The sequence below is a fragment of the Drosophila navojoa genome, chromosome 3 (assembly GCF_054131105.1).
Source record: "Drosophila navojoa isolate 15081-1374.11 chromosome 3, UAZ_NAV_1.0, whole genome shotgun sequence".
NCBI classification, from domain to species: Eukaryota; Metazoa; Arthropoda; class Insecta; order Diptera; family Drosophilidae; genus Drosophila; species Drosophila navojoa.
In genome coordinates, this window is record NC_142891.1 from 18,238,776 (window position 1) to 18,483,318 (window position 244,543).

At 40.0% G+C, this 244,543-nt stretch overlaps 11 protein-coding genes and 1 long non-coding RNA gene across 13 annotated transcripts; 8 read left to right on the forward strand and 4 right to left on the reverse strand.

Moving 5' to 3' along the window:
* The first annotated feature begins 2,006 nt into the window (after positions 1–2,006).
* LOC115563506 (uncharacterized) lies at positions 2,007–11,018 on the forward strand. The gene is made up of 3 exons (XR_003980388.2): positions 2,007–2,103; positions 2,155–2,260; positions 10,763–11,018. It is a non-coding gene; the product is annotated as an uncharacterized LOC115563506 (long non-coding RNA).
* A 1,172-nt stretch (positions 11,019–12,190) lies between these two features.
* Positions 12,191–14,517, reverse strand: LOC115563512 (V-type proton ATPase catalytic subunit A). The gene is made up of 2 exons (XM_030386594.2): positions 13,383–14,517; positions 12,191–13,322 (listed from the first exon to the last, which is right to left on the reverse strand). The coding sequence occupies exons 1-2, from the start codon at positions 14,328–14,330 to the stop codon at positions 12,237–12,239; spliced, it is 2,034 nt and encodes a 677-aa protein (XP_030242454.1). The 5' UTR covers positions 14,331–14,517; the 3' UTR covers positions 12,191–12,236.
* Positions 14,518–15,489: 972 nt separating this feature from the next.
* Vha68-2 (Vacuolar H[+] ATPase 68 kDa subunit 2) lies at positions 15,490–19,536 on the reverse strand. Its single transcript, XM_030386573.2, has 5 exons — positions 19,377–19,536; positions 18,032–18,131; positions 17,255–17,952; positions 16,215–17,192; positions 15,490–16,146 (listed from the first exon to the last, which is right to left on the reverse strand). The coding sequence occupies exons 2-5, from the start codon at positions 18,105–18,107 to the stop codon at positions 16,054–16,056; spliced, it is 1,845 nt and encodes a 614-aa protein (XP_030242433.1). The 5' UTR covers positions 18,108–18,131; positions 19,377–19,536; the 3' UTR covers positions 15,490–16,053.
* A 7,566-nt stretch (positions 19,537–27,102) lies between these two features.
* LOC115563513 (uncharacterized) lies at positions 27,103–28,246 on the forward strand. Its single transcript, XM_030386596.2, has one exon. The coding sequence runs from the start codon at positions 27,319–27,321 to the stop codon at positions 28,171–28,173; it is 855 nt and encodes a 284-aa protein (XP_030242456.2). The 5' UTR covers positions 27,103–27,318; the 3' UTR covers positions 28,174–28,246.
* Positions 28,247–44,321: 16,075 nt separating this feature from the next.
* LOC108658340 (granzyme D) lies at positions 44,322–45,771 on the forward strand. The gene is made up of 4 exons (XM_030386578.2): positions 44,322–44,496; positions 44,637–44,817; positions 44,872–45,133; positions 45,356–45,771. Exons 1-4 carry the CDS (start codon positions 44,433–44,435, stop codon positions 45,704–45,706), a joined length of 858 nt encoding a protein of 285 aa, XP_030242438.1. The 5' UTR covers positions 44,322–44,432; the 3' UTR covers positions 45,707–45,771.
* An 89,796-nt stretch (positions 45,772–135,567) lies between these two features.
* LOC108658547 (uncharacterized) lies at positions 135,568–217,319 on the forward strand. 2 transcript variants are annotated; one of them, XM_089258621.1, is made up of 7 exons: positions 135,568–135,790; positions 137,908–138,059; positions 215,364–215,548; positions 215,609–215,816; positions 215,870–216,056; positions 216,119–216,235; positions 216,349–217,319. In XM_089258621.1, exons 3-7 carry the CDS (start codon positions 215,417–215,419, stop codon positions 217,310–217,312), a joined length of 1,608 nt encoding a protein of 535 aa, XP_089114747.1. In that variant the 5' UTR covers positions 135,568–135,790; positions 137,908–138,059; positions 215,364–215,416; the 3' UTR covers positions 217,313–217,319. The 2 variants fall into 2 exon arrangements, with proteins under 2 accessions (XP_089114747.1, XP_089114748.1); XM_089258622.1 differs by having other exon boundaries at positions 135,568–135,745.
* Positions 150,262–151,572, reverse strand: LOC149091801 (chymotrypsin-2-like). The gene is made up of 4 exons (XM_089258624.1): positions 151,418–151,572; positions 151,119–151,269; positions 150,799–151,060; positions 150,262–150,713 (listed from the first exon to the last, which is right to left on the reverse strand). Exons 1-4 carry the CDS (start codon positions 151,482–151,484, stop codon positions 150,345–150,347), a joined length of 849 nt encoding a protein of 282 aa, XP_089114750.1. The 5' UTR covers positions 151,485–151,572; the 3' UTR covers positions 150,262–150,344.
* Positions 152,825–154,171, reverse strand: LOC115564246 (chymotrypsin-1-like). The gene is made up of 4 exons (XM_089258556.1): positions 154,007–154,171; positions 153,728–153,887; positions 153,412–153,673; positions 152,825–153,327 (listed from the first exon to the last, which is right to left on the reverse strand). Exons 1-4 carry the CDS (start codon positions 154,071–154,073, stop codon positions 152,956–152,958), a joined length of 861 nt encoding a protein of 286 aa, XP_089114682.1. The 5' UTR covers positions 154,074–154,171; the 3' UTR covers positions 152,825–152,955.
* Positions 180,469–185,000, forward strand: kek1 (leucine-rich repeat, immunoglobulin-like domain-containing kekkon 1 protein). Its single transcript, XM_030388353.2, has one exon. It carries the CDS (start codon positions 181,747–181,749, stop codon positions 184,459–184,461), a length of 2,715 nt encoding a protein of 904 aa, XP_030244213.1. The 5' UTR covers positions 180,469–181,746; the 3' UTR covers positions 184,462–185,000.
* Positions 217,320–218,026: 707 nt separating the features above from the next.
* Positions 218,027–220,050, forward strand: LOC115565606 (uncharacterized). Its single transcript, XM_089258620.1, has 5 exons — positions 218,027–218,235; positions 218,307–218,514; positions 218,574–218,760; positions 218,818–218,934; positions 219,054–220,050. Exons 1-5 carry the CDS (start codon positions 218,104–218,106, stop codon positions 220,018–220,020), a joined length of 1,611 nt encoding a protein of 536 aa, XP_089114746.1. The 5' UTR covers positions 218,027–218,103; the 3' UTR covers positions 220,021–220,050.
* An 860-nt stretch (positions 220,051–220,910) lies between these two features.
* On the forward strand, positions 220,911–222,877 carry LOC115565508 (uncharacterized). Its single transcript, XM_089258623.1, has 5 exons — positions 220,911–221,095; positions 221,157–221,364; positions 221,422–221,608; positions 221,671–221,787; positions 221,887–222,877. The coding sequence occupies exons 1-5, from the start codon at positions 220,964–220,966 to the stop codon at positions 222,848–222,850; spliced, it is 1,608 nt and encodes a 535-aa protein (XP_089114749.1). The 5' UTR covers positions 220,911–220,963; the 3' UTR covers positions 222,851–222,877.
* A 1,478-nt stretch (positions 222,878–224,355) lies between these two features.
* On the forward strand, positions 224,356–226,267 carry LOC115562582 (uncharacterized). The gene is made up of 5 exons (XM_089257568.1): positions 224,356–224,512; positions 224,575–224,782; positions 224,838–225,024; positions 225,091–225,207; positions 225,279–226,267. Exons 1-5 carry the CDS (start codon positions 224,381–224,383, stop codon positions 226,240–226,242), a joined length of 1,608 nt encoding a protein of 535 aa, XP_089113694.1. The 5' UTR covers positions 224,356–224,380; the 3' UTR covers positions 226,243–226,267.
* Positions 226,268–244,543: the final 18,276 nt, after the last annotated feature.

Consider the following 244,543-nt stretch of genomic DNA (forward strand, 5'->3'; position numbering starts at 1 on the left):
CCGTCTGTCCCAGCCCGGCTCAGCCCACTTGCCGCCTATGCAAATTGTTGTAATTACTACAATTCGGTTGAGCATTTTTATGGTCGCTTGGCAAAAAAATGAAAATGTGGGAGAATGTATATATATGTATGTAAATATAAGTGTGTCTGTGTGTGTGTGTGTATGCGGAAATATTTGTGCGCTAATTGCGTGGCGCGCATTTTGAAAGCGACGCCGGGTCGGGCCAGTGTAAAGGACATGACCAGAATTGGAGTGTGCTTAAGCGGCGTTCATCAAAGGCGCAGCTCGCCATTAGCGCCATTAATAAACACTCGTTAGCATCCGCTGCAGCGACGGCAGCAACAACGGCAGCAGCAGCAGCAGCAGCAGCAGCAGCGCGCAAAGCTCACCTCTCGAATGTGTTGCTGATAATTAGAATTAGCGCACAATTAGCACATCCATCAGGTGGGGGGATTGGGTTTTTGGGCGCTGTATAAGTGGGGCGGCTTGCTTTGCTTTAAGCTTATTAGCTGCGCTCAATTTTGAATTAATAAGCAGCTCGGACTTGCTCGCTCGCTGGATATCCTTGACTACAAAAAAAAAAAAAAAAAAAGAACCTGCGCCACAATAGCGCGCGCGCCGGAACGTTCATTCTGAAGCGTTAAGCCAACAATAGCAACACCTGCGTTCAAAAGCAGCTTAACAAATGCGCAGCCAGCAGAGCCAGAGAGGAGATGAGATGAGCCGAAGAGGGGAAGAGGCGAGGGCGGAAGCAACACAAAGCGTAGCATCAACGGATTGGGCGTGGCCACAACAAGAGTTATTACATTTTAGCTCTTGACGCAGCAGCTTCTCCTAGAGCTGCATTTTAATAAATATGCAATATAAGAAAGAGAATGCAAAAAAGATAAGAAGCAGAGGCAAGTATAAGTCTAAATATAAGTAAAGCGAATAACAAAAAAAAAAGGAAAAAGAAAAAAGCTCAACAACTCAAGCACAGTCAACGACAAAGCCACCAAGCGTAAGTAAAAGAGTGTGCGAGACACAGAGAGCGTGAGCGTGAGCGTTAGAGCGGGAGGCGAGAAGTGGAATCCGTTAGGGCCTTGCCAGCTGCGTCTAAGTTGCAGCCAATGCCAAAAGTGATGGCGTTAATTACGCTGCCTCAACGCAGCGCAATAGAAAACGTGATGGCAACGCTATTATGGATAAATGGCATGCAATGAGTGGGAGGCGACAGCAGAGAGTAACAGAGAGTGTGAAAGTGAGAGAGATGATGTCGGTGTGAGAGGACGTGTTGGTTAGTCTGGCAGCGTTCTTTCATCTTGCAAGGCAAACCAAAGGCACATCGTGTGCAGTTGCCACATTTTTAATTAGCGCGCTTAAAAGCGCATTGACTATGCTAAAGGCTGTCAGCATGCCACACTCTATATGTGTGTGTGTGTGTGCGGGTGTGTGTGTCTGTGTCAAGGTGTATTTTAACTACAAACTAACCAAACCACAACAGTTTCAAAGGCGAAAGTACAGACTCATTCAGTTGGCTGTTAATTGAAATCAAATATAGGCGTCTTTAAGGCTACGTATATGTGATTTTAAGATGTGTTGAGTAAGGATTTACATATGTAAATGTAAAATAAACAAATACAGGGCTGTGTGAATAATAGTTTGATAAGAGGATTTCTTATATCTTAGCAAGCTGGAAGCCTAACTATTTGAATAACGTTAACAGATAGTAACTATAAATAAGTTTAATTATTTTTTAGTAATTCGAGCAGAAATAGCGAGCTGACTAAATGGTTTACCTACTGGTTAAAAATATGTTTGAGTTACTTTATAATGTAAACATTAACTATATATACTATAAACATTATATTTATTCCATTAGTAGTTAAATTTGTATATACCCAAATGCTAAGCATAGATAAAACGTGTTAAACAAAAAGAGGTGAATTCTTAAGTATTTATTGAAAGCTTTTATTATGCCATCCACAAAAGCATGATACCATTGCCCAACAATACTTTGGCCTTTGGCATTTTCACAGCTTTGCCATACTTTTCCTAATGATTATTATTTTTGGTTACAGGGTGTAGAAGAACACGCTTGCATTTGCTCGCCCACGTATGTGTGTGTGTGTGTGGGGGGGTGGGTGGTTGAGTGCGGTTGGCGAGGTGGGCGAGGCACACGGCTTGCCATAAGTCGGCTGCGTAATCCCCACGGCGTTGACTTTTAGAAAAGCCAAACCAAATTGTTCGGTTCACCTCATCCAAGGCAACCCAAAAACAGGTAGCCAGCCAGCCACCCAAGCACCCCGTTACCCACATGCATCCGACGTTCGCTAAAAGCCAAATGTAACATTTATGGCTATGCTTCAAAATGGGCAGCCCACGAGGGGCAAAGCGTAGAGCAAGCGGGATGGAGGCAGGGTAGGGTGTGTGCGAGGGGGCGTGGACAGCACGTTGATTGCTGCGGACACCGCTTATTGCATGCTTCCGGGCGCCGAGCCAAAGCCACAGCAATAAGCGTATGCGAGAGAGAGAGAGAGAGAGGCGAGAGGCGAGAGGCTAGGCGGGTGGGTAGGAGCAGCATTTGGTAGCAGGTAGCACTTGGGGGCCAGGCCAGGTGAATTGGCTGTAACGTTACTTGGGCCATGCAGAAACCAATTAGTCAGCTACGGCTGCTTAAGAGACGCAGTCGACGCAGCCAACGCAGCGACAAGCAACTGACTTGGGATAGCAAAAACAAAGCTCTTGAATTGAAGGCCCAGCAGGAGGAAAAATGTGTGCTAAGCATGTTTATTGTTTTTCACTTTTCATGCACTTCATTGAACTTGGTCTGCCGGCTCCGGCCGACGTCGGCATCGACTTCAGCGTGTGCGGCGCACTGATAGCTCTCTGATAGCCCGACCAGCAGCAGATGCTGTGAGGGAAGCAAGTCGATTTCAACTGAACTGTAGATAATCCCCTGACAACAGCAGTTAACAGGCAACGATTACTTGGCAACAAGTCAATTACGGACTCGCCGAGTCGACTCGAATCCTGTGCCTGGCTGCAGCGATAAGCGTCTAACACTAACACAACTCGGCCGGCTAACACAATAAATTCCTTGGCCCGCTGCAGAGATCCCCAGTTTAATGCGCTAACTAATTGGGCAAGGGGCATGTTGCTCTAGTTGGAGCTGTAGCTGTTGCTGTTGTTGTTGCTTGTGCTTCTATCGAAGCTGAAGCTGAAGCTGAATGCGGGTTACGGATTCCTTGCTCAACGCACCAACCTGCGCTGGCGACCTGACTTCAGCCCTCTGCCCTCTTATCGCCAGCTGGCAATCGCTTGTAATCTCCTGCTCCTGCTCACTCACAAACTACTAGTTGCCCACTCTCTGTGTCTCTCTATAGAGCATGATAACTTTCTCATGCGGCTTGCAACACACAAAGAACAACGGACAGCGGACAGTGGGCAGCGGGCAGTGGACTCTAGGCTATAGACGCATCTAGCCTAATCCGCTTAAGGCTCCTTCTATACGCTGGCCTTTCATTCATGTGCGAATCTGTTTGCCAGAGTTTGCAGTTATTAATTGAATATTCATATACCTTGAGCTTAATGAGTTCTATCCATAAATATGTATATGTAATTACCCCTACAGGCGGAACGTGGCTGGAAAATATCTAGATGAATATAAATATTTAAGTTAAGCAAATCCGTTTCCATCTATTATTATCTATATAAAAACTTTTGACATATTTACTTAAATTGGGCACTTTTCTTTTAATTTTTGTTATATTTATTAATACTAAAATTTTTTTACAAATTTCAATACTTCTTTTAAGCATTTAATAATATTTTTGGAAATGTTTTCAGATTTAATCGGAATTATTTTATATTTCGGTAGTTATTAGCTGCGTTATAGTAGAGCTATAGCTGTTTTGGTATATAAATATACCTATACATAGTTATATGATCTATTGATTATTCGATTAGAAGCTCTAGGGAGTAATAAAGGAATGTATTTATTCCTTAGAGATCTAAGTATTTAATGTCTTCAATGAATTTAAACTCTAGGCAATAATTATCAACTTTAGAAGTTTTTCTATTAGAAAAGTCCTAGCTATTGACTTCTTAGACTCTATTAACGCAATACAAAATTATAGAGTATTTAAGTTTTGGCTAGTCAGCAACGAATGGTTGGAAACTCGTTCAAATTACATTTCGGCGATTTTTACAACATTTTTATTGGCTGTCGAATGGCAAATGGCAAATGGCGATTGTCTGCGGTCTGGATCTGAGTTTTGGTCAAGATTTGGCTGGCTTTGCGATTTCAGTTATGCGGTCTCCAGAATTCAATTAAAAGACAACATAACATTTCTCTTGTTAGTTGAGTGGAATGGGTGCAAAAACTTGGCACACACTTGGACATTCACTTGGATGCTGAAAGTTAGTTGGCCGGACTGAGCCAGGCGAGATAAGGATGAAGCCAAGGATAAGGGTGAAACGAGTTTAGTCTAAAAAACCAAAAAAAAAAAAAAAAAGGGAGAAAAAAAACTTTTAAGCACGTGCTGCAAATTTGGCTGGCAAATGCTCAGCTACGAATCATTCAGGCGGCAACAACAAACAGACAGAAAAACAATGCGGCAAATGGAAAGAGAGCTGACACACGCTCTCTGTGAGTGTGTGTGAGAGAGAGATAGATAAAGAGAGAGGGAGAGCAGAGTTTGGGTCTATAGCTCATACGCTTGGCTGCATTTGCATATTTTGTTGCGAATTGTTGCTCGACTGGCTGCTAATAGGAAAATGCGACACAGACAACGAGCAGACATTGCCAAAGCGAGACAGAGACAGAGAGAGAGAGAAAGGGAGCGAGCTGGTGTTGGCACGAGTTGTTTTTGCATGTCTAATACGCTTTGAACTCGCAGGCGCTGCTAGGAAATATGTATGTCAAATGCTTAATCAGCCGCACACACTCAAACACACACACACACACACACACACACACTGCATACGCTCGCAACTGTGCGAGGCAAACAAAGCAAACGAGTGAACGAGCGATGCATAAATATTTCAATAGCATACTTTTCGGCTACGTGCACAGAGCGCACTTGCCACCGCTCCCTCCGCCCGGCGTTGCACGGCTCTGCCTTTCTTTCTTTTTTGTGCATCGAAATACTCTGCTGCATTTTTATTTAATGTAAATAATTGAAACAATTTTGCAGGACACATAGGCCGTTTTATTGGACTTGAAATGCAAAATCTGTCGGCAAGCCGAGTTGGCTCCATAACAGAGCAGTTGAGTGCATGAGTGCATCGCTTAGTCTCAGATATATCTATTAACTGGGTGTCTGCAAGGAATTTAAGATATCTATATACATATATGAGCTTAGCTAACCAAGCGAATGTGATTTGAAAAGCTAAAGTCTTAAGCTGAAACAATTCCTAGACCATTTCATTTATTGTGTGCATTCATTCACTTTGAACTTTCATTGTTCTATTTTAATTTTAAATGGAGTTTAGCATTTCAATATTTCATCTATTTTACTACCCAACTCTTCTTTCCGATTCAAACTTTGCTCGTTGGCGTCTTTGGAGAGTGCAAATGAGCTGCTAGATAAACGATTAGCTCGCAGTTCGATTTTGGTGCCATTCCTAATCGAGATAAAAGTTTTACAGCAATTCAGTCAGATAATCAAAACTAATTACAAGTAGATGTTTATATTGACTTTCTTTCTCATTCCTAGCTTACATTAATAATATGTATGTATGTATATAATATGTGAGAGCTTACATATAATTTGCATTGGCCACTGACTTTTTCTACGTTTCTCTGTTTTATAATTTGAGCTAGTCTATCAAAAGTTTCTTTTCCTCCTTACTTCCGTTAGTCAATCGTTTACGTTGCTCTCAACTCTAACAAGCTAATGTTAAATGTTGTCCTTTGTCCTGCGATTTTCTTAGTTTTAATAGAAGTTTCTCGCTGATATAATTAGTTTAAGCTTATCATAAGATTCTCTCTTAAGTAATAGAAGCATATCATACTAAAGTTTCTCTCTTTTGTGCCAGATTATCATAAGTTTCTCTCTGCTGTAACTAGTTTGACATAAGTTTCTTCCTTCTGTGATTTGCTTATGTTTCTTACAACTTCCTCTCGGATATAATTTGCTCGTGCTTATCATGAGATTCTTTCTTTCGTAGTAGAAACATGTCTTTCGGAACTTTCTCTCTTCTCTCATCCACGCCTACTTATTGTACATTTCCCCTACTTTATCATATGAATTTTTTGTACATTTTTTCTTGATGCTCCTCTCCCTCTATACAACTAAATTTAACTTGATGTCTTACGAAATGTTTTCAAATTTAAATGACATATATATATACATATACATATATATGTATATATATATATTTTTTTTGCTAATTGCTATCTTAACGAATTGTATCTGCTTCTCACAAGTTTCTCTCCTCTGCTCTTGGCAATTAAGTCGCCTGTGGGCGTATTTCAAAGTAGGTTACTTATACATTAAAAATAGCTAGCATGAATTGAAATTTTTCTTTGCGCATTTGCATATGTTTATATACAGCAAGTACATATATATGTATATACTCGCTATGTATAAATATGTCATTTATGTATGTATTTGCTCTTATATATTGTGTTGATGTGCGTTCTCGAAACAACTTTTGCTTGTCTCAAAGTATTTCAAACTCATTTAGCTGGCAAGTCGCGTGGGTCGCCATTGTTGTTGTTGTTGTTGTTGTTGTTGCTGCTGATACTGGCTGGCGTGGCGTGGCTTTTGCTGTAATTTCGTTGTCATTAAGTTGGCATTATAACAAAATGCCTTTTCAATCACTTTTGACTAAATGCAATGGCTGCTGCTGCTGCTGCTGCCGCCGCTTCGAGTTGCCACTGCCACCCAGCAAAATCCGAGCCCCAAGTTTCGGCAATTTTTCGACTGGGATAAGTAAACACAATAATGTGGGAGGAGGCAGCAAACCACAAAGTAAAAATACTACAACAAGCGACACAATGAAGCTCGAATACACTAGGGAATCGCCAAAAATAGAACTTCAAAGAGTTTTGTGAGATCTCTGCACTTTATGGGCATTCTGAGTGGAGCAGACGGAGAGCTTAGAGAAAAATCAAATTTATAATATTTAAGAGTAAGTAGTAACTACATAGTAATAGAGTATTGGAAAGAAAGAGATTAGCTGATGATAATAGTAGTTATATTGTATTTAATAACTATATGAGCAAGATGAGATTATATATGACAACATACAGAATCCTATTGTATAGTAGCTAAATGATATAGTAGTATATGTACATATGGAGTGGAGATATAAAAAGAAACACAACAAAGGATCTTTATAATATAATAGAAGTAGTGGATAAGCAAATAATTGTAATATGGGAGTATAGCCATAGCAGAAGTGTTAGTCATATAAGAAATGAATAGTAGTTTTAGTATAAGGGATCATATGACACTTATATGATGGTGGAGAAATAAAAAATATATGTGAACTATTCGGTTAGAATATTATAGAACCATATGAAGGAGTTGTATAATATAATGGCTAGATATATGATAGAGAAGTACTAATAGTTAACCAAAAAGAAAAACAGTATTATTATATTATTGCATTGATAGCCCTTTTCCATAAGAAGAGCATATCATTATAAATAGATTGGGCGAAGGGACAAACTTTGATTTGCCTAAAGTCTATTGAAAACCTAAGTTGGTCAATATTCATATACGAATTTTTATATTTGAATTAGTCAGTCTGTAATTCTTTTAAAAAAGAAAATATATGTGGAGCTTTCTTAAAAGTAAAATATAGAATGTTCGTCATATCATACAAGAACCATAAATTAATTTAATAGACGAGCTGTACTATGCATTAAAACTTACTTCATTCTGTGAATATTTTCAGCTAATATTGATAAGGATTTTTTATATTCAACAAAATATTACACACTTTAAATTTATATTTTCACTGGAAATCTTTTAAGTGCACTTAAATCGATCAGAGATTAAAATTACAGCCGTCACACCGCCACATACTTCATAAAAAAGTCATTATACTCTCCTTAAGGATGTTAAAAATTTAAGAAAAAACGTGAAGCATGGGCCAGGAGTCTCCCTTTGTCCTGGGTGAAGCGAAAATGGAACGCAGTAAATTTCAAGCATTTCGTCAATGTCACTGCGGCTGGCGTAGACCAAGGATCGAGCGAGCCGTGGCAACGCTGGGTGGAGGATATGCCGTCTGCCCACGCATATCCTTTTGTATTTAAAATGTTTGCCTTGCCTGATGAACAGAGCGAAACTTTCCGCTCTTCCGCTACGTGGCTGTTGTTGTTGTTGCGGCTTTTCTTTTCTTTTTTTCTTTTTTTTTGTGATTTTTTTTATGCGCTTCGCACAACAATTTCATTATCTACGTGGCAAGGACTTTGTCAGCGAGAACTTCAGTGAATGAAGGAGCGATAGGCCAATTGTCTACGGCTGCTGCGAGCTGCCAGTTGGCAAATTCTTTATGGTTAAACTTTTGCATGGCATGTATGGAGGGGGCGTGGCAAGTTTTTGGGCAATGCAACAGCAGCAGGGAAGAAGAAGGAAGGGGGGAAGGTGTGAGTGTGTGTGTGGCAAGTACTCGAAATAGGATACACGCGCTGCAACAACAATACCAAAGGACAGCAGCTGAAAAACCGCCAGCGGCGCATTTGCATAGGCTTAATTTAAATTCCCTTAATCAGAAGCATATCAAACAACAACAGCAACAACAGTCGCAGCAGCAGCAGCAACAGCAACGGCCAAAAAGGACAATGAGCGACAGGACCCTTTTGGCATGCAGAACTAAGCGGCCAAAGCAAAGCCCAAAACAAAACGAGAAAGAACACCGACAAGAAAAAAAGAAACACACAAAAAAACAAAAACAAAAACAAAAAAGGTTCGCTTAACTTTGGCAAATAACTGCAGGCGTTGTAAATCTGCGCAAAAGGACATATCGTCATCAAGCATAACAAAAGCAAAGGCAGCAGGCACAACAACAACAACAACAACAACAGCAGCAACAACAACAAACATCACATGGGTCTCTCGCCAGTTTCAAAAAATAACAGAATCAAAAGGATTTTGCGTATAAGTTGCAAATTAAGTTGCCTTCACCAAAAACCCAGTCGCTAAAGACGCTAACACCCCAGTTAAAGGACTTGGCATCTGCTTATGATATTCTCCTTTTTGGCCATTTGACGACAACAACAACAACAACAACAACAACAACAGCGGCTAGCTGAAGCCAAAGAGCGAATCGTTCAGGGCAGGCAGTATAAAACATTTCATTTATATCATGCGTAAACTATGAATAACGGTAATAGTTATTGTCGTTTTTTTTATCTAGATTATATCTTTTATGTGCATGTGCATGTGTATGTGTGTGTGTGTGTGTATATGTGCGGGTATATAAAAAGCCCAAGTTTACATAGGAAAAGAGTAAAGTACTTTGCGCGTGTGTTTATGAAAGCGTTTTGATTGTATTTGAACCGCAGTTTATTTAACTTTTTTTATTTATTTGACGTGAATTGTGTTGTATAAGAATTTCTAGTAATTTTTATTAAATTTGCCTTTGGTTTTTACTGCTAGCACATGAGAATTTTGAGTGAGCAAATATTTAAGAGACTTACTACTCTTATAAGAATCAGATAAGCTTGGTTATTGAAATGCATTTCAGTAGTTAACATAACTATGGTAACTTACATAAGGTTAACAGTACTATGTTAGCTCACTGCCCACTAGCATTTTTCACTCTGCTGCTTATTTCAGTTAACTTCTCTCTCTGCTCTCTCTTAGATATCTTCGCAGTCCTACGCTCTAATTGCTTAGTCAATACATTTAAAATTAAAATCACATATCATGTGGATCCTCCACTCAGCAGACATCAGCTAGACTAAAGCATTCAACTTGATTTTGATTTGGTTTGTTTACTTTTTCATATTATGATGTAATTTCTTTACTTATTTTTCCCTATTTTTGGCTTTGCTATTCGCTTGTGTGGGTGTGTGTGTGTGTGTGTAAGGAAATTGCCGGGGGCTTGCCCAGCTTTAGGTTTATCTAACAGCTAGCATCAACGGCCGTTAGCCTGCGCCCGAAAAATCCCTTAATTGAGTGCACACACACACACACACACACACACACACACACATAGCCATTTGCACACACTCACACATACAAATGCAGCACTAGGGTGCGCATCAGGTCCTTGGGACGGCAATGTCTGAAGCTGGCTCGGCGCCTTTTTATGCGCTTTTAGCGCCATTATCCTTTTACGATTATCGACGCTAAAGCGAATTGACTGTTTGACGTTCAATTGAAATTTTGCATTAAAGCTCAATGGCTTAACCCCTTCAAATTATGCAATAACGTTCCAGCAGCCGAGTGACGCAGCCTCCCAGCTGGAGTTGAGCGCGTGTTGAATTTGCTTGGGATAAATCCTAATAATTTCTTTGTTTGCTTAAATATTTATATAATACATATTTTTTATTTACGAGAAATATTTTGTATATTATTAAAAACTATATTAAAAAAATAAATAATTAAAATATACAAAAAATGTTCAATAATTTTATTAAATATTACTTAATTTGAAAAAAGAAAAAAAAAAAAAAAAAAATATATATTTTTCACTTTTAGTATAATAATATTTCTTAAAAATTATTTTAAATAAAAATATTTATTTTTATTACTTTCCTTTATACAGTTTGGTCGACAAAGAAACTTTTAATTTCGCATTTTCAAATATATTGTTTAAGGCCGTGCGTGATTCGTGTCACGCGTCCAGCTCTATGCTGCAGCTGCGTCCATTAAGGCTCAACTCAAGCGTGCAGCTTAAACTCGAAATGGCAACGACGACGACGACTACGACGTAGAAGAAGAAGAAGATGGGGGCAGGCAAAGAGGAGCAGCGGACTCACTCGTTGCTTGGCGGGAGGCGGACTAGTGTGCCACAGACTGTGGCAACGAACGGCGGCCAATTAGTGAGCATTGCTCATACGCCACGTTTGTCATGGCAGCATGCTAGCAGGCTCTCTCTCTCTCTCTCTCACTCTGTCGCTCGCCCGCTCTCAGTGCTCGCCTAGCGGAAACGGAAGTTGTAAGGGGATTTTCAATTTGCAATTGAACTGATTTTTGGCTTGCTTCGACGTTTTTTCTCTCTCTCTCTCTGTCTCACTCTCTTCATCTTCTTCAGCTCTCTGCTGCGCTCATTTTATGGCTGACTTGGTTACTTGGCTGCGGTGCCGAGCGTCGAATGCGGAAATGTAATCATCGCAATGCCTGCCACGCCTAACCGCCCAGCGCCCCATACCCACGCCTCCATCCAGCACAGAGGGCGCTTATCGGCAAAGTCAAACGTGCAAGCACACACACACACCCATACACACACCCACATGCAGTTGCATATGTGTGAGCGCACACACATACATACACATATACATACACATATACATATATATATACTTACATTTAATTTTCACTAATTGAATCGAAATCGATCTCTCTTTGCAATTTTTGTGTGCTGACTTTTTGGGTGACTGACAGAGGGCGGCAGTGGAGGGTAGGCGTGGCGTGGCGTGGCGCGCATAGCTGCCATCGTTCGCTCTTGCAGCGCATTAATAAACTTTTCGTATAAATCAACGAATTTTGTCGACATTTGGATGCCGTTGCGCAAATTATCGAGCATTTCCAGCAAAAACGCCAAACAGGAACATGGCAAACGGGTAAAAGGATTAACTCTGATTCCGACTCTGAGGCTGACTTTTATGCGCCAGAAAGAAGAAGAAAGCAGAAAAGCGAGAGAAAAAACAACAAATACAGGAAGCAAAAAGCCAAAGTGTGGTTTAAGCTGAAATTAGCTAAAGTGGAGTTTGGCGAATGTTTTGCGGCGCGCCAAGTGAAAATTGTATAAACCGTTAGCTCTCTGGATGTTAAGTGTACTCTATAAATACTAAAAATATAAATATATTTAAAAAGAAATATGAAAAAAATAAACTTGGTGTAGGTGAAGTTATGTGAATATTATATCGTATATTATTCATATATTACAAATTGTAATATAATATTTGCAATAAAAGATATAATATAATAATATAATATAATGTTTCCTCTTAGTTAATCACATACGAAATTCATTTTTCAATTTAATTCATAAAATACATACATAATAAATTCCATTGCCTTAAAAGAATTCCTTCCTCTATTCATGTTATTCAATTTTGGGAATTAACACTAGTCGAGCGACGCCACATTGGACTCCAAATCTTGCAAAGTCTTGATGGTGTTCTCATAGATCTTCTCCATCTGCTGCTCGACAGCTTGCTGGCCTTCCTTGGGATCTATGAACTTCATGGTGCCCAGCTCGTAGAGCAAGTCGCTGCACTGCTCCCGTATGTGACCCCAGGTGACATGTTTCTCTTGTCCGGCCGTATTCTTGACCACCTGGATGGCCTGATGGTAGAAGGTGATCATATTCTTGAGCATGCCCACCGTCTTGTAGAAGGGGCAGTAGCAGTCGTACGGGCTGTACGAGTTCTGCTGCAGGAAGTCGTCCTTCAGCATCTTGGCCACCTCCAGCGTTATCTTGTCGGACTCGTTCAGCGATGTTTTGCCCACCAGCTGCACGATTTCGGACAGGTCGTCCTCCTCCTGCAGTATTTGCTTGGCCGTGTCGCGCAATTCCACAAACTCCGGACTCTGCTCCTCATAGTAGTGGTCGAGCGCTCGCGTGTACTTCGAATACGACTGCAGCCAATTGACGGAGGGGAAGTGCTTGCGCTGGGCCAGCTTCTTGTCGAGGCCCCAGAACACCTGCACAATGCTCAATGTTGCCGAGGTAACGGGATCGGAGAAGTCACCACCAGGAGGGGAGACAGCGCCCACTATGGACACGGAACCCTCACGCTCCGGACTGCCCAGGCACGTGGCGCGGCCCGCTCGCTCGTAGAAGGAGGCCAAACGTGCGCCCAAATAGGCGGGGTAGCCCGCATCGGCAGGCATCTCAGCCAGGCGACCAGAGATCTCACGCAGCGCCTCGGCCCAACGGGAGGTGGAGTCGGCCATCATGGCCACATTGTAGCCCATGTCACGGAAGTACTCGGATATAGTGATGCCAGTGTAAATGGACGCTTCGCGGGCGGCCACGGGCATGTTGGAGGTGTTGGCCACCAGGGCTGTGCGCTTCATTATGGATTCGTTGACACCATTCACTTCGATCTTGAGCTCGGGAAAGTCTCGCAGCACCTCGGACATTTCATTGCCGCGCTCGCCGCAGCCAACATAGATGATGACATCGGAGTTGGAGTACTTGGACAGAGCCTGTCATTGAATGCTGTGTGAGGGCAATGATTCCATTGGCTGGATAATCTCTGCACCTACCTGTGAGATGACAGTCTTGCCGCAGCCAAAGGCGCCCGGTATGGCTGTGGTGCCGCCCTGGACGCAGGGGAAGAAGGCGTCGAGGACACGCTGGCCAGTCAGCAGGGGATGGTTGCCCGGCAGCTTCTCGATGACCGGCCGACTGTTGCGCACTGGCCACACCTGGAGCATCGAGTGCTCGGTCTTCTGGCCATCGAACTCCGTCTCGATGACCGTCTCCTCGATATTATAGTTGCCAGCGGGAGCGATGTAGGTGACATTGCCCAGTTGGCGTGGTGAGATCATCAAGCGGTGCTCCACCATGCTGTTCTCCTGGACGGTGCCGTAGATGTCGCCGCTAACGATCGGCTCGCCAATGCGTATATTGCTCGACGGAATGAACTCGAATTCAGCGGAGCGCGAGAGGCAGTTGACATCGACCCCTTTTGGCACATAAATGGATTGCATCAGCTCGCTGATGTCGCGCAGCGGCCGCTGAATGCCATCGAATATCGCGCCCATTATGCCGGGGCCCAGCTCGACAGAGAGCGGCTTGCCGGTCTGATAGACGGGATCGCCGACGCTGACGCCCGAGGTATCCTCGTACACCTGTATGGTGGCCATGTCGCCCTCCAGTCGAATGATCTCGCCCACCAGGCGATAGTGGCCCACGCGGACCAGCTCGTACATGGCCGAGCCGGCCATCTGCTCGGCGTTGACCACCGGGCCGGAGACCCCGAATACGCGTCCCTTTTTTGTGGCATGCTCATCATGCTTAGTCGCGGGTGTAGCATCATCGTCATCAGAGTCTGCCGTGTGATACGACTTGAGCTCTTGCTCTGATAAGTCCTTTTCGACTGGCAAAATCGGCGAAGAATTCCTTTCACTGATGAACGAGGTATTTGTCGCCTCCTCTAGTGTCTTAACAATGGGAAATATCTTTTTACACTGACATTTACGAGCATGCATTTTGGTAGAGTATTCAGAAATCGACTGACCAAACGAAAACGAACTGAGAATTTTACGCAAAAGACTGAAATTACAGGAATTTATACTATTTCTGCATGTAATTGATTAGGGAAGGAATAAATGCTCAACAATTTTCAAATTGAATTGAACACAACAAAAATATTTGACTGCTGGGTTGAATTACTAAAAAATAAATAAAATTGAAATTGAAATTGATTGCATCATTTTGCTTAACTTGAAACGCTCTGTCTGTTCTACTCTTTCTTTCATCATATTTTCTCTGCCTTGCAATTCTCTCTAATTCAAGCATAATTTCAAAAAGCAATTATAATAATAATCGAATTTGGTTTGGTTTATTTGTATCTGTACAACGAAACATGGATCAGGTCAAAATTTGCATCAAGTTACGAACTGTACGAACTATTTGCCTTGTCAATAAGATAAATTTTCTTTTATTTTTATATTTTTGATCCTGAATAAATAAATAATAAATATGTAAAAAGAATTTACCGATTGTAAAAATAAATTGATTTGAATTTGTATATTATTTCTACATTGAATATTGTTTGCTGGGTTTCTTAGATCTCAGTAAATAAATTTGTATATATTTAATACTCGTATGCCGAAATTAGATCCATCAAATGCCTCCATTTAGAATCATTTACTACTTAACCGTATACAAAACTTTGAATATGCTCAATAAACCTAATTTAGGTCTACCAATATCGAAGTCGAGGAGGCCTACAAAATCATAAAGAAATTGGAAACAAATATCTCCTATTTGTTATTTTGTTATTGTTATTGTTTCTATATTGTTAAGATACCCCATTTTAATGGCATGCAAGAAAATTCAAGCACAAATTTGGATTAAGTTTATGATTAGTCTACAAGCCCTAATCAGTTACAAGCCTTCGCCTAAAACCTATATACCCCACATAAATGTCTAAAGGGTATAATATGCTGCTTAATTTAAGCTGAGCCTTATTTAGCTAATACTCAATATTAACTATTCACTGAGTGCCACACACACAGTTGCTTTGGTCGACATCGTTACGCAATCAGCGCGTCGAGCGAGAGTGAGAGAAAGCAACAGCCGAACAGACAGATTAAGAGCGAGAGAGCGAGAGAGAAAGAGAGAGAGAGATAGGTCTGCTTTCAATTACATTAAATGTATTTGTTGTTTGCACTTTATTCGTACATTTAATATTTCATACTTTTAATATTTACATAAGTTTAACAAACAAACAAAGAGAAAACATGACTTTTTCACAAATAAACAAAAGAATTTCCATTCATTAAACAATAATACTATGCATGCATTTGTATCTGCGTGTGTGTGTGCGCGTATGTGTGTGTGTATGGACTTGTGTGTATGCGTGTTTACGTGTATTGGTAATGGAAGTACATAGAAGGACGTTAGTTTGTTGTTGTTGTTGCTGGGGGCCGAGAGTCGGGGTAAGAAGAAGCAACCGCAGGCCGGAATGTTTTCATCTCGCTGGCTATATTTGTTTTGTTGTTGTTCTTGGTTTTTTTTTTTTTTAACAAAAAGGAATGTTAACAATAGTTTTTTTTTTTTGTTTTTTGGACGCTTGGAATCTTTTGTTGTTGCACGGAATAGTTGTTTTTTGACGGTACTTCGGTACGGACTGTACGCAAATTGTTTTTTAAAAGTTAACTACATAACAATATTAGATTAGATTTGTAAAGGTATGGACAACACGCTTTAATCCTCCAGATTCCTGAAGGCTTGCTGCAAGTCCTCATGCAGCTGATCGAAGTCAGCCTTGATCTTGGCCTCACCATCCTTGACGGGATCCTGCAAAGCAAACAATTGATTCGCATATTAGTTTAGAGTCGAACAAGTGGAGCTCTAATCGTACGTACCTTGAATTTCATCGATGACAATTGGTACATAATGTTGCCCATAGCCTCGCGAATGACGTTCCAGGTGATCTTGTTCTCAGACTGGGCTGTCGACTCCACAGAGTGACGAGCCATATCGTAGAAGTCGATGATGTTCTTCAGCATGCCAACGGTCTTGTAGAAGGGGCAGAAGCGATCGTACGACGAGTAGGAGTTCTGTTGCAAGAAATCGTCCTTCAGCAGCTTGGCCACTTCCAGGGTGATCTTGTCGGTCTCGGCCAGCGATGCTTTGCCGACCAGCTGCACGATTTCAGAGAGATCTTCTTCCTCCTGCAGAATCTCCTTGACCTTGGTACGCAGTGGCACAAACTCGGGGAAGTTCTTGTCATAGAAGTCATCCAGAGCACGCATGTACTTGGAGTACGAAATGAGCCAGTTGATGGAGGGGAAATGTTTGCGCTGGGCCAGCTTCTTGTCGAGACCCCAGAACACCTGTACGATACCCAGAGTGGCGGAGGTAACGGGATCGGAGAAATCACCACCAGGTGGCGAGACGGCGCCGACAATGGACACGGAACCCTCACGCTCGGGATTACCCAAGCACTTGACACGACCGGCACGCTCGTAGAAGGAGGCGAGACGGGCACCCAAATAGGCGGGGTAGCCGGAATCGGCAGGCATTTCAGCCAGACGACCAGAGATCTCACGCAGAGCCTCGGCCCAACGAGAGGTGGAGTCAGCCATCATGGACACGTTGTAACCCATATCACGGAAGTATTCGGATAGAGTGATGCCAGTATAGATGGAAGCTTCACGAGCAGCGACAGGCATGTTGGAGGTGTTGGCCACAAGAGCGGTACGCTTCATGATAGACTCGGTGACGCCGTCGATTTCAACAGACAGCTCGGGGAAATCACGCAATACCTCAGACATTTCGTTACCACGCTCACCGCAACCGACGTAGATGATGACATCGGAGTTGGAGTACTTGGACAGAGCCTGTAAAGTGTATAAGAGTGCGTGAGTAATGATTACAAGAGTTTGGCAATGTTTGCATTTACCTGTGAGATCACAGTCTTGCCGCAACCGAAAGCACCGGGAATGGCTGTGGTGCCGCCTTGGACGCAGGGGAAGAGCGAGTCGAGCACACGCTGGCCGGTCAACAGGGGATGGTTGGCGGGCAGCTTCTCGGTGACGGGACGGGGCTGACGCACGGGCCACACTTGCAACATAGTGTGCTTGGTGATCTCACCATCGAATTCGGTTTCCAGAACAACATCATCGACTTTGTAGTTGCCGGATGGGGCAATGTAGCGGACGGTACCCTTGGCGCGTGGGTTGACAATCATCTTATGCTTGACCAGTGTGTTCTCGTGAACCAGACCATAAAGATCACCTCCGGTGATGTGGGAGCCGACCTTCACGTTCAAGGGGTTGAATTCCCAGCTAGCCACGCGGGACAAGCTAGGCACGTTCACACCCTTGGGGATATAGATGGATTCGGTGAGCTCGTTGATGTCCTTCAATGGACGCTGGATACCGTCAAAAATGCTGCCCATAATACCGGGACCCAATTCAACGGAAAGGGGTTTGCCAGTGCGGAGCACGGGATCACCGACTGTGACGCCCGATGTTTCTTCGTACACCTGAATGGTGGCCATGTCACCCTCCAGACGAATGATCTCACCCACCAGCTCATAGTAGCCTACACGCACCAGCTCGTACATAGCAGAGCCAGACATGCACTCCGCCGTGACGACTGAAGGCCGGAGAAGAAAATTGTTTTAAAATTATTTTATTTTATTTATTTATTTTTTAATTTTCATTGCAATACTTACCAGGTCCAGAGACAGCGAATACGCGTCCATATTTGGACTCTTGCTCCTCGTCATCGAAACGCTTCAAGTTGGACATTTTGGTTTATTTTCGACTCTACAACTGAAACGGAAAAAAATATAAAAAATGAAAAAAAAATTACTATTATTTTTCTGCATAAGATATAAGATAAGGTGAATTGAAAATTTTCTTATCGCTGTCAGCTGACATATAGAGCGCATGTGAGGCGCACAACCATTAACATGCATAATGCCAACTTAAAAATAAATCATTAAATATCTCACATTTATGTTTTAAAGGGATTATTCGAGTAAAAAATAGTTATCTTTTTTTAAAGGTCTTTTAAGTATAACTTTTAGTAATGAAAAAAATGCCCAATGAATAAAAGTTCGCAGAGCTTTCGTTTCACGTGACAAAGCTTTGCAGCAGTTCGAAAAACGACTTCCACGATATTGATAACTTTTTAACTTTCGAACAGCGCGAGTAACTGCTGAGACGACAAACCAATTAAGAGTTAATTCGAAAAATGAACAACACAGCTGTGGCTGTATTTCTCAGCTGCGATTACGATATACGAGAAAAGTAAAACTGTATGCGGGTCAGATGTGTTATCTAGCAGTTAGAGTTAGAGTTAGAGTTACACTGAGAGAGGGAGAGAGAGCGGAAGAGAGCGAGCGCTCGCGCTCGCACCGCCGACTCTCTCATTCGAGTTCGAATTTTTGACAATTGCCTTTTGACGTTGATCACAAGACTACTGTCATGCTGTCAGCTGACAGCACAACTGGAAAAATGCAGACCGAGCTCTACAAGTGCGCTACAGTCGAGCCACCATATTGAATTTTGCCGTCTGCTTTTATTCGTTTTCTTTTTATGGGAGTTGCGTGCGTTCTTTGCGAAGAAGCGAAGCAACGCCGCGGCTGCAGCACAACTCCACTTGGAAGCCGCTTAGATCACAAGACCACCGGGGCCGTTCTAGCACGGGTGTAAGGTCAGCTGACTTGACAAATATTTTTCCATTCCGCAAATAGAAATATTTTGCATTCAATTATCTTGTGCGCACTTTGGGTGTTGCATTGTTTTCTATGCAGTTTTGTTTTGAGTGTTTTTTGATTGGGTTGCATGGCTGTATTTATTATCTAATACGCATGCTAATTGCATTGGCTATCTCAATTTTTTATCACTTTTTTTTACCGCCTCCAATCATTAATTGAGTTAAATGTTATTGTACAGCCTTATTTCATTGATTTAATAATTGCTCAAAAATACTGAACTGAATTTAAATTAGTTTTTTTTGTTTTCTTTTTTTCTCTCAATTTTTTTTTTTTTACTTGTTTGCTTTGTGCTTACTTTTCTGTATCGACGTTCAACTTGCGAACGTTGCTGCTTCACTCCAACAGAACTAAAACCGACTGAGCAGCTGCGCCAGCAAAGTTGTCGCTCGAAGTTCGAAAAGTTCCAATGTGTCGTTTGGAAGTCGATCCAATGATCAAGCACACGCGCTTGAGCTTTCGCTGAAAGCTTTCAAGCGTTGGCAGCTTTGCGAGCGAGTTGTGAGCTGCTGCTATCGATATTGTATGGGGAGAGCTTTTGGAACGATCTTCAGCGCTGGTTTGGCAGAGTAAGAGTTGCCAGACAACGAGGCGGCGTTGCCATGCTGCTTGATATGGTTTAATGAGAGAGGGAGAGAGTCAGAGAGAGAGAAATGACACACATGCGGAGATAATGAATAAAGTACTTATTGGTAAAATTATGTACATATGCATACATATAATAACAAATTTTAATTAACAAATATTTATAATACAAAATTTAAAGAAATGAAATAAACCAATAAAATGAAATAAAAACCATAATAAAAGAAAAAAATAAATTCAATAAATAGTAATATATTTAAACATACCGAGTACTAAATATATGATTATTATTATACTTTTAGGTAAATACATATTTTTTCATATTATATTTTTTGTAATTTTTTTTTATATTTTAGATAAGTTTATAAAATACATGCCAATTTAATTTTCGAGCTTCTTTAAAACAAATTTTATATAACAAATTTATATTTAATTTTGTCATACATTAAAACTAGTCAACAAATTTTCTTTTATATAGAACAATAATAAAGAAATTGAAAATATTTTTAAATTTTATATGGTGCAGAGTATCTCAAAGTCAAATACGCTTCAATTTTTATTTTCTTTCCGTTTTCTTTTGAATTTGTTGTTAGTTTTTTATCTAACTGCGGCTGGCGCGATAGCAAAAACTTTGATTAAAAATCGCATTGCAAAAAGATATGTACGTATATACATTCATGTATATGTACGGCTATTGTGCAACAATGTTGTTATTCTTTTTGCCGTTTTATTATTGTTTTTGTTATATGCTTTTCGTTTGTTATAGTTTTGGCTCTTTTTGTTTGCGTGCAACCAATCAGCAGCAGCTGCAAGGGGCAACAAAAACAACAACGCAACACAGCACAAACCTGCATTCTAATTGGAAGCTGGGGCCGAGCCGGGGCCAAGAGATTGATTTTTGCTGGAAAAGAAAAAAAAACCAAAAGAGAAGAGGATATAAAAAAAAAAGCAAATTGCTGATTGCGGTGGGCGATGAGCTAAGGGCGGTAGGTGTGCCAAGGGGATCCCAGTAACCCACAACAGCAACTACAACAGTAAACCATTGCTTACAAAGTAGTCAACAGACAGATTCTTAGAGCGTGATTGTGGGTTCGGGCTCGGCGCTTGCATAACTTATAAATCGATGACGTTCGCATGCAGCTATACGTATGTATGTGTATATAGCATTCATATATATATAGATAGATAGTGGATAGATAGATAGATAGAGCTGGCTGCTCAGTCGAGGCATTTGCATAATAAGGCAAGCTGAAAAGTTGGCTGCACTTGGCTGCCCCAGCACTGAGTTCCTGTCTCCCTCTCTCTGTCTCTCTCTCTCTCTCTCTCTCTCTCTCTCTCTCTCTCTCTCTCTATCTGTCTCGCTCACTCTGTATGAGTGCGCTGCGCCAATGAACACCAAGCACTTGTCCACATCCTTGTCCGCTCTCTGCTCATCCTGACTTGAGTGTCGGATTCTGTGTCAAAACGGCGCAGAGAAATTTTCTAGAGTGGCAACTGTTGGTAAAAGTTTCGAGTGTTCGAGTGCTGCAACTGACAGATAGACAAACAGACATTGCCCAGATATATGTACATACATACATACATATATATGGGGCCGACATATCAGGTATCTATGCATCTGCTCTGTCAAGTCCTCACTGTCCTTGGACGTTAAGTGTGACTTCAACTTCAACTTCTGCTGCTGCTTCTACGTCTTCTTCTATTTACTGCTCTATTTTAAGTAGAGATTATAAACAGCATAGCAAGTTTTTTATGCATGAAGTATAAAACTCTCATATTTATTTAATATATTTAGTTTTTGGGTAGTAGAACATTTTCAAACTGCTCTCATGGATCTCAAATTGCGCTAAATGTTATGAATTCTAAACTCTACTTCATAAATTCTAATTTATATATTCCCCCACAAAATGTTCTTTGGCCTCTGCAGCAGGATAGAATCGCCATTGAAACTCAAAATAATATTCAAAATATTAAAAACTTATATTCTGTTGGTAATTCAATTGAATATATTAAAATATTTAACATTTATTTTAGCAGTTTTTTATTTAACATTTATTTGCACAGCTTAAATAAATATTAGAGAAAGAAATGTATATTTTATGTATACAAGTATTTTAATTAACTTCTGCATTCTATTATGTTTTATTTAAATTGCGAAATTTGCACATAAATTTAAAGACATTTGAAATTAAATTAATTCACTCACATTTTATCAAGCTCTTGCATATGCTTATGAGGCGGAGTGCTTATGTGCGCTCATCTAGTTAAGAATTTTGGTATATGCACATGCATATGTATGTTCATACGTCACTCGTAGCACCCTCTCGTGCCCAGAGTTATGTCAGTGCCATATCTTGTGCTGTCCATAACTGAATACATTAAGTCATAACTTTGGGTGTGCGGGGTGCGGGGTGCGGGGTGCGGGGTGCGGTCACTCGTTCATTCAGTTTACGCAGCGAGTGCTTCGCGAGGGCAAGCGTCAATAAATTCATTTTGGATATGTGTGCACAGATGCTGGAAATTTGGGCAGGGCGGGTATGAGCGGGTGAATGGGGAGGGGGGGATTTGTACTCTGTCTGGGCTAATCTTGTTGCGCATTGCCATAATTTTCAATTTACATGCGCCGAGCGGTGCCCCGAGGAGCAGCGGTAGCGGCAGCGGCAGCACTGTCTCTGTGCTCCTTGCACGGATATTGGGGCGTTATATTGGTCACAATAAATTAACTGCAATGGGCCAGTTCTCTCTCTCTCCCTCTCTCTCTCCCTCTCTCTGTGTCTCTCTGTGTGTGTCCATTGGCAGTCATTCGGCTGATTATAGCACAACAGGACTTCAGCTTAACCTCCGCCTCCCTTTGTTGGCCACACATTGCAGTTGCATTAGCTTGTTATTGCTGGCCCGTTGGGGGGCTGATGCAGCAGCAGCAGCAGCAGCAGGTCGCCTGCCTAAGTGCAATATTTACATTTGCGCTATCATTGGCCATTGTATATATGTATGTGTGTGTGTATGTGTCCTGTGTGTGCGTCCACTATGCTAATCATTGACACATTCATTGATTCATTGAGGCGAGCGTATTGGCATATTTACGACCCCTCGACAATTTCCTATCACGTTTCCTGCCATTTGCCGCACAAGCTTGAAGCATTCATTATGCCAGCTAATTGCAAAAAATGCTTCACATATTCAAAATTCAACTTTTGTGCAGAGAAGTGGCTGTGCCTTTTATGCTGGCAATCTACTAAAATGCACACACATAAATGGGCTTAAGCCTGGCCAAATGCTCTCAAGCCACAGCAAACAACAAACAACAACGAGCAACAGCAACAGCAACAGACAACAGCATCAGCATCAGCATCAACTGAAGCTGCAGCAACTTTTGCTACTGAAAACAATAAACTTTTTCACACACACACACACACATTTATATATATTTATATATGTATACTCTCTCACACACGCACAGTGGATTAAACTAATTTGCAAGAACATTGAAAATCCTTTAAAACTGCTGCAGCAACAGCAAAGCCACAACAGGGTACAGTTCACCGCCGGCAGAGCCGACCCTGTCCAGAGAGCAGGGTAATGAAGTAAAGCCCCCTGGACTAACAGCAGGCTCCAGCTGCATGGCCAGACACCTGCCAAAATGAACTATTTTCTATTCTCTACTCTCTATTTTTTCTGCTGTCTCTTTGCTGGAACTAGCTTTGAGACTAGTTCATTTATTTATTTTTATTTTCTTTTTAGAAAAAAAAAAAAACTGAATAAAATTAAAGTTTAGTTAGCAACCAATTAGAAGAAAATAAATTAAATTAGTGTTTTTTTTTTACACATAAAATTTTACTAATGTGTATAAAGCTAATAGCAATTAACTATTAATTTGTGCATACCATATTTTATACAAGCTTAATTTGATTAAATTTTAGTTATTATATTTATTAATTTTTAGCTGAAATATTTTATGTTTAATCAAATTTCAGTTACAAAATTATTTCGTTTCACATTTTATTATTCTGTTTTACAAAATTTGCATGATTTGTAATATTTTGATAATATAATAAAATAAATATTATTATTTATAAATAATATTATTTTTTATTTAAGCATAAATTGTCTTAAAATTTATACAGTAGAGAAAACTATTACAGAAATAAAATAAAAATTCGATGATAAATCAGATTTTTAATTATAAAAGTTACAGTAAATTCTATATATTTAAAATTTTTTAAGCTTCTATTTAAATTATAATCATAATTAGTTTTTTTTTTTTTTGAGCTATGTTTTAGTAGTTAAAGACAATATTATTTAAGTACATATTATTATTTTATAGAATAATATATTTTTATACCCTGAAGCCATTCTTTATTCTAGGAATTCGTTGTTGTGATACATATATTATTTATTTTATTTGTTTAACATATTTCTTTATTATTAAATTATTGATATATAATAATCTGTATTAGTTTATTATATATATTAGCTTTATATTCGGCTTGTGATTGACTAATTTGATTGGTTTCAGCAATTTGCCACTAGTTCCATCTGGTTCCAGAACGCAGTCTCAGCACAATAGCATTTAGGGGGCGGGTTATCAAATTATATGGTCGTGTGTGTTAGAGTGTGCGTGCGTGTGTGTGTGTGAATATGTGTGTGCAGGAACTGCTGCTGCATCTGTATTGCGCATTTCAACTTAACTGAATTATTAGCCCAGCTATATGAATTATGATCTCTTAATGCTGATACCAGGCCACCAGGCAAACTCCATGCCAAGGCACGACTCCTGCTGCTGCTGCTGTTGCTTTTGCTGCTGCTGCACTTAGCCATCACCTTTGTCTCTACGTCGTCGTTGCTTCCCCGGCTGCCCCCCAAGCACTTTCGTTAATGCATTTGCCCACTGGCCATGTGGGATTGTTCCCTGTTGTTGTTGTTGTTGTTGTTATTGTTGTTGTTGTCGAGGCAATTCCAAAACACTAACAAAAACAACCACAGCCAGAGAGAAGTTGCGAAGGGCTGTTGACTGCTCACCTGGGCTGGCACACACACACAGACACACACACACACACACACAGACACACAAATACATACATACATATGCCGTTGCCAGTTGCACGCTGAACAAAAACACTTTTCAATGCCTGACTGCAAGTTTTTGGGTCTGAAACTGAAGTTGAATCTGTTAGCTGCTGTTGCTGCTGCTGCTGCTGCTGCTGCTGCTGCTGCTGCTGCTGCTAGGTGATGGCCGTTGTCTGCTGCTGTATGCTTTTGTTATATTCATGTCCTTGTTATTGCTTTTGTTTTGGGGCAGAGGCGGCAGCATCAGCAGCAGCAGCAGCAGCAGCCACCGCAAATCCCGGCAGATTGCAACGCTGCTCAGCCGGCAATAATACAAAAGAGAAGCTTTTAGGCTGGGCAGAGCTCGTCGCCTTGATTCCTGATTGAGAAACTGTCCGCCCGTCCGTGTGTCTCTGTGTCGCATGGACAAGGATGATTTATGACGCAGCTCGAAGGATTAGCATATGAAACCAAACAAAGATGTTTGTCCTTTCAACCTGCTGTCCGGCTGTCCGGCTGTCCAGCTGCCCGCTGTTTGCCTGCCCAAGCTAGCGAGCGAGCGAACGAGCTTTGAGCAATGGGTAAAATCGAACCGGAAATGGCTTAAGCAAACACACACACACACACACGCACGCACGCAGGCATATGCGCCTGGTATACGAGTATACGAGTGTGCGTTAAGCGATTTACGGACCAGGCCCAAGGACGATGCGAGGCGAGCAACAAAGGACGAGCCGAGGCAAGGCAAGCGAGCGAGCTGCAACATGCGTAATTAACCTTTGACACGGCCCACTATGCGTGTGTATGTCTGTGTGTGTGTGTGCCTTAGCACACATTCATATTTCATTTGTCTGCCCAGCCCCTTTAGCAATTAGGACAATGCAGGTGGCAACGGCAACGGCTAGGCGACTGAGCGAGGAGGCCGCTGGAAGCGGGCCTCAGCGGCAAAGGCCGCCAATTGAGCTCTGAACTTTTGAATATGGCTTTGCTTGAGTTTTTGCCCAGCTTAGTTGAGAGGTTACAGCGGCACAGAGAATGGATAAGAAGAGATGGAAGCTGATTTAACTAAGGTCTACTGGAAGAGAGTCATAAATATAAATATTCGCACTTTATTGTTCATGAATTAATTAATTTATATATTTATTTATTTATTTTTTTTTTTAATAATATTTTATTTACTTATATAATTATGTACGTATTATTATTTTTATTGATCTATTTATTAACTTATTTAGTTATTTATATTTTTATTGATATATATATATATATTAATTTATTTTGTTATTTATTTTTTATATATCATTATTGATTAATAATATTTAATATAATTAATTTATTTTTTTATTTATTTATTTATAAATATTTTTTATTTCTTTATTTATTTACATTGTTATTTTAAATAAATTAAATTTTTTTTATTTCTTCTTTATTTGTATTTATTAATATATATTTATATATTTATATATATATTTTATTTATTTTATTTATTTTTTATTTTATATATATTTTATTTATATATATTTATATTTATCCTTTTTTACATATTTACACAAGATTTGAGGTTTAATATAATAATATTTATTTATTTTCCGTATATTCTTTAAGTACAGTCAACAAGTTACTCTTAGGACCTAAGCGCATTTCGAATAAAATTAAAATAAGAAATGAAGGGAAGTCATGATAACATAAATATTCATTTCTTTATTTATTTACATTGTTATTTTAAATAAATTAAATTTTTTTTATTTCTTCTTTATTTGTATTTATTAATATATATTTATATATTTATATATATATTTTATTTATTTTATTTATTTTTTATTTTATATATATTTTATTTATATATATTTATATTTATCCTTTTTTACATATTTACACAAGATTTGAGGTTTAATATAATAATATTTATTTATTTTCCGTATATTCTTTAAGTACAGTCAACAAGTTACTCTTAGGACCTAAGCGCATTTCGAATAAAATTAAAATAAGAAATGAAGGGAAGTCATGATAACATATTTATAAAATAATAAATTAAATATTTATTTACTTGCACGACACTCTTAAATCGAGCAAAAACTAAAGTGTTTGGGGGCATTAAGTGTCCTTGCATTGCATTTATATATTTATATATATTATATACATTTTAAATTTAAATATATTTGTACGCTATTTCTACTCTCGGATTTATCCATCTCCGACCAGTCGATCTTTTGGTCATTTGTTGAAATGCCTTTGCAATGAGCGTGCGTAACGAAAGTCGCTTGTTTTCTGGCCAAAACAAAAAGTGGCAAGAGTAAACCGCAAGAAGTTGGCCATTTGTTGTGCAAGGGTGTTTTTGTGCTGCTGCTGCTGCTGCTTTGGAAACAGCGTTATGCACTTAGGCACGACGACTAAGCTCGAGTCGAGAGTGTTCCAAAGAAAATGTTGCCAAATCAGCCGCAGAGCTGGGCAGCCGGGCAGCTGGGCAAATGAGGCGTGGCCGTTGGCTGGGTGGCCGGTCACATAAAAAGCGAGCGCTGCTGGAGAGCTGCTCACCAGACAACGACAACAAGGCGTGGCAACAACAGCAGCAGCTCAAAGCCTTCGAGGACAACTGAAACGAGGCGAAGATGGCGACAAAGCCAAGTCGAATATCCTGGCAGCTGGCGTGTCTGGCAACGCTTGCGGCTCTCGCGGCGACGACAAGCCTGCCATATCCCTACAGGCAGGACAATGCCATGGTTATAGGCGAGCCGTTGACTGGCAGCGACTTGGTCGATTTTCACGCCCACTTCGATGACCTGCAGCCGGCCGAGTCGAAGAAGCACGAGGAGTACGGCGAGGAGGGTGAATCGGAGTCGGGCGAGAAAAAGCACAGCGAGCACTACAAGGAGCATGGCGAGAAGAGCAAAAAGGGTCACAAGCATGCCGAGCACCATGAGAAGGGTGAGAAGGGCCACCACGACAAGGAGGGCAAGAAGGGCGAGCACGGCGAGGAGGAGGGCCACGAAAAGAAGCACAAGCACTCGGAGAGCCATCACAAGAAGAAGAAGAAGGGCGAAAAGGGCGAAAAGGGCAGCGAGTTCGAGGATCACGGCAGCTACAAGAAGGGGCACTCCATCAAGGGCAAGCACAACGTGCACAAATTGAACGAGGACAAAAAGGAAAAGAAATACTACGACGAGGATCATGTGGAGGGCGGCGAGGAGAAGCACGGCGGCTTCGAGGAGGGCAAAAAGCACAAAAAGGGCAGCAGCTATAAAAAGGGCGAGCACAAAAAGGGCGGCCACGACGAGCACTATGGCAAAAAGGGTCACAGCAAAAAGGGCCACAAGAAAAAGGGCCACCAGGGCCACAAGAAGAAGCACGAGGAGGCCAAGAAGTGGGGCCACAAGAAGGAGCACGGCAAAAAGGGCGGCGAGGAGCACAAAAAGAAGTGGCACAAGTCGCAAAAGAAGAGCAGCGAACACGATCACGGACACTAGCCGAGCGATGCTGCAAGCTCCCAGTCTATTCTAATTCTATTTCTATTTCCCATTAGTCGCAATAAAACATACAAACACATCCAGTTAAAAGTGCTCGAAAAGTTCTTAATTATCAACTGAAATTGGGTTTTTGTCAAGTGCCAATGCGATTCGAAGTGGACAGCAATGAGCGGAAAAACTTGAAAGTTTATATAGAGTTGAATTGAACTTCCCCATGAAGTTGAATTGAGGGATTGCGTGTGTCAATCGGTAAAGTAGTGAGTCAATCAAATAGTTAGCCATAATGTGGGTTATAGTCTTTGTCAGTCAATCAAGCAGCGCGTAATCAGCAAGTTATTAACTAAAGAATCAGTCAATCGAAGTTAGTCAGTCTTAATCAATCAATCATTTTGCAACAGAGAGGTAAGCCAGCTAGTCAATAGGCAATAGGCAATTCATATATCTGATAGTCCATTATTGTAGCTATCTAGCCAGTGAGTCAATCAGTCAGTCAATTAGCTAGTTGGTCAGTCAATCAATCATGTAGGAGTCAGTCAATCAGATTACTAATATATTCAACTATTAATTAATAAACGATCAGCCAGTTAATCAACATATAGTTGCATAGTGAGGGATTTGAGGAGCTAGTCAAACAGTCAATCAAGCAGTCAATCTATCAGCTTTTTAAAAAATTCAAACTGAACTTTATTTGTCTCTAAGTTACATGTACTCTCCAAGTAAGAAGTCTGTCAACTGTCAGTCAGTGGGCTTATTAATCAAGCAGACATAATCAATCAATTTGCACATCAATCGTCATCAATCAATCAATCATTTATAAATTTGTTGTAAATAGGTCACTCAATCAGTCACTTGGTTGTTCCACTAATCAAATATGTGTTCAGTCAATCAGGTTAAATTTTAGTCAATTGGCCAATCACAATCAAACATATAGTCATAGGGACAAGGAGTTACTCAGCCAATGAGTCAATCAATCAGTTAAAGATTTATTCCTGTCGTACGTAATACGTTAGTTAGTGAGTGAATCACTTAATCAATTAATATATCAATGCGCGAAGTAATAAATAAATTATTGAGTCAGTCAATTAGTCAATCAGTCGATCAATCATTTATTAACTAGTTAATTTGTTTGCATTTACTCAGGCATTCACTAAGTCACTTAGTCACTTTGGCTGGCAAGTTAGTTAATCAGTCACTGAGTTAAACAGTTACTCAGTGGATCAACCAGTGAAGAAGTCAGCAAGTTAGTTAATTACTCAATCAATCCATCAATCACTCAAAGCAGCTCGTGTGTATTCTAAAGGTTTTGCATCAGTCAAACATTCTGCCGCTTTGTCAGTCAGTTGGTTGATTAGTTAATTAGTCTGTGACTCACTCAGCTAATCAGAACTTACATGCTCGTCAGCAAGCCGGCTAGCCGCTGTCAGGCTTTCAGTCAATCGATTGATTGATTCAGTCAGGGACCTCAGCTCAGCATGCACAATGACAATTCTTGCTTTGTGATTGACTTTTTATACTCGAACCGGGTTTTCTCATAGTTTTTCCCAGCATGTTTAGCTCTTGCATAAGCCGGGAATAGAAATCGTTGTCAAGCAGTCGTAGATGCAGTCAATGCCGTGCCAGGCTTTGACCATAACGAGATAGATGGCGGCTCAATAGGGCCATAAGGTAAAAGCCGTGGCATGGCCTTGGTATTAGTCTAATTGCTGGCCAAGAGCAGCAGCAGAGATGTCGAATATGTAGATGGGGTCTGGAGTGGTCTCTGAACTGCCCCTCCACTCAGTTGGCTGTCAGTGGCAAAGCCAAGTTTAATCAACGTTGGCCAATTCTTTTCTTCTTGTCTTCTACTCTCTGGTCTATTTCTTATTTGGGTTTTTTATCTTTTCCGTTTTGTTGATTTTTTTTTTTTTTGTTCGTTATCTGATGATGCTGCAGTCAAATTAATTCAGCAAATTCAATAAAAACAAGCATCAAAACATGGCAAACAACTTGGCAGGATGAAGCTGCGGCTCCTGCTGCCGCTGCCGCTGTCGCTGCTCCTGCTGCTCCTGCTGCCGCTGCTGCTGCTCTCGTTGGCTCCGGCCATGCAATCAAAGAGCGCACAAATAAATCACCAAGCTAAAAACTAAAACCAAAAAGTGGGTGCTAAAGGGGGCGTGGCACATTGCAAATGGCGTATGGCGAATGGCTTAGGGGGCGATGCTGCACGGCCAAAATGTCAATGCAAATTTAATGGCTGACAATTTATATGCATGCCAAGTGACTTTTGGCCAACTACTGAACTTTTCGTGTTTGCGTTTCTCTCCCTGTGTGTGAGTGTGTGTAAGTCTTTTTATACCGCATACCCATTGAAATTGGCTATAGAACGATGTTATTCGCTTTGACAATCTCCAGCAAAATTGGAATTTAATTAGTTTCTAAATTAGGCAACTGACTGATTGTTCGACTGAGAACACAGATCTGCTTGTGAGGCATCTGTGAATAAATATAGAAAATACTTAAATATTTTTACACTAAATAATAAGTGGATTTTTGCTAGAAATCTTTGAATAATATCGGAAAATATTGTGTATAGACTCTTTTTTTTTGGATTCTCTTTAAACTTTTATTATGTAGAAAACAAACTTTTTATGTTAAGAATTTTCTTTTTTTTTTTTTAATCTGTAAACATTTCGCCAAATAAAAAATATATATGTATTTAACATTTTTCTTATATATATAGACTTAAACTTAGTTGGTCAAGGCTGAAAATAGATTTTTTTTTTATTATTCAACACTCACAACGCCCGTAAATTGCAAATTACTGTTTTTCTGGGAATCATAAAAAATCATGATTAAGGATAATATATACAGCGGAAAACTGAAATAATGATTTTCCATAGAACTGAGAATAAATTTGTGAATAAGTAAGTTTGCCTTTAACTCTCACTGGAAATAAACAACAAACAAATGCTCTTAGATTTATAGAGAGCTCTTAGATTTATAGAGAGAAAATACAAAAATATTTTATATATATACTTGGATGGAATTTTCATAGCAATCAAATATTCAAATTGAAGTCAACTTAATTATATTTAAGCAATTTACTATGAAGATAAACACATCTGAATATTTAACTTAATCCTACATAAGTGTGAAATATTATTTCTTATAATATAACTCAGAGACCAGAGCTCAAGCGCCAACTTCATAAATCTAATATACAAATCTTGTTTATAAATAAAATATATAATCAGCTTAGCTATAAAATATTGCATTACCCAAAAGTCAGAAAAGGAGATAGATATTTGCTCTGATCTAAAGCTCTATAATATTCTACCAGTTGGACACTAGCCTCGTGCACAGGTCATCTATTAGTCTGTCAGTGTTCACTCAACTCCACATCAACTTGTTGTATATGCAAAGGATATGCCGAACTAGCAGTGGCTGGCCGTGGGTGGGGCCGTGGCATGGCAAAAAAAGTTCCAAGGTGCCAAGTGGCTGTCAAACTTTTGCCTGTGCGCACTGAAAATCGAATCGAGTCGAATGAAATGAAATAGTTTTGGCCGTCGAAGCGTCCTTGTGTTGTCGCCATTGCCGTGACACATAAATTAAGGCAACGCATTGGCATGCCGCGACCCGGACCCAGACCCAGACCCGGGCCAGGACCCGTTGTCGGAGTCGTTGCTGCAATTGCAGTTGGAGCTTTGGAGCTGGTGCCGTAGACGTAGCCGTAGCCGTAGCCGTAGCCGTAGCCGTAGCCGTTGCCGTTGCCATTGCCGTGTGCATGTTAACATTAACGGGTTATTTACGCCGTGCTCGACATTTAAAATGCATTTCCTGCACTCCTGGCCTCGTCATGGGTAGCTCCTGGTTAGGCCCGAGCGTCAGCTAAATTGCTTTAAAGCGTGTATTTATAACGGCCCGCGAGAGCTTTATGGCGCTACCAGAGGGGCGCATAAATACGAAAAACCGCTGACGACAGTCAAGAGAAATGTAATGCTATATACACTATATACATGCATACATATATAGGCGTATATCTATGTGGGGAAAAAGTTTCTTGCCTTGAGGTGTTGAAAAGTTGCGCCGCAAATCTTTGGCATGCGATGATCCATCAAGTTCGAAAGATTCTTTCGGGACTGGTACTATATATAAATACGTGTGGATATTATATACTACTTATAAGTGCAATAATGTCAGTCAGTATATGCATATGTATATATACAAATTTAGATATAATATATAAAGTTTGAGAACTTAATTAAAAGTTGCGTAGTTCAGCTTTAAGCCTGAGCAGTGCATGCCGCTCTTCCTCTTTCTAGCTGAAGAATAGCTGCAGGCATGAAATTGATTATCAGTGGAATATTTCTTGTACATGATCTATTCTCTGTAATGAGCCAAGATCCAATAAGTTTGGCGTCTGCCTTCTTTACCAAGAAAAGTACAACTACTCGCTTTTTATTTTATTTTAATACATATTTTTATTCCTCAATGGATCAGCTGCAGGGGGAGATTGATCACCGGGACCACTTTTATAAAACTAACTCCTAGTAAACCAAATCTAGCCAAATAAAAAACTAATTCACAAAACAAAATATTTATGAAATATTCATGAAACCCCTATTTATCTGCTCTATGATTTATTTCTTTTGTTAATTTTTATACCTAAATATATGTTTATCTATCAATATATAGATCATTTATATGTTGATTCATCTATGTAGCAATTTATGTATTTATCTATATATACCTACCGTAAATAGGGTTTTACTTATAGATCTAATCATCTATCATATCTTATATATCCATCTATATACATATAGATTTAACTACTATATCTGCCCTTTGATCCATCCATTATATATCCATCTATCTACAAGTATTTCTAGCACATTTTTAACCATCTATCTATCTCTTTGACTCCATCTATTTACTTATTTTTCCTCCTTTCTATTTCTAAAAAATAATATTTAAATTTTTTCTATCTTTTCCACTTATTTATTTGTTTATATTTTGCTCAAAGAACTATTCAATTACAACAGAAACTGTAATTGATTCATATAAATTTACATATATATATGGCTTACACTTAGTAAAAGTTAATTTTGTAATTTTTATGTGGGGCAAATGTGTTAAATGTAACTAATATTTACACGCTCCGAGCACTGCTTGAAGCTGAGCAAACAGAGTCGGTTACATTTGTTAACGTTAACTGAAATGCTCTCCGAGCGAATACACATAAATGAAAATTGCATTTAAAATGTGTGCGAAAATGTGCTGGTGGAAATGTGCTAAGCTGCTTTAAAGGACATTCAAGGTGTTGCCGGCTGGCAGCTCCCATGGCCCGTTATGACAGTTGAAAGACGTTTTATGGTGAATGGAACTTAAGTTGGGTAGCTGTCATTACTGTTAAGTGTTATTTACCAGCACTAGCTGTTGCTGTTGTTGTTGCTGTTGTTGTTGCTGCTGTTGCTGCTGCTGCTGTAAGTGTCAGCCATTCAAGCTTGAGTCGTCATCATCGTTGTCGTCGTGGTCGACGGCGTCATTCCACATAAAGCCGGCTGGGAATCCTGTCCCCACTAGTCATTGCCTCGTTTATTTATGGCCACGTTTGACAAGCTTTAAAATGTACGCGCCAAAATCCGCTAAACTTTGATCGCACTTGCGATGTGTCTGCAGCCCCAAATCCCCCACGCAGCACAGCCACAGACAAAGCATAAGCTGCACGTGCAGCAGCTGCCTGCGCACCTGGCTAAAGGTCTCTGAACCACCTCTGCACTCCCCATTCCACTCCCTCGTTCTGTCTCCCTCTCTCTTTCACTCTCAGTGTGCTTTTGGCAGCAAATGCAGCGTGACAGTCTTGGCTTTTTCACTCAGCATACACAACATGCGGCTCACATGTGGGCGCACAGCGCAGGTGGGCGTGCCCCGTTGCAAGTAAACTTAATGCAACGCTTCAGAATTCAATAAAAAATCTTTTGTTTTCGCATTGAAAAACTTGTGCTTCGTCTCCCTCTCTCTCAATCTCTCTCTCTCTCTCTGTTGTTGTGGGCTAAGAGGGCATATGAGTTACCGGCAGCACCTTATCGACTATGCCACGCCCACCAGTCACTGTGGCAGCCGCCTGTACATGTCAGACTACTTGTGGTAAATTTACACGTACGCTGCACTTTTACGCTCTGCGTTTTTAGCAACATTTTCCTACGGGCTTTTCCACTTTTCAGCCAACTTACATGTGTGTGTGTGGCACGTATGCATTGTCTATACAATTTTAAATGATTTTGTGTGCGTGTGTGTGTGCGTGTATGTGCACGGCTTTTGATTAAGCTCATATTCGCTCGACGTCTGCTCGCAGATTTCGAGCCGAGCTTTAATATATTGCAGAAGCCATTCAAAATTATGCCACGAAATTTGTAAAATGAAAATTGAGTGAAACAGAAACAACAACAATAGCAGCAATAACTGCAAGTGAGAACAACAGAAAATAAATAAAACAAACAGCAGCTTTTGCTCTTAAAGCTAATTAATTCACAATGCGTTAAAGTCACATCGACGTGGCTTTTGGATTAAAATAAAAAAAGCAATCGACTCCGATTACATTAAAAGGGATATTAATACATACATATATGTCTGCTTGTACGTATATATCTGTAATTAAATGTAAAAGCCGTACAAAAGCGCAGCCTCACAATTAAATAATACGATATGCAAAGAATTATAGATAGATAATATTGAAATTCCTGGAATTTCATTTTTCTCTTGGTTAGTGTTTATAAACAATAAATATATATGGATATATAAATGGATACATAAATGTTCGCATTTATAGGTTAAACAAATGTAAGTAAACATGAAAATTATGAAATTTAATATTCACTATTTCATTTTTATGTAATCTAAAAGTAATATGTACTTATGTTAATATATGTGAATGTATTGCATATAAATAGTAAAATATATCTTTTTTTTTATCAAATATTTAATATTCCTTTGAGCGTTTTAAAGCAGAGCTTAATAATAATAATTTTATTTTGTTACGTTAAAAAAATTATGTTATTTGTTATTATTTTAGCATTTGAATTTATAAGTGTATATAGTATATATGTTTGTATATAAGAATAATAAAGATTTTATCTCGCCTTGATTAATTGATTGCATTGCCGTTGATTTTATGCAAAAAAAAAAAAAAAAAAAATAATAATAAAATAAAATAAAATAAAATAAATAAATAAATAAATAAATAAATAAATAAATAAAGAATTCAATAATAATAATAATATTATTATTAAAAAAATTATGTATATCTTAAAAATTTATTTAATGTAAATTAATATTATGTAAATAAAGCTAAGCAAATAATAATAAATAATTAACGTATTTAATAAAAATGGAGCTAAGCAGATAATTATGAATAATTATATAATTTAATTATTTTAAGAAATAAATAAATAAATAAATAATAAATAATAATACATATAATATAAATAAAGCAAAAAAAACAATCACGAATAATTCATTTAATATATGAACGAATACACTTCACTATGATGGTGTTTAGTTTCGTATTGATCTTTATTATTCTGAGCCTGGGTTTATATACCCAGACTCATGTATAATTTCAACCCTTAAATCTAATGTATCTATTGCTGAGTGTGTAAGGCTCAGCATTGGGCTATTACATATTCTTATCTTATCGCTGTGTGTGTAAGACTCCGCGTTGGTCTATTAGCTATTCTTATCCTATCGCTGAGTTTGTAAGGCTCAGCGCGCGTCTCCTTCGTAATCTGACTCTGGGGCTGCAAGGGTTGGTCTTCATTTATATACTTATGCAGTCCGTACATGTGGCCCTTATCGCTATCACAGCGCACTACCTGCTAGTCGCTGAGTGCGTCGGAGGCATGTATACGATCATCGTATATTCATATGTTCATGCCTGAACATATAAATCAAATATAATATAAATACAGCTAAGTAAATAATGAGGATAGATTATAATTATTTTAAGTGACATAAAAATAATATTTATAAAGCTAAGCAAATAGTGATGAATATTTTGGTCATATGAAAAGCTTTGTTTGATGATATAAAAGAAAAGGCATTGCAATGTCCAATGGACATGGTCCATACATTGTATGCACACCAAAGAAAAAACTCTCTTGACATCTCTCATATTTTCTCAACGATTTATTGTTGCTTTGCTCTTTAAGTCTTCGCTCTTAGCAGAGTATGGCGCAGTATTTACTATTCATCTATGCAAACTACTCAAGTTAGCTGCTATTTGTTGGTCTTGGCCACAGTCAACAGCTGTCGTCCGGCAGCCTCTGAGCCATTGCACAATATTTAACGAGATGAAGCGATCGACTGGCTTTAGCTCTAACAACTGCAATTGGCCCAGTTGCAGCATTGACGAGCTGCGCGAAATTGTGTTACGCGGATACACACACACACACATACACACATGTGTACACACACACCTGCACACAGTCTCAGAGTTTTGTAGCTTCATTCTTTATGTGTATTGATTTGAAATAAATCTCCTTGTAAGCTGTCCAGGCGCAGCTTTCTAGCTCCCACTCGAGCTCCACTCAACCTCCCCCCCTCCTCCAATCTTGGCTCTGCATTTCAGATTCCCCATATTTTTACCTTGTTCCGCTACAAATTGCAATGTTTGTTTGTTTGGTTTATTTTGTTCGATATTCTTTTTATTTTTGGTTTTTCGTTGTTCGTTTGCTTTTCCTTTTCCATTTCTTTGTTTGTGGGGCTTAGCATATAACTTACTGTCATATTTTCATCTAGCGTGGCTTCGCTTTTCGCAGAGCCTCCCTCGCCTCCTGCCACACCACGCCCACCTATGCTGGCTGCTATCTGCTCCACGCTTCGGCTTTTGTTATTATTGTGCATGCTTTCTATTCAATGGAGATTTTTCTCTCGTTTTTCCCCATATTTTCTTTTTGTTTTGCTAAAAGTTTTTGTTGTTGTTATTGTTGTAATTCTTTTTTTTTTGTTCTTGTTCGCTGAATGTCGGGTTCTTTGGGTACTTTTGCTTCTGGATTTTGTTAACTTTGTTATTTTTGCTTTACAGTTCTCTATCGCGCTCTCGCTCCCTCCTCTTCTCTCATTGTAATGTCGGCTGCTTTTGCTGCTATTCAATTTTCAATAAAATATGTAAATTTATACCGCATTTCGTTCTGCTGTCTGCTTTGGCTTTCGACTGACTCTGACTCTGGCTCTGGCTCGGCCTCTGCGGCTGCCTTTTATCTCGCTCAGCCGCCGCTCATCGACAACATTTGATAGCTACAAGTTATGGGCCACCCACTCGCCCCTCGCTTGCGCTGCCCTTGCGCCTGTCTCCCCGCGCCGTCTCTCGCTCTGCTTCTTCCGCCTAAGCAGCAAAGTATGTTATTAATTTCTAATTTGTTTATGGTTATTTGTGCACAAATCAAAGGGCGAAAGATTGAAACTTTGACTACGTTCGACTTCCCTGCAGTGCACAGCATTTTATGCTCCACGTTTCTTTTCCTTCTCTGCTCTTTTTAAGGTCAGGATTGTGCTGGGTTACTCGAATGTCATCCTTTGCAATTCCCAACAATTTTCTCTTGTAATTTGACCAACATTAGAGACTTCTCTTGTTGCTGTATCAAATGACTCTCTTTTAATTAAAAACTGTTTACATCTTGGGCTCAAAGCGCTTACCGAACGGGTTTATTGTGTACTGAGAGTTTATATTGAAAATGGAGCTGCTGATGTTGTCCTGTTTAGGTTTTTAACTACGGTAATAACGGACACTCTTGGAGTTGAGGTCTGGTAATTCATCATCTTAGTTTGGTAATGGAGCTTGGCTATATTTCTGGGAATTTGAATTTCTAGTTTTGCCATACTAATATAATAATATATTAATGAGGTTATTATGGAAATTGACTTAAGTTGAAATTTATTGAACTTCCTTTTAATGAGCAAATAATAAAATTCCATTGAATTGGGATTCGGTATTTGAAGTATTACCAACTTTAGGGCGTATCCAATGGATTATTCCGTCTTACTGAGAAAGGTTCGAGTTAAAAAAGTAATGCTAAAAAATCCATTGTCCGTGAATGGGTTGTCGAGGCCAATTGGGATCTAGATGCCGCAACAATTTATATTCGGCAATATAAATACGTATATCAAAATCATTTCCCAACCCAAATTTACAGCTCAGTGCCTAAGCTAAGCTGTATAAATAGCCTTACCAAAGCACTTAGAGCTGATTCACATAATTATTATTTGTTTTGAATATGAATGTTGATTAATAGGAAATGTATATATAGACAATGTCTATAGGAAGCCCTAAACTTTAACCGTAATACCAATGGATAGCGGTCTTTATTCAGTGGAATTATGTTCCATTGCTGCGTGCCTTTCCATTTCCATGAACTTCTTGAAATTCTCTGGGCAGCACAGCCTGAGCCTGGGCGTGATAATAAGTTAAGGTGAGAGAAATGTAATTGAGTTTGACTCAAGTGTGTTGGTATAGGCACGATTAATGGCACAGCGGAATGGGAAAATCAATCTGAAATTTAACCTCAGGAGAGAAGTTGTGAGTGCTTGACAAGTGAACGCCATAAAAGAGTTATAGATTAGGAATAAAGTGCTTAATGATATTGCTGATTCTTTGACTAATAATAACAACAATAATAATAATATTTACTATATATATTTTATCATTTTCTTGATACTAAAATAATGAATTAAAACTTAACTCTACAATAAATATCTATCAATGTATATTTACTTAAATTTTCTGATGAAACCAATTATTCATATTCAATGAATATTTTCAAATAAATGCCCATCTGAACTATTTTAGATTCTGTAGTAATAAAAACCTATTGTCGTCTTGGATGTCTTTTGTTTTGCAGCTAATCAAGTGAGAATGAAAATAATTAATGATTTAACTTCAATAGTCAGCGGCACAAGTCAAACAATCAAATCAAATCAAATCGAATGGAAACAGCAATGGAGATGAAGATGGAGCTGAAGTTGGAGCTGGAGATGGAGTAGGAGGAGGAGGAGGAGGAAACGGAATGTCATGACCATTTGTACGTCCGTTTGTCGGCTAGTCCGCTTTGTGTTTGGCTTGTGTACTTGTATTTGACTTTTGCATTTGCCAAACAACGCATTCAACATTCACTCATTCAGTCATTCATTCATTGTCATTCGCTTGCTGCGTATTTATTCATGCATTTGTTTGCCTTCTGACGCATGTTTCCGAAAAATTATGTGCAAACAAAGTTGAATTAAAACAAAAAAAAAGTAAGTATTTATGTACATATATATATATACATATATGTATGTATGAAAGTACGTATGAATATGAATAAGAAAATAAAGTAAAAATGTCAAATAAGCGCAAACTCAAACAAAAGCGAGAGCATCGAGGGAGTCAAAAAACCAAAACAACAAAAAACCAGTCCGCATGTGGCTATGGGGTGTAACAGACTGTGTAATACGCGCTCGGTGCAGTGTACAGTAAATGTGAGTTTTGAGCTGAGCGATAAATAAGATGTGGCATGAAATAGAGAAAATGAAAATATGGAAAAAGAAAAATAAATAAAAAATTAAAATATATGTATTTTATTTTAATTTTATTTAATATAAATTTTGTTTTCCCTAATTGTTACGTAGTTCTATGAAAGAATTCAATGGACTATATATTACATTTCTTTGAATTTAATTAACTATATTTTTATGGATTTATTATAGTGAATAGCAAATAATCTTTTTGCAAGCTAACGATTGCTTACAAGTTCTTCTTTTATGAAATTTAAATATTTATTGCCGCAGCTGCCATTTGCAGTGCTCTATACTTTAATATGCACAAAACGTGGACGTTGTAAACAGAACTTGATTTCCCACAAAGAAGCCAAAAAATTAAGTTGAGAAACAAACGAACAATTTACGCAAAGCAAAGTTTGCAGCGAACTTTGCACAAGACCTTTAATGAAATAAAATATTCCAGATGCTCCACCTCAAATTATAGTAGTCTACTATATAGATATTTACTTTAAATTCTGTATTTCAATTAAGTGTTTAGAAGATGTTCCATATAAGGCTTCATCTGTTTAAGAATTAAGAGGTCATAGAACAAATCGAATATACTTTTTTTACCTTCTGAACGGGTATGAATACTCATAAACACACACACACACACAAGCAAAGGCAATTTAATTGCGCGACCAACAACAAAGGGACTTCTTTTTGTTTAGCCAGCTAATGTTGTTGTTGTTGTTGTTGTCAATGTTAATTTTGCTGGCACAAGGCACAAGTTCATAAATAAGTATATGCATATAATTTTTCTTTTATTCTCTGCTAGACCCATTCAACAATAAATGCTGGGCGTGGCAGGCAAAAAGGCAGCAGCAGCAGCAGCAACAGCAGCAAGAACAAAAATATAAAAAAAAGCTCTGCTCAAGTTGCTTTCCACTTACTAAAACAAAAGTTAATTAAAATGCCTCATCATAATGCGAGGCCAACGGGAACACACAGAACAGACAAAAGTTGCAGGCAGTAAATTAGATTAGCAACAACAACAACAGCAGCAACAAAGACAGTCGCAACAACAATAAAGGCAACAAAAACAACGTTGACAAACAATAACAAACGCAACAAGCAATTAAAAATGTAAAATTTTTCCTCTCCTCTGCCCAGTGCTTCAAAATCCCCTTGTTCCAAGCAATTCTGTATCGGGCAGCTGGAATAAAGCATTGCATACTTTTGAGCGACGGCAAAGCAGTGCATTGCCAAGCAGTGGGGAAGCTTAGAAGATCAGCGTATGAGTATTAGTGTATAAGAGAAAAAAGTGTTGCCTACTTTTCAGAGTTATCAAATTGCTGCTAGATGATGATAAACAACAATTTAAAAAAAAGATCTTCTCGTATTATTTTAGTTGTTGGAAACCAAACAGAAAAAGGAAAATATTTTTTATTGGTAGTCCTTAACTCAATTAAAGTTAAATGATATAAGTCTTATGGAAATGTTAAACTGGTTTTAACATTGATACAAAAATATGTTAAATTTAAACTCGGTTAGAGTTATGTGTTATTATTTTTGCTTGTTGTTGCTTGATAGCTCATTTATGGATTTACGCATGGAATAAATGACTATGTAGGTAAATACTTACTTTATAGCTCATTTATAGTATAGATATGTAAATTTGTGAATATGTAGATATATGTATATATGTATGTATATCAAAAATAATATTTATATATTTCTCTGGTTTTGTTTTTTCGTGTTGTTGCCAAAAAAAAACTTGCAACTTTATACATGATTATTATTTTTTATTTATTTAAATATTTTAAATTTAAATGAAAATATATATATTTTTTTATTGAATATCAATGGGCTTAAGGATGTATATTCATGAATATAGCACATATATATGAAAATGTATTTTCAGTTTGGCAATTGCTAATTGGATACTATTTAGTATTATTCCTATACCCATATTGTAAAATGTAACGATTAGGGTATATTGATTGTCTGCAACTGAATGTGATATGAAAGATCTCTATAGCATAAATTTATATACAACTATAGAATGACGATGAATGAATACAACATTCTCCATGCAATGCAAAAATATATCTCTCTCCTCAATGATCTGTTGAATGTTCAACAAAATTTTTTAGGCCATTTGCATACCTGAAAACTGTGTGTGTCTGTATGCATGGCATACAGCTGTGAGCTATTTCAGCCATTCTTTCCAGGATATCTGCTTACTAGAGAAGACTTTTCTAGCGCAATTTTTTTTTAAGATGCTTTATCAACTTTTAACTAACCATAATTTATGATGCTACGACCAGTTTGAAGGACTTTTGTGGTTTTGGCCAAGCCAAGAGACAGTTGTGGCTGCTGCTGTTGCTATGGCTCTTGTTGTTGTGGTTGCTGTTGTTGCGGCAGAGTGTCCATGTCTTAAGCTATTTTTAAATGTGCTTGAGCGCAAAGTTTGTGACAAATTTTTGGCTAACATCGTTTGCCTGTTAACTGTAAAACTGTGAAATAGTAAAATTGCCAAATTGTAAAAGTGTAAACTGTAAGCTGAATGCGACAGTTGACAAGGCGGACTTGTAATGATAGCCAGAAAGTTGCAAGTGCCAATGGCTTTTTAATGAAGCAGCAGCAGCAGCAGCAGAAGCAGAAGCTTCTCCATCTTCTTCTTCTTCAATTTTTCTAGTGGTGCAAACAAATTTGTTGGCTGTGTTTGACTTTAAGTGGCGACGCGGCTTTAAACTAGACTCGTTTCGGTCATATTTTCAACACGGTTGCAAACATAAATAACAGGACAAACTTTTCAATAAATAAAATTAAAAACTTTTCGCTTTTTTTTCCGTCTTATTTTGGTCAAAAGTTGGTCGCCAGGCGGTGCCAGTTGTGCAAACAAACAAAGCGAGCGACAGAGACAGAGATAGATAGAGAGAAGGCGAGAGACACGAGCACAGACGGACAGCGCTAGATGATTGGGTTGGGGTTAAGGGGAGCGGCAAACAAACGTCAATTGACCGTAAAAATGTATATGTATAAAGCAGTTAAGACCTTCGAGAAGCCGATGAGACTGAGACTGAGACTGAAGCAGAGCCAGAGCCAGAGCCAGAGGCAGAGGCTGTAACTGAAGCGCTTGAGGTTGGCGAAACAATCACCTGTGCAGCAGCCGGCCGAAGTTGGTCAGTTTTTGGTACCAGGAATTTCATTTGCCGCAAATAGAAAGAAGTAGAAACAGAAGGAGAAGAGCGAAAGAAAAAAAAAAAAAAACAAACAAACTTTGCAGCCAATCAGTTGAGCAACTGCGTCAACTGAGCGCGGATCGATGGCCACTGGGACGACGCGAGGCGCGTCGCGGGGCGACTAAATCAACTGAAAGTTGGTGCGAAGAAAAACAAAATCAGATTGCTAAGTGAGCGCAGAGCTGGGGCAAAGAGCAAAGCGAGCAGACGGAAGCGGGAGAGAGCTCAGCGGCGGCGGCGGCGGAGGCGGGCTATAGCTGTGTGAAGTGCGCAAAATGAATTGGTCAAGTGGAAAAAATTGGCAACGCGTGAGGCGAAAAGGCAGAAGGAGAGAAGGGAGAGAGAGGGACAGAAAGAGAGACAAACAGGCAGCCAGAGAGACAGAGAGAGAGAGAGAGAGAGAGAGACAACTGGGGATGGGGTGTCGAAAAGTATTGAAATACATTTAATGAAAAAGTTAGACGAGGTCGCGACGATAGCAAATGTGGAGCAGGAGCTGGAGCAGGAGGCGCAGCAGGAGCAGCAGAAGAAAACGTGGACGAAGCAATTGAGCAAACACAGCAAAGTTGATGTGATTTTGCTGTAAGCAACAACAACAACAACAACAACAGCAACATCAACAACAACAAGTGAGCACTGCTAAACACTGATTGCGTTTTAATGCCAGTTATGGATGAATAGATGAGCACAAAGAACAGAAAATTGTATCTGTGTGTGTGTGTGTGTGTGAGTGAACAACTTTTTTCCCTAAGCTTAAAAAGGAAACAAAATTTTATGAACGTACATCAAGTAGAAAAGTTACTTTTATTAACAAAAATATTTTTGCTGCTAGTAAAGCGGATCGAGTCAATAGATATATGAAAAATTGCAATATCATAAAAAATGCGAAAAAAAAACATAATAAATTACCTAATCAAATGAGTGCTGAAGAGAGAGAGAGAGAGAGATAGAGAGAGAGAGAGAGAGAGAGAGAGAGAGAGAGAGAGAGAGGGAGAGAGAGAGAGAGACTGTATGGGGAGATGATTTTTGAAAAATCTTTCGTAATGAAAGTCTTATTGGACAATTGATAAATAAAAGTGTATCAGGGTATATAAATATTCAAACATGAACTACATGAAGTATTGATTTATTTAAAATGTAAAAAAAAAATAATAATAATAATAATAAAAATGATTAAAAATATAAAATATAAAAAAGAAGAAAAAGTACACAAAATTAAATAAATAAATAAAAAGTATTGTCATTGAGTTCTAGAAGCCCATCGAAAATTGGATATCTATACTCATAAGACCTAGAGATTTTTGTCGTAGATTTTTGTACAGCGAAATTCAGTTTTTAAATCCCATCCCGCGCATCTTTCGGCCTAGGTTACCAAACTTTGCATTTCGAGTCATATAAATTTGATTGTGTCAAAATTTGAAATCCCTTCTGCCAATAACTTTCGTTAGAGGTTTTTATTTTATTTTAAAGCTATTTAAATTTTCCAAATTTCTGTTTTCCTGTCTTCATAAAACAAATATCATGGCCGCACTTGTGATTTTGTTCATTCGTTTTAGCTTATGCCTGTTTTTGTTGATGAATGGAGGTAAGCCATAAGAATAGTAATGTGAGGGTTCCGCGACTAGGAAATACCCAAAACCCCGCCGATAGACGTATGCAAGCATGCTCTATAGATAGTATTCATGCATATCTATTTACACTTTTACCCTCGTTTACTTTTCAAAGTCAAAGCCGGCAGAGAACCTCGAATTTCTAGAGGGGAAGATGCCAGTATTGAGGATGTTCCCTATATGGGCTCGCTGCGTAAACTCCAAAATGAATCTGTGGCAGTTGGCAGTGGATACATTTGCGCAGCAGCTGTTATCAAGAATCGTGTGCTTATCACATCCGCTTTCTGTATATATAGGTGGGTATACCTGAGTGAACCAATTTGCTGTTATACTGAAATTATGTTCTGCAGACAAACACGAGAGGATATGGTGGCTGTAATAGGGAATACGAACACGAGAGGCTTAAGCTCAACAATGAGGGTGCTGAAAATCGCAAGTTGGCGATGGCATGGCTTATATAAGCATAACGAACTGGCTTACAATATTGGATTGGTCTTTACTTCTGAAGATATAATGCCCGTTAAAGGAGCTATTGCATATCTACCTATCACTATGGAAGTATTTCAGCCGAATACCCGATGCTCATTTTGCGGCTGGGGTGCAGATACTACTGTAAGCCAATCGATAATTGTATTCTATAAAGCCGTATATTAACTGCTAGTGTATCGATAACTTTAGCTATTTGAGTATCGATAACGAATTGTAAACTGGTTTCTTTGTTTGTCGATATCTATACATTAATCTATCTATACATTAGTTACTTGAATACCGATAACTAACATTATGTGAGTATTTCTATATCGATAACTAATCGATTACCTCTCCTCACTTTAGGTTGCTGTGTTGCGTGACGCTCCCCACGTCGCATTAAGACGGATTTCCAGCAAAATGGAGTGCTTTAAGCGCGCTCTTGTTGTGGGTGTGATGTGCACCTACGACTTGGCGCGAGCCGCTAAAACAAACAGGTTCGATCTAGGTGGCCCGTTGAAATGCAACGATACACTTGCGGGTGTCTTCCTCGGAAGTGCCAGCAACGAGTATATGCTGTTCACCGATATATATATGTTTAGAAAATGGATAAACGGGGGCATTTACATGCATTTCAATGGAGTTGAGGCCCTACGTTCCAGTTGCTTCCAGTGGCACGTGTCTGTGGCCATTGCCATTTACCTGATCACCAGCTGACAGTCAGGAGGACATATACATATTAGAGTTTGATTTTAAATTCGTATTAAAAATTACTTGCTGTAGCCCGCTGTAGCTGTAGCTTATCCCCTGGCCGTACTTGTGGGGGTACCCAGAGAAGGGCTTAAGGAAGTGCCCATAAATTCTATGCATTCCAGCCGGTGTTGTCGCCTCCTGCTTCAGCTGCTCCTCAGCTCGTCTTGTGGTTGCAATAGTTTTTGAGTTTTCAGATTTTCTTTTGGGGCACAATGCAAATGCTCGCGCGATTTATCGGCGGCGTTCAGAGCTCAGCTCGCAATCAGAAAGCGCAGCGCGAAAAAAAAAACATCTGAAGAGAAAACAAAAAAGTATAAAAAACAAAGTAAAAGTAAAGAAAAAAAATTACAATTGAAAAGTTTTGCAATACGCGACGCGGGCTGCGTTGCAGTTTCATATCAAACTTTGGCTATTGTATTTTCATGTGTCTTCGGGCCGACTCCCTCTTTGTCTTTTCGCTTTGCCGCTGATAACGCGGCCAGTGGCTCACAGCGAGAGGGGGCGTGGCTGGCAAAGAGGCGTCGACGCAGCGTCAGCCAAATGCACTTTTCGGAGTTATCAAAGAGTTTAAATTGCATTGCCAAGCACAATGTGAAGCTGAAATGGGGAAGAGCGACAGAGAGAGACAGACGGAGTGTGTGTGTGAGAGAGAGAGAGAGGCCACAATTTGAAGCGCATTATCCTATGGCTCAGACACCGGCGCGTTGCATACAAAAGACAAAAGTCAAACTTGTGCTGCTCAGACGAGCAAAAAAACAAAAAGAGAAGCGAAACGCAGCGCAGCAGCTGCGACGCGACAGCGCTGCTGCTGCTGGCAGCGTCTGTTTATCTTGTAAGGTAAATCATTCGAGACTGAAAGTCAAACAGCAGCCGAAGCAATAGCAGCCAGATTTAGGCAGCTGGGGAGGAGCAGCTCCAGCTGGGACTAGAGAGCAGCAGCAGCAGGAGTCGGGAGGCGGGAGGCACCTGGCTGCTCCTGCATGCCGGTGAAACTTTTCAAAGTAGTTGAGACGACAAAGGCGGGAATTGAATTTAAACAATAGCCGTTGTCACGGGACTCAAAACTCGAAGCTGAAATGCCGCAGCGAAAGCTTTTGCAGTTGCATGCGTCCGGCTCCTGCTCTTGCTCCGACTCCTGCTACGACTGCGGCTGCGGCTGCGGCTGCGTCCTTGCCGCAATGCGTCGAATGTCCTGTCAGGCAGCCAGCAAAGGCCTGCAAATTAGTCGCATATTAAAAATGTTTGGCCAAACAAAGATGAGCCAGGCGAATCCCATGTGCTCTGGCCAGCATCTTATCTTTGGCCACACAATCGAGAGGGCGTCAGGGATGGGGCGTGGCGTGGCGTAAAGTTTTGCTGCTGCTGCTACAGCGCTGCTGCGCTGCCAGCAAATGAGAAAAGTTTAAATGACGCGCTGCAGTTGGCAAATGGCAAGCAGTTAAAAATGAGAGTATCTACATGCCAAGAGCGCAAGGAGCTGCTGCTGGCGCCACTCCTGCCGCTCCTGCCACTCCAGCTGCAGCTGTCCCATTTATTATCAACAGAGCGCAGAGCAGAGCAGAGAGCTTAACCAAAAGTCTGGTTCGGGCGAGCGGGTCAGCCAAGCGGTTACAAGCTGATAAGTAATGATACCCTATCACATGATACTCTATCACAGATGGAGCTGGGGAATGGAAATGCAAATGCAAATGAAAATGGAAATGCGAATGCGAATGCGAATGGAAATGGAAATGGAGATTCATATGCTAACAGCTTCTTTAGCTGCATTTGTTGAAGTCTGTCGAAGGGTGAAAACAATTATTAGCAAATTATCTTGAAGGCTAAGGGTTTAACAGAGCATTTCGGTCTGTCTGTGGAACCACTGTTATATATTTATGAAATATGAGAGTGTATAATTAAGTTTATTTTGAAAGAAATAAAAAGTTCCTCAAGCGCAGTGGAGTACTGAAGCCATCTTGATTTTTACACTCAGAGCGAGGTTTTTAATGTCTTATCAAATTATGATTACATTGGTATAGAAGCCTATTTATCTATCTGTCACTGTTTGTCTTTGTCCTTACTTTTGTCCCCCCCTTTTCAATTCCTAATCAGGTTTTACTTTTCTGTTTCTCTTCCTCACTCGGTCACTATATAATTTTCGCTCTCTCGCTCTTGCTGTCTCTCTTTCTTTCCACCATCTGTGTCTTTCTTTCTTTTGGCTCCTCTGTCGCTCTTTGTCTCCCTCTCTATGGCTTCCTTTGCCTGTCCTTTGTCTCTTACACTTTCGTTTTCGATTTTTCTGTGGGTCCCTCCCATTCTCTCTATACCACGTAATCCTCCCCTCTCTATATCTTCGACTCTCCTAGAATATTTATTCTATATTTCTTGCATACTATTCATAAACTATGAATTGAACTTGTCTGTAAAATGGGTTTCAAACCGTTACTCCTCCCCACCCCCATCACCATTCCCGCCCCAGTTAACGTCCCCGTTCCATATATGATCTATGTATTATTTAGTTTTGGACACTTTTCTACCGACTCTGTCAAATGTGAGCCACATGGCTGTCAACACAAATTCCGGACCTTATTCGGCTCTCTCCGGCGTCCTTTCAAGTTCTCTTGGCTCGAGTTCTGTTTACTTAAAGCCAAAGACCGTAGAAGGAAAATTGTCGCAGTTTCAAAATATGTCACGTGCTGTGCAATGTCCGTCGCCAAGCTGCCAATAAGTGAAGGGACACATGTTCCACAATTCGTATAGCCCGCGGGTGTATTCTCCTCTACTCTCTACACTCTCTCACTCTTCCACTCTTTCTCTCTCTTTCGTTCTTTTTCTGTCTCCTTTTCGTCGTCCACAAAACTTGTCACTTTTTACGCGCAGCTGCAGTTTATTTTAAGATTGGCCGAGCACTTTGTCGCCTTGTTTTGGCATCATTGACGCTTGGCTTACTTTGCAACCTCGCCCTGGCACGCCCCCGCACCTGCCTGTGTCCTTTTTCTGGGCAGAAAGTTTTTTGTAGCGCCGCAGCGGGTCGCCCTTTGCCTTCTCCCTTGACGTTCTTAACACTTGTCGCTACTTTTTAGCTATTTTGATTTTTGAGAAACAAAAACTGAAAACTTTTGTTGCTGATTTCTTTTGCAATTTGTCGCGCGTGTGAACGAGACAGCAGGAGATGGAGTGAGAGCGAGAGAGAGACAGTGGGAAGGAGAGCAGTAGTTGGCATGGTTCCATCATGTGCGAAATAAGTTTCACACTTAACGACAGAACAAGTTTTGAAGCAGGACGCTGACATCCTTGTCCTGGGCTGTCAACGCGTTTAGTTTCTGTGTGTTTTCTTTTTCCTCTTTTTTTTTTTTAGGTCATTTCATCAAGTGTTATTAGCCAGGGCTGGCAAACTATTTGAACGAGTTTACAAATGTTGTTTCAAAATATTTGCCAACAAGCTTGTATTAATTTGATAGGAATTCAACTATTTATTTTGTATGGAGAAGAACTCGTTCAATTGTCTATTGTCTTTGGTCAGTTGCCAGCCCTGGTCATCATAACTGAAAGTGTTTTCGGTCATATTGTGGGCGCGCATTCTGTCTAATGAATATGGCCGCCATTTTGTGCATTCAACAAGGGGTTGGGCCAAGGGTCGCTCGTTCGGCCATCAACGAGCGCGCGCAATATATAATTTAATTTCATGCATTGCCTGGCTAATGCGCTTTCGCGCTTAAAAGTACGCCATAAGTAAGGAAAGTGCGCAAATGTGCTTAAAAAAAGAATATATATATATTCATATATATGTATGTATGTATGTATTTATATATAAAAGTTTGGCTGACACTGAGAGTGAGCTGGCTCTTTGCTAGTGTCGCAAGGCAGCGGCCTGGAAACAATGCGCGACATTCAGGCGACATTGTTGCCAAAGCTTTTTACAACTCACATGAGTTGCCCCTCCCTCTTGCTCCTATACAAGATCCACACTGAGCGTCCCGCTGCTGTCTCCCTCCCTCCCGCTCATTTACAAAGTCTACGCTACCCAGTCCACTGCTCTCCCGCACTCTTATACAAAATCTACGCTCTGCCCATTCCAGTGCTCTCTTATTGTCATTTGTTTGCGCCGCAGCAGTTGTAGCATATTATCTAAATGTGTTGCATGCGTGTTGGTGTGCCTGGGTGTGTGTGTGTAGCTTTCTATGATTTGTTGTTGTAATGTGCTTTAATGTGAAAAGTTTTTAATGCTTAAGCAGCGCGTCGCCGTTGCCGTCGCCGTCGCTGGCTCTCTCCAGCTTAAGCCAAAAAAGCTAAAGAGCGGGCGGGGAGAGGTGAAACAGATGAAGACGGCACTCATATAGCCACTCTCACACACACACACACAAACACACACCCATACACTCGCAGTTATTTTCTTTGCTCAGTTCGCTTCTTGCTGCGTTAGTTGGCAACTTTTATTTGTGGTTTTTTTATGTAAATGCGCCCAAGTGATAAGGCAACTTTTCGGCTACTGCAGCGAGCATTGCGGTGGGCGGGACCGGGGCAGGAGACGGTTGACAACTGGCAGCGGGGGCAAAGAGAAGGAGAGCCACTGTTGCTGTCATGTATCTAAGAGCAGCAACATGAACATGTTGCCAAATGCCATTCTTGTTGCTGTTGTATTGTCGCCCGCTGTCGTTGCTGTTGTTGTTGTTGCTGTTGTTGTGTTATTGTTGCTTGGAAATTAAATTTCAGTGACTTTGTTGTTTATTTGCAGCATGGGAGTTGGCATAGAGCCAGTGCACTCAAAGGGTATTCCGACTTTCCCATTGACTACGCATCAAAAATGATCAAAGCTGCTTTGTATAGGACTGTGGACATCAATTCGTCTGCAATTTGCACTCTTATACAGTACTCTTATACAGTAACGCACGCTTGCTATTTTATTGCACTTTTTTAATGATCATTATAATTCTAGCTTCATAGCAAAAACTTTAATGCAACGGAAGCGAATATAAAAAATAATTATTAATGCTGCACAGTAAAAAAGTTATTAAACTTAAAATTTTTAAGCTGCCATTTAATATTTACAATTTATAGGGCATTAAAACTTCGCTTGTCTCGACTCACTATCTCTTTCCTTCTTCTAGTTTTTTTCTGTTCTTTTGTGCACTCTTTCTGCTGCTCGGTCAGGCATTTAGTGTGCCAGAGAGCACTCTCTGGGTCTGGGCATGTGTAAATTAGAGAAAATTTACGTTTATTATTATTTTTAGTGGCAGTCGCTCGTCATAGTCGCCACACCCCCCACGCCTCCTCCCTCTCACGCAGTCCCTCTGTGTCTATCTCTCGCTCAGCTGGAGTCCATTGTGTCGAGCACTCCTACCAGCTCATCCGCCTGGGCATCTGTGTTATATTTATGTATGTTTTCCAGTACTCACATCTCCCCTCCTCCTTCTCTCACTCTCTTTCAGTTCTCAGTTCGCCTTTTGTGTATGCGCCTCGTGTGTAGAAGCAGATAACATGACTATGATGCGTTGTGGATGTCCCCAGGGAGTGGGGACAGTGGGACAGGCAGGCAGCGAGCGAGAGGGGGAGCAGAGACAGCTTTGAATATGAAATGCGAGTGCAAGTTAGAACTCTGCATGATAATTATGGGCGCTGCAGGCGATAATTGCCCACTAAACGCGCCATAATCTCGTATGTCTCTGTATCTGTGTGTGTGCGTGAGTGTGTGTCAGTGCGTGTGTGTGTCCGAGAGAACAGCCGCAAAACCTAAAGCATAACCGAAGCGAAAAACCGCAGTCGAAAAGTTTGGTCAGGCCTATGAAATGGCTGGATAAAAACTCTTTATGCAGCCTTTTGCGACTCTCGGACTCGGAAATTATTCATGAGTGATTTTACCGCCCAGGCACTTGAGGCGAACTTTTGCTCCATGTTTAATTGCCAAGCTCCACATTAACAAAAGCAACAACAGCACTCACAACGGGAACGGGAACGGGAACTGGAACAGATTCGGCCATAAGCTGCCGAAAACCATATAAAAGATATTACAAAAACGAACTTGGGCAACAGTTGAGTAACAACAGTTTCTCATGTGAGCTGTAAAGGAGAAGGAGAGATGCAGAAGGTAGTCGAAAGTTGAATACTCTCATGGAAGAAAATATAAGAGTGTGAGTATAAGAGTAAGAGATTAGAGCTGTGTTGCAGCGCTTGGTATAAGTTTGACTGTAGGAATAACCAAAAAAAAAGAATTATTGAACTTAATCTATTCATTGGATATAGGAACCGCTGGTGTGTATCTGCCTAACGGTTTACATATATCTCAAATATTCAACTTTTCAGTTTTCTGATATAAAAATAGCTTTAAAGACTAAAGCATTTGTTATGGAGGGCTATATCAGCCTTAAACTTTAGCTACTTGTTACGTCTGGCTCTATCTGCTTAATCAGGACTGATCAGGACTATATATAGTCGTATACATGCCTGTGTAAACTTTATTGCACACAAAAATCCGTCCGCTTCAGTCTCACACAATTCATGACGCAAACGAATTTAAATACTCCTACCGTAAAGGCATACAAAAAGTTTACTCACTTTTTTATTTTAATTCGTAAGTTTGTCCGGTGGGCGGTGGATGGTGGGCGGGCTCTTTTATGCTTCCTTATAGCTGTCATTGTTGTGGCGGCCGCTTTGTCATTTTAAAGGCAACATTATTGGCTCCGGTGGATAAGTCCGGACCGTAAACTATTTTTCTTGCATTTACGTGACGAGTGGAGCTCGAAGGACGAGGGATGAGTGCAGCACGCGGCCCTCGGCACAAATGCGAAAAATATTATGCCTTATCCTTTTTAATAGTCAATCGTTTTGCCATTTGCCTCGACGGTAGGAAAAAATACAAAAAAGGAAAGAAAATATCGTTACGAAAAGGGAATTAATTTTATTTTAATGCTCGTTGCGTTTTGTTGGGGATTTGCGAAGGGTTGCCAGAGATTGGAAATCCGCTCGACACTTTGGGCCCGGGCTCGAGCCTTATCAGCGATGCAGTAGCCGCCATGGAAGCGGGGGGCAGGGGGACGTAGGTGTTGTCAGGTGTGTCGCCTGCGCATCTATCTTTTACCTTTTTTTTGCGTTATTTATTGCAGTTTAAGTGAGTTGTCAGCCAGTGGGCAGCTCGACAGAAAGATGGAAGCAGAGAGAGAGAGAGAGAGATATAGAGAGTGGGAGAGAGAAAGGGAGGATGGTAGTGAAGAGCTGGAGGTAGAGTGAAGAGAGCTGAAACAAACACTTGACATGCGGGCAGGCTTAGAGTACATAACACACACACACAAACACACACACACACACACCTATACGCACACATGTATGCTAGATAATGTATTTTTAATTGAAAGTTAAAGCAGTTGGGTAAGCTGGGTTACTTTAGCTGAGATGGTAAAGTAGTTTACTTTTTTTCAGCACTTTCAAGATAATTGTAGCGCTGCCTCATTAACTATTTACCTTCAAATTAAATTGCCTTTACTTAAATATAAGTTATTACGCATTCATATATTCCAGCACGAAGGGAATGCCATCAGCTCTTATATGCTTCATGCTCTCTCTTTCTGCTATTTGGCTTTGATCGACGAATGCAAAAGAGTGAAGCGACAATCGTTGGAAATCTTTCCAGTTAGCCTGAGTGCATTGGCACTCTTATACTCGCTCACTCTAAAGCTCTTATACTAGCTTATTAAAAGAAGTCATCTGAGCGCCGAAGCTTTTAGTTGTTTCATCGCGGTCGGCTTCACTGTGAATGCGTCTGCACTCATATATTTAGCAAAGAATGCAATGTGCGACATAAAGAAAATAAGCTCAAAACGAAATAGTTAACAAATAGTTAAGCTTGTCTAAAAATGCTGCCACTTAATGAACTACTTTAAATAATTTTCCAACTGAAAATTATTTTCATTTACTAAACTTTGCCGTCGACCGAGTAGCTGTGTGCCCCGGCCTCGCCACTTGCTGCTCGCCGCCCTTCCCCCATCTGCTCCTATCCCATTTCAGTGGCAACTTTCGCATCGTTAACAATTTGGCAAGATTTAAAAATGTCTGCAGCAGGACGGGCAATGGAGGTTGGCAGGGCAACTGCAAGGGGAGAGGGTACGGATCCAAATAAAAATATCACTTTACTGTGTCGCCCAACGTCTCTGCCAAGGACGGGGTAATTTATCAAGACAAAAACCAGAGGCAGCAGTCGACAAAGAGCGGCTAGATGTCGGAATGAGTAGATGGAGTGCACATGGATACTGAGCAGAGAGATGGCAGCAGCAGATAAAGCAAAGCATTTCAGCAAGCTTTCGCGTATAGGTGCGTGCGAGGGGCACAGCAGCAGCTCTCTGTCGTGCTCGCACTCGCATTCACTCTCCCTCTCGCTCATTCCTCCTTCTACGGTTACTTTCTTAATTTCATTTGCGGAGCAACAGCGACGCCGACGCCAGCGTCGACAACTTTGCTGCGCTGTTGCTGCCTTTGCTGTTTTGTTTTTCAATTTCGCCCGGCGAAACTTTACCAAATACATCTCAAAAGCAGCGACAACAACAAGAAGAACAACGGTAAAAACTCAAGCAGCGGCAGCAACAAAGACGTGCAAAGTTTCTATTAAAACGGATTTAATTATGTAATGGAATCATGATAAATTTCGCGCAACGTGAAAAGTGTTGGCCAAGGCTAGCAGCCAAGTACCTGACACAAAGGCCGACGCAACCAGAACCAAAACAAGGCCCACAAACACAGCAACAACGCCAGCTCAACTGGAAGCTCAAAGCACCCGAAAAAAAGAACTTGAAGCAAGATGAATAGATAGCTGAATAGGCAGACAGCAGGTAGACAAAAACCAACAAAACATAAAGAGAAGGACAATTAAATACCCTGGAAAAGAAATTTTAAGCAGTGTACAATTAAATATAAAGTCTTGCTATATATGTATGTAGGTCAAGTTTAAATTATATTGATAATAATTAGTAGTATATATATAGAAGTATATTTATATAGAGTTTATAGTAGCCTTTCGTCTATTTTTGGCTTCAAAATCAATATACCCTATGGCGGGTGCCTGAGAAAGGGGCATGCCAGAAATTTCTTGGAGTTTTAAGCGCTTTAATTTAGAGAGCTTATTATTAGCACAAGTGTGTGCGCCTATGTGTGTGTGTGTGTGTGTGTGTGTGGTGTGTGTTCTTTCTTGTGTGTGTGTGGGCTTCTCCTGTTAAAAATGTGTTCGTGTTTGAGGGCTTATTAGCGCTGCTCTCCCCAGTTGTTTAACTGCTGAGGACAAATATTGTAATTCGTTTGTAAATAATAATTATTATATATACATATATATATATATATATATATATATATATATATATATATATATATATATATATATATATATATATATATATGTGTGTATATATTTATTTAAATAAACTTAGATATCGACATTGAAGGCTTATTTAAGCGTTTCCAAATATTTCAGATCGTTTTTTGAGGTATTGTTATATATTAAATGTAGAACCTAATCAAAAAAAAAAAAAAAAAAAAATAAATAAATAAATAAATAAAAATAATAAATAAATAAATAAATGATTAAATAAAAAAAAAAAAAATATATAATTAAAAAAAAAAAATTGTTATACTTGTATATAGGTTTATTTGAACTTTTATTGTTCTATATTTTATATTTTATTATACTAAATAATAAGCAAAAACTATCCAAAGGGATTTCCTCATAATATATCAAATTTATTTACAGAGTTTATATTTAAATTTTATTGTGTTCATTTTTGCTAAGCGCAACACATTTTAAGTTAAAAAAATCTCTGTTTATATATATTTACCGTAATTTATATAATATTTATTCTTTCTCTTTGTTTTGGCTTTTGTCATTTCTTTGTGGCAACTAAATGAGTCTAATTTGAGTGTCCAAGAAAAACAGAAATAATTCGCTATCTCCCTCCCTCTCACTCACTGTCTATTTGTTAGCCCATTGTATGTTTTAATTGTTGTGTGTGTGTGTGTGTGTTTTCTTTGGTATTATTAATCCATGCAGCAGTTGTGTGTATTTATGCATATGCTTAGTTATTTGCTCTCAGCTCTCGTTCTCTCGCCATTTTCGGCTTTCCCGTTTCCGCTGCTTTTTTTGCTGGCTGTACCGGATCTAACGTTAGTTTTTTAGCTATTGTCATTACGGGCTGGCTTTTATTGCATCCACGTATATACAACATTTGTCTGCTCCCTGGACGAGCGACTCATTCTGGCCAAAAGAGATGCTAGCTGGCATTTCTTTTTTTTCCCGTGTTTTTTTTTGTTTTTTGTTTTTGGCCAGCTCAGCAGCTTTCGCACATTGCATAATTTTGGCCGCTTAATAACATTTTAATTGTTGTTGTGGGCTTTCATGGGGTTAAAGAGGAGTGGGAATTGGAGCCAGTGTGTCGAGTGCTTAACAAAAAGAGGAAGACAGAAAAAAAAAGAAGAATTCCGTGCAGCTCTGCCCCCGCATTATTATTATCATAATGAGCGTGCGGTCGGGTTGGCTAGGCACGAATAGAAGGGCTGGGGGTGTGGCTAGTGGATAGGGCTAAGGGGGCTTCAAACTTTGTGTGTGTGTGTGTGTCTGGGTGTGTGTGTGTGCTGAAAGGAATGTTGCATAATGTGGCTCTGCCGGCTGTCCGCAAAGCATTCGAAATTATGCATGCTGCGGTATTTCGTCGTTCCGCCATTGTTTTCTGTGCCCTGTTTTTTTTTTGTTCTATATATAAATTTTTTTTACATTTTTATTTCAATTTTTGAACATTTTCATTTTTGTTTTCATTGCGAATATAAAAATTCAAGTTAGCACGGCTCGAGTCTATTTAGATTTAAAATAGCAGCACGGCTCGCTGAGTTTATTACCGTAAGCAAGTTTAAAGCTATTCCAGTGCCGGCGCTCCGCCCCGCGCTGACTATAGCGAGCTCTTCGGCTTATCAACTTCCTATTAAATCTTGTTTTATTTTTTGCCTTATTTTCAACTTTGCCTATGTCTATGTCCCGCCACGCCTCGCTGATAAGCAGCAACATTTTCAGCGCAAATTTATTTGATGTGTTTTATTGTGGTGCTAAATTTCGCGTTGCCCACCAAAAATGCCACAAAAAGTGGCAGCAGCAGCAGGAGCAGGAGCAGCAGCAGCAGGAGCAGCAGCAGGAGCAACGTGGCCTATGCGAATAACTCCTCTGAGAGTGCCTCCCTTGTCAGAGAATTCGGCTCGCTTAGCCCTATCAGCCAGGCCGTTTGTCATTTGCCAAGCTCTTGGCTTCCATTTTTCTTAGTTCTTAGATGGCTTCTGTAATTTACCTTGTTCACCTGCCCGACAACTGTCGCCAAAGTTCATTATTGCAAAATACCCAAACAAAGAACGACTCCAAGAATCTGCTCGATTAATGTCTTATCTAAGCAACAGCTTCAACAGCATTTCAGGATATGCAACACCATATTAAAGGTTATATTTAAATGTGAATCTGAGAAGTTTGGAATTATATCATGAGAATGAACATGTTAATTATGAAAGTTTCCGTAGATACATCCAGAATTGATCAAATATATAGATTATTTTTATTTATATTCATTTTATTATATATTTAATAAATTATAGTAGATTGCAAAGAAAACATTAATATGTATATATACTTTATATATTTATAGTATTTATTTATTGATTATATAAAAAGAAAATTTTTTTTATGTTTTTAGATGATAAAACATTTTTATAAACTTCTTGTTTTCTTTCCATTTTCACTTTTTTAATTTAATAAAATATTCTTTTGAAAAGATTTTTAATTTGTTTTTATTTATTTATTTAATTTTTTTAATACCTAAATGTTTCCTCTTTATTTTTATAATTTAATAATAAATTTATTTTTTTTTAATATTCTATAATATGATACAATACGTATTCATTTCTGTCTTTTAGTTGAGCTCTTATTTACTGTACAGTAACTACATGAACGTTGTTTCGTAATGATATGTTCTTCTATCCATTCAACTAGAAATGATAATGAAACAACATTAAAGGATTTCAGCGTAATCTTATCAACTCAAATCCTGCCCTTGAGCAACACAGCCAATAGGAATCGTATTGTCTTTTATTTCTAAAATACACACAATAGAGTGGAAGCGAATATTGAAGCATATCGGAAACTAATTCAATTATTCATATGTAATCAATGTTGTACTAATTAGAGCATCTGCTCTTTGATATGTACACTGTCGTATATAAATAATTGAATAAGAGCTCGCATACATAGGGAATACCCTATAAGTGGACGTCAGACTCCTCGAGTTGACTGTAAAGTGCTTTGTGCTTTGTAGTCTAATTCGATTCTGCAATTAATTTGCTTTTAAGTGATTATCAGCTTCTTTTTTAGCGACGAGCCTATTCTATATGCTCTCTCGCTCTCTCAGTCTCTCTCTCTCTCTCGCTCGCGCGCTCAAGCCTCTCTCTCTGCTGAGTGACATGCATTTCGGGCTCGAAATATAATTAATGATTTGCCACGCCTACCAATTATAAGTGTCAAAAGCAGCAGCAGCAGAAGCAGCAGCAGCAGTAGCTTCATCCCTAAATACAGAAGCAAAAGGGCTGCGGACTGAGGACAGGATACCAGAAACAGGATTCATATTATCCTGCTTGCCTCTAAAATGCTTTTCACCCATTTTCCGACACAGATTTTGGCTCTTACCTTTTGGCTGTGGCGCAGGTTAATTGAATTAATCTTGGCAGCGTTTAAATTTCAACAGTTGAGCGAGGCAAATTGTCAGAGGTGGGAGGTGGCAGGTGGAAGGTGGGCGGCTGGGAGTGGTTAGAGTGCTGCCACATTTGATGCGAACCCCTTTTTTACACGTGCAATTAAAAGCCATTTTTACGAGTAACTTGCGAAATATGATGACGACGATGACAGACAAGCTAAATGATGATAATGATGAACACAAATACAATGTATACAATTTATGATGATGATGATGATGAGCATCATCATGATGTTGTTGTTGGTAATGAATATGCGTGGCATTGTTGCTTTAATTGTTAAAAGCTTGCCCTCGCGCTGACAATTGAAACATCCAAAAATAAGCGTTAAATATACATACATATTATATAAATGTATATATGTATATGCATATATATATCTGTATATATGTATATGCATATATATATCTGTGTAGCGACAGTTCAGGTAGCAGACACATAGCCAGACAGCGGTTAGGGCTGGGGGGAGCTGGAGGATGCGCTGGTTGGACGCGTAGCTGGCTGCGAAAATTCCTTTGACATGTAAAACGCCGCATGGAATAAATATCGAAAAAAAATGCAAAAAAAAAAGAAGAAAAACAAATGGAAGAAAAGTGCGGGTATGCCAGCGGAAAAAAAGTGAAACGGAAACACGAAAAATACTCAACACGTTGTCAAAAATAAAATTAAAAAAAAAGACCAGAAAATAAAACAGTAAAAATGGGAAAACAAATTGAAATGCATGTAAAATTCAAATGAGAATTAAAATACGAAACTTATTTGCACTGAAAACAGGTGCGAAAATTAAATAAAAATCATTTTTCTCCACGAGGTTTTGCCTTGCCCACCCCCTTCTGCTGCTCCGATTTTTTCCGTTTTTTTTTTTTACATCCCCTCTCAATTTTTCGGGAATATGAGCGACAAAGCAAAAGCCCAGTCCAGCGTAAAGTTGTTCATTTGTAGCTCTGGCATTTGTATATTTATTTTGTTGTTATTCAGCTAATTGAATATTTACACATGTGTCCATTCTATGGGAAAGCTACGAATGTTGGCTCTCAGCTCGCATGTTGCACAGTGCTAAGTGCTTCACGCTGAACGCTGTCAGATCGAGTCACATATGTACATGCGATTCCAATTTCCATTTCCATACAGAGCAGTCCAACAATAGAGCAGGGCAGCAGTTGGGGCAGGGGAAGTCTATTCTAAAAACTTTAGCGATTTTATAAAACATAAATCGGGAATTTTTTGTATTGAACAGTGACGTTTGAAAAGAGTCTAGATATAACTATATATATTTATATATTAGAGTATATATATATGTATGAAATATTTTACATTTAAGATGAAATATATTGAAATAAAATACATTCTTAAAATTTTCCTTAAGTAATCAAAAACTTTTTACTTTTATATAAAATTCACAAATCTTTTTTATCTAATTCAGTTATTCAAGAAAATGTTTCTTTATTTATTATGAGTTCTCACTTGAGATCATAATTAGGCATTCAAATGACAGTCTTACATTAGCATTGAGGTAAATCTTTCTTCATGAATACCCTCACAGCTCCTTTTACATATAAGAAATAAGCAGGCAAACATTTCAACTCATATCCTGACTCATCAAATCCATGAATTTCCTGATCAAATCACTCAATCTCTAAGCAACACTGATAGTAATACCAGGAACTCCAATCGAGTATAAACAGCTCGTTTGTTATTTAATATATCCCCAAAAAAAAACTTCACTCTAACAAATTCATAGGAAAAACAAAGCCTTAAGAACTTTAGCCCATACTCTCATACTTTATATATAAATATTTTTGTATAAAAATTTAATTCAACTTCAAATAGTTCCACAAAGGAGAATCTCAACTGAAATAGAACGCAAAGTTTTATGGCAAGTTCCTGGTAAACTTAATCAGCTCTGCTGATAGATTACATATCGTTTTTTGTTTCCCAGAAAGCACTTGCCTAAGCTGCTTTAAATATACGCAGTGCCTTAAAGCTGGTTATAACAACACGCATAAGGAAAATGCATGTGAGGATGAACAAAAAAAAAAAGAAAAACAACAACAACAACAACAAAAATAGAAATCGAAATCGAATTTCAACCGAATGTCCTTTGGACAACTTTGAGTGACTTGGGCCCAAGCTGAAACTAACTAATCCTTTTTTGCGCATTTCGCTCTTTTTGTGTATGTGTGTGTGTGTGAGTGTGTGAGTGTGTGTTTGTGTTCTTTTTTTTCTGTCCAATGCCAATTCATGCGGCCAGAAACGAAAATGTCATCATCAGCAGCCAGAAGCAACTACACTATTCCACAATATTTCCTTACCACTAACTATTCGATCCATTGCAGCTCCTTGAATCTGTTCACAAACACAAAAATTCACACACACACATACACACATATAAATATAGAAATAGAGAGAGAGAGAGAGAGAGAGTCGCATAGTGCCACTCAACGTAACTTTTTATGTGCAACATAGCAGAATGATTGTGTTCCGTTCCAGAAATATCAGCACAACAAGCACAACGGCAACGGCAACAATAACAACAACAGCAACAACCAGAACTATAACAACAGCAGCAGCAGCGGCAACAACAACTGCAACAACATCTTAAGCCATTTCGCATAAAATTTCACACACCATTTTAGCCAAGTGCCATATTACCTGCACACAAGACGGGACTCAACTCAACTCGACTCGACTCAAAGCGGTTTGGTTCAGCAGCGCCAGCCCTACGTAACCCCCAAGCCCTGCCGCTGCCCCCTCACTCGTTGCCAAAACCTAACTCTGCGGAAAACCATGCGAGCAAGCAAAGAAAGGAAAATAAAATGCTGAGAAAATGTTGAAAAACACGAAACTGAACATAAAAATACCTTTTGACACATGCAAGCGGCAGCGGCGGGGGCATTCAGGCAGCGGGCGTGGTCAAGGGAATTCACAGTGAAGGAATGAAGAAGGCAGAGAGAGAGAGCGAGAGAGAGAGAGTGCGAGCTAGCGGCAGCTTAAAATCAGCGTCAAAAGCAGCTACAACATCGAAGGCCGAAATGGCGCTGGGCAGAACGAGCCAACACAAACACGAACTAAAAAAGAAAATATCTTGAAAATTGCATTTTAAGAAGAAGTTCGTGTGGCTATAACGGAAAATCTATAAACACACACACACATGCACACACACATGCACACAGCTGGCAATGGAATGGATACATGGAATTGAAGCTGAAGCCGGGTAGCCGGGCCACACAATGGTCCAAACAGTCAGCAAAGCATGTTGGCCCAATCCAATACAATTTTAACGATAATGCGAGCCAAGAGCGAGCCAACCAAAAATTGATACGGCCATCAGAAGGGGCTATAATACAACTACCAGCACACACACACACACACACTCAGCTGGCCAAATGTCATTTCACTATTTGCAAACGAAAATATCACGTATACGCAGTGCATTGTTGCTGTTGACTCTTACATGCGTTAATAGCTTCAGATAAGTGGAGAGTGCTGGACGAGCTGATGCCCTGAAACTATCACAGATATATATTGATAATTTACAGGGTATTCACATAGTCAAATCATTGAAGTATTAGTGCCCTTTGGCCGGTCAAGCCAACTGAATAATTCCCGCACTGAAATGGCCGAGTACAATGGCTGAGCACAACAATGTTGCCATAACGATTTGTAGTGCACCCAAATGCGAGACAATAGCAACAGCTGCAACAGCAACAGCAACAACAACAACAACAACAACAAAGACAGCAACAAATTATGACAACAAATTGCAAACAAACAAGCAACAAACAAGTGAATCACCTTTAATGCTTCCTGTTGGGCTCTCGCTCTGTCTCTCCCCTGTCTCTCACTCTCTCTCTCTCTCTCTCCCTCGCTAGACAAGAAAGTGCAGCGTAAGCAAGTGGCAAATGACGCCTCGCCGGCAGGCGTTACGCCTGCGGGCGTGGCAGTATGCTACACGCTCCACTGTCATAACTTCAGCGAGGCGGGCGGCATTGACAAAAACTGCAGCTGGCGGCTAGGCAGACAGCTGAGAGACAGCTGAGTCTTTGGCTAAGCGGGCGGAAGGACTAAGGAGCGGGGCATGCATGTCAAAGGACAGCGAACTAGTGTGTGTGTGTGTGTGTTGCTTAACACTTAAAAGCGGAAGTAAGCGTCGTGTTGTTGCGGTTGAAAATGGAGAATCAGCTAAAGGAAAAACTGTGCAAAGACGGCAACAAAAGTTTATTTTCCTGCGGCGCTTGACTGACGTTTGTGAATGTGTGCGTGTGCTGCTGCTGTTGTTGTTGTTGTTGCTACAGCTACTGCAGTGACAGCAAAAACCAAGACAACAACAACAACAACAGCAGCTCGACAGGTGCGCAGCTCTAGCCGACACACCAGAATATCACTTTAAAGTTTTGTGCTCTGGCTGTCGCTATGTTAGTTTCTGACATGAAATTGCATTACATTTCACACAGCCAACGGCAAAAGACAGCAGCAGCGGTCGGCGGGGGCGGGCGGCATGTCAGCAGCAATGAGTTGCCTGTGCATTTGCAAGAATTGTCTTATTTTGGCAACTGTCGTTTGGTTTTTGGCCCTGCCCAAGATGAAGTGTACAAATTAGTTGGCCTTGTCACAAACAGCAGCAGCAGCAACAGCAGCAGCAATACTAACAGCAACATCATCAGCAGCAACCACTTTTAGAGTTGGAGCCCTTCACGACGGCATCTCAACATGGCTAGGAGACCTTTAAGCTACTTTTCATCGATCCGCTTGGCAATTACGTGCAACGCTCTGCGGAAACAATTTATCAGGCTGGCCAACATGACTAAACTAAGTATCTGCCCAGCACTGCAGAAGCCCCAACGATTCAACTATCATACAACAACAACAACAACAACAACAACTGCACAGCACCCACCCAACCGCCCACGCCGCATCGAATTGTATGCCCAAAGTGCATGCCAAGCAAATTTTGTTTAACAGCAGCAACAAACAAGCAAAATACCAAACAGCCCAATGCAACGGAACGAATGGCGAATGCACTTGCCATCTCTGTGGTCAGCATGGGTAAGTAGCTATAACTATGTAACTTATTATCTATACATTCAAACACTACTAAATGGATTCATTCAGAAGCTTTGATCAATAAATATCCAGAATGGGTAATCAGGCTATAATTATGTAATTATATAATAAGAATATGTAATAGAGAGTAATAGAGAGTATATAGATTCTTGATCGGGGCAACAATTAGGGTCGACAAGCACAGTTACTTCTATCAGTCTGTTCGTATGCTTGAACGCGTCGATCTCATAAGATATTAGAGCTAGAGACGTAAGATTTTGATTGCTAAGTCCTTAAATACAGCGCTTACATATAGACTTTTTTCAATCAATAACTTATGCCGTTCATTTATTAGAGTAGAGTACCCAGACTTTAAGAATAGATTTATATGTAATTTAACGAGTTTCGATTGATTTCATTGAGAGGAGTCGAGGAAGGTCAAGTAGAGTGCTCTTACTTATTTATATATTAATTTTTGTTTTAACATATAATATGTAAATAATAATTATAAATTACACTTAATAAACAATTTCATTGTGACAATTAAAAAAAAATGCCTTTGTAAATAACAAATTATTTTATGATTATTTTACAATTATGAAGGGAAAAATTTGTGCATACAATTTTATGCTTTACAACTTCATTAATTGAATTAACTTATTTCAGATTTATTTTGTATAAATAAAAACTTTAGTTATAGGTTTCCTTTTCAGTAACCACATAATGTCTTCCATCATGCCGTAGGTGATAGACTCTTCCGACTGCAAACTACTTTAAAAACAAACAAAAGAAGCCTTGAACTGGGCAACACAATCCGACACTCGGTTAGTGCAATGAACTCGGTCCACTTGCACAAGCCAAGCTATATATAGATACACACAGATATACATATAGATATATATTTAGAGAGGCAATGGCCACTGTGATGGTAGAGCTTGGCAGGGTTTGGGTTGGGTTTTTCGGAACTTTTGGGCTGGTTGGCCACGCTATGAATGTTTCGGCATAGTGTTTAGTAGCCAGTTTAGCTTGTCGCTGGCTCGTTGGCTGCCAAATCGTCACATCATTACTTATACGCTGCAAAATATAGTGTTTTGGCGCTTTTCTGGGGCTGTAGCCTAAAAACAGAGACGGGCCAAATTGAAAACGACTCTGTAAAATGCACTTAATGGATCGTCGGGGCAAGCTAACCAGAAATACCGCCAGCCGCTGGCCTGACAGCCGCTAAATTTATAGACTGTGCCGCTGAAGAAGCTAACGGGCAATTTAACCAACAGCCAGGGGGGTGAGGCTGGGGATGTTTGCTGTGGGTTTGTGCAGGAGTAGTACGACCAACTATAGTGAATTCTCTCGTCTCTCTCGCTCTCTGAAACGGACTGACTGTCAGGGGCCTGTCTAATCGTTGCGCTAAATTAACACGTATACGCCATGTGGCGGGCAAGATTTTCAGCCAGTTTGAGGAATGGCGGCTGCTTTGTTGTTCCACTTGCTGCATACTTTGTGGCGCCTCCTGCTCTCTTGTAATGCGCACGTTTTATGGCCACAATTTTACAGTTAGCCTGGCAGCAAGCACTCAGCCAGCCAACTAAGGTGCCAATATTGTTGTTAACTGCTGATAGTTGCTGCCGATTGCTGCTGCAGCGACTGTGCTACAACTCCTGCTGCTGCTGCTGCTCCTGCTTGGCGGCAAATGCGATTGCCATTTGCTCTTTCAGCTCGTTGCAACGCCCTGGCTACAGTTAGTTCGTGTAGCTGCCATTTTTATTGCAATTCGGTTTGTTCAGCAAACGGCAACAAAATGGAAAATGCGAAAAGCGAACAAAAAAAAAAGAGGAGAAGCGAAATTCGAAATACGAAATGCGAAATGCATTATTTTTAGTCTCTAATCGACGCGCGTTCATCGCATAAAAATAATACAATAAGCGATAATACTCAAAGGCAGCTGCATTTTTGGCTTGTTTATGGTGTGTGTGTGTGTGTGCTAGGAATATCTGTATGTATGTGTGTGTGTGGGCGTGCAGTTAAATTTGAACTGCTTGAATTGTGGAGTGGAATTTAAAGATGGAAGTGCAAGAATTTGCTTCTCCTCAAGTTAAATCAGAGTTTAAATTATTGAGTGGGATTATTATGAAATTTAATTTATCTAGATAAATAAAATAAAGAAAAAAATTAATAAATATAATACATAATATAATATAATATAATAATTTTATTTATTTCTATAGCCAAATTCCAAATTCAGTTATTAAATTATTTCTTACTTATTTTTAGATTGAGAGTCTTCAAAAATTGCATTGAAAGTCACACAAGTTTGTGTTTATTGTTGTAATAATTTAAATTTATAAGTTTCAAATATTGTAAATATATGTATGTAAATATGTATATACAAATCGAATGATGCTGTCTTAATATTTCAATTTTTATATGACAAAGGTTAGTCATAGCAATGCGTCTATATATATAGGGAATCAGCTTAACTATTCTTGACAAGAAAATAATAAATAATAAATAATAATAAATAAATAAATAAATAAATAAAATAAATAATAAATAATACCATCAAATAATTAAACAAGTTATCCAGCTGTGACATACACACATATCTAAAAGTCCTAGATGTATGTATATTACATGTATCTATATATACTGTATATAGTTTCTATGCAGCTCTGAAAATGTCACCACATTTTGTACATTTTATTTGGCAACCACTTTAGCTCTGGCTCTGACTCTAGCTTCAACTTTTCAATATGTCGAATAACCAAATATTGATTTGGCATATGTGTGTCGAGCACAATATACCACGAGTTCATCGTTCAACGTTCACTCCCCCGCAGCCAGCTTTTACTCACTTCATTAACGAAGCTCATGGCAGACAAATTTTGCAAAAAGCATTCGCAGCAGTTGACCAAAACAGAGCGAGTGAGAGAGAGACAGATGGGGAAAAAAGAGACACATTCAGTTTCGGAAACAACCGAAAGCCAAGTCAAAGATTCACTTGACCCTGGGTCCGCTGTTTGATGCTTTAAACCGCACGTAGCTCGTGGCTGCTATTGGCATTTGAGCTGGATCTGGAGCTGGAGCTGGAGCTGGAGCAGAGGCTGCAGCTGGAACTGTCACAGTGACTGCGGCTCTGACTGGGCGTGTGTGGGAACAAAAGTGCTGCTGGCTATGCTTTTTGTCTTCTCTAGTCCTCCGTCCAGCTCGTGCCACGAGCTGTTGCTGCTGCTGCTGCTGCTGCTGCTGTTGCTGCCATTTGCTGTGTTGTGTTTTGCGGTTTTATTGGTTTGCATTTGCACATTCCATTTGCAAAATGATTGGAATTTATGCTTACAGATTAGATTCCCCAACCCCTCACTGCTTGGCTAGTAGGGTGGCTTGGCTGAGTGTCTGCCCTGTGGCAGTTGCCCACTTTCACTGCCATTTGGCTTGGCACTCCCGGCCCTTGCGGTTATCGCTCCCTCTACTCCAATGTAGAGCACGCGTTGCTATGCTGCCGGCTGCTTCAGCTTGCTCCTATTACTGCTATTCCATGCCCCTGGCCATTTTACTATGTATGAGTCTGTCTGTGTGTGTGTGTGTTTGTGTCTGTGCTGATGCTTGGCTTGTGCTTTTGTGTCTCCTGTTTGACCAGTCGTGCCCACCTTGCTTTGCCCTCGGTTGGCTTTTTTGGCGTTTCAGCAGCCGGACATTGTGCGCTGCGGCCTACGCTGGCAACGAAATGTTGCATTTTTGATTCGACATTTGGTCAGTTTTTGCGTGCCGCTCAACCGCTTTAAGCTGCCAGCACTGCCATATGCTGAGCTGCATCGGCATCGGCTTTGGCCTGGGGAATCACAGTCAGATTCAGTATCGGCCACAGCCTTCCGTCACGGCGATTGCATGAGAGCTTGGTCACACACAACCCAAATGAAAGCCTTCGTGTTGCCATGTCAAAGTCGCGCCCTACGCCCAGATGCACAAATTAAATAATGCCAGCTGCCAGCGAGTAGCGCAGAAAAAAATGCGAGCAAAATCAGAAAGAGTGCGGATATCAACTTTATTTCACTTAAAGCCCCCAAAAGCAATGCCAACACCGATACTAACACCAACGGGGCCACAATGAAACTGTAGCCAATTGCACTGCATTCTAGTGGTTGCCATACACACACACACACACTCACACTCACATACATATTCACCTACGTAAGTGCACACATAGCCTATATGAAGTTGTGACTGGCAGTCCACACGTTTATGCGGGCTCAATCTTTGTGACATTAAGTATACGCAGCGTTTGTTTACTAATCGATATATTTGATGAAGACTAGCTCACTCAATAAAAATAATTATCTTTGATTTGGTATATTAAAAATATCAATTATATACAAAATATATTTATTTGTATGCCGACTCTATATACGTGAAATAAAGTATACGCAGCGTTGGCATTGACCGAATTATTAAATAGTACTTTGGGTAATCCAAGTTTTAGGTATATATTTGTTTAATTTATGCATACTATAGAATAATAATTTTATATCTTCAATTTTAATTCAAGTTGTATATGAATTCATTGTTTATCTTATATATAAATTGTATAAAAATTGCAAATAAAAAATAATAATAATTAATTCTTAAAAATCCAATTTAATTATTAATTTAATATATATATATATATTTTAAATGTATATGTATAAATTAAATTATATAATATATTGATTTTGTTTGCAGGAAATATGATTTATTTATAAGATTTAAAAAACGATGTTAGAAAAATATTAGTTATATAAATATACTTTGTAAGTTATAGATTATTTAATAATTTATAAAATCTATATAAAATTATGGATAGCCCATATATAAATTCGTTTGCCAAAATTCTAATTTATTCATTATTATATAAACTCATTCTGTTGCTGTAGATCATAATTACTATTTATTTATTCAGTTCTATATAGCATCCAAATTGAAAGCTCTTAAATTGCAAAGCCCTATAAAAGTGTCAGCCAAAAAGCATTTAAAATTTATTCATTACAATTCCTTATCAAATCCACAAAGTTGACTTAAAAAGCTGAAAGTCCTTTTCATATAATTTATAAGCTATTTAAGTAATCACAAAGAAATTCGCGCATGAACCAAGCACCAAGAAACAACAAAAAATAAAGTAGTGGGAGAGAGAGAGAGAGAGAGAAAGAGAGAGTTGGGCAATAGCTGGTTTTCTCGCATAAGGTTACATATTTTTTAAGCCAATTTTACAGGCCACTGCCTAACAAGGACATTAATTGGTAGCTGCACCAGCTTCTGCTTCAGCTCCTGCCTCTGTTGCCGCTGCCGCTGCCACTGCTGCTGCTGCTCACTAAAGCCTGGCTACAGCTCTGCTGGCTGCCATGGCTGTGACGCCCCGGCACGCCCAGCTCCAACATTTCAACGGCCAGTCGCCCATTTCACGCGACACGGCCAAAAGAGTAGTTAACTAAATGTGTATGTGTGTGTGTTTGTGTGTGTGTGTGTGTGTGTGTGTGTGTGTGTGTGTGTGTGTGTGTGTGTGTGTGTGTGTGTGTGTGTGTGTGTGTGTGTGTGTGTGTGTGGTGTGTGTGTGTGTGTGTGTGTGTGTGTGTGTGTGTGTGTGTGTGTGTGTGTGTGTGTGTGTGTGTGTGTGTGTGTGTGTGTGTGTGTGTGTGTGTGTGTGTGTGTGTGTGTGTGTGTGTGCGTGTCTCTGTGCCTCTATGCCTGTGTGAGTGCGCGTGTGTGCTCTGTTTTTTATGCATGCTCGCCAGATGAATGAGAGTATATTCGTAAGGTATAGGTCCTTACTTAGATGAATGTATGTATGTGTATTTATATGAATATTATTTGTATATCTTGTATATAGATATCTTTCTTCATTTCTAGACATAACGACATTACATGCGTATATCATATATATTTCTATTTTTTTTTTGTTTTTTTTAAGTATCTATTTCAAATATATCCTCTCTTTACGAGCGATCCACTGAATATTTTGACTCCTCATAGTCTTTGGCCCCTGCTGACAGAGATGATCTCTAGCTCAATTTCCGATAGAAACTCAATCTTCGTCCGGCCCATTCAAAGTCTTAGTTGAGCGAGCAGCGTGCAGTCTTCTACGCCCGTTTACAGTCACTCCACTTGTATTTTTTTTCTGCCATTTGGCTCCTTTTTCATGGTTTTTATTCACTTCAATATTTACTTAACCCTTTTTTTTGTGCGCCGTCGCTGTGAGTTTTAGTAGCAAAAGTTGCCGTTGGCCAAAGGAAGCAGCAACATCCACAGCAGCAGCAGCAGCAACAACAATTTTAGTTGTTGTTTTTGCTCTTATGATTAAACATGCCTTTCGCTTTTGTTTAAGCCCTGGCCAACCTGGCTTAAATATTGTATGACTGTGTATTGTGGGGGACGGTGGCGAGTAGAGGCACTTTGTACCTGCGGCCTGTTAATTAGTTGGGGCTGCTGACTTTTGACGCTCGGTCGACATATTTCGTTTTAGGGTTCAAGTGTTTCGTTTTAGCCAAGTCCAAACTGGAAACTGAGCTGAGTGCTCGACGGCGGCTGTTGCTGTTGTTGCCTCTGCTGCCATTGCTGCTGCTGTTGCTGGCATGTAAAAGTGCGATTATAGTCGCATAATTATCACGCTGACATGCCTGTACACACTAACACACACACACACTCACACTCGCATTATAAAAGAGGCAAAGAGACGTAGGCGGCGCTGGGTGTTTGGTTAGAGAAAATGCCAAAATGTAATTACCCAGCAAACAAACCGCAATTTCTCGACACACACACACATACACACACGGGCCCAATCTGGAAGTGAAAGTGGACACGCAACAAGCTAAACTGGGAACGTAGCCAAATGCCTGCCACCTGGCCATCTGGCCCACCTGGCTCCCCTGCTTCAGCTGCCCCTGTTTGTGTCAATGGACAGGGTTTGCGTGTTTGACATGCGGCTTGGCTTGGTTAAAGTTTCGGAGGGGGGGTGAGCCGACAGGAGTCGGTTTTTGGTTTGGCCTGGGGTCTGGGGTCCGAGGTCTGGGGCCTGGGTCCCGGGTCTGGCCATTTCGAAGGCGATATCGTTAATGTGCGCCAACATTCGCCGCACTGCTGGCAATTGTCGCCTCGACTCACTCCAAGTCCGGCTTTAGTTTTGAGGCTGTAAACTTCGTAATTTATTTGGCAATTGGCAGTCGTTTGGCGCCTCGGCAGGTGGCAACTGGCAGGTCCTTTAGACAACACACAGCACAACACACAAACAACAACAGCAACAGCAACAGCAGCAAACCAATGCAATTTTCTCGCTCACGCCTGCTAAGCGTTTATCGGGATTTTAAACATCAACATGGCTAACAACATAATTCCAGCAACAACCAAAAGCAAACAACAACAAACAACAGACAGCAGCAGCTGTCGCTGTTGCTGCTGCTACTACGACTCCTGCTGCTGCTCCTGCTGCTGCTGCTGTTGACCAGCAGTGACAACAGCAGCTGCAGCCAAGGAGCAAACGACACCAGCTTCATGCTAATTCGGGCGTAATAATTATGTGATGCGGCTTGCCGTGCATATAGAATGGGTTCATAATGAATGTAAGCCGCACATTATATTCAGCCCCCCTCAGGCTAGACAGCTCTGTCGTCGCGCATGTCTCACTCTCTTTCTCTCTCTGTTTCTCTCTCTGTGTGTGTGTGTGTATGTGTGTGTGTATCATGTGCTGCTGTGTGCACTTGCCAAATGGTGATTATCGTTTATTGCCAGCACTAAATGCGCTAAATACATCTATGCATATAAAGTTCAAATTTATTTGATTGTTTTATCAGTTAGACGTTTAGGAGTGACCTATGCTGGGCTGTTTGTGGCAGGGCAACTGAGAATACGACATACATATATTATATAAATACACAAATATTATTGAATAATTATAAATTATATTGCTAAATTATAGCAAGTATTAAGTGTGCATATTTAAAGTATCAGAAAATATGCATCTATTTCATTTATATTCATATATTTCTATTTTCTCAAAATTTGTGCTCTGAGGATTATATCAAGAGAACAAATTAGAGCTAGAGGAGTCTTCTTTCTTTTTAACGTTTTTGAAGAACAATAATTGTAAGACACTTTTTAATTAAGTTTTTAATTTTAAATGGTCAAATTCAGTTAAATATCATTAAAAATACTTGACTTTCTAAAACTACTATATAATTACAAGCATTTATCTATATAATTAAAAATATTAATAATATTTTTTGTTTATATTTTTGAACAATTTTAAAATAAAGTGCTTATTATGTTATTACATTTTTTATTTTATATCATTTAACGAATGTCCGACTAATATTAATGGCTCTTAATCTAGTTTTACATGTAAGGATAACAAAATATTAATAAAGACAATATGTATAGTAGAGCAATCTTAATTAATTTAATTATAATTATAATGAACATTATTCTTTAAAAAAATATATATATATATATTGTATAATAAATAATAATTTTGTTATTATTATTATTATTATTTTATTTGTTACTTTAAATTTTATTAATAAAATTGGCATACCACATAGACACTTTGAACCAGGTAATCAACTTAATAATTAATACTTTTCTCTGTCATTAACAATTCCAAAATATTTACTGGCGTCAAGGCCATAGCTTTAAGAGAAAAATTGAGAAACTTCTATTAAATTTCTGGCGCATTCAAAATATTTTCTGCATATATTTTGAATATATAATAAATATTTTGAATAAATTTGCAAATACATTTCGATATTCGAGCACACATTGAAGACAATTTAAACATATGGCTTTGCGCTCAATGCCTATTATTTCTAGGGTATTAACAGCTGCTGTTTTTGTGCCGCGTCCATATTCCGATCCAGTTGCTTGTTATGCGAAATTTTTTCGCCTGTCGCGCAGCATTCGCTGCAGTTATTTTCGTGCTGGCCCGTTGGCTTTTATTGGCTGCATGTAGCAAGTGACGGCTGCCTCTATCCCTCTCCCCCCTCTCTCTCTCTCTGTTCCTGTCTCTCTGTTGCCCTGCTCACTTGGCAATTTTGCAGGCGCGACTGTCACGGCTGCTATTTATGGAGTCGCCGTCACCGTGACTGAGTCGGGAGTCCATAACCGGCGCCAGAATCTGGCCCGAAGCGATGTCATCACCAGGCGCATTGGCGGCCCATTGCACGGCCTATGCCCGGACTCTGGCCGGACTGTGCCCGGCCTGTGCGCGGCCTGTGAGCTGGCCACGTAGCCAACGACAGCTTTTGGCTTCATTTCGATTGTTAACAATTTTGCGGTGCATGGCCGTTGTCCTTTATGATGTGTGGCTGTAAAAAGGATGGAGCGGGGGGCCTGCGCGCTCGCTCCATCATGATGGTCTTGCTGATGCTCCTCTGTGTGTGTGTGTGTATGTGTGCGTGTGTGTGTGTGTGTGCTGCGTGTGCTATCATTAAGTGTCGAAAATTTCATCAAACACTTCAAAGCAGCGGTGCTACCACGTGCTGCTGCCCCCAGCCACGCCCCGTTTCAGTTTATGATTCTATTATTTTCACAGCAAATAAAAGAGAAACTGCGTATCATGGCCAAGTGCTAAATGGGCGCCAGGGAAAATTGCAAAAATTTTCCTTCTTGTTTTTGTTTTGCTTTTCGTTTATTTTATTTTATTTCATTTTGTTTTTTTTTTTTTTTTTTGCAAGAGCAGCCAAATTTCAAGGTGGTTAGGGTGAGGTGGGCGTGGCAGCTGAGCACGTAAAAAGCGTTGAACCGGAACGTTGTGGGCAACAGCTGCAGGGAACTGCGTATGTGTGTGTGTGTGTGTGTGTGTGTGTGTGGGTGCTGATATGTTGTTGGTGTGCGTAAGGCCAAGGAAAACGAATTTTCAAGCGCACGGAAACTTTGCGCCATGAATCAAAGTTTAGTGTAGCATACTTTTTAGGTGCGATTTATATATTTCAAAATAAAATAAATGAAGGGCGTTCTCGTTTGGTACTTTTGCTGCTGCTGGAGCTGTTGCTGCTGGAGCTGTTGTTGGAGCTGGGCTTGGAGCTGCTTCCAGCCAGCAAGCCCAAAAGACAAAGCAGCAATGTGGTGATTGGGTTGGGCCAAATTGCTACATTAGAGCTGAAGCTGAAGCTGGAGCTGGAGCTGTTGGTGGGTGGGGGCGTGTGGGCGGAGGGGACATGCCTGTTTGATTTAACTTTGGGTCTTTGGTGCAAATTCAAATTCTCTGTTTTATTTCAGCGCGCGCAAGGAAATGCAAAAATTTACACTTGGTTAGCTGATTGATGAATGCATAAATGAAGCGTACACATGCGTTTTAAACGGAGGGAGAGAGAGATAGAGAGAGGGAGAGGGGGAGCGAGAGAGATGGGTAGAGACTGGGAGATACAGTACGGTCTTGGATATTGGATTGGTGACTGCAAGTTGAGCAATTTGGCAAAATGTCGAAGCAGCCCCATCAGCAGGTAGTCCAGAGCTCATATGTGAATTTTCCCAGCAGCCAGAGCTGGAGCCCTGGAGCAGTTGGGGCTACCTTCGCACCGATAACGTCACAATCCATTGGGTTTCTTATTGTTATGCAGGAAATATGCAAATGTGATTTTTAACTTGGTTTCGCTTTGGGTTTGCCATTCGGGGTTTTTTTTTTTTTATTCTGTTATTTAACGTCCGCTTTGGCCGATTTAACAAATTAACGTTATTTATTTGACAATGATTTGGGGAGCGACTAATGCGTCGTATGAGTAATGCGAGAGCTTTGCCCTTTTTACCAGCAGCGCTTAATTAGATGAAGGGGGGGGAGGGAGGCGAAGACCGGGTCGGAGTCGTATGATTTGCAAACACAATTTGGTTAGCCAGCCATGAACATAAAGTCAAATTTATTGCGACTGAGATTTCCAGTTGAATATGCGCCAGAAAAATGGCCAACAATAATAACAGCAACAGCAACAACAACAACGGCAACAGCATCTACATTGAATTGCTGCATAATCTGCACGGGTTATGTCCTGCCAGAGCAGACAACGAAATATGCCAAAAATGAGGCAAAATTACTTTTAATATGCGAGAAGGGCCCCAAGGCCAGCGGCCCGCCCCGTCACTGACGCTCAGAGATAAATGCGATCTATGGCCGGGCGCTGGCATGGAGAGAAACGTCTATGGGCACGGGCGGGTCCTGGCAAGTTGGGCCACATGCGTGCCCTGTACTTGGTTGGGCACCAGACGACAACATAATTTCGTAATTAATTTGCCAAAACACGAATGTAATTTAATAAAATTGCGCATACGCCGCGTAACGTGGCACGGCCGGGCAGCTCAGCTGGCTGGCTGACTGGCTGTCTACCCGTTCCATGGCACAGCTCACAGCATCTTCATTTCCTAAGAAAACATTTAAGTAATTTATGCAGGGCCTGAGACAATTTGCGGTGCTGCCAACGTTGCTCGACGACTCACTACATCTCCTCTTTCGCCTTTCGCCTTTCGCATTGTCTCTCTCACGCCCCAACACTTGCCACTCCCCCTCACTCTGCATGAAGGCGACGATTATTTATGGTCTATTTTTGAGCATGCCACTAATTATGCTGGCATTTGAGCCGGCGTCCCTGACAACGCTTCCAATTACTTGACGGAAATAAATCAGAGGCGCCAAATGGCGTTGCCCACAAATCCATTGCCCAAATCAGCTCGTGAAACCTGACCACCAATCGTAGCTGCCATAATATCGATTTCCCTCAAGGCTTACCAACAAAAGGGGGAAAAAACGGCGTACAAAAAGAAGAGGAAAAACTATTTTTGAATAATGCCCTGCAAGGGAAATTATTATATTGGGCCGAGTGGCCTTTAAGTGTGATTGAACTTTCCAAATGATTTGAATACAAATTACATTCGATTAACTTTAAGTTCTATTTCGGTGTGGGCGTAGTCTCGGGAAACTTGTTCTTAAAGGATATCTCCTACTTGCTGGGTGATTCAATTTTATTAACTGCCATGCAAAAGTCCATTAGGAGATTGAGTGTCGTCACATGGCTTGAAAGAAGTTCACGGGAGTTATGAGCTAAGCATTCGAATGAATGAAGAATTCGAATGAATGAACCAGTTCCACGATTGCTTTTCACTTTGGTGTATTTACCATGAACTGGCTCAGTATAATCTTTGCTCAACAATGAGCGTGAAAAAACTCTTATAGGCGAAACATTTGCATGAACTATAGAATGAACTACTTCCGAGCCTGGTGAACTATTTGTTGCAGCTAGAAATGAACTAGTTCAGCGTACTTCTTACTAGGTTCTTCCTTGATGATTTAAATGATCTACAGAATGTTAACTGTGTTTAGTGAACAATGCAGTTCAATTATTCAAGAACTCGTTCCTTATAATCTTTACTGAGGCATTAGCACAGCAAAAAAATAAAAGAGTAAAAGGCATATATTTGCTGAGTAGTTTTAGTGAACTGGAAACTAGTTCACAGTAATCTTTGCTAGGTTAAAGCTAAGCAGGATCTTAAACTTAAAGTTAGTTTTCTGTAGAAGAAAGGGTACGTTCTTTTTTGCTAAGATGTCAGTTTGGAGCTACTAAGTGAAGTAGTGAATTAAATGAACTAATTATAAATAAACTGCTTGATATACTAAACTTACTAAATCTCGTTCGATTACAGTTCGATTGCAGCCTAAGCTTAGACAAAGGCTAAGGTGGCTATAACTTTTTGAATAGTCATCGTGGTAACTTATCTAAAACTTATCTATATACTAAAAGGTTTCATTTAGAATAGGTATATATATTTGTATTCCGTCCGGCTTTCTTCTCTTCTAAGCTGCTTTTATCATTTCAATCCATTCGCTCTTATCATCACACTGGAATTTTCGAAAAACAAACTTTACGCTAAGCCCCAATAGCTGCCACGCCCTGTTGGCATTACGCTGTCCGCTGCCCGCTGGCGGTTAAATCAATTGCCGCAATTTGATAATATTTCAGCTGGGAATTATTATAACTGGGTCGCAATCCCAACCGGGCACCCCTAGTCTCCTATGGCCATCATCCCGCCCCTCCCCAGCACGCTTAGCCCCCCGTTCGCCGTTTTGTTGACATTTCCGTTGCCGCTTCCGCAAAAAGTTTGTTTGTGCTGGCTATCCTCCATCATTCCTCAATCTGCGCCAGCAGCAACAAATGCCGCCCCCTTTTTGCCCTATTCGCATCTATGGGCACTTCGCGGCCCATATGGCGCTCGGCGCTCGGCGCTTGGCGCTTCTCCTTGTGTCCTTGGCAGCCACGTAAAAAGGATTTGGGGCAACGCATTTCGCATGCCTAAATGCCAAAAGTCGTCGCATAAACATGCCCAGCCACGCCCCCCGCTGCGCCCAATAACGTCTTTGAATTACATTCCGGCTACACAGCTCCACGTATATATATGTATATATAGAAATATATATATTTGTATATAAGAAAACCGCGCAGGACAGCAAAAAAAAAAAAAATTAGATTTTTTTTTTTTTGTTTGCCGCTTTGCCGGTTTTCTCTGCGGTTTTCTTTTTTCGCTTCGGGTTGTGTGCGCATTTGGCGGTTTTTATGAAAAATTACCATGTTTTCTTCGCACTCATTCGCAGCCCCCCTCCCTCGCCACCCCCCAGCAGCTGCCTCGTGCCTTGACTTGGCATGGCATTTCTTCTGCTTTTTTTCTTGCTTTTGCTGCCTGGCAATTTCGGCATTTGACTTTTTTACGTCAGGCACTTGAGACGAACTGGAGGCGGGGCAGCCAGCCTGTGGACGGGGTGGGCTGCAAGGGGGTGTCTGTGTAGGCTTGGCTGGCAGTCAAGCAGTGCGCCACACACTGCCTCTAATGATGCCACTTATGTCGTGACGAAATTATTTATATATATGTGGAAATATGTGTGTATATGTGGGACCTACATACATAGATGAATACCCTGGAAGTTAAGAGAGTAAAGTATGAGATTTATATATGACTGCTAATTGGCAGCACATAATTTACGTGCTTATGCCAATTTTCATTTCCTTTTTTCAGTATTTTCTTCTTTTTCCATTTTTTTGAGTCTGCAGCCAACAGCTCGAACTCTAAACGTAACGCAGCTCGAAGCTGTGAGCTGCCATGTGTGATGCAGTAAATGCAATTACGTGTATGGAGACTGCAGGGCCACTCGATTGGCCAGCGGGCACTTACAGATTTGATTAACTGCTTCCGTGCGTCATCGAGTTAACGGGGCGGGAGGGGGAGTGGGAGGCGGAGATAGCTGCGCAGCCGGTGGTTTTTGCCAGCTAGAGGTGCACAGAGGGCCAAGGGCCAAGCAGAGCCAAGGCAAAAGGTATATGGTGTTGCGCCCTGGGCGGGTGTCAAACTGCAGCAACTACTCAATAAAACTCATTAGTGGCGTTTTGTCCACAGTACGGGTGCGAGTGCGGCTACGGGTACGTATCCTGGCCATGTCGCCTGCTCCTGCTGGTGCTCCTGCTGGTGCTCTCTATGGCCTGGCTGGCTGGCAATTATCACCGGCATGGTCCCCATTGACTTTGGCAATTGATTGCAGCCGTTGTCGCCGCGGGTCGAGTGCTGCCAGCGACAGCATCAAAAGTGCCGATAAAAATTTATAGCAAACTGATTTGAAAGTCAATTATCCTGTGCCAAGACCAAGCGGCAGCAGCACCAGCACCAGCTAGTCACCCAAGAGCCAGCCAAGAGCCAACAGCCAACTATTTGGCGCAGACAACGCTCGACGGCGTATAAATGGGTTTTCCATGCAAACCAGGCCAGCCCAAGCCAGGGCGACTCCTACCTTTTTTATGTTTTAGGTATTTACGTTTAGTTTTTGCCCGAGTCTGAAGTAACACGCAGAAACTCGAGTCGGCTGCTTACAGCATGCCGGCAGGACCTCTTCAGCGTCTCCTGCTCCTGCTCCTGCTCCGCTTCCTCTGCAGCAGTTAATGAAGACAGTTCTTCATTTGGCGATCGTTGGTTGCAGTCATTACAGGTGAATGCCTCTCACCTGACTCCTCCGCGGCAGTCTTAATGCTTATGTAGTTGTATTTTCTATTTTTTTTTTTTTTTTCTCTTTGGAGTCTGGCCATGTCGATTGCTGTTATCTAGCAGCATCTCTAATGCCTCTGCATCTGTGTGCAGTTAATGAGTTTAATGGCGGACATCAAATTTGAATTGCTAATGCAGCGCAGCTCATGAAAACGGAAATGGAAATACGATTGGCAAAAGCAATAGACATACGAGCCAGCTGAACATTTGCTGCCAGACATCTACTACTCTCACTACTACTACTACTACTACTTTTTCGAGTACTTATGACTTTTGTCATGTTACGTTGTTGTTGTTGCTGCTGTTGTTGTTTTTGCGCCCATTTAAAGAGGAAATTAACAGCACATGAAAATGCTGCACACTAATTGCTGTTGAAGTGGGAGCGAGAGTGTGGGAGGAGCACGTATTTAAGAGCTTTAGTCTGGGTGAGTGTGTGTGTGTGTGTGTCTATCAGAGTGTTAATGCCAACAGGAAACAATGGAATGGAAATTTAATGCACATCAAGAAATAAATGCAGTTTTATTAAGTCGAAAAGTATAGCGCGATGGCTTGAGTTTTATGCATTTTTATGATGAGCTGACTCTAATCTAAATTCCTTGAAAATATTATGCACCTCTCTTAATTATTAAGCATCATTGAGTAGATCACGCAAAATAATACCGAATTCATTATCATTACTATTTTATTCTGTTTATTTATCTATTTATATTTTATTTATTTATTTATTTATTTTTTTATTTATTTATTTATTCATTTAATTATTTATTTTTTTATTTATTTATTTATTTATTTATTTATTTATTTATTTATTTATTTATTTATTTATTTATTTATTTATTTATTTATTTATTTATTTATTTCTTTCTTTATTTATTTATTTATTTTTTTTATTTTTTATTTATTTATTTATTTATTTATTTATTTTTTTATTTATTTTCTTTATTTTTTTATTTATTCATACATATATTTTTTATATATTTATTTTAGTTTTTATCTATTTATTTACTTATTCATTCACTCATTTCTTTTATAAGCAGTTGAAAAAAAAAGTATTTTCTAAAAATTAGAATACATAACAATTAACAGTAATAATTATGATATACTACGATCTAAAGCTCTACACCGAATATTAAATTAAATCAATATATTAATACATATTGTTATTATTATTATTATTATTATTTTTTTTTTTTTAATAAATAACACAGAAAATAAAGTACACACTCAACAAATGTATATTTGAGACTTGTGTCTCTTCACACAATTCAACAGTTGCCTTTCGTTTGTCGGGTGATAATTATTTGCTTAGGCATAACATACTTGAGCAGCTTTTATTTCTAGCTGACTCTTGCAGGCTTCACTTAATTATGCAAGTGCTACACTTCCCTCTCATGACGCACAGGACGGAGGGCTTTGTCTGCCTCCTAGAAATGAAAGCATGGCACAGAATTCTACGGAAAAGAGCTATAAAATACATAAAGAGTTGTCTTGGTTTTACATAGAATTTTCTAATGACTTACATACATATATTTGTACATATGTATATATGTATATTTGCTCTGCGCCTCAGAGCTGTTTTAAGTTAATTAATTATAATGCTCTGCGGTATAATTTTAGCATTTCTGATTGCCTTGTTGTGATGGGGATTTATTTTAATACTTTAATTATTTACGCAGTTCAGATAGCTTCCTCATTTTATTATTTTGAATTGAATTGATAGCTCTCCTTTTTTTTAGTATATTTGTATCTTCTTCAAATCGTATTGTGTTCTTATATTATATTCCCATAATGATAAATAAATATTTACACAGAAATCAGGCCAAAATGCTAAGCGTAAAGACACTGAATTGGCACTTTTATCTTAAGCCCATTAAAGCCCTCCAGAAACATATTTGGTCACCAAAATAGAAATAATTTAGCTATAAATAGCAACCTAAGAGCATTTGCTATAATCCTGAGGTCAATGATTGTAGACGAAAATTCGATTCGAATTAACGACAGAAAGTTTTTCAAAATAACCATTAAACTAATTTCAAAGGACATAGATATATAAAAATAAAAATATACGTATACAATATGCTAAAAAGTTGAAGATTTACATATATAAAACTCTAATGCTAATATATATATAATTTAATATAATTTATATGTTAATATTCATTTTTTTTATTAAATATGTTTAAATAAAAGTCGGTGAATTTTTTTCCGTTAATTTCTGATAAATTTCGAGCGCTTCTACACCTGCAGATTTCTTTGATTTATAGTATGTGTTAATATATAATTAATTTAAAGAATTATTACATGACATTATGTTGTGAAAGAGGAATGAAATAAAATAGAATTTCAAGAGAACGATGTTATGTATAAAAACTCATGTATGTTATAAAAACTCATGTAAGCAACGAAGTTAGAGATAGACAGAAAGAGATTCGCTCCGGTCGGCTGGAGAAACTATTTGGGAGGTGGAACGAGAGGCAAGATGATTAAAGAAAAGAGAATATATTAATCTAAAAATTTTGCATATATCAATATGATATTTAGCAATACTTTGTATGTATTTTATGTATGTATTTATATATGTATTTATTCTCCTTCTTAATATTCCAGACTCTATATCACTTTCTTTGAAGCATCCGACTCAGCTACATTTTCCAATACATATGTACATTTATAAAAAAATTACATATTTAACATAAATTTGACCTCAGTCAATTATCAGCTAAAAGCTCCAACTATTTTTGCAGCAGTTTCCAACCAGTTATTTACATATTTTAACTGTCTGTCATTAGCTGAAAATTTTGTTGACCCAATACGAAAAACATGGCAATTGCATTTAACCTTGATGAGATTTGATTTTTATCTAAAGCGCGAACAGCCCATTTGCCGATGATAGAGCCTGAACCGCCCCGTCCAAACCCTGACTGCCCTGTGGCTAATGCTTTGACCACACACACACACATACACACACACACATGCACATATGTTGTTGATGTTGCTGCTGTTGTTGTTGTGGCTAATGGCGGACATTGGCCAAGCATTGTAGGTAATTTTTGTTGTTGGTTTTTTTACTCTCTTGCGATACGCATCTTACAATTGTTGTCAACGGTGGGCAGTGGTCAGGGGTGGTTGGGTTCCAGGACAAAATAATTTAAATTAAATTTGAAGTAATGTTATTGTTGGCATTACTGTTAATGTTATTGTTATTGTTATCTTTACTTATTTTTTTTTGTTATTTTATTTTATTTTTTTATTATTTCGCTCTTTTTGTGTCTTTTCCTTTTGTATTGCTTTAGTACGAAAACAAGTTGAAGAAGAAGAAGAACGACCTCGACAAGTTTGGTTTATTGTTTTTCCATTTTCTGTCATTGGCCAGCTTGCGAATCTTGAGGTTCTTGTTTGCCTAGGGCTACCATCACTCTCTCCCTCTCTATGTCCTTTACTTACCCAATTCCCTCTCACTCCCTCACCCACTCTATCTCTGTCGCCATCATTACTTGTAATTTATGCGCTTGATTTATGATCTGTTGCATAGTTTTAGGCGCATTCATCAAGCGAATGAAGCGTATTTTAAACGTTCGCCGCGAATGTTTTCATTGTTGTTGCAGTCTTTGGGGCATCATAAAATTAAATTAAACACACAAATTATTTTCATTTTAATTTTCATTAAATTTTTATGGGCTACACGCATTGTTGTTGCTGTTGTTGCTGGCGTCGCGCCGTTGTTGTCTCTTGTGGGCTTGCCTTGTTGTTGTTGTTGCCTCTCGGTCTCTCGCTCTCCCTCTCGCAACCCCCCTCTCCCTTCCCTTGTTTGTGTCGCCGCAATTACGACATACAAATAAAAAGCAACAACAGCAATAATAATGTCACAGGTAAAATGGCTGGCAAAATTTATGGGTCCATTGCTTGCGACTTGGCAAAAAAAAAAAAAACAAAAACAATAACAACAACAAAACAGCAGAAAAACAGAGCAAAAATATTGTGAAACCTGCGCAAATATTTAACGATTTGTGTAATTTTCTTGTTGCTACAAATAGCTGGACATATGTTTTAAATACCGGCAACAGCAACACCACCAACACCAATAGCAACAGCACACATAACAATTACAATTTTATGGGCTTAAACGAGTTAATCCAATGGCCCGCACTGCCAACAGCCAGCCGAGCAAATGATATGCTGGCCAAATCTCGAGCTGCATTCCGAATGTTTTATATTTATATGCAATTGTTTCTGCTTAATTAAGCTCACTATCAAGCGTCTGGGCCATGTTCATGTCCGTGTCCGTGTCCGTGTCCATTTCCATTTGCCCAGTGAACATGTGTTGGCCATAATCGGCTCGCACATACATAGCCACACGCACACAGTTGTAGGCTTTGGATTGGTTCCGTGTGCCATGTTAAGTATTATTGCATTTTGTTTATGTTGCTGCTGCTGCTGTTGCTGCTGCTGCTGCTGCTGCTGCTGCCACTTGTCATTGTGGTGCTTGTTGTTGCTGCACTTAACTGGCCGGGCTAATTGAGCGCCCAGCGGCGAATGGCAATAACCTGTGCCGTCATCAAGCCTGGCTAGATGGCCCACACACACACACACACACTTACCCACTCGCTCACTCCATATGAGACTGCTGTAATATTTGCAATATCATTTGCCAAAAGACAATTAAGTCTTAATTATAATATATACATATATACATTTCTTTTTTTCTTCAAGAAAAGGAAGAGAAAGGTCGAGAGGGCGGAAGAAGCTTTTTCTAGCATATATATCTACATCTTTTGGCATTCGAAAAGCAATGCCAAATTGCAAATGCCTTTTCATATAGACTGCTGGCAACAAGAACTAACACACACATACACACATACTATGTGAATGTGTGGCATTAGGTAGGGCATTGCATTGCCAGTGCATGTGCTTGTGCTTGTGGCAGCCATGAAGTGGCAGAAAATTTGCACTGGCACTTAAGTTATACAACATTCAAAGATGTTCTTTGTCCGCGACAGACAACGGCCATAAATTTTGCGACCTACTGCCAACTGCTATATAGAAATGCCATAGGCTTTGCCGAGCGAGGGTGGTGCGGCTGGTGGTGCGAGCTGGGGGACCTTAGATGTGGCTGAGTGCGCTGCTTCAGTTTGCTTGGCGGACGGCAACGTCTTCAGCAATATTTTTGGCACATGCTCAACTAATAATTTGCCGTGTGCCAGCTAGCTGTGGAGAGGACAAAAACATAAGTGGACGGTGCAGCAGGAGTAGCAGGAGCAGCGCCAGCAATGAAAGCAATGGAAGCTGCTGCAGTAGCACTAGAGCAATTCAACTATAACAAGCGCATTTTTATGCCCTCTTTGGCCATGTGAAATGGGTGAAATGAGCATATTAACTTGCTATAAATCTGAGATTTTTACAGGCAGCCAGAGGGAGCGAGAGAGCAAGAGAATGGATTGCCAACTCTGGAATTATAAAGTGAATATTAAGCATGCCATTGAGATGAAGATTAAACAATTACATAATATCAGGTCAGGTCATTGATATGTAAGAAGAATATTTCGAGCGCGAGATTGCATTGAGAGCAATCCATTTGAATGGGGCTATAAACTTGAAGGTAAATAGACTTAAGGCATATCTGATGGGGCATACGAATCTTTGCTAGTAATTTGTGTTGAAGTCTTGATGAACAGAAGAACAAATATATATTTATTAGATTATGTCTAGCTCTCTGAAATAAAAGCAGCAATTTGCCTATGATTATCCGCTAGCTGGCTTGTATATGATATGTCTATCATAAAAGATAATATTAAAATCTATATTTAGCTATAGCTGAATGAAAAAGGAATATTTATAATATAATAATAAATGCATTCATTTTAGCTCGGAAGGATATATAATGGTATCTGATGCATGTAATAATATGTATAATATGTGTATCAAAAAATAGCATATAATACTAAAATATTATATTATAATATAATATGCTAAGGTAAGTATTTGGAAGGGACATCTTTTAATACCAAGTTTATATGCATAAAAATAGCTAATTAATTTTGTAAAGAACGATCATACGCAATAAGCAATAAAACAGCAAATTAAAAGAGAAAAAACATGAGTATTATTCACACTTTTAGGCTTTTCCTAGTCTCATCTAAAAATTATCCTGACGTTGTCTTTATTTTCGAATAGAACATCCTTTGAATTCTTATCAAACGAGTTTAGTTGAGGCAAACAGACTGAGTCCTCTTCCAGGCCAACATTTGGTTCTTGCCTTTGCTAGTATTGAACTTGTTCAAAGTGATTGTTATCAGACAGCTCTTCACATGGTCCTTTGATGATGACTGCAGCTGGAAGTTCACGTCTGTTGACTGTGGCGCCAAATCGTTTGCATGGAATGCAGCTCAACAACTCATTCAGAGCTCTACAATTTTAAAAAATATTTTGGCACATTTGGTAGTCCTACAAATATTTGAAATCTATTTGATATTTTCAAAGTTGGCTAGTAATACTACCCTTTTTGATCAGCTTTCATAATATAATAATAGGTATATTAAATTATTTTATAGATTAGACAAAGTAAAGTCAAATCACAGCAGCCTGCTCGGCATTTTAGTAATAAGTGCTGGAGTGTATTTATGAACTCATCCAGTCCAGTCCAATTACTGTAAACCAGAGTAGAGGATATCTTCGACTCTGGTACATGCGCCAAGAGTTATGGTTAATTTTTGCGATATTATTTTTCCAAGTTTCTGTTTGGCGCTACATGTGGCCTCTGCGTGGCACTGTGAGCTAGCAAAACAACAATTGCATATTGGTTAGCGGCGACAGCTGCTGCCTTCAATGGGCATTTGGCTGACAGGCCGCAAAACATTTCACTTGCAAATGTAAAACGGCGTAGCTGGCAACAATGCCAGCCGCCCGCTGTTGCAAGTGTTGCTGCTGTTCAGTTGCGAATCAAATTCAATGAAAATGCCGGCAGCAAAAAATGGCATGTGGCAGAGGCAACCAAGGCGCAACCAGAGCAACAACAACAGCAGCAACAACGGCAACAACAGCAGCAGAAATGAAGAAAAAATGAAGGAAAAACAACGCAAACGCAATGGCCGTCAAGATTTATGGCCAGTTTTGCACGTTCCTCATGTGTGAAAATCGTTCGGCGGCTGAGCAAGCGGCAGCAGCAGCAGGAGTCGGCGGAAGGCAGCGGGAGTAGGTGTGTTAGTTGAGGCAGAGAAGTGGGGCAGCTGCCTTAGGCAGGAGCAGCAGCAGCAGCAGCAGCAGCAACAGAGAGCGTCGAGTTTATTTGAAAATAATACTGCATTATTTATGGCTGAGGCGGTACGGCTCGACTCCAGGGCCAACAAAAGGAATCTCTTTCTCTGTGTGTGTGTGTGAAGAAACTGCGAAATGGCCAGACAAAGATGCAGGCAAAATCCTGCTGGTGCTGCTGCTGCTGCTGCTGGTCCTGGGCCCGCTGCCACATTGTGGTGGCAATGGTGGCAACGGCGGCTGGATATTCAATTTTTGTTTCGTGCACTTTCACATTTTCACAGTTTTGCGGTGCGGCAGCCGCACGAAAACAATCAACTGCAACAAACTGAGCCCGACACGGCGCGAGACAGACCAGAGTGCGCCATCGCCATCGAGTCCCTCCATGAAACGTTGGATGCAATAAATGCAGGCCAGCCCAGAGCAGGCCAGGGCACCACATCGCAGCGTAGCGTAGCGAAGGCAATGTTTGCCAATGCCAATGCATTGCGCCACGCCTACGACCAACCCGCACGCCCACCATTGTTGCATGCAAATGCGGCATGTGGCGCACTTGACGCCAACAACATTGTGGCAACAAGTCAACGAGACCAGCGAAGCTTTATATGAATCGGCATTGCCCAGTCCAATGCACTGAAAGAAATCGGTCGACTGTTGGCTGACAGCTATTAGAATAAGTTAATGTATTAGATTAGTCTTAGTTATAGTTATCATAAAACTCTTCAGTTCTCTTCAGTTCAATTCATTTATTCATCGTAATATATATGAATTTTGTCAATTCAACTATGAGCAACGTCTTTTCGCTCAGTGCATAAAATTTGCATTGCAATTGAATGCGAAGTCATCTAATGAGCAAAGAGTGGGCCGAGCAAATTGTACAGTTAAATCGAAACACAAAGCAGAGGCACACGCGGCGTATGAGTAACAACAGGAGCAGCCAAAGGCCAACAGCTGACGCTTCTGGCCTCCAGCTCGAGCTCAGTGCTACGCGTCGGGCTTATTAATGCGTGCCTGCAAAGCAACAATGGCAACAACAACAACAACAGCAACAACAGCCAGATAAAGGACACAAGCAGCTGGCGCCGACTCTGGCTTGGTAAACGGAAGTCGGAACCAGTAGCTGGAGTTATATTCGTAGCCAATGCGATTTCATTTCCGCCTATTGTTTAATTCACATGCGTACATATATATGTGTGCGTGCGTGTATATAGATGACTGTATGGGAGAGAGTATTGCTGGGGCTTAGCAGAACAGCAGGTGTTTATGTTTGTGCTTTTAATTAAAAGCAATTTACAATTTTCTTTCATTTGCCTCATGCCACAGAAATCACAGCAACAACAAATAGAGCTCCAGCAACAGACAGTGCAAGAGAGAGAGAGAGAGAGAAAGAGAGAGAGAGAGAGGGATCTGGTCTCTACACACATTTGCCAAGGAGCTTCCCGAGGCCAGCTGTCGTGGTCTATCGTTTTGTCTGCCTGGGTGCGTATCTGATGAATGCGCTGCAATTAGTGGGCCTCAGATTGCACATTTAGCATGCGAAATTGCTAGACTGTGTCTGTGTGAGTGTGTGGGTGTTTGTGTAGGTGTGTGGGTGTGCGTATGCCTGGGCTTGTGCTTGGGGAGCTGTTACTGCCTGTAACTATTTCCAAGATATTGGCAAATGCGGTGGGCAGATGAGCTACCATTTGCTCTAATGACTAACGATAAAAAGATGGTGCTAGTAAGTGTCGGACTCCGGATGGCTAGCGGGCTAGCGGGCTGGCTGGCTGCTCTATCAATATCGTGGCCCGAGGAAGGCGGTAATGTGAACTCAATAAATGGCCTCGATAATGCGCAGTGGGCCATCCAAATAGCAGACTCTCGGCACAGCAATTAAATGCACTTTAATAATTAACTACGAATAAATGATGCAGATTTATGAATCAATAACCAAAGTATATTCGTAATCTATCATTGTAGGAGCGTATGCATGTGGGCTATAGGCATTGTAATTATTACTTGCAAGTCGTGCTAGTGCAAGGTACTAATTGTAATAATGTTAGTAGAAGGACTAGATATTAATGGAAATAGTAGACTAAAGACTAAAGTTGAGGAAAAGTAATTTGAGAACTTATGCTAAAAGGAGAAATAACGGAGAGTAGTGGAATGTAGTATGGGTTGTTGAAAGTAGTAAGGTAAAAATAGGAATTTGTAGTACTTAAAGTAATAAAAAGTAGTAGAAGATAGTCAAGATAGTCTTTAAAACCAATATAAATAATAAATGGTAGTTATAGTAATAGAAAGTAGAAAATATGCAAAAAGTATTGAATGTATTAGTAGAAAAGTAGTGGAAGTAGAGAGTAGTAAAAAAAATTAAGAGCATTAATGGCAATAAAAGTAATAAATTGACTAAATAAACTAACACGGTTTAATAGTACCATAAAGTCTAAATAGTATCAGTTAGTAAAAGTAGTATACAAAAGTAGTTTTTAATATATAACTGAATATACAGCTGAGATAATTTAAAAGAATACAGTAGCAATAGTAGTAGAATATTAAAATAGTAGTAGGATGCAGTAAAGGTATACAAAATTTTCGTTTTATTATTCGTATCTATTAGTACCTTTAAATATAGTTGTCGAAACTAGTAATAGTAGTAATAGAAGAGGTATTATTCATAATAGTTGAAAGTACTAAATGCTTTTAATAGTAGGTGAAAATATTAAAATTATTATAAATCATGAATAATACTTGAATGTTGTAATATTGTTCAAATGTAGTAATTGTTGCGAGAAATAGTAGTAGTAAATCGTCTATTGGCTTTTGTTGCTCTTATAGAATTAAATTAAATTAATTATTACATTTTTCTTATCAGTTCTTCGATGTAATATACGTAATGTTGTCATATCTCTTGTATTATCTATTTAATTCAGCTTTTGCTCTGCTTACATATGCTCCAAGAATTATTACTCATAATGCTTTCTATAACTGCTTCCAGCATTTCTATTCCCCTATTTACTATAATTCTTTAACTTTGTATACCTCAGATTTCTTTACTTTACTTTCGCTTCTTTTAAAAATTGAACAGTCTTCCATTTTATTTAAGATTTTGTTATTTTAATTATTTATTTCCTTGCCCTCAAGCATGCTAAGCTTCCAAAGGCACTTAAAAATACTTTTCAAAAATATTTCCTATATAGCACTTTTTGTTTTCTTTTTCTTGTTATTATTCTTATTTTTGAATTTATAATAATCAATAAAGCATGCAGATTTAGCAAATTTGATGGCTTCCGTTTATGCTTTGCATGCATAACTTGCTTCGTGTGCCACAGAATTGGCTCCCATAAATCAAAAAATATTGTTCGGCTTGCATATCAAAATGGTTGTTTTAAAGTAAAATTGCTTCCAGCTATTATATAAAATGTATAAAAACAATCAATGAAAATCAATAGCTGTCTTCAGTGTTTGGTATTTATGTGGCAATGTAAGCTCAGTTTTTGCTTGAGCAAAAACTTTAGAATTCATGGGATTTTTACTCAGTTAATGGAAATGAAAGTGATGAAAAAAAAAGAAAGAAAAAAATACATTTTTCTCTCGTCTCTCTGCTTTTTTTTTTTATTTTTTTTTTATTTTTTTTTTTATTTTATTGGCGAAATACAAATTTCACAATTGCTCGTTCCCCACTCTGAAGTGAAAACAGAATGGAATATGAACATTGGAGCCCTATTATAAATGAGCACGTATGCAATTATTGGCTGTCAATAGGGTTTCGGTTCAGTTTTCAGTTTTCAGCCATGATTAAATGTTGAAATTTTTCACACTTTCTGCAGCAGCAACAGCAGCAGCAGCAGCAGGAGCAGGAGGAGTTGTACCATCAAGTTATTCTATCTGTTCTGCACTAAAGTCTATGCAATTTTTTCCATTTGGCATTCGGCTGGAGGATGGCAGCAGAGCCTGTGATATGGCTCGGTGCTTTGTTTTACGCTCCACATCTATGGGTATTCAGATCCCAATACCTTGGCAAATCTCTAGCTGTGATTTTATGTGCTGTTTTCGGTTTTGGTATCCGCAAATTTATTTGCCTGCAGTGCGGAGCGTAGCAAAAACTTTTTCTATGTGGCCATTGAGGCTAGAGGTGTGTGTGTGTGCGAGTGTGTGTGTGTTTGCCAATCTGCCAGACTCGAGTCGAGTCGAGTCGAATCGACCCCACACCCTGACCTCGCCAGCTGTCCTTGTGCCACCCTTTAGCTGCTCGTTTGGCGCGTTCGTTTGCCTTTGCCACACACACACACAGAGAGTGGGGCACGCACACACACTCGCAGCATTTATGCGACGTGCAACAAATTTTAATGCGTTTCTCGCCAAAATGTTAAAAAATGTGCGGCACAACTTGGAATGCCAGCGGCAACAACAACAACCCAACTGACTGTCATTTGCAGTGCTGTTCAAGTGTGTGTATGTGTGTGTGTGCTAGTATATATATATGTGTATGTGTGTGTGCGTGCTTGAGTTTTTGCCCTAACTTGTGCGCTGCTTATGATGCCCTGGCATTGGCAACTGTTGCCCGAAACTCGCAGCCAACAAAAGCGTCACGTAGTTGCTAAATCGCACATTTTACGTGTGTGTGTGTGTGTGTGTGTGTGTGTGTGTGTGTATGAGTAACTGTGTATGTGCGTGTGTGCAAAAGTATTACTCACAGCCTGCCAGCCGATTCGATTTGCTGCCTCAAATCGCAATCGCAAAAATGTTGATAAGACATGTCAACAGCGTTGCACATTAGCACCCAATTGCCAATTGGCTGCTGCTGCTACTCCTGTTGCCGCTACTCCTGCTGCCGCTACTCCTGCTTCTTCTTCAACTTCTTTCCACGCTGTTGGTCAGCAATTGAGCTTTGTGGGGGCGCCCAGTGGCTCTTGATTGCAGTTTCGACTCGTTGCGCAAGACGCGCACACAGTTAGTTTATGTAATATGAATAAGCTGCCGCTGCAAACATGCATAAAACAAATACAAACAATGCGACGCAGCAGCCGACTTACACACACACATACAGTCAAGGCAGCATTTACCAACACACACACTCTTACAGAGTGAGAGAGAGAGTGAGCAGTGGCAACTACCCGACTGCAATTGCATAACAAACAGTTGGCTGTTGTAACGACAAATATGCGACGCATGCAAATGACTGACTTACGGCCGAAAAGAGACAGCAACTGCTGCTAGAGCAAGATGCAAGCTGCTGCTCTCTGCATCAGAAGCAGCTCTGCACAGTGGGCTCAGCTTTGAGCTCATAATAAATAGTTAAGCTGCCTCTAATTGCAATTTGGGAGAGAATTAGAAAGCTGGAAAGATATAAGATCCAATTAGTATGTTACTACTCAATTATTGTGTTGGGAAATATTGAACTCTATATATATGGCATATGAGATATGGGAAGCTTCTAGATTCAAGTTAAAAATACCCCAAAACTAAATGGTTATGCTTTCGATATATTGAAAGCTCGTGGAGAAATAAGTAACAAATTCATATAAAAAAAGAAATTGTTTTAAACATGGTCTGATTATATATAAATTTAGTTTTCAATATAGTCTGTAAAACTATTAAAAACAAAATTTGTATAATTTTATTTATGTGTATAGTTTAAAAGCAAATAATAAAATTTGTATGCCTTTTTTATTTTTTGTGAAAAGTTGTTAGTGTTACGGTATTTTTTGAGGGCACAAATGGGGAATTAAGGAAATTAATATAATTGTATTAAAATAAAATATCATAATTATTAACTGCCAAAAAATAGGGCAGTTATAAAAAAAATTGCATGAAAAATCGTTAAATTTATAATGTATAAATAATTTTATTCAAAATATAATTTTAATATAGTATAATATATATTTAAGGAATTAAGAGTTAGATTCCCGATTCTCAAAGGAAATTACGTTTTATAGTTATTTCACACTTACTTTTTTTTTTTTTTTTTTTTTTTGTAATTCTTACCTATCATTCGCCTCAGCATTCTTCATTCCAGCAACAACTTCAGTAAATTGAATAATAAATAATAAATAATGTTGCTGGTGCCACTGTGCCACTGTGCCACTGTGCTTGGGCTGCAGCATTCAGTCAGAAGCGCGGCCAAACGACGTCGCCACATTCCGATAAAATGCAAATCCGGGATTACTTTGTCGTTTTGCTTCGAGAGCTGCCCCCAGTTGCAGCACCAGTTGCCACAAATACCCTCCCTCCTCCCTCCTCCGCCCCATTCCACCATACAGTGCTGCCCCTTGGAGTCCTCAGCTCATGCACGGCAGCGCATTCGTATGCAATTCGTTTTGCCACAATTGATCCTTTTCATGTCGCTAGGATATAAGTACATATGCGAAATTGCATATCTTTGTCGCTGCTGCTGCTGCTGCTGCTGCTGCTGCTCGTTGCTGCTGCCTCCTCGCTGCTCCTTTGGTCGGTTAGGGCGCCTCTGGTCCCGGGGGCGTGCCCGAGGGGTAGGGCATTGCGAGCTGGGAGCTGGCCCCGAATCGCGTGCATTGTGGAGCAAAGCAGCGACAACAACAAGGACAACGCAGTTGCTTTTTTTCTTCCTCTTCTTCAGCCTCTTCTTGTTTGTAGTTTTTGTTGGTGTAGCTTCGTTTGCATTGTTTGGCCCAAATATTAAAATGCTTGACTTACAAATTTAATGGTGCAATAATGGTGCGCACGCCGCATATCCGCTGCCGTTGCCACGCCCCTATGCCGCCCACAGGCGAACCAGAGGACACGTATGTATGACATGCAAAACATGAACACGAAACGCTCGAGACGTCGCACAGTTGATTTGAGAATTTAATAAAGTACTTGGCAGCCAGGCAGGCACACGACCTTCAATCTCTCGAACTGCAAGTTTATATATCACTCGATCTCTCTCTCACTCTCTCTATCTCTCTCTCTTAGTAAATTCTCATTTGAGGCATTTGCTTTATGGCTCAATAATTTAACATATTTTTCATAAAGGCGCTCAACGACGCACGACTCATTTATAAATCGAATGTCCTGCTGTGTGTGTGTGCGCGTGTGTGTGTGCGCGTGTGTGTGTGTGTGTGTGTGTGCCCCGCAGCCAGACTTAACCGGCTGGCCTCTGTCGTAGCCAACGCCTTCGTTGAGGCTGCCATTGCCCTTGGCCATAAATTTACCAAATGCTTAGGCGCCCTTACACACACTCTCTCCCCCTCTCTCACCTCTCTCTCTCTCTTTCTGTGTGTCGCCTGGCAAAAAGCGAGGCGATTATTGTCATTAGTCTGCCATTATGTGCCGGCCATCAACTTCAGATGCTGTCAATGAGAACGACAACGACAACGACAACGATGTGGATTGTGGACTGCCGTGGAGCACAGAGCTGGATGAATAGAGCGCACCCAGATTGTATAGACATTGATTGTGCTCGAGAGTTCGGTCCAAATTATTGTTAGATTTTCGGCCCCCTTCACCATTCACACACGCACACGCACACGCACACAAATACATATACATATATATGTGCCCCCATACAATGCACTAAGAGCATCAACTTCATTGCCGTCAATGGCAAGTGGCTGGAGCGCAGTTGAAAGCCACAGACTGTGCCTGTAAGTGAGCTGCATCATCTGCAATCGGGCCACAGTAATTGTAAGTGGGCTTAAATCTGGCTGCAACACGCCCCACAAAAGCGACAAATTCCCGAATGGTTGCAATGCCTGCTTACGGCTTAGATCGGACTCTGCTCTACATAGCCAGCTCTCGCTACGAGCTGAGCTCGTTATGCGGGCATGATATGTGAACTGCTGCTGCTGCTGCTCCTGCCGCAGCTGCTTGGAATTTTCCACTCTCTGAGCCTTAAAACAAGCTGGAAAATTAGAGGGGATTTGATTAGACGTTCTTGCCACGTGAGTGCTTTAAATGACACCTTTCATAACTGAGATTTGGTATAAGTATACGTGTACTTAATGAAGGATTTCTAATATATAACAATTTTATAAAAAGCTATGTATATATTTACTATGAAATTTAATTAAATAGGAGATTTAAATATTTTAGAATACTAAAATAATAATTAATTAAATGATTTGTAATAAAACTGAAATTTTAATATTAAAATAATTAATTTAAATATAGAAAAAAATAGAACACATACGTATGTATATTTAATAAATATGTATGGAATATTAAGGAATGAAAGGTTCTATAGTTGATCCATGTTTTAGCACTAAGAGTATAACTTCAAAGAAGTACATGGCTCGTTCTTGTAACTCTTGAGGCAGGACTTATTGACTCTTTATTCTTAATCAAACTCCAGCAGTTCATTTGGTTGCAATACCTTTAGAGGTAACAGCTGTCGGATCATCTATTCACACGAGATAATTTTTTTTTCCGATTTTATTCTTGGTTTTCACGCATGGATTACATTTTTTATAATTTCTACAAAAACAAGCTTTAGCAATTGGGACATAACCTTGCTGAACTTTCACTGGCAAATGACTTTTTTAAATCTTAATTCTTTAAGCTTATATAATCAAATACTACTGTAAAATATTCTATAATAATAAAAACAAAAAAATTCAAATTAGCTTAAAGGTCGAACGTTTTGACGTCCACCCTGTTACACAGTGTCTCATTTATTATACGAACACCTCTCTTAACTATGACAGAGCTGAATAGATTTCGCACATAATAAAACAAAATAAATTGATAAATTGATATTTAATATATAACAAGAAATAAGGCAGATTTTTCGCTTATACTTATAAAATAACAATGCGAATTAGCTGAGAGCTATCAATATAGGCATATATTTATCATAATAACAACTGAAACATATACACATGTTATTAATTAATACTTGCTCCCATATTATTTATAACACTAAGCGAGACTCTTATTAAATAAAATTTAGCTGCACCTTTGCTGTTTTATTTGTTGAGCTAATATTTATGTATTACATTAAACAGGGCCCATATTTATGAAATTATTAACTGAAACTAAACCACACTTGTTCTCTGATTTTATTAATTTCGGTTTTACTGCCCATATTATTTATTATGTTAAACAAAGATGCCATCGAAACAGCTGGAGCTCACATTCCGTACGATAGCGATTTGTTGGTTAATTGAAATCGTATATTTTCGTTAATATTTCTGTTAATAATGGATCGATTATTTATACATTTCAGTTCGATTATGATTAAACAAAGGCCCATTGACAAGCAACTATTGTTGGGCCAGTTGTAATGAGAAATTTGATTAATGTGCGAAACACGCGCATACATACATGCACGTGTGTGTGTGTGTGTGTGTGTGTGAAGTTAACCGGCACTAAATCCTGGTTAAGTGCTATGCTAACTGACATCGCTTAATGCCAGCCAGCTGCAAATAATTGCGCTTTAATTCGGCTCATTGCCATTTTTACAATCAATTATGCGTGGCAGGAGGCAGGAGCGGGTCTTAGACGATGTCGGTCGGGGCTTGACAAACATTTATATGAATTAGCATATGTCAATATTTGTTGAATTGAATTAACGCCAACGCACGACTGTACGAGTGTGCGTGCGTGTGTATGTGTATCTATTTGTTTGTAACTGAAACGACATATAGAGTAGCTCCTGCTGCTCCTGCTGCTGCTCCTGCTTGGGTTGGGCTCTCGTTGCCAACTCCACCCCATTTGTTATCATTAATTAAACGACAAGGCATTGAAATTTATTACACGCGTAGTTGACTACGAGGCCACGCCTACCTACCCATGTGTGTGTGTGCGGGACAATGCCTGGCAGAAGAAGTTGTGCCAGAAAACTTTGAGACATAAATTGAGGCAATTGTTAAAACTAAAACCCACAACGAATGAAAATTTTGCGTCCTTCTGCCACTTGGCACGAGTTGAGTTTCCAGAATTTGTTGTGGAAAAACTATGAAAGTGCGTGCATGTGTGCTGCTCTCCCTCTCTCTCTATCTCTTTCGCTGTGTAGATGTGTGTGTGTATGCTGGTGTGCGTACTCATGCGTGATTCCCACAATCAAAAACTTAACTGTCTTACCATAATTGCGTGCACTTGTCTGTGAGTATGTTGGTGTATTTAATGAAATTTTATTCGAGCATTTCAACTATGCGCTGCCCCAGCTCCAGTTCCAGCCCCTGGCCTTGCCCCTCTGCACCCACGCTTTGATGCCTCTGGCCTTTGCCTATGCTGACTAGTTGTGCTATGGCTACAATCCGAGCCAGCCAGCCAGCCGCTGCTTTCATTTGCTGCGGTTACGCCCAGCCACCCGCAACGTTGCCTTTCAGGAGCAACTTTTGTGTACACGCAACACACACACACGCACACACACACACATATGCACACCCACATTTCCATACTTTGTTTCTGGTGTCGACCTGCGGCCTGAGACTGCTGCGCCTCTTCTACTCAAGTCTAGGTGTGCGAGTGTTAGAGTGTGTGTGTATGTGTGGGTGTGTGTGTGTGTGTGTGCCTAGGTTAGGGTTACGTTTATGGCAGCGCGTTCGGGCGCAACTTTTGCAGCTCAATTAATAAAGCAAGTCAAGAGGAAGCTGCTAATTGTGTGTGCCAGGGCCAAGTTTCAGAAAAACTTGCCAGCCAAAATCTCGGTGCTGTCAACAGGCGACAACTCTACAGATTTGCCATTGTTCAATGTTGTTGTTGTTGTTGTTTGGGGAAGGCGTGACTAGCAGCCCAGAAAGCTAGAGAGCATGGGTCACAGCTGTTTATTTAGCGTCGTCTATTACATGGGTCACGTTGTCTCCATTTGGTGGATTTGGGCACAGTTTATCGCGTTTACTGTCAAATAATGAAATTGTCTGCTGATTTATTTGTTGACAGCGCAGATGTTGCTTTTTATTTTCAATTTTGATGGCACTCGCTACGACCAGAACACCCACTCGACACGGCCATGCTTCAAGTTACAATTTGCCATTCAACCAACCAAGCCAACCGAGTCGTCCATCCATCCATCCATCCATCCATCTATCCATCCATCTATCCAACTGGCCGCAACAATGCGATAACAACAAATCAATTCAACGCAAGCTGCCTCAACTAATAAAAAGCCAGGCACTGCCCAAAATAGTAGCCATCTAGTGTGCACATGTATCTGTGTGTCTATCTATGTGTGTGTGTGTTTGTGTGCCACAAAAATATTGCTATTGAAAACAAATAAAGCTGTTGACGATTCCATAAAAACATTTCACAGCAACACGAAAACCAAAACAAGTTTTGCAAACATTTCATAGACCATATTGCCCAGGAATTTGATTAGATTTTCAGCTACATAAATATATATGCGTATATAGATAAATGTCTTATATTTAGATATATTGTATATGTAGTGCCACACTTTGCTAATAAACTCTCGCACTTTACCTTCTCAGGCATCGCTTTAATTAACTCCTCTGCAGCCCTGCTCTTGCAGCTGGAGGTATGTTAAATATTTCATGCCTGAATCGGGCGTGGGATCAATTTGTATTTTTGCCACCGTCTGATAAGGTAATCAGATTGTATTTTATTTTCACATTTTCCTTAAGTAAATATTTGCGCCGACTGTGCAATTAAAGCGTTTGCCGCGGCAATGCACGGCGTGCGTTTTTAAATAATAATAATTATATTTATTTTATACTGAGCAATGTCATTCACCTGTGCGCCCTGTGCGTGAGTCTATTGGGGCGGTGTGTGAGAGAGAGGCATATGACAAGTATACAGGTGACTATTTATTTGATGGTATATAAATTTATATATTTTTTAAAAATATTTTTCAAATTTTATTATTTCAGCTAATCTGAAGAGTTTCGTTTGTGAATTGGAGGGACTATGGTATATTATATATGTATATGTTATTCAACTAAATTTCGATGAATGATTTGTATTTGCTAAATTCCGTAAATAGCTAAGGTTGAGTCCTTACCTATAGATCATTTCTCAGAATTCAAACTTGTATAGGAAACCTATAAACTGGCATATATTTAGTTTAGTAAATATAGTTAATAACAACTGTAAATATAATATATATATATACGTACATACATATATGCGTATTTACATACCTACAACTTATTGTTAATAACAACATGCTATAAATAATTTATATATATAATAAACAATAATTTATATAATAAATAATAATATAATATAATATATAATATACACATAAAAAATAAAAAAAAGATAATAATATAATATAATATATAATATACATATAAAAAAAAAATATAGATAATAATATAATATAATATATAATATACATACAAATAATAATAATAAACTTTACTTCGACTCTACTTTATGTCGCGTGCGAACTTCTTTTGTTTTTTGTGTGTTGAATGCCCAAAGCCCTTTTATTATATACTCAAATATATGTATATATGTATAAAATTGCAGATTATCAGAGAGAATTTAGGTGCTGGTTGATGAAAAGACAGAAAGTCTTGCTATAAGATCTTTCCGATTTATACTCATTTGCTGAGTGAATTGAGTATATACATATATGAGAATTCTTATGCAATTTAGGGCTGGATGTTGAATAGCAAGATAAAAAACAAGACTGTTTTGATTTGTGTAGACGAAGCTTTATTAGTTTAATGAAATATCAATGAAATAAAGCGATCTGGTGAGATAAATTGATTAATCTTTTTCTGGCAAGTGAGAGTTGGAATAGTTGATTTTTTGTTTATTATATCTCTGACCAAGGGACAAGAGTATCAGACAGCTGATACGTCTGCGATTTGGTCTCCTTGGATATTTCGTTTAGCAGCAATTTGGAGACGACTGCCCCTAGTTTTACTGCATAATTGTGACCAATTTACTTTCGTATAGAAATATGAAAGCAGTTGTGGCATATAAATTACCCAGCTAAATTGCTACTCATTGTTTTCGTTAGTCCAGCTTATTTGTGATAACACCTGCTTGTTGACTTCAGTAGAAGCAGAAGCAGAAGCAGAGAATTTGAAGGGCTCTCCTAGAAGTTGAGCTCACCAATTACAGAACAATATTTTCAAGCGCAACTTTAATGGAGCTCTGAAAAGTTGTGCTGTTCGCACGCTCATAAAAGAGCTGAAAAATAAATATAAATAAATAAATATATGTATGTGTGCAGGCTTACATAAACAAATTGAGGCACAGGCATGATATAAAGATATATGTATATATATGTACATACATATACATACATATATATCTACGCTTGTTGCGAGTAAATGTTATTAAAAGCTGAAGATTTCTTCACGTAGATAATTTCGTATACAAATTTACATTTAAATGGGTATTAAATCGCACAGAAAATGCAATAAGAGATGCACACGCATACAGATAGAGGGGGAGAGAGAGAGACAGGGCAACAGACACTGCTCTGGCATATGCATGAGTCTCTGAGTGTGTGCGTGTGTGCGTGTGCAGTAAGTATGTGCGGCTGGGGCAAAAGATTAAACGCATGCTTTGCTGTGCATAATTGTTGCATAATGAAGTGAAGGATATGAAGGATATGCTGCCATGCACACACGCCTCACTGGATATTTATATGGTTTTTGAGTCTGACCTGGGTCCGACTGCGGGCAGCTGCTGAAAACTGAAAACTGGACTGCACTGCGGCGTTCCGCTGCTCCGCCTCTCGGCTGCTCGGCTGCTCGCCTGCTGGGGGTAATCCCCCAGCGACGTTAATTAAATTGCATTGCATATGCAAGTTGGTTGCATTTTAATTGAATCGGATTTAAGAATAATGCTCAAAGTCAGCAGCAGCAGCAGCAGCAGCTGAATGCTGTTCGGATCCCAGTTGTTGTTGTTGTTGTTGTTGCTCATGTGGCTGCGTGCTTGTCCCTGGGGCAGGAAGCAACTTCGGTTGCCCTGAGCTCCAGCTACAACGACCTTACGCATAATGCAGCTGAGGCAAGCTGTAGTCCGCCCGGCATTAAGTTCATGAGCAAAGTTTTATGGATCGACTCCTGCACGGAGACAATGGGCCAAGGCATTTGCTGCGTCTGCCTCACTCCCCAACCCATCTTTTACTCGCTCTGCTCACTGCTATATAAGTCCGGCAAAGTTTTTGGCTTGGTTCATCATTGCGCCGCTGAGAGTTTACCGCTGGGATCTTTGGACTAGCTGCTCCAAAAACCAATAATAATTTCCGCATTTCAGCTATATATATACATATTTTTTTTGTTGGCGGTGCTGCAAGTGCAGCTGGGGAATAGCCAAAGATTTAGTTAACCCAACACCGGGCCATCGAGCGGATAGTGGCTCTCTCTCCGATAGTGAGACAAACAAATTGAATTGGCCACGCTGCTTTGACTCCCGAGCTGGGCCCCCGGGCTCTTCGGGTCCTGTTGACCATTGGATTTGGGCCAGGCACTTGGCTAATGTGGTTATGTAAGCAGCCACTGGGCAGTCGCTCGAGACTTGATTGCAAATGTAAATACTGTTTTAGCCAAAGGATTTTGCAGCTTTAGTCGGAGCTTTGATGGCTCACATGGAGGCTGATGCTGCCACTCCTGCTGCTCCTGCCGGCTGCTGCTTTCGGCTGCTGCTGCAGAGGCTTTAATGCAATTGCAGTGCGCGCTTTTAAAGCATTCAATCGCATTATTTATTTACAATTGATGCAGCTTTTAATTTTATTATCGCCCCACAAACACACACACATGCACAAACAATGCACACACACACACACACACACATATTTGCCCGGGCGAATTAACGGTGGGTTGGTTTAAAATCGCAGTCAATTGACTGCCCCGCGGCCTAGGCACAATTTGCATTTTCAGCTTGTAAACAAATCGAAAAGCAATTAAATTATTTAAATAAAAACAACAGTCAGGTAGCCGGCCAACATAATGAGAGCTCTGAATTATTAATTGTGAATCGCCACACACACACACACACACACACACGCAAAGTCAATGCACACACAAAGTAGAGATGGACTCACGACAGGCTTAAATATCATAAAAACTAATGTAAATTTACATCAAATGTAAATTTCTGAGTAAATCCCAAATAATTTGTTGAGCTGTGGAATATTTTTAAATATTTGCATAGAAAAATACAAAAAAGAAAAGTATTTCAAACTCAAATGTATGAAATGTTTGTACATATGCAAATTATTAATTATTATTTTGTATTTGTTTATTATTATATATGGGAAACTCAGCTAATGGGAATTATAGAATATTTTTAAGGAATATTAAAAGTTAGCGTACTTAAAATTAAAATACATATTTTTTAACATCTTTTTTTATTGTTATTATAACTATAGTTTATTATTTGTGTTTTTTATTTATTTTAATAATTTTTTTATTATTTTAAATTTTATTTATTTGATTCATATTTATTTTTATTTTATCTTATTTTTTTTTTTTTTTTTTTTTTTTTTTGAATACGCGTTATAATTTTGTTTTACGAAAAGGATCCTGTTCATCCAGAATAGAGCGTATTATCATTTTTAAAAAGGAGTGTGATTATAGGGAGAGCTGTACTATAATTTACTACATACAATCTTTATGTCATTGCCAAATACACAAGGCCAATCGGCCTGAACAGTTTCTTTAATCTTAACTCGTTAAAATATCAAAAAGTAGATTTTAATAAGCTTTATGCGCTTCAACAGCTGCTAACACTGAACGCCATATCATCTCTTGCCTACCTCAATCATTTATATTTATAACTCGATTTTCTGCAGCTTTGCTATATCCGTTCCGGTTCTCGAATAATGAATATGGCAACTCTTAAGCCAACGTGAGTGCATAAATATTCATGTGCGTAATTAGCGAATAATTAGTCCATATCCAAATGCAGCTAAAGCGAGAGTGTGAGGGGTACTGCCCGCTGGCGGTTGCATTATATATTCTAATGCACATCGTATGTGTGTGTGTTTGTGTGTGTGTGTGTGCATTGGTGTGTGCTATGTGTTGTGTGGCATGTGGCATGTGGCGTGTTCATTGCCCACTCTGCAATTATCCAACGCCTTGAGCTGCTGTCCATATCACTCATACGCCCAGTTGGGCAATCAATGTCGCTGCTTTGCTCAGTAAGCACTGCACGAACGCACCCACACACACGCGCCCAGAGTGAGAGAGAGAGAGAGAGAGAGAGAGAGAAAGAGAGATCGAGAGTGAGATGGATATATATAATCCTTATCAATTGTATTACTTCCGGTCAATACTAAACACTGACATATCCTATTAATTTCATAAGCAATTGAGTGCAAAACTGTAAAGCGTAGAATGGAGCACGCAGCAGGACATCAGGCAGAGGACGCAGGACGCTTGTGGCAGCTGAGCTCGCTGGAGCTGCCTGGGCTGGCTGCGTTGCCTGGGCTGCTTGGACAGCCTTGCCGTGTACGTGACTCTTTTAGCCACGTTTGAGCGCACTTGCCAGGACATTGGCTGCCGTAGAACTCTCGGTGAAAAGGAAAGCCAAACACTGAACGGCAAATACTTGCAAACCCAATCCAGCAAAATCGAAAATGGCACATTGTTCACGTGCCTGGCAATTTGGACACACGCCCGGCACACACAGCTCAACCTACCGCCCCTCTCCCACCCGCCGCTCATTCGGCCGTATTGGTCTACTGATTGTACATTTCGCGAGATTACTGCAAACTCTCATTATTACAAACGGAAGCCCGGAAATGAAGTGGCTCACAGGATGGCAAGGATTTTGCGCTGCCCCATCCCCCTTGCGCAGCGTCGCGCCGTCCCTCTCATATCAATAACTAAGCAAATTGTTTGGCCAACGCGCGTACAGACACATACTTTAAATTCCGCTGCTCGTTTCGCCTGCCCGCCGCTCCGCTCCGCTCTGCTAATGTTGTTTTAGGAGAACTTTTTTAATCTGCCGCAGCCGCCGTTGCTGCTGCTGCTGCTGTTGCTGCCGGTGCTGCTGTTGCTGCTGCTGCTGCCGCTGACAGAACCAATTAAGCGCAACCAAATACACCCAGAAACAAGGTTGAAATTCCAACAATTTCGTTGCGCATCGCTTGGCCAAGCGTTTCATTTTGCTTTTGCACGCTGGCATTGGCCATGGCCCCCGTTTTTGGCTGTATCTCTCTCGCCAGTTATCCAGCTTCCCAGTTGCCCACTTTTCTTCTTCTTTTTTTCGCATACTTTTTTTCGGGTTGCTCCTCAGCTGTCCGCAATCAGCGATGGCATGCCCCCACTGTATTGTGTGTATATGTATGTGTGTGTGTGTGTGTGTGTTTGTCCTGGTCAGGCCATGTTGTAAAACGTCAAAAGCGTTAAACGTAATTGAGCTGCGCGCTCAAATACAAATAAATAAATACCGTCGTCGTTCTACTGCCACTGCTTCTGCTGCTGCTCCTGCTGCTGCTCCTGCTGCGCTGCTGCTGCTGCCACAATGTCTGCTCGCTAGCTTGGCTGCTGTGTAAAGTTGAAATGTTATTTGAATTGTTGCAACAGCAGCAGCAGCAATGGCAGCAACTACACAGCGCCAGCTGTGTAGCCAACAACAATAACAGAGCAGACGCGGCAGCTGGCCAAAAATTGGTATTTAATTTTCCAAGCCAAGCTGCAGTCCATGGGGAAACGAATCAGGCAAACGCAACGCAATGCCAAACAGCTCAACATTTGCCCAGCAATTTTGCCACATTCCACAAAAATACACACACGCACACACAGACATACAAATGTATATGTATATATAATATATGTGTATTCGTATTTTTTTTGCTGCCTGCTCTCATCAGCTTAGTCAAGGCAAAGCGTTGGCCAATTTTTCCCACACGCACTCACATTCTGTCAGTGCCTGTGTGTGTGTATGTGTGTCTGTGTATTTGTGGCTGGTTTAACGTGCTTTTCATTTAATTTGCCCAATTGCAACACTTTATACATGTGTATTGGGTATATGTTTATTTATTTTTTTTTATTTGTTGGCTTGATGCCTGGCCTAATCAGTTATGCAAATAACTCATGCATTTTCGATTAGACAGCACTTAATCAAGTTGCAGAACCAAACCTCTAGCGGAACATCCATTGCATATCGTTTGGGCATGGCAATGCAATTTTCTGGCTTTGCTCGAATTTTGTGGCTGACAAATAACAATAAAGCAGGCCGCAGTTGCTGCGGCAGCTGGAATCAACAGCAACAACAACAACCACAACAACAACAAAAACAACAAGAGTTGTCTCTGCTGGGCGTATTTAAGTGGAAAATAATGCATAAATTACGCCTCAAGGCACTTGAACGTCTGCAGTCTCTTCGAGTTTAGCATAACTTATCGCATATCCTATTTAGATGACAACACATTTAAGCACACACACACACACTCGCACGCACACGCACACATATCTGCTTATTTAATTAAATATAAATCGCTGAGCTGGTACACATAAATTTAAACCCAACTAAACGGAAGGAAAACTCTTAGCTGCAGTCAAGTCAAATATTAAATACACTTAGGCACATCAAGTGAATTGAATCAAACGCGGTAATTAGACAATTACACAAATGTATTGCAAGTTGGGAAAAAAATTGTAATATAAACAGAAAGGGCATGCCTGAATAAATATTATATATATATATATATATATACATATATATATATATATATATATATATATATATATATATATATATATATATATATATATATATATATATATATATATATATATATATATATATATCAAAAAAAAATCTTATTAAAGTTTTATCAAAAAAATCATAATTAAATAAAATAAATACAAGGAAATATAAATAAAATAAAATATAAAATACATGATTTTAATTTTGATTAATTTTTATTTTAAGCCTGTTATATTTGAAGTACAAAATTATATGCCAAAACCATTTTTTAAAATAATTTATCATAGTTTTATTTAAACTAAAATAAAATAAATATAAACATGTATTTATTCAAAAAAATTACATTAGATTTATTTGATAACAAATAAAAACATGTAAAATAAAAATTCAAAATTGTAATATTTTCATTAAAATATTATTATTAAAAAAATGTTTTATCAAATATTATTTTTTATTTGAAAAAAAGTCAATGCACTATTTAAATGAAAATATTTGTTTTTAAATTGAAACAAAGAAGTCAAAATACTTTTTAAATAAAAAGATATACATATACAACACGTAAGCGTGTTATATGCTATATACAGATACAAGTAATATTAACAAAAATAAAAATAACAATTACCAAAATATATTATACATATTATGCAATATAAATATTTCTATTTATATCGATAACATTAAATTTGTTCAAATTGCTGCGGATTTTCTTTCTTTCAGCGTAATATATTAAATATAAGAATATATGTATATGTATATAACACTTATTTGCTTTTCACGCGTACCTAAATTGTTCAAGCCACTCTGGATTCCGAATCAATATAAATTTCTGTCGCATGCTGAATATCAAAGTCAATAGAGCTTGTTGAGAGATCAAACAAAGGAAGCAGGCGCTGCCCTTTGTTGCGAGGCTTGTGAATTCATTGCGCTGCAAATAAATAAAAGAGACGCCATGCCACATGCCGCGCCATGCCTACCACCGATCGCACACACACACACACGTGCACACACACACAATATATTCAGCAATTAATCATTGCGTTAAGGCAGCTGGAAATCAGATTGTTTACTTGCATTACGTTCACGTGGCGTATGCGCAATGTCAAATAAATTACAATTTAGAGGCTGCCAAGTGGCACCTAATGAGCAGCAGGTTGAAGTCCTACCAATGCCGAGGCACCTGTAGCTAAGCTGCAGCCAAAAGCTAATCCTTTGTCAAATGCCTCACATATTTTGCAGCGATTGTTCAAATCTCAAGCTGTCGATGCTGCCATGCTACAATGTACATACATATATATAGCTGTATACAGATTTATATATGTATATGTGCTTTGTAGATATAAATTCATTATTTATGCTGCATAATCAATCAATATGCTGCTTGATTTTATTATTTCTTTATTTTCATTTGTTCACCATGATTGCTGACGTCTCGTTCGCATTTCGCAATTCGGTCTCTGACTGGCGCGTTGCTGTCGCAGGTCCTTTTGGTCCTTTCGCTTGCGCTCGCGCCTGCACCCGCCGCCTCCGCCTCTGCCGCCCATTGGCTCCTGCCGCATTCTTGGCCTTCGCTACTCGCGCTCTGTAATTCGCGTTAGTCGCTCCAGCAATTTATATCAATACAGATCCAATCGCGTGTCCTTCGCACACCCCACGACTATTCCGGCGTACTCGCTAAGTGTACGTGAGTGTGTGCGGGTGTGTCTGTGTGTGCTGATTTGATGTTATTTTCTTTTTTTTCTCGTTTTGTCTTTGATTGAGCTTGTTATGTACAGCCCCCACCAACAATTTACCATCCCATTGTATTTGTCTATCTAACTGCAGCGATGCCTTCGCTGTCGCCATCAGTCATGGTCGTGCCACGCCCTCCGTCCACTCCTCACTCTCTCCCTCCTCCGTCTGCCCATCATCTCCATTGAAGTCACTCAAATGGTATATATATATATACCATTTATATATATGTATGTATATGCATAGTATATATGTATAAATTGGATGGGAATTGGGATTTTAGCGTCTGATTCGCTGCGTACTTGAGGCACATGCCTAACTGGCGGGTTGCTATATTTAAATGTCACACGTTCTCTGCCCCTAGGTGGCGCTTTAAAGAGCTCACCCGACCAACCTCGAGCGCCCAACTTCACTCGACTTTGACTGTCAATATTTGTTATTGATTTAGTCATAATAACATTCCCAGTGCGTCGATAAATTTGAAATAACGCATTTACCTTCCGGCCAGTCAGCCGTCTTGGTGGGCGATGGGCCGATCGAATTGTGGGTGCGAGTGGGTGCGGTTGCTATTAAATCTCGTCAAAAAGTTACAGCCTGTGGGCGTGGCAGCCAGCACACTGATAGAGCACAAGTCAACAATACTAAGTGCACATTAGTGATATAATTATTGCAGCCATTCTAATGGCCCTTGTCAACTTGAGAGGCCTACGCGGTTTCGCGGTGAGGAGGCCATTCCAGAGGAAGTACACATGTGTGTGTGGATGTATGTGTTTGTGTGTGTGCACATGTGTCATGACAAGCCAACTTTTAATAGGCAACTGGGCTGGCAACTGTTTGCCAAGTGAACTAGCTTAGGCACGAATCCTTTCAAAACACTTTTCGTTTAACTCTCAGAACTCCCCAAGGATATCTATAGAAAGTGCTCAAAGAATTGTGAAAGTCAGCTGCCTTATTCGGCAGAACTCCGAAAACGACTTGCTTTTCTGCTTAAAAGGCACTTGCTTCAATGCAAAACTTCAGAGTGCCGGCCTTGGAACTCTGATACTTTATTGTGTAGAGTTTAGATATTTTAAAGCCTAGTTTAAGCATCAGAGTCTAGAACTGTGAGATGAATGGCTTAAAATGTGATTGGGCAAGGCGAAGAGAGAGTAGAGATGAAGAGTCGAGAGAAGGTACCTTAACTGTGGCTGCTGATTAAGGCATCGTATACATTTATATCATATCGTATTATCATTATCATAGCTGGAACTAATTTTTATGATTTTATCAAAAATTTTAAGACAAAGTAAAGATATTTTCCCTATATAGGCAATAATAACATTATCATTAATATGCAGCAGATCCGCATATCTTTACAGAACTTACATCTATAGCATACACTGTCGTAATGCCCAATCGTCCCTGAGCTAACCAAAAAGGCTTAGTTGAATGTACTTTTCCGGAGCCCTTCTTGTCTGCTATGTGCCTGAGCTGATGCGATGTGATGCGTTGTGATGTAACGATGTCGCGGTAACTTTTAATCGGCTCTGCGTCATACAGTCGCTCATCAGAGACAGCGTCAGCAACAGCTTCAGGTTGAGCTGCCAATTCCGGGCTGTAGATGGCGTTACAAACACGCACAGAGAGGGAGAGAGAGAGAGAGAGACGGCAGAGAGTGTGTGTGTGTGTTCATGTGTTAGACTCATGCCGCTGCCAAATCCTCAACTGAGCCTTCCTTTGGCTGTCATCAGACTACGTCAAAGTGAACTTAACATTTGCATACGCTCATCAGTCAGCAGAGGAGAGCGTCGTGCACATGTTTCTGCACTTGCACACACACACACACGTTACTATGGCAGGCGTTACTCTGTGCCGGCTCCTGCTCTGGCTGCCACTACTCCTGCTGGTACTGCTGCTCCTGCTGCTGCTGCTTCCTGCGCTCATTCGTCTTGTAAACATGAAGTTAAGAGCCATTAATTTACCCACCCAGCGCCCGCTGCTCACATTCTACCAGGTACATTTGCATTGCGTTAAAATCACTTTGGTCCTCGTATTAGTGACTCGCACGTAAAACAGCCGCGCTGCCTGCCCTGCCCTAAATATCTCACACACTCTCACTCTCTCGATCCATTTGTGTCTGCTTCTTGCTCTCCATTTCGCCATCTCGCCGTCTCGCCGTCTCTCGATTTTCAGTTTTACCAACACGTTCGTTGCAAATTTTTTAGCTGCCTCAACATTTACGAAAAGTTTTCTTCCCTTTGATTTCAGCCTCTTACGCAGCTCACAGCTCGAAAAATGCTTAAGTGAATTTCAACATGTGCCGCTTACGCATAAACCAACCACCCAACCACGCAACCACCCAGCCAGCCAGCCAGCCACCACCAGGGCTTCTGTAAATGGAAGTGATTTACGCAATGCTGCGCAACTTTTAATTTAATTTAACTTTGATGCGATTATTTCTCGCTTACTCAATAATTGCTGTACTACGTGGCGTATACGCAATATCTGCAGTATAATATCAATGCTTATTAGCGCTGGGCCCCAAAAGGCGAGCCTGTTGTTTACAAAGAAACTTAAGGACACACCTGGGCGATTGCTCTGCCAGTTGCCAGCTGCCTGTCATTTTATGTTGCTGCTGCTGCTGCTGCTGCTGGTGTTGGGTCCTTGGCTCTGTCTCAAGAGGCAGCCCAATGTTGATCCCTATTAGTAGCACAAACAAGTTGAGCGGCTAGCCGGCCCAATCCTTGGCGCAATCCATGGATATGTACAGATGTTATCTGCTAGCCTGTAAGTCCTGTGGCTCAGTCGGGACGCACACACACACACACACACACATACGCACAGAGGCTGGTTGTGTCGAATGCAACCAGTGCGAGACAGTGTCCTTCCAATTGTCCTTTCGGCTTAACCGCAAATCCTTTTTAACATATAAAAAGTAACGTTTTGTGGCCATCCCAGCGTCACGCCCCTTGAGAGTGTGTGTGTGCCTCTGCCTGTGCGAGTGTGTGTGTATTCCCATTGTTGTTGTCAACACCATTTTGTACTTGCCATTGCGTAGGATGTCGACGACGCTGGCCACATTGCCTTGGCTTAACTGCAATGTCCTGTGTCCTGTGTGTGTGTGCGTGTGTGTGTGTGTGTGTCCTGTGCGTTGTGTTCAATTGAATTTGCGATATGTGAATATTTAAGCACTGTGCTGGGACAGCTGCCCAGTAGACCCAGCAGCAGACCCAGCAGCAGTCCCAGCACCAGCCCACGCCTGTTTATCCTTGTTACGGCTGCTACGGCTGCTTGTAGTTTGTTGTATCCACATAACTATCATTGCTATTGTATCCCAGCCGCAACGAGGGGCCGGGCCGGTGTGGCAACGTGTGCGATTGAATTTTTATTGCAATGATAAAAGCAAACGCCACAAGTCGAGCAGGTGAGCCAAGCGGCAAGACGAATAGACCAGCCAAGCTGGCGTGCCACCTGCAAACATTGTAAACATTGCAAAATATTTGCCAGGAAGATTTTTACTAACCACTGGAAAGTTTATTGATTCCTCGACTCGCTTTACATGTGCCGCAGTCCCACAGACGTCTCCACTGATGGGGCATTTGCCAAATGGACACACGTAACGAGACAGTCACGATTGAGACAGAGATAGTGAGCACTAGACAGAGATGGATGAACTGCGACAAAGACGAGCGACTAGCACAACAGCCAGAGATTTACTCAGCTGCTGCGGCCAAAGCTGACAAAATAAATATTCGTTTATAAATATACATTGTATATACATATATATACATTGAAGGTGACACGCAGGTATTTACCCATCGTCACAGCTTGATGGGTAAAATATTTTGTATACATATATATTTTAAAAATTTTAGTAATCTCTAAAAACAACATTCGAATTAATATATGAGAAATGTTGTAAAGTGCTAAAGAGGAGTGTGGCCATGGCAGATGTAGAGAATTGATAAAGTGAGAGAGAAAACGTGACAGTAAATGTTATGTTTGTATATTATGTAATATACATATATATTTCAATGCAATTCTGAATTATAAAGATACCATAATGTAGCTTTAAAATGTGACAAGAGCTCTCTGTCTGACTCACTGACATGACCCACTAACATTACGGCTGGCCAAGAGACCGCTTAACTAATTGACAGAGTGGTTGACTGACTGACAGAATGAGCTTTTATAGTAAGTGTATATCTGGCTAATTGATTGACTTACTGTAATAATGACTGACTGAACAGCCAAAGACTCTCTGGCTGTTCAATTGATTGATTCGATAAACCGAAAATAAACGAAAAATGCACAGAAATTTATAGAAAAATAACGAGAAAATATATTATAATAATTAAAAGAAAGTTCTTCTACTGCTTGTTACCTCCAATGTATTTAAGGACTCCTAGAACCGGCTAGACAAATGTGGCTCACATAACTTAAACTTAAAAACCTTAAATTCATAAAAGAACTTAAGACAATTTAAGCGATTATTTATTTAATAAATAATCAAAATAAAACGCAAGATCTGGAACATTTGCGACCCTTGTCAAAGGCTTTCAAGATTGTCTTAAGTGGCACAGGAGAGAACTGAGAGCTTTGAAAGGGTTAAGTGCTTTGATATATGTATATGCGAATAAATATGTGTAAATAAATAAATATTTATGCTTGTAAATACATATGTATTCACCAAAATAATTTAATGATAGGCATAATATTTAAAAAATAATTTTAAACAAATTTAATGTTATTTAATTAATGATAAAAACATTTTTAAATTATACTTAAAAAATATATATATAATGATCATTTTTGTTAAAGTTTAGATTAATAAAATAATATTGCTGGCAATTGTTAATTCCTATGAATATTAAATAAACCAAATTATTTATATATTTTTTTTATTTATTTATTATTTTTTTTAATGCACGTGAGCATTTTTTTTTTTTAAATAAATATAAAATATAATAATATATATAATAAAAAAATATATATACAAATATAGAAAGAATGTATATATATATATATATATATGTGTAAAGAAATAAATAAAATCTAATAATATCAAAACTAAGTGCTTCATGAAAATAGTCTAGCGACAAAAATATATATTTACATATATGTTCGCATACGATACATAATTTAGATTCAAGAGCTTCCAAACTTTACCATATGCTGCTTAATTAAATTTGTAATATAGCCAATTAATATTACAGACATATATATCACATATTCAGTGTGAAAAATCGCACAGGCTTCTCTCTTATAGCCTACATCACAAATTATATCGGATTTCGTATTTATGATATTTTGTGTATCGGTTTTTCTCGGTTGCTCAAAAAATGAGACAGCGCACGACGCGCCGCAGCCCAGCCAAGTCGAGCCAAGCCCATGCGGAGGAAGACTTTTTAGAAAATTGAACAGAATTTACAGCACATCCGCTAAAATTGAGGAATGAGCATGAGTGGAAGGAATGGGCGAACGCCCGCATGACCAAAAAGGACATTTGCCAAGAGCCAGGCGCAGCGCTTGTTTATGTTTACGTTTATGTTTATGCGTGTATGTGTGTGTTATGTGAGCTTATGTGTGTGTGTGTGTGTGTGTGCGTGTGTATTTGGGGTTTTAGTGTCTGTGATTTGATGTTTACAAAAAGCAAAGGATGCGGCAAGGACATCAACACAAGGCACTGGCTCTTAAAGTGCAGCAGCGCGCAAGTGAGAGCAAAGGATGAAGGACGACGCGTCAAGCCAGCAGCAGAAGCAGCAGCAGGAGCAGCAGCCGCAGCAGCAGCAGCAGCAAGTGATTTCAATAAATTTGATGGCTTTCCATTTGCAACCCAAACTCAATCGTCTATTCGCAGTAAAAAATTTCGAATTACGCAGAGAGCGATAGAGAGCGCCAGATAGAGAGAGGGAGAGAGAGAGAGAGAGAGAGACAGAGACAGAGACAGTTAGAGAGAGAGAGAGAGACATTGCTGCCTTGCTCAAATGACTAATACAAGCAAAGTTATTGACATGGCAGTGGGTTTAGCTTTTTGCCTCAACGAGGGTAACACTGCGCTCTTGTAGTTGCCGCCCACACACACACGCACACACACACACACACGCACACGCACACGCATAAGAAGTATGTCCCAATTCGGGCTGCGTATAACTTCAAAATGACTGCTTTATGTAAATCCCACGGATAACGTTTTGCAAATTGAATTTTTAGCATTCTATTTTATTTATTTTTCACTTCGCCTTTTTTTGCCGGCGTTTGGCTGGTTTGCCTGTCAACCAGCCCGAAGAGAAAGAGAAAGACGCCACACTAATATGGCTTGAGTCCTATCGGACGATGGCATCCGCATCCGCATTCGCTATACGCCGTTCGCCGTTCGCCATTTGCCGTTCGCATTCGCATTTACTTCTATCGCGCTTGAGCTCTCGCTCACCATTTAACAGCCAGCTCATAGATAGACTCTGGACCCCCTTCCGTTTCTAGTTGCATGACAGTTAAGCCGGTCCCGGATAAGCAGCGACTGTGGCAGCGGCAGCGGCAGCAGCAGCAGCAGCAGCGACAGCGCAGCGATAGCGCAACTCGAACTGAAAGCCAACTGTCAGACATTGATATTAGCATTTAGGCATAGATATGCTGGGCTATATGGGCAGCGTCTCGACCGGCTTCTGCTGCTACTGCTCCTCTTGCTCCTCCCCCTTAGCCTAACATACCGCGAGCTGTCCAGAACAAAGTTGTTGAGACAGATACCTAATTGCTTTAACCCACCCGCTCCGCCCACCCGCCACACATCAGGCGAGCTGTCAGGCGCAGCACAGGTTTTCTATATATCGAAAGCAAATTGATTGAGCCGCTGATACGTGTCAAGATTTTGGCTAAAAATTCGTGGAATTTTCGTACATGGCTCAGACGCTTAAGCTGAAATAAACTCAATTAGCAAACGGCTTAAATATGCAAAAAATTTCTCTTCTTTAGCTTTTTATTGCCGTCAATTACAAAAGAAATTTTCGACACTGACATTTGAAATTTTTATTTTTAATTGGAATTTTACAAATGTGATCTATTTTAATAAACTTTAGCTTCTGGCTTTTGCCTAAATATTTTAGATTTTTTTATGTATATTCACTCTGAATAGATTTTACAGGCTGCGCAGTATGTGCTATACTTCTCAGTTAATTGCTGAACTTTCACATTCCATTTGCATCCTTTATATACCAAGTGTAACATCCATTTGCCACTGCTTAAAGTGGCTGGAAATTCACACCTCTGTAAGAAAACTTAAAACAGTTTTACCTTTACCTATGCATAGATAATCAATCAATAAGTCACGCAGTCAATCAGCTCATGCGTCACACTAAGCTCTTTTTGCTATTAAGATTGATTCTCTGCATGGAGTATTTATAGCATTTTAATTATTGAACTACTCGGAATCGAGCGCTGCAGGACTTTTTCATTTTTTCCCTACCTTTCGCTGTGCAGCTAGCTGGCTTCCTTATCTTGCACCTGTTTAATATCCGTGCACAAATTCGATTAATTAATTTATTTCTACGGCTTACTCGTTCAATTACTCAAATAATTGCTTCCGGCCATTGTCTTTGCTATTTAACAACGAGCAGCAATTAATATTATTATATTATCTCATTTTCCGTCACGCGAAATATTTATTCGCATTTAAAATTCTCTCAGTGTGCCGTAGTCGAGCAGCACAACTGAGCTAGTCGCTGATCGAGCTAAAGATACCCTGTAGTCGTCTAATAATTGACTTTCTAATTTTTAACTAAAATTTTGTGTGGGATTTATTATATTTCTAGAAGGGTTTCCTCTCTTTAGTTAGCTAATTGAGTTTCTCCAGATTTTCTTCTGTGAGCCAATCATTTCCTTCGCTCTTCTATTACGCAGCTGGGTATTTAACATTATTGATGAATGTTCGCTGCAATGTGAAACAATTGATTTTTTTCCTTCTTCTTCTTTTGATTGAAAAAATCATCTCAATAAATGCCATAGTTAATTATATAAAAACATAATTGTTATCAATTAAATTCTGTGCAAACTAATTATACTTTAATCACGGTCACAATGAAATGAAATAAATTCATGTATTCTTTTATGCGTTCAGACACATCAGCTCTTTGTTGTAGATGTCATGGCAAGAAACCCATTTTCACTGGAATGCAGTTGCATGCATTGTGCTTTATGCTCTATTCAAGTGGGGCTGCTACGATTTGAAAATAAAATGACTCTTTGTTGTTCACTCCATATGTGAATGCTTGTCATGTAGTTGCATGTTTGTCATCTTTATACACCTTTGCTAGTATTTGTGTAGCAGAAAATTCGCTTTATTACATAGACGGCATAGAATCCATATTCAATGTTCATGGCATTATTCTCATATATTTTCTGTGATTGAAATAACTTGAATCAATTTTGAATAGTAGAAGCAAGGACGATCAGTCGTATACGTAATAGTCTATTTGAATTTTTGAATGTAGTTTAATTATTAATATCAATGAAAGTATGGTTTTATTTCTATACCTATATTTATATGAGTATATAAAATTACTTATACAATAATTTGGCTTAATTAAATACTTAATAATGCATGGAGATCGATCATCGCTTCAAAAGGCCTTGAATTCAATATAGAAAATAATCTCATGTATATTTCAGAGTAAGATTCATGTGTTAATAATAATATATTAAAAATAAATTATAATTATTGTAGCTATAAATATAAATATTTTAAAGTTGTTAAGCATTTGTATAAAAGAAAAAATCATAATTCTTAAACTTAAAATTTAATACTTTTATTCAACTAATCCCATGTTTCATATATATTCTTTTTTTATTATTATTATTTACCATACTTAAATTCACATTAGGGCATTCACATTCCGTCTATTGAAACTACTTATTCAATTTCTCGTTCATTCGTATGCAATGCACTGGCCATGCATTAGCTCATAAATTTGCGTGTTAAGCTCTAAATGATATCAATTAGCTGGCATAAAAATTAATTAAATATTTTAACTGGACGCATTACACATTAGAAGATTACACAACACAAATCGAGTCAACTGATTTAAGTTAATTTTCGCACAAATATATATTTATTTTTATATATATTTAAATAGAAATATTTAAATTTGAGTGACTTTCGCTGATTCTCAAATTGGGAAATTTCTTTGGCATTCGCCTTTCGCTGTGCTGGCAAATTTATTATTAGTTGACTAATTAAATATTTTTTACTCTCTACCTAACAATTAAGTGGCCTTTTGTGCTCTTGTTGGAGGTATTTTATTATCGTTGTTGTTGCTGCTGTTGTTGTTGTTGTTGAAAGTGGTATCATTATCTTTGTTATTCTCATTGCGGGTCATTTGATTTCGTTGCTCATTATGATTGTCATTATCATTATCATTGCTGTTGTTGTTGCTGTTACTGTTGTTGTTGTTGGTGGTGTTTTTTATTGGCGTCTTGTCATTTGGCATTCGACTAATGAGTTTTGTGATTTCTCATTTATTCATTGAATTTTTTAATTAGTCTCGCATTGCTTTTTATGTGCGCCAAATTGATGTAGAGCCATCGTTGTTGTTGCTTGTTGTTGATGCTGTAGCTGTTGCTGTAGCTGTTGCTGTTGCTGCTGACGGGATAAATGTTGTAATTGAAAAATAAATGAGGCAATCAACTTTCCTGACCTGTCATGTAGCGAATATTTTAGCTATTGACCTCGCACAGCGCCAGCCCCAACGCCAGCGCCAGCATTGCAGCCGGGCTGGAGTTAGCTCCATTGTTGCCCCGCCGCCCCCTCTCGCATCACCTCTGTGGCCAACACATCAAAATTACAATGTTGTGGCAGCCGCTGTCGTTGCCGTTGCTGTTGCCGTTGCTGGTGCTGTTGCTGTTGCTGTCACTGCTCCCCTCTATTGTCGAGGCCATGGGACGCCCTGCACCCTGCCCGAAAGGTAATTATGGTCCTGGGCCGAGTGGCTGACTGGTTGGACGTTCTGGTCCTGGCCGTGTACCGGGTCGATGCCTTCATTTTGCATGTTGCTGAGCTTTTTTGATTGTAATTGTTGTCGATTGTCATTACAGTTGCCGCCGCCTGCGCGCTTTGCTGCCTGATTGTTGTGGTGGATTTTTGTTGCCTGATTTTCGCTTTGGCCACTTGCCCCCACCTAAGTCCCTTCAGTTGGCATTGTTGTGCGCTCGCCTGTTTTGTTGCGGCCTTGTTACGCGGTTTGTTTGTTGGCTGCATCGCATTGCCGCGGCTGTCAACACAATTGTTGAGCCTGGCCCGTGTCTCTCTCTCTCTCTCTCTCTCTCTCTCTCTCTCTCTCTCTCGCTCTCACTCACTCTTTTACAGCCGTCAACCGCAGCAGCAGCGGCAGCAGCTGCAGCCTGTGACTAGCATTAAAAATTGCTGCCAGATTTGCCAAAATTAACGCGAATTGAGTTGTAAGCTTTAGTTCCGGCTCAAATACATTTCATTTATGTGTATAGATGGCAGCAATAGGAGGCGTGCTCGCCGGGTTGCGTATGATAAGTGGGTTGTGTTGATGTGGAAGCTCAATGAATAAGCTTGGCTAACAAGCATATAAAGGAATTTTAGCAAATAAGAATTCCAGTCGATATGAAACTCTTAAGATATGTATGTAGATAAGAGAATAATTTCAATTCTTCTTGGCAAAGTAACTAGTATATCTAAGACCTACTGTAATTCAGGTCAACGTTCTTATATGGAACAAGAAGCGAATACGAAAACTCAAGGCCAGCCACGAGTAGCCTAAGGAAACTCTTGTAGTAATCCAAGCTAATCAGCCACTATCGGCTATAATATATCCTATAGCCTACATAAATGATACATCTGTTCCAGCATGAAACTAATAAGTTCCCATTGTAATAATGATATTCAAAATTTGTAATATTTCCGATAAAAGTATAAAGGAATACTTCACCGATGAAAGGGTATAATTTAAGCCAATTAAAACTTCTTCAACAATTAGACAATAAACTTCGAATGCCTTTCAAACCTCAAATACCTCCTTCAACACATCTTCCAATACTTATTCAAATACCTCTTCGAATACCTATTCCAATACCTCCTCCAATACCTTTTCGAATACCACTTCTAATACCTCTTCCAACTCCTCTTGCAATATCCTCTTCTATAAGCCAAACTTTATTTTTTTCTTCACTCATTCAAGTTAGGGTATCTCCCAGTCGACTACTATCGCTACCTATTCCAAATACAAACCGTAATACATAATTTCAGCATAAAACTCAGCTTTTGGATATTGGAAAAACCTTCAACTCTTTCATTATTTATTGGCAGTAGGCAGTTGGGTAAACGTTTACGTTTGTCAACTTGTTTTTAACAGATTTTCCGATAGATTTGTAGGCGTGTTTCTCAACACCAGCTCCTCGCTCGCTGCTCGCCCTTGTCGCCCGTACCCCGCCTGGTTTCTCGGGAAGTGGAAGCCCAGCTATCAGCAGCAAAGTTCGCACTTGGGCGGGCGCAAAGATTTTGAGAATTTTGAGCACGTTTGCGACGTTCAAAAGAGATTAAAAGCGTATAATTGTCGCCTTAGCAGCGGAGGCCAACAACGGGGCGAAAGCATTGTGAAGTTGTGCGAAGTTTTACGGGCGTTGTTCTTGGCCATGCCCGCTCTTTCTTACACTTCTTCCTCTTATTATTTTCCTTTATTTTCTTTTCTTTTTTTTTTCGGTTAGCTGTCGGGCATGATTTAGGCAAAGAGCGTTCATGGAGGCCTTCACTTGGGCCCGGAGCGAGCAAATTTAATTTCCGTGACAGAAATAAGTTTTGCGCTCAAATGCACAGCAGCTCGTGCCACGCCCCCGCCACCAACACCACCGCCACTGAGACTCTTATGCGTGCGCGTGTGATCAGGAGGACATGGCACAAGTTGCAGCTTGACTTTTATTAAAAGCTCATTAAGCCAGCGCCAAAGTTTGGGCCGCGCTTAGCACACAGATTGCAAATACTTGGTATCGGGCAACAGCTCCACTGCCATCGACTCTGTGCAGCTGCGTTTGTCAATCGCCGAACGTCAGATACTTAAATAAATCCATGCCATTACAATTTCTCGACCGGCAGCCCAGTTCGTCATCATTAAGCGCTGTAACTCTGCTCTGTGGTGACATCATTATTATGCTGTGCCCCCCACCCCCCCTCTCTCTCTCTCCCTCTCTCTCTCTCTAACAGAGAAGGGAAAAAGTTTTGGCTAAGAGCTCACCTTGACGCCCCGACGTGACGTGACATGACGGCAACCCGAAAAGTAGCAGCCAATTTTTCAAAACGCTTTCGGTCCGAGCAAAAGTAAGAAAAATTGTGCGGTCCAAGCAAAAAATATTTCACTTGCCCGTGTTCTGGGCCATGTCCTTGGGAGAGAACGAGACAGAGAGACATAGAGAGCGCGTACAGCAAGGGACTGTGGAACGGATGCTGCCTTTGTTAGTTACCTTTTGAGTCTTTGGCTAAATCAAAATGGCAGCGCGGCGACTGCTGCTGCGGCTCCTCCTGCTCCTCCTGCTCCTGCTGCTACTCAAGTGATTTACTTGCCGACGACTCTGTTAGCCAGCCGTCTTACTTGGCATTCAGGACCAGGCCGTGTTAGCTGCCCTGCACTTGGCACCACCTCGACACCACTTTGGCTTTGGCCCACTTTGTGGTCAGCGCTCGTGCGCAAAAATTTGCAACGCAGCGCCGCAGCACATGTGGGGCGACCCAGCGGCTCCCCAGCGGCCCGAGTGGCGTGCGCCCACAAATTAACTTGAGAAAAAACTCATAATAAAGACATGGTCAGCACAAAAGTGGGAAGAAAGAGAGACAGAAAGAGACAGAGAAAGTGTGAGCGGGGGGGCGAGAGAGTGAGTGAGCAGTTAGCCAAAAACCCTTGGGGCTCTCGCATTATCATTATGACCGAGTTATTTGTAACCTTTTTTTCTTCCTCTGTTAATTCCATTTAAAGTTTGCCAAACCCAAACATCAATCTGTGGCAGGTGGGTGGCCAAGTGGTGGGCGTGGCTGCTCGTCACTAAGCCCTGTAGGAAGTGTCAGGCAGTTTGGAGAACAAGATTGTGACTCATTAAATTACATTGCAAATGTCATTGTAAAGTAAGTCAAATGAAGCTGGTGCGGCAGCAGGAGGCGGACAGCAGGAGAGGCGCCGGCAGGAGTTGAACAGTTTTGCCAGAACTCACAGGAAGTCAGACAAGCTCTGCTCTGTTGCGTATAAGCAACGTTCATTTATTTATATATTACTTTGAATGTCAGCCGAGTCCCACACTGCTCACACCTACACCTCTGCCGCTGCTGCTACCTCTGCCGCTGCCGCTGCTGCTGCCTCTGCCAAGGCCGCTTTCTGGCAGCAATTTAAAATGATAATTTACACAAATGCGTTTAAATAAATAAAACGCACTGAAAGCGGCAAACGGACGAGGTGGGCGTGTGTGTGTGTGTGTGTGTGTGGGCGTGTCAAGCGGCTTGTGACGCGCATTTTGTCAGCGGCAAACTTCCGGCAAAGGCCACCCGCTCCCCCCTCTCTCTCCCCCTCTGCAGCTCTGCCCCCTTTCTCCGCCTGCCCGCCAACACCTACAACTCGTCGCAATTCTGGCCAAAAAGTTGGCTTCGTTAGGTGTCGGCTACAATTGTCCTTAAATCACGCGTAATGAAGTTGTCGCTGCTGTTGCGCCCGTTGCTCCTGCCTCTCCTTACTCCTTGCTCGTTGCTCCTCGCTCCTTGCGCCATGTCCTTGCTCGCCGCCAGACTGTCTGAGTGTCTGTTTGTCTTGCTGTTTCTTATTGTTTTTGCATTTTATCGCTGCGCATTTATTTTTGCATTTCAATGTTCTGGTAGAGGCAATAAGCGAGCCCATTAGACAACCAGCCCAGGCACAAAGGCCAGCCACCAGTCAGAGAATAACAGCCAGATGCCACCCAGCCCCACCCACTCGGTGCCCGGCCAGCTAGCCAGCGGTGCAGCATAAACGATTCTGCGAAATTGAAACTTGGCCAAAAAGCAATTGTAAGGTGTTTCAACTTTATGGCTGGTATCCAATTGCCTTGAATCACATTATGTGGATGAGATCGCAGATAATGGAGAGCTTGTTAAGTTAAGCATTTCATATGTATGCACATATGTGTATCACATATATTATATTAATATATGATATGTTTCGCTGAGAACCAATTATAGATCAACTTATGGATTCTTTTCTGTAATTATTATGGATCAGAGAAGCTTTTATTAAAATTTCTTTGCAATATATTTTCAGTTACGAAGGATTTCATTTGAATGAACAAGTATCTACAAAGATTCTATAAATATATGTCAACAGAGAAATGGGTCTAGTATATGTTCAACCTTACTTAAAAAAAAAAAAAAAAAAAAAAAAGGTAGGTGTACGACATTTCGTATACTGCATTTCATTGAATATAATTAATGCCAATTTTTAAAAAATAAAAAATTCTCTCAACTTTTTCGACTCCCTCAGCATTTTTCTAAATTCAATATTTGGTCGCACTTTTTCTGTCAGCTTTGTGGTGGCTTAGCTGCTCAGACATTCTGTCCAGTTAAACGCTTGCAATTCATCAGCCGCCCAGCCGGACACCGGTGGTGCAGATTGTGGCTGCTGCCACAACAGGCCACAATGGCCGAGGCGCTGCAGCTAAGCGTCTGGCAAACAAATGTCCAACGGTGTCTGTGTAGGTGCGCTTCTTCAGCTTTGCGGCGCCAATGCCTGCCCGCACACGGAGCCAGCCGAAGTGGCTTTGTTAACGCTCCACACACACGCAACCTGAGCGGGAGAGGAGCGGGTGTGTGTGTGGTGCCATGAATGCCAGCAGCAGGAGTCGCAGCACCACCACAAGCGACATACTCTCTGCCAAATGTCCATACATGAAGCGAATTCTCCGCCCACTCAGAATCTAACCTCAGCCCCATCTACATCTCTCTCTCCCTCTGTCCCCCTCTCCCTCTCGCTCAGCCCTTTGTGCAGCTGTGGAAAATTACATGTTTACAGCGCGCAAAGCCAAATGTAAACGTAAACACACATTAACTTTGGTCGCATACAATATTTTTCACTCAAGGCTGCTGCTGAATGGGTGGCCTCGGTGGGCGTGGCACCGTGTCCAACGGCAACTGGCAACGGTCGCCAGCGAGCAGCGAAAGTGCAAGGCAACAGTTGCTTGCATATCTACCAAGTGGAAGCAAATTGCATTGAGGGCGAGAGAGGGTGAGAGAGAGAGCGAGAGAGAGAGAGAGACTGTGAGCCACAGATGGAGGCTAACACGTGTTTTGCCGTGCAAAACTTAACAATAAGACAACTACCGTTAGTTTTTGGCTGACACTGCAACAAATTGTCATTTTCAGCTTTTTCTTAAATTCACGTTCAATTAGTTGAGTGGGGTATATTGGTTTTGGGCAACAGCCTTAAAGGAGAGATATGCGGAGTTATACGTAATAATAGTAGAGTCACCACCACCAGGCGCAGATCAAGCTATGATTATAGATCATAAAGAGCTTACTAAAAAGCCACTCCGAAAATTAATAATTCTTTATCAATGATATAAATAAAATAATTTAAAATTTAAAAAATTTTTCAATAAATTTTAAAAATCATTTTCTGGTACTATCAATTTTGAAATTCAATATATTAATGTTTATATATATGTAGATAAATTCAAATCAGCGATGAGTCAGTATATTGAAGAAAATTGGGCAATTAATATTTTATAAATGAATATATTTAGATAAGCATTTTGTCTTATTTAAAAAAAATAAAATTAAAAAAAAAATTAATTAAAAATAAATTTAAAAAAAAATAAAAAGTAATAAAAAATAAAATAATATAAAATAAGAATAAATAATTCCTTTTTTTAATATATAAATTTTCATAACGCCAAAAATCATAATTATTCCAAAAATAAAAGCCAACTGTAAGCGAGCATTGCTAAATCAGTCGGACTCATCTCTAAAATGCTTTTCGACGTATTATTTTCCCACGTTTATTGCAGCAACTAGATAAGTTTGGCGGCAAAGCAAGCTAAGAAGAAGCCGAGCACAAAGCAGCCGCATCTTGGCAAAATATGAAACATGCTGTTGCCAGCGCTTCCTTATGGCTGTTGCTGCTGCTGCTGCTGCTGCTGTAGCACAAGTTGCTGCGGGTTATTGCAACAAAATGTCAACTGGGGCCATAAATTGCCGCAGTCTGGCGAGCATTTTTCTATTTTTTTCTTTTTTTTCTCTCTCTTTCTTCCTGCTAGTTGGCAGCGATGTCGCTCATTGTTGACATATTTGAGCAGCTCGCTATATGCGAAGGTGCGAGACAAACTTTGATTTCGCTTTCAAAGCAACAGCAACAGCAACAACAACAACAACAGCAATAACAGCAACAACAACAACACCAGAAATGACAGGAGTGTAGCACGTGTAGCTGGTTCGAGTGTCCGGGCTGTCAGTTTATCCGGCGCTTTCAGTGCGCATCCCTGCCATGCCTGGCACGCCCCCTGCCGCAGCGTCGATTGCTTTTTCTACGCCTGTCGCATATTTTAAATCCCCAGTTGAGTGGCAATCAAACAAGCGCTCTCGCTCGCACACGCCCACCCTTTTTGCCACCCCCTTGAGCCTAGAGCTGCCCCACGGACAGGACCAGAGCCAGAGCAGACCGAGAGGCGAAGCAGTCCAGGCAACTGACTGGCTTAATTAAACAAGCGGGCGATGAGGCACCTTAACGACCAGCAAGGAGCAAAGAGTCCTGCCAGCCTTGAACTCTGGTCAACTTTTTCTCTTTATATTTCTATTTCTATTTTTTTTTTTCTCTCTTTTTTAATGATAAGCATTTCGCTTATAGCCTGCGCTCGGCTATCCGATTTGCCATGTCCTTGCCGTCTGACACTTGGTCTGCGGCTGCTCTGGGCTGGCAGCTTAGCGGCGAGTCCATTGTGCGGCCGGGGCAGCGACATCTCCATTCTGTTATGGCTATAATTATATTTGACTGCGCCGCGTCTTGGGCATTGTTCTGCATAGGCTAATCCAGGTGGCGGCGTCCCAGAGCCTGGTCTTTGTCACAGTTTTATTTAATTTCTATTTTCATTTCAATTGCCAAAGCGCGCTGACAGGATATAGCCAGGCCAATTATGTGAGTGTGTGTGTGCGTGTGAGGGTGTTGCCCTGGTTGTGCTTTGATGGCCACAGCCTACAATTGCCATTAAATGTCGTCAGGACTCCTGCTCAAGTGTCAAATTATTGCCATTGTTGTTGTGCCTTTTGATTGTTGTTATCCCTTTTGATTGTTGTTGCTGCTGTTGCTGCTGTTGTTGTCGTTGCATGCCCAATTGCGCTCTCAAGCAGCGACTCAACCTGCATAGAGATTCGTGGAATGCCCTTTACCAGCAATTGCATTTTCCGACTGCAAATCTGCCAATGCTACATTTCATCACGTCAATACAATTGTGCGAGCAGCAGGAGTCCCAGCAGCAGCAGCAGCAGCAGCAGCAGCAGCAACTGTTGCTGCAGCAGCTACGATTAGGCATGCCTGTCTAACCCAGATCAAAGGGATATTGACACGTTCGTCTCCTGGTCTCCTGAGCGACGCCAGCTATGTAATGCGTTTAGCTTCATTGATTCGCATTTCTTAAAAAGAGCGTTTCAATGTTTTCCACCAAGTCATGAATAAATGCATGCCACACATGTATGTGTGTGAGTGTGTAAGAGAGCGTAAGTCTAGAGGATGTTTGCTAAATGTTAAAGTGCAATCTTTTGCACTCACTCATTCAATGACTGTCAAACTAATTTGAGCTCTATTAGAATTTAGATGGATGTTGCATATAGTTAAGGACAGGTGTCTTTAATAATATATTAAAGTAATTATATGTGCAAAGGACGATGACTGCAAATCTGTCCATTTGCTTGCCAATATGAATGATGTGATTTTATAAAATATATATGTATGTATATGTGCATATATATACAATTTAAACATTATATTAGTGAAAGTCTTATATATGTACATTCATATTTATTTAAAGTTGATAGCTCGAGTTGATAAATATAAATATATATTTAACTCATATAAATTCAGTGTTAATAATAAGATATTATATTATAATCATAAAATTGTACAGCTTTGAAATTAGGAATGTGAAAGCCAGTGAAAAATACCCACATGATAATTATTTCAACTTTAGTTATTTATAGCGAATTATGTAAAGTACAGTACAAGAAAGAGGTTTTGGGTAAATAATAAATTTGAGCTAATCTGTTGTATGAATTTGATGTTATCTTAAATGATAAATGAATATTCTTACCATGTATTCATAGCTTAAAATGTTTATTATTTTCATAGTTTAATCATACACTTGTGATAAGCATGTGAGACTAGACTCATCTACTGTGAACTCTCGTTTATACATCCTGTTAGTATATTTGTTGACTAGCTCACGTTGAATTACTCATCTCATAAATAAATATTTTGCATAATTTTCAAAGTTCTTGTCATTTTTCTAGAATTGATAAATATCTAGTTTTTAATTTAATTCTCCAATTTAACGGGGCTCAACTTTACCTCTTTAAAATCACCCTTAACTAATTTGCGTCTCAAATGAACTTTAATTGCCCCTAGATTAATGTTATTGTTTACTTACGCCTATTTAATTATGCGTTTACCTCACGTCAATAAATTGAATGAAACTGAATATCAATTACAAATCAAAATAGCTAAATGAAATAAATCTATGTTGGTTTTTTTTTTTTTTGTAACTTGAGCCGTAGTTGTGTGCTTTTTTATATAAATGTAAACTTTTATATCCTTATATATATTTTTTATTTTATTTTATTTTTTTTATGACTTATGCATGCGTAAATTAAAATACTACTAGAGGCAGCATGAATATTTCGTTGAAAATAGCAAAATTAAATATGGATGCACTCACAATCAGACAAATGTACTCAGCTCCAGACAGGACTCTGGCCAGCAGCAGCGCCAGCGCATCCTCAGCGCTTTTTCGCTCTTTTATTTCTATTATTTTCTTTTTTTTTTCGTTCACACTACAAACGAATTTAATTTATTCGTGCAACTTTTTTTACGCCCAAAAATTTACGAGCCCTGCCCGGAAAATGGGAGCTGCTATTGCTGTTGCTGTTGCTGTTGCTGAGGCCCAATCTGAGCTCTGCTTGTGGCCAGGCATTCAGCTAGCAAAGCCGGCTCCAGTGATGACTGTGTCCTTGCAGGATGCAATGTCGTTTCGCTATTCTGTTGCGTGTTGCCTGTCCCATGTAAGCGTCATAGCCACACCAATTTATTTATTCCTGGATTTCAGTTTTTAGTTTGCCGTACGTTTTTCCAGCATTTTCCGCGCGGCAAACCCAACGCAAACCGAATAAGTGTGACGAACATAAACGAATGACAGACTATTGAATGCGCAGTAGTTATATATATTTGAGGTACATGAAAGTATATATTCATATAAGAATGTTTTTATAAAAAAAATGTTATTAATGTTTAGTTTTATCATTCAAAATTTAATTTAAATAAAGTAGGAGAAATTCAAAATAAAAGATTCTTATTTTATTTATTTTAAATACATATTTAAAGAGTTTTGTGTAAATATTCTTTGAAAAATAATATATTATCAATTTGTAGTAAAAGTAAAAGCACAGTGAATGAAATATCAATTATTCAATAATATTATCTAGCTGCTGCAAATCTTTATAAATTTATTTTGAAAACTAATTTACTCACTCAGAAGCTGGCAGTAAAAATAATTTCTATATTTTCTTTTATGCTTACCAATGGCAATTGCATTTAAGTTCTTATCACTCACATCCATTATTATATACCCCATATATTTAATTCGTTTGCTGGGTATCGAAATCACTTGATGCGTTGAAATGGCGTTGCCAGACCGTCGAGAGTCGAGTCGGTCGCTGTGCGCGTTAAAATTTCGTTATTATGTTGACAGCATTTTTGCTATTTTTACTTGAAAGCTTAACCAAGCGCACACGCACACACATGTATATATATATACGTACACACACGCACTCACACAGAGAATGAGAGAGGGAGAGGGAGAGAGAGAGACACTCATGTGTTGTCCCTTGGTGTTATTTTGGTGTTTCCCCGAGCTTGTTTTTTGGTTGGCTGGCCCTGGCCCCAGTCTCAACCGTCGTCGCTTGTCAGTGATATATGTAAAATATTTTCGCAGCATGCGGAGCAACTGCAGCCACCGACTGCAGGCAACTGAGCTATTTTGTGGCAATAAGCATGAAATTTAAATGAGTACCGGCACCGGCACCGGCCCCGGACGCACTTACCCAACCCACTCACCCATGCCCCACACCAAAGCGCCAAAGGCCCCTGCCCATTAGAGAAAGCTGCTCCTGCTGCTGCTGCTGCTGCTACTCTTGTGAATGGGATTGGAATTTTAACGCACCGATTGCAATTAGTGAGCTCGTCGCTTCCAAACAGGGATAGAAAGCTGTGAATCCAATTGATAAAGGATGTGTGTGTGTGTGTGTGTATGGAGATATATACATATAAATTTATATACTGATAGCATAGTATAGTCTATAATCTGGTCGTCTTTTTTGTACGCAACTCAATCGAAAAATTGTTCAAGTGGCAAGCGGCAAAACTAAACCAGAAATATGCACAAAAACAAATAAAGATGACGAGCAAATGCGAGTAATTCAATTATATAGAAAACCATGGCCGCATTTATGAATTGTATTCCACAAACAGGCTTTGGCTGAGAGTGAAATTGAATTGGAAATTCGCTTTAAATACAACTCAAGCTCAACACATTTTTCCAGGTCAACTGCCCACAAAACAAGAGCCAGACAAAGAATCATGTAATTGAAGCCATCAACGCTGCGAATTGCTTAAAATAAATGATTGAATTACGTTTACTTCTTAAGCAGGCTTGCATTCATAAGTATTTATTTTAATGAGCTTAGACAAACAAAAGAAAATTATTTATGAATCCAAGCTGCATAATTAATTGATTAACCTTTTAGAAATCCTAGCAGAAGTAACAGACATGATGACGATATTGGCTGGGTTAAAATGTTTATAAAATTCATGAACTAATCAATGAGAGTGCTCGACTAAGGCATACCCTACGCACTTCAGTTTTATGCAAAATGTAAGTCAAGAACTGATATTGGAATAAGTCATCTATCAAATTTTGTGCACGTTTAAATCTGGGGGCTGATGAAGTCAGCTCGTCGTTCCGATCAAGAATGAATATATGTTTTATAGGACTTTCCACGCCTTTTGCCTGTTATATAGATTTACAGTTTACTACTAAAATATATACTTAGATCAACACAATTTGTTGTCCTTATCAACAAAATAAATGACTTGTGATGTCTGCCATACATCCTCCTGTCTTTTATATAGATATGCACAAAACACTCGAAATTCCCATTATCAATAATAAATAAACAAATACATAAATAAAAAAAATTAAAACCAGTCACACTTTGATTTTATTCCTATATATATTTTTCAATATTATCAAAGAGAGATTATATTCTACAATTTTAACTTGATGTTAAATGCGCATGCACATACAAACTTTATAAATTTATTTAGCAATGCAGCCATTAGCCAATAAAATACATAAATGTTTTTTGCCAACGAACATGAACATGACCATAAATCGAATATGTATTCCGCCTAGACCGGATGCTCGTCTGCTTGTAAAGCAGCAAAAATTCAAACGACTGAAACTGAAACTGAAACAAAACCATATTTAGACAAATTGAAATATGCATTTCTCTGTGCAGTTGAAATGGCATAAAAATGAGATAAAACAAAGCCAAAATCAAACAAAAATAGAGAATAGCGAAATAGAAAAATAAGACCGGCAAATGGCAAACTACAAAATTCAGATCCAATGCCCAGCGGCTGAACAGACGAAGCGATTTTCATTAGAGTTTCGAAAGTAAATTAGGGGAAGGGGAACTGAAGGGCCAATAGAAGGGGTTGAACAAATGCTGCATAATATGCAGTTATTTTTATTTATTCATAACATTTAATGCAAATGTTTGTTAACAGTGCGAGGGCGTTTGCTTCTTCTAGCAGGATCATTGGGAAGCCCGCAAACCAGTGGCACGACCTGCGAATCCTGACAGTTGTTTGGGTTACGCCGAGTGCAAGGCAAATGCGCTTAGGGTTGTTATACGTCTACACCCAAGGGGTGCAGCAAACGAAACGTAATGGAAAGTGGAACGAACGCGGTGAAGGGGGGGACTGAGCTTACACAAATTTCTCGTATTATGTTGCATACTTTTTTGGGTAATTTATGATTTTGACGTTTATTTGTGTGTGAGGGTGTGTGTGTGTGTTTGTACGTGGGCAACACAGTTGAGAATCACAATGAAAGTACAAAAGCGGGGTGAAATAGAGCGTAACATATTCTCCCCTGTGCAGAGAAGGGGGGTTGGATTGCCAAACAGCAGCTGCCGGTAAAACAAAAACCGAGAAAGACGAAAGCCAAAAAAAAAAAAAAAGAAACAAAACAAATGATGTTAAGTGACGCGCAGCTTTTGTGGAAATGAAAGCCAAACGTTCGATTCTCAAGATGCACGATAAGATAAATAGAACAAAAGTCTCGAAGATAAATACATATACTGTGTGTGGCCAACACCCTCAAGGGGAGCGGCAGAGAGATGTGGTTTGTACTCGCTCCGACTGAGATATGAAACGGGCACGTGCAGTCAATCAAGGAGCTGAGCATTATATACGCACACATAGATACACATGTATATAAATACGCTCAATGTACTTTTTATGTTGGGTGCTGTCTCGCAAGGTGAACAGCACGGTGAAAAACTGATTTTGAACTTTTCGAGTAGTGACCCAGCAAAAGGTTGAAGTCCTACTCAGATTTGGAATGTGCATAAGCTAGATTATTTTTGTAGAAATTTCTATTTGAACCCATGTTGCTGATACTAATGTGAAGTGGTTTGCTAATGACAATGACAATGACAATGACAATGACAATGACAATGACAATGACAATGACAATGACAATGACAATGACAATGACAATGACAATGACAATGACAATGACAATGACAATGACAATGACAATGACAATGACAATGACAATGACAATGACAATGACAATGACAATGACAATGACAATGACAATGACAATGACAATGACAATGACAATGACAATGACAATGACAATGACAATGACAATGACAATGACAATGACAATGACAATGACAATGACAATGACAATGACAATGACAATGACAATGACAATGACAATGACAATGACAATGACAATGACAATGACAATGACAATGACAATGACAATGACAATGACAATGACAATGACAATGACAATGACAATGACAATGACAATGACAACTATAATATCAAGAGTCCCCTGCTGCTTAACTTTTCAATTGAGCTCAGCTGCTACATTTAAGCCAACCCCATTTTGGCTGGCTTTCAATGCTCATTGCTGTGGGGTAAGCCTAGACGCATTGAACTCTTAAGCCATGTCAAAGTAGCTTGCACTCTTTAGCACGACAGCGAGCCATCCTTTAGCCGTGTAGAAAATCCTTACGGTTTCGATTTCAATCAGTGCGGCCTTCGAATGGCTTCCAACTGTGATGAACTTGGCGATTTTCAAGCGCGCTGCTGCATTATTTATTGCCTCCGTGTAATACGAGAATAAGAAAAGAGAATTAAGAAGAAAGAGAGAGAGAGAGAGTGACAGAGAAAGAGACAGGTGGGGTGGAGAAGTGGGACTGTTGCCCATTAGTCTGAGATATAAAATACGAAGTTAGCTGGGAATCAGGGAGCAAAGCAATTAATGTGACTTCTATGGCTTCCGCAGACGACGCCGACGACTACGATAAAGCTTCATTAAAAAATCTCATCAAATCCAAATGCCACGAACTTAGTTGCTCGTTCTGTTCCTTTCTGTTTGTGCACTCTCCGTGTGCATATTTATGACGACTGGCAAATCAAAAATGCAAATAAATTTCAATTTTCTAACTGTGACTCGACACGAGCCCAGGCAACATGACAGTCACAATTACAGTTGCAAACATGCCACAGCAGCACAAATCTAGGCAACGAGACAGGCAGTGAGCGGGTGGGAGAGTGAGAGGGACAGAGGCAGAGACAGAGAGGGAGAGCGAGAGTGAGATAGACTGTCGCACTCCAATCTGATATTCATATTCATATTTATGAAAAGTGCAGTGGCATCTTGTCAAGCCTGGCTGCCTTCTGGGAGCCACTGCCTATGCGTATTATTATTAAATAATCATTTTGTTGCAATAAATTTCAATTTGTATTTGTGTCAAGTGAGAGTGGCATTTTAATTTGCAACATCTTGAGGCGAGTGCAAGAGTGTTTCTACCACTTTATTCATACATAGCACATCATTTAAATATTCACGCAATGCCAAAGTGTATTAGCTTTATTTTTACGCAAATTGCAAATTGTGAGTGGAAACTACTTCGCCAAGCCAATGAAATTGTAATTAAGTTTGCATGCCAAATGACTCGAGTGGTTTACATGCTAAATGTGAGCACCATCGATATATATGTATGCATATATATATATATTTATAACAAAAATACGACCAAAAAAGAAACGAAAATTTGTTTAAATATTGACGGAAATTTACAGAGCACAACAGCAATAGTTTTTGCTGGCTTTCCGGCGAGGGTGGAACAATCGAAGGTCACGCGCTTAGGGTTGAACGTGGCCAAATTGGCCAAGCGAAACGAAATTTCCCATTGACATCGAGCCAAAAGTTCAATTCTAAACCAATTATTGACTTGCCGAGTGCCCACTGTGCCCACCGACCCTGCTCCACTCACTGTGCCGTGAATGCGGCCGAGGCATTTGCATCTCTGGCCTGAACTCTGATTGAAATGCTCGAAACGCTGTCACATGTGCCACACAGTCGCAGCAGGCTAGGCACAGGTGGTCAGGTGGACGAGCGGGCACTCCAGGTATATTTCAGTAGCTCTAGTCACCTAGAGTTTGTGCAACACCTGTCAGTCCGGCTTCTGTCCGTGACAAAGCGAAAGCGAGAGAGAGAGAGAGAGAGAGTGAGAGAGTGGGAGAGAAACAGTTGAACATTTGAAAAGCAACGGGCATTGGACTCGCATTGTTCTTCTTTTTTGGGGACTCTGTGGCAAGCGCATAAGCTGTCGGAAGCTCATTCCCAATGGAGCACACAGACATGACTGCTCTTTGGAATATGAATTAGTGTGTATCAGACAAGAGATTACAAAATATGATTCATAGCCCAAAAACAGAAGCAAAATAGATTAAAAACGAAAAACAAAAAATAATTTGCAAATCAAACCAATTGCCAAATGCGACTGTCAAGTTGACACGTGAAAATGTTTTTAATAGCAAATTTGTAAGGGAATCAAAGAGGATACTATAAGCTGCAACTTTATGAAGGATTTGAAGTTAAATCGTTTTAGTTCGAATTTACGTAAATTTTCAATGAATGGAAAATTTACAATATATGCATATAACTCTATCAGCAAGTTTGCCTAGAAAATATTGAAAGCGTTTTGGTTTATAGTTATGTTGTTGTATGTACATACATATGTAAGTATATATATTTCGATAAGCGACAGTTCTGTGTATAAAAGTTGATGTAAAAATATAGATATTAGAAGCATCGTATGTTAGATATAAATATATAGATATAGATTTATTGATAAGCGACGCATTTATATATAGATGTAGATAAATATTTTAAATGGAGATATACATAGGTAGATTTATATATGTATTACTATATCTTAGTACTATATCTATGCAGACGTCTGTATATTACGACCCACAAGATGATACTATCTAGATATCATATACGTATTTTTAAACATCAGATAACAGACATGCTTGATGACATGTCAGCGAGAATGTCTACAAGCTGAGACTAATAAAATGGTGCCTAAATAGCGTGACGTTAAGTAGAGGACTTCGCTAATGCGCCATTCTCACACTCAGCCAAGTTTCATAAGTTCCGACCAAAACGTGCTTAAGAATCAACAATAATAATTGAAATTCTTTTTTTGGCAAATTAATTCCTAATGTATATAGTCGCATTAAAATATTAAATTATCAGCAAAAACAACGAAAATAAGGGAGATGGAAAGGGAGAGCATATGAGATGCAGGATTGCTGGATAAGCAGCTGTAGCCAAAATCCACTCAAGTCATTCGGATGGGCTGCAAATACGCTCATGTCATCGGGCCCATTGATCGCATTAGACAAAGTAAACACAATTATTTTGTTGCCTTAAACACGCATATACATATATGTTTATGTGTGTGTGTGTGTGTGTGTGTGTGCGTGGCCACAAAGTCTTCAAGACAACAATTTCCTTAACGTTCTTATCACACACACACACAGAGGCAGACAGCATTATGTTTGTTTTTATGTTGAATATTTTTCATTTTTTGTTAACGAGATACAAAAAGAACGAAAAAAAAAAATATATATATATATGTATATATAAAAAAGAAGAAGCTCAGCCTGTGGGGCTTTTTTGTGAGACTCTGTGTCTGTGTACGTGTGTGTATGTGAGCTGGGGGCGTGGCAAGCGGCTGTTGCTGTGAAAATTATGCAAATGATTGAGCAAATTATGTCCAAAAAATGTTCGTTGCCAGCTGACCTATGACAGCCCCAAGCCCAGACTCTATCCCAGCCCCAGACCCAGCCCCAGCTCCACTCACATCTCCATCAATAACATCATCATTATCATAAAAAGGAAGGTCCATCGACCCACTCCCAAACCGAGTCACTTCTAGAGCATCTTCAGTTGTTGTTAATGGCAACAAATCTCCTCAATTGGAATGTTTGTGAAACAAAATACTAAAAAAAAAAAAACATCACAAAAACAAATAAAATAAAAAATAATTTCTAGAAATGTTTTGGTTAAAAAATACAAATATTTGTCTTTTGTTTTGCAGCATTTGCTAAATTCAGTCAGGTAAGAAAGGTGGAAATTGCAAGAAGAACAGTTACCTATAACAGGTCATACATATATTAAATTAAAATATAGGACTTTTATTTCGATTTATAAGTTGGGTTGCCTTGGGCCTTTTTAATTTAGTTGCCACTGCAAAGAATTAAATTAGATGAATAAAATTATACATTTTTGTTTGTTTTAAACATTTTCAATTTAAGAAGCAATATGAATAAATAAAAAAAAAATTAATTCAAATAATAAAAGAAATTTAATTTGATATTTAAAAGAAATATATATTCCTTTTTTTGTTTAAATACTTCAGTATAATTTTAAGCACATTATAAAATATAAATACCAGCTCCTGAATACTCATTCTCTCATACTCATATGTAGAAAAAAAAAACAACATTAATTTAAGTGCTTACAAAATATGCTCCTTAAATGTAGTGGAAAATTAAATAGAAAAAAAATACCCTGCAGGGTACATATAAAAGGATTTCATACATTCCACAAATTTCGAACATTTCTTTTTGGCTTTGGCAAGAATTCAACACAAAATAAAATACAACAAATATTTATGTTTAATTAAAACTCTAATTTGTCGATTTGCAGTGCGCTAATAATGTAGCTGTCGCATATCAATTTCAATGGTAATTATCAAATAATACGCTCTAATTGAAACAGGTTGACAGACCACACACAAGCACAAGCACACGCACACACACATACACGAACACTCATACGCTGAGTGCTTCCAAAAATGTTGCTCCACATAATTCCATGTTAATCTACAAAGTGTGTCAAAACCAAATAGAAATTTTTGCCAAATTTGCAGCTAAAAAGCGAAACATGATTCTTACATAATGCAATTTCGTTTCATTAAATTTATAGCTACTTTTTGTGCCATTTTTTTTTGTTTGTTCCTTTTTTTTATGTTTGCATATTTCAATTTATTAAATGCGCAGCGCAACTTTTGTTGCAAATTAATTTGGCACGAAATTTGACTTTACGAAATATGACAGAGACTGCAGTAACAGCAACAGCAACAGCAACAGCAACAGCAGCAGCAGGAGAAGTAGCAACAGAGAGATGCAACAGCCGCTGCTGCTCCTGCTGCTGCTGCTGCTGCTCCTGCTGCTGCTGTTGCAATCGCAGCTCCATACGCACGTGTAAAACTCTCTCGTAATAACCGCAACTTAGTTAACTAAACAAGCTGACAGGCGGCTGATAGAAAGTGTGGGGCGTGTGGCGACAATTGTTGTTGCTACAGTTGCAGAGGAACTCCCCCCTGCTGTTGCCGCTGCTCCGCCTCCTCCTGTTCCCACAACTTTTGGCAAATGTGCAGTGAAGGAAATTGCAAACAAAATTGCAACTTCCTGTCAGCGACAAAAACTTTTGCTGTGGCGCCAATGTTGCCACTTCCGTTTAGAGAACATACACACACATGCACACTCTCCTTCCTCTGTGTGTTAGTATGTGTGTGTGCTAAGTGCTGTCGGTTATTCATATGCAAACGCCATGGCAGCAGCCACAGCCAGCGCCATGTTTGGCAATCAAAATATTTCACTAAATTGCTGAGCCAAAGTGAACAAAAGCCAAGCAACAACAACAGTAGCAGCAGCAGCAGCAGCACCAGCACCAGCAGCAGCAACAGAAGCAGCAGCAATGGCCGCACCACAGGAAGAATAAAATATTAAATAAATTTTTGCAAAATTTTACAAACGTGACCAGAGCGCAGAGCCCATATGTGTCAGAGCGAGATAGCTGGCGACTCAACGGCAAATCCAAACTGTACGCTCCATAGTCTCAGAGCATATGTAAAGCGTTTATGTGAAACTGCCTAGGCAGGCAGGCCTCAGGCGCGACTGCAGCGGGTGTTAGTGTGAAAGTGAGCAGGCAAAGCGAAGCAGACAGAGCGAGTGCGAGCGGGAGAGGCTAACGTGCGTGCAAGCGAAAGTGTGGAATTAAATAAGAAATAGAAGCAAACTGACCGCAGGCCAAGTATGCTTTGTCCCTTTCTTAGCGCACTTTGCACGTTTCGCCTTGCCAGTTGATGACTTTTATTTTTCGCCGTTTATTTACACTACGCAGGCGAAATGAGAGTGGGAGTGGTGGAAGGAGAGGGCGGTGGCAGAGGGGGCGACGCTCGCAAAGTATGTCATGCAGCAGCATTTTTGACTCTCATTTCGTCCGATTGGGCAGCAGATAAGAGAGGGACAAATTTGTAGTGGACGACGGAGCTGTGCCCAAAAATTAAAAATAAAACGTTAACTGTAACATTTACAGTTACAGCTACAGTTAGACTTTTGTAATTGCACTTTCGTGTTGTTCTTTTCGAGCTGCCAACAGTGAAGTCAAATAATGTGCGTAATTTATTTGCGAAAATTTCTTAGTTAGCTATTCGTGTTTTATTAAGTATTTAATAAATAAAATGCTGTAAAAATAAGAGAAAAAACAAAATTTGGTTTCTTTAATTTTATTATTTCTCGAACGAAAATTGTAAAATAAAATTCAAGTCAAGAGGTTTTACTTAGTATAAATTACCTGTACTTTGAAGTATCATTCAAAAAATCACAAGTATAAATTTAGAATTAACGGATTCTCAAAATAAAAATATTTTCAAAACATTTTCAGTTGATTTTTGGGAAACCACGCATTAAATTCCGCGGTTGAATATTTAACAAGGCAAACACCTTAAAAATGTAATATATGGAATGGGGGCCAAGGATGTTTTGGGCAACCAAGGTGAGAACAAAGCCAGCCAAAGGCTGCTTAACCCAATGTATGCATGTGTGAGTACGTGTGCGTGTGTGTGTGCGTGTGTATTTTTGTGTTAGTATTAACGGCCAAATTATGATGAAGCGCACTTGACAGACGCCATCGTCTGTGGGGCTGCTTAATGCTAAACACCTGAAACACCCTGTGTCCGTGGCAGTCTTCGTTTCAATTCGTTTCGTTTCTGTGTATAAGGCTTGCTGCTTAAAGAGCGCAAGCAAGCACGAGAGCGCGAGAGCAAGACAGAGAGAGAGAGAGAGAGAGCGCACGCACATTGTGTTGCTCACGTGCTGAATAAGCGCTCGCTGCCAGCATATGTTGCGAAACGGTTGGCAGCATGTTGCATGCTGCATGTTGCATGTTGCCCTTGTCCAGCTGAGGCAACACAAACAATGAGGCATTAATAAATAAATAAATCTGTGGCAGCAACTCCTTAGGGGCTTTCGTCTCTCCGTTTCTCGATTGTTTTCGCTACTTTGTTTTTTGTGCGTGTGCTTTTTCTTTATTTTATTTTTTTTGTTGACATGGAGTTACTTTTGCAGCTTTGCCGCTGGCTTCATTATTTAACGCTGCAAAACAAAATGCTTGATTAATTGTGCAGCAGCTGACATGGCGAACCATTTACAATCGCCACGTGCTCTTTAAATATTTATAGATACAAATACAAAAACAAATATCTATGTCTGTCTGTCTGTTTGTGTGTGTGTGTATATTAGAGTAGACGCTGCATCAATCATGCCAACAACAACAACAACAACCACGACAAGGAGAACAAGAACAGTTAGCAACAAATTGACAAAGCGCTTGATGTGCCGCTGCTGTCCGCTGGATGGCGCCACTTTCACTTTCAGCTTACGCTTATTCTCTGCTTTTTGTGTATGTGTGTGTGTGTGAGTGTTTGTGCTCGTGCCACAATGTGTGTGGCATGGCAACACGCATTAAATTTGATTTGGTCACGTTTCCAAGCTTTGTTCCACTTATGGCCAGCCCCAAACAATACAATAAGGGACACAGGGCTCGCAGCCCCCTCCGCCCCCTGCCCGCTGCAATCAGAGCCTAATAGACGAATTGCTCTCATAAAATAATCGGGGGCATTCCGCATCTACAATGCCCACGTCCAGGCAGGTGCCACAATCTGTGGCAAGCTGCAAGCAGGAGCAAAAAGAAAAAAAAAAAAATAACACAGGCAAAAATCGAAACCAGTTGAACTGCTTTACAAATTCCTGCTGATCTTACAGCTGCCCCAAGCTATCCATCTTCCTCTCCCACTCTCCCCCCTCTCTCTCGCTCTCTCACCTTGGCTATCCCTTGAGATTCTCTGCAGCTGCCGCAAACAAAAGAATTTTTAAGCAGTTCCAGTTTATCGGCAGATTGAGAGAGACACAATTTTACAGCATCTGTCCAGGACAAGACGAAAAAAATAAAAAAAAGCAAAAAAAAAAAACTTGACTTAATGCCAGCAAACACAGAAAACTTTTGACAATTTCTTTTGCTTTCGGCCTTAAATCAGAGTCGTCTCTGCCATTTGATGTCAGCGGCCTTTGATGGCTCTTTAATGATGCTTGGCCCCCATCCACCCCCTCTCCCATATCGCCCCATCTGCCTCACCCGCCCTCTCCACAACTTATTTTCCCTTAAGGACTTGCGCTTTGTTCCCACTGTACACAAAAGATTTCTTTGATGATGATTCTCTTGGCAGCATGCGAGCATTTCAAGTCAATGCCTCGAAGCTTTAGGCCGAAAAAGACCGAAAGACAGAGAGTGTGTGTGTGAGAGAGAGAGAGAGAGCAGGCAACATTTAACAAATTTCTTATCTAGAGCAATATGCGGCTAATTGTAGATATCTAATTGGAGGCACTTGAATATACATGTGTATATAAACATTGCTGGCAACATCTAATTGGAATATCTACTCAATCATTGCATATGGAACCGCTCCCTCTCTCTCTCTCTGCCTGTGTCTTATCGGTAGAATCACTAATCGGTTTTATCTAATGGGAATTATACACAACTAAACTATTGCCACATGCACACATACATACTTTCTTAGGCAATCCAATTGGAAAATCTACTTAATGTAAGCAAATGGAATGCAGCTCTCTCTATCGCCCTCTCACTCTCTTTCTTTCTAGCTGCCCCTATCTGTACAATTGATTCCTGATTACTGATTGGAGCTATGCAATGTGTAAGCATATGACATAATTGGAGCATGTATGATTGGAACTATGTAAACCCTGTCATACTTAAACGCTACTTATGCCTTATTGTGTGCTATAATTGAAGGGTAAGTACTTTTATCTTATTGGAGTCCATTTAATTGTACATAGATAATTATTTTAAGTACTTATTGAGAAAATCTATGTATAGGAAGTGGTCTTATTGGAATCGCTCGAGTAGTAGCTTGAGAGAGTTTTTATATATACAAACCGAGCTCTAATACTGGAGTCTCAAATCAGAAACAACATTATTTGACTTCCCTTTACTATACAAATCGTTGAATAGGCACATTGAACATAGCGTATTTTCACTTGGACTCATTTCCTTATTATATTTATATTTTATATTTCTAAACACTGTTTTAAAGAAATTCAACTAGTTATATGTGAGTCTAATTGAATCCATAAGCGATCATTATATATGTACACATTGTATAAATAATTAATATTGAGTATAGAAAACATATATGTGTGTATATATTGATTCATCTATAAATATGCATAATATATTCTAAATTATATACTTAATTATTATACTCTTCTGTATAGTAATACAGTTATTTTTATAAATTTGTTAAACATTTAAATTACTATTATTATTTTTGTATTCATTCTAAAATTGTTATCTATTTAAATAATGGTGAAAAATATTGAAATTGAAAATAGGAGAAAACGTATTATATTTATATATATATTTAATTTTTTTTAATTGATCTGTATTTAAAAGTTTACTCAATATGGCTTACTAAAAATATGAATATATATTTATATTATATATATTTATTATTATAATATATATCATATTTGAAATCTAATATACCCGCTTTGGTCTGCTATGCAACGCATTCAATTAGAGAAATTTCAACTAGCACGCTTGACGTCTAAAAAAACGCGCTAAATTGCAAGGGAAATTGTCTCTGTTTGTGTGTGTGTGTGCAGGAAATATCAGATATTGAATAAGTTTTGATATCGATATATGAGTGAATGAATGAATGATTCAATGAATGCAATATGAATGGCGACTAAACTGGTTATTCGAGAGCTGAGCAAACGTCAATATCAATTATAAAACGCTCCAATTTCAGCTCCACCAGAAAATATTACTACAAAAAATATGGCAAAACGAATTATGAATAACTATTTCTAAAACCCGAGAGAGAGGTAGAGTGAGTTAGAGATAGAGGGGTAGCGAGGGAGAGTGTGCGGAAGAGATATGTGAAAAGTGCGCATTCAGCTGCTGACAACTGGCAACACTTCATTTGTTTAAACAGCAGTTTGATCCTTTTTTGGGCGCACACACACACACAGACTCGCACACACACACACACACACCCATACATTTAAACACACTTTTCACACTTTCCCTCTTGGTAATTTTGCTTTTATTCCGCATCTAAATAAATAATAGACAAAAAAAAAAGTTTCAAATTCAAATTTTCGCAGATTGGCAGCGCGTCCCCAGGCGCGGCGAGTCCGGGCTCCCAGCTCTGCGGCACAGACTGAATGAGCTACTCCACTAGTTAGTCGCTTGTCAAACATAGACATGGACATACACGTGTGTGTGTGTGTGTGTATGTGTCTGACCAAAAACTATGCTGTGAGCCCTTCAGCTGCTGCTGCTGCTGCTGCCTGGACTCGGCTGCTGTTTGATTTGATTTCATCATTTGACGTCGGAACAATTTGCCGGCCGGTTGAGCTGGCCTGAACTGGACGTTGCCAAAGAGCCAAAGAGGCATGCAGCGGGACGGGGCGTGGCAGCTCAACTCCCTGCTGCATATAGCCGTGTGAAAATCCAGCGCTATGATTTTTGTAATTTGATTTGCAGATTTTGTCAGCTGTGGCGTGGTCTATGAGAGGAGAGAGAGAGAGAGAGAGAGAGAGAAGGGTGTTGGGGGGCTCTGAAAGGGACTATGCAGTGGGAGCCTGGAGTCTGGAGGCAGCTGAATATGGCGACACGTATCGACACATCAAATAAATTGCTCGAATTCCCAATGATGAGCTCACAATTTGAATTCTGGCAGCTGGCGTTGCCGACGAGTTGTCGTCCTGTTCCTACTCCTGCTCCAGCTCCTGCTCCTGCTCCTGCTGCTGTTCCTCGTCTAGTCTGACCAGGGACTAGGACTGGAGCTGGGATTCGGTTGCGTTTTGTTGAGTGCTTTTGGGCTTTGCACACAGACATACATAGATACATACATACAGCTCCTGCCCATCCATTGCCGCTCCCTGCTGCATAGTTTTATGATGATGTTGCTGCTTTTTGTGTTTGATCAATTTGTATTCTTCAGTTACATAGTTTATATTTTGCTTTCATGCATTTCAATTTGCTGCCAAGATTCGTAGCGAGTCTGTTCCTCCTGCTGCTCCTGCTCCTGCTCATCGCCCTCCCCATCTGTCTGTGCGCCTTGTCATGTGTCAATTGCAACGTTGCTTATGTGCTGAAGAATTAAAATTCAATTCTGTTTTCCATATGCACAGAGCGGAAATTGGAAAAATCGAAAAGCGCAAAAAGTCATTTTTAAAGTCATAAATTTCACATCAAAACTCGAGTTGTGATCCTTGAGATTGCGACTCAAAGGCGAAGTACTTTAAATTGTTTGAGGCAAAGCAGGTATAGAGAAAGTTAATTGAAGTACAAAATATTTCATTTCAAGGGCCGGGGCTAGATTGAAAATGTTATATACCTTTGCTTGAATATAATAATCAACGAAAAACAAATTAAAAATAAATTTAAAAATAAAAACGTAATTACATGATTTAAAAAAAAAAAAAAAAAAAAAAAAAAAAAAAAAAAAAACAATGAAATAAAAAAATATATAAAAAAATTAATTAAGAAAAATATTAAAAAATAGTAATAAATAATACCTATTTTATTTATTATTAATATTTTTATTTAAAAAAAAGAGAGAAAAACAGAAATAAATAAAATAAAAATCATAACAAAAAATAATTTTTTTTTCAAATAATTATATATATAAAAACAAAAATAAAAAATACAATTAAAATACAAAAAATTAAATATATGTACTAAAAATTATAGTTAATTTATTTTAATTGAACTAAAATTTATTTTTTGATCAAATATATAAATATATAAATATTCGAATCGAGCTAAATTTCATTTTCACCATTTTTGAATTTTTATTATAGTTTTTAAAATTTTATCTCTTTATATTTATTTATTCTTTTTTTTTTTTTCTTTGAGCTTATTATCTATGACTCAACAACCTTAGATAAAATTTATGAACATCTGTCCATTAGATATAAGCAACTTCTCTTGTCAACCGAATCCAAGTGTGATATTTAATAAGAGTTCTTCAAGTCAGCTCTTGGCATATAAGCACAGTCTTAGTCCGAGTCATTTCTGCTAACACTCTAATATTAAAAGCTGTTTTAGATTTGGCAATGCACAAACGAAATGGCCAACAGCTTGAGGCCTGATGCTTGTCTACCTGAGAAGCAATCAGTTAACAGCAAGAGCGTTAGCTCAAATCACGTTTAATCGCTACACCTGAAATAATCTGGTCACTGCTGCATATATGCATGCACTATCTTGTTTGCCAGGACAATAAAGCAACAGAATGAAAATCGAATGGAAGCTGTGGAATGAGCAGAGGGAAGAGGAAGAGGGAGCAGCAAGAAAATTTCAGAAGCAATTTTGTGTATGAATTCGTCTCGGAAGCTTTTCTGACGCAAAGTATATTCCAATGCTGGCCTAACTCTCTTGGCCTTTGCTATTAAGAACTGGCCAAAACTCTGCTTTCTTCAGGGTCCTTTGGGTCCTTTCATTTAATGATGCCGCTGTGACGTCATCAAGCCCAACTTACGCTAATTAAAATTCCCATTTAATTGGCATTGACTGTTGTTTGTCTTCCTTCGGCGTATATTCATTTCGTGTTGTTTTTTTTTTTTTTTGCTTTTAATTTTTACGTGAATGTTTATTCAATAAAAATAAGCTGCATGGATGACAGGAGAGTTGACCAATTGCACAGCAGTTACAGCAGCAGCAGGAGCCGGCAGCTGGAGCAGGCAGCAGGAGCCGGCAGCAGGAGCAGGCAGCTGGAGCAGAAGTTGCCATAGAAGAGAAAACTGTCATCGAGGCGAATGGGAATGAACCACTGAAATCAATTTAAATGGCATCATTCAACGACTTCAACCACACACACACACATATGCATGCATGCACACACTCACAGACACACACAGAGAGTGAGAGACAAAGACATGCGAACGAACACATTGACAGTTTATTAACTGTTCGAAATATTTGTAACGCAGCCCACCCACGTTTGAGGTCTGGAATATCGGCCATTACATCGACCCATTAATTAGTTGGCATTGAGTTGCAGCTGCTGACAGCCTCAATGACAACAACGACGACGACAACGGCAACGGCAACGACAACGACAACGGAATACCCTTATTCCCCAAGGGGGAGGCTGACAACTCCAGTCCCTGCTGAAGGACCACACAGCATCGCCTTCAGTCAACGTCAAGCAAAGAGAATGAGAGAGCGAGAGCGAGATAGAGTGAGAGAGTGAAGTGAAAAAAGCAAACATCTTCGTCAACTACAGTCGCTGTACTTGATTTGCCCTCAGCCTCTCCCTCCCCTTCTCTCACTCTCTTGCGCTCACTGTCTTTTTCTTATCTCCTTTTCACTTGACATTCATGCCAGCGCATCGGAATTTATGATAATCACGTTAATTAATGTTAAATTTATAATTTAACTGAATAATTTGTCAGCCGCGTTATTTTGCTCTTCTTTTTTATTTGTGTTTCTTTCTGATTAAATGATTTACGCAATTTTAATCACATCACAAATTTCAGATTAGCCCATTGATTTTAGCTGAGAGATCTCCATAAGATTAGTTAAGGGTAAGGGATTAAGAGTACCTTCTGAGAGCAAAATGTTGAGTCCGAGCTACGTGTAGCTCGCTTTCTGCCTATCTGTCTGTCTTTAATGTCTTAAGCATATACTTCTTGAGTTAAAAACAAAATATACCCAAAGGAGCTACAATAAATGTGTTAAAAACAATATTACAAATTTGTTAAGGTGTTAAAATATTTAATATAGACAGCAAAAGTTTCTCTAGAAAAAAAATGTTTATATGTTAAATGTTTAAAGCTCTTTAAATGTGTTAAATAATATTAAATTAGAATTAATATATATATTAAACATTTGTTTAAATAAATTATAAAATAATAATAAAATAATAAAAAAGTAGCTGGAGAAAATCGAGAGCCCATAAAGCCTAAGGGCAGTTCTATTGGCAGTTTCATAAACATTTTATAAAAATGAATATAAATTCAAAATTTTACATTTTCTTCTAAATCAAAGTTCATCTGGCTTTGCACTGCTCTTCAGCCCAAAAATAAAAAGACGAAAAAAAGAAGCGAATCACATTTAATTTAGTGTAAATCAAAACGCGTCTCTATTTATGGGCCGATGAAATTTCAGCTCAGGCGTAATGCAATAAAACGTAATGTTCGGAGCGCAAGGGAGAGGAGCAGGAAGCGCACCTGTTGGGTGTCTAGCAGGTGTGATCGACAGAGACTCCAGACAATGCCGCAAACAATGCCAGAACAAGACGTAAACGGCACCCGCAGCAAAAGCTGCCCCAAATGGTGTGTGGCAGGATGGAGGAGGTGTGGGGGAGGTGGAGGCAGCTGTGAAAAGTGAAATGCGCGACGAGGCACAAAGAAACAAACAGGTGCTAATCGAAATATAATGTTTCAGCAGCGGTCGCACATAAAAAATGATACGCCAATAAAATTTAATAATTTAAAAATGAAACAACAACAACAACAATAACAACAACAACAACTGCAGCAAAGAGGAAACGCCGCGTAAAGCCGGAAAAACATAATAAAAAATTCATGAGCTTTACGAGAATCGCATAGCAAGGCCAGCAGCTGAAGAAAAAGAAGAAGAAGCAGCAGCAGCAGCAGTAGAGAAGTAGAAGAAGCTGAAACAAAAAGTGCAAATAATGAATGACGGACGCTCCAACAAGAGTGGGTGTTGAAAGAGAAAGAAAGAGAGAGAGAGAGAGAGTGTGAGTGTGAGAGTGAATTGTCGTCGACAGCAGAATGACATAAAAATGAATCGTTTTGCCTACTTAAAGGCGCATAAAAAGCAATTTCCGCCTTTAAAGCCATAAAACACGCGCAGCCAACTGCAAAGGTAAGCAAAGCACGCTTATTGATTCGACTTGGCCCAGACCCACCTGACCAGCTGGCAGAGAAGCACTTTCTCTTGGCTCTTTGGGTGTTGGCTCTTGGCTCTTGGCTCCAGCTAGCCGGGCCAGCTGAGTGGGCTGACTGGCTGGCATACAAAGCACTTAAGAAAACAACAAATATTTAGTGTCGCAATGATAATTACAATGACAACAGGCGGGAGGATTTGAGCAGTGGTTGGGCTGACACCATATACAGATATCTTACACAGAAGTATATCTATATGCATATATACACTTACATACATATATGTAGCATATATAAACATATATCCTTGATATATATGTATGTGTATGTCTTTGTATTTACACACATTTTGTGTTTACCTTTGCATGACCAGTCCGTCACTTTGACAATCATAATGAGGCAAGCAGCACAGACCACCGGCTACAACAGCAACAGCAACAACACACACACACACATACACACACAAAATGGCTGACAGTAGCAGCAGTAGAGCTGACTGCAGAAAAGCCATAACAATCACAGTTAGAGCACCTAGAGATGAACACAAATGCAAATCGGAATTTCTATTTGAAATAATTGAAATATATTTCAAATGTGATTGAATATAAATTATAAATGAATAAATTGAGTGTATAATATGTGCAATCAAGAAAATGACCAAGAGATAATTATGTATATACTTACGAGGGCTATTTTATGCCCTGATTGTTGAGTATTAAAACTTATGTACTGCCAAACTTAAAATAAAAAAAAAGTGTTTTTATATATTACAAAAAAATAAATAAATAAATATAAAAACTAATAAAAATGCAATCACAAAAAAATAAAAATAAAAAGTAATTGTTTAATTATTAATAAAAAATTTTAACTTTACTTAAACTTACAAATTCACTATTATGAAACTATGAAAACTATTAAGAGGTAGAATGCTATAATTTATTTATTTATATATTTTTTTTATTTCTTTTATATGTAGTCTAAGTCAAAATTGATTTGTATGTATTTTTTTTATTTAGATTCTTTTTTGTATATATATTTTTTATAATTATTAGATATTTTTTAAATATATATTTCTTTTATTTAATTGTTTTTTGTGCTTCAGGCTGTCCAATTGCAATGTATTCAAATATTTAAGAGCTTTAAATTATTTTTATTTTTCTGTTGAGTATGAATGGTATGTGTTGTATGCATTTGGACTGCCTGAAGCCACAACTGGGCCTTTCATTGTTACTAGCTACTCAAATATGCATATGCTGAATTTCTTCGGCAAATTACAGAAAATACTTTTAATTGATTCAGGCCAAAAAAGAAATGTATAAAAATTAAAATGAAATTATTTTTGTTAACTTTGGCAAAGTGTTTGCTCATAAATCATGAACGCCTTTTGATTTTCTAATGAAATATGCAATACATGCACTTATATTTATATATGTAAATAAATATAAATATATTTCCTTTTTGTTTCTTTTGTATTTTTAAGTCGGAACTACAAAAACTAAAAGATGTATATGAATAAAAAAAAGTATGTGGATTCTGTTATATAATTTATATGAACAGCTTGAATTCTGGCTGGAAATTAAGCTCTTATTTTGTCAGATTCAGATAAGTGAAAATATGTATTTTTGTAGTTTTCCTATAGGCTTGTTTCATTAAAACAACTTTTAGGTATACATAGAGTGACATAAAATATAGTAAAAATAATTTGATAAATTTCTTTAAAGCCCTTTAGAAGGATTTTGTTGAGTTCACATTCAGTTTATTATTTATTTTTATTATATACAAATTAATGATCTTGAAAATGTTATGAACTGTGTGTTTTAATTTAACATTTATTTATTTTATGCAATGAAATACATTAAATATATGAAGAATATTAATGATTATAGATGCATATAAATATACATAGATATATATTTCTATATTGGACATATACTTACTATATAACTATCCCACCTCGCTCACGCTCCCATCTCTAAAGCCCCTAAGAGGTCGTCAGTTCAGTTCCAGTTGAGGCCGCCGCCGTCGCCGTCGCTGCCGCCGCGTGTCTCTTTAGGTCTGTTGTCCGTTATAACGATGATGGCTAACATGTTGGCTCATCGTGTTGCCATTGTTGTTGTTGCTGTTGTTGTAGCTATTGCTGCTGCTTCTGCTTCTGCTGCTGCTGCTGCTGTTGTATTGTTGTTTACCTTGGCAGAAAGCGCAGGCAGGCAAGCAAATCTATGTTCCTTGTTGACTTTTGCTTTTATTTAATTTTGTGGCAAGGCGGACCGACTATAAATACACAAATGCCATGTTTACGTCGCCCTGTCAGTCTGAATAAGTGCGTGTGTTTATGTGTGAGTGAGTGAGTGAGTGAGCCAGCGTGTGTGTGTGTGTGTGTGTGGGCGCAGCAAATAAACTTTAATTGTTGCAACCACAGCGTGTCCTGGCACACGTGTTCATGTCTCTCAGTGAGACTCTGTGAATTGTTGTCGTTGTTGTAATGCTTAACTTAATGCGCTGTTATCCTTTAACTGCTTGGGCGACACACACACACACACATATACACACACTCGCACACACGCACACTGAGAGCTGCAGTACCGTCACACTAATACATATTCATGTTAATGTCAGCGCATAAATCTTGCAAAGTCTTCTAACACCTGTCAGCCATTTTACAAGGTGTTTCCACTTAATACATCGACAGAGACAGACGAAAGAGAGTGTGTGTGTGTGTGTGTGTGAGAGAGAGAGAACAATAGTTAGACAACATAAGTTGTTATAGCTTCCTTACTCTATTTCACTCCCACACACACACACTCTCTCACTCTCTCACTCTCTCTCTCACTCTCTCTCTCTCACTCCCACTCACTTTGCCTTTGCCTTTGTACGTCATGTGTCAATGTGTCTGTCATGTGTCCAGCGCTGCGTGTGATATTGACAGTTGGGAGCGGGGAGTGCGGTGGCCAGGAGGCGGCCGGGCGGAGTCCTGGTCCTGTAATCGCTGAGTGAACGCCAATTGCTCCGCATTGTGCCAAATTTGCCAAAAATGAAGGAAGACGACGATAAAGGAAAATAACTTAGACCGCAGACGCTGATGGAATAACTGTTGCCTAACTGAACTCAAAATTATGGTAGGTAAATGTGCAGATGCTTTCGGCCAAGGCAAAGCAAAGCCAAGGCAAAGCAAAGCAGCAACAACAACAACAACAACTACAACGACGACGACCGTGAGTGAGAGTGGAGGGACCCGCAACAGGATCAGGCAGCAGGATGACAGCCACGTTGACATTGATTGAACGTTGTCCACAACAAACAGCAAACACTCACACATACACACACACACACAAGCACACACACACGCACGCGCGATGTCCACGCCATTGGCCATCGCTCATTGTGTGCGTGTGCTGGGCATAGAGGAAACGGCATACAGGTTGTTAGTCACACGGTGTTGATTGTTATACCCTGGCGATAAAGGGCTACAACGAATGTGTGACAATGTTTATGGGGCCCAAAGATAATTAGCTCAACAAGGCGATAACTGTATGGCAGTCGATCATCGATAAATATGACTATCGATAGGGCCAGCTAATGGTATCAATATATGATGTGCATAGTAGTCGATTGGTTTAAGCATTTCTCTGTTGATCTCTATCAATCTAATTACATTTGTGAATGGAGCTAACAAACCCAACTACCTTTTTCTGGGCAGTCGATGTAACAGTTAAATATAGATAAGTCTACTAATCGATAGTGACTTTTGTACATTGATTACTCAATTGCGATTTGTTTAGTTATTAAAGAACTGTAGTAACGTATATTTGTATATGTTTTTACTCCATTTGATCAAAGATTAATCAGTTAATTATGCTATAAATCTGAGGGGGAATTTACTTATATAACTTCTGTGGGACGTCATATTTTTACTCAAATTTAATTTTAATTGATACATTAATATAATATTTCCAAATATTATTTATAGCTATTTACATAAACTTTATTTAACTAAAAGTATGGAATATTCAAGGTAAAATATATACATAATTTTAATAAGCTTCTCAATTACTAGGCTGCAACAGAATTTGATTTCAATTTCATTGCCGATGCAACAAATAATTTTCTTACAGCGTTTCTCAGCTTACAATTCATTTAATCTTTAAGACTTGCAACTTTATAGAGAATAACTCAAATTTTACGTAAATATTCGTTCACCTTAAATTTATTCACTCCCGCCTATCTCTGGTTTACTCTCTTAAGTTAAGTCTCTCACTCATAGTCTAAGTAGCTGAGCACTCAATTAGTGAAATGTATTTAATTCCAAATACCTTTTCCTGTTGCTGCTGCTGTTGTTGTTGTTGTTGTTGTTGTTGTTCGATAGTGTAGCTGTAGTTCGGCTTCTTAAGCAGCTAACCGCAAAAACCATTTCCTGTTCCTTTTTACTGGTTTTTGTTGTGTAGTTTGAGTTGTTGCGGTGGCGCTTTGGGTGTTTGGTTTATTTTAATTGCCTGGACTCTTTAATTGCTGAAATATTTAAATTAGTTTGCTGAGAGCTGTCGTCGGCGATTTGAGTGAGCAGGTGATTCAATTTAGTGTGTGTGTGTTTCTGTGTGTGTGTGCTTGAGAGCTTAACTTTGCGACTTACTGTAAATGTATAATGGTTCTATATGTGTGTGCGTGTGTGTGGCCTGACCGTTGCCAGCCATTAAATTACATTGAACCGCACCCGAAAACAGGATACTTTGTAGCAAACAACAATAGCAACAAAGAACTGAGCCAAAGGACGCTCAGCGAACGAGCGAGCGAGTGGGCGACAGAACGAGCAGGTTTTCCTATTTAAGACGAAATAAATTGGATTAGAAACCGCAAAAATCCAATTGTCTATTGTGGTGCGGGCTCGAAGATGCCTCACGTAACGCCCTCACGCTCAGCCCTCTCCCCTCCCCACCCCTCTCGCAGACCATGTCCACTTGCAACTTTGCCGGGCTGCTTTAGATCTTTGTAACCTGGCCGAATCTGAGCTCGAATCCAAATCCGAATGTGGGTCTTAAAATATTTAGCAAGAAATGCGGCGACTTTTGTCTGTTTTGTCAACGTTGTCACACGCTTACTCTCTCTCTGTCTCTCTCTAGCTCTTGCTCTCTTGCTTACTCTGTAACTGTCTCTGTCTGTGTCTCTGCTTGTATGTTTGTATGCAAATCAAAGACTAATTGGATTTTTAAGCTCAAACTGTCAATGCCGCTACATGGTGCTTGCTCCCTTGCTCCTTGCTGTGCTTTGCCGTTTCTGGGCTTTAGTCTGCAGCTCAGATTCAAACTCTGCTGGTTCAACCCCCGTCCTCCCTGTCGCTCGTCTCTGTCTGTTTTTGTGTTTGTGCACCTGACTAAATGGCAAAAAAAAAAAAAAAAAAGAAAAGACCGTTGACAGAGGCAAATGAAACGTCGACGACCGGCGTCGTCGTACGTATTTGGATTTATGTTTTCGGTAAGCGATTTAAGCCGCACAGCAAACAATCTCCTGGGCGATACCAGCTAGTTGGCCGGCTGGCTAAATGCGCATGCGTCTCGTTCCAATAGGTGCCTTAAGTATCTTTTCTACAGCCTACAAGCATGTCCTTGCCACCCAACAACAGCATCAGCAGCAACAACAGCAACAACTACAGCAACAACTACAGCAACAACAGCAGCAGCAGCAGCAACAGAAGCGACAGATAACAAACACTCGACTAGTGGACCCAACAACACGCATACACTCACTCACACACACACACACACACACTCAGCTACTCTACTATCTGTTTCGCTGCTTACTGCGCCGTTATCAGAGCGCGTTGATATACATACGTGCGTCTGGATGCATGTGTATGTATGTTTGCATTGAAGAAGTGCAGAATGATTACAATATCAGCTTGGAGGGTTCAGGGTATCTCCTAGTCGAGCAGTCTCACCTAGAGCCTTCTTACTTTTTTTTTACATTTTTCGCCATCTGCTTAGATTTTACTGTAATATATTTCAATTTTAATATTTACATAATTAAATGTTGATCACATTCTGAGAACACGTGTGTGCGGTGTTCTGCAAGGACTTTCAGGACGTGGTAAATCATTTTTAATTCAAAAATAAATTTAAATCATATATACATATGTCAGCTATACAACTTAACCTTTTTTAGGCTCAACAAACCAAATAAATGCTTATGGCCAAGACAACTAGCCACTGGAAGCAAATCGCACCATCCATCGATGCCATCGATATCAGCGATACTGGCAGATCTTTATGGAAGTGGAGGTAAATGGCTCCATTTATCCATTTTCTAAATGCATATACAGACGTAAACACATGCAGTTCTCGGGTACTATGTAAGATGAATATTCCCGCAAGTTTACCGTTGCATATTGACGGGTTACCAGAGTCATCATGGTCCGCATGAGAGCTGCGAGAAGGTCTGTATGTGCAAAACAAACCAATTGTTTGTTTCTTCCGATAACAATATGCTGCGGAGGCACTAAGGTCTTTTAGTGCAGTTGGTTGGTTGCCCAATATCTAAAAAAGAAAAAACAAAAGACAAATACTTCAAATCAATTTACATGTTCCATATTATAGTGAATATAATTATTTGTTTGCTTACATCAGTATCTGCACCCCAGCCAATTCCTTCACATTTTGTGTGTGGTTGTATTTGCCTCATGGGAATCGATGCATATCCAAGTTTCCCTTTGATGGGTAGTGTATCTTCATCAGTAAAAGCTAGTGCAATATTGTAGGACGCTCCCCCCCTTTTATACAAGCCATGACATCTTAAAGCTGCGATTCGCAGTACTTTGGATGTTGTAGTTATGCCTTTTAAGTACGTAGCGCCTACTACTCCCAACATGTCCTTTGGATCTTTTCTGCAGAGTATCATTTAAGAATATCAGCAAAGAGATTCACCCAGATACACACACATACCCTTCCACACATTCGGCAGTTGTGACAAGCACACGATTTCGAATAAGAGTCGCCGCACATAAATATCCACTGCCAGCCAATTCAGACTCATTTTTGCGAGAACGCAGTGAGCCCAAATATGGGAATTCCTCAATGGTGACTGATCTGGTAGCTTTAAAGAATAAGCGACGGTGAGTCGAAGACCGCTCAAGTCACGATTACTCGATTAGGAGAACCTTTGATCCTTTTTTTAATACGCCGCTCAAAAGGACTCAGATTCTCCCCTAGTCGAACAATTACTTGGGCTTGTTAGGGCTTACCTCCGTCTATCAATAAAAATAGGCATAATATGCCGATATTACTTGTTAAAACTGATAACGCGACCATAATAAGTGATTTGTGAAAACAAAAAAATACAAAAAATTTAAACAAAATTAAAAAATTTAAAAAAATTTAAAAAAAAGGTCAACTGACTTAAATCACATACTAAACGGGTTTCAAACACAACAAATTGTAAAAATTCAACATTTCTATGACTCTAAAAGCAAAGTATGTAGGCTGCTCTGTAACTATCTCTGTCTCTGTTTCTGCTTGGATCTTAAGCGCAAACTGTCAATGCCGCTACATGGTGCTTGCTCCCTTGCTCCTTGCTGTGCTTTGCCGTTTCTGGGCTTTAGTCTGCAGCTCTGATTCAAACTCTGCTGGTTCAACCCCCGCCCTCTCTGTCGCTCGTCTCTGTCTGTTTTTGTGTTTGTGCACCTGACAAAAATAGAAGAAAAGACCTTTGACAGAGGCAAATGAAACGTCGACGACCGGCGTCGTCGTACGTATTTGGATTTATGTTTTCGGTAAGCGATTTAAGCCGCACAGCAAACAATCTCCTCTGGGCGATACCAGCTAGTTGGCCGGCTGGCTAAATACGCATGCAAATTGCACACTAATTTGATTCTATTTAAATCACATTGTGGACATCAGGCGACTTGGCTTAAACGCCCACTGATGGCTGTTTTGTTTGTGGGCCAAGTCCAACTCAGAGCTCGATCTCCTCTACTAGTCGGCTGGCTGGCTGGCCAGCACAACCAATTACAGTTTCTATGGCACGCTATGCCACGCTGTGGCACGCTGTGGCACGCTGCGGTTGCTGTGCTTGTATCTCCCTCTCTCTCACTCTCGCTCAGACTCTCTTGGTCTCTGGCCCGCATGACGCGCACTCATCACGTAACAGTTTCTCGTGGTGTGTGTGCGCCTCGTCTCGTTCAAATGAGTGCCTTGAGTATCTTTTCTATTTGCGTGCACGCAGCTGCCAGCCAAACAGTCTGCAGCCTACAAACATGTCCTTGCCACCCAACAACAGCAGCAGCAGCAGCAGCAACAACAGAAGCGACAGATAACAAACACTCGACTAGTGGACCCAACAATACGCATACACTCACTCACACACACACACACTCAGCTACTCTACTATCTGTTTGACTGGCTGATGTTGGTCCCCTAAGCGGGTCGGCGCATCATACGGTCACCACGGCCAAAAACAGCTGCGAAGTAGCTGTCATGTTGGCTGCCGGACATGCGAAGTCGATAAAGCAGGGATTCATGTGCGAAAACAGCCAAGCGAAATACCCTTCCGATTGGAAATCCATTGAAATGTAATAAAGGAGGAATGTTACCATGCCTCACTTAAGCGTCCTAGCACATGCAAATTAGTGGATCAATTAATATATTTCAAATTTAATATTTAAATAATTAAATGTTGTTTACGTTCTATGGACACCACACACAACTGCAAGGACTTTAATTTTCAAATCAGAAATACAATTTAAATCATATATAGCAACTATAGTAATTAACGTTTTTAGGGTCAGCCAACCAAATAAATGCTTATGGCCAAGACAACTAGCCACTGGAAGCAAATCGCACCATCCATCGATGCCATCGATATCAGCGATACTGGCAGATCTTTATGGAAATGGAGGTAAATGGCTCCGTTTATCCATTTTCTAAATGCATATATAGATGTAAACACATGCAGCCTTCTAGCACTATGTAAGACGAATATTCCCGCAAGTTTACCGTTGCACATTATCGGGATACCAGAGTCTTCATGGTCCGCTTGAGAACCTCTGAAATATCTTTTGTAGGTGCAAAACATACCAACTGCTTGTATGGTTTTATAACATTCTGGTGAGGCGACACTATAGTTTGGTAGTGCAATCGGCTGATTGCTCAATACCTAAATTAGAAACAACAAAAGACAAATAGCTTACAAAACTACACGTTCCCATATTATAGTGAATATAATTCCTTGACTGCTTACGTCAGTATTTGCAGCCCAGCTGACTCCTACACATCTTGTGTGAGGTCTCACTCTCTTCATGGCAATCGGTACATATCCAAGTTTCCCTTTGATGGGCAGTGTATCTTCAGCAGTGAAGGCGAGTGCAATATTGTAGGACGGTCTGCCACGTTTATACAAGCCATGACATCTAATAGATTCGATTTCCAGTACTTTGGATGTTGTAGATAGGCCTTGCAGGTACGTAGCGCCTACTACACCCAATATATCCATTGGATTTTTTCTGCAAAGCATCATTTCAGAATATCAGCAGATTCACTCAGATACACACACATACCCTTGCGCACATTCGGCAGTTGTGACAAGCACACGATTTCGAATAAGAGTCGCCCCACATAAATATCCACTGCCAGCCAGTTCAGACTCCTTTTTGCGAGAACGCAGTGAGCCCAAATATGGAAATTCCTCAATGGTCACCAGTCCTGTTCTAGCGTCGGCTTCAAAGAATAAACGACGGTAAGTCGAAGTCAAGATTACTCGATTATGAGCCTGTTTTCATACACTGTTCAACAGGACTCAGATTCTCCCTTAATTTAGTAATCCCGTTAGGGCTTACCTCCGTCCATCAATAAAAATAGGCATAATAGGCCGATATTACTTATTAAAACTGATAACGCGACCATAATAACAAAGAAATACAATAAATTTTAAATTAACAAATTTAAAAATATTAAAAGATAATTTTAAAAAAAGGCCAACTGATTTAACGGGTTTCAAACACAAAAAATTGTAACAAATTCAAAATTTCTATGACTCTAAAAGCAAAGTATGTAGACTCAAGTTCCCATTCAAATGGAATAAACTACATATTGAAATTCAAATTCATTTTAATTTAACTCGATCTTCGAGGTTAGAGAGACTTCAAGTCACTATATTTTATAAATGAGTTTTTATTTAATTTATAGTTTGATGAATCTTTTATGTAATTTACAATATTTGTATATTAATTTATTATAATGTATTTTCCAAAAATTCCTTTTATAAAATTTTTTTTTCTTATTTATGTTTATTTTTTATATATTTTATTATTTTTATTTATTATTATATCGTATGAACAAATTCATTTTAATTCATAACATTTTTCCCGTTAATTTTATTCTTACAATATTTGTAATTTTTTAATTTCACAATATTTTATTATTTGTATTTTAAAACTTCCTAAGAGAACTAGACTTACAAAAGTAATTTAATCTGATACGCAGTCAAATTTATGATAGTAAGAGTATCCATGATGCCGTATAAGACCTATTGTGCCTATAGAAAACTTGATGTTGGCAGACCAAAATCGTCGAGTGTGACACTGACACAGACACAGACACAGACACAGAGGCACACACGCTTGGTCTTGGGTATGAAGGCGGGCATGCGGCGCTTAATAGTAGCAATGCCTGGCTATTTTGGGGCTGGGTCCAAGTCAAAGCCGCACAAGGACATGTGTCGCACTTGTGCGTGCCATGCATGGCATGTGCGGGAGGGTAAGTGTGCCTGCATGTGTGTATGTGTGTGTGTGTGTGGGGGGGCGTGGAGGGGGAAGACACCTATTTTATGGCGAGTATTGGTTGGTCGCACGAAACCCGTTAAATAATACAATAGACACCTTGGTATCCGAGACTTTGCTGCTGCTTTACGAGCTCGCATTCATCATACGCCGCGTGGCCGGGCCGGCAAACACTTTACGCGTTTACGAGTATTGGAGTAAAGACTCTGATTCGGGCAGGACGAGGCTGGGCGTGGCATGGCTGGCCATCGGATGTTGGCAGCGCCCGAAGTCTATTAATTACACATGTTGCGTCAAAATGAAATCGCTTTCCATTTATTTTTATGCGCTTTTCTGTACAGTTTGTCAAAGTCCAATAAGTGCAAGAAAATATCCCTCACATTTGTTAGCCCTCGGCAGTTTTCTACAGCGATTTTTCAACTAAATTATGGACTATAAAAATAGCCAGCCAAAGGATTTGGACAAGGCCGCGTGCTGTGCGCCCAATCGATGCCTTTAAAATAGAATGCAAAAAGAAAAAAAAAAAAATATAAAAACGAAAAAAATACCCATAATAAAATGAGAAAAGAAAAAAAATACATATATGAGCATATGAGTCAAGCCGGCTTAATAAGGTCGCTGGGCGTCAGTTGGTCGCAAATATATATATATATATATATATATATATATATAGATAGTATATATATATTACATTTGAGAACACCACATGTCCTGGTCAGAGGACTCGACTCGACTGTCAGGCTGCTCGACGCATTAGGCCTCGAGTTGAACTTGAAGCGAAAGGCAACGGCAACGGCAACGGCAACGGCAACTGGAGCCCAACTGCTGCCCAGAGTCACATAAAGGCCAATACAAGTTCCTTTCAAATTTGTTGTTTTCCTTTTTGCCAGACTTTTGATCACGTGCCGTGGCGACAGTTGCTGCCAATGGCAGATGCATTAGCACAGCGGCACATGGGCAGGAGTCTGGATCTCGCAGGCTGGCGCGCTAATTGCGCACACATTTCATTCATAATTTCGAGCCTTGGCCTTGGTCTCAGATTGAAATTCCATAGAATGGACGCCCGCTAACCAAAGCACTTTAAGCCACAAAATTAACTTGAGCTTATTCTTCACGCTCGAATGCCCAACAGAAACAACAACAACAACAACAACAACAACCAGAACTGGAATACCTTCTTCGATTTTGACAGGAAATTAAATTCGATGTATCGCTGCGGAGAGCTCGTTCAAGAGTCACTTTGGCTTCGCCTTTGTTTTATGTACCTTCAGCTCAATTCTGGGCCTCGCCTGGCAGGCTCACAATTGGAAATTCATGCGGCTTCAGTTGGTCTCTTTTTTTTTTTTGCTCCTTCTCCTTCTCCTCTTCTTGTTTTTTTTTTTTTCTTTCTTGTTCTTCTTATATCAGAACGCTTCGCTTTGCTGCTGGCTGGTCTCATCTTCGCTTTTGCTTTATTTTTGCTAGCCAGTAAATAAACCGGAGATGACTTTGCGGTTTCCATTGAGCGCTCTGCGAAATAGAAGCTACTCCCAGACAGAGACTGAAAAGTGAGTTTGTTATAGGGTTTTCGTATTGGGTTTTGCGTTTGGGTTTTGTGTTTTGTGCTTTGTGCTTTGCGTTTTGCCTGGTTGAGTGGTTATTATAATTACTGCTCCCTGGGATATACTTAAATGCTTGCAGCGTCATGAATACCATCCAGGATGTGCATTCGCTTTGCCCACAGGAAGCTGAGGCTGCGACTCTAAATTGCCAAAAATTTCAGCCCCGTGTTGTCTCAAGTGACCTTCGCTTGACTTTCAGCATCGACAGGGGCATCGACAGCGGCATCGACATCAGCTGCAACATCAACAACAAGTTCAACTTCAGTTTTCAAACTTCACTTTGAACGAAATAAATTGATTTACATGCGAGTGTGGCCCACATGAGCGAGAGGGAGAGGGAGAGAGAGAGAGAGAACAGGCAGCAGCAACAGCCCACGTCTGTTGGCCAACAAGAAAGGCCACTTTGGAAAAGAATTGCCAATGAACCAAGATGAGCTGATGCTGACTCGTTTGGCCCGGCCGTCCCATACAGTCCCATCCGGTGCAGGCTCCGCTTGTGTCTCTTAGTCGAGCAGCGACAATAAGTCATTGTCAAGGTGCTGAAACGACGACGACGACTGCGACAGCCAACAACTGGCAGAGCTTGAATGTAGCCTTTGCCTGTGGGCAGAGCCAGCCCAGAGAGTGACAAAGATTCAGGCAGGTTGCCTGCCAGCCTTTCAGTTCCTGGCATTGCAATGAAGTTAATTAAATAAAAATAAAGCGACAGCAAACTGAATTGCCTGGGCACACGGCACACGGCAATGGCAATGCCAACGGCAGCCTCCACTGCAGCTGCGAATGCAATGGGAACAAAGAGAGGTGCGACTCGGGCAGCAACAAAATTCCAAAGGAACGCCCACATCGGATAGGCAACTAGCTTAGTCAAAGCTGATGCTGTTGTTGCTGCTATTGCTGATGTTGTTGTTGTTGTTGTTGTTGAAGTAGATGCATCTCTTGGCATTGCCAAGTAGATCACATGGACACAACAGTATGAAAAAGTGCCACTCCTGCAGACGCCCACAGTATCTTTGGCTGGAACTCAAGATGAAGACTACAATGCTCATCATCATCATCATCATGATGATGTTGGAATGTTAAGGGAGCGTAGCTGGCAACATTAGCAAATGACAAGCGACGCCCACAGATGCAACAGACAAGAAAAGCTCATGAGTTCATGTTCATCAGAGATAACAGAAGAAGAAGAAGAAGCAGAAGAGGAAAAAACTCTACTGAAATCCTGCATAAAAGCAAACAGAAACAAAAGAATGCCAACATAAAGTACGTTATTCACATATGAATTATTATTATTACTTATGCACATATTTAGTACTATTTAATATGATTCCAGCTCAGGAACGCAAATTAATTTCACTCGAAACAAACTTTGCGTAGACTATGAAGACGATGTCAGAGCCAGAGAGCTGCGTAGTTTGAAGAGTTTAGCTACCAAATGAAACTTTTTCTGGCAGCTCTTTAATGCTAAACACATTTGAGATATAGAGAAGAGGTGAGAGAGAGTGAGAAAGCGAGCGGCAGCATGAGAGGGAACTTTATTTATGTTGTCCATGTGAAAAATATATATATTTTATTTGACAACCAAATGCAACTGATTATACGTTGAACCCATTGAAAATGACTATGCAGAATGGATTAGTTTCATGGAAGCATACAGATGGAGGCATGCAAGACCCTATATATAGTCCTGATCAGGCTGATATACTGAGTCAATATAGCCTTGACAGCCACAACGGATTGAGACTTTAATTTTCAAGCGTATATTAATGAATATCTGATCTAGCACAAGTTGATTTTCTTCCATTTGCTTATAAAATAAGAAAAAAATAAATAAAATCCCTAATTTAGTTTTTAGTTTATGCAATATTGCTCTTAAATAGCTTTTGAGTAGTTCTCTGAGCTGATTTGTTGTCAGTCTCTTCCCTTCTATATTTGATGAAAGTAACTAACTAATTTCCAGGCTGCAATTTACTAAGACCCATTGATTTAAAAGCTCTATCGGAAGCAAAAGTTATTCATCAATAAATATCCCAAAGTAGAGTGCATAAGCACAGCCTAAATGCAGCCACTCATAGGCTCCGTAGAAAGCAAAGCTCTTACTTATGAAACTTAAGCTGATTGAAGTAATAACTCTTAGTCGAGCACTCGCCACGAGAGCAGTTTGGTTTGTTTTATTTTAAACCAATCGCTGTCAATAGTATTCAGAGAATATTGCGCAGTCAAATGCTAATAATTAGCATATAAATAACCTTTGCTAATATTAATTTAATATATTTAAATGTAAATACATACAAATGTATTTTCCAGCGAAAAACGGATTGTCTATATGTACATATATTGTAAATACAGAATACTCATCTACGACTAGTTTGCAATTAATTTCTAATTAATTAACTTGCTTCTAATTAGTAGAAAATTCACATCAATAAGCGCTTTAAAGACGCCCACACAAAACAACCCGAGTGCTGGCTCAGTTCTTTTTCTCTCTCTCTCACTCTTTCTGTCTCCCTCACTGTTTCGCTTTTGCTCTAATGCTATTTGATATTGCATCCACCACCGAGCAGGGACACACCTGGCCTTTTGGCACCGCAGCACCTAATGGGCTGCAGGCTAATCAACTATGCGATAATATTAACACATTAAGTTCGCAACTGGAAATCGAATAAGCTCTGCATGCAATGCGGACGGACGGTGACCAAGGCAACATAATGACATTTGATTGCGTGCTGCATTCAAGTATTTTATTCTAATTCGCAATTGATTGATATAAGCAGAACTATCTATACAGACATGCATACATATTTATTTATATATACTTGAGCAGGTATCTTAAAGCGGGTGGCTTAAAGTCCCTTAAGCATATGCAACAGGCTCAAGTTCTTAGAACATATCGGGTATCAATTGAAGCAGATGAAAGAGTATATATATTTACGTTGTATTTATGAAATATGTGCAATTATATTATCATTATATATTGAATTCAAATAATTTAATATATTCTTAATAATAATGAGATTTTGATGGTATATATAAAGGGTCTTTTTAACATACATATACATTTAATTGCCTTTTGAATATAATAAGTACTTAACTCATTTCATACATTTAAATTATATTTATTACTAAATTATATATTTATTAAAGTTATACAACTAAAAAATATCTACATATTAAATACAAAAAATATAAACATATACATATAAACTCAATGAAAATTTATAAGCATGTATAGAATATATATATAAATATATATTTAAAATTTATAAATTTATTTATAAAATATTTATGATTTTTCAGTTATTAAAAATATTTCACTTATTACTCAAAAAAAAAAAAAATAAAATAAATAAATAAAATAAAAATTAAATTGAATTTTAAAAAAATTAAAAAAAAAGAATTTTTCTGTTTAATATTATTTAAATTATATTTATCTATAATATACTCATTATTGTTATAAATTTGGAAATTTTATCATATTTGCATATGCTCAAATATAACTTTTGATAAATCTTAAGCAAAAACGCCGCAAGAGCATTTGAAGCAGTTCATTGGAAAGATGCTAAAGTTATGGGGCGAATAAATGAAACGTTCGTAAAAATATCAATTTTCAGTGAACTTTGAAATTTCCGTTTAAAAGAGAGTTAACCCTCTAATAACAAGAAATTGACGATAACAAGCACAGCTGTAAAACAGGATATATATATATATATCTGTGGTATATGTATGTAACAGTCGCGATATATGATATTCGCTTTAATTAATTAAAGCTCATTCATTTGAGTAGAAAACTTATGAGAGTCTGCGCATGCTACGTATCTCATTGCTTTAAAGCGAATAACCAACAATGTGATAGAGGTAGAGATTGAGAGGTGATTTACGAGCTGAAAATCAACAGGAAGTCATATAAGTTGACTAAATAATGCAATTGTGTTTATAGGATATCTCCTAGTCGCACTCTCTAAAGTTAATCACTAAAATATTCCAATAATTCGGTCCATTTGATGCAGCAGCATTGCTAATGAAGCTGTTGCATGATTAGAACAATAAACACTCAAAACTCTCATTGCGCAATGCAAATGTTTACACTAAGAAATGCTAAATCACGCATTATAGTCTTAGTTATGATTATGGAGCCTAAGGATTGCAGATGCGCTTGACTGCTTAGCCCAGAGTTTGTTATGGCATTTGCTGCCATCAACAGCAGCGCTGACGCCGCCAAGTAGCTATGAATGTCAATTCAATCTGTGTGTCCAATCAACAACAAAATCCGCTTAAGGGACAAACAAACGAAGCAGAAAAGATGACAACATTTCGCTGAATGCCACAGAATGTGCTTCAAATACACCAGCGACAGCGATTGAAAAAGGTTTCGCTTCCAAACTTTTGACAACGGTGACAATGACACAGGCCCCTAGCCATAGCTGCTCGGCGCCTCAGCTTGAGATTCAGATTGAGTCAAGGACCCGGCGTCATACAGCAATAAGGCAATTGGCAACCCTAATCAGCGCCACGGCGCACTTGTGTTCGACATAGACGTCAATTAAGTGCCATGCGTACCCCCTTGGAAAGCCACCAACAAAAAAAAAAACGGAATTGAAAGCCAACTGCGATGGCTGAGAACGCATAAAAAAGGCAAAGGCGTGGCGAAAATTTGCATCAATAAATGACAAAACCATACGCAGATGCCAATGTAATAAGTGCCAAGCGAGTATGCTCCATCAAACCGGGACTCTCAGGATCTCGGGCTCCAGTGGAGAGAACCTTTCGCATTTGCATGTCAGCCGCAGATGTTGACAATTAAAGCTGCCAATGGGCTTTTGACTAGGGGCCGATTTCAACCACGAGCCCCGATACTCGTTCGTTATGGCCCCACAATGGCCTTATTGAAACAACATTTTGACAAAGTGGCTGCTTAATTTTTCAATTGCGCCAGCTGCATTTGTTTTCCCCAGTTGAGTAGGGCCTCTCCCCACACACTCGCACACCCATAAACCCACTCACTCACTCAGCTGTTCTATAGGAATCGTCGCCATATGCGAGTGTCGATGGTCGGAGTTGTGGCAAAGGTGCTGAGCGCGTCAAGTGGCGGACTGTTACCGCAAAACGCTGTCAAAATGTCTCTCAGTATGCGTGTGTATGTATGTGTGTGTGTGTGTGTGTGTGTGTGAGCTTAAGTGCCCACTTGACTTTCACACACTCTCCAAAAACTGCACACTCGATCTGTTGTCACAAACAGCAGCTACAGCAAACAGCAAATTTTATATTGAGAGAGAACTGAAATAATCTAGAGACAGCTTGACTTGAAATATGCTCTATAAATAATGAAGTGAATTTGATATGAAGAGCTTCAATATATAAATCTGTTTGGGAACTTAATTTATTATTTGTATATCATTTACACAGAATTATAATATAATGTTTATATATTTTTTTTTCTCAATAATTTATAATAATATCCTAAATTTAGTCTCTTTTATTATGAGCTATCAAATGACTAATAATGACACTAATTATTTATTATATTTATACATATGTATTTTATTATATTATACAAAACTTCAAAGTCAATTGAAGTTAGGCCAGCGTTTCTCAAGTGTGTCAACAGAATTCAGCTCTAAGCTTATACATATAAATCTAATTTCATTTAACTCATTTTAATTAATAATCCAAAAATCACACAAGCTCCTCAGAGTCAAAATTCTTAAATTTTAAATTGTTATTTATTCAAATAAATGACACAAATTATTTTATTTTTTTTATTTTTAATTGTTGAAAATGTTAATTACATCTTATTATTTATGAATTAACATATAAAAAAAAATATTAAAAATATATTAAATATACATTAATATAATAATATATAATATAAAATAATATATACAAGTTTTCAGAAATTCATGAAAAATAAAAAAATAATACAATATATATTGGCATATTTAAATACTATATTAAATAAATAAAAAATAAAATAAATAAATTCGTTGATAAATAAAAATAAAATATTAAATAATAAAAGACATCATTTAATTATAAGCTCGCAAATTCACCCACAACAACAAAATGTAGTCAAACTTTTCTCTGTCAACCCATCAAATGTGCAGTTCCATAAAATCCACTTAATTTCTATGCCCCAACCAAACGCTGATTACCTTTACCGTTAACTCCCATTGTATCTAGCCAACTGCTAACTTTTTCCATAATCATATTGTTAGGGTATCCACATAGACAATTCAAGAGCGTTTTTTGAGAATAAACTGAGTAGAGCAGAATATAAAAAATAAAGGAAATAAAAAAAGAAATATACACACACACACACACACTCAATTGAAAGGAACACAAATTGTAGTCAATGACGGTAACAACTTTATAACTGGATCTAGATGGCAGGTCCTTAGCCCATAACCAACTGCTTTGTTACGTTTGTTGCCCATCCCGAAGCTCATTATGTTAATCTGTATTGAGTGCGCTCCACTTCTAAACGCTCAGCTCGCAGTTCTCAGTGCTCGGTGCTCGGTGCTCGGTGCTCAGCCGTGGGTTGTCGGCTCGACAATCGCCGCACGCTGATCAAATTAAGCGCATTTTAAAGTGACTTGTATATGGGCAAAAGTTTTTCGATTAGAGTTTAAGTGTCCATTTCGTTCACGAGGTGCCGACGAGTTGCCATTTGCCCGTTGCCCGCTGCCCGCTGCCCGCTGCCAGTTGGCAGTTTGCGGAGCTGAGGCGACGCGACAGCCAAAAGAACTTGTAAAAAAGTTGATTTTTGCATTTGGCCGCACAATTAACTTGAACGACGGACGGTAACCAGCAAAAAAAAAAATTGAGAACTCAAACCAAGCTCTAACCGAACCAAACAGCTGTTCGTTTTCCTCTCAAAAATATACTTAAAAACAAATAGAGAGAGAGAAAAAAATGGAGCTGAACAGAACAGTTGGCAACTGCAAACTGCGAACAGCAGTTGGTAACCCAACGAGGTCCTACTCCATCAGCGCTTGTCTTTTTGGCAATGATGTGAATGCTTTATGCGCAGCCAGGATATCGGACAGGGCTCCATGCTAGTATTTTCGGTGGCAAGCTGCTGTCGCTGCTCATAGTTTTGCTTATCTTTGCATAACTTTTGCATAATAAACCAGCCAGGAACGGAGCACCATTGGCGAACCACCAAGGGCACCGAAATGCCAAATGGGAAATGCTTGTCAAGGTGGAGGTGGAGGTGGAGGTGGAGTTGGAGTCTGGGTGCTGGTTGAGCCGGTTGTGGGACGAGTGCTCCTCCGAAATGCGTTCTTTGTCATTGTTATGTGTGTGTGCGTTTTGTGGGTTGGGCTGCTTTGGCGACTTGTTTTTGTTGTTGTTGTTGTTACTGCCATTGTTTATGTATGCGCCAACACATATGCGAACTCATTCCAGACCAAGAGCCAGTGCCGGGCAGCACCGGGAGCTGGAGCTGGCATCGGAGCTCTTCATGTACGACCGGGATACATTCATATGCGTCGTCGAGTCAACAACACAAAAATTCCGCAAGTGAATGCACGAAAATCCAAACAAAACAAGCCAAACCACAAAAAATAACAAAAAAGAGACGAAAACGAACTTGAAAGAACCTTAGAGTCGCACAAGAATAAACCTATAGATATTGAATACCCTAGATATATGCATCGGTCAAGGAATATGCGACTTCATATATAGAGGGAGCTTAAAAATGAAAACGGATTTAAAAGATTTGTGAAAGTTGAGAAAGCTTAGTTTCCATTTATGATAATATAAAAGATTAGATAAATGTAATTGAGCTTAAGCTTCATCATGAAAGCACAAATAATCTTCTGGGCACATTTTTAAGAGCTTCATCCTGATGCCTTCATTATTCCCCTGAATTTGATATATATATTGTATATTATAAATAAAATCCAAATCTTGCACTTTAAAAAATTTTGAGGACATACCCCTTAAGCCATTGGCTACAGGGCATATTCTATTCTAAAGGTTTTTCGTTGCATTCTCACATGTGTTTGGTTTTTTGTTTAGCTGCGATGTTTTCTTTTTTTGGCCTGGTCGAGGGATTTGCCTGCATGGGTTTTTCGGGTTTGGGGCTTGGCTTTAATTTGGCATCCCCCGACGCCTTTGTTGCCGCTGCACGCCCCGCCAGCTCCTGCTGCATCTATCTGCTGCAGTTTGCGGTTGCTGCTTATGTAAATTATTTTGCATGTCGCTGATGGAGCACTGCAGCCATGAGAGAGCCGCGCTTGACACCACACCACACCACACCACATCGCACCGCACTGCACCACTGAGCTCTGAGCTCACAGCTGAACAGCAAATGACTGTGTAGTCAACAGCATTCTGATGATTTAATGCGAACCGCAGACTTTTGTCGAGCTAAGCATTTAATTGTTTCGAAGCGCACAATTAGAATGCCGACTCGATGGCAGACAAAAAGGCTCGAGTTACGGCAAAGGTTCGTTGAACAGAACTTGACATAGTTTATTAAACGATTTGGTGTATTCAATAAGGTGCGGAGAATAGATGCTATAGAAAGCAGCTGTCTTACATATATACATACATATATAATAATATATTTATAGAAATGTATTAGTTAATTTGACTGAAATATGAGCATCACAAATGTCATTATGGTGTAATATAACGTTTTATTATATGTGTATGTTTTATTCTTTGTTTTTTGCATAGAATAATATGTCTGATTTACTTGTTGTTCGTATTTCGCTTAGTTTGAATATAGCTAACTATGACCTTTGCCCTTTATACACTTCGATCTCTGATGTAAATCTTCTCAAACTATAATGATGGCCTTAAATGGCTTCATTGTGTTTCAGATTATATGTTTTCATTCGCTTAAAACAAATATTAAAGCAATTTTGCAACTTACGAAGGGATATCTCCCAGAAATTTATATTCAAAGAAAAGATTTATTAAGATAAAAATATATAATTAAAATAAAATATTAATTAAACTATTACAATAAAAAATACTAATAATAATAATAATGTTAATAATAATAATAATCTTAATAATAATATTAATAATAATAAATAATTTAAATAATAATAACGGCCATCGATTTGGCTGCTTCAACGACTTTCTTAGCCATTTCCAAGGCAATCATATCGTAGCCCATAAAATCACTATGCAAAGTTGATCTTAGGCTTATGCTGTGATTCGCTGTAATGTCATTCACTAAACGCTAATCGCCTCACTCAGGTTGCACACACACACACACACACACAGACACACAGACACCCGTTCGCTGAGAGTTATTTTTGCTGATCGTAAGGACGGTCAAAGTAACATCAAACAAACTATTCATCATCGCTTTTGACGCGAGAAGCTTACAGCAAACATCACACACAGAAATGCTGATGAGCATGTGTGTGTGTGTGAGTGTGTGTTTTAGTTGATGTGCTTTTAAGTGGGTGTGAGTTTTTGGGCGTGCATCCTGGCAAGGGCAAAGCGAACTGGAGCTGCCTGAGCAGAGGCAAACACTAATGGAAAATTGGCATGAAAGACGAGCTGCTATGGAAATTTAATCACATTCACATCTCACACAATACATCATCATCATTGTGTCTATGTGTGAGTGGGAGAAAGAGAGTGAACAGCACTTAAGACTCCTTCACGCATATTTCAATATATATATATATGTATATGTATGTGTGTGTGTATGTGTTAGGGTGAATCTGCGTATGTGTGTGTGTGTGCGTTGTATTTCCGCAAGTTTGTTAACTGCATTAGTGTGCGCTTCTGTGTTTGATTATGCCTTCAGGGTACTCCCACACACACACACGCACACGCATGAACACACTATTGCCCACATATGTGCGCGCGTGTGCGTATATGAAACTATATATTGTAGTTATACATGTGCTGCATATGTCTGGGATTCTATGACGTTTACTGTTTGGTCTCACACGTAAATAAATGGGGATAAAGTTTTTAGATTTTGATTGCTTGATTGTGTGTGTCAACACACACACACACACACACACACACACAGAGGCACGCACGAACAGCCCCTTCTTTATACACACATGCTTGTGTATAGCACATAGTAAATGCAGAGATTTATGTATAAAGATTTTGGGTTACATAAGCATAGATTTTAAAATTTGCTCCGTCATTGTCGGCGATTTGAGTGACTTTCTGGGGTCCAGATTTTGATGCCCAATTGGCAGACCCTTTCGCCCCGTTGCCAAAGACGTAACTTTATTTGTTTGCTTTGACATAAATTAAAGCCTTTGTTTCGCTCATAATTATGTTGTATCACTTACAGCAATCAGAGACAACGGAGTGAGAGAAAGAGAGAGATGGACCTTTATGTAACTGAAGGGTCGACCAAGCGAAACAGAGCGAATAGTTGACAGTGGGAGGGGCGCAAGCAGTGGAGATGAAGAAAGAAAGCATCGACTCGGGTACGGCCCCAATTGAAACAGGCTAGGAACTTTGTGTTCAGCTACAACGGCCAGGTGTAATCACAGTCATTGACGGCCTCCGTGCCGCTTCCATGCGCTGTGACAAAAATTTTACGCTAAATTTGCCATGCATTGCGAGACAGCCGAGAGAGCCGGGCTGAGACGCCTACCTATGTAGTTGGTAGCAGGAGCATGACAATTTATCAACGGTACGAGTGGCTCGTTATGGTTGACCTGTGGACTCTTTAATTCCACCAGACGCGCCTTGAATTAAACATGTTAGATAACAACGGAAAACTCGAACAAAAAAACAGAAAAAGAAATAGATATATAACAACAAAATAGCAGCCAGCAGCGAAAGAGGAAAATGAAAATGCAGCGCCAACGAAGCTGGAGCCAAAGCTGAATTAAAAACGCCGTTGGCCTTCAAAAAAGTACGGCCACAAGAGCTGCGGCAAGAGTGTCTGCAGCTTTTGTCCGGCCCAAACGACTATGTAAAGCGCCAGCAACAACAACAACAACAACAACAGCAACTTGAAGCTGCCACAAGAGCAATCACAAGAACAACAAGCAGAAGCGTAAAAACGTCGCCTTTATTCTAATACCAGCTCATGCTCTGACTCAGCCAGAACAAAAAGCAAAAAAAACAAAAAAAAAAACTACAAAGCTCCAGTTGGGAGTGCTCGACTAGCTGATACCCTGCAGCTTGAGCAGAGCATATATAGAGTAAAGGGGAGATGCGCACACACAGCATACATTAAGCAACAAATTTCATGTTCCAGTTCTCGTATAGCCCTCAATATTGCTTACTAGAAAGCATCCTTAGACAATTGGCCAATTCAATTATTGTACAGGTTAGTCATATTTATACAATCCGGAGGCTCTAAGTTCGACGACAGTCCATGTAATGCCTCCAATGTATGCAAGCTATCTTATAATTAACAAATTTGTTCTGCAGAAAATCAGTGCAGAATAGTAGCAAATAGCTTCATCTAGATAGTAACCTATCAATTTCTACAATCGGCACACGATTATGAATATCTGTATATTCCCACATATATATCCACTGCCAATTACCTCAGACTCCATTTGGATAATACAACGTGTACCAAAATATGGATATTCGTCAAATGATTTCATGTTGCTTCGGCTTATCCAAGACTACTCGGAGATCCGTTGTTAAGCCCCCTGAACCCAACAGAAAGCTGATATCATTTATTCTACGTTTCTCTTAGGCACACATACGCATGCATCCACGCAGCACGCATAAGCACGAGTTCTGTTAACTGCGATCCGGACGCAAGGCACTTGCAGTGTGGGGAGGGCTTCATTATGAGATTATTTCGAGACTAAACCAATTAGTCGGAGGATACATTTTGGTTTATTCCTTCTTTTTTTATTTGCGGAAACGAAGATTTTCGTATTCTTACACGAAAGATTTCACATTCTAACAGTATTCATATTACGCCTGATAACGATGTCAAATGATCGATTATGAACGGCGTTCATACGGGCGGATAAGCGGACAGGCAGACAATCCCACTATATGATAGACCGATAGATGCCGGCATAAAATATTAATATATAGATATAAAGATATATGTATGGATAGTTTGTGAAGTCTGCCACGCCTCCTGCCTATACTCTGATTACATCATTTATTATACTCTGATTCCTACATTTTCTCCATGAACTTTCAATCTTCGTACAGATTAATTAATTTAAACTTTGAATCAAAAACTAAACTCTTTTGTAGCTACTGGCTACCTAATTATCTAAGCTACCTTTTGCTTGGCGTTGCAGAGCTAATGAACAAGCTAATAGACTCGATTGTTGAACAATAAACATGTTCGGCAAAACCGCTAAAAACATTCAGCCAGTGTCCCATGTTGGCTACCAGCGCCTGCATCCTGGCAGCTACCGCCCGTGGTGCCGCAGCACACAGAGACAACAGCAGCAGCAACAGCAACAGGAGTGCAGAGCAGTGAAAGTCTAGCCTGGCCTGTTGTTGTTGCTGTTGTTGTTGCTAGTCCTTGGCGACAAGCCGAAGCGAAGCGAAACGGGTCCGGTGCAACTTTAGCAATTTTTAGTGCAACTAATTCTTTCTGAAGTATCTCATTGTTGCACTGCAAAGCCGCAATTTCGTGTGGCATGCACCCAGCCAGCTCCCACTTGGAGCCTATGTCACTCTCTCTCTCTTTTTTACTATCTCTGTGTGTGCCTGTCTGTGTGTGTGTGAAAGGAAGTCAAAAGTATCGCGGCAGCTTAAGCGCAGTGTTTCGTGTGTGTGTGTGTGTGTGACAATGTCTGTGTGTGTGTGGTCTGATGTTGGCTGCCCAGCGGAGTTTATTTCCCAGTTGATTGTCACAGTTGCCGGTCAGCAGTTGTTGTTGCTCTTGCAGCTGCTGCAACTGTTGCAACTGCAAAACAAATGGGCATAATATGTTTGTCATGTTGCCCGAGAAGCGGCACTACTTGTGGCTTCTAATGCATATGGAACAACAGCTCAGGTAACTTGGACTTTATCATTGAGTTGAGTTGAGTTGGGTTGGATTTTGAGAGTACTTAGATAGCGTTCATAGCGAGTTGAAGTAAACTGAAGTGGACTGATTAGCTGTTTGTTGGTGGGCTAGAGTTGGGAAGCCTAGAACAGCTTTAGATTATTATTTAATCTCTACTTAAATAGATTAAGTAATAACTTAAAGCTATTCTACGCTGACTTGGTTTATAGAAAATATAAGAAGAGAATGAAAAAAATAAGAAAAATAATTTCTCTGGAGCATAAAAAATTTACTCATATATAAATTTGAGCTCAAGAATCGTAAAAAAATAAATGAAATAAATATATAAAATAAATAAATAAATAAATTAACTCCTCTACTACTACCACGACTTCAGCAAGACCTCTTCCAAATCTGACCTTTGTGTTGTGTACAAAACTAACAAATATGACAGTTAGAGGCCCGTAACTCGGCTGCCAGTCGAGGCCCACATCTAGCCGAGACTTTCACATGAATTGAGTTGGAATGAAAAACCTTCAGCGCTGTGGGTTGTCTGCCTTCCCTTCCTCCTCTTCTTCTTGCTCTTGTTTTTGTTACTTCGTACTACATAGAACATGGGATGTCATGCCATCTGCTAAACTGGTTATAAATAACCAAGGCATTCACACATTGTTCCCTGCGGCCCCTTTTCAGCTATTACCTAACTGAATTATATCTTCAAGCTTTCTGTATAAATTCGAACTAACAAGACCAAAGAACTGTGAGACTCATAAATCTTACATCAATTGAATTGTGGCCTTTCACCATTTGGTTTTCCGATATTATTTAAAGTCGGCTTCGCGTTCTGCTCGAGTGGCATTTGGATTTGGATTTGGAGTTGATTCGCCCAGCCTAGCCCAAAGCGGAAATGGCCAATTGGAGCGTAAAAGAAAATAGTAAAAAAAAGCTAAAATAAAAATAATAATAATATCATACATAATTACTTCACATTTGAAAGACAGACGTCGCGACAACTGGGCTTGCTTCTATGAAAGGCTTCGGTTGCCAACAGCAGCGACAACAGCTAAAGCAACAAACGAGCAGGAGACGGGCAGAGGCGAGCAGAGGGAGCGAGAGAGAGAGGTAGAACCACGCATCTAATGAGTGGCGCAGTTTAATTAAAAGTTCCCGCAATTGTTTCTAATGTGAGTCGTTAAAGCGTTAAACTGCGGCGTGTAAATCACAGAAGCGGGCACCGCCTCATAGGTGAGTCTTGGATACATAAACAGCCATAAGATAGATACTTAGATACTTAACTATATATGTATCTATGGCTGTAGCTGTAGCTGTAGCTGTAGCTGTCGCTGTATCTGTGGCTATGTGGCCACTTCCGTTTGCTAAACACGTAGCCATAAAGGCCACCACACACACACACACTCGCACGCACACACATTCAGTTACACGTGGTGAACTTATGTGTTTAGCAGTTAGAGCAGATTGAAGCTGAAGTCAAGGCTGGCAGCGGGTTGGATAGGGCTGGAATGGGCTGGGATGGGGTGGAGTGGCCTGAGAACGTTATCGGGCAAAGATTTAGCAGTCCGACACGTGAAAACGTGGCAAGCTTATGGCCAAGTTTTGTGCTCTGGGGTTAGGGGTTTTTCCTTTCCTTTCTTTTTTTTTTTTTTTTTTTTGTTGCAGCTACTTTGCCAGCCTATTGCCTCTTAATGCTAATGAAAAATATTTCCAACTGTGCGCGGATTAGGCGGCAGCTGCGTTTATTACCAGACAAGTGTTGAAGTCAAAGCCCACAAGAAAAAAAAAAATCAACAACAAAATGGGAAGCTGGCATAAAACTGAAGCGCCGGCCCCTTTTACGAGGGCGAGAGGCGACGTTTAATATTTAGTTGAAGATTTAACGCCCCGGCCGCAGCAACTATGATAAGCCTCATCGCTGCCTGAATTACATAATGAGTTGCCAGCCAGCCATCGAGTCGAGGGAGTCCTCTAGAAATTATGGCCAGCGACGTGGGTCCTCGACTGCTGCTGTACATTTTAATTAACAGGAAGAGGAAGAGCAGAGAGTGGAGAGTGGAGAGTGGAAAGAGGCGAGGAGCTGTGGCGATTCCTGAGTGCTAGGCACACACATGGACATATATCAATAAATTCTATAAATAACAAGAAGAAGAAAACGAGAAAAAAGAAATTATGTTTGAATGCGTTGCAAATTAAATTCTTATGCATTGCGCAGGGCAACGCCCCAGGGGCACTTGTTCCGACCCAAAAAAGTTAGAGATAGACAGAGAGAGTGAGAGAGAGACAGAAAGAGGAGAGACAGAGAGAGAGATTTATTTTTGGCAATTGAAATTTAAATGAAACTACGTGCGCCCGTAAACATCAAATGTTCAAATGGGCAAAAGGTAAAAACCAGAGAGCTGAACACGAAATCGCCAGCAAGACGGACGCTTTGGGCCGCCGATGGGCAAGTGGTGGGCGAGAGGGGGGCGCATGCCCTGAGGAGTAGCACAACTCATTCATGCAGAAATCCATTGACATTTAATAGCCCCGGCACAGAGAGACCTCTAAATACTTTTGGCATGCCCAGGGGCAAATGCAGGGCTGGCCGGGGCAGGTTTCAGCTGTTTCCCCTGCGACAAGACCCTATTCCCAGTGCCCGCCCCGAGTCCCCCACTCCCTGCGCCCTGCTCGGCTCTGTGGCCAGCCAAAGTCTAGTTAAACCTGAATTTTGGTATCTGTATCTTTTGGTCGAGTGTGAGTCTCGTTTGGTGTTGTTCGTGTTGTTGCTCCAAGTATTCGCTCTCAGCTGCATTTCGGACAGGATGTGCCCGACACAGGTGTACATGTCCATGTCGCCGTCGCCGTCTCCGCCGCCGTCGCCGTCGCCGTCACCGTCGTTGTCTCTCCACTGTCGGACAGGCTACATTGGAAGTTACTTAAACGAAACGAAACGATGCCCGAAAGCAAGTTACGCATAAATCATAGGAAATTAAAGGCCCGACTGGGCACCTGGTCTGGGGATCTGCGACTTCCGCTTGAAATGGAATCAATTAAAAACCAGAAAATCGCATGTTACATTTCCACTGTGCAATCGCATTGTCCACAACTATTTTCAGCTATTTTATTCCTTTTATTTCGAATTTGAAAAGGAATTTCGGGGCTGCAATGTGAATATTCATTTATATGTCAAGGGATTTCTTTCAGCTAAGTCCTAATGAAGGTAGTGCAGATATTGTAGATGACTCTAACAGCCAGTTAAGAATATGCTTTTGTAAGTTTACCCAATATTTAATAGATATTATTCTTATACATATATTTATATAAATAATTTTCAACAGACTAACATATTGCATAACTCAGTTATGAATATGACTTAATATATTTTTCTGATAATTTATACAGAGTCGTTATAGCCGGATTCTACTATACATTTAACACATATATTTATTATCTGAGATGCAGCTGTATATATTTATGTGCCTTTACTTTAATGTTTTTCTACGCTAATTTATAAATTAATATTCATAGAGTCACTAGCTCAACTCTCCCACGCCCACACTCGACCTATCTGTACGTCCACCCCACAGAGAAGTGCCATCAATATTTTCGCTAACCATGTTGACACATATCACAACTAATGTCAATTAATTTGTGCATTATGTTTGAGCCATATTAGCTTAGAACTGTTTAGCCTATTGACCCATTAACTTTGTCTCCATTCCTGCCATTCGCATGCAGAGGTCATTTTGCAGACGCCGCTGGCGTCGGCTGCGGTCGCCTCAAATCAAAGACAGCGCGTGGGAGTCGATGTGGATGTGGATGTGGATGTCGATGTCTGTCTGGCGTTGTCCTCTTTGGAGCCGCATGCAATCAACTGATTAGACAAACAATTAATTTCGCCAACTTGCGTATGACGCCCACGGGCCGAAAACTGTAAACCACTTAAACTCGAATTGATTGAAAAGCTTAAAAGCACAGCTCCGTTGGCGACGCGCAGCAAGGCCGACAATTTGACATAAATCTAAACAAAACAAGCCAAAGTCAAGCAGAGGCGAGGTGGGTGTGGTGTGGCAGGGGGCGGAGGACGACTGTTCAGTTGAAGCACGCCCGCTGACCCGTGCTGTTATTGTTGCTGGTGTTTTGGTCCTGTAGACGGCCGCAGGACGACTTCATTAATCAAGGCCGCAAACAAGCGTCGTCTAGTGCACGGAGCACGGAGCACGGAACAGCAGAACTGTGGAGCCGTCCGGGCACAGAGAAGGGCATTACGATGACAACGCAACCGAAATGCATTGTGGACGGGGCAGGAAAATCGGATGCGGGACACAATCGCAGCACGCACAAGCAGAGGCAGAGACAGAGGCAGCAGTAGGAGCAGGAGCAGGAGCAGGAGCAGGAGCAGAGGCAGCAACACAGCGATACACATACATAAACATAAATAATTAGCATGATTCTTTAAAGGGCAATTACCTAATTTAGACGCTTTGAATAATTGCCCCAAAACTGGAGGCAAAAGCCATGGGCCACGACAACGGCAGCGGCGACAGCGGCGTCGGCTGCCAAATCAGTTTTAATGCAAACGGAGCGAACCGAAACAAAGGCCAGCTAAGAGACCAGACAACAGACCAGACAACAACAACAACAACAACAACAACGATAGCAACAGCAACAACAGCCACAACAAGAACCAGACACAGTAACAAATGCAGTAAGCGGCTTAATGCTCAAATGAAGATAAAGCGCTTTCTGCTTCTGATTCTACTTTTACCTCGTCTTCTGCTTCTGCAGCCATTGCTGCTATTTCCACTGACTGCTGCAACGGCTGAGAGACATTTAAATCTCAACAGTTAGAAAATAATTAGAGCGTTTAGTGCCCCGAACGTCAAGCCCACAGACACAGAGCCAAAGACGAGCTGGAATATATTTTCGATTGTGGCCCCGGCTACCTTTGCCCGCCCCATGACTTAAATACCTTTTTCAGTAGCTCAGTCGAATGCTCGCTCGCAAAAAGAAAAATAAATACTAATACTAATACTAATACTAACCTTATAACTAACCTTATAACTCCATGACTATTTTTGAACGCAAATTGATTCTACGCATAAATACGCGTCTAACAAGGCATTCCGCTCGAAAATCGGATGAAAAGTCCACAAGATATGAACTACCAAAGTCAGAGGCTTGACTTTTAGTATTTTTTCGGTATTTTTGGGTATATTTCGGTGTCTTGTGCATTCGTCCGAAACCTTATGACTCCATGACTATTTTTGAACGCAAATTGATTCTACGCATAAATACGCGTCTAACAAGGCATTCCGCTCGAAAATCGGATGAAAAGTCCACAAGATATGAGCCACCAAAGTCAGAGGCTTGACTTTTAGTATTTTTTCGGTATTTTTGGGTATATTTCGGTGTCTTGTGCATTCGTCCGAAACCTTATGACTCCATGACTATTTTTGAATGCAAATTGATTCTACGCATAAATACGCGTCTAACAAGGCATTAAGCTCGAAAAACGGATGAAAAGTCCACAAGATATGAACTACCAAAGTCAGAGGCTTGACTTTTAGTATTTTTTCGGTATTTTTGGGTATATTTCGGTGTCTTGTGCATTCGTCCGAAACCTTATGACTCCATGACTATTTTGGAACGCAAATTGATTCTACGCATAAATACGCGTCTAACAAGGCATTCCGCTCGAAAATCGGATGAAAAGTCCACAAGATATGAACTACCAAAGTCAGAGGCTTGACTTTTAGTATTTTTTTCGGTATTTTTGGGTATATTTCGGTGTCTTGTGCATTCGTCCGAAACCTTATGACTCCATGACTATTTTTGAATGCAAATTGATTCTACGCATAAATACGCGTCTAACAAGGCATTCCGCTCGAAAGTCGGATGAAAAGTCCACAAGATATGAACTACCAAAGTCAGAGGCTTGACTTTTAGTATTTTTCCGGTATTTTTGGGTATATTTCGGTGTCTTGTGCATTCGGCCGAAACCTTATATCATTCAATGCCAATTACCCAAGTGGAATATATTTACGATTGTGGCTACCTTTGCCCGCCCCATGACTTAAATACCTTTTTCAGTAGCTCAGTCGAATGCTCGCTCGAGTCGAACAATGCTTCAGTCGGAGCTCATTTGACAGGTGATAGCAGGTAATTTGTAACAACATTCTCTATCGGTAATAACTGATGATAAATATCAGTTAATATTCACACATATTTCAATGCCTATTCAATTGTGATTCAAAGCCACAGTTTGGTCAACACTAATTGTCATCCAGCACACGCAAGTTGGGCGCTGAGCGTCGCTGCAGTGTTTCGCTTTCATACAAATCCGGGGGGAGATAGCGTTTACATATATATGTTTGAATGAATGTGTATGTGTAGGAGCAGACGTCCGACCCAATGACCGACCCAAAGGACACGCAGCGGCGGCTCCAAAGTGAACCCTTGACACTGAACTGGACGGGGCTTGAATCGGATGGGCCTGCGGGAGGTTGAAGGGGGATTGGCAGGGGCAGCGGCTGCGGCGGCGGCTGCACAGCTTGAAGTTAAATAAATTAAGGGCAATTAGGCGGAGCATTACGAGCACAAAGGTCAAAGGCAGTTGGAGCAGCTGAGCATCCTGCCCGCTGCTCAATTGCTCCCCAGCCTCCGGTTCTCCAGGGGCTTCAGGTGATTTTTGCCTATCTGAAAATGATGTTGGCAAATATTTATTTTGCCTCATGCAGCGACTATGATTTTATGCTGCTTCTTCTTGTTCGTTTCTGCTTTCCATTCCTTTACTTTTTTTTGTTTTTGCATTAATTACGAGATGTTGCACCGTAGGTTTTACAGTTGGTGGCGCTGCCGCTGCCGCTGCGGAAGTTGTTCAAATCGCCAAGATTAGCGGCGAGTGCAGAAAGCGTGGCATAAAAGCACTTTGGCCAATTAACTGCGGCTAATTGTTGCGTACAGAGAGCGAAATATTGTAGCTAAATGTGAAAGTCAACAAATCGTACAAGAGTACAAACTCTGCAGCAGCAGTGGCAGCCAAATCAACATCTTGCCACATGTGTGGCCATGTGGGAGACAGAGAGAAGTGGCATGAGAAGCCGCCTGTGACAGCAAACCAAAAAGAAAAGAAACGAAAAAAAATAAATAAAAACAGCAACATTCAAAGCAAAGCGATCATAAAGCACTCACAGCGATTTCTCAGCCAACTTCCGCTGCGGAACGATTTGCAAGCAATCGAGTTCTACTTTCGCTCAGCCAAGCGAATTTATCATTTTTGAAAAGCAACGAATAAAACAAAACAGAAATAAATGATTATCATACCTAACATGGAATTTAAGCGATTCCCCAATGCTGATGAGGCATTTCGTTACATGAGAAACAAGAGAGAGAGAGAGATCAGCGCACCGAACACGAAATACGCTAAGGTGAATGTCTTTGACGGATGTGATAGGGGAAATGAGGTTCAAAGGGGGAACGAGAAACTTAAATTATTTCGCTACTTAGAGTCTCTACAATTGGGATAATAATGATGTTTCAACTATTGAATTATAATCGACTTATAAAATTTTTTTTATATATAACGCTTGTATAACAGCTACATATAACTTTTAACACTATATATACCAAAAGTAACATTTCAACATTTAAATATTAGCAAAATTTATCTAAATTATATTCGAATAAACATTTCGAACTGCCCTCGCACAGCTGTTTCACAGCTCTTACAAATAAATTGTTCGATTATTGTGCAATTGCTACAAAGTCAGCAATGCTTAAGCTTGAGCTGCAAGGCTAAACATCTAAAAATAATTTATATATGTATATATATAAACATACATACATACATCAACATCAAAAGTAGTTTAAAATCAAATCAAAACAAAATTTCATTCATTTTCAGCACATTTCAATTGGTTTTATATATAAAGAAAAAAAAAACAGTAATAAACGCAACTCATTTAGAAAATGTGCTAAAGACAAAGCGTGGCTCTACGCTTGGCTGACTCGATACCGAAGCAGAGGAAGCCAAAGATAGAAGATAGAAGATACGAGGTAGAAGCGGAAGAGGAGCATAACACTAATGTAACTGTGAAGAATAACACGGCCAGCGAAGATTTCACTTTTCGGCAATCATAACTGACCTTAATCAAAGTGACTTATGTTGGCAGTGCTAGAGTTAGACCCTATAAGAGATACGCTAATGCATCTAAATATTTTGATGGAATGTTTAAGTATCTATGCAATTTATAGAGTTGTAGCTAGCTAAAGTGTTGAATGTGTCTATAACTGTGCAGAATTGAAGTAAGATAAAGAAATGCTGATGTGAAATGTTTTTATAATTATGCTGAAGTAAGATAAAATACATAAATATATACAAGGCATGTATCCAAAGCTATGTGCGATTAGATACACGGATACCTAAACTAAATATATGATTTACTATATGGAATAAATCTATGCATACCTATATAGATGCACATGCATTCCCAAAGGTATCTGCGAGATACATCTGTCGCAAGTATCTACAGCTACAGCAGCAGTCTGTCTGTACGTATGTTTGTATCTGCTGGATGTATCTTTTAGCTCAGCAGCAACTAGAGAATGCGTAGCTGGTTAAGTTCGTTCTATTTCTTTTATTTACGATTATTGTTGAGCAAACACGTTTGCTGCAAAGGCAGACAAAAAAGAAAAACCTTCTCATGCTGCAAGTGAAGCTGACGCCGCTGCCGACTCGCAATCGCAGTCAGTGTCACAGTATCTGTATCTTCAAGATGCGACCTGAAAATTTCATTCATATGCAATAAACTGAGAGAATCCGGGACCGGCTGGGGCGGGGGCACCGCGCTCTGTCAGCTACACAGCGCGTTTCCTGTCTGGGCAACATCATGAGATATCATGTGCCCCATACACAATGCAACAGCAGCAGCAGCAGCAGCGGCAGCGGCAGCAGCTGTTGCAACAACAACAACAACTACCTGCCACAAAGTGGCCCGCAGGTGAAGTAACTTATACGCCGCCTGCAGATAATTAGCTTAACGCTCACATGGCTGTCCCGCAGTACCTGCCTCACAGTCGCCCCCCTATTGCCCGCCCTCTCCGCAGACCCAGCTCCATCTCCATCTCATCTCCATCTTAATCTCGGTTCCAGTTTCGGTCTGTGTCTCAGGGTCCGCAATCGCAGTGTGTGGGTCTCAGCTCTTGTTGTCATCATCATTAAATGCCGAGACAGTCTGTATCTGTATCTGTGGCTGTAGCTGTAGCCGTAGCCGTAGCCGTAGATGTATCTTTTCTTTTTGCTGTTTTTTTATATATTTTATATATATTTTTTTTAGTTTCTTTGCTTTTTGTTGTACTTTTTTTTTAGAGGGTATTAAAATGTGATCATGCCATGTGTTGCACGCTAAGCAGATGTTGTTGACTTGAAATTTATATATATATATACATATATTCTGAATCAAGATCTGAAGTTTGCTCAGCATAGAGATATTACACTACATATTTATTTTATTTTAAATCATTTTTTTATTATTGATTATTTTTCATGCTATAAATATAACATATTTAACAGACTTAAGCATTGCTTTTCAATAGAAGTAAACTTTATTTATTTTATTGAACTACTTATAAGTATAAGTATATTAAGTATATTAAGTAAGTATAATATTTGATATTTGTATCAATTATTAATTTATGAAATGTTGAATGATAACAAAGCCACCCTGGCATATAAGTATACATACATATATACATACAATCATACATACACATACATACGTACATGAACACCTCAAAGTCGAAATTCTCTCAGAGTATCCACACTTCGTTTAGACTAAGAAACTCTGCCTCTCCCTCTCTCACACCCATCGATCTCTCTCTCTCGCTCTCTCTCTCTCACCTCTTCTTCTCTTGCTGTTGCTGGAAATCTAACAGCTTTTATTATTCTTTTCCTTTGTTCTGCAGAAGCAGCCAAGGCGATCATTATTCCACATAGAATTGTGCACTCACATACACACACACAAATACATTGTATATACATATGTAACTATAGACACGCATACATCAATATCAGCTCAGTAAGCTGATCTTGAGTATACCCCGTAGTCCCGCCCATATTTCAGCAAATTGTGAAATTCTGCACACGTTGCACACAATGAATGCATCGATTCATTCATTGCTCGAGTCGCGACTGAGTCGACGGATGTGACTCATTCGGCTAAAATACAAATTACGTCTCAAAGACAAACTCGAAATGCCCAAAGAGAGGCCCCTTCAAGTGCCCCGCCCTGTACGTTCCCCCCTCCAGACAAGAACATTTCTCGTGTTTATTTACTTTATTTGGTTCTGTTGTGCTTCACGGCTGAGTAGGTCGCGCCGGGTCAAAGCATTCATTCGTATTCGAATGTTTGTGTGTATGTATGTATGTATATTCCGGCAGATCATTCAGTTCGTTCGTTAGGGAAGCCAACATCTGAAGCGGTGAGAAAACAAACTTAATTGCATTCAATAGAGATGAGGATCAACTAATGAACACATTCATATTTGGCATTTGATTGCTTACTGCAGCTTTTAGGCATTATACTAATTAACTTGACTGCTATTTTGCTCATTATTACTTTTTGCATTATCATAAATAATTTGTTATCTAAATAAGAATCCACATTATAAGAACTATCTTATCTCAATTTAAACTCACTCACTCAACATGCTGTCAGTCGCATGTTGCCCAGCACGCACGTTGCGAATCGGTTAAAGCAACATTGGTTGAGCGCTTAGCGGCAAAAGCTAGGTAGAGAGTGTGAGAGCGGTCACACGACTGCCCGACGCAGCACTCCTCAGCGTATGACCAACCCCCTTCGTTCAAAAACAACGAACAAGCACGAGAGCCAAGCAAGGCAAAGTCAACCGTACACACGAAGCGGCGGGCCGAACACGAGTGGCACACAACGATGCCGAGGAAACGAGTGTTGTTTTTGTTACTTGTGTTCTTTGTGTCGCTCGATGGCTTTGGCTTTGGGCTTTCGCTTTTGCCAGTGCAGTGCAGCAGTTCGGCGCTCAGTTCAAGTCGATGATTGCTGCCGAGCGGTTGGGTTTTCAGTCCGTCATATGTAGCGCGCGTTGCCGTCGCTTAGAGCCGTCAGAGCAACTTCGTTCGCTTCGAAATCGTTACAAGTGTGAACCCAAATGAAATTTGAATTGAATGCCATAATATAGTTGGCAATGATCATTAGCAAGTGCAATGTGAGTGGGCAGCAAAATGTAACAGTTGCCTATGAAAATCAATGAGCAGCTGAATAAAACTCATCACGCGCACCTCGCACACGCACACACACACACACACACACACATTCACCCACACACACGCAATCTTCAATCAGCTTCGTGTACTGCTCGTGACTCGTGCCGCGACCGTGTGTGCGTGTGTGTGTGGTCCTCTTGCTGTGCGGCTATGTGTTGTTGTGTGTGCTTGTGTTGAACGCAGGGCTCGAGTCCAGCTCGTTCCACAATTCCTGTCGTTCTTCTAACGCTGCTCTGATTGCAGGCCACGAGGCCGAAACGTAACGAAAACGAAAACGAAAACGCGATGAAAATTAAAGCTTTGCGTGGCAAAAATCGCTAACCAAAAAAGCAACAAAGCAAAAAAGAAATAATGAAATAACATAACGGTAAAAAAAAGAGGAAATTCACACACACATATAACAACCCCAACAAGTGAACACAAAGGAAATTGTGGCCGGACAGTGTTGCGTAAAAGTAAAAATTTCGCTTTTATTTTTTTGGTCCCAAGCTCTGGCAAAATAACGAAAAAAAAAAAAAAACAAATAGAAACAACAACAAAAGAAAATACAAGAAAAGTATATAAAAAACGATTATCATCTGGTCCTAGCGAGCGGCGTCGCTTCTATAAATAACGTTGCGCCAGGCGCCGCTAATTACGCCAAAACATGAAAATAAAAAGCAAAAGGAACAACAGCAGCAACAACAACGAGGGAAACTCGGCAATTAATCAATTTTCCGCTTGACCAATATATAATAAATTCATTCGAGCTGAATCCGCACGGAAGTTTGCACTATTATCATAATTAAAAACAAAAAACAAAAAATAGAGCAACAGAAGGAGCACGAAAAGCTGAGGGAGGAGCAGGAGGAGGAGAATCGGGAGGTTAGCATATCAGAGGAAAGCCAGTGTGGCATGGCCTAGAGGATACCATCATATCACCCACACCAACACACCACATATCCACACACAAACACACTCATTCAGCATATCCTAGAGAACCATGGAGCTGCACTGGAGGCAGCTGTTGCTGCTGCAGCTATTTCTGCTGCAACTGCCCCGATCTCTGCTGGCGAATCGCTATAGTTCCGGCAAACTCTACGCAAATGGAGGCAGCTCCAGTTCCAGTTCGGGGCCCAGTTCCGGTTCCAGTTCCAGCTACAAATCGTCACAGCAACAGAACGAAGTATACTCCATAGCGGACAGCCAGCCCATGACAGACGATGGCTATGTGGCGCCCTCGTTGGCCCCCTATCCGTATCCGGCCAGCGAGTTGGACAATCCGGTGCAGCACCTGAGCAGCTGCCAGACGGTGTGCGCCTGCAAGTGGAAGGGCGGCAAGCAGACGGTGGAGTGCATCGACAGGCAGCTCATCCAGATACCCGATCACATTGATCCCAGCACCCAGGTGCTGGACATGTCCGGCAACAAGCTGCAGACGCTATCCAACGAGCAGTTCGTGCGCTCCAATCTGCTCAATCTGCAGAAGCTCTATCTGCGCCACTGCAAGATCGGCGAGATCGAGCGCGAGACCTTCAAGGGGCTGACCAATCTGGTGGAGCTCGACTTGTCGCACAATCTGCTGGTGACGGTGCCCAGCCTGGCCCTGAGCCACATCTCCTCGCTGCGCGACCTGACGCTCGCCTCCAATCACATACACAAGATCGAGGCGCAGGCCTTCGGCAGCACGCCCTCGCTCCACAAGCTGGATCTCTCGCACTGCGACATCCAGACGATATCGGCACAGGCCTTCAGCGGGCTGCAGGGGCTCACGCTGCTGCGCCTGAACGGGAACAAGCTGAGCGAGCTGCTGCCCAAGACCATCGAGACGCTGAGCCGGCTGCACGGCATCGAGCTGCACGACAATCCCTGGCTGTGCGACTGCCGGCTGCGAGACGCCAAGTTGTGGCTGATGCAGCGCAACATACCGTATCCGGTGGCGCCGGTGTGCGCGGGCGGACCCGAGCGGATCATCGACCGCAGCTTTGCCGAGCTGCATGTGGACGACTTTGCCTGCCGCCCCGAAATGCTGCCCATCTCCCACTACGTGGAGACGGCCATGGGCGAGAACGCCTCCATCACGTGCCGCGCACGCGCCGTGCCCGCGGCCAGCATCCACTGGTATTGGAATGGCCGGCAGCTGGCCAACAATAGCGCCTTCAGCGCCTATCAGCGTGTCCACATGTTCGAGCAGCTGGAGGGCGGCTTCGAGAAGCGCTCGCGCCTGGTGTTGACCAACGCCCAGGAAACCGACTCCAGTGAGTTCTACTGCGTGGCCGAGAATCGCGCCGGGAGCGCCGAGGCCAACTTCACGCTTCATGTCAGCATGCGAGCCGCGGGCATGGCCTCCCTGGGCAGTGGCCAAATTGTGGGCCTCAGTGCCGCCCTCGTGGCGCTGATTGTGTTCGCGCTGGCGGCCATCATGTGCCTGCTGCTGCGGGTGAAGCGGCAGCCGTATGTGGACAGCAAGACGCCCAACCACATGGAGGTCATCACGTCGGTGAATCACCAGAACTCCATCACCAACAAGACGCAGCCGGCAACGGGCAATGGCAGCATCGGCGGCGTTGTCATCGCTAACGGGGCTGTGGCTAATTGCATCGATGGCGGATTAGCGGGCGTGGCCCCGGGCACGCTGGAGCGCAAGGGCAACAGCAGCAGCGCGGCGTCAACGGGCGGAGGGGTGGGCGGAGCTGGCTGTAGGCGTGCCAGTGGATCGCCGCACGAGCAGCGCAATGCAAATCCTGTCCAGAAGCCGCCGCGACTCACCGACCTGCCCTACTCGACGCAGGGCTACGACAATGCGGGCAGCGTGCTCTCCACCGCCTCCTGCTTCATCTCGCCCAGCGGCTCCACCGGGCATGGCAACAATCCGGATCTAATCAATGATACGAAACGCTTTGGCAGCGACGAGTTCTGCGACCTCAAGCTGCCCGCCATGGAGCTGACGAGCGGAGGCGGCGGCGGCGGCGGCAGTGGGGAATACAGTCGGGCCAATGGCTGCGACTCGCTGTATCCGTCTGGGCTGTGGGAGCATGCGGCGGTAGCAGCAGCTGGGGCCAGCTCGGCGGATGATCTGTTCATGAAGCGCTACACGGACAAGACGCCCATCATCGACTCCAGCCAGCTGTACGATCTGCACGAGCGGAGCGCGGCCAGCGACTACTTCAGCAAGACGTTCCCGCGCTCCCACTGCAATGCGACGCTGCAGCAGAGTGGCGGATGCAGTGCAGCAGCAGGAACCGGCGCCTCGACCACCTCGACGGCCACAACGAATTTGTCGAGCGGCTCCTCCGGCTACCCCAACGACTATGGGCTGCCCCTGGTGCCGGGCGCCGAGCATCAGCACAATCATCAGCTGCAGATGCATCCACTGCAGCAGCTGCAGCTGCAACAGCAGCTCCAGCACAGCAGCGGCAGTCCGCACTTCAGCAGTCGCACCCTGCCACGCCTACACGATGGAGGCGGCAGCAGCAGCGGCTCGGCCAGGTCATCGCCCACGCCCGCCCAGGCCATGGCTGCCCCGGCTCCAGCAAGCTCCAGTTCCTGCTCAATACTGCCCAATGGACAGCCCGTGAATGCCAAGACGATACGGGTCTGGCAGAAAGGGGGCGTGCCCGTGCTGCCGCCCGTCACAGCGCTGAAGCGGGCGCTGATCAGCAGCAGCCGCAACTCCCCGGACGAGGGCTACCAAGAGGGTTGCGGCACCGACGTCTAAGCGCCTCGACTCCACAGTCATACAGACACTGGAAACCCCGCAGAACTGACTAAACTTAAACTGAGTGCATACAGTAAACACTAACTATAGCACACCCCCTACACACACACACTCACACACACACATATTTTATATACATCCATGTGGCTCATCGACTAGCGAGAGAATCGGGCGAATTCTCGTGGCGTGAATTTGTGCAAGCGAACTGTTTGTGATAGTGTCTAACTAAAAGATATGGCGAATGAAGATAATAAACAAAGAAAATTGCGAAAGCAAAACCGAAAAAGAAACCGAAACAGAAACTGCAAAAAAAAAATCTCTGAAAAATAATACAGTATACTTCTAGTTATAAAGCGCAAAGAAAAGAAAAACTGAAAACTAAACTAATTAATATATATATCATATACCTATAGAGCTAAATATAGATATAGATATGTATGAACACCTACGACTAACTAGCGAACCCTAAGAAACTGTAAATACCAACGTCTCAACTCTCGCAAGTCCCCGCATTACGAAAAATAAGATACTAAAACTAACTGCAATAAAAGTAAAGTTAAAATCAATGTCAAAGTAAAAGTAAAAGTCAAAGTAAAGGTAAAAGTCAATGTCAATGTAAATGTCAAAAAAAAAGTAAATGAGAGAGATTACACACACACACACACAGAGACAGAGTACTTAGGAAACGTCTATGCCCATGTAAATGTAATTAAAATTTATAACTGTAAACTAACTGTAACTGTAATTCAGTAACTGTAACTGTAACTCTCTCTGTCTCACCCCCACTCTCTATCTCTATTTCTCTCTGAGTTAGTGTGTGCGTGTGTGAGAGTTTCAAATGTTGTTTCCCGAAAAGCCAACCAAAAACTGAAGAGAACTTCTCGTCCCCCACCCCCTCCTCCCTTCTGTAAAAGAATCGTAAGTTGTAGGCAGTTACGTAATGAACATATATGAAACTCTTATTCGGCTCAACAGAAATCCTTAACTGTCAGTTAAAGTTGACAAAGATAAAGAGAGCGACGAACTGCAGCAAAAAATTAAAACAAAAAGAAAAAATAAAATGAGGATAGCAAAATTGAATAAAACCGAAATGAATTCTTAATATCTGTGTGACTTCTGTATATATAGGCAAAATATTGAAAATATTGTAAGCATTCGCATGATTTGTGGGCGTGGCCAGAGCGTTAGATATATGAAGAGCGGGCAACAATAAAAATGAGAGAAAATTCATATAAAACATATAATGATGATGATCAGCACGCATAGACTTTGTAGGTAATACGTAAAAGAATTATGTACATACCAAGGTGGCGTTAACTCGACTCTCCAACTAACAATCACATTCAACAGTTAAGTTTCACAGAGCAACACTTTATTTGACAGTTATAATGCCAGACGGCGGCTTGATAGTTTCATATAATCAGCTCTTGACATTTTATTTGACAGCTTGATTTAACACTGTTCAAGGTGGATAAGACAGCTTAAACAATTCCTGATCACAAAATCTAAAACTAACATTTATATAACATCACATTTGACAGCTAGATGCTAGAAAATTGACAGCTGACTTTAATTCACTTTATATTATATCAGATTTGCCGGCTGGAATTTATAAAATATTCAGCCAACTTGTAAATTAGACAGTGATTAGAAGTCTAGACTTAACATGTGTGAAATGTCAAAGATTGCAGGATATGAAAAGTAAATTTCAAATCTTATAAAGGAATTTGACAACTAAATGAAAATTAACTTATTATATTTATTTTATTTTGTATTTTTTTTTTATAAGATTGACAGCTAGATTTTACATTAAATTGATAATTCGACATTCTTAACTTGCTGCTAACGGAACCCGTCCTATTATGATTTGTCCTGTGGTATATTTAGCACTTACTCTTAAAAGCATTTCCATCACACCTGTTACAAACCCTGAAGCTAGCAAGCATATCCATTGGAGGATATATATACCTCCACATTGAGGCCTGACGGCTAGACTTGACAGGTTGTGAATTTAATATTCACACTTGACAGCTAGCTTTTATCAGGCGTATCTCGGCATTTAATTTGTTAATGTTGTGCAAGCCACCGGATTTATTATGAAACTATATTCGCATTTAATTCAAGCCCAATGTCATCCACACCGGCTGAGATACTCAGTTGAACTTAAACTTTTAATTGACATTCTGACGGCAATCGAATTTGAGCAAGGCTAAAGCGAGATGCTGACCCACTTTTCACTTTTTGCATATTAATAGAAATAGTGTGAAAGCGAGTTGAGTCGAGTTAACGCTACCCGCACATTATGTATATTTTCCACTCCTGAAACCCCATTAAAAAAAAAAAAATGAAAATGCAAAAAAGAAAAAGATTAACTGTGAATCCGACTGCGCTTTGGCATTAAACTTAGGTAAAATTCGTATTTGCAGAAGTTAGTTAAAATATGTAAAAAGTTAAGGAATATCAAATGAAACTCGACATATTCATCAATTCATACGTAAATAATACATATGTAAATGCCCACACACACAGACAGACAAAAAGTGCTCCAAGTACACACACACACACCTACACACTCCAAAAAATATATCTATATCTGTAGGTCGTAAGCCCTAAAAGCATTCAAGCAGCAAAATAAAAACAAAGACAAAATAGAGAAAAACAGAAAAATAATAAATAAAAAAGAAACATTCAATTGAAAAGCAAAAAATAAATAAAAGAACAAGAAGAAGAAGAAGAAGCAGAAGCAGAAGAAAAACAAAAATAATATCTTTAAGGTAAACCAAAGACTTTTTTCTTTGCATCTAGTAAGCGAGGGGCAGAAACTAAACGTTGAACTTGAATGAGCGAAACGACGAACACGCAGAATAGCCTTAGCACTTAAGTAATACCTATGTATTGTATGATATAGTAAACCTATATATAACTACATATACATATATCTATAAATATAAATATAAATATTAATATAAATATAAATATAGTATATAGATGTATCTACTTAACATGTATGACAGGGCGCAGAGTTCGCTTAACAAAAGGCAAGCATTGAATGCAACTGAATGAAGAACAAAAGCAAAGGAAATATATATATATAAACAATATATATATCTACATATATATATGAATGAAAGCACACGGCGTTGTCATTACTTTTACAGCTCGACAAGGTAGGTACCCATGGGCAGCGAGGGGCGTGACCCAATTAACTCGCAGCAACAAAAAACTAAAGGAAAATAGAACTAAAATAAATGTTGTAGCAGCGGCAGCAGAAAAGACTCGGCTCCACACACAGCCAGAGACAATCGAATTCGCATGATGTTGCTGCCTCTGCCGGCGCTGCTGCTGGCGCTGCTGCTGCTGCTGATGCGCTTTTGTTGTTGGCCATTGCAGCGTGTGGCATATTAGGGCCAATCGTCTAATCGCCAATTATGCATTTAACCCAACCGCCCATACCCTCAAATTTACTCTCTCACACACACACACACAGAGAGATTACCTAGTAGCTGTATAAATCGATATGCACAATCGAGAGAGAAAGGCTAAATCTCTGACTCAACGAAGCTTAAATACTCTTTCGATGCGAGAGCAGCAATTTAGAAGCCTTTCAAAGCAACATATATTGCTCAACATATATTTACCAAGATAAATTTAATTATTCGCTTTTGATGTTTGAATTAGTTTTTAGCAATAAAAGTGAGCTTGCTTGGATAATCTGCACTTTTCTTTTTAAATGAAATGCATTTATTCTAGATTTAAGCTTCAATCAATGTGATGGATTGTTGGATGTATGGATTATCTTCTTTTATAACGAAATTGCTTTTGATAATAAAACTACAATTATATTGCTTTTTTAACTATACTATTTTTAATTAAAATATGTATATATTAATATTATCAGCGATTTTATTTTAATTCAATTTATTTTATATATAAAAAAAAGGCATTTGCATATAATCTTGTATTTATTTGAATTCTTTTTGTATAAAAATCAGTTTTGCTTGCAATTTATATTATTTTTTAATTCTTTGTTTCATCTATACATATTGATAACATATATACATATAAAGATTTCTCTTTATTTTATTAGACAAATTTAGTGCATGTCCTCTATGCCATAATCTATGCTGTTCTATTATAATTTTTATCTCTTGCATATATTTCATTAAATTTAAAAATAAGTTTGTATGAATATAGTGTAATATTTGTACTGTCCTCTATAAAATATGCTCATACATATATCATTTATTTTTACCATCTACTATTTGTTTAGCTTTAATACCTAACAAATCCTTTAGATGAGTTCATATATTACATATTATTACTAAAATTACTAATCTCTACGGCTACATTAAGTATCTTTTAATTCCTTAAATAATTATCCTCCCCATGGTATCTATCAGACCTTATACTTTGCTTAAAATATTTTTTTCTGCTTTATTTTTCTCGTCTCGCGCACAACTTGAATATAGATAAATTTAGTGCGTTAAGCAAAATGTATTATCCGCAGTGCATGAGCCGTACGCATTTATGGAAGAAACTCTGACAACGTTATATACACAACTATTAGTGTTAATTTGCTTCTTCATTGGGTTCGCCTGGTTCACGTCAACGTTTCGATACCCTCTCGAAATGTGAGCCAGGCCGAGCCCCTCATTTGCCCTCGGCTTGCTCCATTTTTCGCTTTAGTTTAGCCCACAAATTTGCAGCTACACATGTTTGACGTGCTCGTGTATGTGTGAGTGTGTACGTGTGTGTGTGTGTGTGCTGGGAAAGTTGTGGGAAGCGCGTAATAAATACGGCGGCAGGCCCCAGTACGAGATTATATCATGGCATGCATAGGTCTAACTGTCTGGCTCGTTGCCGCAGATAGAACTCCTCGCCGTGCCCCTGCCCCTGCCCCTGCCCCCTGCTCGCACTCTGGCCGCTCCCTGCTCCGCGTTACTCCGCTGTCCGCCATATCCCTCGCCTTATTGACGACGCGCAAAGTTTGCCAACTAAACAAGTTTTGTGCCTCAAATGAAATTTAGGTTGCAACTGAAGCCCAACAAAAGCCAAACAAAACAAAGCAGCAGCTATAACTACAACAACAACAACAGAAACGGCGCCAAGCGCACAAAAAAAAATTAGAACTTTTGCAGTGAAGGAAAGTGAATTTTATTTGTTCAACTTTATTACGTATACGTGCCGTTGTTCCGCCTGTGTAAATAACCAAAATGCAAAACGTGGCACCCCCACCCCTCTCTGCTCCCGTCCAACGGCTCGGCGCCTCCCCCACCCCGCCACTCGCCTGTGATCTTTCCACATCTAATGAAGACAGCGCCGGCAGGTGCTGCTCGCACTTTTATGTTCATGCATTGCGGCCTGTTTAACGACTTGGGCAATGCCTAGCATGAGGAATTTATAAAAGGAAAACAAGTTGAGACAAGAATGAGAAGAGATGAGAACGCGCGCGCACACACACACACACACACATATGCGCACATGCACGCAAAACTCTCATATGCCAAAGCTAACAGACCGTAAATATTGTTGAAAATAGCAGTTTATTTTTGGGTCTCGCTGCTCCATTCACATCATTCAATAGCGCAGGACAACAAAGGACATCCCGGGCCGCTGATGGATGTAAACAGCAGCCGAAACAGCCACAAAGCAGGCAAACAGCTGACTCCAGGTGCAAGCAGGAGCTGAGCTAAACAGTTGAAGCCTTTACCTTTTATTTCTTTTTGGCCGTACGTCAAAGCGGCCGCAAGTTAAATAAGAAGCAAACGAGCGAACAATTTGCCACTCACTGAAGCTGACTGTCAAATACACTATATGGAATTATCATAGACATGGATGGACATGAATTTGGGTCCCTCACTCTCTCTCTCTCTCTCTCGATTTAATGTCCTTCGTTGCTTAATATAGAAATGAATTTTGAATGCCTTTTTGTTACATAACATGACAAACATTTCTACGTCATAAATTTGAATACATTTGTAATCTTATTTTTTTATGGCTATTTGAGTTTTAATCTGTGCTAAAGCTTGTTTATTTATGAATATATTATTGCGAAAGGGAAATCGAGAAACGGAGAGCGAGGGAGAAAAAAGGTTAAGTATGCGTATTTTTAAGGTCTTTTCGCTTGAGGCACTTAGCTAACTAATATGCCCACAAAATTCAATTCCTTTGGCATTATTGTTCATGTCTTTCCATACATTACGGGCATGCACACACACACACATGCATAACAGCCGGCACACACGCACACTCATAAACAGAGGCTCGACAAAGAGTTGCCACACACAAACTCACATGGGAGTGTGTGTGTGCGCGCGTGTGTGTGTGTGTGTGTGTGTGTTGTCCCTTTAGCGTCTTCAGCATTTAATGGCCTCATTAATTTTCTATGCTTGGCCTTAAATTATTTTACTAGACAGAGAGTAGCTGCCTGCTGCTGCTCAGCAATTCCATTAACTTGACTGCCACTCAGGCAGACAGGCCCAGCTCAAGAGGCCCAGCCCCGCCCCCAACTCGGTGTATCTATCGCGCACGGCAATGGCAATGCTAAATGTCTCTTTGCTCGTTCGCATTAATTTACATAAACTTAATTGTTTTATTTAATCAATAAAAATAATTAAATGCCATGTGCGTAAGTAATTAAAACAAATCGCTTTTACGGCACAGCAAATTGAAATTGCATAAACATAAACCTCGGTGGCAGCCAAACGACTGCCGTTGCATGCAACAAGCATATGGCAACGGGAATGGCAACGGCAACGGCAACGGCCCATCCTGGCCCCAGCTCTATGTACCTTTGTAATTATGGCACATCAAACATTAATCAGCAGGCAAATGCGTATGCAAAATACAAAACACATATGCATAAAATCAGCGGCCAAATGATAATTTCGTTCCCAGTCACGCCGAATGCCAATAGCAACAGCAACAGCAACACGGGCCACGGCAGCTGCATCAATAATAAACAATATTTGGGGCAGCCCACAAAATCTATGGAGACCAAATTACTTTGTAGGCTCTGTCGGACGGCGAGTCGGTCGGTGGCTAAAAATTTTCAATTTTTCAGCATAATTTATGGCGCACAAAGCGTAAAAACCAAAAACCCAGCAAATCACTACGAGAAATTATGCAAAAATATTTTTCGACGGCGGTCAGCCAAAATCTAGCTGGGTATCTGTATCTGTATCTGTATTCAAACCAATATAAACAGAGAGAGAGAGAGAGAGAGAGGCATACATATATATGAAATAGGTAAAGCAATTTAAAATCCCGTACACACACACACACGTATGCCTATTGGAAGATACAAATTAAACTAATGCCACAGATAGATACATTTATATTGATCAGTAATTTAATGTAAATTATATTGTCTATTGCATGGCTCTGCCCTTTTGCGTTCGCATTTGTTATTGTATATGTTTTTGTATCAGTGTGTATGTGTGTGTGTGCGTGTGCGTGTGTGGGCACATTATGCAAATCAGTATCTGTAAAACTGTATCTGTTGCTTTTTATAGGCATTTGCTTTATTGCCATTTCATATGAAAAGCAGCAGCAACAGCAGCAAAACAAAGACTTCAATAAACCGCCCTCAAAAGTATGCTACAAAAATAACTGAATCTCTCGAATCTCGCCTCAACATTTCCATCAATGTAATAAGTAGGTACTTTTGCCATTTATATACATATATATATAGTATCATATCTGGCAATGGTACAATACTAAAATAAATAAATAAATATATATATATATATTACAAATTCCTTTTAACACTTTTTAATCTACCCGTATATATTTAAAACTCGAATGGAATTTATAAAAAAATTGTGATACGTTTTAATTCAACAAAATTATTTAAAGAATATTGTAGAAAAATGCTTTTTGATTGCAATAAAAAGGGAAATTTCATATTTTAAAAAAGTTTTTATATGAAAAAATATATTTTTTAAGTTTTGCGAAAAAAAAAACAACCATTTCAAATTTCAACAATATTTTTAAGTGTAAAAACATTTTTTAATTATTTTAATTATCTCAATTCATTTTCCTTTTTATATGAAAATTTCATATTTCAAACTATAAAAAATAAATTTTTTTTTAATATACCAAGAATTAAAGGTAAGTATTTTTTGTAATAGAAAAAATAACGAGTAACGCATTTCATATTGCATAAAAAAAAAAAATACATTGCGAAACATTTTACATTAAACAAAAATGAAGTCTTCATTAAATCCAATTTATATACACACATAAATGTTGCTTCTGATTCATATAGCTCTCAATTACTAAAAATAAATTCATTTTCGTTTTCATCCGCTTGCAATAAATGTACCAAAAATACATACAACAAAACTCCAGCTCAGCTCACGTAAATCTTTAAGCTACATTGAACGTTTCATTTTAATGTATTGATTTTATTTTGTGCTTTTAATAATTTGGCTACGAAGTAAAAGATACGAAAGTAATTCAATAGAATATCAGAATGCCAATGTGGGCGGCTGCGTTTGGCTTTAATGTCGGCCAGGCAGAGGTTGGCTTTGGCCCACAAAAGTGTGCTAGGGCAGCATTCGCAAAGCTACTGAGAAGGAACAAGTATACGCAACGTAAGCCCGGCAAAAAACATTCAGATAGCTGAAAACGATGGCTGTCTCAGGCACTTGAGGATCTCAGCGCATTCGATGTGAGCTTAGCTCATTAAAAATTCAATACAAAATACATTGCGAATGCGATGTTGTTTTTGTTGCTGCTATTACAGCTGCTGCTGCTCCTGCTGGCGCTGTTGTTGTTGCTGTTGCTGTTGTTGTTGTTGTTGTTATTGCTTTGCTTAGTCCACAATGCGTAACGTGGCACGCCTCTGCGACGATTACATTTCCATGCAAATCAAATTGGAAACCAGCACAAAAAGACATTGTTCGATAGGGGCGAAAGAAAGCCTTGACAGATAAGCCAAGATAAAGATACACAAAATTATAAAAACAATTTGCAGTCATTTGGATAGCGGCCACCCCAGCCCAAGCCCCAGCCCAAGCCCCAGTACCAGTAGCAGTCGCAGCCCACATCCAAACCCAATCCCAAACCAAAACCAAAAGCCAACAAACAACATAATAAAGATATACGCCAAAAGATATTCGAGCAGTTGGCATGTTGTTCCAATATGGATAATTAGACGCGTGCCTCTGTCAGCTGGCGTCGCATTTTCAATTGATGTGATTCGATATGATACGTTACGATGTGACGATACCCTGCAGCGATTAGGCTGGCGGCAGGGTGGGTGTGTCAGCAGAGAGGAGGCAGATGAAAAGATAGCAGACCATTTAAATCAGTCTCGTATCTTTACATAGATTATTGAACTATTGGGTGATACCAGATGATCTTTAGTCTATAATACCAAAAAACGGTCATATATTAACTCATCGCAGATATTACTATAAAAAATATATGTGTAGATATTTCTAAATATTTCTGTCTCTCTCCCTCTCCCACTCTCTCTCTCTTTCTATCTTTCTCTCTCTCTCCATTTGTCTTCCTCTATCTCTCTCATACTCTCTCTCTTTCTCTCTTTCTCCCTCTGTCTTCCTCTATCTCTCCCATTCTCTCTATATCTTTCTCTATCTCTATATCTCTCTCAATCTCTCCCTCTCTCTCTCCCTTTCTCTCTCTCTCTCGACCCCATTTAGTCACAGAGTATATTCCACTTCTCTCTTCAATTTCCACTCAACAGGGTATCTGCAAGTCGTGCACTTCCATACATTCGCCGTTTGTTTTTCTTGTTTGCCATTTATTTATTCATTAAGTTCAACGCCCGTCTTGTCAGTGCTATTAAATAATAACAACCGTGCGCTTTCGTTGCCTTTTCCTCCCTTTCCACACCTTTGTCGCCCACCTGTGAACCGAGTGAGGCAGGTAGGCAGTCGCGCTGGTGCGTGTCTGATTTGAGCTACGTGCATAAATTTATGACGTATCGATTGTTATTAATTTCAACGCCAGCCGCAACTATTTAGTCAATTTGTCAAAAAGCTCAGCACTCTTGGCCCACACACACTTAGCCAGCCAGGCGGCTCGTCATTCAGGCAGTCGGGCAGTCGGGGGTTAATAATCTATTTGTGCAATGCACAACTTTCACTTGCCGGCTATCATCTGTCACACCTCATCAACAGGGCGTGCGGTGCGTACGGCTACGTGATTGCCACCCAATCCGGCGCAATTGCTCGCCGGCAATATTGTCAATAATTATCTTCATATTTCACGAAAAAGTGTAGACAAATGCGCGCCAGTTCGAATATATGTGAGTGTATATGTATATATATTGTTGACACACACACACACACATACATATACAGTGAGAGTGCGTGTGCATTGCAAACACATATTTCGAGCTTCAATTAAAATAAATGTGTCTGGCCGTTAAGTAAGATCTGGCCGAAATGAGAGTTAATGTTTGTCAAATGTGAACAATCAAGCATTGGCTAACATCTGCTCGAGCTCCAGCCATCCATTAGCTGCCAAAGTAGTCAACAGGAAATAGACTTTAGCCAATGTTTTTGGCTTTGCAGCCATTTTGAAACTTTGCTGAGTTGAGATGAGTTTTTTGAAAATTGAACAACGACTCTCAATTGAGTTCCAGGAAAAATGTATTAAACTCAAGGCTTAGGAATGGCCAGCTGGCAGCCGTTGGCATTCAGCTGGAGTCAATCTGCCAGTCTATCAATCAGCCACTGTGCTAGACACTTTGAAAGTTAATTAGCAACTAACTGAAGCTCTCTGTCGGTCAATCTGTCAGTCAATCAATCAGTTATTAGACAGTCGAGCAGTGAGTAAATAAATTCATCTAGCTCTATATTATTATATATCTTAGCGCCTAGATTATTTAAATTCATAAGAAATATTATTAATTAATTTGTATTAAATTGTATTATTTAGCCACTCACCTAGTCAATTATTGGGTTAATTAGCAAACTAATGGAATCAGTCCATCCCACCGTCAATCAATAAATACATGTGCATACGTATAAATACATATTTAGTTCTAATATATATATTTTTTTATTATTTAATATTTTGTATTTTCATGCTCAAATTTAAAGCAAATGCTATGCATAGTAAATAATTTCCTTACCCAAATCCGAATATCTACAAATCACATTAATTATTCTGATGCTAATCCAACAAGCCACAATGTCAATGACAATTAAATTATATAAACAATAAACTTGTTTTGAGATAGGCAGTGGGCGAATTTAACATAAATAAGCTGATTTAAGTCTTATTATCATTATTAAATGATGTGTTTATTATTTCACAAATACACATACACATGCCTACATACACGCCAAATACTCTTTAAGAGTTTTATTGCCATAGCGCCAGCGCCATTCACATAAATGTGTGTCGACTATTTCAAGCTGTCCCAGGACAGTTTCTCAAGTGAAAGTTTCGCTCATTCAGCATGCGAAAGCAGAGTCTTGATTAACCTGGCAATGACATAGATCATAAGGTGAACACCTTCCCTGTCAGCTCTAACCTTTTAAAGTACTACGCTGATTTGCTGCCATTCGTATTGGTAGACCCTGCCCCACTGCCCCTGCCCCCGTGCAATTCATCATTATTAAGACCTTTAATTTATGGGTGCCGCAGTCGTTGTCGTTTTTTATGGTGTGTGTTTTACATGGACTATAACATTGCGCCCATATATGATGGTACACACTCTCTCTCTCTCTCTCTCTCTCTCTCTCTCGCTCGCTCATGTGGTGCATGTGTGGCAGCTGCTGTTGCCGCTGCCGCCGAGTTCAAAGTACTCTCCCAGGTAACTCTCGGCGCTCTGCCATGTGCACACATAAAATCGATAAATCTTAAAAATTCAATAACAGCCGCCACACGCGAGCTCGCCCAGCTGGTAAGCCAGCCCTCAGCCCACTCGAGTAAGCCATCCCTTAACAGCAAAGCCGAACGGGGCAGTGCATGGGGAGAGAGTCTATGGATTTGGGTGCCGTTATACTCATGTTCATGTCAAAATCAAAGGCGAGGGTCAATGGCAAATTGGATTGCGTCGACTCCTCCGTTCTGTTCGGCATTTGTTGCTGTATTTGTATTTTGTGAAAATTAAAGATTTATCAGCCCTAATCAGGCGCACGGCCGTCTCAGTTTCTAGGCAGCACTTGAATCAGTTTCGCTTGGCAAAGCTTTTAATTGGCGGCTTTAAGGCATTATGTGTATGTATGAATGTATATCAGATGCGAACCAACCGCCAACCCCTGAAGCCCACTGGCTAACACACCTACACTTGAAGTAAGCCTTCATCAATGCAAGTGGCGCGTCTCAGCGAGCGTCGCTCCAACTATGTAGAACGGAAAACTTTTACTTTCATGTTGAGCCAAGTTGAAAATTAAAGTGAATTTCATTATTGGCCTGGCCTCCTTCTGCCTTTAACAAGTTGTGCGGCCACGGCAACGACAGCGGCAGCAGGAGGCAACCACAGCAACAGCACCGAGCCAATGCCAGGTAGCCAACAACAATTAATTATACACCAAAATAAAGCGTCTGACCAGCTGGCAGGAGATCTCTGAAAGCCTTCCTCTATGGCTTGGCAACGGGCAACAACTGACGAGTATAGCCGCATTTTTTATGATTTGCCGCAAAATTGTCTGTCTGTGCGTGTGTGTGTGTGTGTGTGTGTGTGTGAGGGCAATTCACATTTCGCTTATTTATTACCTATATACACACACATATACATATATCTATAATACGTAAATGCATGAAATATTTGTTTATACTGAAATTGTCTTTCCCTTTCTCTCTCTCTCTCTCTCCCTCTCTCTCTTTGTCTCTCACGACCATCACATGTGCTCGGCCGGAAACCGTAGTCGAGTGCCATCGTCTGCATTCCACCATTTTTAAGCGGCTCTGGCGACACGCTGCGCCATTAAGGCTTCCATTTTGGACATTTTCCACTGTTTGGCGTGACCAAACCAAAGATGCCATCGAGTGCATTTACGGCGATAAGTAACTCACTTGGTAACTCAATTAGGTTAACTGATGCGAGAAAGGGACAGCGCACAACTTTAATGAATTGGGGACAGAAAGACCTAGCATAGAAATAAAGTTGGATTGTAGAGAAGACAGTGAAGAGAAGGTAGTTAAACAGAAGAAATTGAATATGTCTTGGTAGACATTTGCACCGCGAGCAAGAGCGAACATAGTAATCGTATAATAATTAAGTACAGTAAATTATATATATAGTATATATAGTTTTAATATAGTTAAATGTGTTTTAGAACTATTTTATATTAGAATTTTTTCATTATTCTTATTATTATAATTATTAATCATATACAATCTTCTGCCTATTTCAGAGTAGTCTCCAATACATATGTACACTTCAAAACTTCCTTTTTTATTTATATTATTCAGCTCCTGCTGAGTTGCCTCCTTTGGCTCTCTGTAGAGCAGCTTTGGGCTTTCAGATGCTTCTTCAGCCGTGGAAAGAAGAATGGAGGCTACATTAGTGTGCTATTTTTGGCCAACAATTTTATAGCAACTCCTCAACTTTTGTGGAATGGGCAAAAATCACAGACAATGAGCCAAAGGGCGTCCCAGTAAAATGGCTGTCAGAAATCAAAGGACCATTAAAAAGTGTCAAGCTTGTAAGCATGAATAAAGCAACATTTCGCAAAACCACACAAAAAAGTAAATAAATAAATAAAAATTTAATAACACCATTCGTGGATATACGGAAAAGCAACGAGAAAAGCAGGAGAAACACAAGCAGCACTGATATATTATGCAAACTGAAAAATCATGCATATATATAATATATTTTGGTTTGTTAAGCTTGGCAGCTCATACATATATTTTCAATATAATGTTTACATAGTTACGTAAATTTTCGTTTTTAAAGCTCTTTGAACGCACAGAAAAAGAGGGAAAACTCAGCCCATGCCCTACAGTTTTTCATTGCTAGCCAACTAAAACTGCCTTTTGTCTATACTTTTTCCGGACGACAAAAATTGAAATTCAATATTTTAATGAAAAATAAAACAAATTGGAGCCTTAGCACTAATTCTTTGTTTATTTGTTGTGCGCTGGGAAATGTCTGCTGCAGCAGACTTTGTTATCGTTGCTGACTGAGCATTATTTTCTTCGTCTTCGTGTTTTTGTTTATTTAAAATTTCTGCAGAGAATAACAATTGAGTTGCATGTTAATAATACGAGTTACGAGCTCAGACTCCACAAGGCAGCCGGGCTGAAGGCTAAATGCGGCACTTGACCTCGATTTGAGGCTGCAGCCAAAATAATGAACTAAAAATAATATTTAAAACAATTTTAGGAATTGAAAGAAAAACGAAACAAATTCGACACAAAACACATACATCCCTTATGCTCTCTCAATGGAAATATTTTCATCTTGTCCTGTTGCTTAAGCCTCTACGAACATCATATGTGTCTTTTCCCCAGACGCTGTTGCCAAAAGGATTACATGGCAACTGTATCAAGATGCGAGACGACTTTCGAGTTCTCTCAAAGACCTAAAAATAACTGCGGACTTTATCTTTGGCAAGCAACTGTTGGAATTGTCATTGTTCCTCTTGTTGTTGTTGTTGTTGTTGTTGCTGCTGTTATGGCCTATGCCGAACAATTAAACCATTTGCAGTTTATAACCATGGCAAGCCATTAAACAGAATTAAGTCAGTCCAGCTAGCATGCGGCCACGCCCAGCTCACCATCATCCGCCCACAATCCTCAATAAGCAGGCCAAGCAGTCAGTCAAGCGAGACGCCAAACTGGAGTACCGATTCAAGAGAGCTGCGCCATAAATCGCTTATCACGCGACATTAAAACAACAACAACAACAACGTTGATGTCGTTGTTGTTGCTATTGTTGTTGTTGTTGTTATGCCCGCAGCAAATGCCAAAAATTGCCGCACACAAAAACAATACAAAACCCAGCCAGAAAATGTAACGGCCACGGAGTTTTAATGTACTGCCGGTTGACTAACACCCCCTTCCCCACCCCATGGCCAAAGGGGCATACGGTTAGGGAGTTGGAGTGGGACGGGGCTTGGCTAAGGGCTGAGGCTACCACATCTGAAAGAGGAAAAACAACGAGTGCAAAGAAACCTTGAAAAATGGCAACAGCAGATTAAGCGCATAAAATGCTATAGCATCTACTTCCCCAACCCCTTCCCCTTGCGCTGCTGTTGTCTGGCGCAGCTGGTGGGCGACGCGGGGGCTGAAGGGTGACGTGTCAGCGTCGAAATTGGATTTTGGGGGCAATAGCGAGGCGAAGCTGAAATAAAAATTAAGACGTCATCAAAATGCAATTAAAAGAGTAGGTAAAAATGAGAATAGCCGCAGATTTATTTAAGCCCAGGGACCGAAAGCCCAAAACATTAAGCCAACGCACACACCACTGCAAGGCGGACGCGGCGAGCTGGGGGCGTGGCTAACTGCTGCTGTGCATTGTCTAAGAACAACAATAACAGCAAGCACAACAAATAGATTTATTGTTGATGGCATTATTAAATTTCTTCATTTTTTTCCCCAGTTGTTGTTGTTTTTTTTTTTTGTCCTCTGCACCCTGTCATAATAAAAAGGCAGGCAAAAAGTGTGTTGATAGGGAAAACAGTTGAGAAGAGCTGCAGGAGCGGCAGGAGCGGCAGGAGGAGGCTAAAAGGGCCAGAGCTCGGGGTGCCAGAGCGTTAAGCGAGAGAGCGAGCAGCATATTGGGCGTGGGCGTGGGCGAGGGCGGACGGGGGAAGAGACGCAAGAGCGGCGCGCTGCTAACGATGACGCCCTGTGCAAAGATAGGGCTGATGCAGAGCAGCAGAGATGTCAGCGCGCGACAGCATCACGCCCCGGGGGCAATGGCAGCGAAACAAATATAACAAAAGAGGAGCAGACGAGAGCAACAGCATGCCAAAGAATCAGATACCCTGTAGACTCACTGAGCTCTGAGGGCAATAAATACAGAGAAACATGCAAAAGGCATATGTGAAACTGCGACAGATTTGTGAATGAATGCCTGCAAGCTGGCAAGTAGATACCCTGTAAGAGCCTCCGCATGCCTGTCAACAAAACAAATTTTATTAACCATTCGTATCAGCACTAACAGCACTTTTGCCTGCCCACAGGGTATCAGAGCATTCAAGAGCAGCCAGCAAAATTGTTAGCCGTGAAATTAATGGGCAAACTGGCATCATACTATGCTAAAATAATCACAAACGAGTGCTGCTGCAATACTTAATTAAGTTCAAATTGAAAATGATGATGCTGCCATAGAGAATTAAATTAGAACAACATTACAATAAACAAATAGTAATAATAATAATAATCATAAAATAGTATTTAAACATTTTTCAATTTCTAATATCATGATTTTTAATATTTCAAATAAATAAAAAATATATAATTTAAAATATCGATCGCTAAAATGTATTTTGATTTTATATCAAACAAGATTTCAATGGAATAAAAATCCATAAAATTGTTTTAATCACAATTTTTTAAATATTATAGTTAAAATAGTAAATATAACAAATTATACACTTTTTAATATTATTGCTTTGAATCATAATTAATTATAAGATTTAAAAAAAATGGGTAAATATTTTAATGTTTCAAGCAAGATGTATATATGTAAATAATTTAATTATTACACATTTCACTTATTTCATAACAAATATTTTTAGGCAAAAAAATTTGATTGATTAAGAAATATATATATAATTAAAAAAATATGTATATAATTTATAGTTTTAATTTTTCAATTAGTTTAAATTTGCCCTAATTATATGGATATTTAAAGTTTAAGAATTCCATTGCAGTCTCTGCTGTTCAGTTCCTACTGTCGACTATTCACATCTTAATATCTTAAATATATATCTTAAATTTCCTTATAAATCATATTACGCTTCCAATTGAGCTACAACGAGCAGCTGAACTTAATTAAAGTTAAATTTATATTACAAAAGCTTTCATAGCCAGCTCAAATATGTATATATATAGTTATTTGTATTAACATATTTCAGTGGCTTGTTAAAGCGTAAACACAATTACGTATATGAATAATCGGATCTGCTTCTCCTTTTCCATACTCTCTGCATACACATTTGAAATATGCTTGTTTGTGCTGGGTATACAGTGTAATTTCAGACAGTTAAACGAGTATTTTAATAACTACTAAATGCTTAATTTTGCTGCTAAAGCCACAGTTGTAATTCTCGAAATATAATAACAGGACAGCAAGCTCTTTCATTATCCAAAAGGACATAACAACAGACACCAGCACAATGCACACTGACAGCAATCACAAGTCACACAAGCACACACACTCGCACACACACACACACGCCCTAAACCCTAGTTAATTCCCAACGTTGGACAAGAGAATCTGTTGCAATCACAGCGGCAACATGGTGCTAAACAGAGGCTGGCTGCGTAAGTAATCTGTATTACGAGATTGCATTAAAGCCAAACAATATTTAAAAGCGTTTTACTCATTTGCCATTTGCCACGCCCCCGCCATGGGTAACACGGCCCGCGCTTTGTGGGCGCCAGAACTGATGCTGGAAATCGCTTGCATACCCCAGAGACATAACTGTAATTACAAGAGTACACGACTGCCAAGGATGCTAGCTGCCTGGCTGGCTGGCTGGACCCACATCCTTGGCGTCGTCTGCTGCGGAAATGCCGCGGGCGGCAAAATCGAAAATACAAAAAGCAAAAAATGAGAGAAAATAAATTAAAAAACGAACCATGAAATAAGGAAATTTATCAGCAGCAACAGCAACAGCAACAGAAAGGCGGAATGGTAAAGCCAAAGCCAAAGCCAAGCCAAACGCAGCACAAATGCAGCTCAGAGTGCGGGACAAGCGGTAATAGGCAGAAGACGCGGCACACGATGAAGATGGGTGGGACGAAGAAGAAGCAGACGAGGACGAAGATGAGGCAGAAGAAGCGTCAGCTCAAGCCAAGCTGCCAGGTGAGCACAATTTAATTTCTCAAGTTGGGTCTCTAATCAAAAGGATTTTTATCGCTATGGCAACGAGTAGAACGACAACGACAGCGAGCAGGACGCAAGGACGAGTACGTGGCGCGCCTTTGACAGCATTTTTATACAGTCTGCAAAAAGTTGACAGGCTCCAATTCCAAGTCAGACTCCGACTCAGACTTCGACGCAATGTGACAAGCACACACGACACGGGCAGCAGGACTCGCTTGCATGCAGCACGCAAAAGGCACGATGAACAGGACCAGCCAGCGCTGTGAACAGGCTGAACGGTCTCGACTGAAGTATGTGTCACAAACATGACAGGCGACGTCAACCGGCGGCAGCTCAAAAAACTGAGTAAATCATTTGGCCAGCGTAGCAAAAAGCTTCACTCTTTACGTTTTGCTCCTCTGTCTATCTCTCTATATATATAAATGTGTGTGTGTGTGTGTGTGTGTGTGTGTGTGTGTGTGTGTGTGTGTGTGCCTGGAAACGGAGGCGACAACTAATTAAATTAGGCAATCCTTGCGCAATCCTTTTTGGGCTGCTGCGGCTTGAAAACATAAATAAGCCAGGAGCAGCGAGACAGCGAGACGGATAGGTAACGGGAGAGTGTGAAGGAGAGCGAACGTCAATGCTGTTACGGTTGCCGTCGCCGTCGTCATTCGCTTCCGCTTCCGTGCCGGAAACCATTTTGGCGTGAATTCAGTTGAGTTTCTGAGAGTTTCTCATTCGAAGCGCATTTCGCTTGAATTTTGTATTAGCTGTAAAGCAGCGGCAGAGCCAGCGGCAGGAGCAGGAGCAGGGGCAGGGGCTGGGGCAGAGGCTGGTGCTAAGTGCAGGCTCGTTTGAAATAAATATGCCGCAAAGCAAACAAACAATCAGCAGCTCGAGGCAAGCCGCGCTGGCGAACCGTCGGACGGACACATGGATGGGGCGGCTGGCTGGCAGGTGGGCGGGTTATTTGACTGGCGGCAAACAGCGAAGGCCACAAAGCAAACGGCGCGTCAGGCAACCGCAGTCCAACACACCAGCAGCAGTAGCAGCAGCAGGAGCAGGAGCAGGAGCAGACGCAGGAGTCGCAGCGCGAAGGAGTCGACAGCCTGAGGCCCACTGAAGCCAAACGCCTGCAGGCTGCGTCCTCGACCCGCGCTCCCACGGTGAGCCCATTGAACGTTGGCTGTAGCTGGCGCTGATGGCCTCGCTTCCGTCGCCATCAGCCGGCAAACGAGTCAACGTCCACGGCCGCCATTTGCAATTCAATTGCTAAAGCGCCACCTTTTGACGAGCGCCGGAAATCGCTTACGATGCCACTGCTGCTGCCGTTGCTGCCGTTGCTGCTGCTAAGCAGCCGAAAGTAAAGGCAAAAGGTTTAAGCAATACTTAACGTCGCCCATCCCCCCTCCAAAGCTCCATTGTCGCTGCCCAGAAATTGCACAATAAAATGGGCAACATTTTGCGCCAGCGACGAGCAGCGGGCGCAGTCAATGGACACCCTCAGTTGTCACTGGAGATGGCCACTGGAAATGTGCTATATATGTAGAGGACACGAGCCCAAATCCCAGCCATAAGCTAAAGGCATCTCCTGCCAGCTGATAGTAGACCACGAGATAGTTATGCATTAGCTAGTCTTAGCTCTAATCCATATTTTATACAGTTTCAGCTTTGGTTTTATGCAGCTCTCGGAATGCTCTAATGATGATAAACAGAATAACTCCAGGTGTGAGTAGACAGAGTTAACTTTCGAGCCATCTTTCACTTGTGGAGCTGGAGCTCCATAGCCGCTGTTGAAATATTCTATTTTCAGACGTAAGGGGAAATTATCCACACAAAACACTTATATCTAGCCTTAAGTTAAGAATTGGACCCACTGTGGAATCAAATATTCCTAGCTCTCATTGACTAATTGGTAGCATTAAAAGTTCTGTAAAAAGTCCTTAAGTCTCCTAGGCACTATGCATACTCTTATTAAATATAAACCTCTTAAAGTGCACATCTATTCTGTGATCTATACTCATTTAGTTCAACGAGCTTCCCGCCTACAAGCAGCAGCACCTTTGAGAAATCTTTTGCCTTCAGAAAGTCGAAGAACTTGCCTTCACTTAGACTTAATACTCAGGCATTGTCAAGTCTTGGAGGCCACGCTGCCATCTCTAGTGGGCAACGTTATGGCAATCGCTGGGCAAATGCTGCAAGTCAATTAAGTAGCAAATGGTAAGGATGGCAGCAGTGCAAACAATCGCAGCATGGAGTATTTCAAGCATCTTCTGCATAAATCGAGAGCAAATTGAGCCAATTCCTATATAAATACTGAGCACTAACGAGATGAGAGAAGCAAAATGAGAGATGAGAAGCAATTGCTATAGACGACGCAGGATGACGCCCCGGCTGTTGGCTGTTGGCTGTTGGAGTAGATGCAGCAGCGATGAGAGCCAGGCCCATTACCAGCAAAAGTGCCATAAAAATGTATATTAAAATGAGTAAAAACATTTATTTGCATAAAGTCGGCCACGAGTGAAAGGCACAGCAATTGGCAAGCAAACACGCACACACATAGAAAGAGAGAGACAGAGAGAGAGAAAGAGAGATGCAGAGCAGCAAGTGTGCGAGCGAGACAGCCGTGAGTGGGAGTAAAAACTATTTCAAGTGGCAAAAGTTTTAGCTGCGTACACTTTTAGACCGGCTCGAGCTCTCGAGTATGCACTCGAGTCACGCATAAGTTGCATGGCAAGCAGGTCGAAGGAAACACCAACAAATGACAGCAGCAGCAGCAGGAGCAGCAGCAGCAGCAGCAGCAGGAGCCGTAGCAAGCAGCCAGATACACCAAGGAGTACGACTAAATTGCAAGTTAAGCCAAAAGGCTACGCATACACGCATAACAAACACACTCACACACACACACACGCACTGAAAAGTGCAGCCGAGTCTCAGGGTTGGCGAAAAGTCATGCCACATGTTAGCCTGAGCCCAAATAAAACCTTCAAAAGTAACTGCTTAATTTTTGGCAACAACAGAGCTCAGCTCCATTTCGGGCTGCAACAGAACCCAACAAGTTTAACATCTTAACTGAGGCTTATTGAACAATAACCGTAATACCATATGGTATTCAATGCATACATTTATAAACGTGAATATACACATACATATGCATATGCCTAGATATATATGTACATATACATAGTCAGGTCTACTCATGCGTTTCACCTTGAACAGAGTGGCAAAAGTTTTGCGAAACTTTCTCGTACTGCCTGGGAGAACATAGAATTATTTGTAATCATTGCATGTAATTTAATTAAAATTCTACTCTGCATATGCAGCTATAAATAGTTATTTACAAAAAACCTGGAAATAGAAAAAAATGCGAACCTGCCAGATCTCAAATTTAATTTACGCTCATAGAACTCGGTTGCACGTTTATATATATATAAAAAAAAAGTAGTAATAAAAATGTACAAGATATTTTCCAGTCGTTGATTACAAAATATTTTCATTTCCAAGCAGCAATCGATGCTGCGCCACAAGTGCTTCTAGGTAAATGCAAATTTTAATTTAGCAGCCTCGATGCACTGCCTGAAATTCGTGAATTTAAAAGCCACACATGCTTGTGCAGCAATTATGAATTTCACCAAAATTAATGCAATGCTTTGGCCTTGCAATTCCCACAGACATTTGGTTTTTAAGTGTAAACGAAAATTCCACAATTAAATGAATTTCGTATTCAAATTCTATTTACAACTTAGCTTGCATAGAGAACTTTTTAAATATTTTATGAAATTTATCAGTTTCAGCATAGCCAAAGAGGTATGCTTATTTGTCTCTGGGAATACTTCAACTGTCTAAAGCTGCCGTAGATGCAGTTAATTTATATTTTAGTTTGATTGGTTGAAGGAAATTCATATTAGAGCTATTCGAGTACCAAATTATTGTTGGAATTCAAAAAAATAAATAAAATAAATATTTTTAATTAATTTTCTTTGAATGTATAGTGATTTTTATTATATTTATTTAAATATTTAAATTCAAACCATCTTAAATTCAAATACCTTTATTTTATGCAATTTCCAGTAAAATTTTGGTTAGATTGAGAAACTTAAATAGATTGAAAAAACGAGATTTTTTGTAGAATCAAATATACTGTGTTTGAAAAACCACTGTCATTATTATTATTATTTATTATTATAATTACATATAAGACTTCATTTCATATCTTTTAAGATTCTACTAACACAATCTATGTTAATATGGTTCAATAAATCAACTGGTATACATAGGAATTTTTTATATATACATATATATATATATATATATATTTTTATTTGTTGGCTGTACAATATCCTTGGTTAAGTTCATGTTTATGTTGGTCCCCTAGTCAACATTTTTAAATTTGTATTTAAATAAGAAAAATAATCTTGAACGTACAGAACGATCGAAAGTAGGGTTATTTAAACAGGAAACAAGATGCCTATCATATAAGTATAAATATAATATATCATGTATATTATAAATATAAATATATAGTCGATTCAAAATAGATCACTGCAGCTTCAACATATGCTCCATCGAACCTTTCGCCCTTAGTAGCAAAGGTAGTTTCAGCAAAATTTAATATTAGGCGCTGCAGTTGAAGCACATCCAAACAGTCTTTTGATGAAACGCCTTAACTTGGCAAAGTAAACTAGTAAATAAGGATTGCGTCTGTCCTTCATGTGCAGAGGCAAGGCAATAATTAATTGCTAACTGGAGCTTTCAACTTCTTTCTCCTACTAAACTTCTTTGGTGCTTGCCAGCCCTGTTGCATGTTTATGTGCACATATGTATGTATATGTATGTTAGTTCAAATGTTTCATCTCGCAGCTGGCAGCACAACTCCTCATCTGGGGAGCTGCAAATGAAATGGTATTGCGGCAATACACCCAAATGAAACTACACGCAATCAATTTTGTTTACCCCCGCAGCTGTGTGTGTGTGTGTATGTGTGTGCGTGTGTCTAAGTTTGAGGAGTGAGAATTGAGCTAGACTTGTGGATGCTATTTTCAATGTATTTGCAGGCCAAGTCAAAGTCTCGTCCCGACTCGACAAACTCGTGGAGGCCAGCGGCGATTAACTTGAGTCAAGCATTGAGTGATTGTTTTGCAGTTGGAGGACTCACTAGCTGGCAGACAAACCCACCAGCTGGACACAGTCTGTGGCTGATTAAGGCGCTGCATTTGTTATCGCAGCGGCGGCGGCGGCGGCGGCAGCGGAGATCGACAGATGGCTGCCAGCGGCAGTCCGGCTGCAATTGCGGTTGGCAATGTGTCTGCGGATGAAGCACGCAAAACGCGTCGACGGCATTCGACATGGCAAGGGCGGGCTATGTGGAGGGTGGGGGTTGTGTGAGTGGCGCTCAGGAACGATTGCAGGAGGCAGCAGGCGAGAGCCACAGTGACAGGATTTCCGCGGCATCCGAACGGATAAAAATAAATTCAGAAATTGCTACCGCTTCTGCTCGATTCACACCACAAGCAGTATCTTGAGCGGCACGAGCTGCGCCAGCGACAACAGTTGCCAAGGACAACTGACAACTTTTCCTCAAGTGTCGACGATGACACGTTGTTGTTTTTCTTTCTCTTACTCTCTCTGTGTGTATAGATGTGTGTGTGTGTGTGTGTTTTTTCTGTTTGTTTCTATCCACTCCATGCTCTGTAGTTGGAGTTTGGCGGGAGCCAGGCTTGGAGGCAAGCAAGGCACTAAAGGAAATATCTGACTGAAGGTGGGGCTAAAACTAGACAAGAAGTGAAGTTTAGATAGCCATGAGGAAGTGGCACTCACAGACTCTAGTTGAGTTGGCATATTAAACGATTTTGGGTTCTCTATCTATGCTGAAATAATTAAGTATTCAATGTAAATAAACTTTAATAATCAAATTAATAAAGTATAGTCCCGATTGAGGTTAAACAGAATAAAGAGTGGGATGCGAATGCCTCAAAGCGACACTCAATCGTATATAAGCATATATTTACATATTACAGGGTATTCTCAACTCCCTCACGCCATAGAGCACACTCACTCAATCTTGTCAGCCTTTGTGCTTAATGCTCGCTGCGTGCGCGCTTTAACACGCAGCCCGCATTCAACTAAATCCCAAGTCGTTGCGATTCGATTTGCGTCGCTTTAACTTTGCCGTCGATTGAGTTTTGCATTTTATTTTTAATACGACAAGCTAATGCCAAAGTGCTTTCTATTTGATCCAGTCCACACGGGGACGGCATCCCTTTGGCCAGAGGAAGGCCAAGCTCACTCGGTGTTTGTGTGTGTGTGTGTGTGTGGCAATCCATCAAAATTTTTGCATTTGGCGCTGGCTAAACAAACCGAACGGGCGAGAAATTAACATCAATTAGTTGCCATACAAAATTGATGTCAATCAGGCTACGAAAAACAAATCCAGTGTCAGGCTAAGGACTTAATTTGCTCGCCTCTTCATCTCATCAAAAAAGCTAAAAGCAAATGAACAAATTTTTGGGCATCTATTAGTTTTGCCAGCTCCTCTAATTATGGCGCATGTCACAATGCAGAGCAGCTCTTCCGCTTTCGACTTGAGCTCCAATAAGACTAACACACACACACTCGCACACACACACATACATAGTGTGAGCCAAAGAGCTAAACTCGCCATGGCGGAGGGACTGTCTCATTGCGCTCATGATAAATGGTCATTGGGATTGGCGATGCGATAATGAGAGGCCACTGGCGCCCCAACAGCCAAAGCGTGTGGGCCGCATCGCCTTTACATTAATCATAGCATACTTATGAGCGTCAAGTGTAATTGAAAGACATTAGAAAACTTGTTTTAATGGCGCCAAGTTTGTGTTATGGATTTATAGCATTGCTCAGCTCAGTTCAGCTTAGTTTTTCGCTGAATTATGGATGGCCTCGCGCACACTTAAGACACGACTCCGGCCCCCGTCTAAGCCCATTTCAATAAGCACACATCTATAAAAACACAAACACTTCAGTTTGCTCCATATCTCTTTCGAAAGTATCTCAAGTATCACTCAGCAGCTGATGGCCACTTCAGCTGCAACTACAAGCGGTGGCCGTCCTTCCTTTCTATTTTTTTTTATTTGGGTGTTCGTTTCTTTATTATTCTATTTAGATTTTCGTCTTGTATTTTATGTTATCAATTTAAGATCAAGATTTAAATTCTTGGCATTTGTGTGTAGTGTAATTTTCCTAAAGCTTCTAGGGCAACCTTTTCAATAAATTAAACAAAATAAAAATACTGATCAATCTATTTTAAAAAGATATGCTCTCTTAAATAAATATATAAATATATATATAATGTACGAATGTTAAATGTAGCGCTATGCGGCTGTCAATCGTCCATCTCTCCATATGCTTGTATCCTTTAAAAAAAATATATAAATAAATATATAATAATACAAATAATAATAATATATAAAAATAAAATATAAAAAATACAAATAAAAATACAAAAAAATGGAAATTTTAATTTTAAATTTTAATTGTTTAATTATTTATTATATTTTTTTTTAAGCAATATTAACCCAAGACTTAATTAAATCTTTAGTTCTTAACCAATCGTAACATATTTAGCTTCATTTGATATATTGCCTAATATCTATTATTATTTTACATGGACTGCAGTTTATAGAGAAATGTATACTTTAGCTCACTCTACACACACTTTTATATTCAGTTATGTCACTCGCCATGAACTTCCCATATTCAAACACTGCGTCTCTCACTTGCTCAAATTAAAAAGCTGAATTTGTGTGCCAGCAGTCTGCTGAATACATTTGCATAAATAGACACATCCACACACATGTACACACGCACACACACTCACGCACATAGGCACACATGACCACAAATGTGTGAGAAATCAAGATCACATATTGGTGTTGGTTTTTAGGTTCTATGCCTTTGATCAGCTTTGGCGGCAAATGAAAAGAAAAACCGCATTGCCATTACATTTTGCGCGTTGACATTACGCACATTTGCCTGCGCTCTATCTCTCTATGTATGTGTGTGTGTGTACTTAGTATTTGAGTGTGGTTGCCCTAAGCCTTTGATTGATAGAAACAAGCTGAACAAACAGCCAAGCGTTGGCAAATTTCATTATTTTTTTTGTAGCTTCCTTAAACGTTGCGTTCTGAAGCTTCTGTGAGCCATTTAAATATCAATGCTGCTGCCGTTTTCCTCCATCTGGCTTCAAACAAAAAAGAATGAAATGGAAAGAAAAAAGAAACATTAAAAACGCAAGGAAAAAATGTTGTGAAAATTGCAAAATACGAGCGCACACAGTTAATAAAAGTTTATGCGTAGAATCAGCAATAAAGCTGCCCTCTCAACTTTAGATATAATTAAATTTCCCAACAATGTGCTGTCCCCCTCTGTTCCCTCTCTCTTCCCTCCCTCTCTCCCTCACTCTCCCTGTACGTATATATTTATATATTCTCGCTGCTTTGCATAAAGCACAAAGCCAACAAGAGCGACTGTGAACAGGACTAATATCTTTTTAAATCATAACTTGCCTTCTATGCGGCGGCAACAGGAACTGCAGAGCAGGTGCCCCCGGGGGCCAGAATCATCACAGCTGCCCCCATTCAGCATCTGCCCCTCTGCCAACTGCCCCTTTTAGCCAGCAGTCGCCCCACTTGCATAAAGCTGAGAGTTACAGTTCCGTTGGCGTTTGAATAATTGTTTGACATTTTGAATAATTTAATTCAGCGACTGTTTTTAAGTGTTGCTCGAGCGAAAATGAAATTGAAAACCAGATCTAACCTCGCCCTTGTCGTCACCCCGCAGCCTTTTGATCCCGAGCCAAGCGATGCCAAACCAAACCAAACCAAACACAGCTCAACTCTCAGCCGAAGTTCAAGATTATGGCTTGGGGAATTTGGTGACGCCACCGACGGGCCGCCACTCATTGTGCAACAAGCCGCCCCGAGGCGGAATATGGGGTCGCGTGGGCGTTGCTCGGCCAGACTGCCCAGCAAACTGTGCGCTAATCGAGCAATTAAACACGTCTCGCATTTGGACTAGCGACCAGCGGCAAATAGCCAAGCAACTAAACAGCTAAGCAACTGCCAACAAACACACACACAGAGACACACACACGCACACAGAGCCTGTTGTGCCTGACAATTTACAGTTATGGCTAGACCACACACTCGCCTACAAACTGACCAAAGTTGACAAAGTCCACTGAATAATTGTCCATTTGCTGGCCACTACAGCAAATGGAAATCAATGTAAAATGCATATGCAATTACGCATACTTAAGCACATGCCAATAAAGTGTTGCCCACTTTTTAGGGCTGTCAAACTTGTGCTCATTTAGATTAGATGCATATCTTTGGTCGATCGATATGTGGTCAAGTGTGGAACTGCTGCTGTCGCTGGACGTAATCACAGACTATTTGTATATGTATGTGTATGTTAGCTTTAATTAGCCTAATTAACTCAATTTTATATGGGGCTATTAAATAGACCCGAAGCTGATTTAACGATTGGCAACCTAAACAAAATATGCCAACTTTTCTGATTTCTTGCATGGAAAGAGAAATCAGAAAAAAAAGAACATTTCCACAGTGCAAATATTTGAATTAAAAGTATGTTTTAATTCAGCTTCGTAAAAATAATTAAATTATAAAGTCTTGAGCAGGAGATATAGATAGATAATATGTTTATCAATGGAACATATTTTAATAAAATTACGTAAATATAAAATATTTATGGAAACTGTGAATTGAACTCTGAGCATCAACTGTGAACTTCAGATAAAAGAAATTTCTATGAAATGTATATTTGTTAATTTAATGCTGAATAAAGTATTGAATTATCAATAAAATGTCTATTTTTTATTCGCTTAATATTGTGGATATAAATAAAAAAATTTTAAATTATTTAACAATTAAAGTTCTTTCCCTGCAGTAAAAAATATCCTGAAAATTCTGAAAAAGTTAACAGAATTAAATTGCTTACTTAGTTGACTCATTTGCCCAAAAACTTTGTTGCTCTCCAAACAGAGAAATCCTGTAGTCCAGTGTCATTGCTATGGATGGATTAGCGGGCATGGAACTCCGCTGGCTGCCACCTGCAACTTCAAAGGGACGCACAAAACAACAACACAAAAACTAAAACAGTTTAAGTGGTACTTTTATGGCATTGCCGTGAGGCCGACGTTGTCGTCGTCGACGTCGACGCCTTCGCCCTGATAATTGCCCTACCGCGGGGACGTTGGCGATTGTGTCGGGAGGCACAAGACATTTGCAGCGGCTTATGGAAGCATATTAATATAAACAAAGCTCCAGAGAGACTAAGACGCACAAAGCCATCGCAGGAGGCCAATTAAAGGCATAGCAGGAAATGGATAAAGTGCTTATTAATTCGTCGCTTTAATTTCTTCATTTGCTTACCTTGAATGCGAAAAAGAAAAACAAAAAACACACTCACACACAAAAACAAAAAGGGCTGACAACAATATTTAGCTCGTTGGCAACGTTTTGCCCAGCGCCTGCCCCATTGGCCATGCAAAGCCAATTGTGTGACTAAATGTGCTCCATTTCCATGCCCATTTCCCACAGTGTACGCCCCCCTAGCTGCTGCTGCTGCTGCTGCTGGCGTCTCCTTTTTCCAACTGTCGCACATTTGACTAATGCACAACAAAAGTGGAGTGTTACAGGATATGCATAATACATCGGGTACACTTGTAAGTGAGACAATAATAGAAAAAAAAAAAGAAAAAGCGCTCCGGCGCACACAGACACAAGGACACTCAGACACTGGGACATTGGGACAGAGACAGAGCTAGGTACAGCAACAGTGAGAGAGATACATGACAGGCTCAGGCTCCGGCTCCGGCTCTGGCTTCTGCTCCAGCAACAAAAAATGGCAAAGCAAAGCGCTCAGAGAAGACAAAAAGCGAACGGGCAAAAGGATGACAATACAAACTGGCGCCACTTGCCTCGCACGCAGTCGCTAGGCCAACATTTTAGTTTCTTTTTTGCGCCTTCTGCTCGCCTTTCTAGGATGAGTGCGGCTTGACGTCAACGGCGACGTCGACAATATGCCACACATATAACAGCAGCAGCAGCAGCAGCAGCAGCAGCAGCAAAAGCAACAAAGGCCGTGCAACAGCAGCTTTAAGACCTGACCTGGTCCCACTGCCACCTCTGCTGGGCTGTTCAACTGGCGCACGCACACATCATTTTTTATCCAAGTGCGCGTACGCAAAGCACAGAGCTAGCGCTGCTTGACCCATATACACCATATGCACACACACACAGACACGCCTAATAGGTGTGCACATTGACCTTAGCTGCGGAGAGAGCCAGAGCGGTGCGAAGGTGTGTAAAGCTAATTAAAGTCGTCACACATGGCGTATGCGCAATATATATTAATAATTGCAAAAAGTGCAACAACGTACAACTGTGGAGAAACTCTGTCACGCACAATGCGAGACATTAGAATATATATTAGGCAATCAAAAATAAATTAAATTAAACAAAATTATTATCAAGTCTCTTAGCTGAAAACAAATGATAAACAATTTCAAGATTTAAATTAAAATTCGTTTTTAAGCTGAATGAATTATTCTGTATATATCAATATGCTATGCACTGTGCGTCTGCAAATATATATATATAAGCGCATAAATTAATGTATATTAACACTGTGAGTTTACTGCTCTACATAATGTTCTCGAAATTTGCATTTATTCACAGTGTAATGAAAATGGTTGTAAAAATAAAAACCCAAAAATAAATAAATTAACAAAAATGAGCTGGCAATTGAAATGACATTTCATAATTTTTGATTGCTTTTCACTCGTTTAGGCCTGTGGACGTTGTGAAGTGTAAATGAAATAATTTACTGATGCCACTTTGGCCAATATTGGCAACAATAATAAAATCAAATAAATGACTCTGCAATTTAAGCCATTCGAATGGCATAAATTATGCACGCAAATTATTGTCAAAGTCGAAGGATGACCAAGCGAGTTGGGGAATTCATTTGAAAACCCGCTTGTAGCCTATGCAAATTCCCAAAAAGGTTCGGCTGACAGCTGACAATCAGTGCGCTGATTGGGGATAGATTGCAAAACTAACAGCGATGCCAGAGCCGAAATCTCTTAGCATTAAGGTCTATTTGCCATCAGTCAGTCAAAGAAATTAGCTGAGTACAAGCAAGATAAACTTCTTTCAATTTCGATATCTAGTTCTAGTTCTTTAATAAACCATCAGACTGATATGATATGATTGGCAGAGTGAGCAAATGTTAGTTAACATAAGTTACTAGCTTCTTTGTAAGTATGCTACATAATTTTAACTGTTCCCAGACTATAAAAGGTAGTTAAATACTGCATAATCTTTGGCAGCTGTGAAAGATTAATAATTAATATAACACACTGAAAAGTTTATTATATACGAAAATCAATTATCAAGAAATTCGAAAAGCTAATAGTATTCAATTGAGTTATTTCAGAAAAAATATTGCTTCGGAAATCATTTTATTGGGATTCCTTTTTCTGATCTCGAAAATTCAATCTGTTTAAAAAGGATTCCAAGCTAATTACTCAGTATAAGCAATACTTGAACTTCAATTAAGCAAGATGAATTTACCTATATTAAGATCAAAGAACAGATTAAAACAAAAGTCAATAAGCGTAGACTTAAATGAACTCAACTGAGGAACTTGCAAGCCAACGTGTTCATAATTACTATTATTAATTAATATTTATATAGAATATATATAAATATTAATCAGTAAGAATTATAAAATAATATAATATAATCATTAATGAGCATTCTATTTTAGCTGATAAGCCAAATTTTAAATTTGGGGATATTAAAAGATAAAGCGCCCTAGGGTTTGTCCATAAAACTAATATATATAAGATAAGAATAAATCACAGCGAAACTTAGTCGCTTCAGACAGTTCGAAGAATACAGAAGTCCCTCAGTAACAATGGAAAGCCGCTGGAATAGCATAGATAAAACATGGAGTGGATCTCCTCGCAAATCCATTTATAAATCTGATACTTCTGCTGGACGCATCATTTTCAATAACATGAAGAACTGGCCAAAGAACGTGTGCCAGGTAACATACAGAAGTCCTTTACTAAAACAGGATCATATTATTGTACAAATTATTTCACAGATATCAGATATTGATGGGGTGACTGTTACATTTGAGCAGGCCCTCACGTGGGCCATTCGCATAGCTCAGTTCTTCAAGAAGCGAGGACTAGACCACACGAGCGTCATTGGAATTGTAGCTGCGAATACCACCTATGTCATGCCATTGGGCGTGGCATGTTTATTTAATGCCACACCATTCCACGCTATCAATCCGATATTGGACGAAGGTGAGTCTGCAAATGTCAATCCTCGACTTATAATCAATTATGTTCCTGAACAGACACTATCAAGTTCATGTTTGGGATAACCAAGCCACAGTTAATATTCTGTGACAAACAGAACTATAATAAAGTCGTTGAGGCCACCAAGGATTGGAGTCCTGAGGTATATACAATAAGCGAACCCCTGGAAGGTAAGCCCAGCATACAGAGCCTATTGGAGCCAACGACTACAGAAAAGTTCTATCGGTAAATGAAAATCAAGAGTCAACAATATTGAATGGATTTGCTTACTAAAGTTATATTCGCAGTCCGGAACCCTTGAAATGTGGTGGCGATCAAACGGTGGTCATCCTCTGTTCATCCGGAACAACGGGAATGCCGAAAGCCGTGTGCATATCAAATAATGTGTTCATGCAGGATAACTTGTGAGTTCAATATAAGCAGCAATCCAATATACAAATATTGAGGCTGGATAGTATATTTTACACATTCGAAGGAACAAAATCGACCATAATTTATTTTAATAAATCTTTTACAGGCTTGTCAACAGCGAAACGATCTTATTCATTCAGAGTGGTCTGGATTGGCTTACTGGTCTGTGGGCTTTCATGTTCAGTGTGGTGTACGGGAGCACTCGCATCATATCGAATAAGCCCTTTTCCCCGGAGAACATTGTGCAGTTAGTGCAGAAATACAAGATAACGTATATGACTCTCGCACCTGTTCAAATGGCCGTGCTTGCCACTAGCCCCATTGCCAACCCCGATGCCCTATCCTCAATACGTAATATGAACTACGGCGGGAGCATTGCCTCCGATGCGACTCTGAAGCGCATGAGGGAATTGTGCAAGAATGCGACGTTCAACTCAGCCTACGCGATGACCGAGGTGGGTGTGATAGCCCTCAATCTAGGTGTGCAGAATGCATCAGCTGCCGGCAAGCCTATGCCTGGCATGAAAATACGGATCGTGGATGAGGACGGGAAAAACCTGGCTCACAATGAGGTCGGCGAGATCCTTGTGCACACAGGAATGCACTGGAACGGCTACTATGGCAATCCCGAGGCCACAAGCCAAATTCTGGACAGTGATGGCTGGATCCATAGCGGGGATATAGGCTACTTCAGTGACGAGAACTTGCTGTATATAGTTGACCGTAAGAAGGAAGTTCTCAAGTATAAGGGCATTCACTACTGGCCCACTGAAATCGAGAATGTGGTCAAGGAGCTGCCGCAGGTGCGTGACGTTTGTGTTGTGGGCATACCTGATGAATTGCTTGGTGATGCGGCGGCTGCATTGGTAATGAAGGTACCGGGCTGCAACATCACTGAACAAGAAATTGTGGATCACGTGGCCAAGCGACTGCCCACCATAAATAAGCAGCTGCATGGAGGCGTTCGATTCACTGAAAGGCTGCCCTTCAATAACAATGGCAAGGTCATGCGAAAGGCGGCCCGCGAGCTCTTTGTGTCCCTTGGTGGGATTCCGTCTAAAACGAACTAAGTAAGCAAGGTGTTGCTTCAAATAATTGTATGAAAACCAAAACAACACCTTAAAAAATAAACAAAAATTAAGAAACCCAAAATGTATATCTGTCTGATTTTTAAATGCGTATAGATTCATTTTAAAACCACGTCATATAGATTCTCCAATGAAAACATAAATTGATGTACGACATCATGCGTACATGGTGGGTCTATCTACTAGTATTTATCCATCGCTCTGAACGTACTTCAGTAGTAACGGGCTCGTAATCTTAGACTGCTAAAACTTTCATACTACTAGAGATATCATTGGCGTTTTATAATCCAGTCCCTTTAAAAATAGTAAATCCGAGTAGATATTATTATACTACAATATTGAATTGCTTTCCGTTAAGTAATAGAAATATGAATGATACCGCGATAAGCAACGCTTAACGTATTCATTACCCTCATTATACTCATACACATGTGCAAACTTGAAGATTAAAGATTATTTGTATAATCAGAATCTATCAGCAGATTCCATAGATAAAAAATAAAAACTGATTAAAATAAATAAATCATACAAACTGATGTAAATCCGTAAATATATATATATGTACCCTTAGAGCTAATCAGCAAAATGAATGTTTGGAATAGTATACTACAATATCTTGCTGATAAGTAAAACAGAAAGTTAAGTGGGTAGTAAATAAGAAAGCGGTTACCTTTAAAATGGTATAAAGAAAGGTATTCAATGAAAATTTTCTATAGTCGGTTGCGAGACTTTGGAGCGATTGAAAGTCCTAGTTAGTGGTTAACTCAACAAAAATGCAAAGCAATTGGAATAGCGTTGACAAAACTTGGAGTGGATCTCCTCGGAGCTCTATGTATGACTATAACACATCTGCGGGTCGTATCATCTTCAATACCATGATGAATTGGCCAAAGAAAGTGTTGCAAGTGCGTTGAAATGGACTTCGCCTAAATGACGACTGTGTTAACAAAAAAAAAAAAAAAAAACTTATTCACAGATATCAGATAGTGATGGAGTGACCGTGACATGCGAACAGGCCCTCACGTGGGCCATTCGCATAGCTCAGTTCTTCAAGAAGCGAGGACTAGACCACACGAGCGTCATTGGAATTGCAGCTGCAAATACCACCTATGTCATGCCGTTGGGCGTGGCGTGTTTATTTAATGCAACACCGTTTCATGCTATAAGTCCACTTTTTGACGTAGGTAAGTCTATTCCGCAAAAGGCAGCCCCTGATTCCAATTCAAATTTTCTTGCTATATAGAAACTATCAAGTTCATGTTCGAGATAACCAAGCCAAAGATAATATTCTGCGACAAAGAACAATATGATAAAATTTTCGAGGCCACCAAGGGTTGGAGTCCTGAGGTATATACGGTCAGCGAGCCCCTGGAAGGTAAGCCTAGCATACAGAGTCTGTTGGAGCCAACGACAACGGAAAAGTTCTACCGGTGAGTGTTAAACAAGAAGCAACAACAGTGAATAGGTTGACCAAGTTATATTTGCAGTCCGGAGCCCCTGAAAACTGGCGGAGATCAAACGGTGGTCATCCTCTGTTCATCCGGAACAACGGGAATGCCGAAAGCCGTGTGCATATCCAACTGTGTGTTTATGCAGGATAATTTGTAAGTTGTACAGAAGTTTTCACAGGATGCTATCCCTGATTTACCCCGCAATTTAATATAATACCATTCAGATGGAAAAGTCTGTCCTCTAAGCTTTATTCTACTCTTTTATTTCACAGGCTTGTCAACAGTGAAACGATTTACTTTCTACAGAGTGGCCTGGACTGGATATCTGGTCTGTGGGCCTTCATGTTCTGCGTGGTATTCGGAAGCACTCGCATCATATCGAATAAGCCCTTTTCGCCGGAGAACATTGTGCACTTAGTGCAGAAATACAAGATAAATTATATAACCTTGGCTCCTGTTCAATTGGCCGTCCTTGCCACTAGCCCGGCAGCCAAGCCCTACGCCCTGGCCTCCTTGCGTAATGTGAACTACGGTGGTAGTATTCTTTCCGACGCAACGTTAAAACGCATAAAAGAGTTGTGCAAAAATGCGATTATCACCTCGGCCTACGCAATGACCGAAGCTGGAGTGATTACGCTCAATGTGGGTGTGCAGAATGCATCAGCCACTGGCAAGCCGATGGCCGGCATGACCATACGGATCGTGGATGAGGACGGAAAAAACCTGGCTCACAATGAGGTCGGCGAGATCCTTGTGCGCACAGGAATGCACTGGAACGGCTACTATGGCAATCCTGTTGCCACGAGTCAAATACTGGATTTTAATGGCTGGATCCATACCGGAGACTTGGGCTACTTCAATGACGACAATTTATTAAATGTGATTGACCGCAAGAAGGCAATGCTTAAATTCCAAGGAATTCACTACTGGCCCACTGAAATCGAGAACGTGATCCGGGAGCTGCCGCAGGTGCGCGATGTCTGTGTCGTGGGCATAGCTGATGATGTGCTTGGCGATGTGGCCGCCGCATTGGTGATGAAGGTACCGGGCGCCAACATCACGGAAGAGGACATTTCGAATCATGTGGCCACACGATTTGTCGCACACAAACATAAACATCTACATGCCGGTGTTCGCTTCGCTGATAAGCTGCCCGTCAACAACAATGGAAAGATTATTCGAATTGCCGCCCGAGAGCTATATAAGTCACTGGGTGGGACAGCAACTAAAGGAAACTAAACATAAATTAAAAATAATCAGTCTTAATTCAATTGCAAACATCGTTTACTAAGATAAAGAATTAATAATAATAAGTTGTATTTCATGTATGGCGTATACTGGGAACTAATCGAATTGAATAAAGTGAAAGCATTCATATGAGAACAAAAACTTGTCCAAAATCGAATATCTTGTAGACTTGATAGCTCTAATGGTTTATCTGAAATGAAATGAAATCCGAAACTCCCCACTCAGCTGAACAATGCGTCACTAGTAAATATATATAGTTTTACGTACATATATAGCGTTCAATGTCTCTTATTAATAATTCTCAATAATTGCACAACTACAAAAGAAAATGAAAAAGAATCGTGCCACTTTCTTAGATAAGGGTAAGCACGAGCAGGTGTCTGGATTCAGTAGCTATAAAAAATGAACGCATGGGGCTTATCACTCATAATATTTATTGACTCCTGAAAATACGTAAAGGGTATACGACTTATTCTCAATTGTGGCAGGGCATTTTGACTTAATTGATGAATAATTAGTCGAAATAGAATCTTCAATTCCCAATATTTATACACTTTTTTTTTAAATTCCTTTTTCTAAATATACCCTAAGGTCATCTGAAATAATCGATGCAGACTCGTTAGAATATATATAGTCTATCGATCAGGATATTGAACTGCGCTAATGCAGCCACGTTTGTCCGACTGTCCATCTCATTATCCATCTGCATATCCATCTACCCGTTTATCCCTCATACCAAAAATAATTCTATTGACAATGCACTGTCTTATATAGTATATAGTCTAATTGATAATTAAAATAATAGATAACACTTTTCACCTTTTTCTCCAGTCAGTTTTCAATATAAAGAGAGCTAATAACTGAAAGTTTTGCATAGTCGCCTACGAGGCAGTGCAGAGCGTAGAAATACCATTTAATAATCAAGCCAACAGCAATGCAAAGTAATTGGAATTGTGTAGACAAAACGTGGAGTGGATCTCCTCGGAGCTCCATGTATGACTATGATACTTCTGCGGGTCGTATCATCTTCAATACTATGAAAAACTGGCCAAAGAATGTTATACAGGTGGGCATAGAATGGATCTCCCTAAAACAGGATCAAATTCTTAATACCAGCTCTTTTGCAGATATCAGATACTGATGGAGTGACCGTGACATGTGAACAGGCCCTCACGTGGGCCATTCGCATAGCTCAGTTCTTCAAGAAGCGGGGACTAGACCACACGAGCGTCATTGGAATTGCAGCTGCAAATACCACCTACGTCATGCCGTTGGGCGTGGCGTGTTTATTTAATGCGACACCGTTTCATGCTATAAGTCCACTTTTTGATGAAGGTGGGTCTACTCTACGTATTTTAATGCCTGATTTACAATGCATAGCTTTTTAAATAGAAACTATCAAGTTCATGTTCGCGATATCGAAGCCCAAGTTGATATTCTGTGACAAAGAACAATATGATAAAATTGTCGAAGCCACCAAGGGTTGGAGTCCTGAGGTATATACAATAAGCGAACCCATGGAAGGTAAGCCCAGCATACAGAGCCTATTGGAGCCAACGACTACAGAAAAGTTCTATCGGTAAATGAAAATCAAGAGTCAACAATATTGAATAGATTTGCTTACTAATGTTATATTCGCAGTCCGGAACCCTTAAAATGTGGTGGCAATCAAACTGTGGTCATCCTCTGTTCATCCGGAACAACGGGAATGCCGAAAGCCGTGTGCATATCAAATAATGTGTTTATGCAGGATAACTTGTAAGTTAAATATAAACCGCAATACAAATATTGAGGCTGGATAGTACATATTCGAAGGAACAAAATCAACCATAAATTATTTTACTAAATCTTTTACAGGCTTGTCAACAGCGAAACGATCTTATTCATTCAGAGTGGTCTGGATTGGCTTACTGGTCTGTGGGCTTTCATGTTCAGTGTGGTGTACGGGAGCACTCGCATCATATCGAATAAGCCCTTTTCCCCGGAGAACATTGTGCAGTTAGTGCAGAAATACAAGATAACGTACATGACTCTCGCACCTGTTCAAATGGCCGTGCTTGCCACTAGCCCCATTGCCAACCCCGATGCTCTGTCCTCAATACGTAATATGAACTACGGCGGGAGCATTGCCTCCGATGCGACTCTGAAGCGCATGAGAGAATTGTGCAAGAATGCGACGTTTAACTCAGCCTACGCGATGACCGAAGCTGGAGTGATAACCCTCAATCTAGGTGTGCAGAATGCATCAGCTGCTGGCAAGCCTATGCCTGGCATGAAAATACGGATCGTGGATGAGGACGGGAAAAACCTGGCTCACAATGAGGTCGGCGAGATCCTTGTGCACACAGGAATGCACTGGAACGGCTACTATGGCAATCCCGAGGCCACAAGCCAAATTCTGGACAGTGATGGCTGGATACATACCGGGGATTTAGGCTACTTCAATGACGACAATCTACTACATGTGGTTGACCGCAAGAAGGCAATGCTTAAATTCCAAGGAATTCACTACTGGCCCGCTGAAATCGAGAATGTGATCAGAGAGTTGCCTCAGGTGCGTGACGTTTGTGTTGTGGGCATAGCTGATGATGTGCTTGGCGATGTGGCCGCCGCATTGGTGGTCAAAAGTCCAAGCTGCAACATCACTCCGGAAGAAATTATGAATCACGTAGCCAAACGTTTTGTCGCCACACATAAACATCTACATGCCGGTGTTCGATTCACTGAAAGGCTGCCCGTCAACAACAATGGAAAGACTATGCGAATCGCGGCACGCGAGCTGTATAAATCACTGGGTGGGACAACAACTAAGGGAAACTAAACAAAAATAAAAAATTATTTAACTTTAACTTTAACTCGATGTCAAAATCTTTTATTGAAGATCTAAATCTATACTATGTTACGCACAATTTAATTTGATTAGAATACCATCAAACGTACTTCCATCAATAAACTAAAACGAAATGAGTTTGAAAGTTCATGAAATATTTAAGAAATGCATTGTTTATCAACAAAGTGAAAGTTTTCAGTCAGATCAACAACTATCGTACTAACTATGTTGTCTATAAAGCTATAGTAATGCTATAGTTCTGCAAAGACATCAATGAAATAAATTGAGGTTCTGCCAAATAAAGAGAAAGACTGGAACTAGCTGGTTCGTTCGGAACCTAGATATTCCAACAATTGCACAACTCATTGGGAAACTAAGTTCTAGGGAAACAAAGTTCTGATGGTAAACAACGGCGCAGACTCAAAAGACTTTATCCTCTGGACCTTCGGGGATCCAACTGAGCTCTAAATAGAATCAGGCTTAAAAAAATAGTATTAAGAAAGATAATATTAATAATAATAATATATAATTACACATATAAAGTATTAATTCTTTTGGTTGAGGACAATGTGCTCCATCTGAAATAGTGACAGCCTGAAACTCTGTACTCAATTCCTGTGACTTTAGCAATAAAAGCTGGTTATTTTGATTTACTGATCTGAATAATTGTGTTATCAGCCGATGTTCTATAGCGCTTAATAGCTCTTCAAAAAAGTTCACGATTTGCCATTGCCTCAGTGCGCGTATCTAAGCAATCGTACCACTTTAGCAGATAACGGTAAGCACGAGTAAGCTTCCCCTGTCTAGACTCCACAGTTATAAAAAACGAAACAACGTGTCTGAAACATACTTTAATTTATAGACTTACTGAATGATTATAAATCGTGGGACTTTACGTAGAGTTAGAAATTATGATCGTCAACTAAAGGTATTGAGGTAGGTCAAGATCGAATCTTGAAGTATGAAAATTTATTAATAAATACAATTTTATGTGTTATATAGTAATTTGTGCTTATTGATCTCGTGTATATACAATAATAGAGCTTACTATTGCAATGCATATATATTTATGCTCTCAGTTGTATAATAATTCTTCCGAAGTAAATAATGATAAGAATTGGTAATACAATTGAGTTTCGATAGTTTGTCATAAATCTCGATAAGTTGAAAAAAAAATTCAATCTCATTGAAAAAAATTCCCGATTATTTGAATTTCTGTATAAATCGAAAAAAATCGGATCCCTTTGCCGTTTCGAAATATTCGGACTCAACTGTACAATTAAAGATATTGAATCGTGCATACCTTATGAATTTATCAAATAATTAAAGAGTATTATGTTTTTGTCTTTACAGTATATAATCTAATTGATAATTATAATAGATAATAGATAGCTACTAATTCTATGAGATAGCACTTTCTTGGGGGCTCTGTCCCCAGCCAGTTATATATATAAATAGAGCTTATGAATAAAAACTATGCATAGTCGCGAAAGACAGCTTGGAGCGAACAACTTAACAACAATGGAATCCAAATGGAATAGCATAGATAAAACATGGAGTGCCCCAGCTCGCAGTTCCATGTATAGCTCTGATACATCTGCGGGTCGCATCATCTTCAATACCATGAAGAACTGGCCAAAGAACGTATGCCAGGTGGGCATCAAATGGAGTTATCCTCAAGCAGGATCATGGTTTCATAAACAAATATTTCACAGATATCGGATACTGATGGAGTGACCGTGACATTTGAACAGGCCCTCACGTGGGCCATTCGCATAGCTCAGTTCTTCAAGAAGCAAGGGCTAGACCACACGAGCGTCATTGGAATTGCAGCTGCAAATACCACCTATGTCATGCCGTTGGGCGTAGCCTGCCTATTCAATGGCACTCCGTTTCACGCCATCAATCCGATATTGGACGAAAGTGAGTGAATTCCGTGTACGTGAGTCCTTTATAATTAAAAACATTTGCTGTGCAGGTACTGTGAAGTACATGTTCGAGATAACCAAGCCAAAGCTAATATTCTGCGACAAAGAGCAATATGATAAAATTGTCGAGGCCACCAAGGATTGGAGTCCTGAGGTATATACGGTCAGCGAGCCCCTGGAAGGTAAGCCCAGCATACAGAGTCTGTTGGAGCCAACGACAACGGAAAAGTTCTACCAGTGAGTGTCAATCAAGAGTCAACAATAGTGAATAGATTCGCATAGCTGAGATTATCGTATTCACAGACCTGAGCCGTTGAAAGCTGGCAGCGATCAAACTGTGGCCATTCTGTGCTCATCCGGTACAACGGGAATGCCGAAAGCCGTGTGCATATCAAACAGTGTGCTCATGCAGGATAATTTGTAAGTGCATCTGGGATACAATTGGTGATTGTAAAATCACATCGCATCATCAAAAATTCTGCATATTTTAGGTTTGTCAACAGTGAGACGATTTACTTTCTACAGAGTGGCCTGGACTGGATATCTGGTCTGTGGGCCTTCATGTTCTGCGTGGTATTCGGCAGCACTCGCATCTTATCGGATAAGCCCTTTTCGCCGGAGAACATGGTCCAGCTGATACAGAAATACAAAATCAATTATGTAACCATGGCACCGTCCCAGATGGCAGCTCTAGCCAGTTGTCCAAAGGCCACGCAGAGCGCATTATCCTCGTTGCGCAACCTAAACTATGGCGGTAGCATTGCCTCAGATGCGACTCTAAAACGCTTGCGGGAGCTCTGCCCCAATGCAACGTTCAACTCAGCCTACGCGATGACAGAGCTGGGACTGATCACACTAAATGCCGGAGTCCAGAAAGCATCAGCTGCAGGCAAGCCAATGCCCGGCATGACCATACGCATCGTGGATGAGAACGAAAATAGCTTGGGCCACAATGAGATCGGTGAGATCTATGTGCGCTCCGCCATCAAATGGAATGGCTACTATGGCAATCCCACTGCCACGATGGAAATATTGGACCCAGAGGGCTGGCTCCATACCGGGGACTTGGGCTACTTCAGTGACGACAATCTGCTGCATGTAGTAGATCGCAAGAAGGAGGTTCTTAAATACAAAGGCATTCACTTCTGGCCCACGGAAATCGAGAATGTGATCCGAGAGCTGCCGCAGGTGCGCGACGTCTGCGTCGTGGGCGTGCCCGTTGAGGAAATCATGGATGCGGCCGCCGCCTTGGTGGTCAAGATGCCAGGCAGCGACATCACTCACGACGATATTGTGAATCATGTGGCCAAGCGACTGCCCACCATAAATAAGCAGCTGCATGGAGGCGTTCGATTCACTGAAAGGCTGCCCTTCAATAACAATGGCAAGGTCATGCGAAAGGCGGCCCTCGAGCTGTTCATGTCACTGGGAGGACTCACGACTAATCCCAAGTAACAATGATATGGAAACAGCATATTTTGTTAAGTTGTATATATTATTTTTATTACCCAAAACAATTTTATAAATGCTATTATTTTTACTGAGCATCATAATAAGCTCTAAGCAGAATTAATAAAATAACTACTATATATGTGAATCTATCTTTAGATATTTATTTTAAAATTTTCCTCTCAGATAAATCCTTTTGTATATATTTTCATATAAATTCATATCTGATTTCTGCGATCGCATTGAGTGGCGTATAAAGGGCGTTTAATGCGATCGTAGCACGCACTTGGCGAAACTGTGAATATGTTACAAAGCACAGTCTTTAGCTGAGGACATACTAAATCCTTTGCTCGCACACGCTCACACACACTCACGTACTCAATCCCTTTATGTGCAGTTGAGACTTTACAGGCCTAAAAGCCGAGGGGAAACAAAAAGTACGACGCAAATGTGTCTTGAAAAGAAGCAATGCAAAAGGTACGCCAAAGTTATGTGCTCCGAAGCCGAGGCAAGCTCGCCCCTTTTGGTATCCTGGCCATGTCCTGTTGGCTCAGTTGACAGGCAGCCAGGCAGCCAGGCAAAAATGCAAATATTTGTAAAATATATGCGTGTAAAAATTGTTGTGCTCCATTATCCTTTTAACTGGATATGGCGAACACATGCGGGCCCTGAGCCAAGGCAAATACCAGGAGCCATCAGCTAAGCAGGCAGATAACAGCGGTAGCACCAGAAGCAGCAGGAGCAGCGGCAAGACGTCGACCAAGCCAAGTTGAAGGGTTTTCGCTCTCAGCCATGTCGATGCGTGCGATTTGCTTACAGGAGCCAGGACAACAACGGGACAGGTGGCCCGTCTATCTAAGTAAGTGGGTTGTCAAAGCAAACAGTAACAGCAACAGCAACAGCAGCAGCAACAACAACAACAACAGCAACAGCAAATAATAATAAAGTAAGAAAAGGCAACCAAGTGCCGCGTAACGAGGCAGCAAAGCGTCACAGGCCGCAACATGACACTTTAAACGTTTTACTGTCCTCGTATATAGGACCCAGTATCGCACAAGGGTGCCACTGATTGCCGATATATACACACTCACACACACACACACGCATGTGCTGGTTTTACTAAATTACTCACGCACTCGTAATCAATTGAAGTTATTGCATAATTTCGACATTGATAGAGTACGAAAGTCATTTCGATTTGATTTAATACACACGCACAAACACACACACGCACACATATACAATATATATACATACAGCTGCATTGGCACATAGATAGAGAAAGACAGTTATACGCCTCGTCGCATAATGTGTCACATTTCATTTGTTACGCTCTGCTGGCTGCGCAGTCATCACTGGCAGAGACGGCGACGGCGACTGTGCATATGAATGCTGCAGCATATCTATTGAGCCCTCGACATCAATTCTATGGCCCTCTCTTTCTCGCAGTGTCTCTTTCGTTTACAGTAAATGCACGTGGTACTAGAACACACACACACACACACACACACACATGCGAATATGATATAGCATATAGCATCATATATGGTCTATGCTTACAGCCGCTTCTATAGCTGTTTGCTTGTATGTTTGTAGGTTTATAGGTTTGTCCTCTGTCTGTCTCTCTGTCAGTCTAACTGTCTGTCCGCTCGTCTGACAGTAGTCAATCAGATGCCCCGATTGCCAGTCGTCATCATACTCGACATAGACATCGCGAAATGATTTATGAGATGCTGTTTGCCATTGTTGTTGTTGTTGTTGTGGATGTTCCTGTTTTGTGCATTTTGCCGCTTGCCATTTGCCATTTGCCATGCGGCCCCGGGCTGTCGCTTAAAGAAATTGAACTGTCAAAACGCCGTTAGCCAGCAATCGTTTAACTCTTAAATTCTATTCACTTGATCCATCGGAGATCAGCAAGAAATCAACTCAATTGTTCAAATCGCAACAGCTAAGACAAAAGGAAAACTTTACGTTATTCGAGCTAACTGTTTAAAACGACTTCCTGGCCGGAGTTGAGGGCGCTTGGGCCGAAAATTTCACCAGAACAATATATCCAAAATATTTGTATATTTTTGTTGTGTTCCGTCTTTCCAGGAAGAAGTGGAACAGGTATTCAAGTTGTTTGGCTGCCTAAAGCCCTCATCACCTGTCAGGCTCATTTAAAGCTGAGCTAGCTTAATCGGATTTGCGGCACATACTGAGGAGCTGTATCAATGCTGCACTGTAATTGCTGCCACGTACAGGCCTGTATGTTGACCCCAGGAAAGGCATATAGTTCCTCACAGCAGCGCGAGCTCGTACGGGAGTAAGAGCAGGAGCAGCAGGGGCCGGGAGCAGGAGGCGGGAGCTGTTGAGCGCGTGCAGTCGGCATATTAGCCATTCATTGAGCGCGTTTACAGCGCGCCTTTGTAAGAGTTCCCCACAAGTACACACACACACACACCCACGTACATCGGGCTAAAAACACACACACATACACTCACACATGTGCGCACAGAGACGAAACCTTTGCATTCAAAGCAAAAGGTCCTTTGGCGGATTTACTGATTGATGGCTATTAATTTATTTGTTGAGTGGTCCACAGACGATGCCTCGTCGTCGTCGTCGTCGTCTCTCCAGCCCACTGTGCACTGGAGTTTCTTGCGCTGCTCCACCTCGCTCCTGGATCTGGCAAAGGCGAACAGCTTCTGAAAATAGTCGAATTAATAAAGATTTAGACATTGTTCGCGCCATTCATTGTTGTGAGCCTGGAAGCCGAGAGACCAACATCCCAACAGCCCAACAGCCTGACTGGCTCTGACTGGCACTGACTGCTTGCCAGTCGCTGTGACGGGAAGCCATAATGTGCTTCCTTGCCGCCAAGCCATTGAAATCGATTACAAAGAACACACAGAGCAGACAAATTCATTGAGGGGCACAAGTCCTTATACACTCTTAGCATCCTATACAGACTCCATTGCATTGATGTGCGCACTAATCAATAAGGCGAGGCGCAGCAGCCCCTACATGTACAGTACTCGCTCGCTATGTGCCATGGTCTGGTAATAATTGCCACAAAAAGTCAAGAGGAATATTATACATTATTTCAATATTATATATTATTTCAATATTATTTATAGGTAAATCAAAAGCTAGCACATTACGGAAGCTTCACTGTATGCTGAGCACTGCAAGTGCTTAAGTACTTAGCTACAAGTATTTAATGAAAATTCGAGCTTTAACGCAACTTCTTTGTAGCTTCTAAACACAGATTTTTCACAGCTTAATAAATTGAGATTTTTAGCAGCAAAAATGAAAACTGATAAAATTTTGTGCTTCCAGCAAATCCTTGAACTAGTTCACAGCTGCGCCCCCTCCCGGCGCTGAGAGCTGCTCACTAATTACTCTTTGGCATGTTACTGATGGCATTAAAATCTGTAGCTGTCGATGGCTACACGCAATTAAAGGTGCGCCAAGCAGAGCCACAATTTTAAAGCCAGAAGTTATTAAATAAAAATGAAAATGAAAATGAATATGACATTTTCAAATGGCTTTTCCATTTACTTTTTTTTACGTTTTACGTTAAACTGCTCATATGAGAAATTAAAAAATAAGGCCATAAATATTTGAATTGATTAAAGTAATCAATTTAATAGGGGCGTTAGGAAAATAGATGAAAGCAACAACAACAAAAATATGAGCAACACCCACTACAACGACTGTCAGCAGTCAGCAAAATCATCGTGACTTATATTTAGGCGTGCTTCTCTGTATGTGTGTGTATGTGTGTGTGTGTGTGTGTGTATGTTTCTGTGTATATTTATATGTCTATATGTGTGGCCATAGATAATCAAATTTGGCACTAATTCACAGCAGACACGCGAAGCATAAATAAACTTGCCATAGTCTTTCACTCTTTTTTTTTTTTTACTTTTCGCTGTCGATTTTTTGAAAACGAGTTTTCAACCGCAGCGTGCAAACTAAATAAAAATTCTTTATGAATGCACATAAACAGCAGCAAGCCAAAATTTCTATATACTCTACAAAATATGCCATATATATAAGCTAGTGTTCGATATTTATCGATTTATATGTTATTATGTCTGTGCATGGTATAAAGCCCATGAGAGTAAACTAAGTATGATAATAGATGTGTCCTTTGATTATATTTTCTTATCGATATTAATCGAATGCTTAAGTATATAACTTTAAAAGGACTTTAGCTAGAATACGCCTACGTTTAACACTTAATACATATTTGTTTCATACCATTTTCTTACTTTTCTATGATCCACACTAATCGATTTTATTACAAGAAAAAAAAAAAAGTAAAATCGAGTACGGCTTAACTAAAATATATTCCATAGCTATTAAATTGAACAGGGAAGTGTTAGTTAGCCTTCAAATTGTACGTTGTATCTAAATATCCAATTCAATAAACAATCATTATCAATCGATTTGGCCTTGAAATAGTCCAATAATCCCCCAATATATAATTTTAATTCGTTACTAGATTATCTCGCTGGCTATTTATAAACCCCCGCAGTTGGTCAGCTTTTGCGCACCTCATGCAAGACCAATTACTAATGAATATACTCTTATCAAATTATGCTACTCTAATTGAGTGACGATAAGAAAGCTATTGATGAATGGCGCGAGGCGGTGCGCGAAAGTGACGCAGTTGCCGTTATCAATTCACATATGCGCTTATCATAATCTGAGCTGTCATTGGGCAAAGGGAATTATAGAATGAAATACATCGAAGTGCCACTTAAGCTGATAATAATATGAAACGAAAACTAGATGGTATTAATAGCTGCTTCACGTTGAAATCTATCTGTGCAAGGGGTCTTAATTCAGCGAGGATTTATCGATGCCATCTGATTCCAAAGTGCATTTTAGATTCTGTAGACTCCGCTGCATACCCTCACCAATCATCCAGCGAAATGGCAAGCCCACGACGACAGCGACGACGTCGATGATAACGACGACAGCTGCAATTCGGGCAGCCCTCAGCTGGCCGTGGCTCAACCTCAAAAAAACAAATCGAAAATGGTGAAAAATACTGAGCGAAAGAAAAAATACACGAAAACAAAAGAGAAGAAGCAGAGTAGCACAGCAAAAAAAAAATGGGGAAAAAAGAGAAAAGTAATAATATATACATGTAGTATGTTCGTATATTGGAAAATGGTGTTCGTTTTTCGATGGCATGTCTGAGGCTATGGCTCATTTAAAACGTGCACACACATTTGCATGCTAGAACTGGCTCACATGGCGTATGAGTAACATACTCCAAATGCCGCTTACAACATGAAAAACAACAAAACGCAAACTGCAGAATTATGCGCAAAATCCAAAAGCATAACAATAATTTGCTGCAAGCGAAACGACATGCATACATATATGTATGTATGTATTTTGTGCATGTATGCATGCAGCAGTAACTGCAATAGCTGATAGGTGGGGGTGTGGCTTATGGGCGGACTGGGCGGTCGGGGCGTGTGTCTCCACGTTGTCGCCTTGCCGCCTCAGTTGTCCGCCTGTCAGTTTTGTTTATTGACTTTGGCAAATTGTTGGCAGCACAGGTAATAACATCAATGCAGTTGCCATTTTTTGCGACCCCTCGTCCCCATCGTCACCATCGTCCCATCGCCCCCGCCACTGCACAGCACTCGGATATAGTTCTCGATATGGGAATATTTGCTTGCTTTTTTCATGCTATGCGTTGCGCAGAATTTACAACCTCAACTCTGCCCGCAGCGTGCCCACAGCTCGAACATGTGGAGGCAAATGGGCATTGCATTTTATTAGCAACTATTACACGTTCTCGGAGACCGAGGAAGACCATGGCCGGGGCGACCAAAGACCGCAGGCCGTGGCCGTCCTGATAGACCAGAGGCCATAAAGCCAAGAATTATTATAATGTGATTATTATTATGATTATGCGATCGTTATCGTAAATAATTTTCAATGCGCCGCGTGTGCTTAGACTTCGATGAGACGGAAAAAAAAGGATGGTGGGCAGGGAGCAGGGGGGCAGGAGGTGGGGTCAAACAGTAGGTAGACCGCAGGACCTTATGGAAATTTCTTGAATCGCTTTGAGCAATTGGAGCTTTTGTCGCAGTCCCGGAAAAGTGTGTCCTTTGTGCTTCATATTCCATGCCGTTCGCCATGTTTCGTTACGACAAAAACATGAAAATGAAACTATCGGCCAGCAAAATTATCACATACTAAGTCAGCTTGTTAGCTGAGCGAAATGTATGCAACAGTTCATAAACCATGATGGTGCCGGCTCCCTGTGACAGAAAGAAACGCCGAAGGAGGAGCGGAACAGAAGTAGCTGGCACTCATCATATTTTCCAGCTGGCCACAAAGAGCGAAAGCGGAGCACGACAGAAAGGAAACTATGCAAATGCAAATTAGATGAACATAAAAAATGAGAATGAGACAATGAAATGCGATGCGATGCGATGCGCTGAGCGTTCAGAGCTTGGCCGCTCTAGGCGCAGGGATGGGGAGCGGCAATGTTAGGGACGGACTCATTTGCGTGCAAGAGTAAAGTGGAGATTGGATAAAATGAGACGAGTAGATCAAAAGATTGTGCGACAGCGGACGTACCACGGGCACAACTCAACTGAATGACACGGGAGCCTAATGCTATGAGCGAAGCGAAATGTGAAAAGTTATAAAGGGCAAAGCATCTGAGAATGCCGACATAGATAAAAGTATGTCGGAAAATGTAATGAATCAAAGAAAAAAAAGTAGACATGCGAACTAACTTACATACATATATGATGTCATAAAAGCAGGAAATACTCGATGATTAACGACTATCCAATACCCTTTGCGGGCGTATAATAAAATTGTGTGGCTGTAATTTTTCCTACGAGAAAGCAAATCATATTTTGTACTATAAAATAAAACAATAGCAAATGATTCGATAGTTCTTTAAAGCACCAATTATTCAACATTACATAAATGTATTAAAAGTGTATATTTATATATTAAAGCTGCAAGCAATTTATTCAACATTGCGTAAGTGTATTAAAAATGTTTTCCTTTTTTTATTTTTAAGCTGTTTTTTTATATAACTTAAAGGTCTTATTAGTCATAGAGATTATTAAGGCACCTGAAGGCCTTAAGGAGCCAACAGTCTAAGCCAATATAATACATACATATATACATATATAAGAATATACATATAATTCATTTTAAAGCCTCTTCAAAAAAGAATCTTGCACTTGTGGAAAAGCTGGAAATTGAGTATATATAAAACATATAAAATTGAATTTAAAGTATTTTTAAGAAGAGTCTTAAATTTTTATTTACTAATAGAAATTAACTTAAGGGGCAGAACTTAAGTTTGCGTTTCTTAATATATATAAATATATATATAAATATATAAAAAAAAATAAATAAATAAAAAATCAATAAAAATTCACTCAATTCATTGCTATAATTTGCTAAAAATATATGAATATAATTTGTTATTCATAAACAAAATATATATTACTAATAATGAAATTTGCGTTTCTTAATATATATAAATATATATATAAATATATAAAAAAAAAAAAAAATAAAAAAAAAAAAATCAATAAAAATTCACTCAATTCATTGCTATAATTTGCTAAAAATATGAATATAATTTGTTATTTATAAACAAAATATATATTACTAATAATGAAATTTTGTATACTTTAGATATAATATTGATATAATAAAAAAAAAATATATATATTATTATTATTTTAAATAATGCTTCTACTAATAAAGCAACTCTGTGCCAAGTAAAAACGTTTCTATGCTTACATTGGAAATCTAAGCAATTCAAGTTGCCAGGCGCTTCATATTTCATTAGTGACAGAACCGTGTTGTAATCAGCATTAAAGGATTATTGGTGAATACCCTATAAAGATAAGAGGCAAGAATTGCACAAGACAAAATTCACTTGTGCTTATCAACATTATGAAATATTCTAATGCCTAGCGAAAAGCTAAAGCAGCTCTATAAATCTTATAAAATGCATAAATTACAGTACATTGATAAGATTGGAAATTAAAAACTAAATCAGATCATGATTAACAACTGCTCAAATATACGGGGTAAACTTTATTGTCTAATAGATACTCTTACAATTAGACAATAAAAGGTCAATATATTGTATATGATAGGTTGGGTTTACTGTAAAATATAGGGTATCTGCTTATTGAGCATTATTGATGATGGGTTCTTGATTTATTTCCAACTCGCATTGAACACGACACGCAACTGTCCACATTAGCTGCGACAGATCGATTGCTAGGCGAAGAGCGAGATAGCAATAGGTGTGATAGCGTGGGTGGAGCGCGAGCACAGCTTAGCTGAAGCGCTGCAGCAGAGCAACAGAGCAGCGGGCGAGCGTCAACTAATCGCCAAATGGTCACTTTGCAGATAATTACCAAGGCTTATAGTTGCTTGTAGGATTAGGATGCGCGGCGAAAAGGAAAGCAGCAAAGTAAAGCGCAAGGCGACCCAAGGACACCAACAGCAGCAACAAGCTGATGAGCGCCCATACACAGACATCTATGGAAAAGGGTCCAGATCTGAGGCGCAAAAGAAAACTGAAAACAGAAACAGAAACAGGAACAAGCACAGAACATAAAGCCCAGCGCTCGGACTGAGTTACTGCGAAATGAGTGTAGATAAGTGGCTAACGGCTGTTAACGGTATGTCTGACTGACTTGCCAGCTGCGAAGGGTGAGCTGCTGCGGACGCTGGAATCCAATTAGGTCACATTAGGATTTGCGTGGTTTAATTAACTAAAATTGGCTGCTGCTGTCTCTGCCGCTGTCTCTGTCTCTGCCTCTGCTGCTGCTGCTGCTGCTGCAGCGTATGCAAAGCTCAAATGTATTCCAAAAATAGCGTATACGCACGGTATGCTCACATATTCAACTGTCCCCAATACACACTCACTTCAATTGACAGCTTAGGTAATTAGATAGCTGCCTTTGCCTAACCTGATTAGCTGACAGCTTTATATTACCTTATAAGCGTCAAATAAAAAATATATATGTATGTATATGTATGTATATTTTTTTTTTATTTTATAATTGAAACACCTGCAGCTCACTGCACATTTTTTATTTCATTTATTTCTTAAAATGTTTGTGTCAAAACAGCTGTGCTGCTTTTTATTTTATATTTTTAATTAAAACATTTATCGTGCTCTAGCGTACGGACAAAGGCACTTGATGCGCTGTGAATTCCCGTGACTCAGAGATAATTTGAAATTAAAGAGAAATATTTGCTTCAAATTACTGAGAAACAGAGATGCTCTTAGCATTCGACTTGTCTGTCCCAGAAAAGAAAAAGCATTTTTCCTTTAGCATTAGTCATCTTTAAGAATTTAATCAACTGGCAGCCGCCTAAGGTTTTAGTGACTGCAATTTTAAACTATTCTTAGAATATTTTGATACGTATCTTCAAAAGAAACTATTTTTAATTCATACAGCATATCAAATTTAATATTCAAGTCGCCAAGGCTTCACAGCTCTGACTGAGACTGAATAAAATAACTAGAAAACTTTAACAACAATTTAAGCCAACATTAAATATAAAATACGACTAAGAGACGATGGATAGATATTTGACAATTATGCCGAATTTTACATAATTTAATAACTATAATAGGATAGTCTTATCAATGAATTTTAGATCCCCTTACTTATAGTATTTCGAAATGTAATTAAATAAATACAATAATAAATATATGTATGACTAACATTTTAATTAAGTTCCCTGCCACGCAAATCCCCTTAACTCCAAGCAGTTTCAGTTTAGCGATCGTCATACCAAGTCACGTGCTCAACAATAATATTTTCATATATAATTTCTGTTTACAATTCTCCAATGCGTAATTCAGTTTTCGATAAACAATGAGTTGACCTTTGAACAGTTTATTTTAAAATTTCATTAAATTGCGATGATGGTTCTAATTGATTAGCTGATCTAATAGATTACAGCTTATAAATAAATATATAAATTGTTGATAACTTGTTTTTATCGTTCAAAAGTGTGTAGCACACAAAGGGTTAACTGAATGCCGAATTAAAAATTTAGCAAAATTATCAACAGTTGTTCATTAATATGGCTTATCGGCTCAGCGGGGTGGCCTTTAAGTGCTGAGACAATGAGAAGAGTACTCCCAGGGAATCGAACTCTTCTTGCGTAAATAGAATTCTAATAGATTAGCACTTGCGCATGAACACGCGTCAGTATTGACAGTATGTATTACATTCCGAGAAATACCTGGGAGAGTTTGCCAGTCGAACGCATGAGAGACGCAGTAAAGGGCTCTTGGAAAACGCTTTTTGAACTTTGAATTGTGCACATTGGTTTAGTATGCTTGATGGCACAGTGGGACTTATGCCGGATTCCAGATGACGGTGATCGCGGGGCGGAATGCGGAATGAAAGCTGCTTTGGATTTTGGGCCACCTGGTCTAACTACAGCGAAGCGTACAACACGCCAACAGAAAAAAAAAAAACAACAGCAACAACAACAACGAAGCCCACAAGTCTGTGCCACAAAGGACGCCCAAAAACGGCGAACGAACTACTCCAAAACAACTGTGCAAAGTGGACTTGAAAAAGTTCGAGCACTTGAGCGTCAGCATGTGTAATAAAGGTTATTTATGTATATTTTATCGCTTTGGCAAGCAGCTTGCGGGCAGCGCCCTTAGCCGCACCGTCTGCGGCTTGGTGCAAGGGCCACTCACTCCCCACCCCGTTTGGAAATTGGCTGGGCAGCGTAACTTGACTTTTGTTCTGTTCGGCATGGCATAAGATTTATTTTGGCAGCTGCAAACAGCAATTAGATGAATGAAAAGTTGCCCATATAAATGCTAATCGCCGCCCTGCCGCCACAAAGCATGCAATGCAAATAGCCAAACTGACGTCCTAAATTGCATTTCTCATTTTGTGATGCGCTGGCAAAGCGGGAAGGCGGCAAAGCGGCAAAGGCCAAAAAATCTCATTACAAGCCAAAAAGCGAATTAAAATGCGAAAAGGTGACACAAATTAAGCGAGCGACTGTGGAAACTGTCGCAACGGAAGTAATAAGTGATAAAACGGAAGACAAAGTGCCGTTACCCCAGCCCCACTTGGCAAACCGGATGCGGATGTGGATGCGCATGCAGAGTGAACTATTGCCAAGCTAATCGCGACGTGACGTGACGTGACGAGCCCAAAGTTCTGCCCCCATCCCGCTGCCCTCCCACTGCTCGGCGCTGCCCTCAGCTGCCCCACGCTGCTGGAGCAAGATTCCAATTGACATGCAGCAATCGACCTTTATTAAAAAGTTTTCTCCCATTCTACTACACCAATTTTTTTTTTACTTTTTTTTTTTTTTTTGTTTATTTGGCCCTTGGCTCGCAAAAGAAGCCGCGCCCAAGACGCAATATATGGCCAGACCCTGCACGCCACATGCCTCCCCTGGGGGCAACTGGCAACGAGCAACGGCCAACTGGCAACTGGCATCATCCAATAGCAAAATGTTTGTTTGTGGCAGCACCAGCACCAGCAGCAGCAGCAGCAGCACATGCCGTCGCACCGCCCACTCCAACACCTCCTTCAGAGCTAGAGCCACCAAGCTCCTAGCTCCTACAGCGACTACTTCGATTTGTAGCCAAGCGATGACAAAAGCTTATTGACAGATTATTCAACCGTTGGCACATATTGCCGCCATAGTTTGGCGCCATTCGCCAGCAATAACACAAGCAACCACAACAACAACTACAACAACCACAAATTGCCCTGTGACCGACAAGCAACGGGCGCTACAAATCAACAACAGAGTCGAACAAATCGTCGAGCGTTTCAAGCAAATAATTAAAAAAGTTGCCAATATTAAAACTGAAACTGAAACCGAAACTGAAACTGAACTGAAACGTTGCCAAAAGCGATCACAATGCGCTGTACGGTTAGGGTATTTTAGTTCTGTGAATACCCTGAAATTAATATGATAATTATAGAATATAAAAAATTGTATAAAATATTTAGAGAGTCATTTTTGATGATGAGAGAAGGCATTCACATATACTCATACATTATATACATTTATACATATATGGGGTTTTATTATCTTAAATATGGCATAAAATAAACAATGCATTTACATAAAATATTAAATTTTTCGCAGCTTAATCTAAACATGAATTAAATTATACAGATCAATTTTAAGAGAATATTTTATAGATTTTAGTAAATATGTATACAATATATAGAGAGTAATTATTGATGATCTCATCATATTAAACCTTTCGCAGCTTAATCTAAACATGAATTTATTATATACATATGTATATATATGTATATATGCATTTATATATTTATGTATATATGTATATGTATATTTTATGAGGTAAAATTCACAGATAAATTTTTAAGAGAATATTTTATAGATTTTAGGTCCGTGTTGCGTTCCAAGCCATCTTCTACTTCGAGTGTGGATGCATAGCTAACAAGAATAGAATAGTTTCATAAAACAAATTTATATAAGCTAAACAAAATAAATGAACTGATTAAAAGAAAAACTTTAAATGTATTGAAGCCTAACATAAAAACTCCCAAAAAAAAAAAAATTTTACAAAATACAAAAAAATTTTTCATATTTCATATTTTAAAATACAGTTCCTAAATTGCTTGCAGAAGAAATGAAAGAAATCAAAAGCTTCCTACTCGAGTAATACACTAATTTCACTTTGAGTTTAAAACTCTAACAGCCAAAGCAGTTTCATAACTGTACATATAGTTCTTTGATCAACGACCAATATGCCCAACAATCTATAGAGCAACGCCACTTCGGCTACCCATCTAGGGCTCCACTGAATTCAGTGCTATTGTTATAGCTGCAGCTCGTGTGCGGCTTGAGTTATAATCGGTCAATCGCAGCGGACAGAAGCGTCAAGTGTCTGCAGCTATACGAGGGAGCTACAGCCCCACTCAACAGCATGGCATTTGCAGGGTGTCTATCTATCGATAGTGGCGTTGAGTGGCGCCACCCAGGAATACATTCAGCCGAAATAGCATCGAGTTTTGGTAGCGCCCACGCATTATTGGCACAGTGCGCCAAGTTGTTACTTATTTACTCTCAAACAAATAAAAACATAAGAGTTTACATATACTATGGCATATATATACGAACGCAACTTGAATATATAGAGCAATATATGATATATTGCACTGGTTGACTATTTGCTTTACTTTTCATATGCGCATGTGGCGATATATATCGTGACTTGTTTGGCATATTGCGCAATATGCTCAGGCAGCCATAGATGCAACTGTTTGCGCCAGCCCTTTGTTTGCTCAAAGAGTGGCATGAGATGGGGCTGCTGCTGCTGCTGCTGCTGCTGCTTCTTGTGCAGCTGCCAACCACCAACTGGACTGGGCGCATTCAAGATGCAGATACTGGTTGCAGTGGGTATCTCTGGGCAGTTAGGTCACATAGACACGCACACACAGACACTGGGTCTGTTTTTGCAGTCTGGCCTTTGATTCATGAGCCAAATCTAATAAGCATTAGGCGCAAAGAGCAAAGGAACATCACCAAAAAGCCATAGATCCATAGACCCGTCCACCGCAAAACCAATGCAAACCAAAAGCCGACGAAAAATATGAAGAACAAAAAACAAAAAAAAAAGGCATTTACTGAGCGTGCTGCCACTTCTGCTTCTGACCAGGGCCCAAACCCTAGACTAACCAGCCAACCAGGCAAGCCAGCCGGGCCAGAGAGAGAACCAGTCAGCCAGCCAGTGAAAAACAAATCAAGTTGAAGTTTTCTCATTTCCATAACTAATGCAAAAATCCAATTTCTTATGCAAACATAAAATTTTCCACTCGCAATGCTCAGGCGACAGCGATAGGAGGGCGCTGGAGGAGCCGTAGGTGGGCATAGGGGTTCCTCGAGCAATGGCTGAGGGGAGTGCGGGGAGGGTGTCTCTACGGCGTGCATGCATACTATAAAATTCAGGTCAAGCAAACCATAAAATCATTCATCATTTTCGTGTAAGTGTTGCCACACACACACACACACACGCACACACACAGCTCGTTGCCGAGCCTTCATAATGTGCGGGTATTGTGTGTATGTGTGCGTGTGTGTGAGTGTGTGAGTGTGAGTTTGTCTGTGGTCTGGGTGAGGTCCTGCGGTGGCTTTAAAAACGGCCGACGTTCGCATTCCTGCAATAAAAATCAAGAAAGCAGCCAGCAAAATACTCAACACCAACAACAACAACAACAACACCAACAACAACAACAGCAGCAACCAGAACAAGAAACACACATATAAAACAAAATAATAATAATAATAATAATAATAATAATGAAGCACAAACCGAATGAAATGGCTGCGTGCGAGCGAGACAGGTGACAACCCGGCCTAGACATGAGCCCCATTTGCATATTAAGTTCTCCCACGTCGGGTACTGAGGCCGAGCCATGGCATTAAGTAAGGTCCTTCTGCTCCTCTGCACTGGCAGGGACAGGAGCTGGGCCTGCGACTGGGACTGGGGCTGCGCAGGGAGCTGGCTGTGGGGCTATTTGGGATGCCCGGGTATATGCCGGCAAGGGATAAGTGTCAAAAGAATTTGACAATGCGCTCGGTTTCGTTTTGTTGTTCTATTTATTATTGTTGTACGATCCTGCTCCAACTCCTTCTCCAGTCCTCCTCTTCGTCTCTTTTGCCGATTTTTTATGCATCGGGAAATGGTTTGTGCATGTGTTTGTTTTAATGGTCTATTTGCCGGAGACTGGGAACCGGGGCAACTGGCAACTGACAACCGGAGAGTTTACTTCGGCGAACAGTGCCCAGCATTTTTTGAGAGCATTCGATATATTCCTCTTCCAAATGCCCTGCAAAATATATGTTGTTTTTGTCACTGAATGTGTAGAGTGACGAAGACAAAGAGAGAGATGGAGATAGATATATTGAGTGTGTTATAAAGAATTCAAATTGATATCTCTATACCCACTTTTAGTAAAGAGCTTCGGCATGAACCTTACTGTCCTCTTCGAGAGATTCTTATCAACTTCTCTCTGCTTCAATCTATCTTTTATTTTAAATATATATAGATTTCCAACATTTTGTATATATTTTCTACAGAATCCTGCGCGGAGTTCAATCCATAAGTGTATTTAGTATTCGGCGTGCCAAACACTCAATTTTCTAGATTTTTTTCTGGTTTATTTACTTTATTTTATTTCGGCCGCATTGCCTGCGTAGGCAATTTAAGCTCTGCTGACTCGGCCGCCATGCGATTTTTTGTTATTTTTCTTTATTTTATGCTTTTCCACTTATTTATCACAATTTATTGTTGTCTACCTCAGCGCATAGATAAGAAGTTCAATTTGAATTCCGTTTGAGTGTGGCATTACATTCAAGGGTTCCATGCGCCTCGGCTCTCCATCAATATCCATCTTAATTGCATGCAACTCAATAAGTATCGGATATACATTTAATAGTAATTGATTGTTAGCCCCGAGCGGACAAAAATACGCACAAGAAGATGCTGCTAGATGTTGCTAGAGACTTAAAGGTCGAATACAATGGACTTGAGGATGCTCTGAACCGAGCTGGCAGATGAACCAAAGTGCATTCTATATGGAATATCAAGGAGAGTTTTTACACTAGAAGTGACTTCTATGTCTTATCTCTATTTTAACTTCCAATTACACTCATCATTCATAATTCCCTCTTCATATGGAAAAGTTGCAGCCGAGTTGGTTTCATATTATATTATTTGTTGACTTTGTCAGCGCATTAAGAATACATTCTATTTTTTTTTTAATTCATTCTAAAAGCATTTTCCCCCTTTGCTGGCACTGAAGAACTAATTGCATGTGTTTTGCTTTGAACTATGTATGCATTTATATCAAGTACACCACATGGCCGCAATTAAATTATTTTATTAGAGCAGAGGCCTACTAGGCAATCGCTTTGATTGCTGTTCGGTGCTAACCACAAGGCACTCAAGCGCTTCCTCACTCTCTCTCACTTGCTCTATATACTTTTGCTTTTATTTTCAGCACTCTCCTTCACCCCCTCCTCTCTGTCTTTGTCTGGCAAAAGGCAAACCGCAACTATGACAAGGACGCAGGGAAGCAAATTGATGGCAAAAATGCGTTAAATATGAAATGAAATGTTTAAGGACCACCGACCGGTTGCCAGCATCGGCTACTTGGTTGCTCAGCTACAGTTGCTGCTCCTGCTGCTACTCCTGCTGCTCCTGCTGTCGATCTCAAACATTTAACCGCTGCGCTGATGACGGCAGCAATTAAACGGAAAATGCCTGGCCAGAAATGCTCGAGAATTTGTGGTACAAAAATTCAATTAATTTTGGGGCCTTCGCGCAGCGCACAGACAAAGGCATTAAAGGAACGCATGCGAGCTGGGCGGAGAGGGGGCGGACGAGTGCTTCGCAGCGATGCGGCATTGTCATGTATCTTACTTGTGGTTGGAAAACTATAATAAATTATGGTACGACAACCGCTTGTTTGGTCTCTTGGCTCTTGATTAGCATGGCAATGGCCTCGCCCGCCCCGCCTTATCTGCCTCTCTGCCCAGCATTTCCTAAATACCAAACGAAATACGAAAACACAAAATAAAAAATGAAAATCCCGAAACAAAATTAAATAAATTACTTTTCAGGGCAGGCGCGCTCATCTTACCCAAGGGCTGATTGCAACAGACCTTGGAGCTCAGCAGAAGCTTTCTACATTCGAGCAAATTAGTTTCCTCAAAAAGAAAAAACAACAAAAAAGAAAAAAAAAACAATCAGTTCCATATACAGAAAGTTTTCGTATCGGCATCTGGATTATGCCGATAATTAAGTTATCAACTTGTGTGGAAACTATAACTTAATTGGCTTATTGTGTTACGCAATTAAGTGAAGGCAACGATGGCAGCGGGCGCATGTGAAAGGATGCTGAGCAAGGCATTCAGGATCATGCAAATGGTAACCTAAGCCCCGAATACAGTGCTCTCTCGATTACATATGCGCCTCACAATAACTATGGGAACATCTTACAAAGAAATGCTATAGCGAGTTCTCATACAATCGGTGAAATATGAGTGGGAAATCCTATGTCAATATTGATAAATGTTTTGCAAACTCATTCTGAAATCTTGACTCGGTTTGATTTATGAAAGTGAGAAAGTCCAGCGAGCTTATCTTGAGTCATAAATCAATAATATTCAGTGTACTGGAGATAACGCCACACTAATCATTAATCACTATCTATTAGGTAACTGTGCACATATCTAAGTATATTCGCTTTCTATTGTGTCTTTAATCTTATCTCAATAAATATGGTGTAGAGCTAATCTCGGGCCTCACACGAAATTTACAATATAGATTTGGAGGTTATCTGCAAAAATCTGTTCGCTTTTTATTATCTAATCATAAACATTTATAGACTTATTATTTTGTTTATATTATGCACAATTTTATATATTGCACTATTTGTATTACTAGTATACATATGTATATATATTTTTTTTTCTTAATCTCTTGCGTACACTCTAATTCTCTCAGTGTGTCGCTCCCTAGGACTTAGTCTACCTTCATATCGCTGTCTATCTAAGTTAGTCTCTCTCTCGTTCTCTCCCAACCTTTCTCTTATTCCCCTTTCTATATCCCGCTCTGTTTATCTCTCTGCTCCCTCTTTGCTCCCTCTCTCTTTGAGAAACGTGCACCCAGTCTCCCCTCCCATAAGAAAGCAAATGATAGTTATCTTAAAATAGAAAAGTCTTAGCTTGGTATATCTTTTGATACAGTTTCAGTACGTCTCACTGCGAGTTAACATTTCTGAGAGCAATCCTCTAATTAATCTCGGCAGTGCAAACAATCAAACTCTTTAAGCGCTCGCGCTCGCACTCGCGCTCTAACCATTAATTAGCAAACACTTGACAACAGTCACAGTGTCTGTCAGCTGTATTCTTCCGACCGAATTTCGGGTGCTCGCCGGCTTTCAGGCAGCCAGCTAAGTACGATTAAGTTGTGCAGCAAACTTGTCGCGTCTTTTGCAAAACAAATTGGAACATAACGAAAATGGAAATGAGAGTTGAGTTTCAGACTTGCATGGCAAATGGAAGTTGGGGCTTTCGATGCGACTGGGGGAGGCGTGAAGAGCGAGGAGCGAGGGTTTTAACTACAGCATACTTAACGCTTGCAGTCGTCAACCGCCACTTGACGCATATGCAAAATATTTAAGTGCAGCCAGCCAGCTAGAGAGCAAAGCAAAGCGAAGCCAGTACCTGCCACGCCCCCCTAGTCGTGGGGCACTCA

Excerpts from the sequence above, each read along its gene's own strand:
- LOC115563512 (XM_030386594.2), bottom strand. The coding sequence starts at position 14,330 with ATGCATGCTCGTAAATGTCAGTGTAAAAAGATATTTCCCATTGTTAAG. Across the intron at positions 13,323-13,382 it reads GCAAGACTGTCATCTCACAG|GCTCTGTCCAAGTACTCCAA; the intron begins GTAGGTGCAGAG and ends ATTCAATGACAG.
- Vha68-2 (XM_030386573.2), bottom strand. The coding sequence starts at position 18,107 with ATGTCCAACTTGAAGCGTTTCGATGACGAGGAGCAAGAGTCCAAATAT. Across the intron at positions 17,953-18,031 it reads ATTCGCTGTCTCTGGACCTG|TCGTCACGGCGGAGTGCATG; the intron begins GTAAGTATTGCA and ends TCCGGCCTTCAG. Across the intron at positions 17,193-17,254 it reads GCAAGACTGTGATCTCACAG|GCTCTGTCCAAGTACTCCAA; the intron begins GTAAATGCAAAC and ends TACACTTTACAG.
- LOC115563513 (XM_030386596.2), top strand. The coding sequence starts at position 27,319 with ATGGCGACAAAGCCAAGTCGAATATCCTGGCAGCTGGCGTGTCTGGCA.
- LOC108658340 (XM_030386578.2), top strand. The coding sequence starts at position 44,433 with ATGGCCGCACTTGTGATTTTGTTCATTCGTTTTAGCTTATGCCTGTTT. Across the intron at positions 44,497-44,636 it reads GTTTTTGTTGATGAATGGAG|TCAAAGCCGGCAGAGAACCT; the intron begins GTAAGCCATAAG and ends TACTTTTCAAAG. Across the intron at positions 45,134-45,355 it reads GCTGGGGTGCAGATACTACT|GTTGCTGTGTTGCGTGACGC; the intron begins GTAAGCCAATCG and ends TCCTCACTTTAG.
- LOC149091801 (XM_089258624.1), bottom strand. The coding sequence starts at position 151,484 with ATGGTCGCGTTATCAGTTTTAACAAGTAATATCGGCATATTATGCCTA. Across the intron at positions 151,270-151,417 it reads ATTTTTATTGATAGACGGAG|CTACCAGATCAGTCACCATT; the intron begins GTAAGCCCTAAC and ends TATTCTTTAAAG. Across the intron at positions 151,061-151,118 it reads ACTGCCGAATGTGTGGAAGG|AAAAGATCCAAAGGACATGT; the intron begins GTATGTGTGTGT and ends GATACTCTGCAG.
- LOC115564246 (XM_089258556.1), bottom strand. The coding sequence starts at position 154,073 with ATGGTCGCGTTATCAGTTTTAATAAGTAATATCGGCCTATTATGCCTA. Across the intron at positions 153,888-154,006 it reads ATTTTTATTGATGGACGGAG|CCGACGCTAGAACAGGACTG; the intron begins GTAAGCCCTAAC and ends TATTCTTTGAAG. Across the intron at positions 153,328-153,411 it reads GCTGGGCTGCAAATACTGAC|GTATTGAGCAATCAGCCGAT; the intron begins GTAAGCAGTCAA and ends TTTCTAATTTAG.
- kek1 (XM_030388353.2), top strand. The coding sequence starts at position 181,747 with ATGGAGCTGCACTGGAGGCAGCTGTTGCTGCTGCAGCTATTTCTGCTG.
- LOC108658547 (XM_089258621.1), top strand. The coding sequence starts at position 215,417 with ATGGAAAGCCGCTGGAATAGCATAGATAAAACATGGAGTGGATCTCCT. Across the intron at positions 216,057-216,118 it reads ACTACAGAAAAGTTCTATCG|TCCGGAACCCTTGAAATGTG; the intron begins GTAAATGAAAAT and ends TTATATTCGCAG. Across the intron at positions 216,236-216,348 it reads GTGTTCATGCAGGATAACTT|GCTTGTCAACAGCGAAACGA; the intron begins GTGAGTTCAATA and ends AATCTTTTACAG.
- LOC115565606 (XM_089258620.1), top strand. The coding sequence starts at position 218,104 with ATGCAAAGCAATTGGAATAGCGTTGACAAAACTTGGAGTGGATCTCCT. Across the intron at positions 218,236-218,306 it reads GGCCAAAGAAAGTGTTGCAA|ATATCAGATAGTGATGGAGT; the intron begins GTGCGTTGAAAT and ends ACTTATTCACAG. Across the intron at positions 218,935-219,053 it reads GTGTTTATGCAGGATAATTT|GCTTGTCAACAGTGAAACGA; the intron begins GTAAGTTGTACA and ends TTTATTTCACAG.
- LOC115565508 (XM_089258623.1), top strand. The coding sequence starts at position 220,964 with ATGCAAAGTAATTGGAATTGTGTAGACAAAACGTGGAGTGGATCTCCT. Across the intron at positions 221,365-221,421 it reads AAGTCCACTTTTTGATGAAG|AAACTATCAAGTTCATGTTC; the intron begins GTGGGTCTACTC and ends CTTTTTAAATAG. Across the intron at positions 221,788-221,886 it reads GTGTTTATGCAGGATAACTT|GCTTGTCAACAGCGAAACGA; the intron begins GTAAGTTAAATA and ends AATCTTTTACAG.
- LOC115562582 (XM_089257568.1), top strand. The coding sequence starts at position 224,381 with ATGGAATCCAAATGGAATAGCATAGATAAAACATGGAGTGCCCCAGCT. Across the intron at positions 224,513-224,574 it reads GGCCAAAGAACGTATGCCAG|ATATCGGATACTGATGGAGT; the intron begins GTGGGCATCAAA and ends AATATTTCACAG. Across the intron at positions 224,783-224,837 it reads CAATCCGATATTGGACGAAA|GTACTGTGAAGTACATGTTC; the intron begins GTGAGTGAATTC and ends TTTGCTGTGCAG.